The sequence below is a fragment of the Eptesicus fuscus genome, chromosome 4 (assembly GCF_027574615.1).
Source record: "Eptesicus fuscus isolate TK198812 chromosome 4, DD_ASM_mEF_20220401, whole genome shotgun sequence".
Lineage (NCBI taxonomy): Eukaryota > Metazoa > Chordata > Mammalia > Chiroptera > Vespertilionidae > Eptesicus > Eptesicus fuscus.
In genome coordinates, this window is record NC_072476.1 from 9,011,288 (window position 1) to 9,225,406 (window position 214,119).

At 58.7% G+C, this 214,119-nt stretch overlaps 1 protein-coding gene across 2 annotated transcripts; it reads left to right on the plus strand.

Annotated features, from left to right (window-relative positions):
* Window positions 1-18,672: 18,672 nt before the first annotated feature.
* On the plus strand, window positions 18,673-211,159 carry GSG1L (GSG1 like). Of its 2 annotated transcripts, none has more exons than XM_054714550.1 (7): window positions 18,673-19,010; window positions 86,149-86,196; window positions 132,556-132,708; window positions 166,963-167,074; window positions 179,191-179,358; window positions 190,779-190,849; window positions 210,634-211,159. In XM_054714550.1, exons 1-7 carry the CDS (start codon window positions 18,683-18,685, stop codon window positions 210,729-210,731), a joined length of 978 nt encoding a protein of 325 aa, XP_054570525.1. In that variant the 5' UTR covers window positions 18,673-18,682; the 3' UTR covers window positions 210,732-211,159. The 2 variants fall into 2 exon arrangements, with proteins under 2 accessions (XP_054570525.1, XP_008155908.2); XM_008157686.3 differs by lacking the exon at window positions 18,673-19,010 and adding an exon at window positions 21,655-21,811.
* The last annotated feature ends 2,960 nt before the right edge of the window (window positions 211,160-214,119 follow it).

Consider the following 214,119-nt stretch of genomic DNA (forward strand, 5'->3'; position numbering starts at 1 on the left):
ACAGACAGACTCTCCTAAAGGTCAGTAAATATTAGAAAGATTTACTCTGAGACTGTTTGGTCAGGAAATTGCTTGAGCCACCATGGTCTGGACTAAACAATCAGTGCATAGCTCTGGCCCTTGCCGGGGGCTCAAGGTTCACCAGCTTCCCGGCTCCTTGTTTGCACTCCTTTGATAGTGAAGACAATGGTGGCTTCCCACAGCCCACTTGTTTTCAAACCTCAGTCTTCGACTCACTCAGAGCTGCTCCCCGCAGTCAGGGCCCGGCCCCAGCTCCGGAGCGTGGGTGCTGCTGTCAGGCTCCTCACGCCTTTCTCATCCCTCTCCCGTGTATTGGCTCCTGCGGGGTTGAAGGCCTGAGGTCCCTGCAGATGGGGGTCCCACAAAGTCGTGGCCCTGAGCGGCCCCACCCGGATCCCTGCGGCCCTGAGCGTCCCCCACCCGGCTCAGGTCAGGAGTCTGATCACCTCTCGGTTCTGGGTCACTGGAGTGGCCCTGCGACCTCTATCCTCTAACCTCCGCTGGGGACACAGAGAGTCCTTGCCTGCCCTCTGAGGGCAGAGAGAAGAAATGTGGTCTCCCTAGGTCTCTGCGGGCCCGCAAACCGAGAGCCACTGTGAGCCTGGCTCCAGCCGTGGGCCTCCCACCTCCATCCCTGGGCCAGGAGTGCCACCAGTGTCCTGGTTCCCAGGGTACCCCAGCTCCAGGGCCACGCCCCAAGCAGCAGAGCAGTGTGGGCCCTGACTCCTCCCCTCCCCTCCTCTCCCGCAGCTCCTCCGCCAACAAGGAGGAATTTGCTCCTGCCCCTGACTTTGGCTTTGGCCATGTGGCTTCCTGTGGCCAGTAGGTGAGGTGAAAGTGACCATGGCGGCCATAGTTCCCCATCAGGCTCTCATTAACGGTGCGCCTCCTCCCCTTCTCCCTCATGACGGGGGAGAGGGAGAGGAAAGAGAAATGCATTTCTCACTTCCCAGGCTCCGAGGAGCTCGCTGCCCACGCGTCTCCCCTGCAGGGGCCTGGCCCGTTCCCCTTCCTTGGAGGCCTCCCGTCTGTCCATGCGATCCTTACGGACCGTCCTCTCTTTAGAATGTGGGGTACTTGTCAGGGGACCTTATCTGCCAAGCCAGGAGGAGCCGTGAGGTGGACCCCACTGGTGGCCCGTTACCTGGGTATGAATTAGTCTCCACTGCGCCCGGGAGGTGCCCACTGCGCACCCACTCTACAGAGGAGGAGATGGAGGGTCACAGTGGGAAGTGACCCGCCCAAGGTCAAGCGTGATGGTTCCAGATCCCAACACAGATGTGCCTGGCATCAGCCACCGCGTCCTGACATCAGTCACCGCGTCCTGGCATCAGCCACCGCGTCCTGGCATCAGCCACCGCGTCCTGGCATCAGCCACCACGTCCTGGCATCTCGAAGAAGAGAACCTCAGCGGGGCGGGTAGACGAGCGGCCCCCTCGGCGAGTCGGGCTGGGAAGGGCCTGGGCTTCCGGAAGAAGCTCTTCAGGGCCCCTCTCCTGCTTGCTTCCGGACGAGCAGCTGCCATACTTGCTCGGGTTCGTGGGTGAGGATGGGCTCCATTCGCCAGAGGCAGAGGAAGAAAGGTAGGTGAGGCACTGTCTGCCTGTCCCCCTCTCCCGTCCCTCCTCCTTCATGTCTTTCTTTGGCAAATATTCAGTGAGGCCCTACTTCACCACAGGCTTCGCCGGGGACACGGACTCCACGTGGCACGGCGGGCCTGCGCCTGCCCTCCTGGAGCTGGCATTGAAGCCGAGGGCACGGGACAGACGGCAGGAGCCACTGAACCGCTGACCATGGCCGTGTCCGACGGTCCCGAGCGGGGACCGTGTTGGTGCTGGGACACACACAGTCACAGGAGCGGTCCCTCTGGAGAGTCAGGGCCTCTGAGGCGGCGACCTGGAGCTGAGCCTGGATGAGACGGTAGGAGAGCGCTTTGGGCAGGAGGAACAGCAGTGCAAAGGGCCTGGGGCAGGCACAGGCTGCGTGTGTGAGAGAACAGAAGGGAGGCCCGTGTGGCGAGTTTAGAGGGAGAGGGGAGAGCAGTAGAAGATACTATTTGATTATTGAAATATGTATGTGTAGCCCAGCTGCTGTGGCTCAGTGGTTGAGCATCAGCCTATGAACCGGGAGGTCACAGTTCAATTCCTGGTCAGGCACATGCCTGGGTGGGCTCGATCCTAAGTAGGGGGTGAGGGTGAGGTGCAGCAGGCAGCTGATCAGTGATTCTCTCTCATCATTGATGTTTCTCCCTTCCTCTCTCTGAAACCAATAAAAATATATTTAAAAAAGAAAAACTATGTATGTGCATTGTTTTGATAGGAATTTTAAATAAAATGAACAGCAATACAAGCCAGTACTTCCCACCCACTTTGGCGGAGGCCTCTGTGCACCACCCCAAACTCCAGCAGCCGGGGAGCTGCTAGCCCCCGTGGCCCACGCAGGGACAGCCCGGCGGCGGCTCAGTGCCCGCGGGCATCGCCGGCCTGGCAGGGACCACTGAGTGTGAAGGCTGTTTGCTGTGATAAGTGACCTTGAAAGTCGGAGCAGGACAGGCAGCCAGAGCCTCCTGCTGTTGGAGGAACCCGATGGCCCTGCAACCGGCTCTGTGACCCAGCGTCCTCCCTTTTCCTCCCGTTTTAAGAACGCCCCTGAGAAGGTGCTCGGGGCTTTGGGGGCCTGGAAGTAACTCCGGGTCGCCGCTCCCTGCCTCCCGCTGAGCGCCCTCGCAGCCACCTCAGTTTATTCACAGATGAACGAACGGGGAAGGAGGGTGATCGCACAGGTGCAGGCGAGGGCTGAGTGAGAGGGAAGGAGACTGGGCGTCAGGCCGGGGCCAGGAGAGACGCAGCGATCAGTCCTTCCTGTCGCGTGGCGAAGGCCTGGACGGAGGAGCCCCACAGCTGACGGTCCCCCAAATTAGCACCATTCTTTTTTAAAAAAGAGAAATGTTTTTAAAAATTGCTTTTGAGAGAGAGAGAGAGAGACAGACAGACATTGATAGGCTGCCTTCCACAGGTGCCCAAGCCCAGGATCGAACCGGTGACCTTTTGGTGCTCAGGACACTCAACCCACCGAGCAGCACTGGCCAGGGCCAAATGGTTGTCATTCTTGTCTCGCTCGCCGCCCCCGCACGGCGCCCTGGCTGCTCCTCAGACGTGACCTCCGCACTCGCTGCGTCCGGTCCCGTGGCTGCCGGCGCGCTGCCCACGTAGCCCTCCTGGCCACCCTCCGTCTCCTCACCCCACTTCGGTTTTCTTCGCAGCTCTTGTCAGCCCTGGACTGCTACGTTTCTTTTTTAAATTTCTGAGTGGGGTGGGTGAGTGGGTTGTCATTAGCCTCCCTTCAAGAGAATGGAAGCTTCTAGAAACCACTTGCAGGGGTGAATGGTGCCTCCTCCCCAATCCTCGAGAGAAAACCTATGTCCACGACCCAGGACTGACTGTGACCTTATTTGGGAAAAGGGTCTTTGCAGATGTAACTAAGTAAGGGATCTTGAGACGAGGCCATCTGGACTTCCGGTGGCCCTGAATCCAGTGACTCGTTCTTATAAGACAGAGGAGAAGGTGCGGGGGGGCAGAGACTGGATGGGAGAAAGGGCCCCCCTAGAGCCTGAGGGAGCGAGGCCCAGCCGACACCTTGACCCCAGACTCCTGGCTCCAGAGCCGGGAGAGGTTTCTGTTTTCCCAGCCGCCTGTGCATGGTGATCGGTGTAGCGCCCCCAGGAGGTGAAAGCAGCGGCTTCCTCTGGAGAGGGATGGACAGGCGGACGGATGGACACATGCCTCTGACCCCCAGCCCTGCCCTGGGCGTGTGCCGCAGCCACAGGTGCGGCCTAAACGAGTAAGCGTGGCTGTGTCCCAATAACATTTCGTTTTGGACTCTGAAAATGTAATGCTATATAATTTCCATGTATCACGAAAAGGATTCTTATTTTGATTTTCCCAACCATTAGAAGTACGTTCTTAGCTCGCGATGAACGTGAGTAGGAAGTGGGCTGGGGCTGGCCCGCGGCCGTGGTTTGCTGACGCTCTGAGGACCAGGCAGCCAAAATGCTAACAGGGTTGGCCACCTCCAGTGCCTTCGGGATTAGGCCTGGAATATAAAGGAGCCAAGCAGGCCTCATGCAGGACAGTAGGGAGTGGTGGGGACTGCGGCAAAGCGGGGAGGCCGTCTCCCATCTAAAGCACTCGCTCAGCGGCAGCAGTCCTGCCGTGGGAAGGTGGGTCCAGTGATGCCGGAAATTTAGATTGTTTCTGAGAAGCTGGGGAATCCAACTGTCGATATGAAATCTTCTGATTTAAAGTCTTGGCTCAAATTAAAAAATAAAAATCATTCTAAGAGTTTCCACACCCAAAGCAGATACTGCAACACCCATCTTACGGTCCAGAGGGGCTGGGTTGCTTGACCAACAGCACGCTGCCGTGAGATGGACAATCTGGGTGTGGGGGACCGCACACTCTTCCAAGTGGGGGCCCGGTGTGCCCCATTCACTGTGGGGTGGGGAGGAGGGGCCGGGACCTCATCACCTCCAGCCAGAAGGGGCAGGAAGGCGGTGATCCGGTTCTCAGGACAAAGCCACGTGGATGGAGAAGTGACTGGGTACCCCCCCCCCCCATGTCTGCTGGGAAAGTGGCGGTGGCTCGGGGTGCGGCTTCTCAGGGGCCGGAAGCACTTGGCAGGCGCTTAGCAGACAAGACAGCCCCTTCTGCACCCCCTGCCCCCGCCTTCCCTTCTCATTTCACAATTCCGTCCGGATGGGCGACCGCTCGGATGGAGGAGGGTTTGCTCTGAACGAGTCCGTCCCCAGCCGCCTTGTTTTCTTGGCGTTGGTAAACTATATCCTTCATGGAAGTTTCATGGCTCAATTTAGTGAGGGAGACACGCAATCCCAGCCCCGCTCATCTCAAAGGTCCCCTCTGGGTGCTGGTCCCAGGGTTGACACGAGGCTGTCTCCTGGGGCGCTGCCCTCCCCGATGGCTGCGGGGCTGCTGTGGGCAGACGCCCCCCCAGTCCCCCCCCCCACCCCCCGCTGTCTGGGAAGCGCTCTCTGACACGGCCTTCCGCCTTCCGCCTCTCGTGGGGGTCACCGGCGGGCTGTCCACGGTGACATCTGCCTCTGCGTGTCCTGCCTCTGCCCCGGCGCCTGCGGCCCGTGTTGGCGGCCCTGCCGCCCTTTGCAATGCGCTCTGCCCACGAGAGCCGCTCTGCTCTGGGTGGGCGGGACCCACACGCAGCTCCGGCTCCGGGTGGGACTGACTGGCGAAAGCCGATGGAAGCTCCGTCTTCCTGTCCGCAGGGACGGCGGGGACCACTCACTGGAGCGCCCTAGAGAGAGGAACCCCCACGTCGGGGAGAGTGAGGACTCAGGCAGCCATCTGTGGCCCGAGCGAGCCTGCGCTCTGGGGTGGGGGGGGGGGACGCCATGCGCTGCCAGGGCGGAGGATGGAGCCGGCGCTGCGGGAGGCGAACGGAGCCACAGAGCACCCGAGTCCTGCGTGTCCCTGAGCCGCTGGCTCGGCCACACCTACAGCGGGGCCTCCGGGGATCCTCAGTTACACAGGCCAACGAGCCCCCCTGGACGGGGCAAAGCCAGCCCCAAAGGCCACACTTCCTCCGAGGTGTGCGCCGTCCACGGGGACCCGTTACGGATTTTAGAAGGAGGTGGGGCCGGTGTGGACAAAGACGTTCAGGGACGTGCACCAGAGCGTGGTTTCCGTTGTAAAACTAGAAGCAGCCTAATTGCAGAACGAGTTACCTCCTAAGTCAACCGGGGGCATCCATCCAGTGACCAGCCTGCAGCCCTGCAGGGCAGAGGGGCCGTCCGGTCCGGACCGAGGGCTGATGGCTTGTTTATTTCCCGCGGCCCAGGCTAGTCAGGCAGCTTCCCGAGCCTCCGTTCTTCCTCTGAAAAGTCGGTACAGTCACAGTGCCTTCCGTGGAATCTTTGTGAAAATTCGAGGTATGTGTGAAGAGCTCAGTACTAGGCCTGGAACTTTCCTACACACCTGGTTAATAATGATTTTATTGTCGACAGTTAATGACCTTGGGCAGCGATCATTTAAGTGTGAGAAGCCGGAGGTAAGACTGAGCACACAGTGTCATTAAAATCTTACAACCTGTGCATAAAAAATTGCTTGAAAACATTGGATTATCTGTCAAAATGAACACAAATGATTATGGAATTGTAGGTAACTTAAACATTCTTTATTCTTTTTTGTATTCTCCAAATTTTCTATAACATCTTTACAATCAGAGGAAAAGCTATTAAAAAGGAGGGGAGGGAGGAAGGAAGGGAGGGAGGGAGGAAGGAAGGGAGAAAGGAAGGAAGGAAGGGAGGAAGGGAGGGAGGAAGGGAGGGAAGAAGGAAAGGAGGGAGGGAGGGAGGGAGGGAGGGAGGGAGGGAGGGAGGGAGGAAGCTCTTGATTGGAAAGGGAGTTGCAGAGAGCTAGAGAAGTCAGTTTTCTGAGGACGGTCTTGGACTGTGACCTGGTGGTCGGAGCCTCTGACAGCCCCCAGGGAGCCCTGTCTTCTGTTCTTAACAATCGAAGTACCCTCCCCCGCGGTGGACGGCACTGACCTGTACTGCCCATTGGATATCAGGAAATGCCAGTGCGCGGCGTCCAGGGTTAGACATGAGGGACATGGCAGCTGCCGCCTGCTTTCTCGGACTGGCTCCGTGGGGGAGTCAGCCGCCAGGCTGTGAGGGCCCTCAGCCGCCCAGAGCAGCCAGCACCGCAGGGATCTCCGCCCGCAGCCAGCATGAACGCGCAGCCCACGCCGGCTTTGAGATGGGGTCCCTGGTGACATCTGGACTGCAGCCTCGTGGGAGACCCGGGGCGGCCATCCCAGGTTCCGACCAGAGACTGAGACAGAGGCGTGTCCTGCTGCCCTGAGCGACGCCGTTCGGGGCAGTTGGTTGCGCAGCAGCAGATGAGGAGTGCACAGGGCATCGAACACTTGCACCGGCCGGGAACCCGGCCTTTTTCGTGCCGTCATCTCAACCTGAACTCCGTAACAGACACTCGTGTAGCACCGGCACTGCTGTGCTTACCGGGAGGCATTTCACACATTACTCATTTAATTCTCACAATAACGCTGCGAGGCAGAGGCTGTTATAATCCTCACTTTACAGATGGATAAACGGAGACACAGAAAGGTTAGGTGGCCAAGGTTACGCAGCCGTTGGTGAGAGAACCAGGGCGGGCACTCCGATGTCTGCGCTCTGCCGTCACGCGGTTTCCCGAGATCCGCGGCCCAGCAGGTAGACAGCAGATGCCCGTGAGCCCCTTTCTCCCTTCCCTCTTCCCCGTCGCAGGGGAGTGTTTTTATAAAGACACTAGAGGCCCAGTGCATGAATTCCTGCATGGGTGGGGTCTGGTCGGCCTGGCCCGGATTGGAGCGGATGGGGTCAGGCCTGTCGGGAGGAGGAGACAGCGGGAGGTTGGTCAGCTGGCCTGCTCCCATCGGGGCTCAATCAGGGATGGCTGGCCGGGGGTGGGGGGCAGGGAGAGGAAGGGGCTTCGGGCGATTGGCCAGCGGGCCCCACCCCCAATTGGTGTGTGGGGGGCCAATTGGGGCCGGGGCCAGCTGTGGGGAGGGTCTGAGGGCTGATTGGGGTGGTGGGGGCCCATCGAGGGCAGGGCCAGCTGGGAGAGGGGCTGCAGGAGGTTGGCTGGCTGCTCTGCCCTTGATCAGGGTGGGAGAGGCTGATTGGGAGTGAGCCGGCTCGGGGGAGAGGCTGCAGGAGGTTGGCCGGCCGGCCCCACCCCAGATCGAGCTGCTTCGCTGGCCACAGTGGGCATCATAGCGATCGGTTGTCCTGGTCGTTACAGTGTTCCCGTCACTGGCTTTTTATATATATAGATAACTGATCAGCTCTGGGACACACGTTGGCCATTTCTGCTCTTCACATTCTTCAGCTCTGTGGATCCTACATCCTTTGTTTTCAAAGGCGCTTTGTGGGTCCTCGTGGGGAGATGCCTGCCGTCCACCCACCCGTTCCCATCTTCCTGGGCCTGGGCCGGCTGCACGGATGCCTGGGCCTGCCAGCCACTCCCGTCATGCTCCTCCTCTCCAAGGACATGCCACACAGGGCAGCAGGGAGGGCACCTGGGGCTGGGAACCTGAGAGGAATTGCTAGACACAAATATCCACTGTGCCAGTTAGCTTTTGTTCCCAAAGGGCTACATAAGCAGTGACTCCCCAAGTCAGCGCCTTGCATGAACCTGTGGCCTGGCGGGTTGAAGATGTGGGCGGGCCTTGGTGAGGGAGCTCTGCTGGTCTCAGCTGGGGACTGTCCATCAAGGCCCTCTTGCGGGCTCAGCTGCCTGACTCAGCTGGGTTCTCACTATGGCACTGACAGAGGTGCCAGCAGGAACATGCACGGTCTCTGAGGCCTAGCACGGGGACTGGCCCCTCAACATTGCTACCTTATACTACTGGCAAAGCAAGTCATAGGCCCAAGTCAAGAGGCCCCACCATAGTGGAAGGGTACCCCAAAGTCACGGCCAAGGGCACAGAACAGGGACGAAGAGCGAATGGAGGCCCAGGATGGAAAATGCCCCTGCCAGTCATCTCAGTGACGGTGCCTCCTTTTCATCTTTCCCGCCTGTCCTGGGAGCAAGCGGCTCAGGCAGAAAGGCCACAATAGCCTCTGTACTTCCCCAAAGCCACCAAGAGGTGGCCCCTCCTTCTCCCAGGGCTGCGGGTCCCTCTCCCCCACATCTGGGCTAGCAGACAGGAGGACCCCACCCACTGATTAGGGCCACTTCACAGTGAGTGTCGGGACTGACCAGCAGACCCTGAGCGATGGGTGAATGGATTACTCTGGCACATGTTTCTGTGAAAGAGAGGACTAAGGGACTGCTTGGCTATAGGAACCAAACAGTCCTGTTCGGCTGCCTCCTTAGGCTTTTATTGTAGCAACAGCTTGAACTAAATTTAACCTCTAGATACAGTCAGCAGGGTAAGCATCCTTGAGAAAGCACATGCTTCTTCAAGGTCTGGTCTAAAGACTAAACATGGAGATTCCAGTAAAACACCCCGGGGGGTCAGACTTGTTTGGAAAAGTCAAGGCAGGGGCTGCCGCCTTCAGCAAGGTCCCCCTAGAGGCCCCCGTCCTTTTGGAGAATCCTCCTTACAGACTTTCCAACCAAGTCCCGAGTTTCCCACAAGTGAGATACAACAAGCTGGTAGATCTGACATCCTTGAGCTGGGGACTTACTGCAGCCCAAATCTACCCCTTCGGAGCCCACCCTCGGCTCACTGTGCAAACCCCAGCTGAGCCTTTTCCCAGGCCAGCTTCTCCTTGAGGGTGATGGTCAGGCAGTAAGTTTTCTCTTAATAATGTTCTTAATCAAGGAGGGCTCCATCCCTCCAGCGGGTGAGCCCACTGTTGGGGAGGCAGACATGGAAAACATCCCCCTCTTCCTATTTGTTTCCCAGGGCTCACTGGCTTCGCCTATTTTACATTTAATAGATTTCTTTTCTGGTCAAAACTCCCAACACACAGACTGGGGTTGACCATAGGCCCCTCCAGAGACGACGGCTGTCAGGCCAAGGCGCCTGGGCTATTGGAATTGGAGCCACACCTGGGGTTGAACCCTAGCTCTGCCACTGCCCTTGGGCAGGGCATCTCTCTGTCAGCCTCAGTTTTCTCATCTATAAAATGGGAATGTAAGGACACTTGTCTCACAGGGCTGTTGCAAGGATAAGTGTAATGTAACGCTCTGGGCACTCTGTAGGGGATTCAGTAGATGTTCTTTCTCCTTGCTTTACTTGGAAGACTAGGCCAATAAAAGGAGTGCCGGGTAGGGGTGTGTTCGAGTTTGTGTGAACATCTACACTGGTGAACAGATTGTGTGGTACAGAAGATTGTGGCTCCAGAAGACGTGTCTTAACCAAAAGCCAGAGGATGCTAGGCAGTGCTCAGCACAGGCGAGGTCACGCTTTCCCACCGGACTCCGTGCCCCGCCCGTCCATCCGTGTGAGACGTGGATGCCGAAACCACAGGCCAGACTCCAGTCTGCTGGAAGCCCGGTGTCTCCTGGGTGGTGGGGAAGCTCTGGGTCCCGAGTTTGAGGGTCCCCACGTTTTCACACTGGGACCCCCTATTACCTCACGAACAGTCTCCTCACTCACTGACGGTATCACCTGTCAGTCACAGCAGTTCTGCCACTTCTGTGCCTCAGTTTCCTCATATGTCAAAGAGGACTCACACCGTACCTGCTTCATGGCGTGGTCTGCGGGTGTAATGAGCTAATAGGTGTGAGCCTGTTTGCACGTGCCTGACGCAGAGTCAATATTTCCTACTGTTAGTTACTCTTTATGTCATTACTGTTAAAAACAGACCTCTACATGGAAGGCGCTCCCAGGATATTCCGTAGGAGGTGGGAGCGACCCTGAGAGTGGCTTAAACAGCTGCTGTGCCTGGAGACGACTTGCGTTTTCCTTTTGTGAAAAAAGATAAAGCGCCACATTCGCTGACCTCTACTGGGGTGACATGTGACTGTCAGCTATTTGTCCCCCCAAAACAAAGCACCTAATCTGTCCCTTCAAGAGGGAAGTGATTTGTGAACAATGTGAGGCTGTGGCTGCTTTCGGAAAGAGCCTTTTGAAAGCAGATGTTTGGAAGTGTTTCCATTGTTAGGAGCTTTTATTGCCAAAAAAGCAAGGAAAGTGTGTTTCCCTTAATCTCTTCGAGTCTGCACACTTTAACAACTTGAAAACAGAAAATTCCAACCAATTTCGGTAGCTTCCAAAAGAAAACTTTTAGGGGGTTGCAAATCTATTTGTTAAAAATACACAAATATGCCCTAGCTGGTTTGGCTCAGTGGATAGAGAGTCAGCCTGCAGACTGAAGGGTCTCAGGTTTGATTCCGGTCAAGGGCACATGCCTGAGTTGCGGGCTCGGTCCCCAGTGGGGGGTGTGCAGGATGCGGCCCATCAATGATTCTCTCTCATCATTGATGTTTCTATCTCTCCTTCTTCCTTCCTCTCTGTAATCAATAAAACATTTAAAAAAATAAAAAAAATACACAAACACCAATCCTCTGACTCTCTTGCAAGCCCGACTGATGGACACCAAGGAAGACAGACATACAGTGGACCCCTGAACAAGTGAGGGTCGGGGTGCCAAACCCCTGCATAGTAAAAAACCCACGTATAACTTTTTTAAATCTTCACCTGAGAATCTTTTTTTTTTAAATATTGATTTTAGAGAAAGAGAAAGGGAGAGGGAGAGAGAGAGAAACATTGATGTGAGAAACATCCACTGGTTGCCTCCCATATGAGCCCCAACCAGGAATTGAACCCGAGACCCTTTGGGGCACAGGGCTATGCTCCAACCAGCTGAGCCACACGTCCAGGGCCACTAGGACTTTTGACGCCCCCAGAATTCATTGTCCCTTGGTATCCTCCGAGGATTGGTTAGGACCCCCCACGGATATTGGAATCCATGGATTCTCAGGCCCCCTCTTATAAAATGGCGCAGGTCAATGGCACAGTCTGCATTCGTGGACTCCCAACCGCAGATCCAAAGAGTAGAGGTAGTTATTGGGGGAAAAATCCTTGTGGAAGTGACCGACACAGTTCAGACCCATGTTGTCCAAGGATCAACTGTGTTAGCCAAGTTTTACCGAAACCAGCCCCCTCCTTTGTGAATGTCACTAAAATAGGAGTATCGATATTTAGAAAGGACAGCCACAGGGCACTTCTTCCGCTTGGCTTTATACATCTTTATGAAAATCCAGACTTCAGCATTGTTTTCTTCTCCGACAGCCTCTCAGTGAGCCTGCATAGACGCAGACTCTCCAATGGTCCTGGCACAGAATGTTAACCCATGATTTTCAAAAATAAAAACAGCCGGTGCAATGGCATGGCTAGCAGTAAAAAAAAAAAAACATGTATTTTATTAAATGAAAGCTAAGAGGTCTGTTATACTGTTAGCCAATAAAATAAAACCATTTAAAAGCAGTGTTTATTTAATCTCCATGTCCTTCTGTATACATTCATAGTTTGTATATATGCTTTATGTTTATATTTGTGCATTGTTATGTAATTTATAAATATTTATAACTAGCTGGAGACTTGAGCTCTTAATCACAGAAACGAGTCCCAGGCCCCTCTCCCTTAGATTTCTTTTCTGACACTTTCAGCTTCTGGGGTGGGAGGGTGGGAGGGGATGGAGGGGAGGGGAGTTGCTTCCTGGACCAGGGAAGCAAGGCCTGCCGCGCCGCTCTTGGCCTCTAGGGGGCAGCAGAGGGAAGCAAACAACAGCTTGGAAAAACAGGTCAAGAAGGGCTGATGGAGGAGACACCTTACAGTGTCTGCTTTCTCCCCAGCCTTTCCCATCTTCCCTCCTCAGGACTGGAGTCAAACCAGCTTCAGACCCTGGGGAAGGAGGTAAATCCCACTGAGTGCTGGGAACAAGGAGGCGAGTCAGCGACCTCCAGGCTCACCCTGGGCTGTGGGGCTTTCCACGTGATTCATCCGAACTGGGCCTTGGACTCTGACGCCTTCCCTGTAACTTCTTGAGCCTCAGTTTCTCCAGCTGAGCTGGTAAGAATTCGCTAAGCGTTCCATTACATCCCTTTTGGCCAGAGTGCCTGCCATGCCGTCGCTCAGTGCCAAACAGTGCCAGACTTTCCCATCCTCAGTGCACGCCAGCGAGACCTCCCCACCTGTCACCCAGAGGCAGGGAAGGCTAACCCGCTGGTTACCCCGTCACCGTGGTTCCCGAGAACACTCCTGGGTGGATGTCCTAGGTGCTTGCCTGCCGGGGCCTTGTCTCTATGAGCACAACCGGGTATTTGGGGTCCTTCTCATCACTCAGCAGGCCTCGGTGCTTGGCGGACCTCGGCACGCCCTCCTGACACAGCTCTAGGACCCTTCCCCTCCCGGCCAGCTGGCTGCTGGCCCCCTGGGTGACCTTCCAAGACAGTCCCAGGAGTGTCATGCCACAGCCATCCCTGGATCCCCGTCGCTGAGGGAGTGAGATCCGAGTTCCTGGGCGGCGTTCCAGGCCACGGGGTAGGAGCTCTCCCTGAGCCGCCAGCACCGTGTGGGCCGCTTCCCTCGCCACCTCCAACGGGCGTGGTGCCGCTGTGGATGGAACCTCTCCTCGCAGCTTCAGTTTCCACCGGCAAAACGAAGGCAGCTACCCCTGGAGGGGATGGAAGACACATGGAAACCCTCCTCCTGCGGGGAGGATGCTCAGCGCATGTGACATCCCCTTTTACAGATGAGAAAACTGAGGTTCTGAGAGAGGTTTGGCCCAGATGTGGCAGAGCCAGGATTGAAAGTCGGGCCTTCCACCCTCACTCTGGGACACCGAACTCTTCCCAGCTCAAGCACCTGGCTGCTCCCGCGAGCATCCTGGCCCTTTCCTCCACGGCCTGTGGCACCACTGCAATGACCCAGCTGCAGGCAGCGACTCGGTCTGGCTTGTTCACCCAGTGCCTGTCGGAGCCGGGCCGCTGAGTTCTTCTCGAACGGCTGGAGGAGCCGAGGCAGTTTCAAGGAACATGTGGAGGTAAAGAAGTTGTTCCCTTCCCCTCTGGGGACTCCTTTGGTGGCAGGAGTTCCAGGACCCCTCCCCGCGCCGGGGAAGCTGGCCCGAGCAGCAGGGCCTCCTAACACCAGCGCCTCGAGCTGGCTTCCACCCAAACCCAGAGTGGCGGCTGAGCCAGGGGAGTGAAGTGGGAATTAGGAGCGAGTGTTTAAAAACTTCGCCGGTAATTGGAAATGGGCTAATCCCTCGCTGTGATTAGGGAGGGCGGGAGACCGGGATCTTTCCCAAGCTCCGTTTTGAAGGTTCTGGAAACAGCAGGTGAGTCCGCAGGCCCAGGGGCCAGCACACGTCCTCGCAGCAGCCGATTCCAAGTGGAAAGCGACATGCATTTGGGTCGTGTCCCTTCAAAGCTTATTCACATTTCCTGAAAAGTTTGGATTTCATTATTTCATTATTTCAGGTAAATGTTGTTGACTATAAAAAGCTCAAGATTCCCAACAGCACAGCTCGATGAGTTTTCCCGGGCGGAAGGTAACCGTGAGCAGTCCGGGAGTCCCCCCAGGCCCCGCCCACCCCACCCACCTCGCAGGTGTGACGTCATCCCGACTTGACTTCTAGCACCACAGGACCCCGGGTTCCAGATTCCAGTGCCCCCAGGGCCTGGCAGGACGAGAGGAGGCCCAGTGGGCCTGTGGCCCCTCTGGCCCCCAGTACAGGGGCATCTGCCAGTGATGGCCCGGCAGACACACAGGCCCAGGGTTGGCAGGGAATTTGATTTTTTAAGTGAGAGCTCATGATTATTGAACATTGGCAACTCATGAAAATTTAAAACACGGTGGAGGCCAACGCCATCCAGGCCAAAGAAAAATTGCTTCTGGGCCAAACATGGCCGCAGGCTGCCAGCGGGGTGACCCGGAGGGGCCCCCAGGCCGGTGAGGGAGACAGGTGTGAACACAGACATCATGGCTGGGGGGGGGGGGGGGCAGGGGCGGGGTGTGCAGGGAGTGTGTTTAACAGCACTCTGCGGGCACCCGCTGGGCAGCGCAGAGCACTCCAGGCAGAGGGAGGGAGGCGGGCGGAGCGGCAGGGTGCAGAGGGGCTCGGTGTGGCGGTGGTCGTGGTCGTGGAGGGTGGGCAAGCGGCTGCCCATGTGGCAGAGCCAGTCTTGTAGGACCTGGAGCCACAGTTAGACGGGGTCTGGGCAGGCGAGGGGAGTGCCAGGGGAGGGTGAGCGGAGGCTTGTTGGGCTGGTCTTGGGCCCCCAGTGCAGGGAGGAGAGCCGGGCAGAGGCGGCCGGGGAGCAGCAGGAGACAGGAGGCCTTGGCTTACGACACTGGCTAAAGAGCAGGAACCCTGTGTGTGGGCCTACGTGTCTGGCCTCCTGAACAAACCCCACCCCACCAGCCCCCACCCAAGTCCCTCCTCTACCCAACCTGAGTCAGCCCCTCTGAGCCCTCTTCTCAGCCAGGCCCGGCCCTCGGTCCACTCGGTCCAGTTTTAGCAAGAATCCTACTGGGTTAGGGTGGTGAGACTCTCTCCCCCTTGAACCCAATCAGATTCCTCCTCCCCCACATTGTTGTTGTTGTTAATCCTTACCGGAGGATGTTTTTTCTATTATTATTTTTAGAGAGTTAAAGGGAAGGAGGGAGGGGGAGGGGAAGAAGGCGAGGGAGAGGAAGAGGGAGAGAGGGTGAGACAGAAAGCAATAGAGGTATATATATATATATATATATATATATATATATATATATATATATATAGAGAGAGAGAGAGAGAGAGAGAGAGAGAGAGAGAGTGAGAGAGACACATCGATACATCTATTGGTTGTCTCCCACATGCATCCCGACCCTGGGCCAGGGATTGAACCTGCAACCCTCTTGACTGGGAATCAAACCCGTGACACTTCAGTGCACAGGTTGACTCTCTAACCATTTAGCAACACTGGCCAGGGCCTCATCTCCCACTTCCAATGTCTGATCCCCTCCGGGCTGCTGTCAGCAAGAGTCGGGTCAGGTGGGTTTAGCCAGAAGCCTCCTTAGCGGTGAGGTTGCCTCCTAGTGGTTTTCCATCCACTGACCCAACCTGCTCCTTGGCGGTAAACCCCCTCTTGCCCGGAACTCAGAGTTGATCCCTCCTCCCTCCCCTACCGCAAACTATCCCGCACAGGTCCTTTGGATCAAATCTACTTCCTGTCTGTAACAAGTGTCATGAGTAATTTTTCTTTAACACCTGTCTGTACCCAAAGTTCTTCCATCGATATGGCTAATTTGAAGATAAAAATACCCCAGGGCCTAGGCTAACGAGTCTGGATTCATTAGTGTGGATACAAGGAGTGGCTCCCTCCAGTGGCAAGATCTCCAGCCCTGTCCTTATCTTGGGCTTGAGAACAAGGCCCGGCACAAAATCTGTCAGGACGGGTGACCCTCCCTGCACCCTGAGCTGTTCCTCCAAGGCCTTCTGACTTACGGTAGCAAACGGCACTTCTGTCCTTGCAGGAGCTCCTGCCACACACTTCGAGGTCGTGTTTCACATCCCAGGTTTGGTCCTTGAACAAATCCTGCTGGATTTGCCTTTAAAATGGACCCGGAACCTCCGCTGCCATGGTCATTCTTCCGGTCTTGCCCAGTTCGCTCACTAGCCCTTAGCTTGGCTCTGTGTCTCCACCCTTCTTAGCCTAGTGGCTAGAGTGGTCCTATTACCCTACGTCAGATCATGTCTCCCTCTCTCAGAACCTCCCAAGCCCCCGCCGCCCCCAATGAGAGTAAATGCCAGGATCCTTGGTGACGGCCATGACCTGCCCTTCCCCCCTCACCTCTCCAATCTCATGTTCTGCTACTCTCCCCCTGCCCAGCTCTCAGCTACCTCCTACCCAGGGCCTTTGCACTGGCTGCGCCCTCCTCCTGGAAGCTCCTTTCCTGGGATGGCCCTATGGCTTGCTCCCACTCTCCCTCAAGTCTTTGCTCCAATGTCACCTTCTCCGTGAGGTCCCCTTGAAACCGGTTTTAAAATAACAACCCACCTGCTTCCCTGCCACCCACCTCCCTGCTTTATTCTTCTCCCTGACTCCCAACACCTTTACACTCTATTAACGCTGTTTGTGATCTCTTTTCTCGCCAGTGCCAAGATTCCAGTGGACGGATCAATGAGTGGAAAGGTGTCGGGTGGAAATTCCAACCCCTGTTCTGTCTTCTTCTGGGTATTTTTTGAGAGCGTGTGGCCCTGGGACATATTTCACTTGGGCGTTGGACACACAAGAGGGCTCCCAGCTTGTGGGTGCTGTCCATGTGCACACCAACCACAGCCCACATCTGAGGGGCTGGTTTTCCAGTACAGAGATGTCTGTGAAAAACATTGCACGCCCTGGAAAAGTGTTACCGAATTCCTTGTAGCTGTTTGGCCATAATATTTTCTCTTTGTCAGCCAGTACCCTTACCACCCTTATTACTAACCTTCTCAAAAGAGTCGGGGACCCCTTGCCTAAGGCCAGGAAAGGGACCTAATAAACAAGTCCGGAGACCCCCCGGCCACCCATCACACGGTTCCTGCCAGCCCACACGCACTCTCACCTTCCCCCAGGCAGAGGAGCAGCAGCTGGCAGGGAGTGCAGGCTCACCCACCAGAGTGAGGCAATTCACAGCCCCTTGACCTTGAGTTCCACAAGCCTGCCGCTGCGCACGCTGTGGCTTCTTGGAGCAGTTCTCGGCTTGGGCAGAATTCAGATGGGCTCTTGCAATCAACATGCGATCGATGGCTGACCATCCGGGCACCCTGGCCCCGGGGGGCCGTGCCGTGTGGCGGCAGCTTGGGACCCGGTCTGTGTGAGCAGAGGTGTGGGGCACTCACGCTGGGCAATCCCGCTTGACACTAGAGATCTGAAAAGGCTTGTGCGAGTCTGGTCGACTGCTCTTGGTTCATACGTTAATAAATAGCATGTATTAAGCACCTATTATGTGCCAAATGCTGTTTACAGGCATGATCTCCTTTCAACAGCAGGATCCTCCTTTGTATAGAGATTGCACATCTGTGTAAGACCTCAAAGAAGTGAAGTGACTTGTTCAAAACCCACCGCTGGTCAAGCCCTGAGTGTGCCTGACCCCGAAGTCAGTATTCTTGACCATGTTGTCCCCACCCCAGCAACGGGGACAGCTGCCTGGTGACTACAACTTCCTGTCCAGAAGGGACCTCCTTGGGTCACGCTGCTCAGGATCCCAGGTGGGGATGGCCTGTGTGGGGAAGTCCCAGTCATCATTCCCAACCCTTGGTCCCTGTGCGGGCACTTTGCCACCCTTCCCGCTGTTCCACACATGCCAGGCATCCCGGCTGACGGCTTCGTCCTGCCAGGGAGCCCTTCCTCTGGGTCCCCGCCGCTCAGGCCCCTGGCAGCCCCCAGGGGAAGCAGGGCCCTTGGACTCTGCAACACTGCATTCCTGCTGGGATACCCTCCTGACCCGCCCTGCAACTCTGGCACCAGCATAGGGCCCCCTTCCAGAGGGTCCCGCAGCTCCCGGCTCTGGGCAGCCTGGCAAACTGCGGCTCAGGCCCTTTGGGTCTCCCCCCTGGAGGGGGTCCTGCTCCATACCTCTCGTGGGGACCCCCAGCAGGCGCTGCCCTCGTCTCCCCTCCGCAGGGCCTTTCTGGGTCCGCGCAGGGTGAACCCTCCCGGCCGGTTTGGCTGCCCCACGTCCCCCGGGAAGCCTCTTCCTCCCACAGCCCCTCGTCTGGCGCTCTCCTTGCTTCCCAGACCCTCCACTCCGCTCGCCGGGTCCCCCGCCCGCGCCCAGCGTGGGGCGCTCCCTCTCCCCGTGAGGGCGGGCGCTGAAGTGTCGCCAGCCGCCTGCAGGTGTCTCCCCACGGAGGGGCGCGCGTCCCTGCGCCGCGGCCGCTGCCGGGCACCGGCGGCTCCTCGCCGAGGTGCACTCACGCTCCGAGCTCCGGCGCGCCTAGCAGCTCCGCTGCGCCGCCCGCCCCCCGCGTCCCCCGCGCCGCGCCCCCACCCGGGGGGGGGGGCATGGGCCCTCCCCGCGTCCGCCGCCGCCGATCGCAGGCGCCCCAGCCCCCGGGCGCGGCGGGCAGCGGCCGCTGACGCGGGGCGCCGGCTGCCAACTTCGCGCGCTGAGCTCCCGGCGGCGCGGTCCCGGCGGCGCGGGCGGCATGAAGACGAGCCGCCGCGGCCGGGCGCTCGTGGCCGTGGCCCTGAACCTGCTGGCGCTGCTCTTTGCCACCACCGCCTTCCTCACCACGCACTGGTGCCAGGGCACGCAGCGGGTGCCCAAGCCGGGCTGCGGCCAGGGCGGGCGCGCCAACTGCCCCAACTCGGGCGCCAACGCCACGGCCAACGGCACCGCCGCCCCCGCCGCCGCGGGGAACGGCCCCCCCGGCGGCGAGCTCTACAGCTGGGAGACGGGCGACGACCGCTTCCTCTTCAGGAATTTCCACACCGGCATCTGGTACTCGTGCGAGGAGGAGCTCGGCGGGCGCGGTGAGTGAGCGGCGCCCGGCGCCCCGCCGCGCGGCCCGGAGGCGCGGGTCCCGGCCGCGCTCCCCGCTCCCCGCTCCCCGCTCCCCGCTCCGGCGGCGAGGGACCCGCACCCGTGGCCGGCGCTGCGCAGAGCTCGGCCCCACGCCCCCTGCGGGGAACGCGCGCGGGGCCGAGGGGGAGAAGGTTGGGTGTCCGGGACGCCCCTCCGTGTCAGGGTTTGGGCCGAGCGCCCGAGGCTTCGGAGCGCCGGGCGGCTCGGGGGACGTTGCCGCGCCCTGGGGAGGAGCGTCTCCCGAGGACCCACCCGGCGGCGGGTCGCGGGGACGCGGTTCCTTTCCGCGCCAGAACTCTCCCTGCTCGCCCCCCTTCTTCCGCGGGGCGCTGGGTGCCTCCCCCGCCCCCGCCCCATCCCGCCGCCCGGGGAGGGTGCGGGGACTGTGGCTCGGAGCCGCCACTCCCACCGCATCCAGCCGGGGAGTCCTTCCAGCCCGTCCCCTGCCGCACTAACAGCTCCCCGAGGGGCTGGGAGCACGGGCGTGGGGCGTGGGGCAGCCGGGGGGTGGGGGCAGCTGGGAGGGAAAGAAGGAAGCTGAGGAAGCGGGCAGCGGGGCGAGGCTCGGTCAGAACTGGGGTGTGTGTGACTTTTCAGAAGGCAGATGGAGCCGCTCCCACGGCCTCAGACCCCCTCCTGTGCGCGGAAACGCAGCGGGCCAGGTGCGAGCCCCGGGCAGGCCGTGCGGCGGGGCGGCTCCGGGGAGCGCGGCGGGGCGGGCGCCAGACGCTGGGCCTCCCCGCCTGCACCGCCCAGTCCCAGGCGAGGGAACTCTCGGCGAACCGACCTCTCTCCCCAAGGTTAAAGCTCCTCCTCGCAGGCATTGCTCCTCTGCGTGGACGCGGTGTTACCTGGTACTCAGTGTGGATGGACGGGGCCGTGGCCAGCAGCTGGTCCTGCAGAAGCCACTGGCCTGCTTGGTTACAGGTCAGCGGGAAGAGGGGTAGAGAAGGGAAGGAGGCTGCGCCCTCTGCCTGGAACCCCTTCCCCCATCTCCCTGCGGCCCCACTCAGGCCCAGGGACTTGCTGGCCTGCCCCGGGGACAGGGTCCTCTGGAGAGAAGACCTCTGGGTCTCCCGTCTTTGTATCTCATCGCCAGCGTTGTCTCCCTCATCCCTCTTGGCACAACTTGAACTTGCTGGGGGCCTCCTTTGCTCACTATCTCTCGCCCCCTGTCCCTATAGGATGACACCCCCCCCCCCCCCCCCCCCCCCGGCTAGTGTGTGGTGCATAGTAGTTCTTAATGCCGACTTGCAGGATGCTGCTGGGTGAGGCCGTGGGATGGCGAACCACAGGGCTCTCGAGGGGCTGCGTGCTCTGTCTCACTCTCAATGCTGGCTGTTTGAGAAGAGCCCGGCCCCTGACCAGTGTCACCCCAGCAGACTCACTTCTGCTGTGCACGCCCTTCTTGACGTTTTACTCTGGGATGTAATAATAATAATAATAATAATAATAATAATAATAAAAGAACCCCAAAAGGCATCCCTGCTTTCCAACCAGCCCAACCCTGACCTCTCCCTCGGAGGGGAGGCCCCGTGAGTGCCGTCCTCATCGGGGAGGTGTCCCCACACGCCTTTCTCCGAGCTCAGGGCCCGGTTTCCAAGGTGTGGGAGGTCTGCCCCGGACGCATCACTGCACCTCCCAAAGGCCTCTCCTTCCCTTACACACAACCCTGTGTCCCGCCCTGCCCTGCCCCTGCCTCCACGGATGTCCTGGTCCTCGCTGCCAGCCGAGCCTCTTCATCGTCGAGGTCTCTCCGGGCCTCTCCCTGATGGTCACAGTCCAAACTCCTGCAGGCATTCCCCTGTTGCTCATCCATGTAGCTTATCCCAGGGCTTGGCACAGGATACGTAAGCCTGAGCGTTTACAAATATTAACTGAGCCACATTTAAAAGCAACGTTAGCTTCTATTTCTTGAGCCCCGAGCGTGCCCAGGCACAGGGAGAGCTGCTCACCTGCTACATCTTGTTGAACGCTTGCCAGTACCTGTGAGGCGGGCACATCTGTGGTGCCCATTTTTCAGATGAGGAGTTTGAGGCTCAGAGAGGTTTCTGTCCAGGCCTCACAGCTGGCCCGGGGCCTGAGGTCTCTTCTTGGGGGAAGAACAGAATCTGGGGGAAGCGGGAAGGAAAGATAATAATAGTACAGTTGGGGGTCAGAGAAGGGGGTGACATGGTGGGTTCATTCCCGGTCCTCAGTAAAAAATGGATGCTTAGTTTATTGGGCAAATAAACAAAACCCACCATTTTTTCTTTTCCCCTGATCACTGTTGGCTAGAGATCACCCCTCCCAGAAAATCACAATTTTCCTTCCCAAGAGCCTGGAAAACAGTTATCAGCCTGTCAGTGCTGGTGAGAAACGTGGCGGGGCTGAGCCAGCTTGGTTGGACGGGTTCCCGGCTGGTCCACAGCGCCCAGATCCTGCCCTCCGCCGCTGTGGTCCTGAAGCGGATTCAGGAAGTACCTGGCCCCAAACTTTTGTTGCCATGACAACCTTTCTTCTGGGTTCTGTGGCCATTGTTCAATTTATTATTTACTTGAAGAGGAAAAAATGCCCCAGCAACCCTCCCCCACCCCCAGTCCCGACCTCCACTCCCCCCACCCCTGAGAACATTGAGGACCAACTTCCCCTCGGCCCATGAAACTACAAGGAATTTTACCTTCACCAGAACGCAAGCACCTACCACGAAACCCCAGTCTGTCTGTGAGAAGCAGCTGCTGAATGTTCCTTCCTCTCCAGTGCCTGCTCGGTAATTTCTTCCTGTGCTCTCCCCGTTCTGGGCAGCCACCGGGGAATCTCATAAGCCTTTCCCCACACCGAACCCCACGGCGCTCACAGAGGACAGCAGCCGGTCCTAAACCACACCGTCGCCAGACCCCAAAGCGACCCCTCTTCCTCCAGGCAGGAGCATCAAGCTCCCTCACAGACAGGGGGAAAGGCAAGTGTGGCCTCCACACGACTCCCGGCCCTTCACGCAGATTGGAGTTCTCCCGGGTTGGATGCTCCAAGGGCTGGGTGGGTGCAGACACAGGCAGTCTGGGGGTGCGCAGCAGAGTAGGGCTGGGGGAGGGACGTGGGGTGGCGGCGGTGGGGTGCTAACTGGGAGCACAGGTGAGGCTGGACCTGATCCTGAGGAAATGGTGGCGGGAATGGATGGCGGGCGGGGGGTCAAGGCGGACTTTGCAGGCTGGCTGGAGGGGGGTGGGGTTGGGGGGGCAGGAGGAGGGCCATCGCCGGGTGCAGGAGCAGCTGCTGGGTGCTCTGACTGGACCCTAGACCTCGCTCTTCCCTGCAGTGGTGCAGCGGTGCCCGGTCTGTCTGGTGAAGGAGCGTAAGGCCAGGCTCTGCCTCCTTCTCGGCAGTGTGGTTAGGCAGGAGCCTCCTTGGCTCCCTGTGGAAGGGGGTCGGAGCAGGCGCCCCTGTCCGGGGTGTGAGGGGGTGAGGATCCGTGGGATGGTGCAGGGCAAGTGCCCAGCCCCTGCCTGCGTGTGCGCCCGGCCCCCTCTGTGCTGCCCGCCTGAGCCACTCACCTCTCCCGTGCGCTCTGTGCTGCTGCCGGCTACCTCCCCGCCTTGGCCATTGCCCCTCGGCCTCCTCCACCCACCAGAGCCATTCTCAGACCCTGCTCCTCCCTCGGGCGCCCCTCCAACAGCCTCCTCTCACTTGGAGTCGGAGCCGCTCACTGCAGCTTCTCCCAGCTCCTTCTCCACCCCCAGCCCCACCCCCACCTGTGGCCACCAGCTCCTGCCCATTGGCCCCCAACGAGGCACACCGGCCCTTCCCTCTGCGGGGAATGCTCTTCCCTCAGATGGCACAAGGCTATTTCTAGAAGCTTCTTTAAGTCAGTGCTGAGCTCTCTCCAAGCACCGGAATCAGCATTGATCTCCCCACACATTTCCTGCTAGATTTTTCTTCTAGCACCTGCCGCCGTGGACTTGACCTTCAAGTCCATTGTCTGTTGGTTGTGTGTTGTCTGTCAGCTCTGCGAGGGTGGGGTTGAGTTTATCTCATTGTTCCCGCTGGCTCCCCAGTGCTCCCGCTGGCACGTACTAGGTGCTCAGTCAACATCCGTGGGAGGGATGTTGCTTGTGGTTATGGCAATTTGTATCCCGTTCCTTCCCTGGCTCTAAGCGTCTTCTTACGACACGAGCCAGGGGTCTGTGGGGGGCCGCCCGTCCCCTGAGGCACCAAGGAAGTGCCGGGCAGGGCCGTTCCCACTCAGGAGGAGACAGCCCCAGGTCTCCCCAACTCCGCACCTTTTTGCTTCCCTCTTCCTTTTCAGAAAACCCCAGCTTTCCTGCCCACTCCCTTACAGCGTACATTTCCACGAGGCTGCGGACACACGATGTCCCAGCCAGCAGGCCTCTGGCGCTTTGGAGCGTGTTGGTATGTTACCACTTGGGTTTGACTGGGCTTCGTGTTAGGAGCGTCTGATGGGTGAAGATTCCGACTGTGGAGGGCGTGGCTCTAAGCCTCCGACAAGTGTTACCTGTGAGGGAGGTGCCATGGCTATGCCCATTTTCCAGACGAGGAAACCGAGGCACAGAGAGCTGAAGGGACTTGTCCAAGGTCACACAGCCACCCAGTGGCAGAGGCGGGATGCTCACCAGGCAGAAGGCTCCAGAGCTCCAAGCCCGCTGTGCCCTGCCGCACCCCACCTCCCAAACCACCCATTCCCCTCCCGCTCCTCCGACAGGCCTCGTTGGGACCAGCCTGCACCAGGAGTCATGGGCCCCAGGTTCAAGTCCAGGCTCCAGCGTCCACTCATGCTCTCTGGGCTTTGCTTTCTCCGTGTGTAAAAGGAGGGTTTGGTGGTTTTCTGTCTGGGGGGGTGGAGGTGGCAGAACACAGCAGGACACAGGCGTCGTGGGGTCAGCCCAGGCTCCAGCCCCCAGGCCACCACTCCCTGCTGTGTGGCGTCTGGTAGGGGCCTGCCCTCTCTGGTCCTTGGCTGGGAAGGTAATATCTGCCTCAGGATGGCTCACCGGGGTTAAAGCAGCTGGTGCAGGCACCCGCTGGCTGGTGCTGGTCCCTGGCGCTCGCAGCGGGCTGACTGGTGAGGGAGGCGCCGACCTGTGGCCCGCGGGCGGGTCAGACCTGAACTGCCTGCTTTGTTCAGCCCTGCAGTGCTTACAGTGTCTTTGAACAAGTTGCCAGCATTTGAAAATGGACACACTTCACAGAAACACTTGGATTTACAGTTTTTCTCAAAAACCTGGCAGATCTGTCTGCACTGCCCAGGTTCCTCTGGGCGCAGCAGCTGCCCCTCCGGGGTCCCTGCCCCTGCCGGGGTCCCTGTCCCTCCGGGGTCCCTGCCCCTCCGGGGTCCCTGCCCCTCCGGGGTCCCTGTCCCTGCCCCTCCGGGGTCCCTGCCCCTGCCGGGGTCCCTGTCCCTCCGGGGTCCCTGCCCCTGCCGGGGTCCCTGTCCCTCCGGGGTCCCTGCCCCTGCCGGGGTCCCTGCTGGGGTCCCTGCCCCTCCGGGGTCCCTGCCCCTGCCGGGGTCCCTGTCCCTGCCGGGGTCCCTGCCCCTGCCGGGGTCCCTGCCCCTGCCGGGGTCCCTGCCCCTCCGTGGTCCCTGCCCCCGCCGGGGTCCCTGCCCCTGCCGGGGTCCCTGCCCCTGCCGGGGTCCCTGCCCCTGCCGGGGTCCACAGGCCGGAGCTCAGGCTTCAGATCACTTCCCTCCTCTACTCAGGGACACCCCCACCCCCAGCACTTCCCCTCCCCCCTCTTCCCCTCATCACTAATTGTCGTCTTGCCCACTACATATCACACTCATTTAGCCTCTTTATTACCTCTCCCCTGCTCGGCTGCTGGCTCCGTGGGGCGGGCCTTGGTCCATTTCACACGAGGCCACATCCGGAATGTGGATGAGCAGGCACTTAGCAAGGGGTCAGTGACTCTGCTGAAAGCATCTGGGATCGGGGACTCCTCAGGCCTCTGCGCGGGGAGAGGCGGGATCTGCTGTGTGCCTGCATCCCAGGGACTCACAGAGGCTCTCTCTCCCCTCCTTGCTCTCCTCTTCTGCCCCCGGAAGAGTGTCCAGGGGGACACTGGGGAGCTGAGGGGGTGCCCTGTGGTCATCGCTGTTTAAATTCTGGGGGACCGGAGGTGCCGTGACATCCCTGCTGCCTGCAGGACTGTGGTGGTTAAACTCTTTGTTAGTCTCAAGTGGCAGAGGAGACTTGAGCCCAAACAAGAATCAGAGGGGTTTCTGAGGAGGATGCTGCCCCCTGAGTCCATGCAAAGGTGCCGCGGGGGCCAGGGCTCCGGGGGCCGGGGTGATGGGCCCTCCCTCAGGTCTAAGCCACCAACTAAAATCGTGCAGGGCCCAGGCACGATGGGTGCCCAGCCCCCAGGGTCCATGTCTGTTGGTTCGCGGTCTTGAGAGCGAGTGTGCCTGGATGGCGGGTGTGCAGACGGCCATGGGGCGACCGCTCTGTTCGGGGAGTGGGGTGTAGGATCGCATAACCCCATCCTGTGAGAGGGGAGCAGGACCTCGTTGAGCCAATGGAATGCATTGGGGCTGGGCGGACGTCCCAATAGGATCCGACCCTGTTAGCCAGGGCACCAGGACTCACGCAAGCAGGAGAAGGAAACGGGCGTAAGCCAAAAGGGAGTGCTGGCCTCTCCTCGAGGGACGTCTGATGGGAGACTCGGGGCTGGGGTGTGGCTGGTCAGGCAGAGCTGCTGGGAGTTGTCTCTCCCGCACTCGGCTCTGCCGCCCCTGGATCCGCTCCAGGCTCAGTGCACTCTCCGCGGTCGTCCCTGCAAGCTCTCAGCTCACCTCCTGTCTCCCAGCAACTTCAGTAGAAAAGGGGACCCCCCTCCCCACGTTTCCAACGAAAGTTCCAGAACTGGTTCTCCTTGGACTGACTTGGGGATGAATTGTGTTGATTGGCTGACCGTGGTCACATGCCTGCCCCGGGGACAGGAGGGGAGGCAGCTTCCCCCGAGCCGAGTCCTGAGAGTGGAGGAGGGGGTTTCCGTTCGCTCCGGCCACAGCGGCTGTGCCACCACCCAAACCCTCGGTGCGCACAGCGGCATGAGTCCACTCAGCTCAGGCGTCTGTGGGTCACCCGTGTGGGCTGCTCCGGGCTGGGCCACTCACACGCGTGATGGTTGCTGGCTGTTGGCCGCAGCGATGGAGGCCACTGGGCCCTGTGCCCCGCACCCTCCGACAGGCTAGCCCGGCCGTTCCATGCAGTGTCCGAGCCGTGGAAGCCAGAGCAGCCCGACCGTGCAGCACTTTTCAGCCAAGTGGCTGAGCCCGGCGTCAGGTGGGAGGGCCCTCAGAGTTGAAACTGCCCCGGGCACGAAAGGGGCGAGGGAGAAGAGTGGGGCCATGGAGGCAATCACGGCGTCACAGGTGCCGCCTCAGGACCGAGGCTGGTCTCAGTGCTGCTCTGGCAGGAGCAAGGGTGCCCTACTCCCTCCAGGACCCGACGGAGCGGGGCCAGGCCCGCCACCACCCGCCGGTTCCTTTCAGACAAGTCCCTGCAGCTGGGGCTCTGTGAGGTGGGATGACACTAGGGTCTCCCTCCAGAGAAATGCAGCCCCGCACACACCGTTGGGCCTACACTGTCCCGAGGCCCGTTGCTGAGGCGACACCAGGCGGAAGCTCTGATCCATCTGCCGTGTCCCCAACCTTTCTGTGCCCCAGGGCCACCTGGGAACGTGGCCTGGGCCGTGGGCGCTGCTCCCTGGCCACTTTTGGTCACTCAGCTGTAGGTGCAGGTCTCCGCCCAGGGCGGGGCGGGAGGAAGCCGAGCGGGACACCTGGGGTGGAGCAGTGGCTGTGGGGGCTCGGCCTGTCCCAGCCTCCCAGGGAGTGGGTCAGAGATGGTAACAGGTGGGGAGAGGAGGCACAGGGACATGGTGGGGTGAGAGACATGCGGGAGGGTGCTCCCAGGATCTGAGAGGGACCCAGGAAAGGCTGCGATCAGACAGCGGACCAGAAAGGCAGGCAGCGAAAGAGGGGCCGAGCGAGAGAGGGAGACAGAGTGGGGTGGAGGAGGCAGAAAGCGGAGATGCACTGAGGCAAAGGCCACAGAGGGAGCGACTGGGAAACACACACATGCACATGTACACACATGCACACGTGCACGCACGTATACTCACGCACACACATGCACACACACTCACGCCCAGGCCTGGGAGCTGGAAGGAGAGGTGAGTGAGGGCTGCCCGAAATAGCCGGGGGGCGCAGGAGCTGCTGCCTGCTCTTGTTAGGAGCCGCTGAGGCCCGGGCGGGAGGAGGCAGCTCTGCGCCCAGGCCCCGGGCCGGCTCTCAGGCCTCGGCCCCGGGGGAGGGCAGGGGAGGAGGCAGGGCAGACCCTCCCAGTCTCTCTCCTCCATCCAGTGGGGTGGTTTGGTGTTGGGGGCCGTCAACTCCCCCCCCCCCCCAGCTCACCATCCCTTCTCCAAACTGTCCCAAGTCTTTTATTAACCACTCACAACTTACCTACCCGCAGGGCGTGGAGGCCGCGCGTGACAAGCCAGCTGGGTCCGTGCCTCTGTCGCCTCTGGACACACGCGTGGAGCCTCCACGCCCCTCTGTCCTTGTCTGTTGTCCCCCTTCCCTCTGGGCCTCTCTCCATCCTGCTTCCTCTAACCAGGGCCACTTCCGGAAGAGGGAGGGGGCTTACACCCCTGGCCACCTGCCCCCTCACACGGGCCCTGCCAGCCTTGTCCCACGCTGCCCTTTGCTCCGCCCCACCTCCTGGGTGGCCCCGGAGAAGCACAGAGGGAGGGAGACCCGCCCCAGAACACAGCCGGGTGCGGGACACACGTGTTAGTGTCTCCACTGGGGTGAGGCCTCCACTTGGCGTCCAATGGCATCTCAAATGATCAAGTCCCCAGCCCACCGCCTCCTTGTCGCCCTCACCAGCAGGGACAGCTGGGTCCTGCGGCTGCCCCGCAGATCCGGAGGGTTCACTCCGAGCTGTCCTCATCCGCCCGGAGAAAAGAGGCCCCATCTCAGGAAAGGGGTGAGCTTCTGCCTAGAAGCGACACATGCACTTGGCTTGCATGTCCATGGTCACATCTGACCTCCTCAGGGGCTGGGGAACTGCATTCCTACTGCGAGCCTGCCGAGCAGACAGCTGGGAAGGCTGGTGACAGCACAGGTGGCTCCACACACCACGCACCGCCCCCCCACCCCCCCCCCCCCGCCCTGGCCCTGGCCCGCCACAGCCCGAATCAGCAATGACAGCGGACAGCGGACAGCCATCTTTCCACTTTCTCAGACAAAACCCTTGGAGTCCTCTTTAACTCTCTCTCTCTCTCTCTCTCTCTCTCTCTCTCTCTCTCTCTCTTTCTCTCTCTCTCTCTCTCTCTCTCTCTCTCTCTCTCTCTCTCTCTCTCTCTCTCTCTCTCTCCACACACACACACACAGAGACACCATTCAATCCACAATCCACCAGCAAATCCTATTGGCTCCTTTAAAAACACATCCAGAGCCCAGCCATTTCTCATCCTCTCCTCGGCTGCCCGGTCTGAGCCAGCACCATCTCTTGCCTGGACTCCATCACCCAGCTCACTGGTCTTCCCGCCCCAACTGGCTCCCCTCGGCCCGCAGTCTGCTGGGGGACCCTATTATACATTGGATGCTCCCGTCGCAAAAGCAGCCACAAGACCCAACACGACTTGCCCCCGTTTGTCTGCCTCACCTCGCACTACAGCCCCACCTGCTGCCTCTGCTCCAGCCCCACTGTCCTCCGGGCTTTTGCACAAACTCCCCCAGGCACGCTCCTGCCCCGGGGCCTTTGCACATGCAGTTCTCTTAGCCTGAATTCTTTCCCTAGATTTCTACTCTTACACATTTTCATGAACACCTACTGTGTGCCAGGTTTTGCCTAGGAGCGGGATTCTGGCAGGAAACAAGACAGATGAAGTTTTAATCTCATGGAGGTTCCACCCTAGAGCATGAAGACAGACAGAAAGAGGTTATTCACTCTTTGGTACCTTGAACTTGGACTTACCGAGCCCCCGCTGAGGCCCCTGTGGATTCAGGGGCGGACAAAACAAAGGCCTTGTCTGCACGAGCGGGCATTCCGGAGGGGACAGACGAGGACCGGGTTGTCCCTCACGCGGCTCACCTGGTACTGGATTCGGGCCAGAATGAGGCTGGGACTCAGGGGTCAGGGAAGCGGTCGGACACCCTGAGGGGGTGAAGGCTCGCAGGCACTCCTGCTTCTTAATGCAGGAGCCAGTCGCGTCTCGGTGGCTTTTCAAGCCTACTTTTCATTTTCCCTCTCATGGTGACAGAGTAGAATTTTCGAGAGGGTCTTTTTTTCTTATATGAACCCTCGCCTGCTGGCCAACTTCTTCTGTACTTTCAAGGGTTTTCCAGGATAGTTTTTTCCGCCTTGAAAGATTTATCTTCCTTTGTCATAAGAAATTATTTGGAAGCGTTTTCTGCAAGCTCTCCTGTCCTCCTTGGTCTGGATTAATTTAATACTGGGCACTTAGGGGTACGTGGTGAACTTGATGAATAAGGTCCCCTTACCGGGAGCTCACATTCCAGTGGAGAGAAAAAAATAAGTTTAAGTGTAGTAGGCAAATCAATAGTCCCACGTAGACGTCAGTGCTGGGAAACAGGTGTGAGGTAGCCCCGAGGTGGGATTTTCAGTAGGGCGTCAGGGAGACTTTTCTGAAGGGGTGATCCTTGAACTGAGGCCTGAATGTCAGAGGGAGGAGGCACGCAGAGTTCCGGAGGAGGCGGCCGCATTCTAGGCAGAATAAGTCGGTCCTCGGTGATTGGTCACTTCCTTTCTACTTCCTGAGCCAGTGTTTAGTGAGTTGTGGTTTCTTAGAAAATAATTTATTCAAGAGTTTCAAACCTGTTTGTGAAAAATGTAGCCTAGTACTTTCCTGTGATTAAAAGAAAAATATTCTCTTTGATTCATTTCCTCTTTGTGCTCCTAATCCCGGGCATTTTGCTGTTTCTGTCTTTTGATTTCCCTTGTCCGAGTCATCTGAGGGTGGCAGGGACCCTGGTGAAAACTGCTTTCACACCCCTGGGAGCTGCAGCCTGGCTTGAAACCTTTGCATGGGTTCTGCTCTGAGATGCCACATCTTCAGGCCGGAGGCCCCGGTGATTTGTTCCACCTTTCCCCCTTTGTTTTATTATCATTTTAAAAAATATTTTTATTGATTTCAGAAAGGAAGGGAGAGAGGAGAGAGAGAGAGAGAAAAATATTAATAATGAGAGAGAATCATTGATCGGCTGGCTGCCTCTTGCATGCCCCCTACTGGGGATGGAGCCCGCAACCCGGGCATGTGCCCTGACCGGGAATCGTACCATGACCACCGGGACCATAGGTTCAACCACTGAACCACATCAGCCGGGTTCTCCCTTTATTTTCAATCTCGATCTTGCCAGCTTGGCTGTTTTATTGCCTCCCCCTTCAGAGAATCAGAACTCTTCTGTTTATCAGTTCTGTTTACGTTTTCTAATTTATCCTTGTGTTCTTTTGTTACTTTCTTTGAGGTTTGTTTTGCTAGTGTGTTCAGATATTTGAATTGAGAACTCTTTTCATAGTTAAAAAAAGAACGCATTTAACGCTAGGAGTTTGCCTGTGAGCACCACTTTGGCCATATCTTGTGAATTTCAGAACACAGTGCTTCCTTTGATTTTCTAAAAATTCTGAAACTACCATTTTGTTTTTAATATTACTGAAATTTACTCTTGTTTATTCATTGACCCAAGAATAATTAAATAGAACATTTAAAAAATTTCTTTTTAATGCTTTGTCTTATTTGCTTAAACTTTTGTCATTAATTTATAGTTTTATTGAATGGTAGAGAAAGTGGACTATGAAGTTTCTGCTTCATAATATTTTTTGGGTAAATGTTTTATTTGAAAAAAAACAACACCCCAAAACACCACAGGTATATTCCCTGTGTGTAAGGTAAAGCAGCTTTATAGATAGTATCTTGTTATTTATTTCTCTTTGCTTTTATTGATCTGCAAAAAGCAGAATGAGGTAGGTCAAAGTCTTTCTCTTCAATAGAATCCTTTCCATTTTACTGTGTTTTTGATAGTTTTGTTTTCATAAAATGTCATTTTATGTTATTTATCACAAAAAGATTTGTGACAGTTATATTTTCATTGTGGAATTGTGGATTTTACTTCTGTCAATATCAAATGACTATTTTTCCCCTAGTGAATGCTTTTGGCTTTGAATTCTATTTTTTTCGTATTTTAATATTTCTCTCCCTGCTTTCTTTTGTTTGTGTCCCCTTGGTGTACCTTTCTAGCTTTTTTTCCCTTTAACTTTTCTCTGTCTTTCTGCTAGGTGCACATCAGTCTGGGAAAAACAGTCTGCAGTTAGATTCCGTCTTTGGATACAAACTGAGGGTCTTCGCCACATAAAATGCATTTTTGTAACAACTACGTTTGATCTCATGACTGTTTCTGTTGAATCCTTTTAATTGTTCATTCCTTTTTCTTTAAACCCTTCTTTGCTTTTGTCTTTTCCTGTAGGGATTCGGTTTTGCGTCTCTTTTCTTTACTAACGATTTAAAAAGTATACACACTGCGGTTGATTCTGCTTTTAATTCTTGAGCTTCTGTTTCTCTCAATTTTGAAGAGTGATCTGCACACGGAGCATCTTTCCTAGCAGGATGAGGAGATTAGTCGCTCTTGAGTTCTGCTTTTCACTCATCTGTGTAACACTAATTGCCACTTGATCCCGTGCTTACCTGTTTTCAGTGCTAACGGCAAGCCCCCTTACTTCACTGTCCTCAGTTTTATTTATGTGTTGGCCTTGAATGCTAGATATCATGGAGTGTGTGCTGGCTACCAGCTGCGTGCCAGGTCCCCTGCTGCGTGCTGGGTGCTGGGTGCTGGGGGGTAGTCACACGGTGCGTTCCTGCCCTTGCCCTTCTAGTTGTGTGAGCGTGCACGCACGTGTGTGTTTGTGTGTGTTTGTGTGAATGATACACGAGGAAACAAACCCCTTCTCCTCTGAGGAGGGTCACTTGAGGAGTGAGGCTTGAAGAGTGAGAGGAGGCGGGTCCTGGCAGGGGAAAGGCTTTGCGCAGGGACAGGGCTCGGTGAGCGGGGAGTAGGAGGAGGAGTGGGGGGCGTGGAGTGAGAGTGGGAGAGGCTGTGGCTGAAGTGGCGGAGGGAGCAGAGGCAGGAGCAGGGCCTGGAGGTGAGGAGGGGTGGACGCCGCCTGCCCGCGTCTTAGCGCTCGCTTGCCCAAGGTTAGCTCTCCGTTCTCTATGTCTGTTACTCTCTCTCTCATAATCTTAATGCTTTTTGGGGTCACCATCTTCTGGAACTTGTCTTACATAGTGTTTGTTCTCTGAGCTTCCTGGATCCGTGGTTTGGCATGTGACATCGGTCTGGGAAATTCTCGGCCATTACTGCTTCAGATGGTTTCTCTGTTCCTGCTCTCTCCCCCTGGTCTTCCCATCACACACGGCGGCACCTCTGTCGTTGTCCCACCGACCTGGGTATTCTGGTGTGTTGTTTTTTTTGGTCGTTTTTTTCTCTTCTCTTTCCTGTTTTGGGGGTTTCTATGGCAATATCCTCAGGCTCAGAAACTCGTTCCTCAGCTCCGTCCGGTCGCCTAGCGGCCATCGAAGGCGTTCTTCCTGTCTCCGAGGGTTCCATCTCCCGCGTGTCCTTTGGTTTTTCCTTAGCCTCCGATTTCACAGCTTACATGCTCACCTGCCCTTGCACGGCGTCTGCTTTATTCATCAGAGCCCTTAGCGAGTTAGTCACCTTTTTCCAGTTCCGAGTCCGATAATGCCAACATCCCTGCCGCTCCTGCGCGTGTTTTTTTTTTTTTTTTTTTTTATAGCAAAGGTGGAAATTTATTGAAGAGCAACAAGCACGGCTCCCACGTGGGGAGGGGGAGGAGTCCTCCGGGGCGTGGCTTTGATGCTTGCTCTGCCTTCAGGAGGCGTGTTGCCTTTTACTCTGGGTTTTCTTCCTGGGGCCCGGCCTGGTGCTGGGGTGAGGGAGCTGCTGAGCGCAGGCCCCGAGTGATGTGTGAGGTGAGCAGGGCAGGGCAAGCGTTCCGGCCCGTGATAGGCCCCAGCCCTCCTGCGCTGTGCCCCTGGCTGTGACCTCCGCGTGCTTCTCAGCCCCCACGGCGGGGCCGCGGGGTATCCTCTCCCCCAGAGAACAGACTCCCTCATCACATCCCGGCTCACATCAGACGCCTCCTCGTTGGCCGCCATGGACACTTCGCAGCGTAGAGTCCTGGCACCCGCACCCTGGGCTCAGCGCCCTGTGGGGGGTCTGCTCCCCGTGTCCCATGGTCTGCCTTCCTGTCTTTTTTGGTTTGTTTTGCATCTCAACATTTTTTTCTTATTATTTTTATTTTTTTAAAGACTACATTGTGGAAAGTATTACATAGGCCCCCCCCCCCCCCTTAACCCCTTCCTTCATGCCTTCCTCTCCTCCCTCGCACCCAGGCCCCTTCCTGCAGCTCCCTCAGCGAGGTCTGCATCTTACCCCCAACCGGCCCCGTCTTGGTTGTGGAGTTTACATTTTCTTCGGGACACACACCGATGCTTCCGTGAATTCGGTGCTTCCAAGGCGTGAGCAGAGCCCTCCCCGGTGTGGGCTGCCGGCTGCGGGCCGCCGGCTGCGGGCCGGTCCCAAGGGCCCCGATCACTTCCCACCTTTGGGTCTGGACACGTCTGCCCGGCCCCGGGTTTACTCAGACCTGGACTGGGCGGTTCTCTCCGTCCTTCTCCCTCTCCCGCTGCTGTCAGACTCTTCCTCACACAGCTCACGTGGCACCGGAGCCTGGCAGCCCTACCACGAAGTCAGGTGCTGATTTTTCAGGATTTGTCCACACTCCGGGCTGCCCTCTCGCACCTCCTGGTCTGAGCGTGGGAAAGAGGAATGGCCTCCATGTCATCTGAAGTACTCCGTAGTTCCTTTCTTAACAGAAACGGTTGATGTAAAACTACAATTCCCAAGGTGCACCATTCCTACTTTCCCTCCCATCTCTGCCCTGGTTCAGATACAGAGCGCTGTTGTGCACCCACTTAGGCCCTCAGCCATGTGCCCTCACCCGGAGTCACAGGTGATGCGTGGCTGGCACCGGGGGAGGGAGAGGGTCAGGGTGCACAGCCCTGGTCCTCACAGGAAGTGGCTCACGCGCTACAGAGGGTGGGGCTCCCTCTCCCAGACCCACGGGTGCGGCTAGCCTGGGGTGGTGGAACCCTTTCTGATTTCTTGGCTGCAAAGATAGCTGATGAGCGGAAATGCCTTCTTGGGCTGGCAGAGATCGTTGGCGATAGGCCTGGTTTCTAGCCCCCTTGTGACATCTCACTGCCGTGTGTGTCCGTGACCTGCTCACGGGAAGATGGACAAAGGGGCCAATGGCACACCCTGGCCTGCCAGCACCTTCACCCTGACGCCCTGCACCCTCTGTAGAGGAGGGAAGTGTGGCTGTAGATTAAGGAGACCCGAGGGAATTGTGGCCCAGCTAGTCATTCGCTCGCTCATTCATCACATGACCCTTCATTCGCGCTGGGCGTGCGAATATTGTGTCGGCTGCTTTATCCTGACGGGCGCCGGGGAGAAAAGACAGCGCTGGGTTCTGTCCAGTGAGGCATTCTTCCAGGGACCTGTGTGAGCCTGAGAGCGCGGCTCAGCCTAGCGTGCCTCACAGAGCCTAGACGTAAGATGGGGACACCCAGACGGACAGCTGAAGGGCTGCTGTGAGACCGGGAGGCTGCCCCCTGCAGGCAGGGTTTCCCCATCGCGGCCTGTGCACATTTCAGGGCCAAATAAGGTGCTTGGACCGCAGAGGGCGGGGCTGGGGTGGGAACTGGTTCAGGTGGATCTTAACTGGATACCAGAAACACTGAGCTGCCGCAGGCCTCCCACCTGCCTCACGCCCAGGGTGGACCCAGCAGAGAAGCTCCTAGGGCTGTGAGACCGTCTCCCTCTCCTGGGTCCCACCCGCTGAAGGGTCTCTTCCTAGGTTGCTGGCAAGGCGTCTGTCCTTGGGGTTTTGTTCGTTTGTGAGTACATGCTGTACGCCAAGGCCTTTCTTCTGGTAATGGGATACAATGGTGGAAGGCAAGGTCTCTAATCTTAGGAACTTGTAATTCTTTTTGGGGGAGGTAGCATGGCAACAAGTGAGCAAGATGGCGCAGAGAGTGAGGATGCATGAAAGAAAGGGAATCAGCGATGGGATGCAGGGTGGCTGGGCGGGAAGGGCGGGCCTCTCTGGGGAGGTGATGTTTTTCTTGAGACACGGATGACAAAAGGGAGCCCCCAGGGAGGAGCAGGGAGAGTCCCAGGCAGGTGCAAAGGCCAGCGGTGGGAGCAGGTGGGAGCAGGATGCTGGGAGCAGGTGGGAGCAGGTGGGAGCAGGTGGGAGCAGGATGCTGGGAGCAGGTGGGAGCAGGATGCTGGGAGCAGGTGGGAGCAGGATGCTGGGAGCAGGTGGGAGCAGGATGCTGGGAGCAGGTGGGAGCAGGTGGGAGCAGGTGGGAGCAGGATGCTGGGAGCAGGTGGGAGCAGGTGGGAGCAGGTGGGAGCAGGATGCTGGGAGCAGGTGGGAGCAGGTGGGAGCAGGATGCTGGGAGCAGGTGGGAGCAGGATGCTGGGAGCAGGTGGGAGCAGGATGCTGGGAGCAGGTGGGAGCAGGTGGGAGCAGGATGCTGGGAGCAGGTGGGAGCAGGATGCTGGGAGCAGGTGGGAGCAGGATGCTGGGAGCAGGTGGGAGCAGGTGGGAGCAGGTGGGAGCAGGATGCTGGGAGCAGGTGGGAGCAGGTGGGAGCAGGTGGGAGCAGGATGCTGGGAGCAGGTGGGAGCAGGATGCTGGGAGCAGGTGGGAGCAGGTGGGAGCAGGATGCTGGGAGCAGGTGGGAGCAGGATGCTGGGAGCAGGTGGGAGCAGGTGGGAGCAGGATGCTGGGAGCAGGTGGGAGCAGGATGCTGGAGCAGGTGGGAGCAGGATGCTGGGAGCAGGTGGGAGCAGGATGCTGGGAGCAGGTGGGAGCAGGTGGGAGCAGGATGCTGGGAGCAAGTGGGAGCAGGATGCTGGAGCAGGTGGGAGCAGGATGCTGGGAGCAGGTGGGAGCAGGTGGGAGCAGGATGCTGGAGCAGGTGGGAGCAGGATGCTGGGAGCAGGTGGGAGCAGGTGGGAGCAGGATGCTGGGAGCAGGTGGGAGCAGGATGCTGGGAGCAGGTGGGAGCAGGATGCTGGGAGCAGGTGGGAGCAGGTGGGAGCAGGATGCTGGAGCAGGTGGGAGCAGGATGCTGGAGCAGGTGGGAGCAGGATGCTGGGAGAAGGTGGGAGCAGGATGCTGGGAGCAGGTGGGAGCAGGATGCTGGGAGCAGGTGGGAGCAGGTGGGAGCAGGATGCTGGGAGCAGGTGGGAGCAGGTGGGAGCAGGATGCTGGGAGCAGGTGGGAGCAGGTGGGAGCAGGATGCTGGAGCAGGTGGGAGCAGGATGCTGGGAGAAGGTGGGAGCAGGATGCTGGGAGCAGGTGGGAGCAGGATGCTGGGAGCAGGTGGGAGCAGGTGGGAGCAGGATGCTGGAGCAGGTGGGAGCAGGATGCTGGGAGCAGGTGGGAGCAGGATGCTGGGAGCAGGTGGGAGCAGGATGCTGGGAGCAGGTGGGAGCAGGATGCTGGGAGCAAGTGGGAGCAGGTGGGAGCAGGATGCTGGGAGCAGGTGGGAGCAGGATGCTGGGAGCAGGTGGGAGCAGGATGCTGGGAGCAGGTGGGAGCAGGATGCTGGGAGCAAGTGGGAGCAGGATGCTGGAGCAGGTGGGAGCAGGATGCTGGGAGCAGGTGGGAACAGGTGGGAGCAGGATGCTGGGAGCAGGAGGAAGGATGCTGGGAGCAGGTGGGAGCAGGTGGGAGCAGGATGCTGGGAGCAGGTGGGAGCAGGATGCTGGGAGCAGGTGGGAGCAGGTGGGAGCAGGATGCTGGGAGCAGGTGGGAACAGGTGGGAGCAGGATGCTGGGAGCAGGTGGGAACAGGTGGGAGCAGGATGCTGGGAGCAGGTGGGAACAGGTGGGAGCAGGATGCTGGGAGCAGGATGCTGGGAGCAGGTGGGAACAGGTGGGAGCAGGATGCTGGGAGCAGGTGGGAACAGGTGGGAGCAGGATGCTGGGAGCAGGTGGGAACAGGTGGGAGCAGGATGCTGGGAGCAGGTGGGAGCAGGTGGGAGCAGGATGCTGGGAGCAGGTGGGAACAGGTGGGAGCAGGATGCTGGGAGCAGGTGGGAACAGGTGGGAGCAGGATGCTGGGAGCAGGTGGGAGCAGGATGCTGGGAGCAGGTGGGAGCAGGATGCTGGGAGCAGGTGGGAGCAGGATGCTGGGAGCAGGTGGGAGCAGGATGCTGGGAGCAGGATGCTGGGAGCAGGATGCTGGGAGCAGGTGGGAGCAGGATGCTGGAGCAGGTGGGAGCAGGATGCTGGGAGCAGGTGGGAACAGAATGCTGGGAGCAGGAGGAAGGATGCTGGGAGCAGGTGGGAGCAGGTGGGAGCAGGACGCTGGGAGCAGGTGGGAGCAGGATGCTGGGAGCAGCCGTGTGGCTGGGTCGGGTCAGGAGGCCCAGGAAACGCGCAGACTGAGCTGTGGCGGTGGCCGTGGGGTGGGCGGGGCTTGGGAATTGTTTTGCAGGAAGGACCCACGGGACTTGGTGCTGAGGCCAGTGAGGGAGGAGGGGAATTTGAGATGACCCCTAGGGGTATGGCCTGAAAAACTGCTGCCTGACATTACTGAGCTGGAGAAGGACAGAGAGGAGCAGGTGCAGGAGGAAAACCAGGCGTTCTGTTTGGGACACAGGAAGGTACAGATGCTGGTGTTGACTTCCGATCCGCTGAGGACCAAGGACAGAGTGCAGACTGTGTGTGTGTGTGTGTGTGTGTGTGTGTGTGTGTATGTGTGTGAAAGTGTGTGTGTGTTTGTCTGTGAAAGTATGTGTGTGTCTATGAAAGTGTGTGTGTGTTTGTCTGTGAATGTGTATGTCTATGAAAGTGTGTGTGTGAAAGTGTGTGTGTCTGTGAAAGTGTGTGTGAAAGTGTATTTGTGTGTGTGAAAGTGTGTATGTGTGAAAGTGTGTGTATATGTGTGTGTGAAAGTGTGTGTGTGTGTGAAAGTGTGTGTGTATGAGAAAGTGTGTGTATGTGTGTCTGAAAGTGTGTGTGTCTGAAAGTGTGTATATATGTGTGAATGTGTGTGTATATGTGTGTAAGTGTATGTGTGTGTGCCTGTGAAAGTGTATGTATGTGTCTGCGAAAGTGTGTGTCTGTGAAAGTGTGTATGTGTGTCTGTGAAAGTGTGTGTGTGTTTTTCTGTGAAAGTGTGTGTGTGTCTGTGAAAGTGTGTGTATGTGTGTGTGTGAAAGTGTGTGTTTGTCTGTGAAAGTGTGTGTGTATGAGTGTGTGAAAGTGTGTATGTGTGTGTGTGTGTGTGTGTGTGTGTGTGTGTGTCCTGCTGCGGGTTCTCAACTTTGGCAGTGCTGACATTTGCCCTGGGTCAGTCTTTGTTGTGGGCGCTGCCCAGTGCATTGTGGGGGGTTTAGAAGCCTCCATGGCCACTACCAATCAGATGCCAATGGCACCCCCATCGCCATGGTTGACGATCAAACTGACGTTCAAAATGCCTTCAGGCATCCCCAGTGCCCGCTAGGGCACCATCGCTCCTGGTTGGGAACCAATATGGAATGGTCACAGGGACACGGACGGTCACGTAGGGAGGGAGGAGGGAAACACACGCTCAGGTGCGGCACCGCCTGCTCCCTCAGCCGTGTCCACATCCTCAATGACCCCATTACTGTTTCCTCCAAATCTCACTCCTGCCTCAGACTCCTCCCTGGCAGCCGCCAGTAGCCGTGGCCAATGACTGGGATAGGCAGTCAGGTGAGATCTATTACTTCCCGCTTCTAGGATTTACAAAGGGCCCAGAATGCTTTTCATGGCCCCGCACTGACTTACAGGAAGTCCCGGACAGCAGCCGTCACCCGTCGGCGCCCAGTGTCCCGGCCTCGGGAGAGAGCAGTCCAGCTGCTTCCTGTGGGTCTGACAGAGCCTCCAGGGGGAGGGCCCAGGAGACAAGCTCAGCAACTCAACTCGAGATTTCAGAATATGACCGGAAGGCACAGCGGGACCCTGCTCTCCCGGGTGCTGCGAAGGGGAGCCTGGAGACAATTAGGAAACAGGGAGTTGTTCTAAAGCGACGGGCACCATGGCGGGAGCCACGAAGAAGGAAGGCTCTCCGAGGGCGGGCGGGTTGGAGGCCCGGCAGCCGGCTGTCTCGGGTTCTGCCGGGAGGACGGAGCGGTGACGCTCAAGGCTACAGCGATCTGTGTGTGATGTTTTGTTCAGGTTCAGTGTAACCATGGAGACAGCCTTCCCCCCTTCTTTCTGTGAGCCGACTGCACACTCCTCCACGCATGTATACTCCACACACGCATGTCCCTCTTCCCACCGCCTGGCTCCTGCTTGGGCAGAGGAGGCGCTGGGGGTGGGGGGGCCCCGAGGGGGGGCAGCACCAGGAACCTGGGTGCCAGCTGTGGTGCGAGCCCCGTGTCTGCCCTTCCTGAGTGCAATCCTGGATAAGTTGCTCGGGCTCTGGGAGCCTCCGTCTCCGCATCTGCAGGAGGAAGATAAAGTCCTTTCCCCCCCGCAGGGTTATGGGGGCTCAAACTCCATCTCCCGTGCCGGAGAGCCCGGTGAACTCTCAGGAACTCCGGAACGCGGCCTCACTTGCCATCCTGTTAAAGTGGGCCCCAGGAACCCCGGCTCACAGTCACTGAAATCCTTGTTTATTTAAAGAAATCAGCAAAACCAAACCTCTGGTCCATGCGGTCCGCTCACCGTGGATGTCCGCGTGGTGCTTTATTTCCGTGTTTAATCAGAGCCCTTGGGACTGGACCGCCCAGGCACGAGACCGCGGCTCCAGCAGCCGCGCTGGGAGCGTGCCGGGTGCCAGGCTGGGCAGCCTGCCTGGGCATGTGTCTCCGCTCTAGTCTGACTGGATGTGCAATCACAAGTTATTTAACTTCTCCTGCCCCAGCTCCTCGTCTGTAAAGTGGGATAATAATAGCACCCACTGCAGCGCTGTGATGAAGGCTGGGTGATTATGGCGGGGAGGCTTTCTAGGGCCGGTGAAGACCTTTGCCGAGCCTGCTGCTGAGACCCAGTTTCCGGAGAGCCTGCTACAAAGCTGTGGGCGGGCTGGGGCGCGGCGGCCCGGGTGGAAGTGCGGGGGATCCGGGGGCTTAGGCCAGAGGCCGCGGCCTGGTGGTGATTTGGACACATTTACTCATGACCTGCTAGAGGGAATGGGGCACCCTGGTCAGGCAGCCAGGGGAGGGCTTGGGGTACAGAGAAATGGGGCGGGGCGGGGGGCGCGGGAGAGGCTGGAGGTGGCTGCATCCCGTCAAGCAAACAAACGACCTAACGGGCGAGTCCAGGAACAGGCGAGAGACTCAGCCAGACTGGTTGACAGTGGGTCCGGTATGAGGACAGGGCCAGGGACGTAATAAAAGAAACATGTGAGTTTCTATGTTATTATTGTCACTGCCGCCTCTGCTGCTATTGTGGTTGCTGTTATTTTGTGTCAACAGTGGAAAATGGCTTCCAGAAACCAGAATGCGAGCAGGGTTACCGCAGTGGAAACATTACAGGAAGCATGAGGGGGGCGGCCCCTCTCTCCTCGCCACAGCAGAGGCCCACGGGCAGCCCGGGGGGCCGGTGCCGTGGCCTGGGGGAGAGGAGCATTGAGGGACCGCCGTGGGCCTTCTGGAGAGGAGCCGGGGAGGGCGGCCTGGACGGGAAACGGGCGCTGTGTCTTGTTCACCTGTCAGTGGCTGTGGCTCTAAGAACTGAGGAAGAAAGGGTCCCGACTTGTCCTCGGAGACCCGAGTTCCCCCCCCCCGGAGCAGGGACCTCATGGGAGGAAGCTCCGTGCAGGCCCGCCTGCTGCGCGGCCACCTGGTAGGCCCCGGAAGCCGACTCTGAGGTGAGGACCTGAGGCCTTGACTGGCAGTCTCTCTGGGAGGGGTCCCAGCACGTCCGGGAGAAGAGGGGCCCTGAGACGGGGCAGGAGAGTGGCCGATGCCGTGGCACTGAGCAGGTCACCTGTGGGCACTGCGGATCCCACTGAGGACTCTGGGAGACGCCCTGATGGGAGGGAGGAGGGCCAAAGCGGTCTCTGGAAAAGCCTGCTGCCAGCCGTCGACGGAGGGCGCCGTGAGCTTCTGCCCGCCCTGGTGCTGGCCGAGCACGTGCTGGGGCCGGAGACAGCGCTCGGGGAGGGCGGACGCCAGGGGCACATGGGCACCCTCTGAGCTGGGCGTGTCTCCCGGACAGGGTGCGGTAGGTGAGGAGGGGCTGGGCCGCGGTGGGGGGGGGGGGGGGCCTGGGCGAGCCGCCCTGGAGGCACAAATGGTTAGAGCACTCGGCACACGCTGCCCACTGGAGAGGTGCTGCCGCCCAGGCCGGGTTAGCCCACAGGTGACGGGGAGGTGGCGGTGGGTGGACGTGGAGGAAGAATGACTCTTTTTCAAGCTTTTTTTCTAAACCGCCCACTCCAGCCTCACTCGCAGGCTCATTCCAAGTCCGGGAGCCCCCCCCCCCCCCCCCCCCCCCAGAGGCTCAGCTGCGGGCCCAAAGCGCTTAGTTAGCTGACCCAAATGAATCCCACGCCGGGCAGTGGGGTTCTCCCACGGGAGCGTGGCCAGGGGGCAGGGAGGTGGCCCGGAGGGAGAGCTGCCCTGGGCCCAGCTTGGCCACTTCCCCGGGGAGGAGGGACTCGGCGCCCCCCCTGCCGCGCGGGGCTGGGCGGGGAAGCCTCTAATCCTGGAGCTGGCATTTGCAGTCTCCGGAAAAGCCTGACTACAGCGGCAGAGCAATTCATTACTTGAGCTGCCGTTAAACGACGAGGACCCTGGGTGGAAATCGGGCCGTTATCATGGCGTGGCCAAGTGCTTCCTAACATCTTCCGAATTGGATGTGGCCCCATTACGGCTCCTTGTGAGGGCGCACACGTGTGCTAAAAGCCAGACCCACGTGTGAGGGGCGGGGAGGCGATAAACACTCACAGACGTGCCCTGAAAAGCCAGCAATTGGGTCCCCGGAGAGAAGGAGCCGCACCTATTTTATTGTAATTTAAAAGGCTCCATAAAAACCGTTTAACGCACATATTCTTTAAAAAATACAGCCGCAATTAGTGTGTGCACAGGAGGGGAGAGGATGTACGTGCTGGGCGTCTCCCGTTTTACTGGGGACACTGGCAGTCGGGGAAGTTAGGACCTGGCCGAGCAGAGGGGCCCTCACCCGGGCGCGAGCGTGCCCCCTCGGACCCTCGGCCGTGTCCGGGGACATTTTGCCTGGCGTGCCGCGGGGTGGTCTGGCCTCAGCGGGTCGGGGCTGGAGATGCTGCTAAACATCTCAGTGCACAGAGCAGCCCCAGCGAGGACTGACGCAGCCCGGGCGACGCGGCGCCGAGGCTGAGCGAGCTGGGCCTGGGGGCTCCCGGTTGCCTGTGCCGCCGCCCAGGCCCGCGGGCCCCCTCTGAGCCGCAGCCTCTGAACCCGAAGATGGGCCCACGCCGAGCCCGAGATCTCAGCCACGTTTTTCACGTGGGGGCTCCCTGGAGAAAGTGACGCAGGCCAGGCACCTTCTCTCTTCAGCAAGTTTCCTCTCCCCGCCGCGCCGTTCTCTCTCCTAATGTACTTTTTTGTGGTCTCTGCTTTCCCATTAATTATCGTCATAAACATTTCTCCGCACTTTTCACAGTCTCCGTAACGATCATTATTCAGGACTCGTGCTACTCCGTCCTGGTCACGGAGCTCTGTCCCAGCCACGCCTGTGCTGCTGGCCGTTCTTTTCTTCCGTTCCTTATAGTTTAATGCCACAATGATTATTTTTGAATAGAACGTTTTTGTTTGTGGAATTATTTTCTCAGCACCATTTCCCAAGGGTATTTCTCTCTCTGTCTTCCTCCCCTCTTCCCTCTCTCCCCTGCCCCTCATTTCCTCTCCCTCCCTCCTTTCCTTCTCTCTCTCCCTCTCCCTCTTTTCCTCTCCCTTTATCTCGCTCCTCCCTCCCTTCGTTATTTTATTTGATCTAATCTAAACATTTTGGAATAATACTATATACACATGATTTAAAATTCAAAGGCATAAAACAACGTGCAGTAAAAAGTCTCCCTGTTCCCAGCCACCCACTTCCTCTCCCAGGGGCAACCACTGGCAGCAGTTTTCAAATATCATGTGCAGCCATTAAAAAATGTTTTTATTGATTTTTAGAGAGAGAGGAAAAAAGAGGGAGAGAGAGAAACATCATCAATCGGCTGCCTCCTGCATGCCCCCTGCCGGGATCGAGCTCGAAGCCTGGGCATGTTCCCTGACTCAGAATTGAACTGTGACCTCCTGGTGCAGAGGTTGACACTCAACCACTGAGCCACACTGGCAGGGCGCAGTTTTTATACATAGGGTCACACTCTGCCCGCTGTTTTGTCTGTGGGTGTAGGTGGGAGCAGGTCTCCTTTGGATGGGGGAGGGGGATGTGGATAAGTCCTCTCTGAGGAGATGACAGTTGAGTGGAAACCTAAGGATGATAAGAGTGGAAGGAAGAGTGGAGCAGGAAGAAGAGGCAGCCTGTGCAAAGGCCCTGGGGTAGGAATTGATTGGCAGGTTTGAAGAACTCTACGGAGGCCAGTGGGATTGTTGCAGAGAGAGAGAGAGAGAGAGAGAGGTGTCAAATTGCTCTGGAGGGACCTAGTCATGTGGAACCTTTCTGGCTGTGGTATAGGACTTGGACTTGATTCTAAATGCCCCGAGATGCCTTTGAGTGCTTTTCAAGCAGGGAGGTGATAGGGTATGATTTGCATTTAGCAAAATAGCATTCGGAGGGATGAGTAGAGAACATTGGTTAGAGGCAGAAATAGGAGGGTTAACAGGTGACAGTCCAGGTGAGAGATGCTGGCGGCTTGGCCGTGGGGGAAGTGGAGAGAACGGAATGAACTCAGGGTACAGTTTGAAGGTCGAGCCGACAGGATCTGCTGCAGGTGGGATAGGGAGTCAGGGAAGAGTCGCTGAGGACAACTTGGAGGTGTTTGTCCCGAGCAAACGATTGTATCCATTACCGACCTGGGGAAGAGTGAAGTGGGAATGGGTCTCTGTTTTAAAGGGAAGGGAGGGACCTGGAGCTCAGGCCTGGCTCGGTTCAGCTTGCTGTGTCTGTGGGACAGCCCCGGGGCAATGTCATGTAGACGGGGTGAGGGTGGTGGGGTGAGAGGAAGAGGGACGGGGGAGGGGCAGTGGAGGAGAGGGACACCCCTGTGCCCAGGGATCGGAGGTGTGGCCCAGGCCGGAGACATCGAGTCAGAGCCGCCAGATCGCACCGGGGAGCACGCAGCGCGGGGGCAGGGTGGGTTCCCAGTTTCCCCCTAATGATACCGGCTCTGCCCTATCATTGATTTCTGTTATTTGTTTAGTAGTTTTCTAATTTTCCAGGCCAACATGCCTGCAGTGAATGTGGACGCTGCGTGGCTGCTGGTATTTGGGTTCCAGGAACTTCCTTGCTTGCTTTAGCTGCTTCACCTAATCCTGGTGAGAACTGGAGGCCGAAGGCCCACAGGCCCAGAGGGGAGGCAAAGCCTTCCTGGCTCTCGGGTCGGGTCGCAGTCAGCATCACGGCGTCTCCTCCTGCGTCAGGTGCCCCCTGGAGAGGAGCTCGGCAAACCCGCTGCCTCTTCCCCCCGGTCCCCTGAGCACGGGGACACGGCTCGCCGCCTGCTGGGATGGCTTGGAGTTGCTATTTGGTATAAGTCCCAGTTTCCTCTAATTTCAGAGCATTTTCCTTCCCAGTGGGGCTGTGAGTCCTGGCAAAGCCCCGAAGCCCGGGGCCCGTGTCCCGGCGCCAGGCAGGGACTGGGCGTGCACGCCCTCCCGGAGCGGCCGCGCTGGGCCCGGCACGAGTTTGCCTTCCATCCGGACGTGTTTGTGTTGACATTTACAGAGGCAGCACTAGCTAATCACGGGCTATTTATGGAGCACCAGCCGCGTCCGGGTGCTGAGCCTTTCGCTCAGGCCCCTCAGCTGGCTGCTGAGAACCTGGGGTCTTATCGTCGGCAGGAGTTAAGGTCAAGCCTCTCAGAGATGGGCACGTGGACATGTCCCTTTATAACCCAGAGGGGCCTCACGCTCTTGGACCTGCTTTGGGAAAGTTGGTGGATGAGCTCAAGTGATGTTCATAGTCCCAGCCTGGCATGGGCGCAGGTACCCTAAAGGCCCAGGCTGATTCCATCCCACCCATCCCATCTCACCCCTCCCCATCCCATCCCACCCCATCCCATCCCATTCATTCCATCGCACCCATCCCATCCATCCCATCCCACCCATCCCATCCCACCCCCATCCCATCCCATTCATTCCACCCCATCCATCCCACACCATCCCATCCCATCCCATCCCATCCCATCCCATTCATTCCATCCCATCCCCATCCCATCCCACCACATCCCACCACACCCCATCCATCCCATCCATCCCATCCCACCCCACCCCATCCCATTCATTCTATCCCATCCATCCCATCCCATCCCACCACATTCCATCTCATCCCACCCATCCCATCCCACCCCACCCCATCCCATTCATTCCATCCCACCCATCCCATCCATCCCATCCCATCCCACACCATCCCATCCCATTCATTCCATCCCATCCCATTCCATCCCATTCATCCCATCCCATCCTATCCCACCCCATCCCATCCCATTGATCCCATCCCATCCATCCCATCCCATCCCAACCCATCCCATCCCATCCCATCCCATCCCATCCCATTCATTCCATCCCATCCATCCCATCCCATCCCATCCCCATCCCATCCCACCACATCACACCACATCCCATCCATCCCATCCCACCCCACCCCATCCCATTCATTCTATCCCATCCATCCCATCCCATCCCACCACATCCCATCTCATTCCACCCATCCCATCCCATCCTACCCCATCCCATCCCATTCATTCCATCCCACCCATCCCATCCATCCCATCCCATCCCATCCCACTCATTCCATCCCATCCCATTCCATCCCATTCATCCCATCCCATCCTATCCCACCCCATCCCATCCCATTGATCCCATCCCATCCATCCCATCCCATCCCATCCCATCCCATTCATTCCAACTCACCCATCCCATCCATCCCACCCCATCTCATCCCATCCCACCCATCCCATCCCATTCATCCCATCCCACCCAATCACATCCCACCCCATCCCATTCCATCTCACACATCCCATCCTATCCCATCCCATCCCATCCCACCCCATCCTACCCCATCCCATTTCATCCCATCCCATCCCATCCCATCCCATCCCATCCCATCCCATCCCATCTCTTGTTCATGCCCTGAGATCCTGGTATGGGCATTGGGATACAAAAGTGAATAAAGCAACTCGCTTGGTTGCAAGGAATAGAGTCCAGCTCAAACTGTCTTAAGCAAAAAGACGAAGTTCTGTTGGCTCACATGAGCGTGCAGGTAGCAGGGCTTCAGGCTGAGCTAGATCCAGGTGCTCCCGTGGGGTTCCAGGATCCGGTGCCTCTTTCCCTCGCCTCCCTTTGCCCTGCTTGTTTCTGGTTGTATTGTTCCCTCCAGCGCTCAGAGTTGTGCTTCCCTGGGTGGCCCCCCCCGAAGGCAGCCCTTTCGTGGGGAAGCCCGTGCTTAGGAGCCCCCCGCTTAGCACCCGTGGGCCTCCCAGGGAGGGCTCGGTAGCCAGGTTTGGGTGACTTGCCATCCCTAAGCTGCCACTGTGATGCTTGTGGCTCCGACAGGCCATTCGCTCACCCCGAGCTGGGGGTGGGGTCATCTCCACAGAACCTCACGGAGGGAGGGACGGAGAGTGGTGGTTCCCCAAGGAGAGTCAAGATGCTGCTGGGGGACAGGGGAGGGCCTCGCCCCTCCCCGCCCCTCCCTCCCGCCCCAGCCTGCTCCGGGCTGCGTCCTGCCTCGGCGGGCCTCTTTCACAAGCCGGTTTCTTCCGAGATGCCCCCCCTGGTCCTCCTGGGAAGTTCCTTCCTCCTCTCCCTTCAGGGTGGTGTGAGCCACCCCCCCAGTGCCCCGCCCTGCCCGCCCTGCTCTCCGGCTCCACAGTGTGACGCCCTTTCTGGGCCCTGCCCCACCGTGTCGCACTTGCCTGTTGACCGGTGAGGCAGTACGCACCTGGGTGGGCGAGCCCCGTGGTGGATGGAGTGCTTGGCGGCCACTCGGAGCCGCCAGTGCCCTGCCCAAGTCCTCCTGGCTTCACTGGAAGCCAACACTACCCAGGCCCCCGATAAAGCTTCCTCGACCCCTTGTAGCCATGGTGACTCACCCCGCCCCCGTTCCCATTAGTGAGGTTAGAGAGGGGGCTGCACATCAGACTCCACGAGGCTACCACCTGGTGATGGAGAAATCACTGCCCTGAAGCCGGAGAGACTGAGGGAGAGGCCGGTAAACTCTGAGACCAACCCATCATAAGTAAGCTGCCCGGAGAACGGCCGCTTGGTGACGGAGTTAGCGGGACACGCTCGTTCCAAGCCACCTGAGAAAGTCATCTGAGCTGGCCCAGTGCCGCTGGGGCTGTGCTGTGCCCCGGCCCAAGGGCTGCCTTCCTGGAAGCCTACCCTTGACCAGCCTCCCCGGGACCCACACCCAGTACAGCTGGTGGGGGTCGGGGAGGATGCAGACACGCTGAGGGGAGACTCTGGAAGTTGCTTTAAAAGTCAATTTTTATTTAAACTCTTTCCTTACAACTCACATTCTCTGCCAAATTCTCCCTCATGTCAACACAACCAAACACACACACACACACACACACACACACACACACACACACCACGTCCTTGTAGTTAGAGAGTTTGTGGGTAGTTGGGATCTGGTAGCAGAGTAAGATTCTGACCCGGCCAGGAATTGCATCTTAAACTGCATTTGGATTCATCATCCATCCATCCTCTAGCCACTTATTTATTCATTACATGACCATCACCCATCAATCCATCACCCCCTCATCCATCATCCAGCCATTTACCCATCTATGTTTCTTCCACCCACTCTATAGCCATCACCCATCAGTCCTTCATCCATCATCCATCTAGCCACCACCACCCATCTCTTCACCCATCCACAATCCATCTATTCATCATCCATGCACCCATCCATCCATCCATGCACCCATCCAGTGTTCATTTCTCCATCACCCAGTAATCCATCTGTACAACATACATTTGTTGATGCCTGTGCTGGGCCAGTCACCCCCGGTGGATAGAGGATCCCCGCCCTGGAAGAGCAAGACCCAGTGAGAGAGATACAACGACACAGCTAATTCAGAAAGGGCCAGGTGATCTCGTCTCACTTAGTGTCGGCGTTTATGCTGGTGACTCCCACTTATGTGTAATGCAGTTATCCTATATAATAAAAGACTAATATGCAAATAAACCGAGCGGTGGAACGGCTGGTCGCTATGATGCAAAATGACCACCGGGGGCAGACGCTCAATGCAGGAGCTGCCGCCTGGTGGTCAGTGCTGCTCAGCCAAGGGGAGTGTGAGCTCCCACAGGGCTCACGGCTGCGCTGAGCACAGCGGCAGTGGCAGGAGCCTCTCCCGCCTCCGCAGCAGTGCTAAGGATGTCCCACTGCCAGCTTACGCACGTGGGGAGCGGGCCTAAGCTGTCAGTTGGACATCCCCCGAGGGCTCCTGCACTGCGAGAGGACTCAGGCTGGGCTGAGGGGACCCCCTCCCGCGCCCCGAGTGCACGAATTTTGTGCACCGGGACTCTAGTACTCAAATAGTGTACCATTCACATTTGTTCAGTTCTCCACACAGTACTTTCTTGTACATGGTCTTATTTTTTTTTTTAAAGATTTTAAAATTTATTTTTAGAGAGAGAGGAAGGGAGAGGGGGAGAGAGAGAGAGAGTTTGAGACATTGAACAGCTGCCTCTTGCATGCCCCCTACTGGGGATCGATCCTGAAATCTGGGCATCGAACCAACAATCTTCTGGTGCACGGGACGACACCCAGCCAACTGAGCCACCCCGGCCAGGGTTCATTTGTTTCTTAGGACCGTTCCTTGGGGGTAGGTATTACTTCTATTTCTCAGATGAGGAAACTGAGGCCCAGAGAGGGCAGGGAGCTGCCCAAGGACCCTCCCCGTGGGCGTGCTGGAGGAGGAACTCAGACACAGGCCTTTGGCTCCTGATCACATACTGCGAGGCAAGGCGCTTTCTGCAGCGCCGCTCACTGCCCGTTGAGAACCTGCCCGTCAGCTGACTCAGGCGGTGGGATACCTGGTGGTGTCACCGAAGGCTGCTGGTGCCCCAGGGCCCTGCCATCCACCACCCTCTGACACTTACCTGGCAGGCATGAGAGCTGGCTGCCTGCTGGTCCCCCCGCAGGCTCCGAGAGGTCCCTGAAGCCGAGGCCTTCCTTCTCTAACCACTGCTTTTCTGGCTGCAGGGAGCCACAGCACCTCTGGAGAGAGGGAATTCCTGCATCTGCCTGGAGCGTGTAGCAGAGAAGTTAGGCATCCGGCCTATTAAATCAAATCCGCTCTAGAAAGCGTGGTTTGCGCCAAGCCTGAGGCTGGCTCTCTCTGTGCAAGTGCTAGCGTGGCGTTAAAGACGTCAGCGCCCAGCCGAGCCTTCCTCCGTGGTATTAATGGAAGGATAGGGGAAGCATTAAAAAGAGGATCATTTTCTTCCTCTGGGAGTTAAAAGCTTGGGCTCTGAAGCCAAAACTTCCCAGAATTTAGATTCTTGGGCATGCAATGAGTGCAAACCCTTATTAACATTACTCTTATCAGGACCGTGGGCAGCGTTTAAAAGCCACAGACAGAATAAGGTGCGGGGAAAGGGTTTACACCCTGGAATCATACCAGCCCATTCTAGTCCCAGCTTTGTCGCCTGTGCCCTTTGCCACTTTGCAAGTGACTTACACTCTGTGAGCCTCAGTTTACTTACCTTCGGGATTAGGAATAAAATGATAAAATCTAGTCCACACTGGGGAGCATTTGCTACATGCCTGGCACCGTGGCAGGCAGTCCACCCGTAATAACTCACTTGGCCCTCACCCTTAGCCTCCTCCTGGCTAATGTGGGAAGATCAATGAGATGACATAGGTACATCAGCTGAATGCCTGGCACATAGTAGGTCAAAATAAATAGAGGTGATCACTGCTGCTGATGGCATTAGTTGAGACTCCTCCCACTTCTAATGCTGGAAATCCTACTAGCTTAAGCAAAGCAGAGAAAGTTATTTAGGCTTATAAATGACAGCATCTAGGTGGCATCAGGTTCAACTAGACACAGAGGCCCCCAAAATGTCACCAAAAGCTCTTTCATATCTTACATAGGCCCCCTCTGTATTGGCTACATCCATATGTTCGTCACTGGCCACATTGGGCTGTAGATTGAAGGGTAAATGAATGAAAATAAAATTTAAATGAAATCCAAAATGAAAATCAGACGGGTTCCTCATTTGCGCCAGCCACATTTCACATGTTATTGGGCAGTGCAGACACTTCTGTCGTTGCTACTGTACAGACTGTGTTGCTTCCTGTGGAGGTTGGTGTGCCGCTTGCAAGCCCTGCCCTCACACCCTGCCTGCTCTGCAACCTGAGAGAGAAGAGAGTGTCTTTCCTGGGAGCTCTGGCAGAGAGGTCTCAGGGAAGGCTCTCATTGGCTTGTTTCTATCACATGTCCATTCCTGAACCAATCACCATGGCCTGGGGTTGTGTGTGAATAGAGTACTCTGATTGGCTGGTCTAAATCATGTGTCCGTGGTGGGGATGGTCAGGTCTGCTCAAACCACGTGGGATATGTTTCTGAAATAGAGAAGAATACAGGCTGGAGAGAGACATACATGATACATGATACATGGTACTATTTGTTGACAATTATTCATGTCCTCCCGCCATGGCCGTGTGTCCCAGGAGGCTGTGTGTACTTCCCTACCCCCACTGACCGGATTTGGTCACGTGACTTGCTTTGAGCACTGGAATGTGAGCAGGTGTGACGTGCCGTATCTGAGCCGGGTGAGCCTCGCCTCCTCTAGCTCTGCCCGCGTCATGAGGACACAGTGCCCCAGCGCGGACGGTCCTTCCGCTGGTCCCAGAGCGGGCACACGGAGCCCAGCCCAGCGAGACGAGCTGAGGACACGAGCTGGCCCACCTGCTGCCCTGCACAACAAGAACAGGAAGGAAGTGTTTGGACTGGAAAGCTGCTGAGATGTTGGGACTCATTGTCAGCGCAAGAGCCGCCTCATACCTACCCGGGTCCTCTTCCCCAGTCCCATCCCGCTTCCTGCTCCTGTCAACGCGGGCTTCGGCCAGGCCACACCGTAGTGCGTGGCGGATCCGAGGCAGAATCAAACTCCAGAGAACAGGGGCCGCTCTCCTGACTTCTCCTGCGAACTTCCCAGAGCCGGCCCTGCCCTCGCGGGGCTCACAGCTGGGGGGGGACGGGGGGCGGGGGGGTGGAGATGGGTGAGCAGCGGGAGAGGCTGCAGCAGGACCAGTGCCCCCAGAGCCAGGCCCCGGCTGACTGGGCGCTCGGCTTGGCGGAACAGCAGGCCGGCCTTAGACCCTGCTGATGCTGATCTGTGTTGGTCTGATTTTTTTTTTTTTTCTTTAAAAACGCCACTGGCATAGACGTGTGGGCCTCAGTGCAGGTCGCCCAGCGAGATGGGAGGGCTCCGAGCGAGCGTCCTCTGGGTCGCAGGCCACATTCTCCCGAGCTCATTATCCTCGCCACGTGCCGGTTCTCGCGTTTCTCTGCCTGGGCTGTGGTCGCCTTTCACTCTGCTGCAGTCCCTGGGGCCGCCAGGATGACAGCACTGTCAGCCCTCTCCTGTCCTAACCCACTGTTCTCTGACTTCAGACCTCGCTGGTCCTAATTATAAAAGGACAGGTGGGATGGGGTTCCCGCTCTTTCATGGGGTCCTAGGCAAAGGCCTGGCTCTCTCTCACTCTTTATTCATTAATTTATCAGACATACAGAAAGCCAGCTACGTTCGCCTGCTGGGATCATTAAGATACAGGCGGCCCCTCCCGCCTGGCGGGGGGCCTGGGGCTGGACACCAGGAAGGTTTTCTGGAGAAGGTGGCCTGGAGCTGGGCTGGGGAGGATGGGAGGCTGGCAAACAGAGAGGACAGCACCGCTGTGCAGAGGGACGGCCCCTGGGAGGTGGGGTCCTGTCCTCCCACTGCGGGCAGTCGGACTCTCTCATCACCGGCCCGTGCCACGCCCTCGCCTCCTTTCCTGTTGACGTGGCTCGCGGTGCCAGGGGCACAGGCAGCTCCTTGGCGGGCACAGAGCACGGCGACTCCTGCTTCATCCTGTCTTACCGGCTTTCCCACCAGGCGGGCGCGGGCCGCCTCATCCCGCTGTCCTGCAAGGCCTGCTTTCGGGGCCCAGGGGGCGGCTTCCTCTCCATCTGGAGAAGAGCTCCAGACACGGTCACAGTGGCCTGAGCCCCCCACGAGTGGGACATCGGGCTGCCAGGACCTGGACACTCCCTCTGACCCGCACCTACCCTGGCCTGGCTCTCCCAGGGCGGCTGGCTGCACACGTGGGCCCGGGCAGCTCGCACACCTGGGACGGGCGCACGTTCCCTGTCCTCGTATACGCTCACCCTGGACGGCTGTGCTCGGCAGCCCCGGCCGGCTCTCAGGATCTCCTTTACTCCTCGTCACAGCGCTGTGGGGTAGGAAGTCCTGTTTTCCCTCCCATTTCACAGCCCAGGAAACTGAGTCTCCGAGAGCTCCCGGAACTTAAGGCCGGCCAGCCAGCCAGTGTGGGCGGCACTGCACACCCAGGCTTCTCTGCCCGCGTGTCCTGCCCTCTCGTTGCCACACTTCGCCGTCTCCTGCCCCAGCCACTCAGGCCTCCCTGCGGATGGGCTCTTAGCGGACTTCCCCGCAATTCTCCCCGCGGCGGTGCGACTGTTACCGGTCATTGTTGCTTGTGTAGCTTCGTAGATGGCTTCACTTTTCACTCCCAGCGGCTTGTTGCTGGGAGCAGCTGGGAGCCCGCGTGCCCTTGCCCTGACTGCGCCGTCGGGGAGGCACGTTCATCTGATTTACGTGAGTCGGCAGCCGCGCCTCGGCGACTCCGTTCGGAGCTCATTCCCTCCCCGGTGGTTTCCATGCAGCTGCCTGTCTACCTGCGGCCTGGGCGGGCTCCGCAGGCCTCTCGGCTGCCTGCAGCCGCGGGGGGTCCCTAGGGCGTACCCCGGGAGTACCCGTTCTTTTAGGAGCGAACCCCCAGGTATTGGCAAGAGCTGAGGTTTGGAGGCAAAATAGCTGAATACAGGTCTCCTTGCTGCTGCTTCCTTGCTGTGTGGTCTCAGGCAGAAGCCTAAGATCTTGCAGCCTCTGTTCCTTCCTCCGTGGCGGCCACGGGACAGTCATGAGGCAAATACAAAACCGAGCACCTGGAAGCTAGCGCGGGTGGGTAAGGACGGGAACACGGGATCGTCACACACGGCTGGTGGCAGAGGCACACGGACAGCACTCGGCAACGTTATTTAAACTCGAAATGTTCCTGCCCTTTCCACAGCGATTCCAACTGTGACACACCCGCCAGACGCACGTGCACACAGAGGGGTCACTGCCCGTGACAGACCAAGGTCCTGGGGGAAGGCTGGGTTGGGGCCTGGGTTGGGCGCAGTCGTCGCTCTGCGGTCTCCACTGCGGCTGTGAAAGAGGACGAAGTATGTCTGCAGGTGACAAGTGGAGGGACTGATTGGCAAGTGAACAAAAGCCGTGTTTAGAAAGAGAACAATAATGCTGACAAAACAAAGAGCACGTTTTCTTAAGCACGGCGTTTTACAGCGGTGAGTTTTACTTACAGAAAGGCGCACAAAACGACGCCTGCTGCCCTGACCGGTCTGGCTCAGCGGATAGAGCGTCGGCCTGCGGACTGAAGGGTCCCAGGTTCGATTCCGGTCAAGGGCATGTACCTTGGTTGTGGGCACATCCCCCGTAGGGGGTGTGCAGGAGGCAGCTGATCGATGTTTCTCTCTGATCGATGTTTCTAACTCTCTATCCCTCTCTGTAAAAAATCAGTAACATATATTACCAAAAAAAAATGACGCCCGCTAATGACAGCACAAATCAGACCTCATGCGACCACCTCTGAAGTGACATAGAAGCCTGTCACCACCCAGACACTCCCTCACGCCTCCGTGGTGACCACCCTCACCCCGAGCAGGACCCACTCTGCCACCTCAGCCTTCCACCCCCAACTCCATCGTAGAATTCGGCCGCGCGTTGTGTTTCTAGGAAAGGAATCACACAGCGTGTTTTCTCACGACTGGTGTTTTGTGAGACTTACTCCTGTCGTTGCTCTGCCAAGTCCTTTTTTGGAGACATAAACATGAACATAAACGACTAGGGAATGAGGCCTGGAAAGGCGCTCTGACGTCAGTTTCGGAGAGGGGCCTGGAGTAGCAGTGGGGTGTTCTAAGGACAGTTAGGGACCTTGCCTACTGTTCGAATTGTCCTAAGGGAGAAACGTAGTGATGTGTTACTTGGTACGTCTGAGCTCCCGTGGCGGCCGAGTGGGGCTGGCCGGTGGTTCCTCCCCAGGCGCGCCTCCACGGGGCTGCTTGAGTGTCCTCACAACATGGCGGCAGGCGGGTCAAGGACGAGCCAGGAGTTGCAGTGCCTTTCCTGACGTGGCCATGGAGGTCACACACAGTCACTTCTGCAGTGTTCTCTGGGTTGTACGGGTCACCCCGATTCAGCCGGGAGGGACCTGCCCCAGGGCACGAGGAGCAGGAGGTGAGGCTCAGGGGGTCACACCGGGACTGGCTGCCGCAGCTCCCGGAAACAGGGGTCACAGCACCCTCCTCCCAGGGCCTTGTGGTGGTTACGTGCAGCTATCTGTGTGAACGTGTAGAACAAAGGCTTTTGCAGGTGGCTTCAGATGAGCACCAATGATTATTGTTTCAGAAATTCTGCACATGCATCGCCTTCCTGTATTTCTCGGGGTTTCATGTCACTTCCCAAGTTTGTAACTAAGTCAGCGCTCGGGCGCCTGGAGGGACCCACCAGGTAGCAAGAGGCACGAACGGCTGCACTTTGGAGTCATCGCCAGAGCAGCGATTCAGCCGCGGCTCAAAGATGGCACCCCACGCGGCCGTTCTGCACGTGGGCTCCACCGCGCCTGGGACTGGTCGCTAACGCCCGGCAAGACGGCCGGGCTGGTTTTCATCTCTTTGGGAACAGGCGTCTGAGTCTCTGACTTCAATCACTCGCCGCAGCAGCGCCCACCGTGAACAGAGGCATTGATGTGCGAGTCGACTTGTGACTCTCAGCGGAGAACAGGAGACTGGGCCGTCTTCAGTGCTTCAGTTTAAGGCCCCAAACTCAAGTGCCCACCAGGCCGGCCAGGCCCCTCGGGTCTGGGAAGCGGCCCAGGGTCCGCAGGACCCGTGAGCGGGATGATAACCAGCGGTCGGCCTCAGTTTGGAGAGACAGTGTGGAGCGGCGGGGGCTGCGTTCACCTGACACAGAGATTCGATAGCACAGAGACCCTGTCCCCAGGGCCATTGTCTTTTAAGTGCCCGACAGTCGCTGTCTGGAAGGCTGCCCGGACTTCTGCTGCTCCTCGGCGCGGAGCGCGGCGGCCCCGGCCTCCGCCACGGGGCACCGTGGGCCCTCAGTGCTCGGGCTTTCCAGCTGATTTGTAACGAGTGTGTGAGCAGCTAGTGGCTCCCACGACCAGCTTCTCCCTTTCCTGGAGGCCTCTAGCATGGGGGTCGCATCAGACGTCAGCCCCGGCAGAGGACGATTGGCTGACGTCCTTCATCTGATAGCGTCTGTGGCTGGCAACCTGAGGCTCATCACTGCCAGGCTGTGAGCTGGGGGCTGGGGTCGGGGGATCCAGAGCACCCCTCAAGCACCTCCTGGAGGAAACAGACGCCTCCCCACAGTTTACTCTGGGGCTGTGTGGCGTGGACTCCGGTTTCCATGTGAGGTGGGACCTGGGTTGTTGGACAGAGCTGAGGGCTTCTCTCGTGGGGCAGGGGCACCTAACTTGCCTGGAGGTGGGGAAGGGCTGGGATATGCGTTGCCCCGTGGGCATTCCCTCTCCTTCCTTGTCTGTCTCACAAGGAGGCTGAGAAGGGCATATCTGCCTAGCCGCCCTGGTGGCTAGCAGCAGTTAAATGACCCAGTTCTGCCAGTTAGATGTAAGAGGGACGCTGCTGCGGACTTTTTGGGAAATACGTTGCCCTTGATGAAAAGATGTGGCCAAGTGAGTGAAGTCTTCTTGTTCTGGATGCTTCCCTACTTCCTGCATTTGGAAGTGGTTGGATGAAGATGTGATGTCTGGCGCTGTGGCAGCCATTTTGCGCCTCTGGGAGAATTTCAGAGAATTGCATCACTGAGTCACTTGATCAATGATTTTTAAGAGAGAGGGGATGGCGGGAGGCAGGGGTGGGGAGAGGGGGACAGAAACAGCCACGTGAGAGAAACATCCATCCGTTGCCTCCTGCACGCACCCCGCCCGAAACCTAGGTATGTGCCCTGACCAGGAATCAAACCTGCAAGCTTTTGGTGTACAGGACGACACGCCAACCAACCGAGCCACCCCGCCAGGGCTTGATCAGCCTTTACCCACCTACTTCCAGCCTTCTTGTTATGAGAGAGAATCACAGGCCTTTATTATGTAAGCCACTGCTCGCTGAGGTCTTTGTTCCAGCCAATAGCTGCATTCCTAATGCTACAGGGCGTGCTGAGCATGTTCTCTGAGGTTAGGAGAGCTGGGTGTTCACCTCGTGTGCATAAGGGCTTGCACTTGCTCTATTCTACCCTCAGCCCATTCCCCTTTTTTCCTCTAAATCTAAAAAATTAAATTGTGACATAGATCATCTATGCAAACATGTTTAAAGCACATGTGTATAGTCTAAAGAATAATAATAATACAATTCCCACTAGCTACCCCCTGAGTTACTAGTTAGGATCAACTCCAGAGGTGGAGGCAGATGCCAGGGTTCCCTGTGCGCACACTACGAGGGGGTGGGGACCCGGGGGGTCACAGGGCCAGGCGAGGGGACGTGAAAGGAGGTGAGAGGGCCCCTCTGGGCTCTCATGACTGATTTGGACGGGTCCCCTAACCTCTCGGCGCTTCAAAGTCCCCTTCAATGAAGATGGGGGTGATAGTCCAGGGTTATTTTGGGGAGCAGGGTGTGTAAGTCACTCGGGGCATGCCAGCATGCAGAAAGAGCTCGGCAAGTGCGAGCGGCCATTGTTGGTAGAAGCCCTCTGCAGAGAGGTGGGGGGTCCCTGGTCGCTGCTGTCATGGCGCAGGAGCGCCCCGGAGACCCCGTGGCCCGTACAGTCGTGCACAAACAAGAACTGGGCCAGTGAGAAAAACAGAGTTGGGTCGATGGCTCAAAACCTAGGGACACTAGCAACCACAGCACCAACAAGTCGATAACAATTCTAACAAACCCTGAGCGCACGCAAACCTCCAGGGCGCAGGGAACCCCGCGGGCCAGCCTTCAACGCTCCCCCTGGCTTCCAATGGGGACCCGTTTCATCAGCGCTAAAACTAGGACTGACCGGGCAGCCTTTGTCACTGCGAGGGCCGGGGATGGGAGCTGCGGGGATGGGGGGCGGAGGGGCCCGGGGGTGGAAAGGCAGGAGAGGCAGGAATCTTCACCTCAATCTGCCTGTCCCCAGATGCTTAATCCCGCGGCCACAGAGGCCTGGGAGCCAGGAGTCCCGCCTCCGCTTGTAGGGAGGGAAGGCGTGGGCACAGACGTCCAGTTTTCCTTAAATCCTTCAAGTCCTGCTGCGGCTCTTTCTTCAACTGCGCTTGCTCCTGATTGCGGATGAACCCCGGCTCACTGTGGTTCGATGTAGGGTTTTTCGACTTCATGACGAGGTGGAAGTGAAACGCATAATACATAGCATGAGCTGTTCGACACTTGATTGTAAAATGGCCTTTGGGTTCGTTGTTTTTGTCCAACCACCGAGTACCGTGAGTGTTCTGAGCACGCGTAAGGTGGGAGGGGCTGAGCTACGACGTGCAGCAGGTTGGTGTATGAAACGCCTTTTTGACTTGTGATGGTGTCAACTTACGGTGGTTTCTCGGACGCAACCCCCCTGTCAGCCAAGGAGCGTCTGTGTTTAAACATATCAGCGAGCTGGAAACCTGAGCCCTGTCACCTCAGCATCCTTCCCCTGGTCTCCAGTCCCGGCGAGGTCACTTTGAGAGTGGACGTGCCCTCCGAGGGGCTTTCGAGCTCTGATGTCCTAGAACAGGGGTTGGCAAACTACCGCCTGGGGCCACAGCCCACTGCCCATTTTTCAAAAAAGTGTAATTTTTAATTGTGGTAAAAACATAACATAAAATTCACCATCTCAACCACCCTTACGTGTGCAGTTCGGTGGGGCTGATGCAGCCGCGTCGTCTCCCGCTGCCCGTGTTTGTGAAGTCGAGTGGGCGCGCGGCCAGGCCCGTGCTGTCTGTGGCGGCTTTGGTGCTGCCGGGTCAGAGTTGGGTCACCGTGACAGGGACCGCGTGGCCGACGAAGCCGAAAACATTTACTGGCTCTTGACAGAAGTTTTCGGAGCAAATGACCCATGTCCTCCGTCCGCTTCCTCTCTCTGCTCTGCGTCCCCAGAGCCCGTGTCAGCCAGGGCAAAGCGCTGCTGCTGCTGCGATGAAGAGGCCCCGCCGTGAGGCAGGAGCCTCAGTTTCTCCTTTGTGTCTGAGGACAGACCAAATCCGAGGCGTCACTAATGGAAGCAGCTGTGCGTCCCCTGGGCCCCTTTCGGCAGGTGAGCTTCCCTCTCAGGCCCGGTCCATCCCTGGCGCCACAGAGGCAGGGGGCCCACCTCGCGGGGCAGGACGGGGCCAGGCCTGCACTGTCAGCCCTGGCCTGGCCCCGGGCAGACAAGGCAAACTCCTGGCCTCGGAGACTTCCATCTCCGGGAAACCTGTGGGCTCAGACCTGACCACCTGGAAAGGGATTCCTCCCCCTCCTCACCCTGCCCCTCTCCTAGCTGCCTCTGCCCTGCAGCTGATCCCCAACTGAGGACAGGAGTTCACCGAGGCCCCCGCCCAGAGCTCGCGGGGGCGGGCAGGGCAGGGCCCGGCCAGTGCTGGGAGTGGACCTGTCTTAAGAGGGCTTTAGAAATACAGGCAAGTTGTTTTGTTTTTTTTAATCCTCACCCAAGGATATTTTTTCCATTGATTTTTAGAGAGAGTGGAAGGGAGGGTGGGAAGGGGGAGAGAGAGAGACAGACTGGGGCCAGGGAAGGAACCTGCAACCCCCATATGTGCTTTTGACCAGGAATCGAACCCCTGCAGCTCAGTGTGGTCTGTATTTTCCCGCTGTTTCCGTCCGCACACACTGCATTCTCACGCCAAGCAGAGGAAGTGGGACGGATGCTTCTGCACTCTGCCTTCCTCCCCTGACCCTGCAACGCAGGCATTTCCCCGTCCCTCTCTCATGTGGACCTGCCGGATTCTCTTTAATGGCTGGTTAGTAACCCCCCATGCATACACTGCTTATTCAGAGTACAGACTTCCTGAAGCCCAGTGCAGGTGCCGTCTTCCTCCGGGAAGTCTTCCTTGATTCCTGCAGCACAACATGGCCACGCTCTGCTTCAAACTCTTAGGTCCTGTCCCTTTCTCAGGTGCGGTATTGGTCAGGGTAAAGCGACACTGCTGTAACAAAGAGCCCCTGCCATACAGAGACGTAGAGAACAGAGACGCTGGTTCCCATTGGGAATAGTTCTGGTTGGTGGGGCAGGTCTGCCCCTGCCCGTTACTTCAGGACCTTAGTTTCTTCCAAGTCATTGCTCTGCCGTCCCCTAGGGAGCCCTGTTGCCTCCATGGTTGGAACTGGGCCCCCCAGGAGGCTGGGAGAGAGCGTGAAGGAGGCCTGCCTGGGGTCTTCAGTCCTGACCTGGGGTCTCCACTCACAAGCCATTGGCAAGAGCTTTGCATGGCCGTGCCTACTGCCCAGGAGGCCAGGCACATGGCCAATTCACAGATGAGGAACTGGAGGCTCAGAGAGGTTGAGTAACTGGCCTCAGATCACACAGCGAGTAAGTTTGGGCGCTGAGATTTCAGTCTGTCTAGAGCCCTTGCTTTCATAGCGTGATGCAAGGAGAATATCACATGGTGTGTGCTGTGACAGGGTATTAATAGGGTATGTTCAAGGGGTGGTGGGAGGGCAGAGGAGGGCGTGACTGACTCAGCCTCGGGGAGGAGGCGGTGACCTTGAAGACTTAGAAACTGTGGGTAGTTAGGAGTAGCTATAGCGACTGCATGGGAGTGTGAAAGATGGACCCAGATGACCGGCCCTGAAGGTCCCGCTTTGGGGCGCCGGGGAGCTTGGGCTGGTGGAAACTCAGAGGTTCATCAGCAGGGGGGCCACATGGGGCACCAGGTTCCCCTTCGAGCATCTCCTTGGGGGAGGGCTGCACCCTGTGCTCGCTGGCCGCGGAGCTGGCCCGGCTCGCTCAGGATCCCACAGGGCAACTTGTGCCCAGCTGTGTGAGATAGGAATTTAAGGCTGACTGCTGAGCGCCCCCCCCCCCCCCCCCGCTTCCCCCAAAATAACACGGCTTAAATGTGATGGAAACTTTTCTTCTTCTCTCACATGAAAGTCTGAGCCAGGCAGACACCTCAGCCCCACACTGGGGAGCTAGGATTCTTCTAGATGGTTGGTCTGCCACCCTCAAGACACCGCCCGGGTGCACTTGGTCCAAGGTAGACCACAGCCATGCCAATTCCCGCTGCCGAGGGAGGAGGGTGGGCGCTGGAGCCAAGTGGGAGTCTGTATCACTCCGAACTGGAAGGCTGGGGGTTCACAAGAGTCGGGGCTCAGGTTCTTGGGCAGCGGAGAGTCTGGGGCGCTGCTCACACACGGCCACAGCGGGCCTGCGGGCAGTGGCGCCCACCCTTTGGGATGCTAGTGCTTCCCCCTTCTCCACAGTCACAGCATCCGTGGTGAACCCCAACCACGGCCTCCACCACCGCACACTCCCCTGAGCTCCCACCTGGCCTCGAGGCACCTGCATTCCCAGCACCTCCTCTGCAGGAGGCAGGCGCTGAGCCGGCCCAGGGCGGGCGTGGCTGGAGGAGACAGCGGGAACGTGGCAGATTGGCCTAGAATTTGTGCTGAGAAACGCTCTTTCCTCCTCCATCCTGGTCAGTGCCGTTCCGAGCGGTCCCTCTGCCTTCAGACCCCTCAGAGCCTCCAGGAAACCATTAGGAGTGTGAGGGCGGGCTGTGTGTTTTTTCCAAGTGGCCCTTTGGCCTGGGTGCAGGGCAGCCATCCATGGTGCTGGGAGAGCCCCTGCCACCCCCCCAGCCCTGCCCGAGGCTCGGGCCTGCTCTGTGCTCCCAGAGAGGGGTGTGGGGGCCTCCTCTCAGCATGCTAACGAGCACGCAGGAGCTGGGGAGAGAAGCTGGCCTCCCAGAGGGGCGGGCTCCTGGAGGCTGAGGCCCCGTGGAAAAGGCTTTCCCGGCACGCATGGCTCTTCCCCAGCCCGGCTCTGGCCGGCACCTGGAGCCCCTGGACAGCCAGGCCCGTGGGCCGCGGTTCTGTGCAGAGAGCGTGGTCTCGGGGGGGCCAGCCTCCCACCAATGCCAAGTCCCCACAGGCCCCTGTGCTTTGGGGTCAGGGTTTCTCACAGCTGACTCTGTCCTGAGATGTCCCTTCTTTGGTTTCCATGGTGACAGACCCCTCTCCGATTTAGTGCTGGGGATTAGGCTGGCTGTGCGGAGGACCGAGGGAGGCTACACCGCACAGCCGGGCCCTCTGGCCGCCTGGCTGGCCCTGCCTCCACCTGGGCCCCCAGACCTGCCCGCTGCCTCCCGCTGGCCATGCGGACCCCTGCCTGCTGCCCCTCGGCCTGTCTGTGGGAGCCAACGGGCCCTGTGTGCGCAGGTGACAGGGACTCAGCACTTGCCAAAACATTTTTCTCAACAAAGTCATTTCTGTCCCTCGGGGGACGTTGGTGCAGCAGCGAGGGTACAGCCGTTTCCTGGCCTGCTGCTCCCCCGGTGAGCGGGCTGGGCAAGTCATCATCTCCACCTCAGCTGGAAGCTGAGACTCAGGGAGGTGCCCTGACTGGCCTGGGTCCCAGCTGGGAGGAGGTGCCCTGGGACCCAGTCCAAGCCCAGTGGCCCATGGTGGGCTGCCTGGTATGACCAAGGTTTCTATAACAGCAAAGCATTTGTTTACTCACTCAACGAATATACAATGAGTGGCCAGATTCCACCCCGCCCGGGCTTTCCCTCTGGCAGCCACCTTGCTTTCTGCTTTTCCTCCCTCTTCTAAGTTGTCTTCAGTCTTCACTCCTCCCTCCCTCAGTGTAGGCAAATTAACTGCCATCTTTGTTGGGTAATTTGCATACTCGCCCTGATTTGCTGGTGGGCGTGGTTTTGGCTGGTGGGTGTGGCTTGAGCGTAGCGAAGGTGCGGTCAATTTGCATATTACTGTTTTATTAGGTAGGATTAGATGCCCGGTGCATGAATTCGTGCATAGGTGGGGTCCAGCCAGCCTGGCCAGGGGGAAGGGACATGGGCGGTTGGCTGGCCTGCCTGCAGGTCGAACTCCTGGTCGAGGGGACGATTTGCATATTAGCCTTTTATTATACAGGACAGTGGTCGGCAAACTCATTAGTCAACAGAGCCAAATATTAACAGTACAACGATTGAAATTTCTTTTGAGAGCCGAAAACCGACTTCTGCACATGGGCCACAAAGTTTCAATCACACTGTACGTGCACGCCCACACATGGTATTTTGTGGAAGAGCCACACTCAAGGGGCCAAAGAGCTGCATGTGGCTCACGAGCCGCAGTTTGCCGACCACTGATATGGGATATACACTGAGTGGCCATGATCATAATAATGATCAGAGATCATAATAATCTGGCCACTCAGTGTACAATGAGCCCGAGTTCTGTGCGGGCCATGCACAGGGGAGCTGTGTGACCAAGACGGAGAGAGTCCAATGTGGACACATGATGAGCACATGTGCACACACGTCTGTTCCCTGTCGGGTGTGAGTGCTGCTGGGGCCAGGGCAGGAGGGTCGGGGCAGGGGTGCAGGCCGGGGAGCTATCTCGTAGTGGGGGCAGGATGGCCTCTCTGAGGGTGCAGGCCCCACGGATATCTGGGGGAAAGGGAAGCCGGAGCGAAGCTCTGAGCCCAGCCGGTGCTGGGGGCATGGGAGTAGCGTGGAACCTGGAGGACAGTGAGCGAGGGCAGGGGTGGGGCCGGGCAGGGGCAGGAGTGCACATCCTGGGGGCCCCTGTGCCTGGGCCTGGCTGCGCACGGGAACCACCGGGGACGTTAAAGTGCTGGTCCCGGGTCCCTGCTGGGCATCCAGGTGACTCAGATGTGCAGCCAAGGTGGAGACGGCCATCCAGGGCCCTGCAGGCCACCGTGAGGGGGTGGGTTTTAGTCCAAGTGTGACACGAAGTCGTTGGAGGGCAGGCAGAGGCGACACAGCTGACTTACTCCTCTAGGTCTCCCTGGTGGCTGGGCTGGGACCGATGAAGGGACAGAGAGAAGGCAGGGAGCCGCCAGGGCCGCCGCAGGGGCCGCGGGGGGACGGCGATGGCTGGTGATGAGGTCACCTTGGCCAGGAGCCTCCAATGACCCCAAACTTCGAGGCTTAAAACCACATAAACGTATTGTCTTACAGTCCTGGAGGTCAGACACCTGACTTCAGGTACCCGCCGGGCGGGGCTGCCTCAGGGAGACTCCCTGCCTTCGCCTTTTCCCGTTCCTAGAGGCTGCCCACCTCCTTGGCTCCTGGTGCTTCTTCATCCTCAGAGCACATCACTCCAGCCTCTGGCTCTGACCACTTTTTCCTGACTCCGACCTTCCTGTCTCCTTCAAGGACCCTTGCGACTACACTGGACCCACCTGGATAGTCCAAGATGGTCTTCCCATCCGGGATCCTTAATTACGTCGGCCAAGTCCGTCTTGCCCTGTAGGGTAACGCGTCCTCAGAGTCTGGGGATTAGGGCATGGGCATCTTTGGGGTCCTTGTTCAGCTGACCGTAGTCAGGCGCTCTCAGGAGGCGTGGAGGATGTGGGATGGGGCTGGGGACCCTCTCACTCCTTGGGCCCTCGGGTGTCTCCCTGCCTGGGCGCAGAAGCCCCTCAGCTTTTGTGGTCTTCCTTTAGGTGCTGTGCCAGCTCCAAAGGCCAGTGTTTTGGTCCCACCCCTGTCTCTGGAAGGGTCCTCCAGGTGGACAGAGGGACCTTCCGGGCCCACCTGGGTGGTTGCTGGAATGGCTCACTTCCCTAGCGACAGTGATGTCAACTTGCTCTCCAATGGGAGGGCTGGGTCGACCAGATCACCCACTCCTATTTGACGGGTGTTTTCAGAATGCATTAGTTTCTTACTGCTGTTGTAACAAATCACCACAAATACGGGGGCTTAACAGCACCAATCGATGATCTTATGGCTCTGGAGGTCCGAAGTGCGTACAGCGTCAGCCACGTCAAAGCTGGATGCGTGCAGGCTGCGTCCCTTTCTGGGCCCCAGGGGACAGTCTGCTTCTGCGTATTCTGATCGCGGCACGTGACTCCCTTGCTCACTTCAGAGCCAGCAGCAGCGCCCCTCGGACCTTCGTCTGTGCTTCGTGTCTGTGACCACGGCTGGGAGAGTCCCCTGCTTTGAAGGGCTCAGGACGACTTTGGAGTAATCCCAGATAATCTCCACGTCAAGATCTGCAACCTTCTCACACCTGCCCAGTCCCTCTTGCTGTGGGAAGTAACATGTACAGGTCGTGAGGATTAAGGAGTGGACATCTTTGGAGGCCACTTTCCTGCCTGCCACGCCCACTGACGGTAATAAAGATTGTGACGTCTCTCACACTTACTGAGCATTTATATTTAGATGTTATATTTAGTAACTCACTGAATTCTCAGAGTGACCCTCTGAGGAAGGTTCTGTTATTATGCCCGGTTTATAGATGAGGAAACTGAGGCACCGAGGAGCTAAGTAATGTTATGGGTTGAATTGTGTTCCCCAGAATGCACATGTTGCCGTCCTAACCCCCAGTACTTCAGGATGGGACTTGAATTGGGGGTAAGGTCTGACGGAGGAAATCCAGTTAAAATGAGGTCATTAGGGGGATCCTGATCCAATATGATTTGGGTCCTTCTAAAACGGGGGGCCCCCTGGCTGTGCTGGTTGGCCACTAGGTCTGGACACCTGACCTGAGGTGGGCCAATCTCTCTCTCGGAATTTGGAGGCCTCTGCAAGACAGGGCAGGCTCTGTGGGGCTGGATAGGGCAGGGGCTGGAGGTGAGGTTCGGAGGGGCCAAGAGGGGCTAGATCCTGACAGACACGCTTGTGTCTTTCCATGTTAACAAGCGTCCATGCGCAAGCTTGGGAATGGGTTCTGCCTTTTGCAGCCACACAGCCTCCAGGGACTTCCCAGAGGCCCAGCATAGGCCCTCACACCTCCTCAGCGGGCCCTGCCCACTCCTCCAGCATCCCCTCCCGCGGACCTCCTCCCGCTGGCCCAGGACCCCCTCAGCCCCAGGCCCTCCAGCCTCCTCCTGCACCTCCAGCTCTCCCTGCACATTCCTGCCCCAGGACCTCTGCACCTGAGCCAGGCCAGCACCTGTGGCTTACTCATTTGTTTACTGTCTGTCTCCTCTGCTGGAACGTCTTGTTCACCACTGACTCAGTGCTTTGAACAGCGGGTGACACATACCTGTTAACTGAATGCAAAACAACGGTGCAAATGTGGAGAGTTCGATCTCCTGGAGGCCCCCTCGCAGTCGCCCCTCACAGCACCCTCCTCTTGCCCATCAGCGCCCCGACCCAGTAGGTGACAGTCCTAAAGGCCCCTGAGTGTGGGTGCAGCCCGGGCTGCGGACTGCGTGGAGGTGGCGAGTGCTGCGGGGCAGCCCAGTTCCTCCCGGACCGACCTTGGCTCCCCTCTGAGCCAAAGCCCTCCCTCCCCTGGGCCTGTGTCTGTTCTTTCGCTTCCTGTTTCCCGGCAGCCCCTCAGGAGGGGACCAGGGTTAGAGGCCCAGGAGGGGGCCCTGACCTCCCATTGGAAAACAGGCCCGTTCTTGGGTAAGCTGGGGAGGAGACGTTTCACGTGAGGATGAGCTGTTGTGCTTGGTTTTGAACAATTCATCGTATTTATTAGCGGTGCCATTACACAGTGTCCCTCGACATATTTCACGCTGCAAAGAGACAGCCCGCCACCAAGCTGCGCGCCGCGGCTGACAGCATCGGTCTCGCACGCACACGCTCGCTGTTGTCAAGCGCGCAGACGTCACGGGCTGGTGGGAGCAGCTCTGGGGATGGCGGTCCAGGCTGGTGCTGGCTGCAGCTACCCTCTCCTCTCTGGAAGATGATTGTAAACAGCACATTATCTCTGCGAAGGGGAAGCGGCAGCACAAGCGGAGGAGTCCAGGGTCCTAGTTGCCTCCGTGCCAAACAGCAGAGGCCGACCAGCAACTGGTGGGGGTGGGAGTTCAGCAAACTTTCTTCTCCTCTCTTGCCTGCTGATGGAGGTGCTGATGAGTGCCGACCCACAGGGAGGGGGAAGCAAGGAGCCCGAAGAACCTGCTCCCTGAACAACCAGCCCTGAACACTGGAGAATTAATTGACTTGTAATTGCACTCGGCTCAGCCTAGCGATGCTGACGCTGGCAGTCAGAACAGCAGACAGAGCGATAGGTTTTGGAGAGCGGGAGGGCCCGGGTCTGGGACTGCTGCGGCCGAGCGGCGCGGGGGGTTAGGGAAATTCTTCTACTAGAACGTTAACCTGCAAGAGCAGAGGGCCAGCACACGGGGAGGCGGCAGGGAGGAGGGGGGGAGACACGTCCGGGGGGAGCAGCCTTTCTTTCCAGACAGTAAACAACGGCCAAACAGCCCCAGACATGGCACCGCGAGAGCCGGGAAGGCCGGGCAGCCGCTCGCCCTGAGAGTCATTGGTTTTGTTCAAGCTCCGGGTGATGCTCGCTGAAAAAGTAGATTTTGTTTCCCCTCAGGCAACAGTCTGGAGGGGGGATGGAGCACACACATCTGCCTGCGCCATCAGTTAGACACGTGCGTACGCCGACTGGCAGGGTGAGCCGTGGATGGTGGCAGGCGACCAGCCGACTCCGACGATCTCTGTGCGGTTATCCGCTGTGGCACTGTCCCGAGGAGACGCCCCGTTCCAGGTTGGGGTCCTTCCTGCCACTCTGCAAGGCCCCAGGCCTCCGTCCTCTGCGGTGGCCTGACGTTGGAGCACACGGTTTGTGCAAACGTGAGCAAGCAAGGGTGTTGTGGTCTGTGCCGGCAGACAGAGACCTGGTGGAATTTGCCTCCTGCACGCACACGCTGCCAGACCTCGGGCAGTGTCTCCGTTCTCTGGACCTGAAGCTGGTCATGGTGGTTCCGACTGCGATGCTTCCCATTCTCCACGCGCTCCCGGCATGTCCCAGCCTCATGGCCAATCCGACGGCAAAGGAAGCTGGGACATGCAGGGAGCTCAGGGGGTATGCGTGGGAGTGATGTCTGTCTCCTCCAGGCTGAGTATACAGCAGGCCCCGTCCATACGTTCTCTCCCGCATCTGTGGTGCACGGATGTGGTGCACCATGAAGGAGGCTGGGCCCCCGAGTCGCCGCGTGGATGGGAGTCATGTAGGAGGAATAAGCCTTTACGATGTTGAAGTGTTTGTAACAGGAGCTAGTGTTAACTACCCCACAGAACTCAGGAGTCCTCCTTTGAGAGTTACGGTGAAAAGTTAAATGAGGGAGGCAGAGCTGATGAGGAGCTAAGCAAAGTGCATGGCATATGGAAAACATTGAAAAAATATCAGGTGTGCATTTTAATTTATCCACTCAACCAATACTTACTGAGCTCCTATCATGTGCCAGATATGTGAATTAAAACAACAACAATAACAGATCCATAAAGCCATATTTGGAATTCAAAAATGGTATAGTGCTCTCCACAGTAAAATAGAAAGGGCCCAGTATGTCATTCCGTTACGAGGAGACAGGCATCCTGCTGAAGGGTGGGGCTGTTGTGGTCGAATAAGTCAGTTTTACTCTTAAGTTCCTGCAGGCTGCTAGAGGGCACATGTAGGCAAATAGTTCAAGTGCTGAATGACAAGTCTCATTTACCACTAATCCTGCTTGGGGAAACCCGGGGGCTTCCTGGAGGAGGGGGCTTTACGGTCAGCTAGGAAGGTTTGGGTAGGAGCTGGGCAGGGGAGAAAGAGCATTTCGGGCTGAGGGGCGGGTACATCAGCGTAAGGTCTTGTGCTTGATGAGACGTGATGAGTGCGTTGGCGGCTGGAGCCCAGCGTTTCTGCGGTAGGAGAGCAGTGCTCCTCCCCCGTACGTCCCTGCAACCCGCGGACGTGCTGCCTGCACGGGGAAAGGGATTTTCAGAGGTGATTCCATTAGGATTTGGAGATGGGGAGCTCATCGGATTCTCCTGGTGGGCCCATCCTAATCACAGAGTCCTTCGAAGTGGAGACCCTTCCCCAGGTCAGAAAGGGAGCCGTGCCAATGAAGGAGGAGATTCCACAGGGCGACTCAGCAGGTGCAGGAGTGCGGGCGGCCACAGGAAGCGGGGAAGGCAAGGGGCGGAGTCTTCCCGGGCGCCTCCACGAAGGAGCGCAGCCCTGCCAACACCTGATGTTCGCCCCCTGGCACATGTGGGGGTTCTGACCTGTAGAACTGTAAGAAAAAGAACTGTACTGCGTAAGCCGTTAAGCTTGTGGTACTTTGTTATAGCAGCAACCGAACGCTAACGCAGGGTCCGGTGGAGCATGCCAGGGGCCACGCTGGGCCGAAGAGGCTGGAGTTGTTGAGATTTATTCTCTGTGAGCAGTGGGGCGCAAGCTTCAGCGGCACCCGCTTTTTCACGGAATGTTGACATTCTGCATTCTGTAGTAACGTTAATTAATGCTAATATTCCGTGTTCATACTTGGTGAGAGCTGCCTTGCTTGTGTCGATGGGTCTGAGCTTTCCATACATTGAATGTTTATTTCTTATTTAATTAATGGAAATGTGGGCTCTTTCTGGTCCTTGGCTATTAAAACAACGCTGCCGTGAATTATCTTGATCCCGTCTCACTTTGTATACGTATGAATATGTCTGTAAGATGAATTCCAGGAAGTGAAATTGCTGGGTCACAGAGACTATAGATCTTGAGGAGTCTGCTCTTTAAATAATGTTTGAAGGCATGGTGATTCCGCGAGAACGGAAATTAAGCAGAAATTCCTGAGCGGAATTCAGAGCTGGCTCTACCAACATCCTGGCATCTGACAGTGCGGGAGGCCAGGAGGCCAGGGGAAGAGGCTGAGGCCATGGATGAGAGAGAGAGAGAGAGAGAGAGAGAGAGAGAGAGAGAGAGAGAGAGTGTGTGTGTGTGTGTGTGAGACAGAGAGAGAGAGTGTGGTGGGGGAGGGGTAGAGAGATGTGTAGGACTGGCCTGGCAGGGTGAGTGTAAGTGGATTTTCTTTTTCTTTTTTAAAATCAGCTGGTAAATTCCTGAGACAGGGGAGGCTCTTTCTGGAAGCCCTGGGCCAGAGAGCCATGCTGGGGCCTGCGTGCTCCCGGCAGGCGCAGGCCTGCGTTTAACCCCCCTGGTCTTCTGCCTGGTCGCTTGACCTTTGTGATTTGAGGGGGAAGGGCAGAGGAGTGTCACTGTCGACTTTAAACAGAGTAACCCCGTGTTAGCCGCCTCCTGAGCAGGGTGGGACTGGGCCTCCGGATCGCTGACGCTCCTGTGGTCAGGCGTCACAGCCACCGCATCCCAACATTCCGAATATGTAGATACTGCAGAGTACTCGGTGCTCTCGGTGTGAATTCTCCGTTCTTGAGTCTGTTTGGATTCTTCTCCGGGCGAGCTGGGTTTCAGTGGCGGCCAGCTTTTCCAAGAATGGCTCTCACGTCCGAGAACGTCGGCCACTGCCTTTAGAGCTGAAGGCACATCTCACTCTCTCTCCCCCCGACGCCCCTCCCTACACCCCCCCACCCTCCAACCCCCCCACCTCCCACCCCAGGAAGCAGCCGCGCCTGCATTTCTGCGTCCTTCCTCCTGAGGGTGGGGTGGGTGCTGCTTGGGCAGCCTGGTGGCCCCTGAGGATGGGACACCGTGGAGGGTCAGAGGGCCGTCACTCAGTGAGAAACGCTGGCTGCCGATCTCGGGGCAGCCGGACACGGGACTATCCGCCTCCCCTCCCGTGTGTGGGGTATCTGTTACTCTCCAAGTGTCCGTGGCCGCTGTGCTGGGCCACACAGGCCTGCGCTGCGGGATGCCAGCGGACGTCATGCATACGAACAGGACGCGAGCGGCGCGGCCCGGCCGGCTCTCCGCCTGGAGTGGGCCTCGGAGCCGAGGGCTCCTTGTCCCAGCGTCCCCTCCCTCGGTCATTCTCCCATCACCTTTCTGAGTTTGTTCTTAGCACATGCCCGGTTCTACTAAGACTGTTTTTGTTGCTGTTGCTCTATATTGGCTCAGCGTTACATAAATGAACGTAAAGGGAAGCTTTATATTACAACTGGACGTAGGAAACCAGCACCGCTTGCCAGAAATAGAAGAAAGATGCACCGCACGTGTCCCTTTGTGTGTGTGTCAGACAGCCCTAGCGGGATACGTTTGCCGTTCCTCTTTTCTTCCTCTTTTTTTTAAAGAAGATGAACAAAGTTAACGAAACCAAAACTCTCTCCTGGAAGTAGATGAGAAGTCGGAAGGGAGCCGGGAAGGGAGAATGGCTCCCCGTGGCGGATCCGGTGTCCTTTAGCGCCAAGCCCCGCCGGGGACCGCCTGGGGGACGTGAGGGGAAGCCTGGCCAGTGTGATACCCCGGCTGCTGGAGTCTTTTGGCAGCACCGGCACGTGGTGGCGTGAGCCTTTCTCACGCTCTTCCCCAGGGAGGGGGGTGCCGCCCCGAGGGGCCTTTCTGTGCTGGCCTCTCCTCTGGTCCTGCTCCTGGGACCACTGGTTCACTCTGTGCCGCAGAGTCAAGCAGAATGAACCGGATCCTTCCTGTAAGTCCCATCCCTCCAAACAGGGCTGGGGGCTCTGGAGTTAGAGCGCCGGGGGGATCCTGGTCCAGCACTTGCATCTCTGTGCTGTTGGCCTCAGTTTCTCCACCTGATAAGTGGGAATGAAATAGTGCCTCTTTCATATGGTGGCTATGGGAATTAGGCAGGCGAGTGCATGTGGAGGTTTGGAACCGTGCCTGGCACACAGTAGGTGCTCAGTAAGCGTTAGCTGTTAGTATTTTCTGTAGCCACGGAGTGCGGGGCCCTTGAGCTTCCAGACTTCCTCTGGGTTAGAAGGCAGGGGACTCAGGCTCCAGTTTTAGCTCAATATCTGACATGTGATGAGAACTTAAGCAACTCATGAGCCCTTCCCGGGGCTTGGCTTCACACCTGGAGACGAAGGATGGTGGGCTCCGTGGTCCCTAAGCCCCTCCTCCCACCTCTAGTTGACAATCCTGTGCCGAAGGGGAGGAGGGGGCAGCCAGGGCCAGCTCTCCCCAGTGTGCCGCTGAACAACCACCACAGCTCCCCGCCCAAACCCTCAGCTTCTCCTTCAAAACAGACTTGTGGGGCGCGAGCAAGGACAACGCGGGGAGGATTCGTGCTGGGATCCGAAAAGGGCGGAATGAGGCTGGGGTGGCGGGAGCACCAGGGTGGCCTTGCTTTAACGACCCGGCAGATGGGATGACAGTGAATACACACTGCCCTCTGTTTACCAGGCTCCCTTGAAAGCTGGAGATGACAAAGGTTGTGAACACTTACCGAGGCCTTGTCAGGCACCAGCTGTCTCACATGGACGATTTCCTTTGGCCCCCAACTGTGTATAAGGTAACGCCAGCTGCTGTAACGAACGAACCCGGCGGTACCAGTGGATCAAGACAGTCGCCATTTATTTCTTGCTCGTGTAATGCTTCAGTTCAGGTGACCAGGGGTGACGGCTCTCCTTTACGCAGTGACTCGGGGACCAGGCAACTTCCACACCGCGCCTCCGCATGTCTTAGCACCTCGGAGTCCTCTGCGTCTGGGCGGCACACCCGCGGCGCCAAAGCCCTCCCCCCCGCCCCCTCCAGGCAGTGACACACATCACCCACACTCACATTCTAGGGCCAAGAACCGGTCACAACAGCGGATGCTGGGACATGGTGTGCCTGGCTGGGCAGCCACTTCCTAGCCGTAAGTCCACACTACAGAAGGAGCGGTGCCTTTTCTGGAGGATAGCTAGCTGTTTCTGCCACGTCTTATGGGATGGAGATGACGGTTACACCCACTTTACAGATGAGGAGACTGAGACCTAGACAGTCTGTCCTGTCAGGGGTCAGAAAGTCTGTAAGTGGCAAAGCTAGGACTTGAACTCAAAACTTCGTGAGTTCAGAGCTCTTACATTTAACCACTCTGGTGTTAATTTTCAATAGGCATTTAGATTCTTCCAGCTGTAAAATTCTGCGGAACAAATTCTTCCCTTCTGTTTGCCCACGGTGCCCCAAATGCCCGCGCAAGGTGCGTCTTGGGGCCTCGGCGACCGTCACGATGCCAGGTGGGATCTTGGTCTCCACTATTTCCTCCGCTTGGACAAACGATCACCCCCCGAAAGACAGCCCACATTTTGGACTCCTGCCAGAAATCAAGGCAGGGTACCATCTGTAAGAGATAAATAAATCAAAATATCATCAGCGGATAAGTGTGTGCCATCTGCTGCCCTGGCAGTTGAACTGGCAGAGGCCTCGGGAGAATTCCAAGGAGGCACTTGCCAGGCCCCACCGCCGGCCTGCGTGGTGGGGGAGGGGCCGCACACAGGGTCTGCTGGCATCTGGCATTTTCCTTGGCTCCCGGCTTCGGGGCTGAATTCCTTGAATCTGGCCAGCGAAGGTGGGTGAACTTTGGCCCTTGCCACGCAGTTAAACTAGTTTCTCATCGGCCGCATTTGTTGGGGGGCCAGGACCAGCGAGCCGCCGCCCCCCCCCACCCCCCCAGCAAGTTGGAAGCACTGACCACAGGGAACTCTAGCCCCGCGCCCACCAGGAGGTGGGGTTCTGTGTACTCCGGGGCTCAGAACCAGGCTGCGGGCCCCGGCGGCTGGCATCGCGCCATGCGGCCACGTCCGGTGGCCGACGTCTCCTGCCGCGTGGGGAGTCCTCTTCGGAGGGCACCTGAGACTTGCGTTAGTAAGCCTGGATTTTTCTAGAACCTGCTTACTCTGCCAGGAGGCGGGGCAGTGTAGTGGCCAAGTGCAAAGGCTCCGCGTTGGACCATCTCCATGGGAATCCTGTCTCCACCACGGGCGTGTGACCTCAGACAAGTCCCTGGGTTCCCAGCCTCAGTTTCTCCATCTGGAGTGTGTGAAGCCCTGGGGCTGGCGCCAGGCACGTGCAGACACGGCATGCTGGCAAAGGCTACTCGTGGGCCGGCCGGTGAGGCAGCGCCACCCCCCCTCTCCTCCCCAGTCCTCACTGCAGCTCTCCCGACGCCCTCTCCTCCCCCAGCTGCACACAAACCTCCTCAACACCATCTGCTGGGGGATGGGATGAAGTCACGATCCTCGGAGCGGCATCTGGGGACCCAGCCAAGGATGCCGGGCTCCCAGGCCCCTCCCTCGCGCTGCCCGTCTTCCCGCTTCCACACCTGGGCTCCGGCGTGTGTGTGCCAAGGGCAACCTGACCGGCCCTCAGTGCCCCACACCCCTTCTGCCAGCCTTGGGCATCTTCTCCGGCCGCCTCCCTGCCGGTTCCCGCCTCCTGTGCAGCCCAGGCGTCCACACCGCTCCTGCTCGGCCTGGGAGGGGGAGTGCGGTGTGTCTCTACCCCAGGGCCCAGGGAAGGGGTCAACATAGCTTATCCCTGGAGCCACGCACGGGGTGGGGGTTTTTCTCCTGCCTTTTTCTGCTTCATCCTCTCGCTAGCCTGGAAGGCAGGTACTCAATGACTGCCGTCTGGCAGGCTCGGGGAGGCTCGGGGGGGTGGGCGGCGGCAGAGGAGGGACAGGAACGCAGGCCCGGGGCTTTGGAGCACCCCCGCGGGAGGCGTGTGGGAGCTGTGCTGGTGACAGAGGGTGTGGGAGGCGGCACACCAGGCTGCTCCGTGCAGATGTCGCCTGATTTAACCCTGACGGAAGGCGTCTTGCTTCACACCCATCACCTCGTTCAGTCCTCAAGCAGCCCCACGAGGCGGATGATCATCCTTTACTGGCAAAACCCCAACCAAACACAAACTGTTGCTTACGCGCAGCCCACGGCGAGCAGTGCAGGGGGGCAGCGGGCTTTCCTCGGGAGCACCCCTGCCCGGCCTCCCCCGGCCCTGCTCCCGCCTGCCCTGGCTGCCTCCGCACGCAGGTTCTCGCTCACGTAGCCGGACCTGCAGGGGGCGCTGGGCTGAGTCCGGCATCGGGCCTGAGCGGGGAGCCGGAGCGGAGGCCGCCGCCACCTCTGGTCCCGGGTGGATTCCGGTCTCCCCAGGGCCTGTGCCAGGTCTCCTCTTGGTGGGACTCCGTGTGCCCGCTGAGGGCAGCTTCGACGAGGGCAGCTTCTGAGCCGCCCACCCCACCTGGGCTCGGCCGGGCCCCCGAAGACAGGGGGTGGGTCAGAGGGCCGCGCCAGGCCGGGGTCACGGCCTCTGGGGCTGGGTTTTATTCCCACGCGGCGGAAAGCCCGCCACAGCCCCACAGGTGACGGACGCCGCGGGGTCTAGGGACAGGTGACTTCGCACTTGTGTTTCCGGAGCAGCAAATCCTTCGGAAAGGCGTGTAGATACAACGTGGGGGATTTGTTTCAGAGCAACCCATGGTGGTGAGGACAGGAGTTTAGACGAGGCAAGGCTGGCCCTGGGGTGACCGTTGGAGGCTGGGAGTGAGGCCATGGGGCTCGTCACACTAGTCTCTCTGCTTTTGCAAAAAATGGAAACTTCCGTCATAAAACCTGTTAAAAAGGTTTTGCAGCCGAAACCGGTTTGGCTCAGTGGGTAGAGCGTCGGCCTGCGGACTCAAGGGTCCCAGGTTCGATTCCGGTCAAGGGCATGTACCTTGGTTGCAGGCACATCCCCAGTAGGGCGTGTGCAGGAGGCAGCTGATCGATGTTTCTCTCTCATCGATGTTTCTAACTCTCTATCCCTCTCTCTTCCTCTCTGTAAAAAATCAATAAAATATATTTAAAAAAAAAGATTTTGCAGAGACACTTTATGTGTCTGAGTCCAAGCTGGTCTGGCCGCGGAATGGCCTGGTCTCCGCCCCCTCGGACAGGCCAGGCCCTGGGGATGGAAAGAGCTTTGGGGAAACACAGACCCGGGTCCAGTCCCCATCCCACCGCTTCTGGGCTGTGGAACCTCGGGCGCGTCACTCTGCATGTGCGGGCCTCAGTTTCCCCGTCTGTACAATGGGTATGGACACTGACCTCGCACACTGCTGTGTGCCACGCCCTCAGCACGGCGCTGGCTGCACTCTCCGTGGGTCCCCGGGTCCCCGCTCCTAGGCCATGGGACACCTCTAGATCCCACCTGCTGGGGGCCACGCCGGCGGGCCACGCTGTGCCCGAGGGAGATGTGACAATATGATGGGAAATATTGCCAAAAATACACAGAAATTCAGAGCAAGGAGACATTTCTTTGGCACAGGGCAGGCGGTGGGTGCACAGAGCGGGCTTCGTGGCGGGGGTGGGTGGGTGTTGAGCTGCGGCTTGAAGGCTGGGCTGGTTCAGAGGGGGAGAGATGGGAGGAGAGATGTTGAGACTGGGAGGTGGGAAAGGCAGGGGGGCCCGTCTGAACCAGCGCATGAAGGAAGCAACAGGGTGGGTAGGGCAGCATTCAGGTGTCATGTCCGGGGTGACCGAGGTGAGGGATGAGTGGGCTGCCCTGGGCTCGCCCCCCTCCCCTGGACAGTGAGGACGCCCCCTGTGCTGGTCTCTGCCTGTAGCTGGGCCCTGAGCTGCCCCAGGGCTGCCGTCCACGCTCACCTTTGCCGACAGGCGCAGGGCCATGCTTTCAGGGATCTGCAGAGTACGCCCTTTGGTGTGGTGTTGATGAAGGCAATTTATGGAACGCTCTCGTGTTCCTCAGCCCACAGCCGTGTCCAGAGCACCTGCTCCCGTCCCTGGCTTGGAGGACACAGCAGGGATGAGCGCTGGTCGCGGAGCCTGTGTGTCGGCGCAAACACGCGGCCTCCCGGTCGCGGGGACACTGTTGGTCGGGTGCCATTTAGAAGAGCCAGGGACGCCCTCCTTTGGAGCTAAAGTTCCGAGCGGCCGATGCACTTAAATATAAGGACGGAGGCTCTACAAGGCCGGGGACTTGCCTGCTGGTTCCCTGCGGAACCCCAGAACCTCGAGCAGAGCCTGGCATGCAGCGGGTGCTCCATAAACGTGGTTGAGTGCAATTGCATTAATAACACATTCTATGAAGGAGACAAGAAAGCAGGGTGGGGTGTGAGGCAATGGGTGAGGAGGGGCGAGGGCAGCCTTGGGTGGGTGCTGGCTGTTCCCCATTCGCCTCCACCCCTCTGTGCCGTGGGAGCCCGCCCTGCGCAGAAGGAATGGCCCGGACTCCTGCACCCTCTGCCTTCTCCTTGGTTGTGGCTGGTGGGAGGCACCAGCAGGAAATCAGGCGGAAGGAGAGAAAGGTTGGGGTGTTTCTCCCCTCCCCTGTCTCCTTCTCTCCCCGTTGAGGTTTGATAGTAACTTGCATGGCTCTAAAAGTGTGGTTCCAGCCCGGCCGGTATGGCTCAGTGGTTGAGCATCAACCCATGAACCAGGAGGTCACGGTTCGATTCCTGGTCAGGGCACATGCCCAGGTTGTGGGCTCGATCCCCAGTGTGGGGCGTGCAGGAGGCAGCTGATCAATAATTCTCTCTGATTATTGATGTTTCTATCTCTTTCTCCCTCTCTCTTCCTCTCTGAAATCAATAAAAATATGTATTTAAAAAATAAATAAAATAAAAGTGCGGTCCCAGCACAGCAGCATCAGCCGCCCGGGAACCTGTTAGACATGCAGAGTCTCGGGCCCCATCCCAGAATTTCTGGTTCCGGTGCCGCTTCCCTGGGCGAAGCTCCTCCTTCGCGGCCCCGCCTCTCTCACAGGCCCTTTCCCTCGCTTGCCCCTTTGGGATGGGGAGGTGCGGCCGCCGCGCTGCTGGCTCCTCACCCGCCCACACGCCCAGCGGTCTGCTGGGAGGGCCTTCCAGGTGCCGCCTGTTTCCTGCCGGGACCCCGATGTGCAGATGGCCTGGCTACACAGGGCACACCCTCGCCAGGCCTGCCGGTCCCGGAGGCTGGCCTCAGCCCCCGCTGGCCGTTGCGAGCTCTTGAGTTGGTCACGTTTGCATTGGGCTGGGTTGCAAGTCCCATCTGCTGGCCGCCAGCCTCGGGGCCAGGGGTCAGGGGAGGACCCCGTGCAGACATCTCCCTGGAGGCCGTGGTGGGTGCAAACATGCCCTTCACTCTTACGGCAGGGGACGTCCTGGTGCCTATTTCTCTGGTCACGTGATCCAGGGCTGAGGCTCCCTGCTGACGGTCTCCTAGTCCCATGGGGGCTGTGGGACCCTCACTGGGTGCAGGATTTTTGCAGAGCCTGTGACCTCTGACCCCAACATCCAGCTTTGCCAGGCCATTTTCCTGGAAGGCACTGACATCTAAAGGGGCTGTGGGGGCCCTGCTGCTCATAGATCCCCAAACATTCACCACCCTCCGAGGTCTGCGGGCTCCACCCTCCTCCCCTGCGCTTCTTCCTCTGCCTCCTCCCTGCAGTGGGCAGCGTTGCCTCCTGTGGGCTCAGGAGCACAGTGGACCTGTGGGACCCTCCTTCCTGGGAGCAGATGCTGACTCTTGTACCGTCTTCATCTGAGTAGCTCACCGTGAGCCAAAGGGCATCAGATGCCCAAGGGTTTGGAGCAGACAGTGGAGGCGCAGAGCCCCCAGGCACGGGCCCCCAGGGAGCCCAGGCACCCCTGGAGCTGCCGCTGGGAGCGCGGGACTCCTGGTGCTGAGCTGTCCCAGCTGCAGCACCTGGTGGTTGACGCAACCCCTTCTGGCCCAGCTGTAGCCACACCATGGAAACACGGACTGGTGACTCACCTCTCGCAGGCAGGAACGCGGAAGGCTAATGTCGCACGTCTAGGAAGTGATGGAGCCAGGGCCCTGCTCTGAACCCCTCACACCACCCTCCCTTCCGGCCCCCCCCGTGATAGTGGTCCGCGCAGCCTCGTCTCTCCTCCATCAGCCTGCGGAGGGCCATGTCCTGTGTCCCCCGACCCATGTGTGGAGATGACGACGACGACGAGGGCCACCATCTCCTGAGCACCCACTCCGCTCCAGGCGTCGTGTCCCAGCCCTTTGCCCATGTTGAGTCTTGACAACATCCCTGCAGGTGCTGTGCCCATTTCACAGTCCAGGAAAGGAAGGCCCAGAGAGACTGGGGACTCGTGTCGGGAAGTGACAGAGCCAGGATCTGACCCTGACTCCAGAGCTCAGGCCCTTGCTCACTGCTATCCTGCCCCACAAACCACGCTGTTGCGTGAAGGGGTGTCCAGGGCAACAGCATGCGCTGTCATAGAACGGCTTCCTGTTGTTTGTCTGACGTGGAAAGTAGATGCTTTTACAAGTCAGACTGGAGTGTGACTCTCACCCTGGCTGCAGGTTGGAATCGCCTGGGGAGCTTTAAAACCCCATTGGTGCTGGGCCCCACACTGACCCATTACACTGGGGCCTGTGTGGGTGGGTCCGGGGCTTCCCGGGGCCGAGAACCGCTTCGCTCGGATGACCTTTAGGGATCTTCTCAGCTTTCAGGTTCCACGGCTCAGAGAAGGCAATGTGCTCCGCTCCACGGTCTAAAGAGATGAAGGCATTTGTCTTCAGTTTTACGTCTAAACGAAACTCCCTAGTTAAATGCATACATCTTACCTAATAATAGAGAACGATGTAAATTGACCGTACCTTTGCTATGCCCACAGCCAATCAGAGTGAGTATGCAAATTAACCCAACCAAGATGGCGGTTAATTTGCATACATACCTGGGTCCAGGGAACCTCCTCGGCACCCAGGTCACTCCCAGCCGGCCATTAGGTGGAGGCTTTAGGTTTAGGAAGGGGCCAAGCCTGCGATCGGAGGGGCGGGGGTCCCCTTTCCAAGACTAAACCTGGGACGGAGGCTTGAGGCGTGGGAAGGGGCCGAGCCTGCCATGAGAGGGGCAGGGGTCCCCTTCCCAAGTCTAAACTTGGGGCGGAGACTTTAGGCTTTGGGAGGTCCTGGGGGGAACCCCTTCCCAAGCCTAAACCTGGGGAGGAGGCTTTAGGCTTGGGAAGGGGCTGAGCTTGGGATCGGAGGGAAGGGGAAAATATCAATGGAAAGATATCCTCAGGTGAGGATAAAAAGAAAAAGAAAGAAAGAAATGTCATATCCTATGAAAGACACATCTTGAAAATGCTTAAAGAAAGTTGTCATTTTTTCATGGTGAAGGGACTGGGGTCTGTGTTGATGAAAATACCTTGGCAGCAGCAGGGTGATGGGGCTGGCGCCGTCCCCTGATCAGCCCAGTTGCCTCGAGCAAAGGGAGGCCAGACTGCGGCTTAGGTCCGCTCCCAATGGGGTGCGGGCTTAAGCCATCTGTAGGACATCCCCTGAGGGCTCCCAGTATGTGAGAGGTGGCAGGCTGGACTGAGGGACCCCTCCCCAGTGCACGAATTTCGTGCACCGGGCCCTAGTTTAACAATAATTGATAAAGGTGTTACTGTCTTAAGGGCCACTTCTGAAAGCAATAAACCAATATGGTACAGCTTGATCTTTTCCACAAATGGGTAGCTGACCTTTAACATGGACAGTCAGGGTTCGAAGACAAAAATCCCTTCTGTGCTTGGATTTCAGTCATTGGACTTGTCGCCCATTGAAATACCCGTCTTTCTTCTGTCCTCACTATGATTGGCCCGTAACCCTCAGCACTGCCCTGCATGGGCGGTGTGGGCCACGTCTGACCATCTCTGCTCAAGCTTCTTCGGTCCAGTCTTGCCCGTGTAGCGGAAATAGAAGTGTGAGAGCCCTTTACGTTGATGTTGGTGGGTTTTCCCTGTCTGCGTGGAGCTGTATTCCCAGGGGATTCCTTTCAGACCGAGCAGCTCTGCATCGTGGGAATGGCTGGCTGCAGCAGGAAATTCTGTCGTCGCAAGTGGGAACAGCCGTCTGGGAAAGCCTGAGAGCGTGGCGTTTGGAGAGTATGGACCTGGGTCGAGTTCTGCTTCAGCACTTTCTGGCTGTTTGGTCTTGGGCGAGTCACTGACACTCAGAGCCTCAGTTTGCTTGTCTCTACAATGGGGGTTCTCAGAGCTGCATTGCAGGTTATAGGTTTAAAGAGAAGGCAAACACACGTTTAAAAATAAACCACTCAACAAACTAGGAATAGAAATGAACGCCCCCAACCTGATGAAGAGTATCTGTGAAAAGCCTACAGTTAACATCATATTTAATGGTACAAGAATGAATGCTTTCCCCTAACAGCAGGAACAAGACAAAGGTGTCTGCGCTTGACACTTCTATTCAACGTTTTACTGCAGGTTTTAGCCAGAACAATTAGGCAAGAAAAAGAAACAAGACATTGAGATTGGAAAGGAAGAAGTAAAGCTATCTCTCTTTGTAGATGACATGACCTTATATACAATAGATATTAAGAGTCCACTAAAAAACTATTAGAACTGCCCTGTATAGGTGGCTCAGGTTGGAGCATCATCCTATACACCAAAAGGTTGTGGGTTTGATTCCCAGTCAGGGCACATACCTAGGTTGCGGGTTCGATCTCTGGTTGGGGCGAGTATGGGAGGCAACCAATCTTTCTTTCTTTCTTTCTTTCTTTCTTTCTTTCTTTCTTTCTCCCTCTCTCAAAAAATAATAAACATATCCTCAGGTGAGGATGAAAAAACCTATTAAAACTAGTAAACAATTTCAGGAGGATTGTAGGGTACAAGGTCAATATGCAAAAATTAATCATATTTATATACACTAGCAAGGAACAATCAGAAAGTTAAATTAAGAAAACAATTCCATTTATAATAGCATCAAAAAGGATAAAATATTTAGAAAAAACCTAACGAAATGCAAAACTTATATTCTACAAACTACAAAGCATTGTTGAAAAAAATTAAAGATCTAAATAAATGAAAAGATATCCCATGTTCATGGATTAGAAGACTTACTATTGTTAACATGGCAATATTCCCAAGATTGATCTACAGATTCAATGCAATCCTTATCAAAATTACAACAGGCTTTTTTCATAAATTGATAACTTGATTCTAAAATTCATATGTGAATGCAAGGGGCCTAGAATAGCAAAAATCATTTTTTTTGAAATATATTTTTATTGATTTAAGAGAGGAAGGGAGAAGGAGAGAGAGATAGAAACAATGATGAGAGAGAATCATTGGCTGCCTCCTTCATGCCCTCTACTGGGGGTTGAGTCTGCAGTCGGGGCATGTGTCCTGACCTGGAATCAAACTGTGACCTCCTGGTTCATCGGTCAATGCTCAACCACTGAGCAACACTGGCCGGGCGAGCCAAAATCAATTTAAAAATGAAAAGCAAAGTTGGAGGACTCACACTTCCCAATTTCAAAACTTACTATAAAGCAACAGTAATCAAAACAGTGTGGTACTACATAAGGATAGATACATACATCAGTGGAATAGAATTGAGAGTACAAAACAAATCTTCATATTTACAGCCAATTAATTTTGACAAGGGCACCAAGATAATTCAGTGGCGAGAGACTAGCCTTTCAACAACTGGGACAATTAGATGTCAAGATGCAAGAGAATGACACATAAATAACTCTAAATCTTAGAGTGAAAATTATAAACTCTAAGAAAGAATAAGACTAAATCTTTATGATCTTAGATATGACAGAAAAGCACAAGTAACAAAAGAAAAATTAGATAAGTTTTTAAATTTAAAAATTAAAAATATTTTAATTAAAAAATTTAAATTCATTAAAATTTAAAACTCTGTCACCTCAAAGAATTCCACCAAGAAAGTAGAAAGACTATTCACAGAATGGGAGAAAATATGTGAAAAAAGATGTATATAAGGTACTTGTATGCAAAATATGTAAAGAACACATACAACTCAACAATAAAAATGACAAATAATCCAATTAAAAATGGGTAAAGGGACTGAATTTCTCAAAAAATGGCCCAGAAGTACATGAAAAGATGCTCAACATTATTAGCCATTAAGGAAATGTGAGTCAAAAGCACAATGAGATACCACTCCCCACCAGCAAGGTTGCCTACGATCCAAAAAGAGAGACAATGGCAAGTGTTGACAAAGATGTGGAGAGATGGGGACCCCGGACATAGCTGGTGGGAATGTGAAATGGGGTACCTCCTTTGGAAAGCGGTCTAGCAGCTACCAAAGATTAAACATAGGGGACCCCGCATTTTCTCTCCTAGGTATCTACCCAAGAGAAATGAAAACTTGTCCTTATAAAAACTGTACATGGATGTTCATAGACAGTCAAAAAGTGGAAACAAACCCAAATGCCCACCAACTGATGAATGGATAAATAAAATATGGTGCATTTGTGTAACGGAATGCTGTTCTGCAACAAAAGGCATGACGTACGGACACACATGGGCGGCCTACAGCCGTGATGCCGAGTGAGGGGAGCCAGAGCAGGACGTCCAGAGAGAAGGGGAACTGGCTGGTGGCTGGCCAGTGCAGGGAGGGTGCGGGGGGTGGGGACTGACTGATAGCACGGTGTTGTTTTTTATTGGGGGGTGGGGGTGGCGGGTGATGAAAAGTTCTAAAATTGGTTGTGGTGATGGTCACACAACCTTGGGGATATACTAAGAATACACTAAAAACCATTGGATTATATATTTTAAAAGGATGAATCATATGACATGTGAATTATATCTCAATAAAACTGTTAAAGAGAAAGAGAAGGCTGAATACCTCGTACAGACATCTTCAATGGCATCGAGCTGCCCAGTGGTGGGGGGAAGGCGCTGAAGGCGGGGGGCGGACCAGGAGGCCTGAGCTCCAGGAGGCCTCTCCCTTGGGCCCCACAATGTTTGAATTTCTTTTAAAATCAGAAGAGAAAAAAGTTAACTTTTAGGTGAAGAAAAGATGTAATATATGTTAATATATTCAGTTATAAAATATAAATTTTAATTAATTTATTTTTATTTAATCTTCACCTGAGGATATTTTTTCCATCGATTTTTAGTTAGAGGGAGGGGGGAGAGGGAGAGAGAGAGAGAGAGGGAGAGAGAGGAGAGAAGCACATTGATCTGTTGCCTCCCACACGCACCCAGACTAGGGATTGAACCTGAATCCGAGGTCGTGCCCTTGACTGGGAACTGAATCTGCGACGCTTTGGTCCACGGGCCGACGCTGTGATCACTGAGCACACTGGCCAGAGTCTGAATTTTTATTTTATTTATTTTTTTATAAAGGAAGGGCTGCAAAGGGCAAAAGTGCCTGGGGCCCCTGCGGTCTTCGTGCAGCCCTGGGTGCTGGTCTGAATCCGGCCGTTAAAATCTCCCCTCTCTGACTTTGAGGAAACAATATGAACCTTAAATAAATTTAAAACGGTTCCTTCACAATCCATCCATTCTAGCTCATCATCCACTCTCCTTTTCTAAATCCTCCCTCCCAGCTCTGGCTGCCAGCAAGCGGCTCTCAGCAGGTGATGACCTCGGCACCCGGGCTTGCTGTGCGGCTCAGGCTGGCACTCGGCGCCGAGCCCCACCTTCAGCGTCTGCACAGGGAGGCGAGGTTCTCCCCTCAGTGTAGAGCGTAGAGAGGAAGCAAGCACAGCATGGGGAGGGGGGGTCAGGGGGAGGGTGGTGGTGGTGGAGGGGGGCACAGGAGCGGCGTCTGCCCACCTGTGGCCCGTGACCCGGAAGGGATCATATAAGAGAGGAGGCTTCTCCTTGGCTTACACTCAAGGCCCTTCGTGACCTGGCCTCGCCTCCCTTCTCGGCATCTCCTCCCTCCCCCATGTCTGTGGGGCTGGAAGGAAGTTCAGGAGCCTAGAGGGGCTTCAAGGGACCTTCTTAGATAAGAACTTAGGGAGCTCTAAGCAGACACAGGAGGGGACAATGCTGGAAGCTCCCAGATCTTTTTCACCCCCACCTCACAGCGGTTCCATTCTGACCCAACATCTATCTCCTCCTGGGTCAGCAGAAAAAGCCTAAACCAGGGCTTGGGCGCTCACTCTAGAGGTCATCGGGTCTAGGTCTCGGGCCAGCTGGGTGCTGTAGGTGAGGCTAGGGGTAGAGCGGCAGGGAGTGGTGGGGACTGTGGCAAACTAGAGCCATGTGCCCAGCTGAAGGGGCAGCGTCTGCCCCGCCCCATCTGGCTGCTGCTGTGGGGCGTGGGCCCAGCGTGGCCTGCTCCTCTGGTTCTTCAAGAGAAAACCACAAGTCTGGATTTGTAGGCAACCGTTTCCCTATTTTTAGGACCCTGTGTGGGCCACACAAAATGTGTTGGTGAGGTGGGGAGCGGGGGGGCGGGCAGTGTGTGCTCCCTTTACAAGAAAGGGCCTGGAGGCTGGGCCATATCTTACTCTCACGGCATCCTCGGTGGCCAGCACAGGGCTCAGAGGAAAGACGGAAGGACTCAAGTTTCTTATAGACACATCGTTTGGGTGCCAGGCATTCTTTCATTTATTTCCTGTTTGTTCGCCTGTTCACTTGTTCATTTATTCATGTGCCCCTTCAGCAAGTATTGACTGAGCACTCACTGTGTAGCAGGCACTACTCTAGGGGTTAGGGATGGGGAGTGTCAGGGGAGATTGGGATGCTAAGCAGATTAGTTAGAAAGGCCTCCCTAGAAGGCACCATCCGGGGAAAGTGATGGAGGAGAGAAGGACGAACCATTCGGCTCTCTGGGGGGAGAGTGCTCCCGCCGGTGCCAGGGCCCTGAGGCAGGGATGTGCCTGGCACATCTGAGGGTCAGCAAGGAGGCCGTCGTGGCTGGAGTGGGAGACCCAGAGGGAAGATATTACTGGTGGATGAAGTCGGGGCGGTGATGGGGTCATATCGCACGGGGCTTTGTAGGCCACGGTGAGGACATAGGTCCTGACTCTGAGTGAATTAGGAATCCTAGGCGGGTTCTAGCTGATCAGAGCATAATCTCAGGTTATAACAGGACCCCTCTGGCCTCTGTGTGGGTCAGGGAAGACACAGGGAGACCCGGGCAGAGGCTGCTGCAGCCACCAGGTGGGGGACACGGTGGTGCTGGGCAGGGCAGGTGATGCGAAGTGGTCGGGTTCTAGGTGTCCTGGGAAGCTGGAGCCACAGGCCAGCTGTGGGGGTGTGCGGGCGAGAGAAATCGAGGCTCTGGCCTGAGCACCTGGGCAGTGGGGTTCCATCCACCGAGCTGCAGATGCCCTGGGACGTGGCGCCTGCCTGTGGGGCTTACAGCATGCGGGCCGTCCACCCACCAATCACACGCAAGGAAGGTCATCAGTGACTGGGTGCCCTGTAGGAGAAGGCACGTGCCGTGGGGCTCGTAACGGGGGAGTGCGTTCCGGCAGGGGCGCAGGTGCGTGAAGCCCTGGCGGGGGGAGGGAAGGCGCGGACACGGGGGCTGAGAGGAAGGAGGTAGGGGTGAGGGTGGAGAGGCCATTGGAGGCCAGTCCTGGGTCCACGTGAGCCATCTTGGCTTTATCCTTCGGGGAGAGATCCAAGGGTTTTGAGCAGGTGTGTGCATACGTGTGTGTCTGTGTGTGCGTGCACGTGTGTGTTTGATGTGATCAGAGCTGTGTTTTGACTACATCCCTGCGGCTTCAGTGCGGAGAATGGATTGGACAGAGGCCCTGGCGCCCCGTGAGGGGCTGTGGCCTCGCCCTGCTGGGCCCGACGGTGGGAAGTGACAGGGCTCTGAGGGGATGGGAGAGACAGGACTGGATGGGCTGGGAGGTGAGAGCGGAGGCGGCATCCCAGCTGCTGCTCGGCCATGTCCCGCAGGGACAGTCTTCCCAGGAATAAGGGCCAGAGAAAGAAGCCACTCGGGCTGGACGCTCGGCCCCGGTCCACAGGCTCTCGGGAGGGGCGGCGACAGCCGCAGCGCCTTCTGCTCACGTTCTGAAAAGCCTTCTCTTCTTTTCTAAGGTGAGACGTGCCGCAGCTTCATTGACCTGGCCCCTGCGTCGGAGAAAGGTAAGCGTGGGCCCCTCCCTCTCCAGGTGTGGGCCTCCCCCTCCAGGCACGGCCCTGCCCCCTGCTGGGGCTGCCCGCCCCGGGAGAGGGGAGAGCGCGCCTTCGGCATGCCTGGCCGGGGGCTCAGCTGGACCCCTGCAGGGCACAGAGCTTCTCCCAAAATCTCTCCCCAAATCGCCGTCGGTGAAGCGTGAGAGGAAGATCATCCCACCCTCCCTGCCCGTGGGCGGTGCTGGAGGCGCCACACTCCCGTCACATCCAGGGCACGCTGGGACTGTAGGAGCGGACATGAGGGAGCTGGGGTCATGTGGGTAGATGTATGTGTCCACGTGTGAGCATGCGTGTGTGTGTGTGTGTGTGTGTGTGTGCACATGTGAGTGTGTGTGGATGTGTGTACACCCGTGTCCGTGTACAGTGACAGGTGGCTTGCTGTGCCTCCTTCTGGAGACACCAGACCTTTATTCCTGCTTCTTTTATGAGCCCCCGGCCTGGAGAGGTTGCATCTTCGTGTTTTACTGGCCTCAATATTTTACTCCCAGGGCTTGGCGGCCACGCCGAGGACCTCCTGGCTGTGTCTATAAAAGTGCTCACCAGGAGGCCGGGTGGGCGGGCTCTGCAGCCAAGCTGCTGAAAGCCGTTCATGGACTCCTGCCTCTCGAGCACTTGAGCTGTCCCTGGGTCAGTGGGGTTTGCCGGTGGCAGCGCCGGTGGCCTCTCCCCGACCTCCCGCTCTGGCCCCCCCAGAGGCTCCTGCGGGAGCGAGGCCTCACCGTGTCCTCACCACACCGTCCACTCCACAGAGCAGAGATGAGCGACTTGCTCAGGGCCCACAGGGATTCTGGGCCAGTGCTTGAGCCCAGGCGTGCTCTCCCGCAAAGAACATTCTGCTCCCAGGCTCTCACCCTGCACCTGCTGGCTCCGGGACTCCCTCCTGTTCTGCAAATGCGGGTATAATCAGGACACAGACCCTGCCTGGCTCCATGCTCACCATGTGCCGGGTACCAATATGAGAACTCCACGCACATTGGCTCATTTAACCCCCATTTTACAGGTGAGGAAACTGAGGCACAGAGCATATGATACCACCCTGGGTGTGACCACAGGCCTCAAGGATGGTTGGCTGCTGGCTGTGCTGGAACTGGCCCAGCGAGGTTTTCGGGTGCACGTGTGTTTGAGACTCGCCAAGGGCGCATGCTGTTTCCTCTGCCTGAACTGCTAGTCAAGGTCTCCCCTGGCCATTGTCACCCAAAAGTGACCTGTTCATCTCTCCAGAAGTGACCACAGCGTTTGGGTGAGGTAGCAAACCTCCATTCCCTCGCCAGGCCCCAGGGGAGCCTCTGTGTGCAGCCAGTTTTCACTCCTGAGCACCAACCACGGGGCCAGCTCTGGGCTGGGCGTCGGGGAGCAAGGGCGAACGAGGCGAAAGGCCGCCCTGCCGGAGCGGAGCGGCTCAGCACAGGGCCCAGCACGGTGGGAGGGCTGCAGCCGCGAACAAAGATGCCCCTCTGCTGACAGGGCCGCCCCTCAGACCCCTGCCCAGAGTCCATGAAGACGTTTGCGTTTCCTCCCGTCGTTATAGTAACCAGATTCCCCAGCAACGATTTGTCAGGGTGTGAAGTTCCCGGTTCCTGGGCCCCAGATGGAGCTTATCCTCACAGGTAGATGGACTCTCACTGGGAGTGACTGAAGAATGAATGAATGAGTGAATGAATGGATGGATGAATGAATGAATGAACTGAGCTCCCATGATTCAGATTTGCTGCCAGGCTGCACTGCAGCATCCTCAGTGCAATTCCCCAATGCCCGTCAGCACGGTGGAGTCCGTGTAGCACCGAGAATGAACCGTGTACCACCGCCCCCAGCAGCACGGATGTTGAGCGAAAGAAGCCAGGTTCAAAGGAGCAGACACTATATGATCCCATTTCTGTAAAGCGGGGAGCAGGCAGAACGAATCTCTGCGGTTAGAAACCAGGACAGTGGCTGCCCTGAGGAGTGGGCGTGACTGAAGGCGGCGTGCGGAGGGCTCTGGCAGCGGGCAGCGCTCGGTTCCCCGATCCGGGTGCTGGTGACACGGCTGTGCTCAGTTCGTGCCAGCTCCTCAGGCCGCACACCTGCCGTGTGCGCACTCTTCTGTGCACGTGGGATACGTCCGTAAAACGTAAAGAAAACCTTTCCCACACCGAGTTCTTGTTATCTTTCGGAAATGAAAATCCTTTCATGGCTCCCAGACTCGCCCAGGACATTTCAATGCAGCGGGCATGGCCCTCCAGGATCCGGGGCTTGTCACTCCGCCTTTTACGGTCCGTGACGTGGACCTTGTGCCCCAGCTCTGCCTCCCCACTTGCAGGCAGACCCCCCAAACTCTCCATCATCTCTCATGCCCCCGTGCCTTTGCACATGCTGTGTCCTCTGCCGGATCTGCCGTCACCGCCTGTTTACCTTGCAAACTTTATTGATCCTTCAAAACCCAGCTTAGACATGACCTCTTCTGAAATGCCAACCTGGACCCCAGAGGTACCCGCTGCGACCGGTCCTGTTAGCACCCGTCACACTGCATTGAGGTCATCCCCTCCAGCAGACTGGACGCTCCCTGAGCACAGGCCCTGGCTCTGGTCCTTCCTGTGCCCCAGGTTGGCACACAGCAAGAATTTTGTGAAGGTTTGTTGAATGAATGAATGAAGGAATGAATGAATGAAGAAGGAACAGGGCCACGTTACAGACTCGAGGTAGCTCATTTGGGTTCAAAAACCTGGACCCTGATTCCGAAGCCACAGTCTGCTCCGACCCCCCTGGGCTGAGCTGTGTGTTAAGCCATCCCTGCTCCCCCCGTTTCCCGTGCGCTGGGATTCCTGGCAGCCACTAGCTGCCAATTCTTGTGGAACAATCTCCGGAGCTTGTAGGTTTCATTTGTTTGATGTTGCAGTGCTGTGTAACAATGTGGCGGCTCCTGGCCACAATCCGGAGTCTTGCCTGAGTCATTTCTCACTCCAGTTTCTATAACGGTCTCTTGTTGGTTCCCTCAACCTCTCTATTCTCCGTCTGAAATCTATTTACAGTTCTGCTGCTCACTTAATTTATTTAGTGCATTCTATTGATTTATGCCATGGAACTGAAACGTGCATAGATCCGAACGTGCTGAGCAGGGAAGGGGGATGGCCACCAGCTCCCACAGATGCCCAGACTCTGATGTGGGAGCGACGAGTGGGCCAGCCCGCTGGCCGCAGCCCGCACACGCGGGGGCCGGGGCGCCCTGTGCCTGCGCGTCCATCCTGGGCGATCTTTCACCCCTGGCTGCCTGGGGAACTCCATCAGCTTGCACGAGCCAACCCACAGGCCCTGGCTCCCCGAAGTCCCCCGTCGCCTGCAGGCTGAGTCGGTGACTCCGCTCTGTGCTCCCAGGTCACCGAGTAGCTGCCTGTGGTCCAGGCCTGACAGCATGGGAGCTCTGCCTCTTACATCCCAACGAGACAGACAGTGCAGGGCTCAGGCAGGAGCCAGGTCCCTGTTCCCGCTCACCTGCCCTTCCCAGCCCAGATGGAGGTAGCTCTTGCAGCCGCTGGCTGAGGGGGACGGTCCATCACCTGAATGGCCCTGGCCCATCTGCGGAGGCGGCCGAGCTCGGGTCCTCCCGCAGAAGGAGATCATTTCCTGGTCATTATCCATAAACTCACAACAGGCTGCACCAGCTGTGCCGATTGATCCTTGAGGCAGGGCAGACAGCCGCCTTGCTATCAGGAACGGGCTGCAGTGACCTCCGGCCACCTCGCCTCAGGCCAGCGGTCAGCATCTCCTGCCAGGCGTGTGCCAGGAGCCAGCACCCGAGGAGAGTCACCTACAGCTTCTGCTCTCGAGGAGCCTCCTTCTGGGGGGCAGACAGGAGGGAGAGCGCCACCTCTCTGAGCCGGGCCCAGCGGGGGGCAGAGGGCTGTGCGGAGGGTGCCACGTGGGGAAGGTCCTGGAGGAGTGGCATTCCGTCTCGTGGGCGAGGGGCTCCAGGGGAGGCCATTCCTGGAGAGTGGGTGGCACGTGCAAAAGAGTGAGCCCCGTGCAGTGCTGGGCCCCAGGCAGATGTGCCTTGGACGTTTGCTGAATGACTGCAGAGTGGGAGGGAAGTAGAGCCCAGAGAGGTTAAGTGCCTTGCTCAAGGTCACACAGCAAGCGTAAGTTAGAGTCAGGCTCCAGGCTCCCGAAGTCTTTTAAGCAGCACCCACCCTCCCTGCGAACCCATCCTTTCTCACCCCCACTCCTTCCCACCTTCCCTCCGGCCTCCTTTTCTCAGCACCACACCCGGCCGGCCCTCCTCCCTTCTCCCTCCTCCCTCCTCCCTCCTTCCTCCCTCCTCCCTCCTCCCTCCTCCCTCCTCCTTCCTCCCTCCTCCCTCTTCCCTCCTCCCTCCTCCCTCCTCCCTCCTTCTGAAGTGCTGGTTCCGCCACTCTCCGTGCTGACATTCTGGATCCCTCTAATTACGCGCTCTTATGAGAGGTGATTGAACCCCTCTGCCTGGCGGAGTGCTGCCCTGGAGATCACAACAGCTAATAATTGCTCTAGTTGCTCTAATTCCAATTATTCAAGATTGTCTTTCCAAGTAATTAGGTGTCGGGCGTCTCACCTCCACACTCAGAGGGCGTCCCATCAGCCCCTGACGGTGACCAGCCCGCACGCTCCTCGTTGGAGCGGTTTCTCCGTGGTGAGGAGCCTGCTCAGTGTAAACAGTGGTCATTTACATTTCCAGAGGCCGTCTTACCGCACTTCGGTGAGAAATGACCGCGGCCATCGAATCGGCCCGGTCGGCCTGCGCGGAGGCTGCAGCAGGCGGGGGCAGGACGGGCCGTCGGCGCGGGGGCTGAGGAACTTGAAGGACGCTCCTTCCAATCCCAGCAAAGCCCTTCCCTGGGCCGATTCCTACCGGATTCCTCCCGAGATCGGGATTTACAACAAATCCTTTTGGCCAAGGCCCTGCGTTCCCTAACAGCCTCCCCTTCAGACGCCGGGCGATGCTCTCAGGGCAATTAGACACACGTGCAAACAGGGCCGCCGCGTACAGGGCGAGGCCACTGGCCGAGCGACTCCGGCTCCCGGCTCCCGGCTCCCGCTGTGGTCGGTGTGAACGGCGTAGGCTGGGCAGTGCACGCCCTGCATGTGGGGGCCAGGGACACAGGTTAAAGATCACACTCACCAACCACACCCACACCCACACCCACCCCATCCACACCCCCCCACCCCTACCACCACCCACACCCACACCCCCACCCACACCCACACACACCCACACCCACACACACCCACACCCACACACACCCACACCCATACCCACACCCCCCACCCACACCCACACCCACCCACACCCCCACCCACACCCCCCACCCACACCCACACCACACCCCCACCCCCACACCCCCACCCCCACCCACCCCACCCACACCCACCCCACACCCACCCCACCCCCACCACCACCCACACCCACACCCACCCCACACCCACCCCACCACCACCACCACCACCCACACCCACACCCACCCCCCCACCCCCCCCACCACCCACACCCACACCCACACCCACACCCATCCCCACCCCCACACCCACACCCGCACCCACACCCACACCCACACCCACCCACACCCACACCTACACTCACACCCCCACACACACCCACACCCACACCCACACCCACCCACACCCACACCTACACTCACACCCCCACACACACCCGCACCCACACCCACACCCACCCCCACCCACACTCACACCTCCACCCATCCCCACCCCCACCCCCACACCCGCACCCCCATCCCCACCTGTGGCTGTGCAGTCACACTGGTCCCGGGCACGGAGGGCCCTGCGTTTGGTTTAATGCTCTCTGTCACTGTCCTGAAATTAAAAAAAAATTCTTACCGGAGGATATGTTTTTATTGATTTTTAGAGAGACAGAGAAACAGGTGTGAGAAACCTAGATCGGTTGCCTCCCGTCTGTGCCCCACCTGGGGATCGAACCAGCGACCTCCTAGTGCGGGAGCCGATGCTCCAACCAACTGAGCCACCCGCCAGGGCCTAGAAACTCTTCATAATTTCTTTACCCAGGGGCCCTGCCTTTTCACTGTGCACCGCCTTCTCAGTCTGGGCCGTGCACTGCGTATGCGACCACACACGCACACACACACACACACACCACCCCCATATTATTATTCACTTACTATTTCTCCTTACATTGATTCACTTAGAAAGTCCAATTATTTTAGCCTCGTCCTGAGCCATGATATCTGTCAGCTCATGGTTTGAGCAGCCAGGCTATTTTTTTCAAGATGCTTTAAAATAAATAGTAATGATAATACCCCAAACTTATACCCCAGACTTATTTCTGTTTTGCCAACATGTCAGACCGCGCTGATCCCCCACGTTAATGAGGTGTGTGCTGTTGCTATGGTATGTTACAGGGGGGAGACTGAGGCCCAGAGAGGTTAAGCCATCTTGCCCCAGCCCACGTGGGCTGAGAGTGGCAGAGCGGGGCTGGAACCTGGGCAGGTGGCTGCAGAGTCCCCGAGCGCCACCCTCCCACGTACTGCCCCGAGTGCGCTGTTAGACAGAGTAGGGTCCCAAGGCTGGGAGGACAGACTATGAGGGAGGAAGAGGTGAGTGTGTGTGTGTGTGTGTGTGGTGGGGGGACTGGGAGGTAGGAGGTGTCCCGCACTGCGTGGAGGGCACTTGCCGGCCTCCAAGGCCTTGAGCCTCCTGCACCCTCTGCCTCCTTCTTGTCCTGCTTCCAGTTCCGAGACCGGAGTCAGCTGGAAGCGCTCAGAGAGCTGGTCTCCGCCGCTCCATTTTGTAGATAAGGAAACTGAAGCCCCGACAAAAAGCACTTTGTGGCTGCCGTGGACTGAGCATAGTGAGTATGCCTACTGCATACCAGCCCCGCGCTCACTGAGCACCTGCTGCATACAGTCCCTTTCCGGCGCAGTGTCCCCCGTACCCTCTCGCAGCCGCGAAGTCCGTGTTCTCTTCATCCCTGTGTTCAGGTCGGGAAGCTGAGCCCAAGCAGGTTCGGAAACGTCCCCCAGGCCCAGGGGGTGGCAGAGCTGGGGTGGGAACGCAGCCTCTGAGTGCCGTTCCCGCACAGCTCGGCTCCACCCGACAGCTGTGGTCCCGGCGCTGCTCACCCGCGCCAAGGCTCCCTCTCGGCCCTGCAAAGGGGACGGCGGCGTCCACTGTGGGGAGATGAAGTGACACAGGTGAGGGTTGGCCGGGGGTTGGCTCAGTCAGCCCCGGCTTGCGTTGTGGTGTGTTTCCCAGCTCCTGGTTTCGGCCCAGCCAGCCAGAACGCTATCTTGGAAAGAAACTCCACTGTGTTTATTTCTACTGCACTGATACTCAACTACCCGCTAGTGAGTAATGCACGGAATTCCACTCCCTGCCAGATACCCCGTAGCCCTGGTTCCACTTAGTTCTTTCGACGGCTCTTTGGAGCAGGTGCGGGGATCTCTGGTTTACAGCCAAGGAAACAGACTCAGAGAGGTTGAGCTACTTGCCTGCGGCCACACAGCAGAGTCCTGTGCTATTCCTGCCATACCTCTCACGGCTTTCCACTGGGCCTGGTGCCGTCTGGCCCCTCTCCCGCTTCCCAGGCCCAGGAAACTCTCTGGTCGGCTTTGCTGCGTGTTCTGACCCAGCTGGGCGGCTCCGCTGGCCCACAGCTGTCGGGGCTGTGCGCACAGAGGGCTGCGGCAGCTGAGGTTCCCGCGGCTGCTCCTCTGCCTGCACCCTCTGCTCGCCATGCACCCCATCTGCCGGCTCCTGCCGCCTCCTCATTGGCGGCCATCTGCCAGGCTCCCCCGAGGCTCTGCCAAGTCTGGATGTAACACAGAACCCCCAAGCGCGCCGCCCGCAGCCTGCGTGAGGAGCGGAGGGGCTCGAGCCCCTGACAGCCTGAGACCCTCCCCTGCCTGGCAGCCTCCAGGAGCTACAAACGCGAGGCAGAGGCCGTCGCAAAAGCATGTTCCTGGCGGGCTGGAGCCCCCACCCCATGGGCTGCCCGGGAACCGGCCCCGCAGGCCTGGCCCGGCTGTTGCCAGAGCCTCTGGCCTCCGGGGCTCCTGGGCTTCTGGTTTTCGGCACGTGCTGTCAGAAGGCCCGATGAGGAGCGGGTGGGGGTCTCGGGAGACGGGAGGGGAGCAGCGGTTTCTCCAGAGCTGGCGTCCGGCTGCCTGGTCTCGGCCTCGTCACACATCCCCGTCCCCGGCGCGTCGCTGGTGGCCAGGGCAGAGGCACCGGTTTTATTCATTAATTGTAATTTAAGAAACGTTGTTGGTGACAGCCCGATTAAGATGTAATTCACTTAGTTACAATTTGCCCACTTAGAGTGTTCAGCTCAGTGGTTTGTAGAGCGTTCAGAGTCATGCAGCCATAACCACTGCCAATCACAGGTCACTTTCCTCGCCCCGAAGGGAAAGCCTGCTGCCTTCAGCGGCCCCCCTCAGTGCCGCGCCCCACAGGCCCACCCAGCCACCTGCCTCTTTCTGTCTCGGCGGGTTTGCCGATTCTGGACCTGTACAGTGGACTCAAATTCTGGACCCACATAAGGACTTCGGCGACTGGCTTATCCCGTGGCGTCGTTTTCCCGGCCCATCCACAGTGTAGCACGCGCCGGTACCTCATGTCTCGCCGTGGCCTGGTAATACTTCATTGTGTGAGATGCCACCTTTTGTTTATCTGCTATTTATTTAACCTTTTAAAAACCGGGAAGTATAGCACCGCTCAGAAAGGTATATAAAATATAAACATATAGCCTAGCATCGTTGTAAACCCCAAGCCTGACCGCCATTGTGCGGAAGAAGGACCTCGCTGGCCCCGCGCACCCCTCCTGAGCTCCCGGAGGGACCCTCTGCCCGGCTGACGGTAGAGCAGGGACCAGCAAAGCCTGCCTCTCTTATTGTAAATAAAGTTTTATTGGAACTCAGCCCGCCCTTCCCTGTGTGTCCGTGGCTGCTTTCCTGCTGCAATGGCAGAGCTGAGCGGTTGTGACCGAGACCATAGGGCCCACAGAACATAAGGTGTTTCCTCCTTGGCTCTTTAAAAAATAATAAAAAAAAAATATATATATATATATGTATATTTTATTGATTTTTTACAGAGAGGAAGGGAGAAGGGTAGAGAGTTAGAAACATTGATGAGAGAGAAACATCGATGAGCTGCCTCCTGTACACCCTCTACTGGGGATGTGCCCGCAACCAAGGTACATGCCCTTGACCAGAATCGAACCCGGGACCCTTCAGTCCGCAGGCCGACGCTCTACCCGCGGAGGTCAGGGCCTCCTCGGCTCTCTGCAGAAAGGCCTGGTGGACCTGCCCGTGGCTCACAGCACGCGTGCGAGCCCAAGCCCCACGCGGTGCTGGCTTCCGAGCTTCCTGTGTAAGTGTGGTCACACGGGGTCAGACTTTTCGCGTCTGGCTTCTCTGAGTTCGGGGCTCTAACTGGGCACCACAGACGGCGCAGGCAGCAGCGATGTGTTCCTCGCAGTCCTGGAGGCTGGAAGACGCGGGCTGATGGCGTGTGCCCGCGGACTGGCTCTGCGTCTCGCTGCCACGTCCCCGCGGGTCCCTTTCCTAAGGTCACTGGTCCCACTCATGACCTAACCAGGTCCCGGTGCCTCGCCTCCTCATGCCCCGCAGCGGAGCTGGCGTTGGGGAGGCACAGTCCAGGCTGTAACCATCGTGCGGCCGTCGTGTGTTGGGGATCCCCTTGCACACCCCGGCGTGCTCCTGCACGGTGCTGGAGTAACTCTGGAGCCCTGCTCTCTCCCTGGGAATTTGGGTGATTTCCTCTGTTTTAAGCTTTCCTGGTCTGCCCCCCTCTCCCTAGCAGGGCCGTGTGCGTGTTGGGAGAGGGCACAGGCCCACGGCAGGGGTGCACTCCTGCCTCTGTGCTTTCTTCGCTTCCCCTGTGTCACTAACTCCGGCTGCTGTGCCAAGGGCGCCCCACATGGCAGCAGCTTCCTGGTGAAGCTGGTGTTCCCCCTCACGGCTCCGTGCACAGCGCCCTCCACGCGGTCTTCCGGAGCTGCAGCTCCCTCCCTGTTCCGCCTGCGGCGGGAGAGGATGCGGTGGGAGGCCCCCTGGGCCAGGCTCGCTTCCTTCCCACCCACAGCGCTCCGGCCAGAGCGCAGCCAGGCTGCCGGGGGAATTGCAGTGTGGCCGTGTTGTGCCCACGAAGAACGGGAAACGGCTTGGTGACCCACGAAGTCTCTGTCACACGCTCTGACTCCCCTTCTTCCGCCCCCCAGGCCAGGGGAGCGCTCCTCAGCGTGGACGTGGGGAGAGGAGGCCGGAGAGGACGTGGCCCAGACTTTCCTCTCTTCTAATCACAGTATTTACAGTAAACACGGTGGCTTTTGGACGAAAAGTCCGGACTTCTGCGATTCCAGAGGCTTGCTTGTGTGGCCTGAGAGCTGCCTGCTTTCCACTGCAGCCCGCTCTGCAGCAACACGAGTGTGTGTATGTGTATGTGTGTGTGTGTGTGTGTGTGGGGGGGGGGGGGTCAGGGGTGGGGAGGGTGGAATTCACTGCAGTGGCACAGCACAGACTCTGACTGTGTCTGGCACCCTTTAGCTCATGGATTCTACTTCCTTGCTCTTTAAAAAAATATGTAGCACTTACCGGTTTGGCTCAGTGGATAGAGCGTCGGCCTGCAGACTGAAGGGTCCCAGGTTCGATTCCGGTCAGGGCATGTACCTTGGTTGCGGGCACATCCCCAGTGGGGGGTGTGCAGGAGGCAGCTGATCGATGTTTCTCTCTCATCGATGTTTCTACTCTCTATCCCTCTCTCTTCCTCTCTGTAAAAAAATCAATAAAATATATTTAAAAAATATATATATACATTTTTGTTGATTTCAGAGAGGAAGAGAGAGAGAGAGAGAGAGAGAGAGAGAGAGAAACATCAATGATGAGAGAGAATCATTAATTGGCTGCTTTCTGCAGCCCCGTACTGGGGGTCAAGCCTGCAACCCGGGCATGTGCCCTGTCGGGGAATCGAACCATGACCTGGTTCATAGGTCAACGCTCAACCACTGAGCCACACCGGCCGGCTCTTGCTCCTTTTGCACTTGGGACAGCAATACTGCTCTCAGGTGCTTGGTCCCTCACTGGTTCTCAGGACCCCCCACTGCACCCCAACAAAGGGAGGGCTACGGTGCAACAAATCACCCCAAACCCGATGGCTTCCAAAGCACGAGCATTCTTTTTCTGTTCGTGGTCTGCTGCGGGCTGGGCTCAGCCTGCCCTGTGCATGCCCGTCCTTCTGGGGCCGGCACCGACCAGGGAATATTCAGTGGCAGAAACGCAAGAGGGTGAGAGAAACGGATGCCTCTCGCCGTGGCGGGGGAATGGTACACGGTCACTCTGTCCGTTTGTCAGCGGACAGCGCACGTCACACAGCCCGCCCAAGGTCAGGGGGCGGGGAAGTAGACGCTGCCCGAGAGGAGGCGCGCATGTGCGCTGCCCCGTGACCCAGGAGCTCGCGTGTGTGGTCGCTCTCCTCTGTTCCCAGGCTTCCGCTCTGCACCCCGCGGCTAACCTCCGTCCAGGGCTGTGCACGCCCACCAGCTCTCGCTGCTGCTCCCGCTGCTGCCTGTGTCCGCGGCGGGGCCATGGACACCAGGGTGTTTCCTGCTTCCTGTCACCTCAGACGCTGCTGCAGGGAACCCCAGGCCTGTCCTCGCAAGGGCTGCGTGCGCAGGTCCGTGGGTGGCCCCCGGAGCAGAGCTGCGGGGTCAGAGAGCAGGATATACTTAACTTGCAAAGTGAGCACCAGCTCCCGCACATCCGACCCGGGCTTTACCCCGCTTTCTAATGTTCGCCTGTCTAATCAGGGGAAGCGTCGAGGGGTGGCTCGCCGCCGTAATTTGCATTTCCCTGATGAGTAGTGCGTCGGAGAGTCTCTTCATATGCTTCTCAGGTTTGGGTTTCCGCTCCTGGAAGCTGCCTCTTCACTTCCTTCCCAGAGTGCGTTTTCCGCCAGGAGGAAGGGGGCTGGGAGGGGAGCGGAGGCTGGCTGTCAGGACGCGTGTGGCTGAGTCAGAGCAGGCCGTCCGTGTGGCTGAGACCTCGGCGGGCCCAGCCACAAAGCTGTCCAGGCTCATCTGCTTCGTCTTGGCGGTTATTACTTAACCTCCATTCGCAGCTCTGAGGTGGGAAACGGGGCCCTTGATTGGTCCCACAAACCACCCGAATGAAGACGCAGATGCCGAATTACTTGCTGTATTGTGAGTGACCTGGGAGGCGGGTCTTCTTTCTCAGGTTGCTCTGGAATCAAGAAAAGAGCCTGGCCGGTGTGGCTCAGTGGTTGGGTGTCGACCTATGAACCAGGAGGTCATGGTTTGATTCTTCATGTCCAGGTTACGGGCTCGATCCCCAGTGGGGGGCATGCAGGAGTCAACCAATCAATGATTCTCTCTCATCATTGATGTTTCTATCTCTCTCTCCCTCTCCCTTCCTCTCTGAAGTCAATAAAAATATATTTTAAAAAAGAGAAGAAAAGAACATTGCCAAACCATATTAGTTGAGGTCTTACTATGTACCGGGGCCTCCTACAAGCCACATTTTCAAGGATAATGATACCACGTCAGGGCTGATAATAGGACCTACCTCACGGGTGCTTTTAAGGACAGAATTCCTTCATTCAGTCAATAAACATTGACTGAGCACCTACTCTGTGCTGGGCACATGCTAGGCCCCAGGATACAGTAGTGAATGAAAGGAAAGCAATATTACCTTCTTGGAGCTTCCACTCCCATGGCGGGGGGTAGGGTCCCAGACGAGTGACACGGAGTACTTAGACGACATGCGGTGCTGAGGAGAAGCAGGAGCAGGGAGGTTGCAACGTGAGCAGCCGGTGGAGGAAGGCCTCCCCGGGAAGGCGTCTTTTGAGCAAAGACCCAACGGAGGGGAGGCGCCAGTCACGGGGGTCAGCAGGGCATTGCAGAAAAGCCGTCGGAGCGGCTCCGGACACCTGGTAGGCACTCTGTGAAACGACTCTCATTTTTCCATGAGGAAGTGGAGGCTCAGAGGGGTCGTGTGGACCTGCCCAAAGCCTCAGGAGCGGGTTGGGACCGAGATTTAAGGAGACCCTCACTCCCAGAGGCATGCGAGTCTTAGCCCGGGCTAAGGGGTGGAGCTGGGCTCAAAGCCAGGCCTCTGACACCCAGGGTGAGGCACTCAGGGGTGCTGCAGACACATGTGCCAGCTATGCAGTGGCTGGGCTGCTGCTTCTTGTACAGGCTGTTTTCTGGGGTCTAATCTGGGCTGTAGGAGACAGGAAAGAAAGGGGGTGCGGTGGAGGAGGGCAGAGAGCTGGGAGCCCGCCCTCCCAAGCTTCACCCCCTCACTCTGGAGCACGTGGAATGGAATCTGGCCCAAGCCTCACCTCACCCAGCTCCCCAGGAACAGACAGACCAACCCCAGTGAAGGCTCCTAAAAGCCACACAACTCAGGCTGAAAGGAAAAGGGAACTTGGGGCCCAAGTAACTGAAAATCAACCTTCAGGTGAGGCTGGATCCAGCCTCAGACTCCATCACTGGAACCTGTCTTTTTTCAGCGCCTGGCTTTGCAGTTCCTCTGTTATGGCTTCATTCTCAGGTCTGCTCCTCCCAAGAGGTGGCAGAACGACGGCTGGAGTACTGGCCAGTGTGCCCAGTGGTTAGAGCGTTGGCCTGCGCACCAAAGGTCATGGGTTAGATTTGCACACCGTCGGGCATGTGCCTGGGTTGCAGGTTTGTTGCCTGGCAGCCAATCGATGTCTTTCTCCCATCAATGTTTCTTTCTCCCTCCCTCTCTCCCCACCCCTCCTTCCTTTCCACTCGCTCTAAAAAGCAATTGAAAAAATATCTTCAGGTGAGGGTTAAAAAAGACTGCTGGAGGGTGCACACAGCAATCCCAGTGAAAAGAGAGCGTTTCTTCCTCAGCAGCAGCCACGAGAGCCACCGGCTGATTTTCACTGGGTGAATCGAGCCCTTCCTAAATCAACCCTGTCCTTAGGAGATGCAGATCTCTGATTGGCCGGGCCTGCAGCATGGGCCCATCCCTGGGGCTGGGAGTGAGACTCCCAACCCACAGCACTGAGGGGGAGAAGGGGCGGTTCCCTGAGAGGAAGCAGGCGGGTGTTATCAGAGGAAGGGAGGAGGGACTGGGTGATGGCACCCACACGCTGTGAGTTCACCGTGCGCCACCTCCAAGGGCCATGGACCCCCCAACACGCTGGCCCACGGCTCAGCCGCCGGAGAAGGCTGCCGAAACAAGCAGATTCAGGTGCTCCAGGCCTGAGAGGGCCCGTGGCGCCACTAGATTCTAATAGCTCCTCTGACAGTCGGGGCTGAGAGCCACTGCTCTCCCGGGTCCCCGCCCCTAATCCACTGCGTGGATCATCATTTTTCGACCAGGAAAGGTTTGTCAGCCTCCTAGTTCCTAAGGAGGAAAGCTAAGAGGGACAGAGACCCAGGGCCACCTCGACCCTCGGCCAGCCTCTGGCCGTAGACTGAGGTCCGGGCTGCAGTCCGCGTCTCCTGCAAGGGGGTGGGGGTGGGGGGGAGAGGATTTAGCGGGGGATGAGATCGGCTCGAGGCAGAGTGTGGCTTTGTCCAGCATCAAAGCTGCTGAAGTTAAATCCTGAACCCCGACCGGTCCCAGACCCAGACGGCTCAGGCCTTCACAGCGCCCTGTCGGCTGGAGGGGATCCAGGTAGAGGCCTCTCCCTGGTGTGAGGTGGACCCGAGGGACACGAGCCCTGGCCTCCGTTCTGTTTCCTCTCCACTCACAAGGCTTTTCTTCTCCTTGGAACTGGGCTCTGGGGCCAGGAGCCAGGGAAGGCTCAAATCTCACTCAGCGAGTCTCCCTCGTGGCGGCATCTAGACCGGCGGCATTTTCCGCACATCTTGAGGAGGCGGCAGCGCTGGGGAGGGAGGAAGTTCTGGAGTCAGATGGACCAGGGCTGGAACCCACACTCTGGGACTGTCAGGAACCACCGCAGGGTTTTTGTGAGGATGAAAGAAGACAGTGCATGGGACGTCGCGGGCCTGGCATGCGCTGTGCGCGGCCTCACCTGCTGAGCGAGTGTGTGCTGAGCACCTGCTGGCTCAGGCCCGGAGAGGCCCGGGAGCTCACAGCCCACGGGGCAGACGGACATCCACAATAAAGCACAGATCCGCCGCTGCGGCTGCACCTGGGGGACTTTCAGAAATGTGGCTGCCCTTCCTCCCGCCCCTCCAGGACCTGGGCTGAGCATGAGTGCTCTTCAGACTCTCCCTGGTGATCCCACTGTGTGGCCAGAGTTGAGAGTCACAGGTCTAACGGGAGGATGAGTTCTGTGAACAACAGAGGAAATTCGCCTGGACTGGGCAGTCACGGAGGGCGTCCTGGAGGAGGTGACAGGTGGACTGAGAACTGAGGGGTGGGTGTGAGCCAGCGAAGGTAGGAGCTGGGGGGAGAGCTATGGCAGAGTGTTTCAGGCAGGGAACAGCATGTGTGGAGGGCCGGTGGTATGAAGGAGGAAGGCATGGGGAGGGGGTTCGGGGTGCGTGGAGACGTGGGAGGGCCAGACCGCATAGGACCTAGAAGTTCATAGTGAGGAGTCTCCCTGCATTGGAGCAGTTAGTGAAGTCATAGAAGGAGGTGACAGGTCAGATTCGCATTTTCAAAGGATCCCTCTGGCTGCTGTGTGGAGGGTAGGTTGAAGGGGGATCCGAGTGGGCCTGGGAGACACAGCAGACACCTGTGTGCGCAAAGACGGAGGGGGTGGTTCAATGCAGAGGCAAGGGCTTGGGCTTGGCCTCAGGCTCTGAGCATGCTCCTGGACCCCCTGGGCCTCACTCCCTGTCTGAAAAGCGAGGGTGGTAGTAACAGCCCCACCGTGTTGCTGTGGTAATTTAATGGGAGGTAGTTAACTGCCTGCACCCAGGAGGCGCCTCACCAATGTCAATCTTTGCTGGTGACTCCCTCTTCCTCCCCAGTCCTCGCCCCACCTGTCAGTCTTCCAGCTCGTTGCGTCTGCACCGGGACTCCTGGCCACAGCGTTTTACCGGCCGCGCTATCCTTGCCTGCATCCCCCACTAGACTGACCGTGAGCTCCGTGAAGGCAGGCGCTGCGGCTACTTTGACCATGGCTCTGCTCCTAGCCCCCTGCTTGGATCAAAGCAAGTAGTTATCGGTGTTTGTGGGTGACCGAATGAATGCATGAGCGAACCAATAAATGGGTAACTCCTCCCACGAGTCACAGCCAGGAGTGAGCCCAGCCCGGCGGGTGGACGGGTGGCACCCCGCGCCGCAATCCTCGGTCCAGCCTTCCTTGGAGAAGAGGGGACAGGGATGGTGGATGAGGCTTTGTCCCTGCTTTTCTCTGTCCTGTACTCACCACGCCCGTGTTATTGAAATCCAATTAGAGGCCCCGCTTCAATTAATGTACAGACACGTTCACGGAGCACGCCTCCTAAACCCTAACAACGCACACCATCCCGTTCAGCGAATGCTCCCCTCCTCCTCCTCCGACGGTGGCCCGAGGGGGTTTTTGTCTGGGCCTCCTGCCTGCTTTCGGCTGCCACCCTGCAGGTGCCGGCAGCGTGCCTGCAGATCCAGGGCGTGCCCGCCGCAGACGGGGCCGTGCTCTTATGGAGTCCTCGTCTCTGCGTCTTTGGGCGCTTGGTTAGTGATGCCCACTCATCTCGCCCCCCACTGCCCTGGGCCCCGGGCCTCACATGAGAGCACCGCTGGTCCTGTGGGACCCTCCCTGGACGAGCAGACTCTCACCCCCTTCCCTGGACACTGACGTGGGTGAGCCTGTGGCACCAGCCTTGGCCTGCTCCCGACTGGTGTCTGCTCACCCTGCTGTGCATCCGTAGCCACATTCAGGTCCTCACATCCCCAAAGCCCAGCTCTTTTGTGTCTCTTCCTGTGTCCCCCAAAGTCTGAGTCCAGCCTCCTTCCATCAGCATTTAAACACTTTCCCCAATTTGACCTCAGTCTGACCTTCCATTCCACCCCTCCTCACTTTCACCACCCAACACCCCAATTTCTAAATGCCCCACCGTTGACTGCCCCGCTGACTCTACTCACGCTGGAACTTCAGGCTGAAATGCTGGCCCCTCCCCCTGCGATGGACATTTCAAAGTCTGGCTCAGATGGCCCCTCCTTTAAGAAGTTTAATCCCTTTACTCAGACGGATGTGAAATGCCCAAACGAGGAACAAAACAGATACTGTCTCCCCAGCATCTGTCCACCTTCCCCTCCTCCTTCTGGAAGGAATTTGGTGTTGTTCAGTTATCCACAGTGCCCACTCTGGGGAATGTGACCCTCTAGCCCCAGCCCAGGAGGGAATCCTGATTGGTCTAAATGAACACGGCTACCCGGTCACCTTGGCAGCGATAGGATACGAAGTAGGCGTGTGACCCAGTTCTGCTGGGAGGCTGTGGAAAGCTCGTCTTCCTCTTAAGAAGAGATATAAGGGCAGCCCGTCTTCCGCTTCACCTGGGCTGCTGCAGACATAGGACCACAGGGTCACAGCCAGGACCCCCATCATCCGTCACCCGCAGGGCGGCAGAGCACCGATATGGAGGGGACTTAGGGATGATATTGTTGAGCCGCTAAATTAATCAACCCCGGGGGTGCTTGGTTTCCACAGTTTCTTTTATGGGAAGTAAGAAAATTCCCCTGGTGTTTAAGTGTTGAACCAGGGCTTCCTGTTTCTTGCAGACAGACACCCAGCAGACACATATACATACATACATATACATTATCTCCTAAGTATACTATACAGTACTAGAGGCCTGGCACATGAAATTCGTGCACTGGTAGGGTCCCTAGGCCTGGCCTGCGATCAGGGCCCATCTTCCCTGGCTGCCGGCAGCCGGCCCCACCCCCCTGCCACCCTTGTCCACTGCCACCCCCCACCCCCAGTTCTCTGTTCGGGCGATGGGGGCCTGCGGGCTGGGGGCAACTCCTGCATTGAGCGTCTGCCCCCTGGTGGTCAGTGTGCATCATAGCGACCGGTCGTTCTGCCGTCTGGTCAATTTGCACATTACACACACACACACACACACACACACACACACATAATATATATAGTGAGCTGTAATTACATATAATATTGACTATGTAGTTCAATAAGTATATATAGTATATACTAAATAGAACATATATAGTGATATATTTGTATATATACATTATGTATATTTGTATGCATGTAATTTTACTCTTACTGATTTAAGTACTTTATTAATATAAATATTACATTTGTAAGTTTTAAATATGTAAGTATACCTATTAAGCCGAGTTAATCCTCACAAACCCTCTCAGGAAGGTACTATTATTCCCATTTGCAGAGACTGAGGCCCAGAGAAGTTCGGTAACTTGCACAAGGTCACAGAGCTCGTACATGGGGAGCCAACATTTGGACACAGGCAGCTGGGTCCAGAGCGTGTGCTCCTCATCACCATGTACACTCCCTCTCGGGGTCCCTAAGCATGGCTCCCACAGTACGCCTGCAGTTGGTCTTTCGGCACTTTCTGTGGCACGCTGTGAACCCTGGATTTCTGGTCCAATCTCCCCCTTTGCCATTGGGCACAGCATTGACAGAGGTGTCAGGGGTATGGGGGTGAGAGGGTCCTCATCCTGTGTGGGGGGGGTGTGTGGAGCCTCATGGGGCACAGGGACAGAGGCATTAGCTCAGCAACAGTTGCTCAGATGGCTGTGGTGTGCAGAGTAGTACATAGAAGCTGGACCCTGGCCAGGGACAACAGAAGAAAAGCAGGTTATTTTGTTCAGCCCATCTCCCAACACCAGGCTTTACCCAGCCAGCAAATACGGGTTCAATTGGGCACATCTGTATACCTCGGCATTATGGGTAAGTGGTGATATATTGAAGCAGCTGTTGGGTTGAGGGGGAGAAGGGGTCCAGGAGTATCCACATGGGATGCCTCTGTCTGTGTGTGGGGAGAAGGCTGGTGTGTAGCCATCACCATCGGACTCAAGCCCTGTGGCAAATGGTGCTGGGGAGCTGTCCAGTGGGCAGTGCTGAAAGCTGGGGTCAGAGAAAGCAAAATGCCTAGCGAACAAAGGGAAAGGAGGTGGGGAGGGAGTCCGCATCCGCGTCAGAGAATTCCATCTTCCTCTAGAGGCAACTGGTAATATCGATTGGGGCCAGTCTATTGTAACTGAGTGTGGAAACTTGTTAGATTAAGTAATAAGTATGTAAGACGTATTCAGTTATAGGCATGTGACAGAACAAGTATCATGATAAGGCCATCCATGTTGGGAAATATTTTGCAGTTATGCTTTGTTGGGAGAAATATAATACATCGGATCAATGGAATTAGACAAATATCTTGCGCAGCAAGGCACTTGGAGACGCAGGCATGACGAAGAGGTGGGGATTGCAGTTTTGACATTCCTGTGGCCACAAGAGAGATGGAGGAGCTAGGGTAGAGCAGAGGAGAGAAATAAGGCACCTCCAGGCTGGGAGGGCTGAGCGGCGGATAAAGGAGATGTGTGTGGGCATGGCTACCACCCAGGCAAATAAGTAGAATGTTGATGACTTTGTTTAGCATGTCTGTTCGTTGGTACAGCTGGTGAGGGGACACAGTGGACTGGGGGAAGGCCCGAGATGCTCTTTCCTGGTGGTTTTTTGGGGGTTGGCTTGACATTAGACATTGCGACAGCCCGCGGCCTCGGTCTCCCTCCCTGTCTCTTGCTGCTGCCAAAAATGGTGGGTAGTCAGATACAGCCGAGGCAGGGTGCTCATCAAAACAGGAACTTGGAAAAGAAACCAAGGCAGAGAGCGTGTTGTACTCAGGCTATCAAGCCACCTCCCTCCGTGGGCAGGGAGCCCAGCTGTGTAAACTGGGGCACAGCTGAGAAGGCCTGTGGAGGACGGGTAGGAGGCCTGGAGGAAAGATGGGGGAGTGGGAGAGGCAGGTAGGGAGAACTGCCTCGTACTCCAGCAGCTGGGGTTCACGGTGGTGACGCTGTGGGAGATGAGGGCTGGAAAAGTTAGTAGGAATGAGAGTCAGAAAGGATACGCCGGATGAAAGGCTGTGGACTTTAAAGAAGAATGAGAGTCAAAATCTCTAACAACCCGCAGGCACCACCCTAAGGGCAGACGCTGGCCACGGCGCTGCAGCAGGTCTTGGAAGGTCCTGGAGAGAGGTGGGAGCAGTGCGTGGGTGGGAGGGGGGACCTGGGCGGGGGAGGGGGTGCTCGAGATAGCAGCATCTATGGGTATGAAGTGATACGAAAGCGTTTCAATACCAGGGGTGGGCAAAAATAGACTTACAGGTGTGAGTACGGGAAACAGACTTCCTTCTTGTGTTCTTATTTACTGGTGATTGTGTTCTTTCCCGTACGACAACTATAAACCTACTTCTGCCCAGCCTGCCTTTGGGCCACCAGAATGGCTGCACTGGTGCATATCAGCTGACCAGCAGGCCTGGGCTGGGAGCAAGGGGATGATACAATTGGATTTATGCTCTGAAGAGAGGCTCTGGTCACAGCCAATGCTTTCCACCAGGTAGATTGATGGGAAACAGAATCCTAGAATGGGTAGGGACCTGAGCTGAAATCTTTCCATTCGGCAGAACGTAAAGGTTTCCAGACCTTCTTAGCCTGGGCACGGCCAGAAATCACCCGCCTCCCTCTGGCCCCCATTCCCTGCGACTGAACATATCCGGCTCCCCATGTGGTCCGCCCTGGGCCCCTGCAGCCCAGGCTGCCTCTGTCGCCGCCTCTGTGCCGGCTGCTTGCCTCTGCTCAGCCCTGTCTGGACACTCGCGCTGTGCCTTGCTCTCTCCTCCCCTCGCGAGCAGAAGTGGCAATCTCCTGGGATTTAATTACAGGCTCCCCGCGGGCCTTTCAGCCCATCACAGGGCTCCTGCCGGCTGCCGCTGGGAGGGTGACAGAGCGTGTGGCTAGGAACAGCGGCTGCCCCGCATGGCGGCTGTTCCCCGTGGCCAGCCCACGCTCCTGGGGCTGCTCTGCATTTTCCTGAGCAAAACCCATCGCATCTCCTTCCTATTTTGCAAGATCAGATAACAAACGGGGAAACGCTTGCAGCAGGAGAGAGGATAAAAGAGAGGGCTGTGCAGCGGGGGGACAGCAGGCACGCAGCTCCCCTGGAAGTGCTTCACACCTATTAAATGACGGCCGCTTCCTGCCGCTCACCGTCATTACGTCAGCCTCCTGCGCTGACAGCTCGCGTCCAGGTGGGAGTCTCTCTGCCTTCAGGTGGCCATACTAGAGTCCAAGAAAGTCCGTAGACTCGGGCAGCACGTACACAGCAGACAGGCGCCGGTCCCCACTCCTCTGCCCACGGCAGGCATTGCTAATTGATCTTGACATCACCGAGCCTGGCTGCTACAGGAGCCTGGCTGGGAGTGCTGGCTATGCAGCATGTGGGGGCAGCTTAAAATATGACAGAGCCTTTTTTTTTTGGTCCCTTGAAGACAACGGCGATGCAGGGCCTCAAGTGTGCCTCAAAGGAGGAAATTTGGCCATGTCATACGAGGCACCTTCTTCCCGGTCAGGTCCCTCCATCTTTCCCCATTTCAGCCCCCTCTGAGCATGCCCTTTGTCAAATCCACTCCCCTCTGCACCCTTTGTTCTCGGTCCTGGGAAGTAGATTAGCATTTATTTGTTATAAAATATGTTTTTATTATTTTAGAGAGAGAGGAAAGGAGAGGGAGAGGGAGAGGGAGAGAAACATTGATCAGTTGTCTCCCATACGCACTCTGATGGGACCGAACTCAAAACCTGAGCATGTGCCCTGACTGGGAATCAAACCCGTGACCTTTCGGTATAGGGGACGGCACTCCGACCAACTGCGCCGGCCAGGGGGGAAGCATTTAAACGTCCCGCCTCCCACGTTCCTCCTTCCAGGTGAAAACCAGGCGATGTGAGCTCATCTGGGAACGTGGTCATTCCCCTTCCTTCATCACTGTCGTCTCTCCAGGGGCAACCACCCCTCCTGCACTCCCGTCTGTGTGGTCAGGATGAGGCTGGCTCTGTGCTCCAGGGGTGGGCACAGGATGCAGGCCAGGCTAGTCAGAGTTTTCCATCCTCTTGGCTGCGTGGTGGGTACTGGGTTTGAGTAGCCAGTGAGATGTGGGCTGGAGCTGCTGGTAGACGTCTTTGGTTCCCTTTGGGGAGATCCTGCGAAAAAAGTGATGGGGGTTGGCATGCTTTGAGGAACAGAAAGGCAGAATGGATGGCGTACAGAGGAGGAGGGGAGTGGTAGGAGGTGAAGCCAGAGCGTAGGGCAGGGGCCAGGTAGGGAACTTGGAGTTTATTCTCACAGCAGTGGGAGCCGCCACCACTTGGGGCATTCCACACCCTTGAACCTTCTTTGCTCCTGACTCGTCCCTCCATGAGTCATCTGGATGTGACCAGGTTTCATTAAGAGTTGGAAGGTCTGGCCCTGCTGGTGTGGCTCAGTGGTTGAGCATTGACATACGAACCAGGAGTTCACAATTATATTCTGGGTCAGGTCACATGCCTGGGTTGCAGGCTAGGTCCCCAGTAGGGGGCGTGCAGGAGGCAGCCGATGGATGTTGATGTTTCTCTCTCTTTGATGTTTCTCTCTCTCCCCCTCTCTCTAAAATCAGTTCTCTAAAAATCAATAAATTTTTTTTTTTTAGAAAGTTGGAAGCTCTGCTAATAACTTGTTCAGTGAAGGGGGCTGGTTGTGTCCTCCCTGGGCCTGTTTCTACCCCGGCTCATGATGGAATTGGACTGGTTCAGTCTTTTATCCCAGCTCTGTTTGCCTGGGTGTCTGCCCGGACAGCTTTGTGGAGAAGGATGGTGAGCGTCGCCCCGGCTCTGCGGGAGAGCGCCGTGATCAATTAGCAATGCCTGCCGCGGGTGAAGGAGAGGCAGCTGCGGGGCATTCATCTCATGCCCACGTGCTCCCGGAGGTGTCTCCGATCGCATTTTATGGGACTTTAAGTCAGACGTAGCAGCAGCTGGAGCACCAAACCAAGAATAAGAATGTCCGCCGGTTAGGGAGCTGCTGCAGGGCCTCCCGCTTTACAGAGTTTTCATGGACGTTTTCTCGTTCGATTCTCACAATCTGTTGCTTTTACCTCCCACCCAGCATCCCTTCTTCTGGGAACCATGTCCAGTGCTTTCCTTTAGGTGGGGGTGGGGGGGATCCCCAATTCCTTCCTATGGTCAGGCCATGTGCTGTGGGGCTTAGGACAGAGCATGAGAGTCTATGCCATCAGAGTCCCCTGGCCAAGGCGACGGGGCAAGAGATGCATCTATGACCACGCCGAGGTTGAGATGCAATGAAATGTTTGCTGCGACCCCCACAGAGGGGCTGTGCCACGGACTGGCGGGCGGTGGGATATAGGCCTAGGCGCGCTGGCGCTGCTTCTACGGCCGTGAGAGCTGATTCTGCACGTCCTCTCAGCCTGACATGGTGGGACGCCACACGGCTCAGAATCAGACACAGTTGAAGTATTTGCCACAAATCAGGGATTTCTCCCCTGACAGCCAGCGCACTGCCAGCAGCCCTCCGACCCCTGCCCGGGGCCTGGGACTCAGGCCACGGTGTGGAAGGCGGAGCCCAAAGCTAGACGACCAGGTCCTGAATCAGGCTGTTCCTGGAGCTGGACCTGCCTTTACACTCTTCAGCTGATAAAAATGACTCTTCTGTTTCAGCCTGTTTGGGTTGTATTTTCTGTCCCTGATAACTACAAGGTGGCTGATATAAATTTTATATTCAATATGCAGCAGACAGATGTCTTAAAAACGCATCTCTTCAAAACTTTGTGAATGGTTCTCCGCTGCCTTGGGAGAAATAGTCAGTTCTCCCCTGGCACCCACCGTTTCTTACAATCTGTCTCCACGTTCTCTCTCTGGCCTCCGACGAAGGCATCCTGCGCTCTCGGTTAATTGGGCTTTTAAATTGCTCTCAACAACTCATCCTTCCCCACCTCTGTGCCTTTGCTCATTCTGTTCCCTCTACCTGGAATACCCTCTCTTTCTCCGTATCTGCACCCCTGCCGCTCTTGACGGGCCGGCAGCTCCCTCCCCCAGCTTTCACTTTCCCGTCTGCCTAGAAAGCACATGGTACTTTCCAGATTGTAGAGCGCTGATGCCAGGCTCGCTGCCTCTCCAGGATTTGAGCCCCTTGAGGTCAGGTTCATCTTCGAATCCTTCAAAACACTCTACTTGCTACACCAGCCCCTCACTGGCTGACACCTTCCCACCCTCGGAACTTAGCTCCGATGTGACTCCCTCATAGACACCTTCCCTGGACGCTTTTCACTAATGTAGCCTCTTAGACGCCTTTCCTCAATACAGAGGTGGGGGTGGGGCTCAAAAGCGCGGCCAAGAAGAGGTTGGGAACCACAGGGCTGGAGGCAACTAGAGGCAAGGAACAGATCCTTCCAGGCTTGGTCTCCGTTGCCGAGGGCCATTCTCTGCCTCCTGCAGAATTGGCCGTGCACACTGTCAGCGGCCCACAGTCCCAGCGCCGGGGGGCGTGCTCCCCGCAGGGGTCTGGGCAGGCCGCAGCGGCATTCGCAGCAGAGGTGCAGTGACTTGCCCCAGGTCCCAGGTGGGAAGAGTCAGGGTCAGGATCTGAACCCACACCCCCTGGCTCCGCCCTGCGAAGGTTTCACCGTCCGAAAGGAGCTCATTCACTTCTTAGCTCGTTTATTCTCCATCTCTGCGAGGGAGCAGGCTCATGGGTTCATTCACGGCGCTGACCCCACACCTCTCACCCTGCGGCACGGCGCTCCGCAGTGCTGGCTCCTGCCGCGGGGTGACGAGGACTGCCTGGGCCCTCGCCTGGCAGGCTGGCTGCCTCTCCATCGCGGTTGGTTTGCTCAGGCCCTGCCCTGTAGGCCCCATCTTTACCTACGGCCCCACGGGCCTCTGCGTCTCATGGATTTCCTCGCTTTCAAATATTTCTTTTCTATCTGAAATAGAAGTCTGGCACCCTCTCCCTAATCACCAGGCTTCCTGGAAACATGCCTCCTGTTCAGACCCCTCTCTGCCCCTCTCTCTGCTTCCTGTTTCTCTCTCTCTCTCTCCCTCTCTCTGTCTCTCTCTCTCTCTCTCTCTCTCACACACACACACACACACACACCCTCTGGGGCAGCTGCTTCCCCGGCCCCACCAGCAGTGCCCCGCCGCTCAGCCCCGCTTGGCCTCATAGCTGATCAATACCTGTGCGTAGCGCCTAATTGTGCCTGCAATCAGGAGCCATTTGCTCCCTTCTTGGTGGCAGGTAGGTTCTCATCAGAGCCCATTTGAGATCACAGCCCTTCAATTATCACACAAACGACACGGGAACAGCAATCACGGGGCCGCGAAGTTGCTCGGGAGCCGCCACTCTGCTGGGGCCCCTTCCAGACGCGTGTTGCTTTTTCTTAGGTGTGGGTGTACCCAAGGGCCATCGTCGAAATGCTGAACAGCTGGCAGGATGCAGGGCCGGCCCACCAGCCTGGGTGTGTCTTTGCCCCCAGGCATGCATTATTACCTTAAATAGTCATAGCTCTAACATAGCGGATGCAACCTACAGCCAGGCGTATCCGACAAGCAGCATCTCCCTGAGTCCTCCTAAAACACCTCGATGAGGCATCAGCCCCACTTGGAAGATAGGTAAGGTGACCAGATCGTCCCACTTTTGGCGGGACGATCTGGTCACCTTAAAGATAGGGAAACCGAGGCTGGGAAAGGCAGCCATTTTTTATATGCCCATCACACTTGAGCACTACCGAATATTGCACCCAGCGTTCTGTAACGGTTCTCTTATGGTGGGCCATGGTGTTGTTTCCAGTCTTTTTGCTGCTATACATAATGCAGCGTGACAGTCTCTATGTCATTAAAATTCCTCCAAGAGTTCAGTTTGGGCGACTATATAGTATTTCATATTGTCAACAAAAATGTGCGCACCAGGATACTGATCGCATCATTACTTATAATAGCAAAAGTTGACTGTAATTAAGCTACATAGGAAAATGCTCCTGAGATGATAGTAAGTGAAAGCAGTGGGGTACACAATTGCATAATCATCGCGCTCTTGGTTATGGGGGTGGGTGGGGCCGGGGGGGGGCTTACACATGCATTTAATAAAGGGAGTTGGGTGGAGGGGCAAAAAGGGGGAGGATAGGGGACATCTGTAATACTGACAATAATAAAAAAAGAAAAGAAAGGAAATACCCCCCCAATTTTACAACTGGTTTTTTGCTGCCTGGTGAACTTATACAGAAATTGTTATTTTAAAAATGTTTCTATATTTTCAAAGTTCTTCACAATAAGCATGTATTAATCTAAAATTTTAAAAAAAGTTTTAAAAATTAAAATGATTAAGTTCAATCTGTGACTTTGGCTCATTGCTCTAGCCTAGAGCTTGGTAAACGTTTTATAAAAAGCTCCAGATAGCAAATATCTGGATAGTAAATATTCGCTTTGTGGGCCATATGGTCTCTTACAATTACTCAGCTCTGCCACTGTAGTATGAAAACAGCCATTGACAATACACAAACATTGTGGCTGTGTTCCAATAAAACTTTATTTATAAAAACCAAGAAGTGGGCCAGACTTGGCCCATGGGCCATCGTTTGCCAACCCCTGCTCTAGCCTGCCCAAATTATTGTTTTCCTTAAAAAAAAAAAAAATCGACTGGAGGAGGTGCTGGGGCAGCCAGGCTGTGACCAGACAGGGCAGTAGCCTCAGGGCCTAGAAAGCTCCACAGCACCAGGAAGCCTGTTCAAATCCCGGCTCTGACAGTTATTGGCTGTGCAACCTGGAGTGGGACAAGGAACCTTTGTGCCTCAATTCCTTGATGGTGAAATGGGGATAATCATAGTACACACCTCACAGGTTTTTATGAGGATTGAGTCAGTTGAAATAGGTCAATTGATTAGAACAGCACCAGTAATATAGTAATTTTTATAATATTTACTATTATTATTGTCATTAATATTTCTCGTGAAGAGAACCATTTGCTTCTTTTGGATACCACATTTCCCTTTGTCCCAAGTAAGGCCCAGACTGAATGGAAGAGTGGATATCACGCAGTTGCTCTGTGATCATGGGCAAACTCCATTGCTTCTCTGAACCTTGGTTTTCTTAGCAATAAAATGGGGCTATTATTGTTCCTTGCAGAGGATGAGCACTGCCAGCTGACCGGAGCTGGTGGGTGCAGGTCAGGGCAGGGGCGGGGTCAGTTCCTCTGCCTTCTCCGTTAGAACTGCCCCTCTGGGCCGGCGCGGCAGGTGGTGGTGACCACGGGGCAGGTGCTGACTCGGGGGCGCGAGATCCTGAGGGAGGAGACAGTTGCCCGGGGATGAGATGAGTACCATAGCAGCAAGGATCCCCCTGGGTGGAAGCACACTGTGGCCAGACGCGGTGCTCAGCCCCTCCCGAGGGCCATCTGTGAGCAGGTGGTGTTGTCATCCTCACTTTCAGGTGAGGAGGCAGGGTTAGAAGGTGCAATGATGGGCCCAAAGCCGCCCGAGCTCGGGAGCGAGGTGCCAGGACGTGGCACGCTGTCTGACTCCAGCCTGTGCCAACGGAGTGGTGAAGGCACAAGGAATGAGCCCCCAGCCCCGAGTGGAGCTGGAGGAGGTCGCGGACGGCCTCATGGATGGACACTCCAGCTGAGTATTGAAGGATGTGTAGGAGTTGGCCGCCAAGCAGACAGGAGAGCACTTGCAAAGGCTCGGGGGACTAGGGGGATTGAAGATGTACCCGCCATCTGTTGCCACAGGAATGCTGTGTATGAGCCACGGCCCTCGGAGGTGTGCCGGAGCCGGCGTGGCCAGCTGGAGCTCCTGCGGAGGTTGGCCAGGTGTCCTGACCTTGGCCCGCTTGCTCGAGCATCGGGTGCTGTCTGAGTGTCGCTGCCGAGGCTGGATGATTAGGGCTCGGCCCTGCGCTGTGGGCCCCCCACCCTTCAGCAGGCTGGCCTGGGCATGACCTTGTGGCAATCACAGAGGCGCGGGCGAGAGGGCACCCGCGTTGTGCAACAGGCTGTGTCCCATCCACGAGCACCCCACTGGCCCCAGCCTGTCACGTGGCGGAGCCCGGAGTGTGAGCAGGGGCTGCGGCGGAGGCGCAGATGTCTGCAGTCTGCCGCCCCGGGCGCTCGGGGGCTGAGGGCGGGGTGTGGGCAAGCTGCAGATGACGTGGCAGAGGTCACAGGGGACACGTCTGGGGAGAATGAACTGGAGGGCCATCGGGAGAGGAGGGGGTGGGAGGCTGCACAAAGGACATCGGCCCGGCCAGGCGGCAGCGGGGCCACGTTCGTCCTGTAAACAGCGCGGCCAGGCAGGCGCTCGCTCCGTCACAGATGTCCCAGCTGGCCCCCAGGATGTAATTGGCCTTGGCCTCTGCAGAAAGGTTAATTGCTCAGATCACACAGTCTGAAGCGTCGAGGACTGACAGATCAGCTCCCCAATTAAGGACGCGGAGCTGCTGTCTCCTCGGTCACTCAGCCAGGGCCGCGGAGGGCAGAGAGGCCGGGGCCCTGCCGGAGCCTCGGGGAGCAGAGCCCGGCAGGGACACTAACCGATAAGCACACAGTCCCGGGCGGTGACGGTCAGCCTTACAGGGACAGCGGACGCTAACGGCTGTTTTGGCCGCAAGAGACAGGTAACTCATTTTGACAGGCTCAGCCGAAGGAGGCACTTGCTGGCTCAGGGAACTCGGGGTAGTCGGTTATGCAAGCTGGGTCCGCCCTGCCCTCAGGGGGCGGCTCCTGTCTCCCCGTGGTGTTCCCGTGCTGGCTTCCTTCTCAGGCGGGCTGTAGGCTTATGTCCTCCCCAGTTAGCTACCCCCAGTGGTAAGGGCACACCTCCTTCCCCAAGTCCCAGGCTGGCTCTGATTGGTCCCGCTTGAGTCATGTGTCCACTCCTGAACCAATTACTGTGGCCTGGGTCACAGTCCAGCTGGAACTGGGAAGGTTTGTCTGCCCCACGACACCACACCCCAGCACGTGGGCTGAGAGTGGGGGGTGCGGTGGGCTGTGGTCCCTGGAAGGCAAAGCAGGTTCTATTCCCAAAAGGGATGCTGGGCTGGCCCAGGGCACAGGAGTGGGGGTGTGGGGGGGGGGGGGGGGAGAGGGTCCCGGGAGTCATGTTGGAGAGGAAGGACCTTAGGAACTTTTGAGTCCGACTGCCCATTTCACAGATGAGGAGACTGAGCCAAGAATATGATCATTTCAAAATGGGAAAGCTGCTAGGAAGACAATTGAACAAGATATCAGAGTGGGGAGGGCCTGGTTTGGTGGATGGACTGGGACCTTTCTGGGTCCTCTCTGGGAAGCTGGCATTTCAGCTGAGACCTGAGTGGAGAAAAAGAGCCAGCCACGTGAGGATAAGAGGAAAGAACATTCTAGAAGGAACAGCTGGGCAAAGGGCCGGAGGCCGAAGCTAACTTGGTTTCCGAGGGACCCAGTGATGGACACCAACATCTCGACATGTAGCTGGCGGACTCCCCACGGCGGGGGTGAGAGCTGGAGACGCCGCACACCTCACGCATTCGCGCGAACGTGGTGCATCCTTCTGCTCAGATCCCGGTGGCCGGGACGTCCCGTGGCCCTCCCCTCTGCGAGGCCTGGGGGAAGATGGGCACCTCGAGGCTGTTCAGGGAGAAGTAAGTGTTCCTGCAGGGAAACCCACTTCCTTCACCGTCTCCTACCAGAAGCTCTTATTTGAAAAAAAAAAAAAAAAAATCCTTTGCCCATATACCAGCTGAAGTGCTAGCCATGGACGTTTTAATTTAAATTTCATTACTAGTGAGCTGGAATCTATTCTTCCCTATGATTTTAACTATGTCCGTTTCTTGTTTTGTGAGTTATCTGGAAACCTAACCTTTGGGGGCTCCTTAAAAACATTTTTTTTTTTTAACCTCAAACGTGAGGCATTTGGAATCTCTGACCTCACAGGCCCCATCCAGCTTGCATAGCTCATGGATCCTCTGATCTTTAAAAATACCAAAGGAAATGCCATTTATATTGGCCAAGGCTTTGTGGGTCCTCCCAGATGAGAGATAAACCCCCTGAAGTGGGTGAGTCTAGATATTTTTAGGATCTTCTGCCAGAGCGATAAAACCAGGGTCCTGTGGCCCAGGAGGTGGTGGGCGGGGTCCTAAGAGAAGGTTCTAGGGTAACTGAGTAGATATTCGAGAGCAGGAGAGACTCAGGTGATACCCTCTCCTCCCCCGCCCCCCAGGATGAATGCCCTACTCAGAGGAAGTCCGTCCTTGTGCTGGAATAGCCCTCGTATGACCTTGCAGAAAAGCCCAAAACGATTTCTGCCCACAAACATTCCCCCCCTTTCTGTATATGCCTGAAAGATGCTCACACGAACTTGAACTTCTCCCCTTACGTGGGCTAGCCTGGGATGGTGGGGGTTAAAGAAAAGCCGGTTGGTGCTGGTGGGGGTTAAAGAAAAGCCGGTTGTTAGGAACTTGGGGCCAGTGTGCTGCTAGAAGGTGTGTGACCTTGTTCAGTTCCTGTTCCTCCCCTGGGGTGAGTTTTTTAAGATACATTTTTATTGATTTTAGAGAAAGAGGCAGGGAGAAGGATAGAGAGATGAGAGAGACACATCGATGAGAGAATCACATCCATAGGCTGCCTCCTGGACGCCCCCTACTGGGGATTAAGTCTGCAACCCGGGCACGTGCCCTGACCGGGAATCGAACCGTGACCTCTTGGTTCCTGGGTCAACGCTCAACCACTGAGCCACGCCGGCTGGGCCTTGGGGTGAGTTTTCACCGTCTAAAAAATGACGTGGCATGGACACAGTTATGAGTGGACGTGAGCTCTGCGAAGGATTGTGCACGGGTGTCCCGGGCCCCCCACCCTCAGCTGTGTTTAATGGACTCACGTGGCGTTTGAAAACATTAGAATTCATTGCTGATGTTTCAACATGGGGTCCCCCGGCTTCTGTGGAAACCCTTTGCCTGGGACGAGGGCCCGCCCGGTGCTGCAGTTGCCACCACGCCCTGCTGTCTCCCTGACATGGAAGCAGAGCGTCAGCTCCATCTGTGGCACAGCCCACCACTGCCCGCAGGGTCCGCACCGTGGTCCCCATGGGCCAGCACTGACCCCAGGCTCGCTCCTCCCTCCTCCCTCTGCGTGGAACCGCATGAGCTTTTGGACCCCCAGATCTGACCACTCCCCTGGCAGGAGGCTCCCTGGCCCCCCACTGCCTTCAAGATAGCGTGTCCTCCTCTGCCCAGCTCCGGCCCGTCACCACTGGCCTCTGTGGCCACCACGCCTGTGGTCCTAACTCCTGCTCCGGGTTTGGTTTGCCTTCCCGCGACCCCTCCTGTCCTCCAAGACCCGCTGGAGGCAGCAGCTCCTCCAGAACCTCTTGCTGGTGCAGCCATCAGGGCTCGCGGGTGGCTCCTGTTCCCTCTCCCCCCCCCGCCCCCCCCCGTGCACGTGCACGAGGGGCAGCCTTTCCTCGCAGCACCCGCTCCGGCGCAGAGCGGCACAATGTGGAGGGGACCGGCCACACCTGCGGGCCTGGCTGTGCAGCAGGTCGTGAATCCTCACTGCAGCCTGAGGTGGGCATCGCTGGATGTCCGTCTTACAGATGCGGACACCGAGGCCCAGGAGGATTGAAATAACCCGCCCAAGTCACACAGCTGGTGGGGGGAGGAGGTGGGATTTGAACCCGCTCTGTTTAGCTCCAGAACCCTGCTCTGTCTCCCCTGGTCCCTCCACAGTGAAGTTTTGTTAGTGAGTGAGTCACTGGACGAATCCAGGTCACCGAACTCCAAACTGCTACCTCCCCTTCTCCCTCCCTCAGCACTGAAGCCTGAGCCGCCCTCCAAGGCCTGGGGCCTGTCACCTGCCCCACCAGCTCCTCACCCACCCTCCCCGCCCACCAGCTCCTCACCCACCCTCCCCGCCCACCAGCTCCTCACCCACCCCTCCTGCCCCACCAGCTCCTCACCCACCCTCCCCGCCCACCAGCTCCTCACCCACCCTCCCCGCCCACCAGCTCCTCACCCACCCCTCCCCGCCCCACCAGCTCCTCACCCACCCTCCCCGCCCCACCAGCTCCTCACCCACCCTCCCCGCCCCACCAGCTCCTCACCCACCCTCCCCGCCCACCAGCTCCTCACCCACCCCTCCCCGCCCACCAGCTCCTCACCCACCCTCCCCGCCCCACCAGCTCCTCACCCACCCTCCCCGCCCCACCAGCTCCTCACCCACCCTCCCCGCCCACCAGCTCCTCACCCACCCTCCCCGCCCACCAGCTCCTCACCCACCCTCCCCGCCCACCAGCTCCTCACCCACCCTCCCCGCCCCACCAGCTCCTCACCCACCCTCCCCGCCCACCAGCTCCTCACCCACCCTCCCCGCCCACCAGCTCCTCACCCACCCTCCCTGCCCCACCAGCTCCTCACCCACCCTCCCCGCCCACCAGCTCCTCACCCACCCTCCCTGTCCCACCAGCTCCTCACCCACCCTCCCTGTCCCACCAGCTCCTCACCCACCCTCCCTGCCCACCAGCTCCTCACCCACCCTCCCCGCCCCACCATCTCCTCACCCAGCCTCCCCGCCCACCAGCTCCTCACCCACCCCTCCCCGCCCCACCAGCTCCTCACCCACCCTCCCTGCCCCACCAGCTCCTCACCCACCCTCCCTGCACCACCAGCTCCTCACCCACCCTCCCCGCCCCACCAGCTCCTCACCCACCCTCCCCGCCCCTGACGCCAGAGTCATCCCCAGCATCTGCCTCTCTGAAGAATCTGCCTCCCTCCCCCAGAACAGTCGCCCCCGAGGGGCCGGGATCTCCAAAGCCATGGCCTGTTCTCCTCGGGTCCTCCTTCCCCCGGGCTGGGGGGGAGGGGGTGGCATCCTGCGGCTCCCGTCCTCATCTCGCAGCAGCTTCTCCCCGGGCTTCTTTGCTGCAGAGGGAATCTGGCCATCGCCACCTTTGTCTCGTGTCATTTCTCCGGTCGTTCTTTTAGCACAGACGTAGCCCCGTGCCAGTGCCCGCTGTCCTAGGAGACAGTGCTGGTGACACCCCTGGCCGGCGAAGCTTTCACCTCGGAGGGGGCAGACCTCACAGAAGTAAACCAAGAGATAACACCATTTCAAACAACGAGAAAGAAAGGACGAGGGACAGAAGGTGACGTTAGATGGAGAGGCCAGTGACGTCTGAGCTGGGACATCTGAGCTGGGGAAGAGCGTTCTGGACAGAGGGCACAGCCAGTGCAAAGGCCCTGAGGTGGCTGAGTGTGGTGGGTGTGGGATGTTAAGGCTGACAGCGGGGGCCTGAGAGCCAGCAGGGACTGGAGTTGACTGCGAGTGTGATGGGAAACTCCAGAAGGGGGCAGCTTGGTGGTAGTTACATGTTTAAAGGGCACCAGAACGCTCTGGGGCGCGTGTTCAAATGTGGCTCTCAGCCTCCTCCTCGCCAGCGTGTCCGGACCCTGGGGCCGGCGCGGGAACACGCATTTCACAAGCACGTGCAAGTTTGAGAAACGCCGTTTCAGGCAGCGGCGCTTCCTCCGGACATTCCCAAGAGGCCAATGGGCAGAGTTCAGGGGATTCCAGAACTCGGGCGGCAAAACGTTACATCTTCGCTCTCAAGAGCGCGGAGCCTGCCCCCACCTGGGCCTGTCGCCAACGGGAAGGGTGCAGGTTCGTGTCAGGTTACGGGGTTCGTGACGGTCTCGAAGCAGCAGCACTCCCTTGCTCCCTCCTTCCACGTCGTGGCCGTTGGTGGGCTTGCTAGACCTTGTGCCTTCCTGCATCGGGAAGGAAGCACGCGGTTACTGTATCACCTGATGGTTAACCGTCCGGATAACTCCACCTCAACGCACTTGGTTTCCTCCGCAGCCCTCTCTGTGTTTATTGTATCCGTGGGCTTCACCGGTGCCACCGGGGTCCCGGCCTGGCGAGGCGCAGAAGGGAGCTGGAGGGCCCGGGCAGAGCTGGTGCCACGCCGGCTCCCGCCCGCACTGGGCCCCGGCCGCTCACTTTCCTCCTCTGCGCCTCCGGGCGCTCACCTGCGCGGTGGAGTCTGGAGCCTGTGGTGCCTGGCACAAAGGGGAGGAGCCAGCGGGGCCGCCCCGGGGGGCGCCAGGGCCTGAGCCCGTCCTGGCCCGTCATGCAGCTGTGCCACGCAGGAGCTGGGTCTCGGGCTGGTACCGAACCTCTTTGCGCCTCCTCATAGCCTGGAGCTAGGAAGAGCGTGCCAGGCGTGGGGTTGTTGTGGAGATGGAAGGAGTTTCTATTTGCCAGGGCCCAGCACGGTGCTTGGTTCTGCTTGGGGGACATGGTCGGCCTTACTGGGTGTGTCTCACCCCTCAAGTTGAACCTGGGGTTCCTGGAGGGCTGGGTCCCAGTCCTGTTCCCCCGTGCAGGACATAGCCGCTGACAGAGAGTCTGGGGTGGGGACACTGGTTTGGTGCGATGACTGCTGTTTTTCAGGTTTGAGGGAGGAGGGACAGTTTCATTAGAGGTCTGGATTGGGGCGGGGAAGTCGGAATGCCATCGGGGCCGCAGGGGACCCTGGATTCAAAGTGGTAAGAGCACGCCTGGCCTTGGGATCCTGGACAAATATTGAATCCGGGTCACCTAGTTGGATGGTGGCTTCCCACCCCCACTCAGCCTGGCTCTGTCAGGCTTGGGGCAGACACGCCTTGTGCTCTCCCCTGTTAAATGGAGACAGCTGGCACGCACCGAGGCCTATCGTGAGCTGAGCCTGGGTTATGCCACTTTACATATCTCATTTAATTCAATTCTCACAACCGCCGTCTGAGGCAGATGAGGAAACTGAGGCTCAGAGAGGTGAAGTAACTTGCCCAAGGCCACACAGCATTCAGCAGCAGAGCTGGGGTTTGCCTGTAGGTGGTCTGGCTCCCTAGGCCCGTGGTTGGCAAACTGCGGCTCAGGAGCCACATGCGGCTCTTTGGCCCCTTGAGTGTGGCTCTTCCACAAAATACCACGGCCTGGGCGAGTCTATTTTGAAGAAGTGGCGTTAGAAGAAGTTTAAGTTTAAAAAATTTGTCTCTCAATCCGTTGTACTGTTGATATTTGGCTCTGTTGACTAATGAGTGTGCCGACCACTGCCGTGTCCCTTACCCCCGGGCACAATGCCACCTCACTGCAGGCAGGTGTGCCCTTCTTTTCTCCCCTGCAGTGACCGGCACCCTTGCGTGTTCACAGACATGTTTTAGAGGGGACCACTCTTCTGGCCTGGGGGCTGGAGCAGGAACCAGTGGGTGTCTGGGAGGCCCTTCCGATGCAATGCCTTTCCTGGCATCCATGCCGGCCACTCCCTGAGCCCTGTTCATCTCTGTCCCTGACTGCACCCCACGTAGCTTTTTGTCCCCTCTCACTGCTTTCTGCCAGCGGTCACTGTGCAGGACCCTGCTGCACCTGCCCGCCCACAGGGAGCACTCAGCTCCAGCACCTGCCTACCCACAGGGAGCACTCAGCTCCAACACCTGCCCACCCACAGGGAGCACTCAGCTCCAGCACCTGCCCGCCCACAGGGAGCACTCAGCTCCAGCACCTGCCCGCCCACAGGGAGCACTCAGCTCCAGCACCTGCCCGCCCACAAGGAGCACTCAGCTCCAGCACCTGCCCGCCCACAGGGAGCACTCAGCTCCAGCACCTGCCCACCCACAGGGAGCACTCAGCTCCAGCACCTTCCCACCCACAGGGAGCACTCAGCTCCAGCACCTGCCCGCCCACAGGGAGCACTCAGCTCCAGCACCTTCCCACCCACAGGGAGCACTCAGCTCCAACACCTGCCCGCCCACAAGGAGCACTCAGCTCCAGCACCTGCCCGCCCACAGGGAGCACTCAGCTCCAGCACCTGCCCGCCCACAGGGAGCACTCAGCTCCAGCACCTTCCCACCCACAGGGAGCACTCAGCTCCAGCACCTGCCCGCCCACAGGGAGCAGCCGGCACTCAGCTCCAGCACCTGCCCGCCCACAGGGAGCAGCCGGCACTCAGCTCCAGCACCTGCCCGCCCACAGGGAGCACTCAGCTCCAGCACCTTCCCACCCACAGGGAGCACTCAGCTCCAGCACCTGCCCACCCACGGGGAGCAGCCGGCACTCAGCTCCAGCACCTGCCCGCCCACAGGGAGCAGCCGGCACTCAGCTCCAGCACCTGCCCGCCCACAGGGAGCACTCAGCTCCAGCACCTTCCCACCCACAGGGAGCACTCAGCTCCAGCACCTGCCCGCCCACAGGGAGCAGCCGGCACTCAGCTCCAGCACCTGCCCGCCCACAGGGAGCAGCCGGCACTCAGCTCCAGCACCTGCCCGCCCACAGGGAGCACTCAGCTCCAGCACCTTCCCACCCACAGGGAGCACTCAGCTCCAGCACCTGCCCGCCCACAGGGAGCAGCCGGCACTCAGCTCCAGCACCTGCCCGCCCACAGGGAGCACTCAGCTCCAGCACCTTCCCACCCACAGGGAGCACTCAGCTCCAGCACCTGCCCGCCCACAGGGAGCAGCCGGCACTCAGCTCCAGCACCTGCCCACTCACGGGGAGCATTCAGCTCCAGCACCTGCTCACCCACAGGGAGCACTCAGCTCCAGCACCTGCCCACCCACGGGGAGCATTCAGCTCCAGCACCTGCCCGCCCACAGGGAGCAGCCGGCACTCAGCTCCAGCACCTGCCCACTCACGGGGAGCATTCAGCTCCAGCACCTGCCCGCCCACAGGGAGCACTCAGCTCCAGCACCTGCCCGCCCACAGGGAGCACTCAGCTCCAGCACCTGCCCACCCACAGGGAGCACTCAGCTCCAGCACCTGCCCACCCACAGGGAGCACTCAGCTCTAGCACCTGCCTGCCCACAGGGAGCAGCGGGCACTCAGCTCCAGCCTTTGCCTCCGGCTGGGAATGTGGCCCTGCCTGCCAGATTTGCAAAATAATCTAGACTTTCATGTGATTTCCCCATTTTTAAGTGTTGGCATCTCATTCAAAATTTAAAAAGACTACCTCTACCAAGGGAGAAAGAGAAGATAGAGAGCAGAGAGACACACAGAGAGAGGCAGACAGAGAAAGAAAGCAAACAAACATACAAAAGCCAGAAAACTGAACAAAAAAATCTCAAACACTTGTTTTCAGCCCCGTTTGCAACTTCCGACCTCCCCGTCCTATTTCCCTTGCTGCGCAGCAACCTGTTTTAGAGACGGGGAAGGAGGCCCAGAGAGGCCGAGGACTTTCCGCGGATGATGGGGGTTGAGGTGAGGCCAGAGCTCAACCGTGGGCGTCTATGCTCTTCTCCCCGCACCCCCACCAGCCTCCTCCCCAGGCCCCAGCCCGTGTGGCCAGAGCTCATTTTCAAGGCCAGTTTCTGGATCCTAAAGAGAGAGAGAAAGATCATTGTGGTGGGATGCTGACGGCCAAGGTCCCCATGACACATCGCAAAGGCTCAGCGCCTGTCCCCGGGTTCCAGGAAGCCATTTCTAAAGGGCATGCCTGCCGGAGACACTTCTAAACGGACAGGGACTGGAGCCGTGTGGAACGCTGGGGCAATGAGGTCTCCTCAGATCTGTTCCGATGGTGAACTGGCTCGTTCCTTCGTGAGGACGAAGGAGAAGGAATTGATTTTCCGGGCCCAGCATGCCAGCTTGCTACACCAACATTTACCGAGGATCCATGACCGTGTGGACTTCATTTTATAGCCAAAGAGTCTGACACTCGGAGAGAGTAGGGAAGGGTCCAAAGTCAAATCCAGGCCCCTTGACCCCACGTCCAGGCTCTTCCACCTCAGGGAGCGTCTGCCGGGAAGGGAGGAGAAGCTTCCCTCTTTGGTGAGGTCTGTCATGGGCCACGGCAGGGGCTGGAGTGGTCAGGGAAGGCTTCATGGAGGAGGCGATCTTGAGTGAAGAAAGAAGGTGTGTTCGTTTTTTTATTGCTGCTGAGACAAATTAGCACAAACTTGACTTACAACAACACGGGTTTATCATCTTACAGTTCTGGGGATCGGAGTTCCGAAAGGAGCCTGGTGGGGCTAACATCAGTGTTGGCAGGAGTGCCTTCCTTTCTGGAGGCTCCGGGGAGCCTGTGTCCTCGCCTCTGCAGCTTCTAGAGGCCGCCTGCATCCCTGGGCCCGTGGCCCCAGCCCACTCTAACCTCTGCGTCTGTCCTCACCTCTCCCATTCCTACGCTGACCCTCTGGCCTCCCTCGTGGAAGGACCTAGTGATTACACCGAGTCCATCGAAGAATCCGGGATAACGTCTCTACCTCAGGATCACAGTCACACCTGCAGGCCCCCTTTGCCACGTAAAAGACGTTTGGATGCGGACATTCTGGGGACAGGGCATGGGTCTCTCTGCAGGCCATTGTCCGGCTGCTCCAGAGGGACCACACGCCCAGGGCTGGGCCTGCTGGAGGCACCGGAGGGTGTGGGATGTGCAACAAGCAGCAGGTGCTGGGCGCAGGTGGGCAGGGCTACTGGGAACCCCCTTGTCGAGGGCACTGAAAGCCACACAAAGGCCCTTGAACTTCATCCTCTAGGGCAGGCGTCCTCAAACTACGGCCCGCGGGCCACATGCGGGTGTTTTTGCCGTTTTGTTTTTTTACTTCAAAATAAGATATGTGCAGTGTGCATAGGAATTTGTTCATAGTTTTTTTAAACTATAGTCCAGCCCTCCAACGGTCTGAGGGACAGTGAACTGGCCCCCTGTTTAAAAAGTTGTTTAAAGCACTGCTCTAGGGCGTGCTCCCCACATCTGACTGTGCCACCGGGTCGACTGGGGAGCTGGTTAAAAGCAGAGCTTGAGTCCGTGGGTCTGGGTTCGGCTCCCAGGGGCTGCTGCTGCTGCTGGCCGGTGGCCCCGTGGGAGTGGCGAGGCTCTGGCTCTAGAAAGTCCCCCGGAGCAGCACCGACGGGCATCGCAATGCGCCCATTCCCGCGAGTGTGGTGGGACCTAGAAGGTTCTGTCATTGGCGGGGGATCCAGTGGCCTGGGGCTCCTCACAGGCCCACTTGCCTTCACAGGAAGGACGTGGGGCTGGGGCGGCCAGGACGGCTCGGGAGCAGTTCTCACATCCCCGCGTTTGGCTCAGTCAAGTCCGTCGGGCGTATGTTTAGAGCTGAATGTCTTTCCTTCTCGTTGGACTCTTTGAAAGCGGGCCCCCTCCTGCGTGGGGTGGCGTGGGGTTCGAGCAGCTGCACACCTGGAGCGCTGGCTGGGTCGCTCCCTTACGTGTAGACAGAGGGAGGGCCCGGCAGGATCTTCATTGCTGCGCCACCGCCGTGCCAGGGAGCGAGATACCCTGGCGTCTAGGGTAGACGCATCCGTGGGGACTGCAAGCTTGATGCGCACGAGAGCTAGGCAGGAACGGGGGTGGGGGGGGGTTGGGGTTGGGGTTGGGGGGGCAGCCGGTCTGTGTGGCCGAGCACGTGCCCTGCGTGAGGGCACGCCCCGGGGCAGCCCCACAGCCATCGTGTGTGGACGCCGGTCCACTGTCGCCGCAAACAACCGTTTTGCAAACGAATCCAGAAATGTGTATTTTTAAGTGAAGTCTCCTATTTTTAAATGTTGGTAATGAATTCAGATATTTTTAAAGTACTGTGTGGGCCAAACAAGACATTTTGAGGGCTGGATCCAGCCTGTTGGCAGCTTGTTTGGGAATCGACTTGTCCTCCTGGGAGGGAAACTGAGGCACGGGAGCCTTCCAGAGGCCCCATGGCCACGGGCTGGGACTCGGGCTGCAGATGTGCGGTGCAGCTCTCCCGCCCCCCCACCCTGGGCAGCCCTCCCCCCGGCCTCCATCCCGCGCCTCTGATGGTCACCCCTCCCAGCCACGCCACATCAAGCAGCCAGGAGGGGGGAGACCTGCTCCCCACCCTACTTGCTCCCACCTGCTTTGTGATAGGCACCCCCTCACTCCTCTCCGGGCTAAGGTCTCACCTGAAGGTGAGGACTGGGGCTCAGTGACCCCGTCCCTCCCTGCGGGCCTCCTCCTCCCGCCCCTGCAGCCCTGCCTCTGAGCTCCAGGGCTGACATTTCCCAAGCAGCAGCTGCCACGGCGCTCCCGGCCTCAGAGTGCGGCCGCGTCGTTTACATGGTTTCACACGCCGGGATTCGGGGAGCGTGTCCCCGCGCCCACAGCCCGCGGCCATTGCCATGACTTATTGATTTGACATATGACACTGATGGGCTTCGGGAGGGCGGGGGATGTTTTCTCTTGAAATGTCGTTGTGTCTTGAGATTTCATCCCATTTGGCAACAGCTCCCTGTGCTCCCGGGAGGGTGTTACGTGTCCAGTGGCCGAGACGCACTTGTCGGGGCTGCCTCCTCGGCGACGCTCCGTGGGAATCACAACGACGCAGTGATCGGGCCCGCCAAGGCCCCTGTAGCGTTTGTAGGTGCCGGGCTCGGCCCTAAGTGCTTTACTCGTCGGCTGGCTCCATTGGTCCTCGCTGCAGCCCGCGGAGTGGGCACCGCACCCCAGTTTACCAGCGAGGAGACAGGTTCGGCAGGAGCATCACGCTCGCCCCGGCTCCCAGCGAGTGACCGACAGAGCGCGGCACCAGCGGCCCGGCCCACGGCGGTCCTCTCCACCCGCTGCCTCACGGCCTCTTACAATTATTATAATTGCTAATAATCATACTTATTGGAAAGTGGCAGCAACACTTAGCTTCCTTGAATATTTTCCAGTGTCAGGCTCGTGTGATTCATAGCTCTTGTCCACTGAAGGCTCATGACAAGTCTATTATGCCCAGTTTTCAAGTGAGAAGCCGAGAGACAGAGGGCGGGGCCCCAGCCAAGGTCACACATCCCAGACACGCTTCTCGCCCGCCCGGGACCTCCCGGCGGCCAGGGCGCTGGCTCTGGGCTGTCTCAGCAAGGGCGGGACCGGCGAGGGACACCGAAGGGAAACCGTTCTTGCCAACCCATCGGTTCCATCCACGGAGCGTCAGAGTCGGAGTCACAGAGCTGTTCTGTAAAAAGGCAAAGAGGGCAGCTAACAGGATTAGCTGTCACCCCACGGGCCCGCACCTGATGAGAAATCATTTCACTTCTGCTCTGTTCTCAGCGGCAAATCCAGCCATTAGTGCAAGCTTCCCGAGGCGTGCAGCAGTCCTCGCCGAGATGGGTGAGCCTTTCCCAGTCTCCAGGGCAAGCCCCGTGCCCCCCCAGCCCCCCTCCCCCCCGAGGCTGCGAGGCTGTGAGGATGCAAGGCTGCGCCCCTGTCCCGCGGCCTCCTTGGCGTTGCGTAGCACTAACAAGAGTGAGCCTTCATCGTAGCCAGGCCCACACATCCGTGTCCCTTCCCCCCACTTGCTCTCCATTCGCCAGGCACCATACCTACCATCTCCCATTTCCCCTGGGTCAGCTCCCTCTCTCACCCGTGCGTTAACGGGGACTTTGTTTGGATCAGTGGTGCTCACGTTGGGGTGCCATCAGCGTCACGGGGAGCCCGTTAAAGCGCAGAGGGCCCCTCTCAGAGTGTCTGACTCAGTGAGTCTGGGGTGAGGCCCGAGAATTTGCATCCGAAGTTCCCCAGCGCGGCTGCCGCGGTCAGGCAGCCACGCGGAGACACTGGCTTAGGTCCCTGCTCTCCTTAGATCCTTCGCCGTGAAAATGATGTGTCATTTCCCCAAATGGTTCAAACGAAGGCACTGTAACGAAAGAACTCACAGAGGCGTGGGCAGGGCGCAGAGACGAGGCCCCCAAGGCTGGCGACAGCGGGGAGCTGCCACAGCCGTGGGCAGGAGGGCGCACAGGGCCGGACAGTGTTCCAGGGCCTGGAGCTGTGGACCTCGGAGCTGAGGTCCTGGGCAGGAGGAGGAGCCACGGGCAGAGAAGTGGCTCAAGACCCCCGGGAGCTGGGGGGTGAGGTCGGGGGACCATCAGCACAGAAAGTAACTGTCCGATGTTCTCCAAGTCTGCAGTCTGCCTAGAAACTCACAGGCTTCTGAGCGTCTCCTTGTTTAAACAATTAGCAGGTGTGGGAAAGGTGCTAAGGACACACTCGCATCAAATAGAGACTCTTGATTGCGGTGTTCATAGTTTAAAATTCACTCTTTGATTCAGACAACTTAACGCTGTGGTTTAACACACTCACCCCGTGTAGCTAGCACCTCCCTCCCAGCGTTGCCCACTGGGTAGAACTCACCCACTTGCCAGGCATTGGAGGGGCTGCTGCTGGGGGTGATGGGCAGGGGCGTCCATGCCCAGCCTGCTGCAAAGGTGGGTGGCGGCGGGGGTGGGCTCAGGCGGCCCGCGAGCCCTCAGGCATTGGCAGGTGGCCATGTGCTCGGGGAAGCGCTGTGGCCGGGGTGGGGCCCCACGGAGTCACCGCCCCTCCCTGGATTATGGATGCTCCGTGGATCCCACTCCCTCGTTTTTTGCTCCACATGCTTTTCACGGGCACCTCATCCCCTCCCACACCTGCAACTCCCGCCTAGGGGACGGTCCCAGCAAGTACGCGGCGAGTGCCCGTGTCCTGCCGGGTCCCCTGTCCGTCTGAGCGCCAGCCGCCTCCTGGTCGTCCAGCAGCCGACGCAGACCCCGCATGCCCAGCGGCTCCTCACCCTCCCGCCTCAGCATCATCTTCTCAGCTGCCCCAGCTGGAAATACGGCCCCACCCTGGACGCCTCCGCTCCCGGCCCCACATTCATGGGTCAGCAGCCCACCTCCCGGGAGCTATCAGGTTCCCCACTTGTCCTCACTCCTGCCCTTGCCACGACCCAGGCCACCATCTCTCGCAGGGGCTGCAGCGAAAGCCTCCAGCTGGCCTCCCCTCCACACCCTCCCCCAGCCACAGCAGTCTCCCCGCGGACCTTCAGGGCACCTGTCTGCAGCATGGGCCAGCCCCCTCCCTCGCTGGCTTCCAGGGTCCTCCCTGCGGCCTCCTTCCCCTCCACAGCGGGCGGCCAGCTGGGCTCAGGAGTCCTGACAATGGAAGGACCCACCCCCACTCGGTGGCCATCCTCTTGCAGGGATCCCGGGCTGGGTGTCGTCTGGGATGCTGAGAGCAGACAGGTGAGAGCCGTGGAGGGGAAGGGCCCCTGCGGCCAGCCCAGGCTTGGAGAACGGTGATTACAAAGTGGCCACTCCATCCTGCCAGCCTAGCTCTCTGCCCGTGGTGGCTCCTGGACTCAGAGAGGCCTGGGTTTGAATCCAGTCTGTGCCACTCTCCTGCTGTGTGGACCAGTGGTTTAATCCCTCTGAACCGAAGTGTGTTCGTCTTAAAAGGGGTGCTACCTCGCAGCCTTGCAAGGTTGTTGGGAGGATTGGGGAGATAACGCCTGTGAAACTTAGGGTCTCGGGTCTGATTCCCCAGAACTAGACCCAACGATGAGGTCAGGCAGGCCTTTCATAAGGAAGATGACCCGGGAGAGTGTAAGGCGATTGGGAAGCAGGACCGGGAAGGGGGAGGCAAGTAAGGGACGATGTCAGGAGGGCCAGGGAGGCAGCTCGAGCCTTGTTCCCTGGGGAGGGGGAGTGTGTGTGGGGGTCACATCCCAGGGTTGTCAGAGCCAGAGGTCAGGGCAGGGCCGCGGTCGGCTTCTGGTGGACGGCAGCATGGAGGGAATGTGTTTCAGAGACTTTCTGAATGAAGATGGACACAGACTCCAGTTGTCCAGGGACCATCCTCCAAGAGAGAAACACTAAAGGGATGCGGGCGGAGCACATCGCCAGGGTGACTTGGGGTTCGCTGACGCCTCGCAATGGTGGCTGAGCACATCGCCAGGGTGACTTGGGGTTCGCTGACGCCTCGCAATGGTGGCTGAGCACATCGCCAGGGTGACTTGGGGTTCGCTGACGCCTCGCAATGGTGGCCCTTTCTGTGACTCTTGTTGCTATTAGCACAGTAACAACAGCAGTTCTTACTGCTCTGAGTGATCTTGGTCTACGTGGACGGAAGCTCTCAGGCAGATGCTCTGAGCCCAGCGGGCCGACAAGGAAATAAATCTGGCGGGAAAAAGAAGCATAACCCCAGCCAGACACTTCCCGAGCTCCCCACCCCCAACCTTCCCATCTCCCATCCGGACAGAAAGAGCAGAGCGGGGCCCTGCTGTGGCGTGGGGGAGGGGAGGCCTGGCCCAGGGCCCACCTGCACAGACGAGAGCACCTCCTGGGGCGTGGGGCGGGGCAGGGGAGGCGGCTGAGCCTGGGAGCTGCCATGGGGAGGGGCAGCCTCCGCCCACTGAGGGACAGCAGCCGCTGGAGGTGAAGGCTGCTGGGAGGCAGACAGCCCAGCTTGCCCTACATCTGCCTCCCTCCCTGCTGCCTGGTGGGCCTTGGGCCAGCGATGGGCCTGGGAGGCTGCAAGTGCGCTGTGCCAGGGGGTGTTTTAACCACATCCAGGCTGCCAAGTGCACATTATTCTCTTACAGAAATCCAGGGGTGCCCAGGAGACGCGATATTTTTATAGCAACAAAAAGAGGGGAAGAAGAGAAAGTTCTTCCAAGCTCCAGGAGCCCTGCTGTGCTGGGGGTGGTCGTTGGTGTCTGAGAACCCGCCTTCTTCCTCGGGGAGCAGATAGGGACGCTGCAATTGCTGTTTGCCGGCTTCACATATGCTGGCTGTCCCTCGGATATTCCAGGTGCAGGAACAACTAGTGCAAAGGCACAGAGATAGGAAAGAACACATTTGAAAGTGTCAGAGAACAGAAACGCTGAAGCTCAGGACTCTTCGTTGTAAGTGATGGAATTCTACCTCCAACTGAAAGAACAAATGACTGGCAGCTTCAGGCATGGCTGGATCCAGGGGCTCAAACAATGTTATAGAACACGATCTCCCTTCATCCCTGGCTCTGCCTTCTTTGACATCTGCCCATTGGTGGCCTGGTCAATTCTATCCTTACATCTTCCCAGCCTCAAAACCAGTGGGAGAAAGGAGTTTTCTTCCCCAGCGGTTCCAGTGGAAGTTTTGTTGAACTGACTTGAGTCATGTGTCCATCTCTGGCTGGGCAAGCCTGGTCCATAGTCCTTTCTCTGAAGTATGCGTCTTGCTCAAACCATGTGGTTAGGCAGGCAAGTCACATGGATGTGTTCCATCTTCTACTTTCTACCCTTTTTCTCAGGATCTTATCTGCTCCCACAGTTTTATTTCTCCATCTTGACCTTGTCTGTAGCCTTGACCTCATTCAAGAGCCCAGTCCCCACTGTGCTCCGCCCACACAACTGCATGCACGCAGTCAGCTCTCACTGTGTGCTACGCATGAGCTCGTTACACTGCTGTGCAACAGAACCCTCACAGCACAGCAATGCTATGAATAGGTGCTATTATTATCCTCAAGTTATAGGTGAAGAAACTGAGAGGATCATTCCTGAACCGATGACCAGGGGCCAGATATGATTCATGTACCCAAACATGGAGCCCAGATGTGGGTCAGCTGCAACTGAACTGCACAGGCAGAGAGGGGGAAGGGGCTCTCCAATTAAAAAGCAGGGAGGAAGAAGGGGGAAGGTGGGGTGGGCGAAACAGAAGATGCCCCTAAACTAAGAGGCAGGTGATGGGAACTCAATTGGACCAATTTCGGGGAAGAGAGCTGTGCTATCTCAGGGACGGCAAAGTAGATCTGAACAGCCAAACCGCCCGAAGGACAGGAGTGCGTCTGCCTTCAGGACCAGCTGGAACCAGGCGCTCGCGCTGTCAGAGCCTTTCCTCCTGTCTACTTCAGTGTCTCCAGGCTCAGCTTCCTAGAGAAGGGCTTTGATTGGCCAACTCTTGGTCATGTGACCACATTGGACCAATCAGCTGGTCCCAGAAAGGCGGGACCACCGCAGACCGTGGCAGCTCCCTGGGAGAACAGTGAGGTTGATGCTGCGGGAGTAGAGGTGGTGGTTTAGAGAAAAAAGCGGAGGAGGGCACAGGGCAGATGAAAATGTAGGTGTCGCTTGAGGCGGGCACGATGTGTGAGTGAGCTGGGATGTTCATGGCTGCAGGTAGGAGAACGTCACACTGACCGGCTGAACCACAGGGAAGCCCCCAGGGCTGGTGGCTGCTGGTCCAGGGAGGTCTCCTTTCTGTCGCTCTGCTCAGTAACTCAGTGTCAGCTTCATCCCACCCGCCTGGCCCAGGACGGCTCCCGCGGCAGTCGTCCGACAGGTGGGCAGAGCACGAGAGGCTCTGGCATAGCCACAGGATAGAACTTCCCCTCTCCCCTCGGAATGGCCCCCTTATTGGTCACATGCCACCCTGCACACGTACCGTCACGCAGAGTGCCACGGGCCGACCGGCGTGGGCTCGGATTCCTGAGCCAGCCTGTGAGGAGGGTGTGTGGCCATGGCGGTCTTACCCTAAGCAGGACACCCTCCAGCTGAGGCCCGTCCCAAAACGGCCTGATGCCCTGACCGAGGGCGCGGGTGGGTGCACACGGTGCGGCCGCCCTGCCGTCCCCTCTCACGGCCTCTCTCTGTCGCGCAGGCGTCCTGTGGCTGTCGGTGGTGTCCGAGGTGCTCTACATCCTCCTGCTGGTGGTCGGCTTCAGCCTCATGTGTCTCGAGCTCTTCCACTCCAGCAGCGTCATCGACGGGCTCAAGCTCAATGCCTTCGCGGCCGTGTTCACGGTGCTCTCAGGTAAGGCGCGGCCCGGGCGGGGGCAAGGGCACAGCCCTGCGCTCAGAGCGGGGCGAAGCGGGCTCTGAGCCGCCCTCGGGCCCAGTCCTGGCTGTCCGACCGATGACCTTGGGCCAATCACTCCTCTTCTCTGAGCGTCAGTGTTGCCACTTGTCAGTGGGACTGTTGGCTCACTTCTCCACTCACTCAGCACGTGTTCATCGAGGTCTGGCGTGTGCCAGGCGCCGTGCCAGTAAGCACTGGGTCATAGCAGCGATCAGAAACAGCCATCCTGGGCCTCCTGGAGGAGCTGGAGAGGAATTCAGGAGCTGAACGTCCCAAGCGTGGCCATCTTGGGGGAGGGGGAGCCTGTGGCACGAGGGAGAGGGAGGTGGTTGTGCAAATGGGCGGCGGTGGTGATGTTCGCAGGGATATAAAGGGGCCCTGCTTGGCATGGCGGGCCCTCATCTGCTTTGGTGTTTCCCCTTTGAGACAGCCACATGGAAATGCCCAGCAGGAAGCTGGGCCAGCAAACTCACCCAGAAGCTCAGGGGCGAGTGTGGGGTGGGCAGAGATCGCGCAAATGCCGCAGAGCCGAGGATTTCGAGGGTTTCAGGAAGAATCGGGGACAGGGGGTCAGTGGCATCCTATAACTCCAGGAGGTGGAGATGGAGGACTCCACGCAAAAGCCATGGATTAGGTGGCCGGTGCCCAGAGTTATTTCAACAGCTCCAGGTCACAAGGGGTTAAGCGGGAGGTTCGGGGAGGGGATGAGGGAGCCTGTGAGCTATAACTTCAGGCGCCTGACAGACAGTGGTGGCCTGGCGGTGAGACAGCTGTGCCTGAAACGCCCAGTGTAAATGGAATGCCTGTCTATCTAATCCTGTTCTTCACGCACCGGATGAATCCTCTGTCTAATGAGACCGGAACGCGGCGCCTTTGGCAGGGACAAAATCGCCCCCTTATTGAGGTGTGTGCATAACAGAGGGAGCCCTCAAAGAAAAGAGCTGAATTCAAGAAATTGTAGCACGTTCCACAGATCAAAATGTGTGGGACCTGCCCTTCCCAGGTGTGGGAAATGTAGCCATAGAGCAAAGTGGGAGGGGAAGGGGGAGTGAGGGGGAGGGGGAAGGGAGAAGAGAAGAGGAAAGAGAAGAAAGTAGAGTGGCCCTCATGGCAGTGTCTATTTGGCTCATGCTCACCTCACTCCAGCTATCCTGGACGGAGGGCCTATTTATTCTTTTCTTTTTTCATCTTTTATTCATTTACTCAACTGACATTCATTGAAGGCCTGCTGGGCACCAGGCACTGTACTAGGTTTGTGGATGGGGGGGGGGGGTTGTCAAAGGAAAAACAAACATCTGGATCCTTGGCCTCCTGGAGTTTGCATCTGGGCGGGAGACAGACTCGCCCGATGAGCGTAGCACAGGGGGCTGACCTCCAGGTACCGGCAGGGGAGCCCTGCAGGAGGAGCTCCCGCGTCTGCCCGGGGTGGGAATGGGTAGGGCGGGAAGGCACCATCTGCGCTGAGACGTGGGAAAAATGTGTTTGCTTCATGGGCAACGTGGGGAGGGTATTCCAGGTAGAGGGGCCAGCATGGGCAAAGGCCTCGGGAGGTGGCATATCCTGGACACGTCACTAGTTCAGAATGGCCGGAGGGCAGAGACGGGGGAGTAGGAGTGTGGTTGGAGACGACACCACAGAGCTGGGGGAGGGTCTTGATGCTCTTTTTCTTTGCCTCCACAAACCCCCTTCGTTATCCCAAGCATCCGGCCTCCCCGCAACCAGCTCACTCCCACACAGCGAAAGCTGGCGTAGGCCCAAGGCAGCCCTCCAGTTCCCACGCAGGCCTCTGGGGGCGGGGTAAGGGTGGGGCCCTTCCCCTAACCAAGGGCTTATCACAGTTTTCACCCGGTTGCAACTGATGAGGTTGAAGCAGTGCTCAAAACTCCCAGCAAGCAGTCCTGGACCGGATGGCCTCACAGGTGCGTTTCACCAAACACTCTAGAATGAGCACCTGTCCTCTCAAACCATTCCAAAGCATCCAGGAGGAGGGAAGGCTCCAGGCTCATTTTATGAGCCCAGATCACCCTAATTTACAAACCAGATAAAGACACCACAAAGAAAGAAAATTGTAGGCCAATCTCCCTGATGAACATGGGTGCTAAGATCCTCACAAAATATTAGCAAACCAGATCCAGCAATACATCAAGAAGCTCATACATAATGGCCAAGTGGGATTTATACCCGGGATGCAAGGTTGGTACAATAGCCATAAGCAATTAATGTGATACATCACATAAACAACGTGAAGGATAAAAACCTCATGATGATATCAATAGGTGCATTTGATAACATCCAGCACCCATGTATACTAATAAAAGCCTAGGTGGCCCTTGTGCGTGATGTTGTCACAAGATGGCTGCCACAAGATGGCCACCCTCACATCACCACAAGATGGCCACCACAAGATGGCCGGCAGGGGAGGGCAGTTGGGGGTGACCAGGCATGCAGGGGAGGGCAGTTAGGGGAGACCAGGCCAGCAGGGGAGGGCAGTTAGGGAGACCAGGCCAGCAGGGGAGGGCAGTTAGGGGAGACCAGGCCAGCAGGGGAGGGCAGTTGGGGGTGATCAGGCTGGCAGGGGAGTGGTTAGGGGGCGATCAGGCTGGCAGGCAGAAGCAGTTAGGGGTAACCAGGCAGGCGAGTGGTTAGGAGTCAGCGGTCCTGGATTGTAAGAGGGATGTCTGACATCCCCCGAGGGGTCCCAGATTGAAGAGGGTGCAGGCTGGGCTGAGGGACACCCCCGTGCATGAATTTTGTGCACCGGGCCACTAGTCTATATATATAAAAGCTTAAGCGACCATGTTGACTGACCGGAATGACCATTTGACCAGTCGCTATGATGCACACTGACCACCAGGGGGAAGACACTCAATGCAGGAGCTGCCCCCTGGTGGTCAGTGTGCTCCCACAGCCAACCTCCCGCACCCCCCACCCCACTCCCCTGTCCCGCCCAATCGCCCTGATGGACTGGGGGAGACGCCCCGATTGGTCTGATCGCCGGCTAGGCTGAGGGACCCCACCCATGCACAAATTTGTGCATTGGGCCTCTAGTTTATGATGAAAACTCAGCAAAGTGGGAATAGAGGGAACATACCTCAACATATTAAAGGCCATATATGACAAACCCATAGCTAACATCATACTCAGGGGCAAAAACTAAAAGCCTTTCCCTTAAGATCTGGAACAAGATTGGGATGCCTGCTTTCACACTCTTATTCAACATAGTACCAGAAGTCCTAGCCACAACAATCAGACAAGAAGAAGAAATGAAAAGCAACCAAATAGGAAAGGAAGAAGTAAAACTGTCACTATTCTGAGATAAAAAGATGCTGTATAGAGAGAGAACTGTAAAGATTCCACCAAAAAACAACTAGAGCTGATACATGGATTAGGTAAAGTAGCAGGATAAAAAAATAAATATCCAGAAATCAGTTGCTTCCTAAATTTTGTTAATCCTAACCTAAGGCTATCTTTCCCATTGATTTTTAAAGAGTGAAAGGGAGGCAGAGAAAGGGAGAGAGAAAGAGAGAGAAGAGAGAGAGAGAGAGAGAGAGAGAGAGAGAGAGAGAGAGAGAGAGAGAAACATCAATGTGAGAGAGACAAATCGATTGGTTGCCTCCCACACTCGCCCCTGACTGGGGCAGGGGATGAACATGCAACCCAGGAATGTGCCCTTGATCAGGAATTGAACCCGAAACCCTTCAGTGTGCAGGTCAATTCTCTAACCACTTAGCAATACTGGCCAGGGCTCAGTTGCAATTTTATACACCAATAATGAGCTATCAGAAAGAGAAACTAAGAAAATAATTGCATTTACAATTGACAAAAAAAAAAAAAAAGGACCAATCTAGGAATAAATTTAACCAAGGGTGTAAAAGACCTGTACTCTGAAAATTATAAGACACTGAAGAAAAAAATTTGAAGAAAATACAAATAACTGGAAGCATATACAATGCTCACGGATAGGAAGAATTAACATCATTAAAATGTCCATACTACCCAAAGCAATCTATAGATTCAATGCAATTCCTATCAAGATACTAATGGTGTGCCCTGGCCAATTTGGCTTAGTGGATAGAGCGACGGCCTGTGGACTAAAGGGTCCCGGGTTTGATTCTGGTCAAGGGCAAATGCCCAGGTTGCAGGCTTGACCCCCAGTAGGGGGCGGGCAGGAGGCAGCCGATTGATAGTTCCTTCTCATCATTGATGTTTCCGTCTCTCTCTCCCTCTCCCTTCCTCTCTGAAAAAAAAAAAAAAAAAAGACTCCAATGGCATATTTCACAGAACTAGAACAAAAGTTAATATGGAATCACAAAAGACCCCCAATAGCCACAGCAATCTTGAGAAAGAAGAACAAAATTGGAGAAATCACCCTACCTAATATCAAGTTGTACTATACATGTCCATAGTAATCAAAACAACATGGTACTGGCATAAAACTAAACATATAAATCATTGGAACAAAATAGAGAGCCCGGAAATAAACCCACACCTTTATGGTCAATTAATATGTGACAAAGGAGGTAAAAATATAGATGGAGTAAAGATAGTCTATTCAATAAATGGTGTTGGGAAAACTGGACAGATAGGTGGGAAAAAATGAAACTAGACCACCTTCTTACACCACATCTATATATATAAAAGTGTTCGACCAGTAGCTATGACGTGCACTGACCACCAGGGGGCAGATGCTCAATGCACAGGCATGGAAACATGGAACAGACTGATGAATCTCAGAGGGAAGCGGGGAGGGGAGAGGGTGGGAAGAGATTAACCAAAGATCTTATATGCATACTAGAGGCCCGGTGCACAGATTTGTGCACCAAGGGGTCCCTCGGCCTGGCCTGCGGGGATCAGGCCAAATCCATGCAGCGGGCCTCCGACATCCCCCGAGGGGTCCCGTATTGCGAGAGGGCGCAGGCCAGGCCGAGGGACCCCACCGGTGCACGAATCCGTGCACCAGGCCTCTAGTACAAGAATAACTCAAAATGGTTTAAAAACTTAAGTATAAGACTCGAAACCATAAAAATCCTAGAAGAAAAACAAAAACAAAAATCCTAGAAGAAAACATAGGCAGTATGGATATTTCTCGTGGCAATATTTTCCTGATATATCACCTCAGGCAAGGGAAACGAAAGGAAAAATGAACAAATGGGACTACATCGAACTAAAAAGCTTTTGCACTGCAAAGGAAACGGTCTACAAAGTGAAAAAATAACCCACTGACTGGGGAACATTTTCACCAGATACATTTGGTAAGGGGTTAATATCCAATATTTATAAAGAATTTGTACCACTCAACTCCAAAAAAACAAAGAATCCAATTTAAAAATGGGCATAGGACCTAAATAGACACTTCTCCAAAGTGGACATACAGATGGCCAATAGGTATATGAAAAAATGCTCAATGTCACTAATCATCAGAGAAATGCAAATTAAAACCACAGTGAGATATCACCTCACACCTGTCAGAATGGCTACCATCAACAAATCAACAGACAACAAGTGTTGGAAAGGATGTGGAGAAAAGGAACCCTAGTACACTGCTGGTGGGAATGCAGATTGGTGCAGCCACTGTGGAAAGCAGCATGGAGGTTCCTCAAAAAATTAAAAATGGAACTGCCATTTGACCCAGCGATTCCACTTCTGGGAATATATCTGAAGAAACCCAAAACACCAATCTGAAGAATATATACACCTCTGTGTTCACTGCAGCATTATGTACAACAGCCAAGATTTGGAGGCAGCCCAAGTGCCCATCAGTAGGTGAGTGGATAAAAAAACTGTGGTACGTTTACGCAATGGAATACTACGCAGCCGTAAAAAAGGAAGGAAATCTTACATTTTTGCGACAGCGTGGATGGACCTGGAGAGTATTATGCTAAATGAAATAACCCAGTCAGAGAAAGACAAGTACCATATGGCTTCACTTATATGTGGAAGTTAATGAATAAAATAAATTAACAAACAAGATAGAAACAGACTCATAGCTATAGAGAATAGACTGACACTGTTAGAGGGCCGGGGCTGCGTGGAAAAGGGGGAAGGATTAAGTAAAGGAAAAATAAAAAAGGAGAGAAAAGTTTTCACCCCTCCCAAGAAACCCGGGTTCCCTCTAACGGGGAGTCCCGCTGCTGAAGGAAATAAGACGGTCTCTGTAGTTTCAGGCAGACATAAAAGGCAGGGCAGGGGAGGTTCATTGACTTGCCCAAGGTCACGCAGCTGGTCACTTGTGGAGCTGGGATTAAACCGGACTGCTGCTGGCTTCAGAGCCCCTGGTCCTTTCACGGGCTGGAGCTGCAGGAGGGACCGGGTGGGAGGGAGAAGTCTGTAGCAGCCAGATGATGTAATAGACTGAGGTGGCAGGTGGCGGAGAGAAAGAAGTGTGTATTCGCGCCTGGAGAAGATAAACCTGAGAGAAACAGGACAGGGAGAGGGAGCCACGCCTCCGACCCGCCTGGCACAGGGACTGGGGCCCTGGCCCTTCAGGAGCCCCTTGAGAACGGGGCAAGGGGGTGAGGGGCTTGGAGGAGGTGGCTGGGCTTCGGGTTTGCTCCCACGGGAGGGGAAGGAGTGGGTGAGCCCTTCGGTGGAGTCCCTGTGGGGACCAGCTCACATTGAGGGGTCCGCAGCCCAAGGTCAATGCCTTTTAGGGTAGAGGAGAAAGCAGACCTGGGCAGCCCCTACCCGATCCAATTATTAGAGCTGATTCATGCACAGGTGTGGTCCGGCCGGCCCTGCCCCCGATCGGGGGAGGGGGGGCGATCAGGGGCGGGGCCAGCCAAGGTGGGGGGCCGAGGGGGGTTGGCCGGCTGGCCCCACCCCCCGGTCGAACTCCCAGTCAAACTCCCGGTCAAGGGGACAATATGCATATTAGCCTTTTATTATATAGGATTATTACAATGAACCCATTGATTATGTTTAATCATAATAGCCACCATCGAAGGAGGTGCCATTGTGCACAGACACTGGGCTACCTGCCTCGTCTGTGCACACCCCTGTGAGGGAAGGAGCAACGGCCATTCTGCAGCTGTGAGTCCTTCAGTCACGTAGCCAGGGATTGTTCACGCCAGAGCCGCCACTTAAAGGGCTTTGCACAGGCGGGAGGGGTGTGGGGGGAGGGGGACGGCTGCTGTACGTGCTGTTATTCTTCCCAGCTGTCCTGGAGCAGCTGAGGCCAGATCATGGCGCAGGGGCCAGTCCTGTCCCGTAAGCCTGGGCCCAGGGGTCCGGACGCATCAGCCAGCAGGGCTCCCTCCCCGACGCCATGCTCCGCAGGTGGCTGTGCAGAGCAGGGTGGCCCGAGGGCCAGAGGTGAGGCTGAGATGGTCGGCCCGCGGGGCCGGACCCCAGAGGCCGCGGGACTCAGGGCCTACCAAATGCGTGCATTTTGACTGCTTTTAAAACCAGAAGGCCAGTAGGACTAGAACAATAATGAAGACTGGATTGTATTTGTCTTTATACCAGTGCAGTCATCATATGTAACTGTTAATACTCCTGCATGGAGGGGCGGGCGCATGAACGCCGTCCTGTGGCTGCACGGAGCCCCGGCTTTCCCCTCAGGACCCAGTGCACCCCCAGCCCAGCGCGCCCCCCTCCGTGCTGTGCCTTCCACAGAGAGGCGGTCCCTTCCCCCGGAGACCAGGGTCTCACTCCGAGGGGGACTGTGAGGGCAGGCTGGAAGGTGTCTCTTCTTCCCCAGTTCCTCCAAAAAAGGAGGCTGATCTACTTACGGGGAAAAAGAGAGGCCATTTGGAGAACTCCCTGTGCGTGTTCCAGGGAATGATTGGACCCTGTGGAGAAGTCAGCAAGTCTCTTTTGTCAGGCAACAAGAAAAGGGAATTTTGTGGTAAGACAAAACATGACCCAGGACAAGGGAGCTCTTTGGAATCCAGGAATCATGTAATCTCGGCATATTTGGTTTCATAATAAAACATATATTTAACTGCACAGCATATCACTATTAGTCTTGAAATTAATTTCTTAACCTTCAACCAAAATAATTCAACGTTATTTTGCTATACGATATATGTCATGTGGGATTTGAATTTTTTTGGTCATAATTTCCCTTTCAAAAATGCAGAATACTCTAGTCCTGACCAGTATAGCTCAGTCCCTTGCACCGAAAGGTTGCCAGTTTGATTCCCAGTCAGGGCACGGGCCTGGGTTGCAGGCTCAATCCCAGGCAGGGGGCGTGCAGGAGCTGATTGATGTTCCCCTGTCACATCCATGCTTCTCTCTATCCCTCTCCCTTTGCCTTTAAAAGCCAATACAGCCCTAGCTGGTTTGGCTCAGTGGATAGAGCGTTGGCCTGGGAACTGATGGGTCCTGGGATCAATTTCAGTCAAGGCCACATGCCTGGGTTGTGGGATCCCCAGGAGGGAGCATGCAGGAGGCAGCCAATCAGTGATTCCCTCTAATCATTGATGTTTCTATCTCTCTCTCCTCCCTTCCTCTCTGAAATCAGTAAAAATATATTTTAAAAAATTAGTAAAAGTCAGTAAAAATATATTTTTAAAATGCAGAATAGTCTGAACGTGAAAGGTAATTGAATGTAGTGTGACAGAAATGTGAATGTTTTGCTGCTTTCATAACAAAAATTACAGCGAGGGGTAGTGGACATTTCAGATAGGAATTAGAGTTAGAATCGTGTGTCTTTCTTTGAGAGACGTCTAATCTTATGATTTTGGAGTGACCTCAGAGAATTTTCACTGAGAAACATTAGAAGCATTTAAATAATTGTGGAAGCCATTTGTAGAGTGAGGTGTAAGTTGGAGAGCAAACCTGTGAGGGGGCCACCACCAGTGTGTTTTGGACAGAGGTTTGGGGATCTGCAGGGCTGGTGTCCGAGCATGCAAATCCCACTGAGCTGCACACATCAGTGGGGCCACCCAAGTCCCGGGGAACCAAGTTGCGAGGCGGGCGAAGTGCGGCTCCCCTGGGCCAGTCTCCAGCCCCAGGAACCACGGAGCGTGTGCGTTTGCGGGAGGCACGCTTGCAGAGCCGCCTGCCTCGCGCCTGGTCTGACTGCTGCTGTGAGTGACTGTGAGCTGGGGGGTGAGGCTGAGCTTCTCACTGGCTGTCATGGCAGCTTCCCCCAAGTCGCAGCTTCCTGTGGCCTTACATTCCTCCCCCGTGCACCCTTCACGTCACTCCTTGGCTTTTTCTTGGCACTTACTCTTGGTGTGGTGATTTGTAACTTCGTATGGTACACGGCCACATAATATTACAGGATGAGTTTCCTGAGGCCCTAATTCCACTGGCCGCCCAGCCGCCTTGAGCCTGCCCGGAAGAACCCCTGCCCAGAGCCCCCTCTGCCCAGTTCCCTTGCCCTGGCCAGACCGGTTCTCTGGCCCATTTCTTAACAAGAAAGTACTTTTGTGTCTAAAAGTGCAGAGGATCTAAGCCAGAGGAATGAGCATTTCCATGTTAAAGGTTCTTTTGATTGCAGGTGACAAGAACCCCGTCAAGTCAGCTGAAGGAAGAGGGGATGGCGGGTCATGTGATTGAAAAGCACAGGGTTCTTGGGCTTCAGGCACGGCTGCATCCAGGTGGTCACGTCATCAGTCATCTGTCCGTATCTCCAAACTTTGCCTTCCTCTGTGTTAGCATCCTTCTCAGTCAGGCCCAGCCCTGTGGAGAGAGGACGGTCGCCCGCAGCTCCAGGCTCCCATAGATTCCAGAGGCAGAGAGAGCTCCTGCAGAACTCCAAGGAGGTCTGTGATCCGACCAACCAGGCTCAGAGGCTCATTTCTGAACCAGTCGCCAGGCCAGAGGATAAAATCCCTGCTTAGCCAGGCCTGGGTCTCTAGGCACACCGTGGTGTGGACTTAGTCATGGACCAAACAGGATCATTATGCCATGGTGGGCAAGGGGTTGCCCAAAGGAACTGGCTGGCTGCAAGTCCCAGTGGCTGGTCACCTTGGGAGGTTTGTAGGACGTCGGCCCCAGGAGTGGCAGAAGTTCACCTGGAACCCGCCACAGCAGACCCCAAGAGGAAGATGTGGGTGCGAATAGTTTACGTGGGAAGTGATCCAGGGAGTAGGGAGGGCGAGTGGGAAGTAAGACAGGACGGGGAGGGCCAATGGGGGAGTGTTGGTGAGCAGGTGGCCCTGAGGGCAGTGGGGTTCCGTCCTGCGCGGACCCTCTGGGAGACGGTAGAGCACCCTCAGAACTGTCCCCTGCAAGGGGCGTTTATTCACCTGCTCCTGCCTTCACAGTTAGGGTCACTCCTGAGACAGTGACCCCCCAGGATTTGAGCAAGTGTTGGAGAAAGGGAGCCACCACACACGTGGGAACTGCCTCGCCAAGGCCGCGGTGACCTCTGGCACGGGCTGGGCCGAGGGGATACAGTGGGGGGTTGGCAGCGGCTGCCACAGGAAGTCAAATCAGGCCAAGGGGGTGTCCTGACACCCACGGGTGCCCTGCAGTGCGGCTCCGACACTGTGGGCTCAGAGCGCATCGGGGGACACAGGACTTTGACGGCAGGCGCGCGAGGTTGCACCTGTCACCACCCTATTCACGCCACACCACAGCCCTCGGGGATGCCGGCACCCGTCCTGGCGCGGGGCCTCTGTCCCATCCTTCAAAGGTTCGTCCTGAGCCGTTCAGTTCTTAAAAATAACCAAATTAAAATGACCAAGACCTTAAAAAGTCGTGTTTCGGGGTGGCCAGCTCTGCTCCCCCTCAGCTGAAAGTCGGCGTGCGTCCAGTGCACAGCTCCGTTGTGACGTGCCGGCCCCTCGCCGTGTGACAATACAGAGAAGTCTTCTCTCACTTGGCCTAGCTTGGCCACTTTATGGATTTTTAATGGCCTGGTTTTGTCGTTTCTGGTTGGTATTTATCAAATGTCCCATTTGTAGAATCAAGTCCAAACGCTCTTCCATGACCACAAAGTGTGGCCTGTGCCTTGCTCTTACCTGCACCCCCTACAGCTCAGCCCTCCTCGCTGGTCCTCACCCCTGCCCTGCTCCTGCCGGAGCCCGGGCTCTGTCTGCCACCGCCTTCCCCACACCCCTTGCTCATTCCCGATTCATTCCGGCCTCCGCTCAATGCCATCTCCTCCGAGGGCTTCCCTGCTCCCCAGCAGCCTCCCATTCCCTCCTACCCCGTTTTCCGGACGCACTTACTGCTCTCTGAACAGCCGCAAGTGTGGAGGGCACTCAGTAATACGCATTTGTGACGGCGATAGAAGACTCACACTCACTTGCTGCATTGTCTGCCGCCCTCCTCTCCCCGCCAGACCAGGTTTTATCAGCCTTGGCGCCACATTCGGGCCAGATCCCTGTGTGTGGGGACGAGGGCCTGTCCTGGGCATGGAGGATGCGCAGCCGCATCCTCGGCCTCGGCCCACGTGCCAGCAGCTTCGGTCTCAAGTCCTGACAACAGGAATGTCTCCAGGCACCGCCAGCTGTGCCTCGGGAGGCAGAATCACGCCTGGTTCTGCCACTGCCCTGGAGAGTGGGCTCCGGGAGGGCAGGGACCCGCGGCTCTTCGTGGCTGTGTCCCCGGCCCCGCCCAGGCCCGGCCTCAGCACCCGCTCACCAGACACCGGAGCTGTGCGCTGCGGAGGGGCTGAGCTCCAGGGGGCTGCGGGGCTGGAGCTGTTGGGTTGTCAGTGGATTTGGGAGCCAGCAGACAGGATCGAGCCCCAGCGGGGCCACATGGAAACTGGCCTGGCAAGTGCCTGTGCTCTGTGTCCCCACCTGCACAGCAGCGCAGAGACGGGTTTGAGCCACGAAATGGCATTGCCCACGGGAAGAGCCAGTGCTCGCTCGGTCAGTGGGGTGGGGCTCTGGGGAGAGCGGTGCGGGGCTCCCCACTTAAGGCTAGGTGACCCCGAGTCCCGCTTTGCGGGGACAGTCCCAGCACCCATGTCCACAGTGCCCTCTTCACTCTCGGAGGCGCTGGGTCGGATGCTAAGCTCGTTCACCCCACTTACGGCACTTTGCACGCGTGTGGCTCCATGACCCATCCTAGTGTTGTCTTAAGAGCCCATGCCTTCCCCTCCTCGTGCTGAGGGTGGAATCGCCGCCGCCCAGCGCAGCCCTCCCAGTCGCTCCTTCCCCCGTGCCCAGCACTCACCCCGCTTCCCCTCAGCTTCTCTCCGCCTGCTGGAACCGTGGGCTTTTATATTTTAATATTGTTTTATGTTGCCTTGATGACTTAACATCTGGGCTTGAGTTTCCTTGTGACTGTCCTGGGTGGGCAGCAGGCGGTGGAGGCCAGGCTGGGTTTGGACAAAAATTCGACAGTTTTGGGGGTGAGGGGTGTTAAGTGTTCATGTCACCCCGGGGCTGATGGACTCAGCGTCGAATTTAGCCTGAAAGGCTGGGTGGAGAGTGGGAGAGTCCTTGCTGTGGACATGGACGGAGCAGGATGACAAGTGCAGGGAGGCTGGGGGCCATGCAGCATGCCTTCCTCATTCATTTCCCCTTCCCCTCCCTCCCTCCCTCCCCTCTCCCTCACCTCCCCCTCCCCCTCCCCCCCCCCCTCCCTCCCCACTTCCTTCCCTCCCTCCCTCCCCCCTTCCCTCCCTCTGTCCCCTTTCCTCTCTCCCTACTTCTCTGGGAGCAAAACAGTAGTAAAGACACCAACATTTACTGCGCCCACACTGTGTGCCTGACCCAGAACCTAAGTCCGTCCTAGGAGTAACCCCCTCTCCAATCCTAGACCCTTGGGGACCCTCTGCTGTAGATAACGTCTGGAACACAGTTGTGTGTGTGTGTGTGTGTGTGTGTGTGTGTGTGTGTGTGTGTTCTTAATGAAGCACAGTGGTAGAACTCTGAGAATAGCAATACCCATCAAGGCTTCACTCATTCATCAACCGATTTATTGAGCTCTTAGGTACACGACATTGTTCTGAGCAGGGTCAGCAAACTCCTTCTATGGACCAGCCAGAGAGTAGATATTTCAGGCTTTGTAAGCCCTGAGTCTCCATGACAATTACTCAGCTCTTCTGTTGACAGCAGCCACAGATAATATGAAAACGATGAGCATGGTCATGTTCCAATAAAACTTTTAAGAATGGTGGTTCCTCAAAAAATTAGAACAGGAACTACCATAGGATCCAGCAATTCTACCTCTGCATATTTATCTGAAGAAATAAAATTGCTATCTTGAAGAGATATCTACACCCCCACATTCATGGCAGCATTAGTTACACCAGCAAAACATGGAAACAGCCTAAGGGTCCGGACAGATGAATGGATAAAGAAAACGTGGCATATACAGTGTATATGCCATGAAATGCTATTCAGCCATAAAATGGAAGGAAATTTTGCCATTTGTGACAACATGGGTGGGCCTTGAGGGCATTATACTAAACTAGAGGCCCAGTGCACAAAATTCATGCATGGGGGAGAGGGGTGTCCCTCAGCCCAGCCTACACCCTCTCCAATCTGGGATCCCTCTCACAATCCAGGACTGCTGGCTCCCAACCGCTTGCCTGCCTGCCTGATTGCCCCTAACTGCTTCTGCCTGCTAGCCTGATCACCCCCTAACCATTCCCCTGCCAGCCTGATCGACGCCTAACTGCTCCCCTGCCAGCCCAATTGCTCCTAACTACCCTCCCCTGCCAGCCTGGTCACCCCTAAATGCCCTCCCCTGCAGGCCTGGTCACCCCTAACTGCCCTCCCTTGCCACCCGGGTCCCCTCCCCTCCCCCCCCCGCAACTGCCCTTCCCTACAGGCCTGGTCACCCCTAACTGCCCTCCCTTGCCAACCTGGTCACCCCTAACTTCCCTCATCTGCAGGCCTGGTCGCCCCTAACTGCCCTCCCCTGCAGGCGTGGTCCCCCCCACAACTGCCCTCCCCTGCAGGCCTGGTCACTCCTAACTGCCCTCCCCTGCAGGCCATCTTGTGGCAGCCATCTTGTGTCCACAGAGCTGAGCACACACTGTAGATGCCTGAATATCTGAGCGCACACTGTGGGTGCACCCAGAGCTGAGCGCACACTGTGGGTGCACCCATAGCTGAGCGCACACTGTGGGTGCACCCATAGCTGAGCGCACGCTGTGGGTGCCCGCAGAGCTGAGCGCACACTGTGGGTGCCTGAATAGCTGAGTGCACAACACACACCAACTCTGCGGAGTTTCCAAGGTCAACTTCTTGGCCGTGATACTGTTCCCGAGGACCATACGCATTGTGTGAGTGCTAACTTTGGGGGACGGTGCACGAGACTTCCTTGTACATTTTTTTGCAATCTCCTGTGAATCTGTAATTATTTCAGAATAAGAAGTATTTTTAAAACATGATTCCAGTCAGAGTTAGAGGGTGCCTTGGCGATGATCTAGTTGGAAACGTCTCCTGTTTATTATGTCCCTGCACCTCGTGGTCTGCACTCACCTGTCGCCTTGTTCCCGCCTGACCATGGCGCTCGTCCAGGAGACCAGAAGCGGAGCTGGGACAGTCCTGAGTCAGGAGCCCCCAGCAGGCAGTGCGACCGGAGTGCCGTGTACCTCCTCCTTGCCTTTTCCCCCGGGGGGTTCCCGGTTCCGGGTTCCGGAGCCTGGGCTGCCTCTCTCCTCCCTCCCCACCTCCCTCCCCTGCCTCCCTTCAGTGGACACTCACTGCTCTTCCCAGGCCCAGCTCAAGGCTCATGTCCCGTCCAAGGCTTTCCTCAAGTCCAGGTGAAACGGACCTCCTCTCTCCCTGGGTCCCTCTCCCAGTGGGACAGGCAGGTGCCTCCAGGGGCCTGGGAGGGAATGGGGGTGAGTGTGTGAGCGGGGACACTGCAGAGGCCCAGGCCAGGACAGGGAGACGCGCGGTGGCCCGCGAGGCACAGCTCCGGCCAGCTCCCGCTGAGGGCTGCAGAGGGGGGGGGGGGCGGGGGGAATGTGGACCCCGTGTTGCCAGTTTCTGATTTTCACAAGAGAAGCCAAAACTCCCATATTTTAGTGGAAATCCTCCAGATTTTTAAATGCTGGCCCCAAAGAATCCATCATTTTATACAGCTCTAGCCAACATCTGCAGGTTGATTCGGCCCATGGGCTGCCAGTTCGGGGTCATGGCTGTCTGGATCTATTTCTATTTAAGTATTTGCAGTCATCGATTTTCCTTCACTGTTTATGTCGTCCTCCTCATTAGCCTTCGGGAATGGCCGTGCGCACAGCCTCAGCTGCATCCCCCGGGCCCGTCCTGCACTCTGCACGGAGGACGCTTAATGAGTGTTCGCTGAATGGACGCGTCTGCGTGTTGGAAGTGGGGGCCTGCAGAGGGTCTGAAGAGTCCAGCAGACCCGTCACGGGGGGCAGCCAGTGTGTCTCTAGGAGGTGGGGCTGGAGGGTAGGATGTGTCCTGTCCTCGGCATCCCCGAGGCTGGCCTGGAATTCTGCCACATCCTTTGCATCTCTTGGAAGCTAGGAGTGGGGGAATACGCAGGGCACTGGGCCCTTCATACAAATGAGCCTGGCCCCAGGCACAGAGCCAGGCAGAAACTGGGCTTTGGGGCATAGGAGGAGGCAAGAATTTTAATGTTTTCTAAAAATTGGAAGCAAAACCCATGGTCCTGGAGCTGCTTGGTTCTAGAGGATTTAACTGACTTAGTGGAGTGGGTGTAGCAAGGGATGCTGGGGGCTCAGGGGCCTGGTCTCTGGGGAAACCCGAGGAGGCCCAGGCACTTCCCCGGGGGAGGCTGACCTCCGAGGGGCATGGCCACGAAGTGGCAGGGCCTGGGGGCAGGGCCCGGGGCGGACACCACGCATTGGCTGGGCAGCTGGAGGGAGAGCCTCGGAGGCTGTGCTCCCTGCTTCCTGGGGGCCCTACTCCAGCCAGCTGGCGGTGGACAGTCACAGGCCCCAGCCCAGGGCAGTGGCTTCGGCAGAGACTTAGGCAGGGAAACAGGCCAAAGGCCTATTGCACTCTGGGGTCTCTTACACGTGGTGGGCAAGGGCGGAGTGGAGAGATGGCGCTCCCCACTAACCAGGAGAAGGAGACTCTGTGGCCTGGGCAGCTCCTGGCACGGGGCTGCGAGTGGGCACTGCCCGGGACTGACCTGGTGGGAGCAGGCCCACCCCTGCTCCCGGGGCCCCTGCCTTGTCACCGTGTGCAGGCACCCTCCTATTCAGGGCAGGGTTGGGTCTGTCTTATGGTTCCTGCGTCCCTAGTACCTGGCTCAGAGCGGGCCTCTGTAAATGCTGTTGACAAGAGGAACGTACCAGAAACCTGCCTACAGTAACTCAAGGGCGTGTCTGTGTGTGACGGGCGGTGCTTGGGGGAGACGGAAATTTCCCTGCCCCTCAGTCAGCCGTCTCCTGGCCCCGGGGCCAGGGTGGACACTGATAGGGAACGGAAGGGGCTGGGCATGAGCTGCATTGATCTGCCTGAGCTCTTTCTGGGGCAGAGGCTGGGGTCTCCCTAACAAGGGGTCCGTCATAGGTCTAGAGGAGTGAAGGCGAGAACCACGTTGAGGGGAAGGGGTGCGCGGCACACTGCCGAGGCGTGGGTCCTGGCCTGGCCAGCAGCTGTGTGCCGTGGGTCAAGTTCTCTGTCTTCCCGGAACCTAGGTGCCCCTGCCCCCAGATTGGATAGCAGTCATTCCCGCCACGCAGGGGGTGCAAGCATCGAAGGAGTGAGCGTGTGTGAGGGGCTCCCAGAGCCTGGTCTGCGGCTGGCTCACAGGATGATGACTACCAGAGTCGGCAGTACCGTGCAGCTTGGGGATTTTCATGGTAGTGATTCGGTATCACAGTGACAATGCACGGGGTTCAGGTGTGTGTGGGGGGTGGGGGGGGTGGGGGGGGTAGGGCGGTGCACAGACCAGATACAGAGAGAAAAGGATGTATATGTGTGTGGGACAGAGAATCAGAGATACATAGAGACAGAGATACCAAGAGACAGAGACAGAGAGGAAGAGAGAGGGCAGAGAAAGACATGGAGAAAAATGGAGGAGAGGAAAAGAGAGAAAGAGAGACTATGAAAGCGCATTTTGCATTTACTGCCTGTGGTTAAAGCACAAACAGAGACAGCTGGGGCTGGGGCTGGGGCTGGGGCTGGGGCTGGGGCTGGGGCTGGGGCAGGAGCTGGGGCTGGGGCTGGGGCTGGGGCTGGGGCTGGGGCTGGGGCTAGGGCTGGGGCTGGGGTTGGGGCTAGAGCTGGGCTGGGATTGGGCCTGGGGCTGGGGCTGGGGTTAGAGCTGGGGCTGGGGCAGGAGCTGGGACTGGGGCAGGAGCTGGGGCTGGGACTGGGTTTGGATCTAGGGCTGGGGTTAGAGGAGGGGCTGGGGTAGAAGCTGGGGCTGGGATTGGGTCAGGACCTGGGGTTGGAGCTGGAGCTGGGGCTGGGGCAGGAGCTGGGGTTAGAGCTGGGGTTGGGGCTGGGTCAGGACCTGGGGTTGGAGCTGGGGTTGAGGTTGGAGCTGGCGCTGAGGCTGGGGCTGGGGCTGGGCAGGAGCTGGGGCTGGGGCTGGGGCTGGGGCTTGAGCTCAGGCTGGGGCTGGGCATACCCAAGCCCTGCTGCTCATGTGTATCAGTGCCCCACTTTCACCTCCACTCCCACCATGTGGCAGTGTCTGAGTCCTCAGCGGCTGAGAAGGTGGGTAGAGCTCCCGTCCAGCAAACAGCACACCCAGTGGTGCTGGGGCGGTGGGCACTTCCCACGGTGACCAGGAGTGACCTGTGGACGATTCTGTCTCGATGAATCCAGTTCAAGAAAACACATTCCAAGGGCCAGGCCAGGAGCAGGAAGACAGAGTCAGGTGCCGGGGGGACCTGGAGCAGAGCAGGACTGAGGAAGGAAGGAAGGAAGGAAGGAAGGAAGGAAGGAAGGAAGGAAGGAAGGAAGGAAGGAAGGTAGGGAGGGAGGGAGGGAGGGAGGGAGGGAGGGGGGAAGCAGGGTCTCAGCAGGGCGCTGGGTGGAGCTGAGTGTGGCCAGGAGCCCAGTGTGTGGGGATGGGCCGGGCTGGCTCACAAAAGCGTGCCTGGCTTGTGGCCTTTTTCTCCACAGGAGACCCACGCTGTTCCTTTGCCTAAAATGCTGTTCCTTTCCCTGCCTCCCCCTCAAGCCTCCGGTCAGGCCGCACCTCCTTTGCGAAACCTTCCTCAGCCGCTGCTGCCAGTGTCTTGTCTGTTCTTCCAGAGGCACTGGGACTATGGTTAAACACCTGCTAGCGAGGCACACTCACGTGCTGTGCCTTGCTTTTTCCACTTAATATTTCTTGGAGGCCATTCTTGGTGAGCATGTTTTAATCTGCCCACTTCCTTCACTCACGGATGGTTAGCTTCGTCAGTGTTTACTGAGCACCTATTGTATGCCAGGCACTGTTCAAGGCCCTGGAGACACCACAATGAACAGAACAGACACCATTTCTGCTCTCAGGGGGCTGGTGTGCGTGTATATATATATATATACACACAGGGGAGAGAGTTAACAGGTAAACATGGCAATGACATATCAGGTGGTGGGGCGTGCTATAATCATGGGGGCTCTCCTGTGGTTATAAGGGAAGGCCACGTGGCAAAGGAGCATTTGAGCAGAACCTAGGAGAAGCTGAATTAGTTGGTTATTGCTGTGTGACACGCTACCCCCGACCTGAGCAGCTTAAAGCAGCAGCCGTGTATCAGCTCACAGTCCTGGGCTCAGGGGTGCGGGCGCAGCCTACCTTGAAATCTGGCTCCAAGCCTCTCAGGAGGTCGCAGTCAAGCTTTCGGCCTGGGCTCAGTCCCGCCTTGGGGCTGAAGGACCCATCACTTGCCTGGTTGTTGCCGCTTCACGGGCCTCTGGGCCGAGAGCCTCCGTTCCTCGCCACGCCAGGCGGCTTCTGCCCTGACTGCTCCCTGCGTGGCGCCTGCTTCTTCCAGCGCAGGGGGTCCAGGAAAGGGAAAGCGAGCCCACGGAAGCTGCAGTCTCTTCAAACCTAGCGTCAGGCCCTGGCGGGAGTGGCTCAGTGGGTCGGAGCATCGTCCCATGCATCAAGGGGTGGCGGGTTCGATTCCCTGTCAGGGCACATGCCCAGGTTGGGGGTTTGATCCCCGGGTGGGGAGCGTGCGGGAGGCAACTGGTCAATATTTCTCTCTCCCTCTTCCTTCCTCTCTGTCTAAAAGTCAATTAAATATACATATACATACACACACACACACACACACACACACACACACACACACATCCTATATAATAAAAGGCTAATATGCAAATTGACCTAACGGCAGAACGACCAGTCGCTATGACGTGCACTGACCACCAGGGGGCAAACGCTCAACAGAGGAGCTGCCCCCTGGTGGTCAGTGCGCTCCCACAGGGGGAGTGCCCCTCAGCCAGAAGACGTGCTCATGGCTGGTGATCACAGTGGCAGTGGCGGTAGCGGGAGCCTCTCCCGCCTCCGCAGCAGAGCTAAGGATGTTGGACTGATGGCTTAGGCCCACTCCCCTAAGCCATCAGTCGGATCCCCCAGAGGGCTCCTGGACTGCGAGAGGACGCAGGCTGGGCTGAGGGACCACCCGCCCCATCAAGTGCACAAATTTCATGCACCAGGCCTCTAGTACATACATATGGAAGGTACATTTTCAGTTTTCACAGCAATTGCAAATTCCCCGCCAAGGAGCTGACCCTCGCGCTGGCCCGTCTGAGGGTCCTCCCTGCCCTGACCTCCCTGGGCCTGCTTGGGCCTGCGTCCCCTCCCTGGCTGTCTCCCGGGCTCCGGTCTGTGCTCCCTCCGGCCCCTCCCTCCAGACGCTGTCCTGCTGCTACAGGTGGCCCTGCGTCTCCGAGCTGCGCCTCGGAGGACTCCCCTGGCGGCACTTCTCCAGCTTGGGAAACTCATCTCGTAATGGCAGCTTCTGCGGCTTTCCCAGGGCTTGGAAGCTCCCTGAGGGCTATTCTGAGCCGAGCTGAGTTTGCACTTGGCCACCATTTGTCTCTGGGAGGAGGCTGGCCGGCGGAACTGCCGAAGGACAGAGCACAGAGGACACGGGGCCTGGGAGGAGAGGTGCTGCCCCCTAGGACCCCCCCAAAGCCGAGCTACATGCTGACATGATGAGGCCTGGGGCTCTGAGACCCACTGCGGGGAGACCACATGAGTCGCCCAACATTTATCAGCACGTGCTGAGTGCTCCGTGTATAATCTGACTGTGTGTAGTATGACTATAAGGGGGGGAAGTCATTTAAAACATCCAGTGGCTTCCTGCTGTGTTCTGAATAAAACCCCATGCCCTCCCCAACCTGGTCCTCCCCCACCTCCCCACGCCCCCGTCCCTCACTGCCCAGCTCCGGCCACACTGGCCCTTCTCCCCATCCCAGCGCCTGGCAATTGCTGTTCCCTCTGCCTAGGGCTCCTCCTGGCCTTTTTCATGACCCCTGACTCCTCCTTATCCTTTGGGGCCCAGCTTGAAGTTCAGAGAGGCCTTCCCTAGTGATCTCCTCTGAAGTAGCTTCCCCCAGACACTCTGTCTTGCTCTCTACTGTGCCCCCAAGACTAAGAAAAAACCTGGCACACAGTAGGTGCTCAGGAATATTGGCTGTATGAGTGGATGTGACTCAGTATTTATTCTCCTCACTTTTCAGATGAGGAAACAGGGGCTCAGAGATGGTCTCATCTGGGGTGGAGAGGTGGGGTGATGGGGCCCGAAGCTGGGAGGGGAGCCTGGCAGCTTGGATGGGGAAGGCCTCTGTCAGCGTGGGGCGTGGGGCGGGTGTGCAGGGCTGCTCCTGGAGTAGGCCTGAGGAAGGGAGACTCACACAGCCCCCACCCCGGACGCCTGGGGCAGGGGCACCGCAGCCAAGACTCAGCTGCATGGCTGAACCTTTGGGGGCAGGCGGGGCCGCCTTTGGGGCTGCAGTCTGCTCCCGGGCCGGCAGAGCCACCCCTCACTCGCCTCTGCTCCCCAGCATCTGGCAAACAGGATTCCAGGTCTCAGCTGAGATGCCATCTTCCCAGGAGGCCCGCCCCAACTTCCGTGGCCAAATAACCACCCTCTCTTTCCTCTCCCCCTTTTCCTCCGCAGCATCTGTTACATTTGAGTTTTTACTTTCTATCTTCCTTCCTAAGAACGTCAGCTCCGCGCGGGCAGGGAGGCTGTCTGTCTTAGGTGCCCCTTTGTTTCCTGAGCACGAAGGCAGCCTGGCAGGTAATACGTGCTCAGTGAACGTTTGCTGAATGGATGGATGGATGGATGGATGGATGGATGGATGGAAGAGGCTGTGCGGAATGCTCAAACATGTGGGCTTGGAGTTGGGCACACCTGGACTTAAACACCCTCCTTCCTCCGCGCCGTGTTACTCTGGTGGACGTCTTTACCTCTCTGGACTGCACTTGCTCATGTGGCACAGAGTTTGTGACCAAACCTACCTTTCCTGGGAGAAGGCAAGGATCACATGGGATGTGGGGTAGTCAGTGCCTTATACACTGTGAGGTGCCCAGGGGTAGTCAGTCCTTATACACTGTGAGGTGCCCAGGGGTAGTCAGTCCTTATACACTGTGAGGTGCCCAGGGGTAGTCAGTCCTTATACACTGTGAGGTGCCAGGGGTAGTCAGTGCCTTATACACTGTGAGGTGCCCAGGGGTAGTCAGTGCCTTATACACTGTGAGGTGCCCAGGGGTAGTCAGTCCTTATACACTGTGAGGTGCCCAGGGGTAGTCAGTCCTTATACACTGTGAGGTGCCCAGGGGTAGTCAGTCCTTATACACTGTGAGGTGCCAGGGGTAGTCAGTGCCTTATACACTGTGAGGTGCCAGGGGTAGTCAGTCCTTATACACTGTGAGGTGCCCAGGGGTAGTCAGTCCTTATACACTGTGAGGTGCCCAGGGGTAGTCAGTCCTTATACACTGTGAGGTGCCAGGGGTAGTCAGTGCCTTATACACTGTGAGGTGCCCAGGGGTAGTCAGTCCTTATACACTGTGAGGTGCCCAGGGGTAGTCAGTCCTTATACACTGTGAGGTGCCCAGGGGTAGTCAGTCCTTATACACTGTGAGGTGCCAGGGGTAGTCAGTCCTTATACACTGTGAGGTGCCCAGGGGTAATCCAGTGCCTTATACACTGTGAGGTGCCCAGGGGTAGTCAGTCCTTATACACTGTGAGGTGCCCAGGGGTAATCCAGTGCCTTATACACTGTGAGGTGCCAGGGGTAGTCAGTCCTTATACACTGTGAGGTGCCCAGGGGTAGTCAGTCCTTATACACTGTGAGGTGCCCAGGGGGCGGAAGAGGTGCTGATCTCAGGAGGTTCTGTGGCTGGGCGGCTGCTGGTCTCATTTTCGGAGTGCGCAGGCAGCTTTGGGCAGGGAATCTGATGGGATGGTAGCACAGCGTTGCCTCAGGGAAGTGTGGAAGCTCAGAGCACTTAAAGCCTAAATGGCCGGAAGAGCAGGATTTGCATTTCAGCTCCTGCGAGGGGAGGGATGTTAGGGCAGCTCTGGGACGCATGTTCTCCAGGCTGCGCAGGGAGGCTCAGCTGAGGAGCAGGAGCCAGCTGGCAGGGTGAGGTGCAGGAAGCCTCAGCCCACCCGTCTCCGGCTGCTCTGTGTGGGACCAAGTCCCTCCCAGGCCAAAGGGGAGGTGATGGGGAGGCCCCTGCTTGAGGCCTGAATACAGTGAGTATTCCTGCCTTTAACTTGGGCACATTTAACTGGGCATTCCTGGGAGAATGAGAGAGAGAGAGAGAGAGAGAGACTTGGGGGGTGGGAGGGAGAACCAGACAGGGAGTACAAGAGTCAAAGGCAGAAGGAAACAGAGAGAAAGAGACACACTCGCAGAGGCAGAAAGAGAGAGAAAAAGCCACAGAGGGGCCTGCCCAGTGGCTATGAGCACATGCCCAGGACAGAGTGACGGGGTGTCCAGCGAGCTGCCCTCCCACCCCCCGCTGCTTTCATAATGCGAGCACCGTGCGCAGGGCGGCGAGGGCTCCTCCACCGGCAGGCACGCCGCGGAGAGAGTGCGGGTTCGTCTCCAGACCGCGGCAACAGAGCGCATATCGCAATAAAGCGAGGCGCACGGGGTTTCGGTTCCCCAGAGCACAGACCAGTTATGTCCACACTGTCCTGGAGTCTGTTGTGTGCACCAGCATTATGCCCAAAACAATGTGCATAGCTTAATTTTAAAATACTTTATTTAAACATCTTCATTGCTGAAAAATGCTAATTTCCAACATCTGAACCTGTTGGAAAAATGGTGCCAAAATGCTTGAAACCTACAATTTGTAAATAATAATAATAATAATAATAATAATAATAATTAATAATTTTTTTAAAAAGCAATACCTGAGAAGCACAGTAAGGAGACGTACCCCTGTATGTTTAAATCCTCACCTCTCCTGCCACACGGGCCCCAAAGTCTAGCCGGTTCCTCACTCTGGCGCCCCACCCCAGAGAGGCAGCGCTGCCAGGCAGGCGGAGCCGGCCTCACTCTGCAGGGGAAGGGCTGCCTCCCCAGGACCCCCCAGGGGTTCCCAGCCGGCACGGCGGGCACCGCGTCGGGGGGCACTTTTGGAGCCTGGGACAGGACAGCCCTCGCCCCCTGCCTGGGCACCTCACACCCGCGCTCCCTGACTCAGCATTCCCCACACTTCGCTCACGTGCTTCTCCCTCCAGACTGCAGCCAAGTCCATGTGCTGCTATTTACTTAGCATTTTCCTCTAAATAACTCACTTTTTTTTTTTTTGGAAACTTAAATTTATTCAGAAAGGAAACTTCAGATCACTACCAGAAATGACAAGCCAGCATCCCTCGCAATGCCTGGAAGGGAGCTGTAAAAATAAACCCTTCGCCACCGAGAAAAAGTGGTCTCGGCGGGGGAGGTTCTGCCCTCTCTGTCCCCTCCTCCCCGTCCCCCCAGGACCTTTGGAGACACTTTGGTTGTCTGACTTGGGGAGGGGAGGGCAGTGCCCTGCATCTAAAGCGGGCGGGGGGTGGGGGGTGGGGGGTGGCAGGGAGCCTTCTGCACACCCCGCAGTGCACAGGCGCCCGCAGCAGGGCTGTCTGGCCCAGACCTTGGTGCTGAGGTTGAGACTCCTGGCCTCAAGGAAGCGTGAGCGCCCAGAGTGCGGTGCCCCGTGTCCGCAGCGCTGACCTCGTCAGCCACTCCGCACCCTTCAGGCTCCCTCGGAAGGTCCCACCCCAGGGACGCCTTCCTGACCCCTGACCTGAGGGCTCCCGGCGTGGGTCCCTGTGGCCCCTGCACGTCCCATCTCCTAACCCCCTGGCCCTTGAGGTTGTTTCCTGCTTGTTCCGTCTCCCGCTGGAGGGTCAGGAGGCAAGGGCCACGCGGGTCTCTCCCTCCCGCCCTGAGACAGTGCCTGGCTCGTAGCAGGTGCTGGCAGTGACACCGAATGCATGAGAGGCGTGCAGAAAAGAGGGGGTGCTGCTCCTGCCCGCCAGGTCTGCCAGGCACCCACCTCTCCGCAGCACACTTCTCGCCTGTGAAACGCGCTGCGGGGTCGAAGTCCCTGGCGGGGTGCGGAGGGGTCCCTGGCGGGGTGCGGCGGGGTCCCTGGCATAGGGGTCCCTGGCGGGGTGCGGCGGGGTCCCTGGCATAGGGGTCCCTGGCGGGGCACGGTGGGGTCCCTGGCGGGGCGCGGAGGGGTGCCTGGGGAGATTTGGGCTCGTTCCCTCACTTGTTTTTCCTGCCATCGCTATTGGGGCCTGTGCTCCGTTGCCCCGGGTAATCTTTCATTGGGCCCCTTTCACTCTCATACGTGCGCTGGTTTCTGGTAAATGACCTGGTCCCCTCACTCTCAGGCCATGGTGTCCGTCCGGTGGGGCCTGTGAGAGCTGAGCAGGCCCAGGGGGGCTGGCGAGAGCCGCTCCCTCGGCGCCTCCTCGGCTCAGCAATCTGCTGTCGGTGGCATCTCCCGGACCCTGTCTCCAGGCTCAGGGCGCTCTGTGGAGCCCAGGACCTGAGGCTGGAGCAGGCTGGGAAGGTGCCGCGGGGCAGACAGGGCCACTCGTGCCCAGGGTCAGGGCGTGCCCCGGGAGCAGACCAAGTCCTCGGCTCGGCTGGATGTCCGGGCGGCATGCCCATGCTGGTGCACGCCGGGTGGAGACGTGGGGGAAAGGCGGGGAGAGGCCAGGGCTGGGCTTGGGGAGAGTGTGCATGACCGGGCCCCGCCCCTCTGCCCTGGGCCTCTGAGGGAGTCCCCAGCCTGCTGTACCCACTCCCCCCACCCCCATAGGTGAGCGGGCCGCCCTCCATGCGGGCGCACAGCCTCCGAGGCCGGCACAGTGGGCGCTGGGCCTGTGAAGGGCCGCAGGGGAGTCAAGGCGGGGACCCAGGGGACAGGCTCTTCCTGAACAGAGCAGGGCTGCCCAATCCCAGGATGTCCGCTGTCCGCTCGGACTGGACAGGGAAGCTGCGGGCGACTTCACTCTCTTGCTCCTGGGGAGGCTTGCGATGGGGCGGGGGCCCTTGGGGCTGCCCCGCTCAGGTCTCTGCAGCTGGATTCCTTCTTCCTGGGACCCCCACCCGCTCCTCCTCCCGTCACGCCCACCACCCGTGGGCAGCCACCTACTGGTGCCCAGGCTGAGGGCAGGGAAGGCAGTGTGCTTGGCCTCCCCATGGAGCACCTGCAGGCGGCTCCTCAGATCCCCAAGGACTGGCTCCTGTCAGCTCTGTCACAGCTGCGCCCTGAGGCCACGGAGGTCAGACCTAGGCACCCAAGTGAAGGAGGGTCCCAGGGAACCTGAGGGTGGGGGCGGGGGGACACATGCCTATTAATATAAACAATCATTCCACCAACTAGAGGCCCAGTGCACAAAATTCGTGCAGTCGGGGCAGGGGGGGGGGGGTCCCTCAGCCCGGCCTGCACCCTCTCACAGTCCGGGAGCCCTTGGGAGATGTCTGACTGATGGCTTAGACCCACACCCCACGGGGAGCGGGCCTAAGCCGGCAGTCGGACATCCTTAGCCCTTAGTGCTGCCGCCACCGCTGCTGCACCTGCCAGCTGTGAGCCCGGCTCAGGGCTTCTGGCTGAGCGGCGCTCCCCCTGTGGGAGCTCACTGACCACCAGGGGGCACTCCTGCATTGAGCGTCTGCCTCCTGGTGGTCAGTGTGCATCATAGCGACCAGCAGTTCCACAGTTCGGTCTATTTGCATATTAGCCTTTTATTATATAGGATTGCCCCGGGCTACCAGGGGTCACCGGGAACTGGGCGCTGGCCCCTGACGTCTTCCAGCCCCCCACCCCCCGCCCCCCGTGCCCATTCAGTGCCTCAGCGCTGGGTGGAGGTGCTGGAGAGACAGGCGGGGCTGTGAGGAGGTGTAGCTGACCTATTACTGGAAACGAGGAGGTCTCCCATTAAATGCCACCTCTGACTTGGGCCACTTCACTGCAAAAGGCAAATAGAGAAACGGGCAGAATCCGAACAAGACTGAGGCTGGTGACCCAAGCGGCCTGACCAAGACCTCGGAGGACGGGGAGCGAGGGGACAGCGCTGCCAAGCTGACGAGTGGAGGGCGGCTCGGTAATTGCTCAGCTCCGGAAAGCCTCCTCTTGAGAAGATGCCAACCGCTCACCCTTTCCTCAGAGGGCACGGCAAGAAATTAGCTTAAATTGGAGCTGGAAAGATTTAGGTTATGTGTAAGGAGGGACTTTTTAAACCCTGAAATATGCTACTCAGAGAGGCTGCGGGATCTCGAGAGAGTGTCTAAAAATAGCCTGTGCTTTAAAAATAGATCTGGGCGAGCTAACCGGCAGCTCGCCTCCCGGGAGGGCGCTAAGCGGGCGGGCCTGCCACGTGGGGTCCCCGAGGCCAGGCACGAGGGGCGGGCAGCCTTGGTCTCTGCTGGCACCGGCGTCTGGGGATTCTAGATGTTCGCAGATAAAGGGGTTTACTTTTCCGTCTACCTCAGCCCATGGGTGTCATGAACTCAGCCTTTGGGATTTCAGGGCCAACGGCAACTGGCCGGGCCCCCCAGTCCCCCCAGTCCCTCCATTCCTGAGCCAGGGCTTCCCAGTGCCCACGGGTTTGCTGGGAATCCCCACCTCTCGGCGGTGCCAGGGGTCCCGTGCTCCCCACCCTGCACCTGCCCGCCCGCCTCCTCCTCTCGGCCCCATGGTCTGGCTCCCAGGGCTGACTGCCCCTCCCGCCTCCCTGCTCCCAACAGGCTCACTCCCCACGGGCAGGCGGCCTTCCGCCCCCTCTTACAATTACGCAATCCCGCCCGGTGCCCTGGGGTAAAGTCCAAACTCCCCCAGAGGCGTCAGAACTTCCCTGCTGTGCCTTGTTTACGCCTCCAGCGCAGCTCCTCGCACACCCACGTCCTGCCCAAGGCCCAGCCCAGCCCTCAGCAGCCCCATGTGTCTGCTCCAGCCCCCCATTCCATTCCGAGGCCAGGCCACTGGCTGCCGTGCACCGCCCCCCACTCCCCCGCCCCGCACTTCGAGGAGGAGGCCTGACACACAGCTGGTGCTCAGTGCGTGGGTGACCAGCTGGTGTCGGGAGTGTGTGCATCGCCTCTGCCCCCAGCTCCCTCCGGGCCCCGGCCGGCCCCTGTGTCCTGTCCTGACACCACGTGCGTGGGATGTTGGCAAATCCAGACTCTGCCGCGCGCCCGAGAATATGTGTGTAGACGTGAGTGTACTCTGTGTTCTGAGTAATGGCTTAGGCAGCATTTTAAAATAACTCTGTTATAAGTTAATTAATCAGCCACCGCCCCACACCTCAATTAAATGGAGTGTGGCATTAGCATCATCCGTCCAAACTGCACAAGAGAGAGGCGGGCCTGTGCCAGAGGGGCCTGAACTCAGTGGTGTCTTTGCTCCAACTCCTACCCAGGGGGCACCTTCCTCAGGGGGGTCACCGGGCCAGGACCAGCCAGCCCCTCCCCAGGGAGCGTCCTCCAGACTCAGGCCCCGCTGCGCCCCGGCTGGCTGCTCTCTGGCCGCTCAGCCCCTCCCCTGCCAGCCTCACTGCCATCCGCACAGCTCACAGGTGCGCACCGCCCCGCATGCCTTCTGGGGGCCCGTGCTTCTCCGCTCCCTGCAAAGGCGACTTCACACCTACCCGCATCCTCAGACCCTCCCCACTGCACCCACCCGCACCCTCCCCACCACCCACACCCGCCACCCTCCCCACCACCCACACCCGCACCCTCCCCACCACCCACACCCGCCACCCTCCCCACCACCCACACCCGCACCCTCCCCACCACCCACACCCGCACCCTCCCCACCACCCACACCCGCACCCTCCCCACCACCCACACCCGCACCCTCCCCACCACCCACACCCGCACCCTCCCCACCACCCACACCCGCACCCTCCCCACCACCCACACCCGCCACCCTCCACACCACCCACACCTGCACCCTCCCCACCACCCACACCCGGCACCCTCCCCACCACCCACACCCGCACCCTCCCCACCACCCACACCCGCCACCCTCCCCACCACTCACACCCGCCACCCTCCTGCTTGCTTGTCTCTCTTCTGGGATATAAAAGGCATTTCACACAAATACAGCCCAAAGGGCGTTCTACCACTCAGACGTTTTCTTCATCTTAGTGAACGACATCATCATCTGCCCACAGCTCACACACAGCCTTTGAAGGTCCCTAGACTCCGGGTGGCCACGTCCGGCCCCTGGGCAGCCCCTGCGGGCCCACCTTCACAGCCGGCCCCAGAGCCGCCAGCGAGTCCAGTCTCAGCAAGAGCAGCTGGGCCCGAGCACCCTCTCCAGGAGCCCCCTCCTGGCCCCACCCCTCCTCCCTCTTCACAGCTAACCAGCGTGATCTGAGATTGGACCCAGGCTCACACCCCGCCCGGTTCCCACCGCGCTTAGAGTTGCAGCCAGACTCCTCGCTGTGGTCCAGGGCGTCCTGGGCGCCCGGCCCTGCGTGTCCACCGCCCCTTTCTCACTCTGCGGGGCCTTCTCTCCCTTCCCCCGACAGCAGGCTGTGTCCTGCCCCCTCCCCATACTCCTGTGGCTCCTCCAGCCACCCACCCCGCCTCTGCTTCTGTGTCCCCTCCCAGAAGGCCTCCCTGACCTCCCTTCCGCAGCGACCCGGAGCTGCCTGCTACTTTGCCCTGCCCACTGCCTGGAATGTTCCTGAGAGATTGTGGCTCAGTCTGCCTCTCTCCCCTAGAACGGGAGGCCGTGACAGCGGCTGTCCTCCCAGCGCCCCCCCTCCCCCGGAATGACAGGTACATACAGGAATGATGACATTTGCTCTCTAAAGCTTTCGAATTTGGCCCCGTCCTAACTCAGCCCCACATCCCAGCCTAGACCTTCAACACCGGCCGCTGCAACCAGCCATCCAGTCAGTCAACAAACACAGGTGAACCGCACGCGAGCCGGGCCCTGCGCCAGGTGCCGGGGGTTCAGTGGCGAGCAAACCAGACCTAGTCTAGCACCGTGGTCGGCAAAACGAGGCTCGCGAGCCACAGGCGGCTCTTTGGCCCCTTGAGTGTGGCTCTTCCACAGACTACCACGTGCGGGCGCGCACATACAGTGCGATTGAAACTTCGTGGCCCATGCCCAGAAGTCGGTTTTTGGCCTGGGCGAGTCTATTTTGAAGAAGTGGTTCTAACGCCGAGCCACACTCAAGGGGCCAAAGAGCCGCATGTGGCTCGCGAGCCGCGGTTTGCCGACCACTGGTCTAGCAGGTCTACACAGTGAGCCTCGGGCATGCATGCATTCATGCATTCATTCATCCATCCATTCATTCAAGAAACACTTCTGCGGGGTTTATTATGTCAAGCACTGTTCTAAGTGCTTTTCAAGTATAAGCCGCATACCAGTCTAGGAGGTAGGTGCTATCATGAACCCCATATTAGAGCTGAGGAAACTGAGGCGCAGAAAGGGTGGTCATACAGCTGGTGAGTGACAGAGTGGGACACTAGACGCTCTCTCTCACTTCGCTTCCCCCCTGCTTTCCTCCGGGCTCACCCCTGCCCCTCCTGCCGTTCTCTTACTTCTAGCCCCACCCCAGCCTCTCTTCCTCGGGGTAGCCAGTGAGGGCAGGGCTGGGGTGCCACAGCTCTTCCGGCTCTGGGTTCTGGGTGGCACCGGGTGCAGCCCAGGTCTGAGCCCTGGCCAGCATCCCCCAGTCCCCGCGTTCCCCAGGGTCCCCTCACCTACAGGCTGGGAGCGGGCAGTCCCGAAGCCCCGGGAGGAGGGTTTACAGCTGTGACTCCTGGTGGGGGACCCCAGGGAGCCTCGGCAGGAGAGCCTCACTCATCCAGTCGCCCCTAAGGGAGGAGGTCCCGTCAATCATCAGAATGCCGTTGCTTAATCCAGAGGAGCTGGGAAGGGTCCTCTCTGCTGAGGGCCGGTGACACATGTGGGTGGTCGGGGTGTGAGCTCCCAGAGAACACGGGCAGGAGGCGGCCCTCCCAAGCGGAGTCTTCAAAATGCAATTCGAGAAGCTCACCAATTGCAATTTCATTGATTGAATTTTCTTAACGCATGGCCTTTCAGATTTGGGAATAAATGGATCCAATTGAGAAATCAATGCTTTTCTATACCAACAATTCAGAAAATTAATTACTCTGCCAGCAGGCTGGTCCAGCGCCGGGGTCCAGCTGAGAGTTCTTGCCGTAAAATGCTGTGCTGTCCCCCCCGGTCCTGCTATAAGGAGGGGGTGTTCCCAGGACTGTTTCTGTTCATTAGTGGATGCTCATCGAAGTGGCCATTGTCTGCTACTGTCCCCATTTTACAGATGAGAAAACAAAGGCACTGAGAGATCGAATAACTCAAAGAGCATCTGGGCTGGCTCAGTGAGGAAGAAACCGAAGAAGCTGCAACAACCGAGGTTTGGAGAGCCAGGTCCAGCCCTCAGGAAGGACTGGTGGGGGCTCAGGAAGGGGTCAGGGTCCCGCCTCGGGGCAAAGCCCTAGGGAGGGGCAGTTGCAGAGGGAGTGAGCTCTGGGCAGCGACTGACTGGGCCGTAAGTTACATCATTAAAACAGTGCGGTGCTGACACGGGAACAGGAGGGAGCCAGGGAACAGATGCTGAGACAGGCAAGACTGGTGTAGATGTGGGGCTTGGAATATGGTGTGAAAGTGTCGTTTAAAATCAGTGGAGAGCCCGGCTGACGTGGCTCAGTGGTTGAGTGCTGACCTGTGAACCAGGAGGTCACAGTTTGATTCCTGGTCAGGGCACATGTCCGGGTTGCGGGCTCGATCCTCAGCGTGGGGCGTGCAGGAGGCGGCCAATCGATGATTCTCTCTCACCATTGATGTTTCTCTCTCTCTCCCTCACTTCATCTCTGAAATCAATAAAATGCATTTATAAAATAAAATCAGTGGGGAAAGGTCGGTATATTCTGTAAGGGCTCAAAGCAATTAGTTACTCATTTAAGACAGTTAAGTTGGATCCTTACTGCACCAGTCACTAAGATAAATTGCAGAGGAATTAAACCAACAGCTGTAAGTACGTTAGAAAACGGTAGGAGACTCTGTGTGTGGTGCTGGTTTTCTTAAGTCGGACACAGGAAGTGCAGCCCAAAAAGGGAAAGGGATGGGCCTGACTACATCAAATACCAAAATGTGTGACCAAAGCAGCTTTACTCACAATCACCCCAACTGGAAGCAACGAGGATGCCCTTCAGCAGGTGAGGGTGGATGGTGCATCCAGCCGGGGAGCGCTATTCAGCACCCAACAGCCGTGAGCCAGCAGCCACGGGAGACATGGAGGCACCGGGAATGCACACCGCTTCGTGGAAGAAGCCAGTCTGAAAGGGCGACCTCCTCTGTGACCCCAACAACCCCACGTTCCGGAAGAGGCAACACTACGGAGACAGAGAGAAGATCAGTGGCCGCCCGGGCTGGGGGGAGGGACTGGGGGACGAGGGGGGAGCATGGGGATTGTAGGGCTGGGAGCCTATTGGGCACAGGACTGGGGGTCCCTGTCTCTATCCAAGTGTCAAAACTCACAGCACGTGCAGCACAGTGAGGCAAATGTACACCGTAGATTTAGTTAGTAACAATGCCTCAAGCCCTGGCTGGTGTGGCTCAGTGGATAGAGAGCATCGGCCTGTGGACCAAAGGGTCCCAGGTTCAGTTCCGGTCAAGGGCACATGCCTGGGTTGTGGGCTCGGTCCAACGTGCAGGAGGCAGCCAATCAATTATTCTCTCTCTTCTTCTCCCTTCCTCTCTGAAATCAATAAAAATATATTTAAAAAAATAATGCCTCAATACTGGCTCATGAATGGTAACACATGAACCCCACTAACTGTGAGGCGGGGAGAGGGGGCATATGGGAACTCTCTACTATCTGCTCAATTTCTCTGCAAACCTAACGCTGCTCTGAAAATAGAGTCTATTCATAACCAAAGAGGCCTCTGTGCGTGGGAAAAGGCAAGCCGGAAACCACCTGTAGTCCAGGCAGCAGACGGGATTAGTATCCAAGACCTATAAAGAATTCCTACCAAGTGACGATGAAAAAGAATTTCCCAAAGAGAAAGCTGACCCGGGACACAGACAGGCGTGTCCATAGAAGAAGAAACAGAAATGGTTAATGAGCATGTGAGGATGCCCAAGCTCACTAGTGATGAGGGAAATATGAAACGTAAGGCGATGTCGGGGTTCCGTGTTTCGCCACGCAGTGGGCAAAATTGCCAGCGTTTTGTCCTCTCACGCGTTGGCCCTCGAGGGTGTGCATGAGCCTTGCAGGAGGAGCTCATTGCCGCATTGCTTTTAGAGCAAAAACCTGGAGGCAGCTTCAATGCCCTCAGTTGATGGAACACATTCAATATAGCTCCTCGTTATCAAGGCATCCCATGCAAGTTCGCCAAAAACGGTGCCAAGTAAATAAATAAAGCTATCTGTAGGCTCTCCCCCCTCATCCCTCACTTCGCACAGAGCCAAGGCCGACGCGGGGCCGGCTCGGGATGGGGTCTCGGTGTCCTCGGGCCTGCCACAGAGAGCCTGGGGGCGCCGAGCCTCTGGGGCTCCTGATGGGATTCAGCACCTGCGTGTCACCTCCCCCTGGATGTCCTGCCTCAGTGCCCCCAGCAGCCCCGGAGGGCACCCTCACCTGAGGTCAGAGAGCAGGGGCCGTGTCCACACGAGGCTGACACAGCCCAGAGCACAGGCACCCACCCGTGTCACCTCCGAGTCCCCCCTGCCCGTCAGGCCTGGCCAGGGGGCCGGGAGGAGACACAGGTGTGCCGGAGCCTCTGCCGGAAGCTCCGTGATCAGGGCCCTGCACCTCCAAGTGTTGTTGTGAAGATTAAAAGAGGCAAGAACGGAGGTGCAAGTCGGACCGGGTGCTTGGCCACAGTCAGTGCCCACGCATCCCTGCCTCCCTCCTCTCGCCACGACCCCTTCCCTCTCAGTGCCGCTCGCTCCCTCTGCAAGCCAGGTCCGTGCAGTCAGCGGGGCAGCGTGGCACCGCCGGGGCTCCCGTCTCGCGTCCACAGGGGCGCCCCGGGTTTATCATAACCTGGCAGCCGTATGCGCATGTCCAGTGGGCACCAGGCACAGAGGCTCCCCGGTTTATCCCCCGCCACTTGGCTGTCACAGTCCTCGTCCCGGAGCGGAAAGCGCTGAGGCTCAGAGGAGTGAGGTGCCCTCAAACCGAAGCGCTCCCCGCCCGCGGGCTCAAAGACTTGCCCATGAGCCGCAGAAAAACATGTCATATTCCAGCCACTACACACACACACACCACGCACACACACAACACCCATACAAGACAATACTTACTCCTGCTACGTTTGCTGGGAGTGGATATTTCTGTTCCATTCTGTTCTTTTCTTGGCAGTGCTGGTCCCAGCCCATGAAGTTCATTTCCTGACCCACCAGTCTATTGAGTTAAGACCTGAGGTTTGAAAAAACACTCTAAGCTCCTTCTCCCGAATGACCACCTCTCAGCTAAGTACAGCCGGAGCTGACGCGCCCACGCCCGCGTCCCACGCTGTCCACGCTCCTTTACGCTACAACGGTAGAGCCGCGTAGCTGCAACAGGACCAGGGGGCTCGCAGGGCCTAAAACATTTCCTCACCTGGTTCTTTAGAGGAAGAGCTGGCCCACTGCACACAGATCTGACTGTCTCCTCGGCTCACACTTCTCCAGGCTGCCCTTTGCCCTCTGGCTCAGACGCCAGCCCTTTGGCCTCCCGTGTTCAGGTAGAAGGTGCTCATTGCAGCATTGCTTACAGAGAAAAAACTGGAGGCAAAAATCTTGGACACTAGTCCTGTCTGTTGCATGGACTACAGATGGTTTACTGCAACCGTCCTTCCCCAGAAGGCAGGGTGGGGGGGTCCATGCTCTCTCCCCAGCACTGGCGGGCCCGTGGGGTGCACAGAGCCCCACCTTGCTTCCTGACTCCTGCTCTGCTCCCCGCAGGCCTCCTGGGAATGGTCGCCCACATGATGTACACGCAGGTGTTCCAGGTCACCGTGAGCCTCGGCCCTGAAGACTGGAGGCCCCATTCCTGGGACTACGGGTGGTCCTTCTGGTAAGTGGCTTTGACCTCAGACGCAAGAGGCCCGAGGCATGCTGGGACTTCAGCAGCTCGGCCCAGGTGGGGGACAGAGGGAAGGGGGGGTGCGCCCGGAGTCCAAAGGGTGGGCGAAGTCTGCCGCGTGGACCGGATCGGGCCCACTATCATTTTAACCAGCCTCAAGCTAAGAATGGTTTTTACACTTTTAAATTCTTGGAAATAAATCAAAAGAAGAAGAATCTTTTGTGAAATGTGAAAATTACGTGAAATTCAAATGTAGAGTGTCCATAAATAAAGTTTTATTGGGACACAGCCACCCCCGTCATTTATATGTCGTCTACGGCCGCTTTCCCGCTACGGGGACAGAGGTTGAACGGCCCACAAAGCCTGAAATATTTACTGTCCGGCCCTTCACAGAGGAAGTTTGCCAGCCCCTGTCTTAGAGGCTGTGGACGTGGAGGTGGAAGCTGGTGAGACCTGAGGTGGGCGGGCCACGGAGGGTGCTGGGGGGTCAGATGGGTGCGAGGACCCCCGTGAGGGGCTCTGAACCTCAGAGCACGGTGTGTGAGAGGCAGAACCAGCCAGGATGCCTTTGCTTGTCCCTAGTTAAGTAAACAAGGGTTTGTGTTAGTTCATGTAACGGAACGGTCCTTGGGGATCAGCGAGGGGCATGGCTTGTCACAAGAGAAAGCCCGCCCACACTCGTCTAGGCGATAAGGACGCACGGGCTCCTGGACATGGCGCGCGCAGCTGTGTGTGCACTTGAGGACACGTTTGACCAGCGTCGCTGACGCCAGGGCTGAGTCTCCCCTCTGTGGGCACCGAGCATTGCCCCCCACATGCCGACTCCACCCCTGGCCAGGCTCCCCTGGGGTGGGGAAGGGGTGAGAAAGCTCCTCCTTCACATACAGGGACAGTGGGGCCTCCCTTTCCTCAAAGTCGACTACAGTCCCTAGCCTCCCTCCCATGAGCCCAGCTCAGGCCACTTCCTCTCCTGATCCACCACCATGACAGGGGGTGTCACGAGCTTATGGCTCAGCTTACCAGGCCCGTCTCTGGAGCTGGGAAGGAGTCAGACTCTCGAATGGCGAGCGGGTGGCATGGATGCTGGGTGAGCTACCAAAACGCCTGCTTCAGGCGTGGCTGGGTCCAGGTGATCAGCCGTTTCCTCAGGAACTGTCATCCTCCCCCTCTTTTCTGCCTCCATTCCCTTCGTGTTGGTTTCATTCACAAGCTTTTCCCCGAGTGACGGCCAAAAGGGTCACCACGCTCAGTTCTAGGCGTTCATCCTACAAATGCAGCCATAGCAGCAGAGGAGCCATCTTCACACCCTTCCAGCCCAGACCCCGGTTATGCCTTCGCTGGCTTGGCTTAAGTCATGTGACCATCCTTCAACCAATGACTTAGACCCTGAGGAGACTGGACGGCTCTCATGGGTCTGGCCTGGGTCACATGGTACTGGCCCCACCCAAACCCTTGGACAGAGAGAGGAGGAGGGGCGGTCCCCCAGAGGAAACCTGGGGATGGGGTGGGGGGGCTGTTATCAGAAGGAGTGTGTGCTGGAGAGACCTTGACTGCAGTTGCCCAGTGCACAGGGGTCAGGTCTGCCTCTGGTGGCTGAGGCCATTATCCACATGTACTCACTGAGCACTACGGGCCAGCCACTCTCCTGGCGGGGTGTGTGTGTGAGGGGGGGCGGGGACAGCAGTGCCAGGACAGCATTGCACCGGCATTGAGACGAGTGAACTGTGCTCTGTGCAATGATGTGGACGCTCCTGGGGCGGGGGGGGGGGGGGGGAGGTCACCACCCACCATGGTGGGAACACACAGAAGCGGTCACTCGGGAGGATTTGGTCAGGTGCTGGCAGAGGAGGGATGGACAGGGAGCCGGGATGGGGAATGGCAGACGGCGGTGAGCGCGCCCCTCGGGGAAAGGTGGTCGGCGGTCAGGAAGAGCGATGACTGAGACAGACCCCAGTGCAGACCCTGGGGACTCCCGCTACACCCCCTCCCCCTGCATGGCTCTGCCTCCTTAAAGGGACCCTGGCCCTCGACACCATCCCTGATCCCCTTTAAGGAGACCCATGACAGCAGAACCAGCTGAAGCTCTGACTGCCTTTACCCATCCCTCCTTTCCCACCAGCAGCTCCTCCTTAGACCTTGACCTTGGGAGGCAGTCACCCCCGCGAGAGGAGACAGGAGGGGAGAGGACATTTGTGGGTGTTGACTCTGTGCAGTGAGCACAGGTGTCATCCCAGCCGTGCTGGCAGTGGCACCTGGTGGAGTGACTGAGGCAGGGACCCCCTGTGAGTGGCAGTGCTGGGGCGGGCCCAGGCGGCGGGGGCGGGGCGGGGGGGGGGGGGGGCTCCAGAGCCCTGCTTTCCGCCCCGTGTGCGGCTGGTGAGATGATGGGATAGACACCGCTCCTGTGCGCCTAGCGCACTGTTTGACGGGCCAATGCTCTTCTGATGTCACCGCTATTGATCTGAAATGTAACACGGACAATAACCCCGTCGGCATACGTGGAAGCTGAGGCTCAGAGGGTTAGGTCACTGGCCCAGGATTCTGAACCGCCTCCTCCCACCGGCCTCTTTCCCGAAGCCCCTGGCTCTCCTCCCTGGCACTCAGCGCCCAGACCCGAGCCTGCTGGAGTCGGCCATGGGCACCTTTCCCCCCGAAGCTGAGTCTCCTGCCCGGCTCCTCTGCTCCCCAAGGGCTGCACCCCCCGCCCCGCCCCCCATGACTTATTTAAGACGGGCCAGTGTGTAGCCCCTCTTAGAGCTGACCCACTTCTCCTTGTCACCGGGGCCCACAAGATGGACCAGCCCCGCTTTCATGCCTCGCACCTGGGGCCTTGCAGGGCCTTGCGGTGTCATCTCTCTAGTTTAATGTGTGTGAGGCCATTTGTCACCATTCTGGCCCCAGAGCCCCAGGCGGCCGCGAGGAGACCAGCTCCGAGGCAAGACAGCACCGGCCTCTGTCCCGGGCCCAGCGGGAAGAGCAGACCGCGGGCGCCAGCTTCCGGGAGGGACGCTGCTCAGGAAGGTGGAGGTGCAGGTGAGGAGCCTGACCGAGCCCAGTTAGCTAGGCCTCACTCACGCCGCTGTGCAGTGCTGGGCGAGGGGGCAGGGGCAGGCTGGCTGAGGGGTGCCTCTAAAGCAGATCCTGCCTCTGACCTTGGCCTGCTGTGGACCCTGGCCAAGCCACGCCCTTCCCGAGCCTCAGTGCCCGCAGCTGAGACGGGGCGGCCTGTGCACCACGTGGAGCCCTGTGAGCAGTGCTGTGTTCTCTGCGGATGCATAACCTGTCACACATGTGATTCATGATGATCTCTCACGGTTCCGTGGTTCACTGCGCTCAGCCGGGGGCCTGGCGTGGGGCCTCCCGGGACGCCTCAGACGGATGTCGGCGGTCCGGGCATGCAGGTGGCCCCCGGCAGCGCTGGCAGGTGGTGCGGCGGGCGCAGGGGGCTGTCCGTGGAGCGGCTGCCCCAGCACGGTGTCTGGGCCCCGGCGGGGAGCAAGTGCTCCCAGAGATCCAAGCGGAAGCTACAAGTTTGCCTTACAGCCTTGCTCCGGCAGTCACAGGTCCCTTGTGTGCATTCTCTGGCTCACGAGCAAGTGACGGGGCCGGATCCAAGGAGCAGGGGCTGCACAGAACCCCAGCCCCGGAGAGGTGGCTCATGGCCTTCGCTGGAGACAAGCTACCACCAGGACTCCGGGAAGTCACGCCCGTGGGCACACAGCACGGGATCGTGCCGGGGAATGTGGCATTAAGACAAGCAACAGCCCCTCGGAGCCTCAGCTCCTTCTCTCTGGAGGAGGGGTCACGGCAGCGCAGGTTCGGGGGGGGGGGGGGGGGTGCTGTGAGGACCGTGGGGCCAAGCTCCTCCAGTGCTTGTGCGCAGTGTGTGCTCGACGAGGGGCAGCGATGACACACGTGCGAGTGACATTGGGCCGCAGGTAACGCCACTCTTGCTGGTGGAGAGGCCTGTGACCCACATGCCCAGGAGCATGGCATCCCATGGCAAGCAGCCCCCCTCCCTGGCTGCCCAGGCTCCACCCCCACCCCCACCGGACTCGCTGCTCCCCTAGCCCCCAGAACGTCAGTGTCTGGTTAGGACCCGGCCCTGGCTGCTGTCTCCCCTTACTCCCCCACCGCCTCCTTTGGTCCTGCCTGAGCTCGGGACCCCATCCCCGCCCTGAGCCCCCGGCCCTCCAGCCTCCTTCCCGCCGGCTCCTGGCAGCCCTGAGTCTCCGCGCTCTCCAGGCCTCCCTGTGACCATGCCAAGGCAAGCCCCCTCCCCACCCCCTGGGAGCAGGATAAACCTAAGCGTGGTGCCACCGGTCTGTGCCAGGCCCAGTGGGAGACGCTTTCCAAGCCTGAGCTGGATAGTCCGCCGTTGACGCCCACGGAGGAGGCACCAGGCCCACCGGCTGGACCAGGGCACAGCCTCCGAAAAGGCCAAGGCCCAGGTCACACCATTGGCCTCAGAGGCTGCAAACTACAGACAGCCCAGGGCTGAACCCTGCCTGCCAATGCCCTGCTTGGCCCGCCACAGGGTTATTTAAATGTTCCCATTTGTTTTTAACATCTAAACAGGTAAACATTTTACATAGAAATTCAGGCCTCTGGCTTCCCTTGAGCACTAGAAGCTACGTCCATGCCTGACTTGCATTGCCACCCGGCAGCCGGCAGCCGCAGCTGTGGCTGTCCCATTCAAAGGGGGCATCGGCCCCCCGGTTCACCCCAGTCCCCGCCACTCCCTAGTGCCTGACACTGACACTTTCCTCAGGTCATCCACCCGACCCGGTGGGGATTTGCGTCCGTGACCCCTACTTGGAATGGCAGCATGTCAGTTTCCTGGTGATGGCGCGAGAGCAGGCAACTAGTCACTTTGTGCTTCTGTTCTGCACTTGATCAACATGGAGATCGATGGGAAAGGGCCCTCTCACCCCAGCACACACAGTGAGACCCTGAGCATTCATGCTGCAGACTGCGGGTGGGACATGGTGGCATAGATGAGCTAGAAGCACAGAGAGGCGAAGCAATCTGGCCAGGTCACACAGCATTAGAGTAGCACGTTGGGCCAGGTCCCGGGAGGGTGGTGCCTCTCCGGGTGGAGCCCCATCTGTGTGGAGTGCAGTGGCTTCACTGCTACCTCTCCCCTCTCACGCCTCCCCCTCCCTCCCCCCCCCCCACACACACGTACACTTCCCAGTCTCCAGGAGCTTAGGAAAGCATGACACTAGCCCTTACTCTCTGGGGGCCCAGGCCGCCCCGGTCTCTCTGCCGGGCTTAGCTGGCGTTTCAGCATATTGATCCCCTGGAGGGGGTGGTGATGGGAGGTGTTTGCTGCTGTGACCTTAGAAGATCCTTGGCCCCAAAGAGCCATTGGAGAGGGTGTTTGCTTGTGTCACCACTAAGTGGTTGTATGGTCAGCAGGAAGCTCTGGCTCTTCCTCATCTCCCCTGAGGCGGGTGACCCTGGCCTCCTTTCCTCTAAGACCAGGGTGGGTTAGGAAAGATGTGGCTGCCCATGAGGGCCCTGCTGGCCGTGGGTGGACTAGCCAGGCTCCAGACCTGCAGTCATCAGCTCCTGATCCCATCAGCCTGGCCACTCAGGGTGGCTGGACACCGGTGCTCTGCGCAGTGGCCGGCGCCCGTCCGGCTGCAGGTGAACTAGGGCTGGCTAACCAGTGACCAGTCAGTCTTCCCGCTGAGCAGGGCTGGGATGGGCTTCATGGCACCCATGTGTCTCTGAGTCTGCTCCCCGAGCGTCCCCGGCCCTGCCCTCGGCTCCCAGAGGATAGAGTGGCTGACAGCCACACCCTCCTCCCCTCCCCTCTCCTCCCCACAGTGTCCACTCTGCTCTTGGCTCAAAACACCAGGCCGCCCACCCACGTGCCCGACGGCACCAGCTCAGAAGCGCAAGCTGCAAACACCAGCAGGTGTTCGGGCCCCGCAGGTTTTCGCGCTGTGCCCTGGGTGGGTGCCACTCCCCCTCCCTGCTTGGGTGGCATCAGAGGAGCAGTGGAGTCGGGATGTTCACCACTGCCCAGTGGTGACGAGGCCACCCCCTCCCGTGGTGCCAGCCGAGGCCACTGGAGAGAACAATGAGGCCGGTGGGGTCTGCAGAGGCCTAAGGGGCCAGAGCTCCCACCCTGCCCAGCAGTAAAAAAAAAAAAAAAAAAAAATCTTCCCACCTGGGTCAGTGAAAAGAGCCTCAAGGACCCCTGGGACTATCACAAAAGATCCAGCCTCGGAGTTCTAGAAGAAGAGAGGAGGACAAAAGCACTCAAAGGAATAATGGCTGAACACGTCCCCAAAATTTTAAAAGGTACAGAGTTAAGAAGTGGAGTGAATCTCCAAACAGGATAAACCCAAAGAAATCCATGCGTCATAGTCCAACTTAAAGACTAAAGCCAAAGAAAACAAAATATCGAAAACAGCAAGGGAGAAACAGTACCTTAACCACAGAGAAGACTCATCTAAGTGAGGGAGTGAGGGTGGGTTTTGCATCAGAGACAATGGAGGCTACAAGGAGGTGGCACCGCATGTTTCAAGTGCTGAATGAAAAGAGCGGTCAATTCAGCATTCTGTTTCTAGCAAAAATATCCTCCAGGAAAGAGAAGGGGAAATCAAGACATTCTCAGGTGGAGGAAAAAAAAAAAAAAATGTTGCCAGCAAGGAAGTTCTCTAAACAGAAAAAAAAATTCCTTTAAAAGAAGCAATCTTGGAACAGCAAGAAAGAAGAAAGAAAAATTTTACTTTCCTCTTGAGTTTTCTGAATAGAGGGGAACGTTCACCTAGTGGGACTGATGTGGCTCAGTGGTTGAGAGTTGACCTATGAACCAAGAGGTTACCAGTTCTATTCCCAGTCAGGACACATGCCCATGTTGCAGGCTCAATCCTCAGGGGGCGTGGGGTGGGGGGCGTGCAGGAGGCAACCTATCAATGATTCTCTCTCAGCATTGATGTTTTTCTCGCTCTTTCGCCATTCCTCTCTGAAATCAATAAAAAACAAAAAAAATATTATTTAAAAAATTTAATAAAGGGGAACTTTTAAAATTTGATAAAGACCTACAGCTAACATCATACTCAATGGTGAAGATCAATGCTTTCTGTCTAAGATTGGGAACATCACTCATACTCCATGTACTGCTGGAGGCTCTTGCTTGTGCAATAAGACATGAAAAGTAAATAAAAGGCAGATTGGAAAGGAAGAAGTAAACTATTTATTTGCAGTTAACATGGTTGTCTATGCAGACAAATCTAAGAAACCTACATGTAAAAAAAATGCCTAGCCCAGCCAGCAGGGCTCAGTGGTTGAGCATCGACCTATGAACCAGGAGGTCATGGTTAGATTCCTGGTCAGGGCACATGCCCGGGTTGCAGGCTCCAGTGTGGGGTGTGCAGGAGGCAGCTGATCAATGATTCTCTCTCATCATTGATATTTCTATCTCTCTCTCTTCTTCTCCTTTCCTTTCTGAAATCAATAAAAATATATTTTAAAAAAATGCCTAGATCTAATAAATGAATTCAGTACTATCTCAGGATACAAGATTAAACTATGAAAATCTATTATCCTATGTAATAATCCTATATAATAAAAGGATAATATGCAAATAGACCGAATGGCAGAACAACCAGAATGCCTGTGGCTCCTTGCCCCAGCCAGCCCGCCCCCCCCCCCCCGCCCCCTGCATGGCTCCCACCAGTGCACAAATTCGTGCACCAGGCCTCTAGTATTCTGTAAGGTAGCAATGAACAGTTGGACAAAGCTAAATATACAATACCATTTACACTGAAACAAGTGAAATACATAGTAATAAATCTAACAAAACATCTTCAGGATTTGGAGGCTGAAAACTACAAAATGCCAATGAAAGACGATCTAAATAAATGTAGAAATATACCATGTTTATGATAAAGATGTCAATTCCCCACAAGTTCGTATACAGGTTTAATGAAATTCCTATTAATATGTCAGTATAATTTCTTATAGATAGAGACAAGATTATGATAAAATTTATTAACAATGGTAAAATTTCCTACCTGGTTTGGCTCACTGGATAGAGCCTTGGCCTGCAACTAAAGGGTCCCAGGTTCAATTCCAGTCAAGGGCACGTACCTCGGTTGCAGGCTCGATCCCCAGCCCCAGTCAGGATGCATGCGGGAGGCAACCAATTGATTTGTCTCTCTCACATCGATGTTTCTCTCTGTGTGTCTTTCCCCCTCCCTTTCACTCCCTCTAAAAATCAATGGAAAAATATTCTCGGGGGAGGATTAACAACAACAACAAACGAATGGCAAACTAAAATAGCTAAAACAATATTGAAAAAGAAGAAAAAGTGGGAGGAATCAGTGTACCCAATTTCAAAATTTATTGTATAGCTACAGTAATCAAACTGTGTGGTGTTGGTGGGGAGATAGACACCCAGATCAATGGAACAGAACGAAGAATCCAGAAATAGACCCACACAAATATGCCCAACTGGTTTTTGACAAAGATGCAAATTCATTCAGTGGAGGTGGGAATAGCCTTTCAACGAATGGTACTGGAGTTATTAGACATTCATAGGCAAAAAAAAAAAAAAATCATTCTTGATCTACACTTCATATCCTGTATAAAATTTAACTCAAGATGCATCACAGACTTAAATTAAAAATATAAACTTATAAAATTTTTAGAAAAAAATGGGAAAAAAATCTTTGGGATCTAGGCAAAGAGTTCTTAGACTTGACATCAAAAGCATTGAAAAATATTGATAATTGGATTTCATCATCATTAAACCCTTTTGCTCCGTGAAGGACCTTGGTAAGGGGTTGAAGACACAGCTACAAACGGAAAGAAAATATCTGTAAACCACATATCTGATGAAGGACTGGTCTGCAGGCTGTATAAACACGCTCAGAACCCAACAGAAAACAACAACAATGACAAAGGGGTCAGAAAATAGGAGCAGACATTTTGCCAGAGACGATTCACAAACGGCAAGTCAGCAAATGAAAAGATGCTCAACACCATTAGCCATGAGGGCCCTGCGGTGAGAGCCGAGGGGAGATGCCGACACACGCCCCTCAGAGCCGCTCAGATGGAAAACACGGCAGGCCTGGCTGGGGTCGCTCCGTGGGCTGAGCATCGTCCCGTGCACTGAAAGGCCACCTCTCGCTCTCAAAAACAAAAAAATAAAAAAAAAGAACATATTGGAAAATAAATAAATAAATACATAAATAAAAATTTAAAAAATAATGACACCACCAAATGCTGGTGCGGATGTGGAGAAACTCATGCATATAAAGGAACATGATGTTAAACACACAACTTGCATGACTCCCCGGGGGATTATTCTGTATTCCACACATACTGTGTGAGCCTATTCCATTATCATGAAATGACACAATTATAGGAAGGAAGAACTGATCAGTGGTCGCCAGAGGTTGGGAGGAAAGTGGGTGTGGCTATGCAATGCACCTGGCAGTCCCGGTGCCTGCGGGGACCCTGGCGCACACCGCACGGGATTTGCAAGATGTCGCCTCTGGGGAAACTGGGGAGAGGGTACACGGGTCCCTCCGCATCATTTCTCACAGCAGCCTGTGAGCCTGTGATTTCCATGACATTAAAAGTGGAATGTAAAAACCTGGAATAATAAGTCAGAGGGGGAAAGCCACAAGAGAAGGACAGGGTGGGGAGGGCTGTGAGGAATGCAGGGCGTGGTCTCCTCCTCCCCGCGGGGCGTCCGCGTGGGGAGCTGGACCCCGTGATAGGTAAGATCCCTGGTCCTACGGCCCAGACATTCGCCTTCAAACGAACGTATGCAAAAAGGGGGATTTATAGGAAGTAACTGTAGAAGAACTTTGGTTGCCACTGACAGAAACCCAATTCCTTAAGGAAAAAAAAAATCCGAAAAAGGAACTTGGGTCCCCACACCTGGAAAGCCCGGGGTATTGCTTAGCTCGGGGATCTGGTCCTTTCTCCTTTCTTCATTCTCAGGGTCTGGGTGCTGGGACAGTCCCCAGGAGCTCCTGCTCAAACCCGCTCGGGGTGAAAGCTGAGCCCTGTTTCCTGGTACCTCAGCAGCAGTCCTGGGGGGCCGCGGACAGACAACAGTGCAGCGAATGCCTGGGGTGGTGGTGGCGGGCTGGGTGGAGCGGGTCAATGGGGGATAAAGATCTTTATTTTTAAAGTCCTATGGGTGAGTCATATGCCCATCCTGAGCCAATTACTGTGGCCAAAGGGAAGCGGCACTCTCATTGGTCATGTGCTCACTCCTAATGGCTGGGGGTGAGGCCAGCCCCACACAAACCACGTGGCCTGAGAGGAGGGGGGGAGTGGTTCCTTAACAGAGTGGATGCGGGTCGGGCTAAACCAACATGTGTATACCTTTGGGATCCCAGGAAAAAGCCTGCTTCTTCTTTCTCCATCCTCGGGGTCTTTTCTTTTTTTTTAAATATACTTTTATTGATTTCAGAGAGGAAAGAGAGATAGAAGCATCAATGATGAAAGAGAATCATTGATTGGCTGCCTCCTGCACTGGGGACCAAGCCCGTAACCTGGGCATGTGCCCTCCCAGAATTGAACCATGACCTCCTGGTTCATAGGTCAGCGCTCAACTACTGAGCCACATGGGCCGGGCCATCCTCAGGTTCTGACTTTCCATCCCTCTAGTTCAGACATCCCAGCTTGAACTGGAATCCTGAGGAAGGATTATCTGATCAAACAGCTTTGGTCAGACGTCCAGCCCTTACCCAATCATCTGTGACCTGGGGGTGGATCAGCTGCTGGACCCGTGGTGGGCTGGGCGGTGCTGAGAGCGGCCAGGCTGGCGCCCACAGCTGTCTGTTACAGATCGTCGGAGCTCCTGGGAGATCTCCATTAGCTCCTCATCATGAAAGGACAGGGGAGCCCTTCAGTGGGTTTGGCAGTAAGGGGCAGATGATGACTGTGGGTCCTGGGAGAAAGGCCGAATCCTCACACGCCTCCATGCTTTCCTCTGGGCGCTCTGGGGCTGACAAGGGGGAGCAGTGGCGTGGGAGGCGGCCGCACGCACTCTGAGGAATGAGTGGACGGTGAGAGGCCCGGTGGGTTGGCAGCAGGAGAGGCTGGAGGCTCAGGGACAGAGCAGGGTTGGCAACAACAGGACGGAGCCCGTGATTTGGAGGAAACCGGTCATCAAGGCAGAGACGGGGACAGTGACTGGAAACCAGACCCCGTGTGACGACGGCAAGGCCGGAACCCCGTTATAAATGTCACTGCGGTCTGGTCAGAGGACTCAGGCGGGAGGCATTTCTAGAATGGGCGCTGGGTCGGAGAAGGCGGCAGCTCGCCCCCCCCACCCCGCCCCGCCTTCTTCCCAGACGTGGGGGTGGGGGGCGGATCCTCCAGCTCTGGCTGCTCAGCACACACACCAGGTGGGCGCAGCCAAGACCCCAGTGTGCAGGGGGGCGCGTGGAGCGCGAGGTCAGTATAATTTAATCTCGGAGGGGGAGCTGGGAGTCAGATAGAAGCGGGCAGGGAAAATGGTGCTAATCGCGATGGTAGTCCTGTTAGCCAGCCTTTCTGGGACACGGGCTGCGTGCAGCTCTGTTCTAAGAGGCCCTCCCGGGCCATCTGCTTTCATCTTTGCAACCACGCCGTGAGGTGTGGCCACCGTGATGCCCATTGAAACAAATGTGAGGACCGTGAGGCCGAGAGGAAGCATCTTGCCCAAGGTCACACAGGAAAACAGGTCATTCGGCTCTCACAGGGGCAGGCTTTCAGGCTTTCTGCTCCCATCTGTCCTCATCAACTTCAACTCATCGCCTCGCATTCCCTTGCTCCAGCGTCCCAAGCCCCTCCACAAACCCTTCCTCGTTGGCACCGGCTCAGACCCAGCACGAGCTCCCTGTCTGAGTCTGTGGTCCCCGCCGTGTCGGCCCCTGCATCTTGCCTCTGAGGGATGAGCTCGGCCAGGTCTGCGTCACCAGGTGCAGATAATGCTGCTCCCACCCCAGCCCTCGAGGGGGCAGGACCACGTCTTGTTCTCTGTCAGGCGGCACCTGCTTGGGTCTGGCCCCGGAGAGGCAGCGAGCAGGGGAGCGGCGCCTGGGGGTGGGGGTTCACGGGCACCTCTCTCCTGTCTCCCGCAGCCTGGCGTGGGGCTCCTTCACCTGCTGCATGGCCGCCTCCGTGACCACGCTCAACTCCTACACCAAGACGGTCATCGAGTTCCGCCACAAGCGCAAGGTGTTTGAGCAGGGCTACCGGGAGGAGCCGACCTTCACAGAGCCCGAGGCCATCAAGTACTTCCGGGAGAGGTCAGTGCACGCGGGCACCTCCGGCCCAGGGCCTGGCCTCGTGGCCGCAGGGCTCCCGGCAGAACTGGACTGAGCGGTCCCCCTGAAGTGCGGGGGGGCGGTGGAAGGGCAGGTTGGGTGAGGCGCAGTTTGGACTCCAGATGTCAGACCATCTGGGGCGTCTTCATGTGTATGGGCCGTGTGACTGCCTTGAGCTTAGGCGATCAGAGCCTGAGCGAGCGGGAAGGGGATCAAGTTGGGGCGTTTGCCGTTGGCTCCAGGCTTCGTAGAACCAAGGTGGGGGCAAGGTCTCCCATCGGCGGGACCAAGGTCTCCATCCTGGACTCGGTCGCAGCACTGAATGAGAAGAGGACCCAGCAGGGGGGTTGGTGACGGCTGCTGGCGGAGGACTTCTTGAGGCCAGAACCAAACCTGATCACCTGAGTCCTCGGTGTCCACTGGGAATAGGGGAGGTGACAATAAATGGGGGGTGGATGGGTGGATGGTTGGTCAGATGGATGGATAGATGGATGCATGTATGCATGGATGGATGATGGATGATGGATGGATGGACACATGGATGATGGATGGATAGATGCATGGATGATGGATGATTGGATGGGTGGATGCATGTGTGGGTGGATGATGGATGGGTGGATTCGTGTGTGGGTGGATGATGGATGGATGATGGATGGATAGATGCATGGATGATTGGATGGATGCATGGATGGATAGATGCATGGATAATGGATGATTGGATGGATGCATGCGTGGGTGGATGATGAATGGGTGGATGCATGTGTGGGTGGATGATGGATGGATGATGGATGGATGATGGATGGATGCATAGATGAATAGATGCATGGATAATGGATGACTGGATGGATGATGGATGGATGGATGATGGATGGATGATGGATGGATGGATGATGGATGGATGCATAGATGAATAGATGCATGGATAATGGATGACTGGATGGATGATGGATGGATGGATGATGGATGGATGGATGATGGATGGATGATGGATGGATGGATGATGGATGGATGCATAGATGAATAGATGCATGGATAATGGATGATTGGATGGATGATGAATGGATGGATGGATGGATGGATGGATGGATGGATGCATAGATGAATAGATGCATGGATAATGGATGACTGGATGGATGATGGATGGATGGATGGATGCATGCGTGGGTGGATGATGGATGGGTGGACAGTTAGCGTATTTCCTGGGACCACCTCCTAAATAAGCTATTTTACCCAAATTCTTATCGCGGAGTCGGTTTCTGGGGAGTGATTGGACAAGCACTAATGTCTTCAGTGGCAGGGAAGCGAAAGGCCCCCAGGACTGAGTCTGAGGAGAAAAGGGGGACGGAGGCTGTGGGGCTGGGCAGTGTTGAGCAGGTGGACTCTGCTGGGCCCATGGGAGGCTTTCAATCCAAGGAGTGACATGGTGGGGCCACACAGCGCCCTCTCTCTGACTTACAGGTGCCCTTGTCTCCCTGCCACACGGCCTCCTTTCTGTTCCTTGAGCACTGCAAGCTCAACCCTACCCCAGGGCCTTTGCACCTGCTGTGTCCCTGCCTGGAATACTCACCTGGCTGGCTCACTCAGGCCTCTGCTCAGTGAAGCTTCCTTAATCAGTTGGTTTTAGTCACTCTTCAGCCCACTTCTATTTTTCGATAGCACCGATACAATCTAACATTATTCTATTTGTTATCTGTTTGATAGTTTGCAGGCTGAGCTCCGTGAGACAGGGCTTTGCTGTTTTGTCACTGTATTCTGAGCACCTAGAGCTGGGCCAGGTACCTAGGAGGCGCTCATCAAATTTTGTGTGGAGGGGGATTGACGGGATTCTTCTCTTTGGAGACCTCAGCCCTGACTGCCTCATGCCCTTTCAGCTCAAGCCCCTCCATCGTTGAGCCGATTTAGCACCCAGCACCCCCACACCAAGTCCCCGGTCAGGTGTTCAGATCCAGGCCAGTCAGCTGTGGCCTGGGAGGTCAGGCTGACCGGACACATGGGCCTGCCTCGCCCACAGCTGTGGCCGAAGCATGTCCACTAGGAAGGGGGCACTGGATGGCATAGATGGGACCCAGGACAGGCACCCCAGAAATGTTTATAGAGGCCACATGAGCGGCCCGATGTCTAAACCCGCCCCATTAGCCCGGCAGCAGCTGTCCCCTCGGCTCTGGAGAGCCTGGGGTGTCCGTAGGCAGCCTTGTTTTGCTGATGCAGAAAGCAGGACGCTTAGTACCCAGAAGCTCCGCTTGCTGGTGCCCCCGTTCGAATGGTCCCAGCGATGCGGGCGATGGCTGCTTCCAGTGCACGTGCAGAATATCACCTGTGCAGAGGTTCATCAGACTCTACTTCCCTCCTTCTCTGGGGGAGCCTTTCAGCTTAGCTGGCTGTTCTAATTTCCTCTGTGTGTGTGTGTGTGTGTGTGTTTGTGAGTGTGTGTGTGTGTGCGCGTGTGTGTGTGTGTGTGTGTGTGTGAGAGAGAGAGAGTGTGTGTGTGTGTGTGTGTGTGTGCGCGCGCGCACGCGCGCGCCTTCCCTGCCAAGAGCTCAGAGCACACGGACAGACCTCTGCAAGGTCTGCAGGTGGCCCAGAAGCGGGGCTGGAACTCTGCGTGGTCAGCATCCCCCAAATCGCAGCGGGGACACAGGGAGGAGAGCCACGGTCCCGCTTGCCCACATTTTCTCCTGAGGGACAGGGGTGCTGTGCGGGGTGCTGTGCGGGGTGCTGGGGGGGTGCTGTGCGGGGTGCTGGGGGGTGCTGTGTGGGGTGCTGGGGGGTGCTGTGCGGGGTGCTGGGGGGGTGCTGTGCGGGGTGCTGGGGGGGTGCTGTGTGGGGTGCGGGGGGGGTGCTGTGCGGGGTGCTGTGCGGGGTGCTGTGCGGGGTGCTGGGGGGGTGCTGGGGGGTGGTGGGGTGCTGGGGGGGTGCTGTGCGGGGTGCTGGGGGGGGTGCTTGCGGGGTGCTGGGGGGGTGCTGTGCGGGGTGCTGGGGGGGGTGCTGTGCGGGGTTGCTGGGGGGCGGGGTGCTGTGCGGGGTGCTGGGGGGGTGCTGTGCGGGGTTGCTGGGGGGCGGGGTGCTGTGCAGGGTGCTGGGGGGGTGCTGGGGGGGTGCTGTGCGGGGTGCTGTGCGGGGTGCTGGGGGGCGGGGTGCTGTGCGGGGTGCTGGGGGGGTGCTGTGCGGGGTGCTGGGGGGGTGCTGTGCGGGGTGCTGTGCGGGGTGCTGTGCGGGGTGCTGGGGGGTGCTGTGCGGGGTGCTGTGCGGGGTGCTAGGGGGGTGCTGTGCGGGGTGCTGGGGGGGTGCTGTGCGGGGTTGCTGGGGGGCGGGGTGCTGTGCGGGGTGCTGGGGGGGTGCTGTGCGGGGTTGCTGGGGGGCGGGGTGCTGTGCGGGGTGCTGGGGGGGTGCTGTGCGGGGTGCTGTGCGGGGTGCTGGGGGGGTGCTGTGCGGGGTGCTGTGCGGGGTGCTGGGGGGGTGCTGTGCGGGGTACTGTGTGGGGTGCTGGGGGGGTGCGGTGCGGGGTACTGTGCGGGGTGCTGGGGGGGTGCTGTGCGGGGTGCTGTGTGGGGTGCTGGGGGTGCTGGGGGGGTGCTGTGCGGGGTGCTGGGGGGGTGCTGTGCGGGGTGCTGGGGGGGTGCTGTGCGGGGTGCTGTGTGGGGTGCTGGGGGTGCTGGGGGGGTGCTGTGCGGGGTGCTGGGGGGGTGCTGTGCGGGGTGCTGGGGGGCAGGGTGGAGGCCGCTGACCTTTGTTTCCCATTCTGTTGCCTTGCTGCTGTGGGACGTGGGCCGTTCCCTCTGACCCACAGTGGGAGAGCGCTCGGCATCCTGGGAAGGCTCGAATCTGACAAGCCAGGGACTTGCTGGGCACAGAGGCGGGCACACGGAGAGAGCTCTGCGCATGTCAGTTCCTGTCCCTTCTGCTACGGATGCAAAGTAGGAAGCTTGGGAATGGTTACCTCGGGATGAGATGGAGGTGGCGCTTTAGATATTAGGACGCTAATAAATCATATTCATGATCACAGCTGGCACTCCTCTAAGTGCTTTAGATGTTCACCCCGCGACACCCCTGGGAGGTAGTAGGTATCCCTGTATCCCCATTTTATAGTTGCAAAATCAAGGCACAGAGAGGTGTAGTGACTTGCCCAAGGTCACACAGCTGGAAAGTGCCAGAGCTTGGATTTGAACCAGGTCACAGTGATGTGTGGTCGCTCGGGGCTGATCAGGATCTCTGCCCAGCACTGAGGGGAGTCACTGAGGCTCACAGCGTGAGGGCAGGCAAGGTGCGAGGCAGCCATGAGGGCGGAGGGCACGGGAGGATACAGGCCCCGGAGGGGGTGCGAGGTCTCCCAGCAGCCCCCACTGGTCCTATCAGAGGAGAGGCAGGAGTGGCCCCACTTCACCCAGGCCTCTCCGGCGTCCTGCCCGAACGCTGCCGCCCCACCTGGGTCTGCTGGGGTTTCTGTGCAGGAGCGAGCCTGTTGGGGTCTGAGGAGCAGTTGGGGAGATCCTGAGAGGCGTTCAGGGCTCTGGAGCATGGTGGAGTGTGGAAGACCGTGCGTGTGTGTGTGTGTGTGTGTGCACGTGTGTGTGCCGAGGGCCAGTGTGCACACGTGGGGTTGGGGTGGACTTTGTCCCCATGACTGAGCAGCCTCACTGGCTAGAAGAAGCTTCTGGAACTAAACTCTCCCAGTGTCACCCTATGTGTTGTCCCCAAGGAGGGCATCCTAGGAAGATGCTGAATGGAAGGTGAATACTTGCAGATTGGGGCTTTCTCGAAGGCTTCAAGCTCGGCCTGCTTTAGCGATGTGTGGGAGAACACGAGACGATGGGATTGACTCGGAGGGATTCAGCCATGACACACCTCCCGCCTCCCATGGCAAAGCCGCAGGCGGGGGACGGGGGGGGGGGCGGGGGGGGGGGGAGCCGCCGGCCGAGAGGGCAGCTCCGGCTCTCTGCTCCGAGCACCTGGGTCACTTGGCCTGCTCCGCAGCATGCACCTCTGTGGGCTGGCTTGTTCGTTCATCCACGGCCTTGTTTGTGGCTCCTCCTCCCGTGTGCACACCGGGGAGCGTGTCCTCCTCGGTGTCCGTTCTGTCCACCTAGAACCGCAGGGGCTCAGTGAGTTACTCCCTGTCCGTGACAATGACATCATTCATGGCGCACAGCGTTTCCGGGGCCCCTGCTGCCGGCGCCTTACCGATGTGGCTCAGTCCTGTGGGAGGCGGGGGACATAGACCAGGGCTGGAACTCACTGGGGTCTACTGGGCCTCAGTTACATGCACCTTACTGGGCCTCAGTTTTCCTGGCTGGAAAATGGGCCGACGTCCTTTTCTCAAAGCTTTGTCCTAAGGATTACAGGAGATGATGCAATTAAGTTTCTGGCACAAAGCTGGTGCCCCCTGCTCCCCACCCCCACCCCCTCCGGACACCCCCTCTGTGCAGGGGGGACACGCCCTGCCTGGGAAGGGGTGCAGTGCACGCTGCGTGCTGGAGGCGCTGGGGAATCCTGCCTGAGATGGGCTTGGTTTGGACCCCATGGTAGTTTTAAAATTCTTAACTTTTGTCTGGGTTTTAAAAATCAGATGTCATGTTTTAAACTATGAAGGTTTTGGGCTTGTGATGAGAAAGCAGAGGGTCTGGCCACGCTGGGCCCCAGTTCCTGCACGATGGGCTGCAGCGGGGGCACCGGCCCTCGGAGCAGCACGGGGCTGGGCGGTGGCCCCGGTGGGGTGCCCGCTGGCTCCCTGGCTCCGGGGCTGGCCAGTGCAGCAGAGTGCCATGCGCCCTGATGCGTCTGCGGGCAGGTGACTCGGGGGCGGGGGGAGGGGGGACTGAAGCCCGCGGGGAGGTAGGGTACAAAAGCCTCCACAGGAGACCCTGAGCCTCACCAGCCAGGTGGGCAGTGGCTGCGAGAGGGCAGGGTCGGGCACAGGCCTCGGCCGGGAGGGGAGCGCACGAGGCGCTGGGAAAGGCAGCAGCTGGTGCCACGGGAAAGCCGAGGAGCGGGGAGTGGGACCTGCTCTCATCTCTCCCGTCCGCCCGCAGGGGCTGGGGTGGGGCTGCCGGCTGGGATGAGCAGGTGGAGTAGGAACCCGCCCAAACCCCTCCCTTGGGTGCCAGCCCTCCCCGGGCTGAGGCCGGCGCAGAAGTGGGTGCAGGGCCCCGCCCAGCAGCTCCGTTCTCCTGTCTGCTGTGGGAACCTTCCGAAGGCGCGTCTCCCCTCCCTCGCCTGCCACTCACAGCGGGGCCTCTCTGCCCTCCGCCCCACTCCCAGAAAGAGCTCCTCCTGCCCCTCCTCCGCCGTCACAGGGCGAGGCCCGGGCCAGGGCTGGGCCTCCTCTCTCCTCACTTGGCATCAGCCTCGCGGCCACACCTGTGCCAGGCTCCCCCTCTCCCCTCCAGACCCGGCTCCATGTCCAGCCGCCTCCCTGGCGTTTCCACTTTGGATTCTCAAAGGCACCGGAAATCAGCGTGACCAGGACACCATGTGGTGCCGCATCCCAGTCCTATCCCAGCGTCTCTCACGGCGCCCGGCTTGTGCCAGCCCGACGTCTGCACGCGCTGGCGCAGTGTCCAGCTCACCCCACTCCGAGGCACTTCTCTACAGCTGCCCACGCCCCGTCTCCCTCCCCCCCTCCTGCACCGAGCTCCCCGTAATTAATCCCACACCCACTGCACCCCCATCTGTCCTCCCCCCAAGCAGAATGACCAGGTACCTGCACCCCCATCTTCCTGCTTAAAACAGTGCGGTGACCTCCCACAGCTCCGGACAGGGGTCCCGCTCCTCACTGACCCTCAGGCGCTGCCCCTGCCCGGCCCCACCACGGCCCGGTCCCTGCTGCACAGCACCCCCTGGACCTCGCAGTCCCACACCGGTCACTCGCCTGCCTCCGCGTTGCCCTGGACTGCCCCCCTCTCTGCCTGGAGCACCCACATTGCCCCTCTCTGCCTGGAGCACCCACATGGCCCCCTCTCTGCCTGGAGCACCCCCATGGCCCCCTCTCTGCCTGGAGCACCCACATGGCCCCCTCTCTGCCTGGAGCACCCGCATTGCCCCCCCCCCCATCTGCCTGGAGAACCCCTATCCTGGCCTTGATGCTGGGCCTTCACATTGAACCTCAAGTATCAATTCCAAACCCCACCAGACCTGCCTGTCTTCTCACAGCCCCTGGGGCCTCGTCCCCGTCTCCCCGTCTCCCCGTCTCCCCGTCTCCCCGTCTCCCCGTCTCCCCGTCTCCCCGTCTCCCCGTCTCCCGCAGTTCCTCCTGCAGGCTCCGTCGGGTCAGGACACGTGCCCACTCCCTCTCTGTTCAGGAGCGCGGGGAGGGGGGCAGTGGCAGCAGAGAGGAGGCCTCTCTGAAGGAGCCTCTGGGCCCTGTCCCTGGCCAGTCTGTCAGGCCAAGGTGACCTTTGCCCTCTGGGAGCTGCCTTCCCCAGCCCTCCGAGCGCCGCCACGCTCGGTGCTCTCGGCTGTGGCCCTGCTCCCTGGCTCGCTGCCCTGGCGGCCGAGGCTGGCTGTGGACGGGCGTCTGAAATAACCCGAGGGGGGGCTTTCCCGCTGCCCGGGGCCTGGGGCGCCGTGCGGCTGGGAGGGTGGGGTGGCTCCGCTAATGCCGGCGAGTGCTTTTCTCGTAATAATATCTGCCAGGCAGTTCCGGAACCCATCTCCAGGCGATCGTATCGAGGGTTTCTTTTAAAAACTCAATATCGGAGACACGGGGAGAAAACTGCCAGCGCCGCCGAGGACGAGGGGAGGCCGGCCGCGCGAGAGCTTATCTCCTCCGTGGCCCGTGTTTTGTTTGGGAGGTGATTGCTCGTAAAATGGGAAAGAAAAGAGAATCCTTAGAAAACCCATTTATCCTCCCCTCTCTCGGAATGGCACTGCCGCGCACCGAGGCTGCGTTTCCTGCCCGTGGCCACTTACTCGCCGACGTTCCTGTTAATTCCGTCCCTTATTCTGCCGGAAACGGACGGTTGAAAATCACTGTTCCCTGTCCCCGCGCCTGTGCCTGAGACCCCACCCCGAGCCAGCCCTCAGCCTCCGTTCCGCTTGCCCTGCCTGAGGAGCGGCCCTCGCACCTCATCACTTATTGGGGCCATTGAAACAGCTGTTCCCCGCCCCCCACGCCCCCAGGAGTGCGGAGCCCGGGAAGTGGAGCCGCACGGAGCCCTCGCCAGCTCCCACCGTTAGATCAGTCGGTGGCTGATCGAGGCCGTGAAGGGAAGGCGAAAGGCAAGACCGGTCCTTGTGGTGGGAACTGACCAATGGGAAGTGGGAGGAACGTGTGAAGGACAGCTGCTCCCACTTCCTCCTGAACATCAGAGGCCAAGGCGGGGACTGGGGTGCTGGCTGGCAGGGCTCCCGGCCTCATGCCTGACCGTCACCACTGCTGCCCCCTGGTGATGCCCTTGTAGGCAGCACTTGGGGGGCACACTGGATGGAGCCTGGGTCCCTGGCGCCGTGAGGGGATGACTGGGCCGAAGCCTGCAGAGGCGCTCGCACGCCCAAAGTGGAGTCCAGCGCCTGGCTCCTCAAAGGTGACCCGGGCCCGACGGCATGAGCCTCGCCCGGGAAGCTGTTAGAAATGCAGACGCTCAGGCCCCTGCCCTGCCCAATCAGACCTGCATTTAACCGGCTCCTCAGGGCTCTGTGGGCACTCCAGTTCCGGAGTCCCTGGCTGGAGGGCGGAGCAGGCCAGACCCAGCCACACCTGCTGTCAAAGAGCCACGACTAAATACACGCCCACTTGTTCGCGTGGTGTCTGCAGCCGCCTGGAGCGGAGGGCAGCTGAGAGCTGTGAGAGACCATGTGGCCCCCGAGCCTCGCACACTTACCATGGAGACCTTTGTAGAAAACGTTTGCTAACTCCTGGGTTAGGCAGTTAGTCCACCCGTATTCCTAACATCCGCTTGTTCAGCCTTCGCACGCTCAGTTGTCACTCTGTGTGTGTGTGCAACAGGCAGGAACTCCTCCAGGGCAGGGACCCTCTGAGTCGCGTCCCTGTGGCCCCCACGGCAGCACCAGGCCTGGCCCACAGCAGCTGCTCCCTCATTGGCAGGTGTCCTTCGATATGTTAGCTATTGAACTCTGGGGTGTCTTAGCCACGAGGTCTGGGTGACCGGGGAGAGCAGGGGCCATGCCGGGCGGGGCTGGTTCTTGCCTTAAACATCAGCACCTTTGCTCACTGGCCCACCCCCAGGCGGAGGCTCTCAGCAGGCCCCAGGAGGGGCCCAGCATGAGGCAGGGCGGGAGATGATTTCAGGGGAAGAAGCCCTGAGAACTGGGAGCCTAGAATGGGTCAAGGTTAAGGCTGTGAAACGCAGGCAGGTCTGGCGGGGCTGGCGTCTGCTGACTCACAGGCAGGCGGCGCCGGGAGGAGGCCGGGCTCGGGGACCTGTCCAGCTGCTGGAGTCCAGCACAGCCCCCTGACCGGGGCCCCCAGCCGGAGCACCTCTGAGGACGGGACGCCACGCCGTGCTGGGCGCACAGGCAGCGTTGCTCAGAAGAGCGAAAACACGGGGAAGACACCTAAACCTTCATCGACAGGGTATTGAATGTCATTATCTTCACAAACAACTTTCAGGAAAAGAGATGAGTGAGATTTACATGTACTGATAGAGAAAGAGGTTGGAAAGTCATGGGTAAGTTAAAAAAGTCAGGTTACAAAAAAAGGTGTGTTGGATTTGAGGCTATTAATATGCTAGCAAGGATTAATTCTGAGAAGCCTGCTCCTCGGAGGCGTAATTGCAGGACTCGGCTCTCCTGGTGCGGATGGAGGTTTTTTGAACAAACCTGTGCTATCAGGAAAGTAGCGAAGATGTTCCAGTGAAAGGCAGAAAGGGAACTCTCCGTCTTCCCCGACGGTGGCCTTCGCAGCGTCCGCACTCGGCCTCCGTGCCGCCCTCGGCCTCCCAGCCACAGAGGCCTGGAAACCAGGGCTGTGCCCCGAGCTCGCTCCCTGCAGCCAGGCCGCCCTTGGTGCGGACAGCGCGGGCAGGCCTCGGTGGCCCCTGGTCCACGCCTGTCACTTTCTAACTGGAGTGCCAGCTCGCCTCCCCACTGGACGGGGTTGTGCAGGAGGAACAAGAGGTGAAAGGACAAAGCAGCAAATGGCGGGGGGGGGGGCGGCATTTGCTTGGAGAGGATGGAGACTCCTGGCATGGAGCAGAGGCGTGGCAGTGGGGAGGCGAGAGGTGGAGGAAAGGGGAGACACCGAGGGCACGAAGAGAGTGTGGGGAGGCCCTGGGAGGGAGACGTGGGGAGGGCGGTTTGGGACAGCTGTAAGGGACTGAAAGGCAGGGCAGGGGGAGATATCAGGATTGGGCCAGCGGTGGAGCTGGGGTGCTCTCGGTGCTCTTAGGGGCCACAGTGATCGCCATGGAGTCTTCGGGGGACCAGGCTGCGTTTCGCTAAGGGGGATGCACATTTGGGCGGGGCCACGTGGAGCTCTGCGATTCGTGTGGGTTGCGAACGGGTGAGTGCAGTGTGGGCCTATGGCCTGCCCACTCTCCGCTCGGTCATCGGTGGGGTGGGGTGAGGGTCTCAGCCTGGAGCCACCGCCGCCCCCACCCTGACCCTGTCAGCTGTGCGCAGGGCTTGCAACTCCTGCCACATGGGCTCAGGCGGCCCCTCGGGAACCGCGGTGATCTTGGCTGCCAGCGGAGGAGGCCATGATGGGCATCCCTCCCGGCGCACTGTGGCGGGAGAAGTGGGTGCTGTTTAGATGTGGACATGGCTTTAGGAAGAGTTTTCATGTCATCAGGCAAAGTGACACGGTAATAAGTCCATTGCCCCAAACCAGAAAACAGAGGGAAGTTGAAACAGGAAGCTCCAGATTTAACCCCGTATAGTCTCACTACCCAGGGTTCCTCGCCATCCGGCTTTTGGTATACATTCAGCCAAAGAAGTGTTTTTGCTGCTAATCCTCACCTAAGGATATTTTTTCCAGTTGCTTTTTAGAGAGAGTGGAAGTGAGGAAGGGAGGGGGTAGAGAGAGAGAGAAACATTGATGTGAGAGAGACACACTGATTGGTTGCCTCCCGCATGCACCCAACTGGGGCTGGGAATCGAACCTGCGACCCTTCTGTCCAAGGGACGATGCTCTAACCACTGAGCTAACCGGCCAGAGCCAGCCAAGTTGCTTTTGCAGATCAGTGCATCACTTTTTAAACAAACCAAACCACGCGCATGCTTTTGTAGCCCGCCGTCTGCAGGTACCCGAGCCTCCTTTCGTGAGCTTGCATCCTGGTTCTGCCTCTAACCTATCAGCTGGCGCACCTCGTCAGTCACGTCCCCTCCAGTGCCTCCGTTTCTCCACCAGGAAAGCGGAAATGACGCTCACAGGGCGGTGGGAGGGCCCGGGCGGGGTGTCCGCCAGCTCAGCAGCTCCTGCTCACAGGCCTTCGCTTCTTTGTTTCCAGGTTCGAGAAGGGGGGCCGGCGCGAGGAGGAGGACCTGCGCTTGGATTGCCGCCACGAGAGATACCCGGCCCGTAAGTGGCCTCGTCCCGGGAGCCTGTGCCGATTCTGGGCCGTCTCCGGAGAAAGGACCCGGGAGCTGAGCCGGGCAGCCCTCTCCCTGACCCCGTGTTCTCCCCCAAGCACGCCCTACAGATGGGGAAACTGAGGCTGGTGTCTCAGCGGAGCAAGTCCTCTACAGGCAGCGGCGGTCCTCACGGGGGGGGCAGGGGGGGATGCTAAGCAAGCCAGAGGGAGACGGGGAGCAGCTGAGGTCCCGGCCTGGGCCAGCCATCGGCCCCGGGAGACGGCCCGGTGTGGAACTGGCCGGGTCAGCGAGGTGACGGTGCACAGGGTTTGTCTGAGCTGCGATGCTCCTGGCAGCTTCGTGGGCCTCGCTGTGGGGACACACAGACAGAATCTAGGGCACCGTTCGGAAAGACATGTCTGGGCCAGAAAGCAGAGGGGAGTAAAGAGAGCAGGACCCGCTCTCGACAGGAAAGGGAAGAGCCGACGTGAGACTGGAGTTAAAGGGGCAGAATCCCCCTGAGCCCCTGAATGCCCTCCATGTGCTCCCTGCCCACCCTGCCCATCTGAAGGCTTTCTCATGCCTGACCTCCTATTCTTGCCGGCCCCCAACCCCTACAGAAAGTACGCTCCACATTTTGCAGACGAGGAAATTGAGGCCCAGAGAGGTGACGGGGGAGGGGAGGGGAGGAGAGAAGAGAGGAGAGGAGAGAAGAGGAGAGGAGAGGCGGGAGGGGAGGGGAGGGGAGGGGAGGGGATGGGAGGGGAGAGGAGAGGGGAGGGGAGAGGAGGGGAGAGGGGAGAGGAGGGGAGGGGAGGACAGAAGAGGAGAGGAGAGGAGAGGAGAGGGAGGGAGGGGGGGGGAGGAGAGGGGGGGGAGAGGAGCTGGGCCGTGCTGGCGCTGACAGGCTGTGGGAGCCAGGCGGGCACAGACCCCGGGAGCCAGGCGGGCACAGACCGTGGGAACAAGGCGGGCACAGACCCCGGGAGCCAGGCGGGCACAGACCCCGGGAGCCAGGCGGGCACAGACCCCGGGACCAAGGCGGGCACAGACCCCGGGAACAAGGCGGGCACAGACCCCGGGAGCCAGGCGGGCACAGACCCGGGAGCCAGGCGGGCACAGACCCCGGGAGCAAGGCGGGCACAGACCCCGGGAGCCAGGCGGGCACAGACGGCGGGAGCCAGGCGGGCACAGACCCGGGAGCCAGGCGGGCACAGACCCCGGGAACAAGGCGGGCACAGACCCCGGGAGCCAGGCGGGCACAGACCCCGGGAGCCAGGCGGGCACAGACCCCGGGAACAAGGCGGGCACAGACCCCGGGAGCCAGGCGGGCACAGACCGCGGGAGCCAGGCGGGCACAGACCCCGGGAGCCAGGCGGGCACAGACCCCGGGAGCCAGGCGGGCACAGACCCCGGGAACAAGGCGGGCACAGACCCCGGGAGCCAGGCGGGCACAGACCGCGGGAACAAGGCGGGCACAGACCCCGGGAACAAGGCGGGCACAGACCCCGGGAGCCAGGCGGGCACAGACCGCGGGAACAAGGCGGGCACAGACCCCGGGAACAAGGCGGGCACAGACCCCGGGAGCCAGGCGGGCACAGACCCCGGGAACAAGGCGGGCACAGACCCCGGGAGCCAGGCGGGCACAGACCCCGGGAACAAGGCGGGCACAGACCCCGGGAGCCAGGCGGGAGCCAGGCGGGCACAGACCCCGGGAGCCAGGCGGGCACAGACCCCGGGAACAAGGCGGGCACAGACCCCGGGAGCCAGGCGGGCACAGACCGCGGGAACAAGGCGGGCACAGACCCCGGGAACAAGGCGGGCACAGACCCCGGGAGCCAGACGGGCACAGACCCCGGGAACAAGGCGGGCACAGACCCCGGGAGCCAGGCGGGCACAGACCCCGGGAACAAGGCGGGCACAGACCCCGGGAACAAGGCGGGCACAGACCCCGGGAGCCAGGCGGGTACAGACCCCGGGAGCCAGGCGGGCACAGACCGCGGGAGCCAGGCGGGCACAGACCCCGGGAACAAGGCGGGCACAGACCGCGGGAGCAAGGCGGGCACAGACCGCGGGAGCCAGGCGGGCACAGACCCCGGGAACAAGGCGGGCACAGGCCGCGGGAACAAGGCGGGCACAGACCCCGGGAGCCAGGCGGGCACAGACCCCGGGAACAAGGCGGGCACAGACCCCGGGAGCCAGGCGGGCACAGACCGCGGGAACAAGGCGGGCACAGACCCCGGGAACAAGGCGGGCACAGACCCCGGGAGCCAGGCGGGCACAGACCCCGGGAACAAGGCGGGCACAGACCCCGGGACCCAGGCGGGCACAGACCCCGGGAACAAGGCGGGCACAGACCCCGGGAGCCAGGCGGGAGCCAGGCGGGCACAGACCCCGGGAGCCAGGCGGGCACAGACCCCGGGAACAAGGCGGGCACAGACCCCGGGAGCCAGGCGGGCACAGACCCCGGGAACAAGGCGGGCACAGGCCGCGGGAACAAGGCGGGCACAGACCCCGGGAGCCAGGCGGGCACAGACCCCGGGAGCCAGGCGGGCACAGACCGCGGGAGCCAGGCGGGCACAGACCCCGGGAACAAGGCGGGCACAGACCCCGGGAGCCAGGCGGGCACAGACCGCGGGAGCCAGGCGGGCACAGACCGCGGGAACAAGGCGGGCACAGACCCCGGGAACAAGGGGGGCACAGACCCCGGGAACAAGGCGGGCACAGACCCCGGGAGCCAGGCGGGTACAGACCCCGGGAGCCAGGCGGGCACAGACCGCGGGAGCCAGGCGGGCACAGACCCCGGGAACAAGGCGGGCACAGACCCCGGGAGCCAGGCGGGCACAGACCGCGGGAGCCAGGCGGGCACAGACCCCGGGAGCCAGGCGGGCACAGACCCCGGGAGCCAGGCGGGCACAGACCCCGGGAACAAGGCGGGCACAGACCCCGGGAACAAGGCGGGCACAGACCCCGGGAGCCAGGCGGGCACAGACCCCGGGAACAAGGCGGGCACAGACCCCGGGAACAAGGCGGGCACAGACCCCGGGAGCCAGGCGGGCACAGACCCCGGGAACAAGGCGGGCACAGACCCCGGGAGCCAGGCGGGCACAGACCCCGGGAACAAGGCGGGCACAGACCTCGGGAACAAGGCGGGCACAGACCCCGGGAGCCAGGCGGGCACAGACCCCGGGAACAAGGCGGGCACAGACCGCGGGAACAAGGCGGGCACAGACCCCGGGAACAAGGCGGGCACAGGCCGCGGGAGCCAGGCGGGCACAGGCCGCAGGAGCCAGGCGGGCACAGACCCCGGGAACAAGGCGGGCACAGACCGCGGGAACAAGGCGGGCACAGACCCCGGGAACAAGGCGGGCACAGACCCCGGGAACAAGGCGGGCACAGACCCCGGGAGCCAGGCGGGCACAGACCCCGGGAGCCAGGCGGGCACAGACCCCGGGAGCCAGGCGGGCACAGACCCCGGGAGCCAGGCGGGCACAGACCCCGGGAACAAGGCGGGCACAGACCCCGGGAGCCAGGCGGGCACAGACCCCGGGAGCCAGGCGGGCACAGACCGCGGGACCAAGGCGGGCACAGGCCGCGGGAACAAGGCGGGCACAGACCCCGGGAACAAGGCGGGCACAGACCCCGGGAACAAGGCGGGCACAGACCCCGGGAGCCAGGCGGGCACAGACCGCGGGAACAAGGCGGGCACAGACCCCGGGAACAAGGCGGGCACAGACCCCGGGAACAAGGCGGGCACAGACCCCGGGAGCCAGGCGGGTACAGACCCCGGGAGCCAGGCGGGCACAGACCCCGGGAACAAGGCGGGCACAGACCCCGGGAACAAGGCGGGCACAGACCCCGGGAGCCAGGCGGGTACAGACCCCGGGAGCCAGGCGGGCACAGACCGCGGGAGCCAGGCGGGCACAGACCCCGGGAGCCAGGCGGGCACAGACCGCTGGAACAAGGCGGGCACAGACCCCGGGAGCCAGGCGGGCACAGACCGCGGGAACAAGGCGGGCACAGACCCCGGGAGCCAGGCGGGCACAGACCGCGGGAGCCAGGCGGGCACAGACCCCGGGAGCCAGGCGGGCACAGACCCCGGGAGCCAGGCGGGCACAGACCGCGGGAACAAGGCGGGCACAGACCCCGGGAGCCAGGCGGGCACAGACCGCTGGAACAAGGCGGGCACAGACCCCGGGAGCCAGGCGGGCACAGACCCGGGAACAAGGCGGGCACAGACCGCGGGAGCCAGGCGGGCACAGACCCCGGGAGCCAGGCGGGCACAGACCGCGGGAACAAGGCGGGCACAGACCCCGGGAGCCAGGCGGGCACAGACCCGGGAGCCAGGCGGGCACAGACCGCGGGAGCCAGGCGGGCACAGACCCGGGAGCCAGGCGGGCACAGACCCGGGAGCCAGGCGGGCACAGACCCGGGAGCCAGGCGGGCACAGACCGCGGGAGCCAGGCGGGCACAGACCCGGGAGCCAGGCGGGCACAGACCCGGGAGCCAGGCGGGCACAGACCCCGGGAACAAGGCGGGCACAGACCCGGGAGCCAGGCGGGCACAGACCCCGGGAACAAGGCGGGCACAGACCCCGGGAGCCAGGCGGGCACAGACCCCGGGAACAAGGCGGGCACAGACCCCGGGAACAAGGCGGGCACAGACCCCGGGAACCAGGCGGGCACAGACCGCGGGAACAAGGCGGGCACAGACCCCGGGAACAAGGCGGGCACAGACCCCGGGAGCCAGGCGGGCACAGACCCCGGGAACAAGGCGGGCACAGACCCCGGGAGCCAGGCGGGCACAGACCCCGGGAACAAGGCGGGCACAGACCCCGGGAGCCAGGCGGGAGCCAGGCGGGCACAGACCCCGGGAGCCAGGCGGGCACAGACCCCGGGAACAAGGCAGGCACAGACCCCGGGAACAAGGCGGGCACAGACCGCGGGAACAAGGCGGGCACAGACCCCGGGAACAAGGCGGGCACAGACCCCGGGAGCCAGGCGGGCACAGACCCCGGGAACAAGGCGGGCACAGACCCCGGGAGCCAGGCGGGCACAGACCCCGGGACCAAGGCGGGCACAGACCCCGGGAACAAGGCGGGCACAGACCCCGGGAGCCAGGCGGGTACAGACCCCGGGAGCCAGGCGGGCACAGACCGCGGGAGCCAGGCGGGCACAGACCCCGGGAACAAGGCGGGCACAGACCCCGGGAGCCAGGCGGGCACAGACCGCGGGAGCCAGGCGGGCACAGACCGCGGGAACAAGGCGGGCACAGACCTTGGGAACAAGGCGGGCACAGACCCCGGGAGCCAGGCGGGCACAGACCGCGGGAGCCAGGCGGGCACAGACCCCGGGAACAAGGCGGGCACAGACCCCGGGAACAAGGCGGGCACAGACCCCGGGAGCCAGGCGGGTACAGACCCCGGGAACAAGGCGGGCACAGACCCCGGGAACAAGGCGGGCACAGACCCCGGGAACAAGGCGGGCACAGGCCGCGGGAACAAGGCGGGCACAGACCCAGGGATCAAGGCGGGCACAGACCCAGGGATCAAGGCGGGCACAGACCCCGGGAACCAGGCGGGCACAGACCGCGGGAGCCAGGCGGGCACAGACCCCGGGAGCCAGGCGGGCACAGACCCCGGGAGCCAGGCGGGCACAGACCCCGGGAACAAGGCGGGCACAGACCCCGGGAGCCAGGCGGGCACAGACCGCGGGAGCCAGGCGGGCACAGACCGCGGGAACACGGCGGGCACAGACCGCGGGAACAAGGCGGGCACAGACCCCGGGAACAAGGCGGGCACAGACCCCGGGAACAAGGCGGGCACAGACCCCGGGAGCCAGGCGGGCACAGGCCCCGGGAACAAGGCGGGCACAGGCCGCGGGAACAAGGCGGGCACAGACACCGGGAACAAGGCGGGCACAGACCCCGGGAGCCAGGCGGGTACAGACCCCGGGAGCCAGGCGGGCACAGACCCCGGGAACAAGGCGGGCACAGACCCCGGGAACAAGGCGGGCACAGACCCCGGGAGCCAGGCGGGTACAGACCCCGGGAGCCAGGCGGGCACAGACCGCGGGAGCCAGGCGGGCACAGACCCCGGGAGCCAGGCGGGCACAGACCGCTGGAACAAGGCGGGCACAGACCCCGGGAGCCAGGCGGGCACAGACCGCGGGAACAAGGCGGGCACAGACCCCGGGAGCCAGGCGGGCACAGACCGCGGGAGCCAGGCGGGCACAGACCCCGGGAGCCAGGCGGGCACAGACCCCGGGAGCCAGGCGGGCACAGACCGCGGGAACAAGGCGGGCACAGACCCCGGGAGCCAGGCGGGCACAGACCGCTGGAACAAGGCGGGCACAGACCCCGGGAGCCAGGCGGGCACAGACCCGGGAACAAGGCGGGCACAGACCGCGGGAGCCAGGCGGGCACAGACCCCGGGAGCCAGGCGGGCACAGACCGCGGGAACAAGGCGGGCACAGACCCCGGGAGCCAGGCGGGCACAGACCCGGGAGCCAGGCGGGCACAGACCGCGGGAGCCAGGCGGGCACAGACCCGGGAGCCAGGCGGGCACAGACCCGGGAGCCAGGCGGGCACAGACCCGGGAGCCAGGCGGGCACAGACCGCGGGAGCCAGGCGGGCACAGACCCGGGAGCCAGGCGGGCACAGACCCGGGAGCCAGGCGGGCACAGACCCCGGGAACAAGGCGGGCACAGACCCGGGAGCCAGGCGGGCACAGACCCCGGGAACAAGGCGGGCACAGACCCCGGGAGCCAGGCGGGCACAGACCGCGGGAACAAGGCGGGCACAGACCCCGGGAACAAGGCGGGCACAGACCCCGGGAGCCAGGCGGGCACAGACCGCGGGAGCCAGGCGGGCACAGACCCGGGAGCCAGGCGGGCACAGACCCGGGAGCCAGGCGGGCACAGACCCGGGAGCCAGGCGGGCACAGACCGCGGGAGCCAGGCGGGCACAGACCCGGGAGCCAGGCGGGCACAGACCCGGGAGCCAGGCGGGCACAGACCCCGGGAACAAGGCGGGCACAGACCCGGGAGCCAGGCGGGCACAGACCCCGGGAACAAGGCGGGCACAGACCCCGGGAGCCAGGCGGGCACAGACCGCGGGAACAAGGCGGGCACAGACCCCGGGAACAAGGCGGGCACAGACCCCGGGAGCCAGGCGGGCACAGACCGCGGGAACAAGGCGGGCACAGACCCCGGGAACAAGGCGGGCACAGACCCCGGGAGCCAGGCGGGCACAGACCCCTGGAACAAGGCGGGCACAGACCCCGGGAGCCAGGCGGGCACAGACCCCGGGAACAAGGCGGGCACAGACCCCGGGAGCCAGGCGGGAGCAAGGCGGGCACAGACCCCGGGAGCCAGGCGGGCACAGACCGCGGGAACAAGGCGGACACAGACCGCGGGAGCCAGGCGGGCACAGACCCCGGGAGCCAGGCGGGCACAGACCGCGGGAACAAGGCGGGCACAGACCCCGGGAGCCAGGCGGGCACAGACCCGGGAGCCAGGCGGGCACAGACCGCGGGAGCCAGGCGGGCACAGACCCGGGAGCCAGGCGGGCACAGACCCGGGAGCCAGGCGGGCACAGACCCGGGAGCCAGGCGGGCACAGACCGCGGGAGCCAGGCGGGCACAGACCCGGGAGCCAGGCGGGCACAGACCCGGGAGCCAGGCGGGCACAGACCCCGGGAACAAGGCGGGCACAGACCCGGGAGCCAGGCGGGCACAGACCCCGGGAACAAGGCGGGCACAGACCCCGGGAGCCAGGCGGGCACAGACCGCGGGAACAAGGCGGGCACAGACCCCGGGAACAAGGCGGGCACAGACCCCGGGAGCCAGGCGGGCACAGACCCGGGAGCCAGGCGGGCACAGACCGCGGGAGCCAGGCGGGCACAGACCCCGGGAACAAGGCGGGCACAGACCCCGGGAGCCAGGCGGGCACAGACCCGGGAGCCAGGCGGGCACAGACCGCGGGAGCCAGGCGGGCACAGACCCCGGGAACAAGGCGGGCACAGACCCGGGAGCCAGGCGGGCACAGACCGCGGGAGCCAGGCGGGCACAGACCGCGGGAACAAGGCGGGCACAGACCCGGGAGCCAGGCGGGCACAGACCGCGGGAACAAGGCGGGCACAGACCCCGGGAACAAGGCGGGCACAGACCCCGGGAGCCAGGCGGGCACAGACCGCGGGAACAAGGCGGGCACAGACCCGGGAGCCAGGCGGGCACAGACCCGGGAGCAAGGCGGGCACAGACCCCGGGAGCCAGGCGGGCACAGACCCGGGAGCCAGGCGGGCACAGACCCGGGAGCCAGGCGGGCACAGACCCCGGGAGCCAGGCGGGCACAGACCCGGGAGCCAGGCGGGCACAGACCCGGGAGCCAGGCGGGCACAGACCCGGGAGCCAGGCGGGCACAGACCGCGGGAGCCAGGCGGGCACAGGCCGCGGGAGCCAGGCGGGCACAGACCGCGAGAACCAGGCGGGCACAGACCCCGGGAGCCAGGCGGGCACAGGCCGCGGGAGCCAGGCGGGCACAGACCGCGAGAACCAGGCGGGCACAGACCCCGGGAGCCAGGCGGGCACAGACCGTGGGAGCCAGGCGGGCACAGACCCCGGGAGCCAGGCGGGAACAGACCCCGGGAGCCAGGCGGGCACAGACCGCGGGAGCCAGGCGGGCACAGACCGCGGGAACAAGGCGGGCACAGACCCGGGAGCCAGGCGGGCACAGACCGCGGGAGCCAGGCGGGCACAGGCCGCGGGAGCCAGGCGGGCACAGACCGCGAGAACCAGGCGGGCACAGACCGCGGGAGCCAGGTGGGCACAGACCCCGGGAGCCAGGCGGGCACAGACCGTGGGAGCCAGGCGGGCACAGACCCCGGGAGCCAGGCGGGAACAGACCCCGGGAGCCAGGCGGGCACAGACCGCGGGAGCCAGGCGGGCACAGACCGCGGGAACAAGGCGGGCACAGACCCGGGAGCCAGGCGGGCACAGACCGCGGGAATTAGGCGGGCACAGACCCGGGAGCCAGGCGGGCACAGACCGCGGGAACCAGGCGGGCACAGACCCGGGAGCCAGGCGGGCACAGACCGCGGGAACCAGGCGGGCACAGACCCGGGAACCAGGCGGGCACAGACCGCGGGAACAAGGCGGGCACAGACCCGGGAGCCAGGCGGGCACAGACCGCGGGAACCAGGCGGGCACAGACCGCGGGAGCCAGGCGGGCACAGACCCCGGGAGCCAGGCGGGCACAGACCCCGGGAGCCAGGCGGGCACAGACCCGGGAGCCAGGCGGGCACAGACCCCGGGAGCCAGGCGGGCACAGACCCCGGGAGCCAGGCGGGCACAGACCCCGGGAGCAAGGCGGGCACAGACCCCGGGAACAAGGCGGGCACAGACCCCGGGAACAAGGCGGGCACAGACCCCGGGAACAAGGCGGGCACAGACCCCGGGAGCTGGCAGTCTAGGGAGAGGAGCAAGCAGAAGGGACCCAGAAACAAACAAGACACCTCCGGGGCGCGGGCAGCGTGCGATGGTGGAGAGGAAGCAGACGGCGGCTCCTTCAGAGCCACGTCTCCGAGGAGGGGACGGAAGGATGAGGAGTCGGTCAAATGAAGGGCCAGGCAGAGGGGCGGCGGGGGCCCGGCCCGGGGGCAGGAGCAGCCAGGCCTGGGAGCCAGGTGGCCGTGGCGGGAGGTGGTGGGAGTGGGAGGCGGGGCTGGAGGTAGGGGGCAGCCGTGGGAAGAGGGGTGTCGTGGGGACCCCGGGCATTTTGAGCAGGGAAGAGACTACTCAGATGATACATCTACGTCTGTACTGCACACCTAGATCTATACGGGCGGGCAAAGCAGGTTTACAGTTGTGAGTGCGCAGTGGCTATTCCCGTATTACCATGTATCAACTACTCTGTTATTTCCCAACGGTGGGCCTCAGTCTATTTATCTGTGTCCCTGTCCTTATCCGTCCCTCCCTCCACCTGCAGGCGGGAAAGGCGGGAGGGAGCTGGACACGGGCCGGCACAGCTCAGCGGGTGTTGCTCTCATTCCCGGGAGATGGCAGCGGCCGGAGATGGAACAGAGATCAAAGCCGGCGGGGGGAGGGGGGGGAGGAGGGGGTTTCTTTGCTGGAAGAATTGTCGGTGTCGTCGTCGTGTGGGTTCCGGAGATTGGGTTGTCGTAGTTTGTTGTCGGATAAGGATTCGACAGCAAATAGCTTGCTTGGGGACCTCAGAACCCAAGTGGGAGCAGGCGCGGGGACGAGGCAGGGCAAGGCGGGTGGCGGTGAACGCCCATTGTCCAGCCGCCAGCGCTGTCCCCGCCAGGGCCTTGGGCAGCCAGAGCAGAGCACACGCGTCCGAGTCGTCCCCCAGACGGACAGCACGTCCTGGTCGTTGTCTGAGGCTGCGGGCGGCCCCGGGGGAGAGTCGCTGGGGGCGGTGGGGCGCTGTGCGGGAGGCCGGCGTGTGCCCACCTCGGTGCCGTGGGGAGGACCGGTGTGTGGGCACGATGGCTTCACCCACGTCCAGTCTGAGGGCGGGCAGGCTGGGGATGGAGAGAGTGGAAAGCAAGGGGCTGCCGGGACCCTTCAGGGAAAAGGGTGGGGGAGGCAGTGAGGCAACGAGGTCCTAACTCCCTGGGGCCCACGGAGAAGCCGGGGAGCCAGGGGGACGGGCTGTGAAGAGCTGTCAGCTGCCGCTCCCCCGAGGTCCCCCCTCCCAGCCTCTCAGGGAAGCAAAGACCCTCAGACCCGCCGCCCCTCTGCCAGGCGTGCCTTTCACCAGGGAGCCGAGCTGGCAGCGACGGCTGATTCTCCCGGGGGCCGGGGAGGCGCTGGGGACCCAGAGTTAAAAGAACGAGGAAGAGCCGGTTTGGCTCAGTGGACAGAGCGTCAGCCTGGGGACTGAAGGGTCCCAGGTTCGATTCCAGTCAAGGGCACATGCCCGGGTTGTGGGCTCGATCCCCATTGGGGGGCCCGCAGGAGGCAGCTGATCAGTGGTTCTCGCTCATCGTTGCTGTTTCTCTCTCTTCCTCTCTGAAATCCATCAGTGTATACCTAAAAGAACGAGGAAGAAAAGGGCCCGTCTGCTGTCGGAGCTGAGGGAGGAGCTGGCCCGAAAGTGTCGGAATGCCCGTGCGCGGTCACTTTAATTATCCTAAAGGGGCCGCTTCCGTGGCCACAGCAAAGTCGTTTATTCATTCACTTATTAGTGAACAAATCTTTACTACAGATGCTGCCCTGGGTGGGCCCGTGCTGAGCATGGGGAGAGATAGGCCCGATCCTGGGCCGGCAGCTCCCAGGCCACCGCTGTGCCGTGTGGCTGAGCTACACTGGGGCCAACCCGGGCGCCTGGTCTGGCCGGGGTGAGGGTGGGTGCAGGAGAGGGAGGGCCGGGCCGGGGACTTAGTCGGGGGGTGGTCCGACCTGCTGGGATCCCAGTAACCAGTGAGAAGATCAGGCCCCAGGTCTGATGCTGAACCTCAGCCTTCCGCGCCTGCCGAGGATGTCACATCTCCCCACTCACTTAACCCTCAATACAGCCCATTTCACAGACGGGGACAGCGAGGCCCAGGAAGGGGCGCTGCGCCGGGAGGTGGCTGGGCTGGGATTTGCACGGAGCCCCTCTGGCTCCAGAGGCCATACCCTGAGCCACCGGGGTGAGCTTCCACGTGTCCGTCAGCGGGTCCCCGTGCACAGGGCGCAGCCACCGTGGACTGGTCCTCACAGAGCTCGCGGGCCGGAAAGCAGCCCGTTCGGACCGCCCGGGGGACGCCGCCGTCTCCGGAACGCAGCCTCTTCGCCGCCAGTGGGGTTTTGGCCAAGAAAGTACGTTGGAGATGCCTGGGCAGGTTTCGCAACATTTCTGCAGCCGGCAGCTGCTCAGCTTTGGTGGTGGGCTGACTTCTGGGCACCAGGGACTGGGGAGGAGGAATGCCGGGAGCCCGAGTTATCACACACGTGCTGTGAGCGGGTCTGCTGAGCCCTTCGCTGGCGGCAGCCTGGGAAGGGAGGACGGCCATGGTGCACGTGGAAACTAAGGCGCTGGAAGGCAAAGGGACTCGGCGGAGACCTTCAGTCCCTGGGGCACAGCGCAGCTTGGGGTAGAGCTTTCCCTCACCCTGGGGGCCAGCCTGTCCCGCTCTGGCGCCCTGAACCCTCGACCGCGGCCCTCTCACCCTGGCCTTTCTTGAACAGACGAAACATTGCCTTCACAGGGCCTCTGCACCTGCTGTCCTCTCTGCCCGGAATGCTCTCCCTCCAACGCCCTGCATGGCTGGCTTCGTCTCATCTTTAGTCTCGGTCAGCAGGCCACTTGCTCAGAGAAGCCGGCCCCGCTGCCCGCCATCGCCTGGTTTTCTGTCCATCCAAGTGTCTGTCCCGCTTGGACCTTTCACACGGACATGCCTGCGTTTGGCTCTGTAGTCTCTCCCCGCTGGGTTCCATGAGAACAGGCCCCCTGTCTTGTTTTGTTCGCGTCTGTATCCCGAGAGCCTAGAACGGTGCGTGGCACACAGTAGGTTCTCAACGGCTGGCTCTGACCTCCAATCCCGTCCCACTCTTCCCCACCCGAGCGGCCGCCGTGACATGAGCAGCGGCATTTGCGTTTGGGTATCTCAAATTGGTTCCTGTTTCTTAGGCTGCTGTGATATGGATTCTGCCACGATTTTTAATTTTATTTTTTTCCTGAGGAAAGCGTTTGCTTCTGAAACCTGCCTTTGGGGCTTTGCAGGGCCACCAGCTCGCTCAGAAGCACATCAGATGTGACATTTGACGGAGAGGCTGCTGCCTCATGGTCCAGGTGTCTGCATCTTCCTTTCAGGGGCAACTGGGGTTTGCAACTGATTGCAGCTGTCAAGTTCAATGCCCAAGACACGCTTTTGATTTTGCCAGGTGTGTCTGGGAGGCTGAGCTGGGTGAGGCTGTCGCGCGCTGGCGACAGAGGTGGCTTCTGGGAGCTCCGTCTAGACGAGTCTCTGCCGCCGCTGCCCTCAGAACAGCGCAGGGAATTGCAAGGAAGACTTTGCTGGGCCCGGAGCAACTTGGCATTTTTATTAGATCAAGATCAAATCCAATGGAGTCCCGCTGAAGTCTGCTCCTTTATTAAAATGGAAACAGACACTATTTCTGAAATTAGTATCAATGCCAACTTGTTGGGCACTCAGACAGGCTTGCAGCTTGGCAATGCCTGGCATGGGGGTGGAGAGGTCAAGCCGATGTCAGCATCAGAATCACCTGGGGAGAGGGGGGCAGAAATGCTCCTTAAATGCAGATCGCCAGGCGCAGCCCTGGATTCGGGGCTCAGGGGGGCTGGGCGGGGCCTGGGGTTCACATTTCTAACGCGTCCCCAGTGATGCCGCTTCTGCCGGCCCACAGACCAAGCCCCAAGCAGCACTCGCCCGGCCAACACCTGCCCCTCCGAGCTGCTTTGTGCCTTGCCTGGGCTGTTCAGCGGTTCTGGGTGGAAACTGCTGCTCTAGGGCCAACGCCCTGGCAATCCTCCTCCTAAGGCACAAACCTGACCATGCCTTCCTCACCCCAGCTCCACACCCTCCTGTGGTGGCACCAGGTGGCGCGGGCGCTGGGCCGGCCCCTCTGGCACGTCCCCGCCGAGACCTCCCCTCACCCGCCCATCACGGCTTCATCTTTCTTCAGCCACTCACCACGCTGCGTCGTCTTTGGGAAATCTCTCTCTCCACTGGAACGGAGACGTCCCTGGACAGCCCCGTTCACGGGCAGCCCCAGTGTGAGCAGTAGTCTGTGGCCAGCGCCTTCCGGGACAGACCGACGCCCTGGCCTCAGGCAGTGTGGCTCTGAGGAGAGGTCCAGTTACAGGTGGGGGCCCTTGGCTTCCCACAAAGCCGTGTTCCTGGCCGACTCCACACGGAAGCTGCCACTGTTCCTCGTATGCCTGTTTTTGCGTGAGGCCATGTTCCTGCAATCACTCCTGACCCCAAGAAACACTTGGGGCTGCTGTTAAAATACTGGCCTCGCTGGAGATGTCCGTGCTCTGCTTTGGGGCAGGCCCGGAATCCAACCTTAAATCTGAGGACCCGGCAGAATCCCCAGGGACGGGAGGGACCCTATCCCCCAGGAAGCCCGCTGAGTCCTTCTCACCTGCACCCTGCACTCCTCACCCCAGCTTCCCGGGCCTCCTTGCTTTCCCTAGCCACCAACAGTGCCGGTTTTCACACCTCCTCAAAACCTCATTTACCTGCCAAGGACCTATTTCACACCCTGTTCCTTCTGCCCGAGGACACCTGCTCCCTTCCTCCATTTGGCAAACACACACACACACAACACACACACACAACAACAACAACAACAACAACAACAACAGTGGAATCATGAGCTCCACAGGTGCTTTCAAAGTCTGGCTCAAACGTGTGGGAACGGCCCCCAGCGCCTCCCCAGCCCGGGCAGCGGTGGGCACCTTCACCTCTGCATTTTCCTGGCCAGGCGCTCACAGCTATGAGGCAGAACTTCGTGGCCCAGGCTTTGGAGTGAGATTGCCTGGGTTCGAATCCCAGCAGTGAGACCCTTGACAAATGACAACCTATTTGGGCCTCAGTTTTCTCATCCATAAAATGGGCACAGTAATGACACCTAACTCATTTCTGAGTAACTGAGCCAGTGATGCACAGGCAGTGGCGCTGGGACGTGACATAGAGTTGAAGGCGTGTTTGCCCTAATCGTCTCCTCGTGTGCATCCGGCTCCCTCACCAGGCCGTAGACACGGTGGGGGGAAGGGGGAGAGGGGGTAGGTCTGTGCCTCACTCATGTCTGTTGACCCAGCACCCAATATGGAGCTGACACACAGTAGGTGCTCAGCAAATGTTTAACAAGGGAATGAAAGAATCAGTGGCTCTGAGGACAGGGGGCGGGTTAGGTGGACTCAGTCTGATTTCAAGTGTGAAAGGGAGACAAAGAGAATGTTTTAGCACAGACACAGGGGTCTGGGAAGATGGACTCCGGTGAAGGAAGGATGGGGTCCCCATTCAATCCCCTGGACAATACGCCCCTAAGGTGGACCAGTCAACCCAACTTTGCCCACCGTGTGGGTCCCACACAAGCCTGCTCTCTTCCCAAGTCCTCCAGACGTCCGCGGACCATCAGCACTGGCCTGGGGGCGCCCTCGTGCTGGGACGCGGTGACGGGTAATGGCAGAGCCGCCTGTGTCCTCACGCTGCGTCCGGCCTAGGATGGAAACTGGGAGGGAAGGTAACATCTCACCAGATGTGACGGAGTCCCTGAGCCCCTCAGGGTGCGGCTTTCCAGAGCAGGGTCCCCTGGGAGAGGCCGTCGGTGCCTTGCCAGGGTTGTGACATTTTCGGCAATGCAAGAGGGATGGTGGTGTCACTAGCCGAAGGGTCTTCAAAGCCAGGCATCTTGGCGCTCCCCTTGATTCATTTCTCCCCACGTGGCATCTCTTTTTAGAGGCCGGGGGTTCAAGGTTGGGCAGCCAAACCGCAGGCTCCGTCCGGGCCTTCAGCACCTCGGACAGCGGGAGTCTCCGGCAGGCACGCCCTTTTAAAGGGACCCCGCTCTTGGTGCCGGGCTGGGCTGCAGTGGGGTTGGAGCTCCGGTACCAGCCACCTGCCCACCCCGAAGCCTGCCCACCCTCCCCAACTCCTCCTCCACCTTCAGAGCCCCTCGGACAAGTGCCCTCCCCTCCAAGAGCCCGTTTCTCCATCTGCCCTGCACCCCGTGGTGGCATGGGCACGGGCATTCTTGGTTTCCAAGGGCCTCCCAACGGAACGAGCCCATTTTAGATGTGATTTCACTCAGCTCCGCAGAGCTAAGAGCTGACCCCTGGATCTTGGTGCCTCGGAGAGAGTCAGGACAGTGATTTTCCAGTGCAGACGGGAAGAGACGGATGCGAAGTATGTTCACGTTTTGATATTTGGATTGAAAACGGAAGAGAAATCACATGGAGAGCCTCCAATGTGCCGAGGACTCCGCGAGGCCGCGGAGGTGTCCGGGGGATTTAAAACACAGTATTGCCACAGCCCTCGGAGTGGGGCCGTGGACCAGTCTCTTCCCACCCGGGGCGGGGGCTTCCCCATCGGTGAGGAGAGGCCGCTGCACCCAGCACTGAGGACCCAAAATGGTCCTGGCACTTAGTTCTCACGTCTCTCTGAGATTGGGTCATGGCGGGCTTCTCTGCGGGGCCTCCTGCCTGCGTTCTGGCTCGCATCCATTTGCTGTCTCAGAGAGGTGACCTTACTTGTCAAAAGTCACGCAGCTCAATGCGTGTAAGTGGGAGAGCTTGGATTTGAACCGTTGACCGTCAGACTCCAAGTACAGTTGTTCCCCGCCCCCCAAGGAGGAGAGGCTGAGCAGAGAGCCTCTCATGGTGAACAGACTCAGGCTGGGAAGGACAGGTGAAGCCCCCTCCATCCCCCCCTCTCCCCCCCCCCCCCCGCCGCCCCGCTCAGGGCCACTCCACCCCCCTCCTGCACGGTGTCTTTGTTGTAAAGCCGGCTCAGGACTCTCTCTGTGCCCGGCCAGGTGTGTGTGGGGGGGGAGGGGGCAGAGGGGGTGAGGGTCCCAGGAGGGAGCTGCCTGATCTGTCTGCATGGAACCCCCAGGATAGTTGGGGAAACACCACAGCACAGTGACAAGCACAGGGGGAGAAGGACGTGCGGTGTGTGGGGGACACAGAGAGGGAGCATTTCAAAGACAAGTGGGGACTGGACAGCAGAGGCCAGCAGGGAGGTCACGCTGGCAGAGGGGCCAGGGCGTGCGCAGCCACAGACGGACGCGTGGAGCGGGGCGCAGGCGGGGAATCGGGCAGACACGGCCTCCTGGGTGGAGTCTGGCCTCAGAATGCTGCTTGGCTCACAGGTGACTTAAATGTTTTAAAATCTTAGTTGTGATCATTTTCATTGGAGATTTTACTTTGAAACTCGGATTCAGTCTGTCGGAACGCTTTGGGAGACGAGAGCTCACAGTCCCCGCAGCAAGCTCTGCCCGGCGCCGAGGCCCGGCCGCTCTGGCCTCGCTGCCCGCTCCCCCATCGCCGGGGCGTTTGGACGTAGGATTCCCCACTCTGCAGTGTTAGGGCTGTTTTGTTTTGCTTTGCTTTTTGGCTGGTGACTGGCCCCAAAGAGAAGGGACTGTCAGGAGGGAGTGAGCGGGGAGTCCTGGTGGGAAGTGGGGCTCTCAGGCCTGCGGAGGACAGAACAGCCACCCGCCCCCAGCAAGTGGCTCTGAGCCCCAAGCCCTGCTGGGAGGCTGGAGAGGGGAGGAGGGCCCGGTCCTTAGTGACTCGGCCTCTGGACCCAGGGGACAAGGAGCCTGATTTTAACTCAAGGAAGGACAGGGATCATGGCCTTTCTTTACTTTCTAAAATTTAACTTTTAGAGAGAGTGGGAGGGAGAGAGGGAGAGAGAGAGAGAGAGAGCAACATCGATGTGAGAGAGACACATCGATTGGTTGCTTCCTGCACATGCCCAGACTGGGGCCAAAGATGAACCTGCAACCCAGGTACGTGCCCTTGACCGGGAATCGAACCTGTGACCCTTCAGTGGTGGTGGGCGCGACGCTCTAACCACTGATCACACTGACCAGGGTTGATTATTTTATTTCATTTATTGTGACCTTTTCTCTGTTCCAATGAACTCTCCGGGGTTATGCCTGTTAGCAACGTAAGAACAACTACAATCGCTTTTAAACACTCATTTAGGGAAATAATCAAACCTTCCTTTGCACCAAATGTTTGCTTTTAGATTTTTAAAAAAATCTCAAACTCTTATACCTTGGCAGCAAGCACTTCCAAAGAGCGCAACTGTCTCCGTGGCTGGGGCCAAAACAAATGTTTTTCCTGAGGCCACACGATCCCAGAATGTCTGCCAACTGTTTCCCACCCCTTCTAAAAGGTAGAGAAATGAGCAGAGCACCAGCCAGCACTGACGGATATCAAACAGGAGCAAGTCGGAGGGGAAACGCCGCGTGTGGGCATCGCCAGCTTCCCTCTCGCCGGTTCCTTCCGCCTCTGTCACCAGGAAAAACCTTCCCTGCTCAGAGCTGCTCTGGGGGGGGAGGGGTGTGAGCAGCCCGTCCCCGGGGGGGTGTGCAGGGCTCGGCTTCATTCAGGGATTTCCACGTCCAGGGGTTTGCTGTAAAGGCTCTGACTGACCCGAAGGGTGACAAGGAGGTCTGGGTACCCCTTTGCGCAGGAAAAAACACATGGAACACGTGTCTTTTAACATGACAGTTTGCAATGAGGGAGAAATTTATTCTATCAGCTCCACTCCGGTGGGACCCCTAAGGTGGCGCTGTCGTTGTTGAGTCTGGGTTTCCTCATCTGTGACGCGGCGGCGGCTGCCTCCGGCGTGGTGTCCGGACAGTGCGCTCGGTCACTGTCCCTTTCTCCCGTGCCCTCCAGGGCGCCCCCTTCTTCACCCCCACCGACCCCGTGGAGCGGCCTCCCTGGGTTGAGCCATAGCCTCCTGGGACCCCGGCTGAGGAGAGCCACGCGGTGGGGGGTTGGGGGGGGGCGGGTTTGAGATGAAGGGGAGCCCCGCGGGCTGGGCGAGGACGCTGCGGGCTTCCTGCAGGAGGCAGACGTGAGCTGGGCCTTGAGGGTTTGGGCCACGGCAGGTACAAGGACACTGTGTCCTTTAGGCCACCGTGTGAAGAGGGACATGGTCCGGCACCTTAGAGAGACGCCAGGAGCGAGCTCCTGAGGCTCAGGGAGAACCGGGGTGTGCCTGGGCGTCAGGACAGCTCCCAGCCCTCCTGCTGAGGGTGGGCCTCTGCCCGGGGTGGCTTGGCCCAGAGAGCTGCTGGGGTCAGCCGGGCCCTCGCTGTCCCTGGGCCAGGTAAGGACCGGGCCCGGGTGCCTCTCCACGCGTCCTCACCCTCCCACAGCCCCCAGCACACGCAGGACACCGTGCAGCTCAGGCCCGTGGGCCGATGGGTGGGGAGGGGTGGTTGCGGGGCTGCTGGGATGGGTGGTGGGTAAATGGAGGGCAGGAGAGTGATTGGTGGGACTGAGGGAGCGGGTGGGTGGGGGTGGCCTGGGGTGGGGTGGGTGAGTGTGGCAGGAGGGTGTGGGGGCTGGTGGTGGGTGTTGGTGGGATGTTGGTGAGTGTGGGCAGGAGGGTGTGGGGGCAGTGGTGGGTGTTGATGGGGATGTTGGTGAGTGTGGGCAGGAGGGTGTGGGGGCAGTGGTGGGTGTTGATGGGATGTTGGTGAGTGTGGCAGGAGGATGGGGTTGGGGACTTGGTGCGTTAGCGGGTATGTCAGCAGGCTGCGAGTAGGCGAAAAGGTGGCGAGAAGGAGGGTGGATGGGCGGGGGAACGAGTGGTTGCTTGGGCTGTGGGTAGAGGTGTATGTGGGAAGCAGGGCTGGTGGGTGTGTTAAGGGGGTGGTGGGAGGATGGATGGTGTGCGGTGGCGTGTGGTGTGTTGGTGGGCGGAGGTGCGTGAGTGGGTTTTAGGGCTGCGGGCGAGTGTGGGTGGGAGGAGTGTGTGAGTGGAGTGGTGGATACATTGCTGGCTGTGGATATTGGCAGGTGTTGGTGGACTGGTGGGTGGATGGTGGGTAGGGGGCGTGGGGTGGCGTGGAGAGCTGGGTATGCGGGTGGGTGGAGGGTGAGCTGGTGAGTGGGACAGTGGGTGGGAGCTGCATGTGGGCAGACAGCTGGGTCTGGGGAGTGTTGGTGGGCAGGTGGGAGGCCAGTGGGTGGGTGGGTAGTGAGCTGGTGGGGCAGTGGGCAGGAGGGGCGCAGGGGCACAGGGGCGCAGTGGGAGGGAGCACTGTTAGCCTGACGCCCCATCTCTCGGCAGGACACCAGCCACACATGGGCGATTCCTGGCCACGGAGCTCTGCACACGAGGCCGCGGAGCTGAGCCGCCAGTGCTGGGTCCTGGGGCACTGGGTGTGACCGAGACCAGCCGGCCCAGACCCAGCCACCGTCAGCACCAGCCCCCCGACAAGGCCGCGCGTCTGGCGCCACCGAAACCTGGCCTGTGCGCTCCGAACCCAGCCAGCCTGCACGGGAGACACCGGCCGGCCCTGCCCATCGCTGCCCGGGTCTGGGGCCGAGCAGTGGGGCCTGCGGGCCTGCGGAGTACACAGGGCTGCACAGAGCAACTTCGGGGCAGCAACTTCTCACTCTTGCCACAGGCAGAGCCCTGCTGGGTACAGCTGGGGTGCCAGGAAAAACGCGGACATCGGCCATTGGAAGCCTGGGGTCCCCCGAGCCAGCTAGGAAGTTCAGGAGGTGCCCAGTGGCACATAACCTTTCGGGGGGCGGGGCATGGCACTGCAGGGGTCGCACAGCAGGCACACAGCAGGGGCTGAATAAATGCTTGTTGAACCTGTTTCCTTGCTGAGTGTGGAGGCCAGTTGCTCTCTGGGCTTGGCTGCCCCTTCATGGCTCCATCCTAGCAGGTCCCCGAGGAGCCTGAGGTGGACAGCTGAGTGTGCTGCGGCCAGGGTCTGACACGGTGTGTGCGGGGGAGGAAGCCTAGAGCCTCGCTGGGTCTGAGGATCGGGTCAGGCTGCAGGCGGCCTTGGATTCCAGAGGGTGGGTAGGGTGGGGGCGTCAGGCAGATGGGAAATGTAGGATGAGCAGGAGAAAGGGCCTCACACCCAGATCCTCAGCCACGCTGACTCCCGTGGGGACTCTTTACCCTACGTTTAGAGCCACCTTTACATCAAATACCAGGGCTCAGATGCTGGGGAAATAGATTTTTACTCTAAAGACAGGAGACCTTAGGGTCACAGATGAAGAAACCTGACCCAAGATCACAAAGCTAGCAAATGGCAGAGTTGGGGCTTGAACCAGGACTCCTGACTCCAAGAGACCTCGTCCCTTCCCCAAGGATTTCTAGAGCTTTCTCTCAAGCAGACAATGTTCCCCTCCACTCTTCCATAAACTTATCACCCATTTAATCATTCATCCATCCATTTACCCATCATCCATCCATCACCCATCCATCGTCCATCCATCTATCCATTACTTATCCATTCATCATCCATCATCCATCCATCCATTATCCATCATCCATCCATCCATCATCCATCCATCCATCCATCCATCCATCAATCATCCATCATCCATCATCCATTCATCATTCATCATCCATCCATCATCTATCATCCATCCATCCTCCATCCATCCATCATCCATCATCCATTCATCATTCATCATCCATCCATCATCTATCATCCATTCATCATCCATCATCTATCATCTATTCATCATTCATCATTCATCATCCATCCATCATCTATCATCCATTCATCATCCATCATCTATCATCTATTCATCATTCATCATTCATCATCCATCCATCATCTATCATCCATTCATCATCCATCATCCATTCACCAACCATCCATCATCCATCCATCATTTATCCATCCATCATCCATTATCCATCCATCCATCCATTTACCCATCATCCATTCACCATCCATCCATCATTTATCCATCCATCATCCATCATCCATTATCCATCATCTATCCATTTACCCATCATCCATTCACCATCCATCCTCATTTATCCACCCATCATCCATCCATCCATCCATCCATCCATCCATCCATCAGTTGTCATAATTCCCTGCATCAGACATCCATCCATCATTCTTTCATGCATCACCCATCCTCATTGTTCAACCATCCATCCATATATTCATCTGCTCAGTGATATAATCCATTGTTGCCTATTCTGGGCCAAGTACTGCGGGAGGCACTGGAGGTAGGGTATGGAACCATCCAGAGAGGGTATCTGTCTTCGCAGAGCTCACAGATGGGCAGGACAGATAACTAACGGACGGTGGTAGTTCAGTGTGTGAAGAGCGGCGGTGCCGGCTCTGGGCCAGGCAGCGCCGGTTCAGTTCCAGCCCCTTCACTTGAGACCTCGGGCAACTTGCCTGACTTCTCCTGTGCCTCATCCCCCGGGCACAGAGCTGGTCATTACAGCTACCTCGTAAAGCTGCTCCGAGGGCTCACTGAGCTGACGGCCGTGAAGCGTTCCGGACAGAGCCTGGCCCAGTGCACGTGCTCTGCCGGTGTCTGCTCTTCCCGCCATGGGGGGCGGAAGGGGGCTGTGGGCGCCCGAGGCAGCGCCTGCTGGGCGGGGGGCAGTGGCGAGAGGGGGCTCCGCTGGGAAAATGGCACTTAGGCTAAAACATAACGTTGTCTAGACGTCAGGCAGACACGCCTGTAGAGGGAAAGACAGTTGGGAGCATCGTAGGAACTTGAGAGCCGTCTAACGGCAGGCGTGGCGAGAAAGGAGGGCGGCAAGGTGGTGGTGACGCAGGTTGTGGAGGTGGGTGGGGCCAGGCCAGCGGGGCCGAAGCCCCTTAGGAAGCTGAGACGCGTCCTGGCCAGCGACAGCGGCCGCTTTCAGCACGGTGGGAAGCACCCAACTGCGCTTCTGGGGAGGCCATGGAAGCCGTGCACGGAGAACAGGGGGAGCCCCGGCGTCCTCCTCACCCTGACCTCACTTAGGGGAGAGAAGAGGGTGTGGTCCTGGGGACAGGACAGGGGGCAGATGCAGGAGCTAGTGAGGAGGGACAGATCAGCGGGCTTGGGGTGGACTGAGGAAGGGAACGTCCCGGGTGCCTGGGGCTCCCGGTGGAGGTGTCTGCTCATTCATTCATTCATTCATTCATGCATTGATTAACAGACAGTGCTTCATTAGCCCATCTTTCATTTGTTCAGCATTTTGGACCTACTATGTGGGGCAAGAGATGGGTCTGGAGAGAGAGGAGGCCCAATCACAAAGGCCTTGCCTGTCAGGACAGGAGTCCGGGTTTGGCCTCTGGGCGAGAGGAACCCCGCGGCTGCAAATGTGGGCTGGACGGCCGCCCACGGGCCCTGGCCCGCACCCGGCTGCCGGAGCTCCGTGCTCACTGAGCTCCTTCTGCGGCGGCAAGTGGACCTCAGAGGCCCAGGACATGCTTTTAGGTGGCACGTGGGTAAAATTTTAATCTATTTTAATAGTTGTGTTTATGTAACTGTGTCTTAGGAAAAAATGTATAACGCGCACATCAGTGCCTGAGTTCACAGATATTACTGCTTAGGATGAAACCAAAATAGGCATTTGAGTAAAAAGAAAGAGTCGGCTTAAAGAAAAATCTCATTAAATAAATAATTGTGCAAGTGTTCGTGACTGTGCTACGCGGACGGCTCCCCCGAGGGCCACGGCACCACCCCAGGCGTCAAGTCCTCTTGCCGTTGCTGGGCACCTGCGGGCAGACTGTGCGAACAGTCTTACGGAGCCTGCAGCAAGAAGGCTGCTGGCGAGATGGAAGGA

Coding starts and splice junctions, on each gene's coding strand:
- GSG1L (XM_054714550.1), top strand. CDS start 18,683: ATGAAGACGAGCCGCCGCGGCCGGGCGCTCGTGGCCGTGGCCCTGAAC. Junction 19,011..86,148: donor GGAGGAGCTCGGCGGGCGCG/GTGAGTGAGCGG, acceptor TTCTTTTCTAAG/GTGAGACGTGCCGCAGCTTC. Junction 190,850..210,633: donor CCACGAGAGATACCCGGCCC/GTAAGTGGCCTC, acceptor ATCTCTCGGCAG/GACACCAGCCACACATGGGC.